General features: G+C 39.1%; 5 protein-coding genes across 5 annotated transcripts; 2 read left to right on the forward strand and 3 right to left on the reverse strand.

The window, feature by feature from the left end:
• The first annotated feature begins 7555 nt into the window (after positions 1 to 7555).
• Positions 7556 to 22079, forward strand: SRD5A3 (steroid 5 alpha-reductase 3). Its single transcript, XM_080796995.1, has 5 exons — positions 7556 to 7864; positions 14475 to 14617; positions 16502 to 16699; positions 20131 to 20265; positions 21137 to 22079. Exons 1-5 carry the CDS (start codon positions 7644 to 7646, stop codon positions 21394 to 21396), a joined length of 957 nt encoding a protein of 318 aa, XP_080653121.1. The 5' UTR covers positions 7556 to 7643; the 3' UTR covers positions 21397 to 22079.
• A 17740-nt stretch (positions 22080 to 39819) lies between these two features.
• TMEM165 (transmembrane protein 165) lies at positions 39820 to 73002 on the forward strand. The gene is made up of 6 exons (XM_080796703.1): positions 39820 to 40287; positions 53931 to 54156; positions 65728 to 65903; positions 66430 to 66612; positions 70413 to 70518; positions 71164 to 73002. Exons 1-6 carry the CDS (start codon positions 40081 to 40083, stop codon positions 71238 to 71240), a joined length of 975 nt encoding a protein of 324 aa, XP_080652829.1. The 5' UTR covers positions 39820 to 40080; the 3' UTR covers positions 71241 to 73002.
• Positions 73003 to 78320: 5318 nt separating this feature from the next.
• CLOCK (clock circadian regulator) lies at positions 78321 to 210152 on the reverse strand. Its single transcript, XM_080796704.1, has 23 exons — positions 209942 to 210152; positions 208895 to 208973; positions 155539 to 155629; positions 148482 to 148571; positions 146036 to 146095; positions 142010 to 142158; positions 138828 to 138919; positions 119246 to 119335; positions 113005 to 113125; positions 109800 to 109913; positions 109560 to 109678; positions 107482 to 107564; positions 106940 to 107046; positions 104985 to 105132; positions 104386 to 104461; positions 99511 to 99652; positions 93967 to 94067; positions 93343 to 93432; positions 89685 to 89837; positions 88588 to 88797; positions 87693 to 87898; positions 83251 to 83500; positions 78321 to 80497 (listed from the first exon to the last, which is right to left on the reverse strand). Exons 4-23 carry the CDS (start codon positions 148526 to 148528, stop codon positions 80318 to 80320), a joined length of 2538 nt encoding a protein of 845 aa, XP_080652830.1. The 5' UTR covers positions 148529 to 148571; positions 155539 to 155629; positions 208895 to 208973; positions 209942 to 210152; the 3' UTR covers positions 78321 to 80317.
• Positions 210153 to 216771: 6619 nt separating this feature from the next.
• Positions 216772 to 240998, reverse strand: PDCL2 (phosducin like 2; the record flags this gene model as incomplete). The annotated part of the gene is made up of 5 exons (XM_080797301.1): positions 240884 to 240998; positions 239572 to 239662; positions 226225 to 226368; positions 219927 to 220135; positions 216772 to 216929 (listed from the first exon to the last, which is right to left on the reverse strand). The coding sequence occupies exons 1-5, from the start codon at positions 240912 to 240914 to the stop codon at positions 216772 to 216774; spliced, it is 633 nt and encodes a 210-aa protein (XP_080653427.1). The 5' UTR covers positions 240915 to 240998.
• A 22241-nt stretch (positions 240999 to 263239) lies between these two features.
• NMU (neuromedin U) lies at positions 263240 to 287811 on the reverse strand (the record flags this gene model as incomplete). Its single annotated transcript, XM_080797300.1, has 8 exons — positions 263240 to 263275; positions 264317 to 264370; positions 268084 to 268158; positions 269728 to 269778; positions 269870 to 269899; positions 270579 to 270638; positions 282049 to 282107; positions 287697 to 287811. The coding sequence occupies 8 exons, from the start codon at positions 287809 to 287811 to the stop codon at positions 263240 to 263242; spliced, it is 480 nt and encodes a 159-aa protein (XP_080653426.1).
• Positions 287812 to 288358: the final 547 nt, after the last annotated feature.

The following is a 288358-nucleotide window of genomic DNA, read 5'->3' on the forward strand; positions in this document are numbered from 1 at the left end:
TGATGGGAATGAACCTTAGAGACTAAAGTAGAAGCAAGAGTTAGAAGATTATTATCGGGTGCCTGGGTGGCTCAGTGGGTTAAGCCTCTGCCTTTTGGCTCAGGTCATGATCTCAGGGTCCTGGGATCGAGGCCCGCATCGGGCTCTCTGCTCAGCAGGGAACCTGCTTCCCCCTCTGTCTGCCTGCCTCTCTGCCTACTTGTGTTCTCTCTCTGTCAAATAAATAAATAAAATCTAAAAAAAAAAAAAGAAGATTATTATCATAATCCAGGCAGGCAGTAAGTGATGGGGACTTGAACAAGAGTGGTAGTCATAGAGATACTGAAATGGTATCAAATTCTAGACATATTTTGAAGTAAAACTAGCAGGATTATCAGGTGAATTAGATGTGGCGTATGAGAAGACAAGGTGAGACCAAGGTTTTTGGGCAAGGGAGATAACCAGCTCCTGCCTGGGAAGATGGAGACATGGGTAGATTTGCATGGGGAGAAGAAGGGAGGGAGGGAAGATCAGAAATCGCTTTTAGAGATGAATTGAAGATGACTTTTAAATATTCACTTTTAAAATGAGACAGTCTAGAATAATTCTAGGGAAAGGGTGAGGCCTTGGCATTATTTCTGTCCCTGAGACGTGAGATCCCCAAAGAAGTGAGTGGAAAAGGAGCTGAGAGGAGTTTCAGGACCAAGCTTTGGAATATCCGACACCGAAAGGGACTAATCAGACTGTTTTGCCGCTGTTCAAATGTTTCATGTTGTCATCCCCCCAACCAAAATGCTAGTTCCCTGTGGCTACAGCCCAGTCGTTCTATTCCGCACTATGCACCATGCCCGTGGTGAGGCCTTAATAAACAGTTGGTGTATGAGTGAATAAACGAATGTACCGGGCCATGCTTAGAGGGGTTACCAAGATAAAGGAAGAAAAAGTACAGGAGGATGAGACCAGATATGCTTCTCCAGTCCCTGCCACTCACTCCTCCCCATGGGAGAAAGAATGCCTTACCTGCTTGATGAACTTCGGAAAGGAAATTGAGACTGAGAGGCTCAGCAGACTCTGGGCTCTTACGTCTTGCCAAGACTGCCCATTGGGAACTAGAAGAGGGAAAGGGGAGTGATACATTATACCACCCTCCAAATCTCAATGCATTGTTCTGTGGGCTTTTGTGACTGGTTTCTTTCACTTAGCATACTGTTTTCAAGATTCATCTGTGTCATAGCACGTATTGGGCCTTCATTCATTCTTATGGCCAAATATTATTCCATTGTATGGCTATACTACCTTCTGTTCTGCAACTCCTCAGTTGATAGACATTTGGATTGTTTCCACCTTTGCCTAATAGGAAGAATGCTGCTGCGACCAGGCTTCTGTGTGGGCATATGTTTTTCAATTCTTGTGGTTATATGCCTAGCAGTATAATTGCTAGACCACATGGTATCTCCATGTTTAACTTGCTGAGGAATTTCCAGAGCATTTTTCTTTTCCTTTTTTTTTTTAAGATTTTATTTATTTATTTGACAGAAAGAAAGAGACAGCAAGAGAGGGTATACAACCAGGGAGACTGGGAGAGGGAGAAGCAGGCTTCCTGCTCAGCAGGGAGTCTGATGCAGGATTCGATCTCAGGACCCTGGGATTGTGACCTGAGCTGAAGGCAGATGCTTAACGACTAAGCCACCCAGTCGCCCCCAGGCTGTTTCTCAAGTCAGGTGCACCATTTTACATTCCCACTAGTAGTGTATGAGGCTTCTGATTTCTCCACATTTGTTATTGTCTGATCATAGTTGTACCCCTGGGTGGGAAGTGGTATCTCATTGAGGTTTTGGTTTGCATTTTCTGATAGGTAACAATGTTGAGGAACTTTTGCCATGCTTATCGGCCATTTATATATTTTCCTTTATTCCTTTCCCCATCACATACAGACTGGTTTGAATCCCACTTATATTACATTTGTTGACCTTACATTTTTAACTTAACTTGAGGCTTTAAGTCAAACATGATAGTTCTTATCTTCCCCAACACAAAGACCTTAAAAGAAATGTACCATTTCATCCCATCTTAATTGTTATCTAGTATTTTATTCCAATTTTATTTTGATACAAGTTTATCAATAACATTATCTTGTGAAATCAGTGCTCATTTAGTAACCTGAGTAACACTCACACTTGCCAATTCCATTACTTACCACTGCTCACTACATCTCACTCTGTCCCTCTGGGCTTGATTTCCTTCTTTCTAGAGGACATGCTCATGTACTTTTTTCAGAGGGATCTTATGAATGATAAATCACATTTCTTCAATTTTCAAAGATTCTATTATTCTTGAATCGTAGCTTCTTATGTGTAAATTCTAACTGACAGTTACTTTGCTTTAATGTTTTGAAATGTGATTCCACTGATTTCTGAATTATATATTATTACTGTGGTTGGTCTAATTATTACTCCTCTAGGAAATTTGTCTTTTTTCTCTAGCTGCCTTTAAGATTTTGTGTGTGTGTGTGTTGTCTGACTTCTCATTTTGACTTCTGGTCCAGATGGCTATTTTTATTTATTCTGTTCAAGTTTCATTATGTTCCTTACATGTGAAGAGTCACAATTTTAGTCAAATTGGAAAAATCCTCAACTGCTACCTTTTCAAACTTTATCTGTTCTGCATTTGGTCTCTTCTTTCCTTCCGGCCTCCTATTGATTATAGGTTGGCCCACTTCCTTCCTCCTCCTTGTTTCTTTCCTTCTTCCATTTTCCATTTCTATCAATTTTCACTGCTTTCTGAGTAACTAACACAGATTTAGCTTCCCAGTCTCTTTTCAACTCTCTAATGGGCTATTCAATCACTTTTTGCCTTTTTTTTTTTTTTTTAAGATCTGTTTATTTATTTCTTTGGGGGCCGTATAGGGAGAGGAAGAGAGATTCCCAAGCAGACTCCATGCTGAGTGCAGAGCCTGACTCAGGGCTCAATCCTAGGACCCTAAGACCATGACCCCAAGACCATGACCTGAGCCAAAACCAAGAGTCAGAAGCTTCACCAACTGTGCCACGCAAGCACTCCCCCAACGCACTCCATTCCCCACTTTTGCCTTTTCTAGAACTTACATTTGCATCTATAAAACTTGCCTGATCTTTTCCAATAGTGCATTATTTCTAGGGTTTTGATTCTTTTTTTTTTTATTGTGTCTTTGATCATTTTGAATGTACTAATTTTATACCTTTCAGACTGTGATTTAGTTATTTCAATTTCTTGGAGTTCTGTATTCCTGATTTTTGTCACTCCTGGTACATTGACTCCATATGAATTCAATACCTTTTTAGGAACCCATCTTTAACAGGAGTCCTTTTTCTCTGACAATCTTTTCCAAGTAGTTTGGCATTTAGTTGTGCCAGGCAGAAGTATCAAAAGCTTGGACCAATTATTTATGTTGTTTTTTCAGTTGAGAAAGACAACTAAATGAAAAGATAGAACCATCGCCCAGGAAACTGGATCTAAGGTAAACATGTAGAAAGCAGACAGGTAGAGAGTTTTGAGCAGAGGGGTGACATGATTTACTAACATTTCTGACAAGATTACTCTGGCTACTGTGCTGAGAATAGATTGTAAGGGGGACAAGGAGTAGAAGTAGGATACTAGTTAGGAAGCTATTATTATAATACAACAGAGAGACGAAAGTGGCTTGGACCCGGGTAGGAGGAACGACTTGATAAGAAATGATCAGATTATGAATATGCTTTTCTAATACTGTTTATTGTGAAGAGCAATAAAAATACATAAAAGTACATGAAACACAAGTATACGGCCTAACAGTAATTATAAAGTAAACACCTATGTAAACACCACACAGGTCAATAAATAGAACACCACCAGCACCCCAGAAGTCTCTCATGCCAATTCCTTACCAAACACAAACTTCTCTCCCTTGAAAGTGACCTGCCTTGAGGGTCATAGGGGAAGGGAGGGAAAATGAAACAAGATGAAACCAGAGGGAGACAAATCATAAGAGACTCTTAATCTCAGGAGGGTTGCTGGAGGGGAGGGGGATGGGAGGAATGGGTGGTTGGGTGACAGACATTGGGGAGGGTATGTGCTATGGTGAGAGCTGTGAATTATGTAAGACTGATGAATCACAGACCTGTACCCCTGAAACAAATAATACATTATATGTTAATTTTTTTAAAAGTGACCTGCTTTTTATAATGATCATGTTTTTGCTTTTCTTTCCTACTTTTAAACTTTATGTAAGTAGGATTATACAATGTGTAATTTGTGTCTTGCCTTTTCTCACCCAACATTGTTGGTAAGATTTGTCCATATCGCATGGAGCTATATTATGTTCCTTGCAATCATGCTAGAATATTGGATTGTCTGCAAATGGCTTGCTGTATTTATCTATTCTATTGCTGATAGACATTTGGGTTGTTTCCAGTTTTGAACTATCATGAATATCCTTTGAATATTATTGTCTACATCTCCTGGAGCACATGCATGTGTCTTGCTCTAACATACATCCAGGAGTGGAAGTACTAAGTCATAAATATGGTATCTTCAACTTTGCTAGCTAATGCCAACCTGTCTCCCAAAGTGGTTGTAACAATTTATCCTGCCTCAGCACTGTTCAATGATTCTAGCTGCTCTAGAATCTTAACACTCAGTATCTCAGTTGTTTTAATTTTAGCCATTCTGATATAATATTATATTTCATTTTAGTTTAATTTTCAATCTCCTGATTATTTATGTGGTTGGGCACATTTTTGTATGTTCTTGGTAATCTGAATATCTTTGGGGAAGTGTCCACTCAAGTCTTTTACCCATTTTTCTATCAAGTTTCCTTTCTTTTTTTTTTCCTATTTGCATTAAAAAAAATTTTTATTTAATCCTATATTGGTTATATGTATAACAAATACCTTTCCTCATTCTGTGCCTTGTATTTCACTCTATGGTGTCTTTTGATGAAAATAAAATTTTAATTTTAATGTTGTAGAATGTACTGATGTCTTCTTCTAGTTGTTTTTTATATCTTGGGGGGAAGGAACTTTTCTACCATAAGATCAGTTTCTTATATAACCTTCTAGAAGATACAGGAGAAAGTAGTCTCCTATATTACCTTCTAGATTTATTTTCGCCTTACACAATAGGTCTCTAATCCACCTGGAATTGATTTTTAACTAATGGAGTGAGGAAGGGGTCCCATTTCTTTCTCTCACTTCGCTATCTGTCACCACCCTTGTCTATCTCCTGAGGTTTACACATTTGTCCTAGCCTCACTTATTATAAAATACATCCTTTCCCAACTGATGTATCACATAACCTCAATCATACGTCAAGTGTTTGTATAATGCGGATTTGTTTCTGGGCTCTCCACCATGCTCCATTGTCTGTTGTCTATCCCTACTTCCATACCACATGGACATCACTACTACTATAGCTTTGTGTTAGCTTTGATGGCTCATAGAATGAGCCCTCCAACCTTCTCCTTCATCTTCAACAGTGCCTTGGCCATCTTTAGCCCTTCCAACCTCCATATAAAATATTTTAAAGATTTATTTATTTACTTAGAGAGAGAGAGAGAGTTAGAGCAGGGGGAGGGTTAGAGAGAAGGAGAGAATCTCAAGCAGACACTCCACTGACCACAGAACCCAAGGTGGGGCTCAATCTCATGATCCCAAGATCATAACCTGAGCTGAAACCAAGAGTCTGACACTCAACTGACAGAGCCCCCCAGGTGCTCCTTCCATATAAATTTTAGAATCAACTTGCTAAGTTCCACAAAAAGTTAGGATTTAATCAGGATTATATCTATTCCATAAGTCACTTTGGGGAGAATTATCATCTTTTTTTTTTTAAGATTTTATTTATTTATTTGACAGAGAGAGTGAGAGAGCACAAACAGGCAGAGAGCAGAGGGAGAGAGAGAAGCAGACTCCCCACTGAGCAGGGAGCCCGATGCGGGGCTCAATCCCAGGACGCTGGGATCATGACCTGAGCCGAAGGCAGAGGCTTTAACCCATTGAGCCACCCAGGCGCCCCGAGAATTATCATCTTAACCAGCCTGTGAGCTTAGGATAGCTCTCATTTTAGATATGTCCTTTTTAATACCAGTATGATTTTCTTTTCTTTGAAAAAGACTTACCTATCTCTTATGAGGCTTAGTCCTAAACATAGTATTTTATTTAAAATCATATCTTTAAAACATTTATCTTCTGTTTTTTCTGGGGAATAAAATGATCAATATTTATAAACTGATTTTGGTATATAGCAACCTTACCAAAATCTCCACCGAGTTCTAATATCTTATCTTAGACTCTATTGGAGTTTCTGACTATCTCCAAATAATGACAGCTTGTTTCTTATTTTGCAGTCCTTAGAACTTTCCTTTCTTTTTCTTATTTATTGAGCTGGCTAGGGTCTGTAGTAAAGCACTGACTCCAAAGATTTCACTGAATTGATTGAATTTGGGTTTCAAATTTTGAAGGCTCAACCACCAACATTTGCTCACTAATTGTAGTTAGGCTGTGAGAGAAAGAGAGGAATCAAGGTTGAGTGCAAGGTTTTTAGCCTGAACAACTGGTAGAACTGCATTGTCATTTACTGCTGGCAAAGCCAGGGATTTGTTTATCATATAGCAGTGGTAATTAAATGAAGAAAGATAAAAACTGGCTTATGTTTATTGGTAATGATCTAACAGACTTTAGCCTGGTTTTCCACTTCTGAAATAATTCACTCCTGAAAGGATTTAAACATATACAAACGCTCTCAGTAGGGTTTGAGTTGTGACTTCCTGATCAGCCACTGCCCTCCACAGGGGGTTTGTCTGAATATGAGCTGTACACTCTTGATTGAAACCTGAACGAAGAGAGACAGTGAGAGAGAGAGAAAGATGACTTTTCTCTCTAGTGTCAATATTTCCTATTTTCTTACAGACACTTGCACACACACACACACACACACCCCTATCTTGTTTTGCAACCTTTCCCAAGTCAAACAATTAAAAGAGAATCTCTGTCACCCAGGAAACCCTGCAAGTAGCTTGTCTGGAAAGATGTCCTAGAAAGACCCGCTGCATTTCTGCGGCGTTAACCTAAAAACAATGAAGAAAAATGAAGGGGTGACTCCTGCCAAAGAGATCCTAAGTCATACAAAAAGCCCTCATTTCCCAGCCAGAAGACCAATTTGACCATATGGTTGTTTGCAATCACAGCTATGTATTTTATGGTCAATTTATTTTCACGCAACCTCCTGTTCCTATCATAAACTGCGTTCCGTGTTTCTACCGCCTTCATCATTACCATGTTAATGTCTGCATGATATTACAACGTGTTATTGCAGCACAACTTAACTAAATAAAGCGAACCATTCAGGGTTGTTTCCATTTTTCCACTGAAAATAATGCAGCAATCAGGCTTGCAGCTGTTCGCATCACATTGTTGAATCATCTTTCGGGGTTCGCCTGCAGGTCGGTGAGTCAGACTAGAGACCGGGGACAACCAACGAGCGCCAGCGTGACCCCGCCTCCGGGGCGGGTCCTGGGCGGGGCCGCGCACGTCCGCGTCCCGCGCTGCGTCACCGACGTCCCGCCCACCTGGTGTGCGGCGCGCGAGCGGCCGCTGTAGCGCTAGCGGGTGGTTTGGGCCCTGGGAGCACGGAAGCCCAGCGCGTCGGCTATGGCTCCCTGGGCTGTGGCCGAGCTCTGGGCGCTGAACCCGCTGCGCGCTCTGTGGCTCACGCTGACCGCCGCCTTCCTGCTGACCCTGCTGCTGCAGCTAGTGCCGCCCGGCCTGCTCCCGGGCTGCGCGCTTTTCCAGGACCTGATCCGCTATGGGAAAACCAAGCGTGAGGGGCCGTCGCGCCCGGCCGCCTGCCGGGTCTTTGATGTGCCCAAGAGGTAATCGCGCCCCGGCTCGAGCCCGGGAAGCCGAGGCGCGGAGAGCCCGGGGCGCCCGGCTCGGGCAGCCGGCAGGGGGCAGCAGAGGCGGGCGCGGGGCCGGCGCGGCCCGGGCCCGGGAGGCCCTGATAGGTCTCCGGGCGCGGCGCTGCCTCGGCGGGTCTCTGGGGGCACCGCCGCGTCCGCGTCGTGGTCCAGCGGGCGAAATGCCCCAAGGGCCCGCGGACACCGAGGATGCTGAGCCGCGCGTGAACGTGAACGTATGGCCGCACCGAGTCTTCCCCTCGGAAGAAGTAGCGCTTCCGAATGTAGGCCTGGTCGCCCGGCGTCAGGTTATAGCCTTTTGGTCCCAAATTTTCCTCTCAGCCCTCCCCTGCACTCTAGGGCTCAATCTAACTTGAGGTCACTCACTCGTAGACATGAAGGCAGGCCCGCCCTTCTTCGCCTTTGCGTCTCCCATTTGTCTCTGACCTCCGAAGTCAGGACAGGGGGCGAGCCGCTGGTCACAGGGCGCCACCTCCTTCTGCCACACCGACCCTTCTCGCTAGCACCTGGGCGGGTGCCCCTGGAGAAGGCGGCCCAGGAGTGCACATTTCTGTCAAGACACCCCGAAGCTTTGACTTTCAACAGGTTTCATAACCAAGTTCAATGAAAGATGAAATCGTTAGTGCTTAAGCAGGGTTCTTTCAGAATTGTAAAGACTCGTAGTTTGCTTTTGTTTGGGCTTTTTTATTTTTGTACTTTGAATTCAGAACATAGCTGAGAAGAGTCAGCCAAGCACTTCTAGACGGTAGGAGAATAGCAGTGGCTTTTGTCTTTAAGGTGCATCTAAAGTTATCTCTTGAACCTCTCAGAGACAGTATCCCAGGTCCACAGACAAGAATGCGGCTGAGTGTAACTTGGGTTTTTTCTTTTTTTTTTTTTTAAGATTTTATTTATTTGACAGACGGAGATCACAAGTAAGCAGAGAGGCGGGGCGGGGGGGGGGCGGGAAGCAGGCTCCCTGCTGAGCAGAGAGCCCCATGTGGGGCTTGATCCCAGGATCCTGAGATCCTGACTTGAGAGCCAAAGGCAGAGGCTTAACCCACTGAGCCACCCAGGCGCCCCTGTAACTTGGCTTCTGAAACGTGGATAACCGCCCCCACTTTTGTCTGTTGGGAGAAAGATTCCTCAGGTGTTAACACTGAGAAGGGAGATGTAGGACATTCACAGGAAGAGGAAAGGGAATGAGGCCCTGGGAAGAGGTAGAAGTACTTAGGACAAATTAGTCAAACCCTGTATTTATTAGAGGTTCTTTTTAAGCAAACATTATCCATCATCCTATTTTTAATCAAGTTTGATTGCAGTACATCCTTTTATGCTTCATAGCAATGGCATTCCCAGATTATCATTTTTTACTGTTATAAAGTGAAGAAAAAATATTTCTTAGTGTGAATTCAAACAATTTGTTTTCTGAATTTTGAAAAGGGTACTGATGTCCCTAGATTAAAGGACACATTTCAAGTCGTTCCCTGCTCTCTGCTGTTTCTCTGGCTCCCATTCCCCAGCTGTTAGTGCCCAAGCACTTGATTATATGACAGCTAAGAAACAGACTTGATACCTTTCCTTTATTCATTACTACTCTTTGGGCTTGTTGTAATTTCTCCCATAATTTACACCTTTTTCTTCCTCTAGAATTCTAGAGTAGAACCTTCCATGATGTCCAAGTGATGTTTTGTTTTTGTTTTTTTTCAAATTTAAGCCATTTCTTTTAATATTGGAAGAAGATACAGCAAGTCCAGGCCAAGAAAGAAAGACAAATATGCCTAGATACTATATTTAAATATTTTTCCTTGTGCAAAATTCAATTGTACTCTTAAAAATGAACCTGTAATTTTTATACTTAGAGGCAGCTGTAAATCACATTTCTGCATTCACATTTCTGCATCTAAAATGGTGCTTACGCAATTTTGTTTGGGGTTATTTTTTCCTAAGGAGGCAAGAATAAAACCTTAAAGCAGTTCATGGCATGTTCAGTTCCATTACCACTGTTGGGTAGGGTTTTTTCCCTAAATTAAGGTAATGGTACTTTTCTTGTTTTCCTTTTGGTTCGTAGATTATTAATTTCCGAGAAAATCTGAATAAATAGGTGATGTCAACATGAGTCACAATGCTCTTGACTTGTGTAATGTGTATAGAAGTACTTCTGCTTCTAAGTTTCAAAATGGTATCAAAGCCTTGCAATTGAATTGAGCTCTGGAAGCAAAGAGCCATCCAGACTTTTCTCCAGGGGTGCAGCAGTCATAACCAGGGGACCTGTGCACAGAATTCAGGGCAAACCGGGATTAGAAAAGAAAATTACATCTTTATTTCACTAACCTCTAGCCAAAATTCAGCATTTCCTTAATGTTAAATGTATTTAATGAACCACAGTATAATTAGCAGTACTTGCAATATGGTGAAAGGTTTTTTTATATCACATTAAAAATATTGAAGAGACATCAAAACATTTTTATCACCACAAGAATGAATCCCTAGATCTTGTTATTTGATACAGCAATTAAGCATATATATTACTATATCACAGATTTCTTTTTCTAGTAGTTGTGTTACCTGTATTTCAATATAATTGATCTCCTTGGTAATCCCTATGTATTTTATGATCGAAGTAACATTTTGTAAAGTGGCCAGTTCCCTTCCCCAGACTGCCAGTGGAGTCCAGGGAAGAAAAGTGTTAAGAACCCTTGCTCTAGACTATAAACTGGCCATAAGTTTACATTGTCTTGTTTGTTACCATATCCCTGGTTCAGTGCCTGACAAATAATAAGGTCCTTGATCACTATGTCTTGAATGAGTTTAAGAAAAACAGGATTTAGGTTTAGTTGATTTGTTGAGTAACAAAGGGTTTATAGAGTACTTACGTGCCAAGAGCTTTTTGTTCTTATAGAACAGGCAGTAAATATGTAAACAAATCTTACAAAACAAGGTAATTTTGGATGGTAATAAGTGCCCCAGAGGAAATCAAGCAGGATTACTTGATCATGAGCAAAATGGGGTGGTTGTGACAGTGACAGTGACAACACTGGAGAGGATGGTAAGGGAGGGGTGGGGCAGGAGATGAGCTCACTGGGGGAGGCAGGGCTGGCTCACCAGGGCCATGGTGGAGTTGAGATTTTATTCTGAGTGTATGGAAAGCCACTGAAGGCTTTAGGACCGGGAAGGAGGCGTGACATGATGTGATTCGTGTTTTTGAAAGGGTCACTAGCCATTGTGTGGAGAAAACTGAGTAAGAGGCTGTTATGATGGTCCAGGCAAAAGGCAGTGGTATGCGTTAGAGTGCTCACATAATAACACCTCTTTGCCATATTGGTGGTGATGACATTAAGGCACTTAGCACAGGCCAGGCACCTAGTCAGAATCAGTAGACATTAGTTCACTTCCTTAGTTAACCCCATAATTCCCATAATGGGGCCTTGGATCAGTCTCAGCTATCAGCAAACCTGTATTATTAGATCCTGCCTCCTGGCTCAAAATCATCCAGTGGCTTCCATCTTACTCACAGGAAGAGCCCAAGACCTTATACTGTTTTGTTCCCACCACCTCACTGACTTTGTATCCTGTAGTTAGCCCCCATGTGGTGCCAGTCCAGTTCTGTAGGCCTCTCTGCTAGTCTTCTTTCTCACCTCAGGGCCTTTGCACTGCCTGTTCCCTCTATCTAGAAAGCTCTTTCCCCATATAGCCACATACATGGCTTATGTCCTTTCTTCCTATAATTCTACTCAAATATTACCTTCTCAGTGCCTATCCACCCTGTTTAAAAGTATAATTCTACCACCACCATGACCCCCACCCCCAACCCCATATTCCTTCTTCTCTTCCTGGCTTTCATTTTCTCAGTAACAGTAACTGCCTGCTGGCATGCTATGAATTTTACTTTTGAGTGTGAGGGTAAGTGCCATAAGGGCTGGATTATCTGTTGTTTTCATTGTTGCACCCCTAGAGCAGTCCCTAGCTTCTAATTAGCCCTGAAATATTTATTAAAGTAGTGCTTGCTCGGTGCCAAGTCCTGTGTTACCATAAGGATCACCTTATCCCTCTTCCCACAGGCTTGGGAAACAGTGCTGCAATTAAGTAAAGTGCCAAGGGAGGAAAAAGAGGGAGAATGTCTAAAACAAAAGGGGTAGAGTTCTTAGATCTGTTGTTGGAGGCTAAAGGGGCCTTTTAACGTGGTATAAATTGGCATGTGTGATACAGAGACAGAAAAGTTCAGGTTCAGGTGGATCTAGGTTGCATGAATTAGAAGTGTAGTGGTGTGGGGGCATCTGGGTGGCTCAGCTGGTTAAGTGTCCAAATATTGTTCTCAGCTCCGATCTTGGTCTCAGGGTTAAGAGTTCAAGCCCCATGTTGGGCTCCACACTGGCCGTGGCACCTACTTTAGAAAAAAAAAAAGAAGAAGAAATGTAGTGCTACCGGGTGATTTTAACTTCAGAGTCATCGGGCTGAGTTTGACGCTAAATGCTGCCACTTACTGTGTGACCTTGGATATGTAACTTAACATCTGAGCCTTCGTTTTCTCACCTGCCACAAGATAACCAAGTAAACTTTACAGAATTGTTTAGGGATTCTTTTTTTCTAACTTTAAAAAGAGTGAAATGAATAAGCAATGCTGTGTGTGTGTGTGTGTGTGTGTGTGTGTTAAAATATACATGACATAACACTTAACATTTTAACCCTTTTCAGGTGTGCAGTTCATTGGTGGTGTATCCATTCACATTGCTGTGCAGCCATCACCACTATCAATTTCCAGAACTTTTCCATTAGCCAGAAGGATTTTAAAACCTAAGTTATTTAAGTCACTCTGCACAAATGGCTCCCCGTCATACTGAATAAAAGCCAGTGTCCTTGTAAGACCCTATAGCATCTGCTTCTGCACACAGGTGTCCTTTATTGTTCCTCAGAGCCTATGTGGTTGTCATTTCCTCTGCCTAGAAAATTCTTTCCCATAAAAGCTCACTAAAGTTATTCATTCTAGCCAAATATCACTTCCAGAGAGGCCATCCTTGACCACCCCTGGCCTCTCCTCTGCACCCTCTCCACCCCCTAACCCAGTATTCTGCTACATGTCTATAGGTTGATTCGTTGACCAAATATGCTGAAGGTAAACATCAAGTCAGAGACCTGGTCTGTTTGCTCCCTGCTGAGTCCCCAGATCCTAGAACATTGCCCAGCACGTTCTAAGTTCTCAATAAATATTTGTGAAGAAATGAAGTAGGTAGAGTGGCTGGCCCAGAAGATGCTTTTCAAAAGTCAACCCCTCTCCTTTGCATGGAAGCCTTCAGAGCAAGGTGCTGCTGACATTCTGCTCTGCTCCTGCAACTCAGACCATACCTGGGCTCAGTTCTAGGAAGCATGTCTTAAGAAAGACCCTAGAAGGCAACCAAAAACCAGTGGCCAGGTAGGGAAGGGAGTATTGGAAATACAAGGATGAACTTTGGAGGAAACTAAGCTCTTGAGCCCAGAGAAGATCGGAATCAGGAACAACAGGCTAGCTCGGCAAGGGCAGATCTAGTGATAAAATTTTAACAGGAGAATTAAATGGGTTGCTCTGGAATGATCAGATGAGATCAGTAGTTGTCAGACCCGGTTGTGGGCAGGGTCTGGGGTGGGTGGGGCAGGGGTTGCCGTAAAGTCTGATACAATCATCTGGATCTTCTGGAAGAAGCATCTCTGAGCTCGGTCTCCTTTGTTGTGACAAGGAAGAGGCTTGATACAAAGTGATGTGTTGAAGTCCAGGGAGGACAACCCGCGGAGTCAGAAAGATTTTATTTAAATTTATTCTTTATTTAAATAAAGAAAAGTAGGAGAAGGATAGGTAAAGGGACCTCAGAAGAACCTGTGTTAGGCCTTTGTGCCATAGTAGGTGATTTCCTTTCGGTAAACCAGCATCCTCCTTCACATTAAGGTAACCTTGCTACTTTCAGCGTCCATTGGCTCTGGTTTTACTTGTATTTCATTTATAACTGTGTTGATTGCAAAATAGGCGCTGTACTTGATGAAAGGTGTAACCATCAGGAGTTGGTTCCTCGTTTATGAGTTAAAGTCATGCTATTATAAAGTAATTTGGTCAACACAATTTCGGAAAACACTGAATCAGAAAACCTTTAAGGTTTCTGGCAGCCCCGAGAGCTTGTGGTTTTGTAAATCTTGTGTAACAGCTCTATGGCTGTTGCAGCAACATTGCCCAGGATTTAGAAATCTTTGACATATTTGGCTTCTTTTGGCACAACCTAGGTTCTCTTTGCCAGGGTCTGGTGCCCCCTCTGTTGGAACTTGAGCCAATCCTGTCACCCAGAGATAAGAAGGTTGCTAATTGACCCTCTATCCAGGTTTAACAAGGTCAATCACGGTCTCGTTAACCTCAGGTGGCCTCTTTTTCCGGAGTTAACTGGTCCCCTCCTTTGAAAGGAGATTTTAAAAGTCTGAACGCCTGCAGGATTCAGGTTCTATTAAAAAAACAAAAGTACACTTTGGGAAACGGGGAAGGAGGCTCCAGAGCCTAAAAATAGTCTTCCTGCATAATGCTTTAAAGAGGACCTCCTCTGATGATTGCCCAACTGGTTTAACCTTGCAGGTACTTTTCTCACTTCTACATCATCTCAGTGCTGTGGAACGGCTTCCTGCTTTGGCACCTTACTCAGTCTCTGTTCCTGGGAGTGCCTTTTCCAAACTGGCTTCACGGTCTGCTCAGAATTCTCGGGGCTGCCCAGTTCCAAGGTACAACTCCGTGGGCTAGTTATAACCGTTTCGTCCTGTTCCTGCCTCTCCTGCCTGCAGGGAACTGTTCCTGGTATTTCACAGCTACCCCCAGCCTCCTCCTGTGTGGGCCAAGAAAGTGGAGGGCGAGGCCAAAAAAAGAGTTCTGTGTGCTTCCTAGCCCAGTGGCCACGGGGATGTCTCCGTGTCCTTCACTGAGATCACAGCCAACCAAGAGTCCGCTCTTCGGCCCTGCCTTCCCAGCGAGTGCTATGCTGTGTACGAGACTGGCTGTGCTCCTTCTGATATTTTTAGTGCTATCGATACATTTATGCAGAAGTCTTTCCACTTCAGTGCGAAAGCTCTTAGGCTCCATTAGGTTTGCCTTGAAACATTTGTTGTTTCTCTAGCTGAACCAAAATCATGTCTCAGAACCCCAGAAATAGAATAGAAATTACTCTTGATCACCAGTTAAAAATATTGGTTATACTGTAAGCAATAGTTATATAATAAAATTGTCTCTGAATAGTTATTGACCAGATGGTTATAAAATAGCCTTTAAATTCACCTCACTCAACCTCAAATAAAGGATACATGGAACAATTTTAGAAATCAGGAATTGAAGGTGAAAAACCATAAGGCGGCCTCAATTAGTGTCAGGGAGAGGATGAGGGGCTGAATTAGAAACAAATTGTCCTGGTGCTATCTCTGTCCTTTGTTCCACCACTGGCTCCATGGGAACAGTCCTTTTCTGTATAACCAGGGGAACTTGTTGCAAAAGATGACAGCCGGAGGGAAGACCTATGCACATCCTATTTGGGACCGGCAGAGACCTCAGCAGATCCCACTTCACCCATTAAAACTTCATCTCTCCCTTTGTTTACTGTGGGGCTAGCTGGGGTTCTGGAATTTAGAAGGTTGTATATTTGTATATTTATATATTTATTTGTATATTTGTATATACAAATAAATGTATATATATATTTGAGGAGTTTTATTTGTATATTTGTTTTAACCTATTCCTAAAGAGTTAAAACTAGGATTTGCTGTATTTACAATAGAAAAATAGCCAATGCTATTCTGTACTGATAGAAGTCTAGATAGGGCTTACCTTTGTTGGGGGGAGGCAGTGCCTGGAGGGGAGACAAGGGAGTGCTGGTTGTGTTCTGTTTCTTGATCTGGATGCTGGATATATGGGTGGAATAGGTTGGTTTAGTTTGTAAAAATTTGTTAAACTGTATCCTTAATTCTAATGATGTGTGTGTATGTGTCTGTGTATGTGTATGTGTGACATTCATTTAAAAAACAAAAACAATGTTACGTCATTTTAAAAATGAGTACTTCTTCTGAATTCTTTTGCCAGAGGGGTGGGAGGCAGGTAGGGAGATAGATCTCAAAGCTCACAGTCCCCTGAAAGTGTGATTTTGGTTTTTGTTTGTTTAATAAGGAAAGAAATGCATATTTCCCTCTGTCTCTGCTCCTGTCCCCTTTTTCGCCTGTCCAGGTACCTGTGTCTCATCTCCCCTGACCCAGGGACCCCACCAGGTGGGGTTATTAGAGGTCATCCGGGCATTCTTCCCAACCATCTTCATCTGGCTGTTAGCGCCAGGAACCAGAGGTCCACAGACTCCTTTGCAGTGGCATGCATGTAACCAGAAGGCTTTCCAATGGTGGAGAGGCCAGAGACCTGAGTTTGTCACTAGTCAAATTCCTTAACTTCACTTGACCCACTTCCTCATGACTTAAAAAAAAACAAACCAAAAAAACTGTTAGGCTAGATGATGTTTAGGGCCCTCTCCTGGCTCTAATCTTATTTAATATTCTGTGGAACAGCAGGAAAAATAATAATGACTTTGCATTAATCCCAGAAAGAGAGATGCTAACATGTTGCATTCTGAATTATAGGGGGTGAGCTGGCGCTGTCCGCATTCTTAGTGTTAGTATTTCTGTGGCTACACAGCTTGCGAAGGCTCTTCGAATGCTTCTATGTCAGTGTCTTCTCCAATGCCGTGATTCACGTCGTGCAGTACTGTTTTGGACTTGTCTACTATATCCTCACCGGCCTGACTGTGCTCAGCCAAGTGCCAATGGACGGCAGGAATGGTGAGTGGTCCCTGGAGTCTGTCCGTCGAGTCACTGGGCGTGTGAAGTGCTGTCCAGGCAAAGCACTCCACCAAGCCTGACAAAAGTTTGAAAACAGACCTGCCCAACCCACTTTGCATTTAAGAATTTGAACTCTGCTAGCCTTGGAAAAAGTCAGCATGCCCAAGGGTATATACATTAACTATTACAAAATTGCTAAAACCTGAGAGACACCAATGCAAGCACTAATGCCCATGGTAAAGATAGTAAAGTAAAATAAAGATAGTAAAGTACCAGGTGTTGAGGAGGCTTGGTGTAAGGACGAAGAATTGGGATGTGGGTCTCCCTTGGTGGAAGGTCCGTGACCTCAGGCGGAGTTACTCTGGAAAGAAAGAGGGAAAGAAAGAGTTGGATAGGAAGCAGGGGAACACCCAAGAGCAGGAGAAGGGGTCCACCAAGAAAGTTGCTCCACCAAAGGCTCAGTCTCCGCCGGGTGTATGTGTGGAAGGGGAAGGGTGGTACGGGATTAAATCTCCGAAAACCAGAGGAGAAGGGGTGGCCTGGGCCAGAGTGAACAGCTGTGATTTGAAGAGGGAGTAGAGAGCCATTTTGTTGCCGTTTAGTTCTTAGGATGATTCTGATCATAACAAAGCTTTTCTTCAAGGGAGGCAGCCTGAGGGGAGAGGACAAAAGCGTACTGTGGAGAGTCCGAGTTGTGTCTGAACATTGCTGACCTCCCACTGGCCGGGAAGAGGGAAGCAAAATCATGACCTTTGTTTATGAGGAGGAAATGAAGTGTGCTTTGCGGGGGGGAAGGGAGGCTGGAGATCTAACATATAGGACTATCATTTTTGTCAAAACAATGCATGCTTTTTACACAGAACTCGAGTCATTTGGGGTGACTCACGTTAGTTTTAGTGCTGAGGCGAACTTCACCCTGTTTCACCTTTGGTGTCCTTCTGCCCACACACTGTAGGGCAGAGCATTCATGACTATTTTCTTAGTTCAAGTCTTCGTGTGTCCTCTCTGTCCGTGTAAATAGAGACCAAAGTCTGGATGTTTCCAGTACTCAGTGAACTTTGCTCCTCAGGTTCGATTTCGGCATCAGAATAGCCCCTTGAGCATCCTCTCTCTGTCGCTAGAGCACAACCCAAGGTCTCTTTGGCTTAAGGAATGACATTAGAATACAATTTAATACTGATTTTTCTTAATTCATGAACTATTTATTGGCTTCAGCCACTCAGCTAGCATCTCTCCATCTGATTCCCCTGAATTTAATCAAGTCAGTGTTTCCTCCCTGAGCGTTCTGCTGTGGCACTCACGTGCAGCCCGTATCAAGGTCTAAACTATTATTCATGGTGCACAGTGCTAGGATTTCCACCCAAAGGAGCTTTCTGAAGCGTGTGGCTAACCCGCTAGCTTTCAGTCTGTTGGCCTCCGTTGGCATTACGTATCTCTTCTGGAGCTTCGTCTGCTAGCTTCACCCCAGCTTCTGCCTTCCCCCCCAAATAAACAGTCAAGAAAAAGCAGCTGAGACACCCCAGAAATCGCTTTCTAGACACTCCTTTCTGAAGCTGTCCTCTGTTTCACCTACTTGTCTTTCAAGAAGTCACACGCAGGCATATGGGACAATATGAGGAAAACCGGTTTCAGGAATTCCCTGAGAGAGAACACACGGGCATGTGTCAGCCATGGGATCTGATAGGAATAGACTGAGTCTGAATTCTGGCTTACTTAACTGCCCTGAACCTCAGTACCTTCATCTGTAATCAGGGACGCATCCCGATTTCAGAGGGTTCTCGTGAAAGGGAAGAGAAAGGATGTCTACAAGCTGCCCCCTCGTCTCCTGGTCTTCCGAGTCTAGAGGGTCTTCCTCCAGCCACTTCCCATTACACTGTTATATTTTATTTTCTCCTGAGTGCCCTCTCTACCTGAACTTGTCTTGGTCATCGGTTTGCCTACTCGTTTCTGTCTGTCCCTTGCCACTGGAACACGGGTTCCTGCGGACTGAGATCCTGCCTTACTTACTCACTGCTTTATCCCTGTGGAGATGCCAGGCTCGGTAGACACTCAATCAGTAAATAACGAACAAACAAAGAGTTAACTACTACACAGATTGGACTCTCAGCCTTCCACTTGCCTCCCCTTTCTTGCATTATAATTCCAACTTACTCCTAGGAATCTTTCCCTCAACTTACTCTTAGGAATCTTTCCCTCATAGGTACTTTCTCTGATTCAGAGTAGGTAACTTGGCAGCGATGAGAACTCTCACACACTTGCTTCGGTTTTTAATCCTAAAATGACTTGCTCTTAAAGCCCTCCAATTTAAAACTATTTTTCATATTTTGTTTATTTTCAGCCTGTAAAAACATAACCTTTTCATTAAATGGCTGAGCCTAGTAAACGTTAAGAGTCTACAGTAAACTGTTTCTATAGGGCAGGTTTTTAAAAGAAATTAACACAGGTAGACATTGGTGGACTCTCCTTAGTCGTGAGCTGTCATTAGTCCCGAGCTGTCATTAGTCCTACTTCCGGGTACCCGAGTACCCGTATGGAATCGCATATTCTGGGCTCTCTTACCTGAATCAGCTCTGTAGGGGCTGTCTCTTGGCTCCAGGCCCTCAGGCTCTTCCCCACCGTCAATCCTGTCCGCAGTCAATGGACCCCTTTGTTTCTTCAGTCAAGTTCCTAACTAGCCTGACTGCTTCCTGCTGATCGTAAGGAAGTCCTGAATTTGCTTTTCTGATGCCAGTCCTCAAAAGACCTGCATTCTTCCTGTCTTCTTGGTAGCTGGAGAAGAAAGAGGAAGAGTGTTTCTACTTCTGAACTAAATCTAACATGGTTCTCTCTAATCAGAAAAGGATAGTTTGTGTCTTCGTCTTGCAGTTTACACTTCTTCTCTTTTGGGAAGCCCCACCGTGAGCTGTTACTTCTAGTGATTTTCTTCATTGGCTGGAGCCAGTCAAGTCCGTGCTCTGCATTCAGTGTCTCCCCTGAATGGCTTACGGTGGCAGCTCAGGGTGAGATTCCTTTAGAAAGTGTTTTACTGACAGTAGACCATAAGAAAAAGACATAACACCAGGCTTAGAAATATAAATGCAAAGCAGTGTCACCACACGAAAGTGCATCACGAGAGTAGGAGACAGAGCCGACCTCTGTGCTTGAAGCATTTGAAGAGGCAGCAGGAGAGCGTGTCCATGTGGCACTCTCTGTCAGGGGCCACTGAAGCTGCCCTTGGATGCGGAGCCTACCCCTTCACCCACAGGACAGTGCTCTCCCCCCGCACCCACCCCCCCGACCTGGTACATTCGGTCAGGATAATTTTCTAGTCGCGAGGAACAGAATAGTGTGTAATTGTGTTCTACTAACTGTATGGTTCTACTAGCTGTATCATTCCCCAAGCTTCTGAAATTTTGCAGGCTGGCTAATAAGCTAATTCTTTTTTTCTGTAGTCTATGTGATAGGGAAAAATCTCTTGATGCAAGCTCGGTGGTTCCATATCCTCGGAATGCTAATGTTTATCTGGTCGTCTGTCCATCAGTACAAGTGCCATGTCATTCTCGGCAATCTCAGGAAAAATAAAGCAGGTGAGGCGGCCTTTCACAGCCATTGCATGGGAAATTTGAACCCTCAGAAGTTAGTTATCCCTGTTCCCTTATTTTTTCCCCTCCTGCCCTAAATTAACAGACTCATCTATCAAATGCTCCTTTTCGACAAGACACCTCTCTGGGTCTCGATCTTCCCCTTTGTAAAATGAGAACGTTATGCTGAAAGACTTCCCCAGCTCCATCTAGCCCTCACGCTCTGTAGTTCTATTCTGTGCCCACATCTGGGGGTCTGCACAGCAGACACGTGCCTAAGCAGCACGTGAGCATTCCCGTTACCCTGCTGAGTTAGGGTCATTCCAGCCACAGCAAAAAAACACCCTTGACTTTTTAGTTAGCTTGTATTGACTTATCACAGGTACAGTTTTCATTAGGTTTTTTGAAATACTAACAGTGGAATAATACTATTCAGCATTTATCCAGTGCTTATTCTGTGCCAGGCCCGGTTCCTGGAACTTTACATAGAGTCTCACAGTGCTTAGTTGAGTTGGGGACAGTCTTATTCTCCCTTTACAAGTGGGGAAACTGAGGCACCAAGATGTTAAGCAGCTTTTCTAAAGTTCCACAGCATGTGAGTGGTAGAGTCAGGATTTGAGCTCATGCCGCTGAGCTCTTAATGACTAGCTTGGAGGCCTAGTGGAGAAACAGGCTTTCCTCTGCTTATTTTCAGTCGATAGTGTAATCTAGGCATGTAACTTTTTAATACATAGTAGGGTGACAATGGAAGTGTGACGGGAAGTGGGTTTGCACTCAGGTCAGCAATCTGAGTTTTTGGAAATGACTTGGGGCCTGAGGTGGTAAACTCTCTTTGTGCAACTTCGTTTGTTCAGGTGGTCTTCTGTTTCTGTTTCAGGGGTGGTCATTCACTGTAACCACCGAATCCCTTTTGGAGACTGGTTTGAATATGTTTCTTCCCCGAACTACTTAGCAGAGCTGATGATCTACATTTCCATGGCTGTCACCTTTGGGCTCCACAACTTAACTTGGTGGCTAGTGGTGACATATGTTTTCTTCAGCCAGGCGCTGTCTGCTTTCCTCAGCCACAAATTCTACAAAAGCAAATTTGTCTCCTATCCAAAGCATAGGAAAGCTTTCCTGCCATTCCTGTTTTAAAGTAACTTCAGTCATGACAGGTGCAGTTCCTCAGGACAACCTAGTCTAGGGACCAAAGGACAGTTTCTGCAGAACTGTTTGTAACTCTGCGTTCCGTTTTTACACCCAAAAGTCTTCACCGAATGAGCAAAGCAGGACCCCGCAAGAAAATGAATCTTCAAAGAGGAAATCCTTCTGGCAGGCCTGGGAGTGCTGTGTCTGCCTTCTGAGATGCTTTATCAAACCGACCAACTGCTAACAAGTAGATGAGACTTCTCCAAGCTGCCTCACAAGCAAACTAACCAAGAATATGCCAACGGCTTCGCACATGCGCCTACGTCCCCAGAGGAAGAGATGAGACCATCCATGGCTTTTTGTTAGGGACAAATGAGCAGGACTACATAAGAAGCAGTATAGCAGTGCGCAGTAACTGTTGCATTTCAGTAAAAGCAGAAGAGCTTTTGAAAATCACAATATATCATTTCACAGCAACAGATTTAGAGGAAAATGAGTTTGTTGGAGATAGTGTATACCTTCACATACAGCCATGAAGATTTTCAGTTACGTAACCAGCAAGAGCGGTTTCCACTCATCTGCCCTTCAAATCATAGGAAACCACTCTTATTTAATACTTCTTTTGACATGCCTTTCGAGGAAGTACCTTAAAAGTGAAAGCATCTGAAAATAAAATATTTTTATATTTACGTGTCGAGCTCCTTCATGAATGGACTGACCTTCGCTGCAGAGGGGGCCAGTGCTGTAGCCTCGTTCGTGCGGAGTTACTCACACTGGATTAAGGTTTGCCTGAGTTTGAACTGTTTTAATAAAATGAATCTGAAGATTTTTAGGAATAAAGTTTACACTAAAACAGTCTGTTCGAGAAAATACCCATGATTAAATCAAAGGGCAGTAAATGCATGGTTTAAAAGAAAAACAAGAACTGGAAAAGTAACACCACAGCCTGAGCAGCCCTGTAAAAACTGCACATTTGTGCAGCACAAGATTTCCTTGCTTAGTGACTAAGGTATTAACTTGATGGCTTTTGTGCAGGTGTCATATTACAGTCTACTAGCTAGTGAAGTTTTGCACTAATAGCTACCTCCCTGTGGGAGAAAGAACCTCATTATTATTCAGACGCATAACCAAATGCAGTGAAAGCAGGTCCTCCCACCCTCATCCTTGGAGTAGTAAAAACGAACCTGCTAGACTGAGATTCTTCTTAATCTAAACTTTCAGTATAAGCACGTGAAAGCACATTCTAAAGTTCTAAAAATAATTCTGCTGTAGCATTTTCTCTCCCATCCATCAAATACCACCTCAATCAGTTGCTCAGTCTGTCCCAACAAATGACCTATATGTTTCATTTATCATTTGGGTGCGCCATCCTCAGGACCAGGACTCGGGAACAAAACTTTCCACGCTGGAAATGTAAAGCATATCGCAATTTGGTCTTAATTTCCACACAGATGACACAAATCCTTTTTAATAGCAAACTACTTGGGGGAAAAATGTATTTTGCTTTATTTAGCATATCATTTCATACCCAGGTTAGTCTAGGAATTTGAATGATGTGAAGAACCCTATCAGGGGCTGTTAGAAGGCATTCCCAGTCCCAGTGTCCTCATCTCAAGCCCACCACCTGCTATTGTCCCCTCCTGTCTGTCGCACTCACTTCCATGTCTTTTACTTTCCCTCTCCCTTTCTTGCCCAAACACTGCATTTCCAGGTGAAGGCTAAAGAGGAAGTAGTGATGTCCTCAGAGGGGGTCAGAGCAAAGTAGCACGGTCTTTGACAAAAGCTTCACTGTGGAAAACATCAGCGAATTGTGCTGTGCTTGGGAGATCACAATTGGCATTGCTCTGGGTGGTAGTGAAAATGCTCTATGCACCCGAACAGGGAGAGTGGGCAAACCCGTGCATGGAAAAGCCAGAAATATGCTGGGGCTGGAGGCCCTTGAGCTTCCTGCCACCCTTGTCGCCGAGCCTCAACCTGTCATTCTGTTGCTCCTAAGGGGAAGTGACCGACTACCTCTCTACAACATTCCCTGAACTAACTACCAACTGTAAAAGTGTGCTGAAAATAGCCTTTGCTTTTTCGAAGTCTCCAAGTTTTAGCTCATCCTCTATACTACCATTTGCCATCAGTGAGTGTGGATCATTTTGTCTCCACAGGGGTGTGTCCTGTGTTCATGTTTTTAATATAATGAGTGATTATTGCTAGAATTCCTACCCCCCAAAAGAGGGGGGGGGGTCTTTTCAGATATTTTTATAGGATATTCAATAATTTAAGCAAACTATACATTTTTGTATTTACAAAAACTATATTTACAAATTTTGTACTTAAAAAAACTACCTGAGAATTCAAGGACATTGATAAGTAATGAACCTCAAAGTGAACCAATATTTGAAAGAAGATCTTAAAATAGTAAATGAGCAAGTAGAAATTTCTTACACATGTCTAAAGCAATTTCTTTTTTTTTTTTTAAGATTTTATTTATTTGACAGAGATCACAAGTAGGCAGAGAGGCAGGCAGAGAGAGAGAGAGAGGAGGAGGAAGCAGGTTCCCTGATGCGGGGCTCAATCCCAGGACCCTGAGATCGTGACCGGAGCCGAAAGCAGAGGCTTTAACCCACTGAGCCACCCAGGTGACCCTAAAGCAATTTCTGCCCACTCTTTCACATTGCTTGTCAGGGGAAAAATCATTTAACTGGTTTTATAAATTATATATATTAGTCTAACCTAAGATTTTTTGAATAAATGGACAAGAAGCAGGGGAGCTGGCAGTGATCCACAAATAATTCACGCTACACGTGTTTCATCATGTTTCTCAAATACCAGTGATCTACAAAGCCAGGTATTGATTTTAGGGAAAGCAAAATTTAATTATTCAAGTAAAAACCGAATTATAAAGAGCTACTATATGCACCTAAATGAGAAAGTTTAGCATTGAGTCTCTTCCTTGAAAAAGATTTTCGGGGCACCTGGGTGGCTCAGTCAGTTGAGCCTTTGGCTCAGGTCGTGATTTGGGGGTCCTGGGATTGAGTCTCCCTGCTCAGCAGGGAGCCTGCTTTTCTCTCTCCTTCTGCCCCTCCCCCATGCTTGTGTGTGTGCTCTCTCGCTCTCTGTCAAATAAAATCTTTGGAAGGAAAGGGGTGAGGGAGGAGAAGATTCTAAACTCTTGAAGCCTGTAGACAATAAAAGAACACAAGGGATTTCTGAGCAGAAAGACAACCCTACCTCCTGAGTCTGGCCCTCTGGTAAAACTTCATAGGATGTGTGTGGTTTTTATCAGGGCTCCTTGGCCTATACAACACCTTCCTGGGAATTAGAAAAGATACCACTCAGAACATCCCCATAGTAGCAGAGCATGAACCTTTGTGGGCACAAAAGGCCACTGGTGATGGGACAGCTGCCCAGTGAGCAGAGCTCAGGCTGGGTCTCAGCCCCACTCAACCTTTGTGTCTGGTGTCCTTTGTGCAGTGTTCCAACCGCACAACCTTCCATAGCATAGAGACCAGGTTCATTATGCTGCCTATCTGCAGACTCTGTTCACTCGGAAAAAAAACAAGACTTGATTTCATGGAATCATCTCATTGAGAAAGAAGAATAAAACTAGGAGAAGGTAGAATTAAGCAGTCCATGCAAAACATCTGTGCTTCCACTTACAAAAGGGGGAATCTGGTGGACAGCAGGTGAGTGACCCTCAAACCATAGAATGTCTGTTTGGATGCCAGAATTCCAGCCCCAAACAAAGAAAATATTTTGCTTACTTTCTCACTACCAACTGCTGTCTTTGCAGCTCTTTGTTCTAGAACTGCAATTCCAACAGTCTTGCCACCCTATTGGGACCTTTGATCTATTGATCTCATGGCATTTTTATAGTCCTTCCCCCATAAGTCTTCTCTAATAGCCTTACCCTGCTTAAATTCCAGGAAGTCACCATCATTCTTCCTTCACGTTTATCTTCAACTCTTGCCTCTTGGCATTGCCTTTTCTTATTGATTTAGCGAAGCCACGACCCTGGTCAGATTTCAACTCCCGCTGGGTATATGTGCCCACACAATTGAGCAGTGGCTAGAGAAATACAGTCCACAGACAGCCCATTTCAGATTCATGACCACTAACCTCAACTGGTCTCCATGCTGCAATCATACTAAAATTCTCTAGTCCATTCCCTCTCCCACTCGGCTGACTATGTTACATCTCTGTCCCCAGGAAAATGAAGCTACTGGAAGAGAACCCCCCCACAGGTTACCACCACCTCCTCCACCCACCTAAGACATCTGTCCCTCCGTATGCTACTTTTCCTCCTTACTATTATGGAAGGATACTTTTTTTGAAACGGAAAATCATGATCCTCATGCAAATATAAAATAAACATGTGCCAACAATTTTACTTTACTCATTAAGGAAGGAATCAGTAAATGTTAGAAACAATTCAAAGAATTCCTAAAAGACACACATATGGGTACCAAGGCGTGCCAAAGTGAATGTAATAGATGCAAAATAATTGCTCGATAGTTTCAAAATTAGCCTCTTCAGCAGGGGAGGGAAAGCAATTGTGCCTCCATCAGACAAAATTCATTTGTATGAAAACCATTTGCATTCCTATCCATTCTCTAGGAGTTGTAAAATAGCTCAAAGAATAGGGGTAGAGAACCCAAAAAGTGTGCTAGGAAGGACACCAGTACTATTTTTTGCTCACTTCAAAGTCATCACAATTTTCTCCTAAAACTATAAACAGTCTCTCTGGATTTCTTCCTAAAGCTAGGTCCCGCTTCTTGAGCACTAGATTCTACCCAAGGAGAATATTTGGCCATTCTTCCTCCCGCTAGATCATCACATTTGCCCCTTCCTCAACATTTCTAGAAGCAGACAAATACGTTTTTAAAACCTTCTAACTCCATTTCCCTCACCAGATAACAAAGCCATTCCTGGGATTTGGGTTGGTTGGTTTGTGTGCTGGTTTTGGTTTTAGTTTTTTTGCAGCAAAACGAGAAAGATTGGTTATATTCTCACTAGCTTTGGTTCTCCTCCCACTGTTTAAGACCCCTTTCATAGATCACATGACTCCTGCAAAGGAGACCGCATGACTCCACTGAAGCTGCTCCGGGAAAGATCTCCAGGGACCCCCCTAAACCCAGTAGTTGCTTCTCGGGATCCGTCCTGACACAGCAGCAGCAGCTGGTCACTTGCTCTAAACGTTTCCAAGACACAACACCCCTGGGTTCTCATCCTAGCTCCCCGGCTGCTCCCACCCTACTGACTCTTTCCATCACTCCTGACTTACAGATGCTTGGAGTGCGCTGATTCACAGTTCCTGGTCCCTTTCTCTCCCTGTAGTTGGTGCTCTCATCCGGTCTCAGGACCTTAAATGCTGTTTATGTACTGACAACTCCTGTGTTTAGGCATCTGGCCTAAACACCACTCCTGAGCTCTGGCCTCATATACCCAATTGCTTATTTAGCATCTCTACTTGATATATAACAGATAACTCGAGTTTTGACATGATTAAGTTAGTTTCTGATTTTTCTATTCCCCACACCTGATCCACCTACTTTCTATTTTCTCAAACCAATATGATGGCATCTTCCTTGTCTCTTCTTTCACACTCCACAAACCGATCTGTGGTTCTACCTTCAGAACACATCCAGAATCCATCCCCGTTATCGTAACTCTCCTGACTACCATCTTAATCTGAGCTGCCATCATTTCTTGCCTAATTTACCACAACAGACTCCTAATTGGTCTCTTTGCTTTCTCCCTTATTCCTTACAGCTGATTTTCAACACAAGCCAGAGTGATCCTTCAAAAACCTGTATCAGATCATGTCGTACTCTCTCAAGACCTTGCGACGGCTCCCACTTTCTTTTGGATAAAGGCCCAAGTTCCTATGATAACCTTCTAGCCCCACATGATCTGGCCCTCAGTCACCTCTCCTGCTCACCTCCTCCTTGTGCCCTCATCCACTCCTCCCACACAGTGGCCTCCGTGCCCTTCCTTACACGTGTCAGTCCTGCTCGTCTGGTAGGCCTTCGCACTGGCTGTGCCCTCCTCCTGGAATGTTTGCCCCTAGATAGCGGCCACACGGCTAACTCCCTCACATCCTTCAAGTCACTGTATTTGTTTTCTATCGCTGTGTGACAAAGTACTCCAGCTTCAAACAGCAGACCTCTGACAGTTTCTCGGCCTCAGGATTTCAGGAGCCACTGAGTGGGGTGCCTCCACCCCAAGGATTTACTGCAGTCAAGGTGGCACCTGGGCTGAGATCTCAACCATAAGCTCCCCCGGGGCAGAACCCACCTCCCAGCTTGCTCACCTGGCTGTCAGCAGGATTCAGCTCCCTGCGAGCTGCGGACCTAAGGGCCAGGAGCCTCCCTCAGCTCCCGGCCAAGCAGGTGTCACCACAGAGCAGCTCACAGCACAGTACCCAGGTCCCATCAGAGCGAGCAAGCAAGGGTATGCAAGACGGGAGACACCATCTCTTTGTAACCTGATCTTGGAAGTGACATCCGAGTGCTCTTGCCAAATTCCGTTTGTTGGGAGGCAGTCACTACTTCCAGTCCACGTTCAGAGGAAGGGGATTATACAAAGGCAGCATGGCCAGGAGGTGGGGATAAGGGGAGCCATCCAAGAGCCTAATTACCCAGTCACCTTCTCAATGAGGTCACCTTCTTACTTAAAGTTGCAGCCTGGCCCTCTTCTCATTTCCAACTCCCTTTGCTCTTAGGAGCATTAACAAACACTGTTTTGAGCCACTTCGTTTTGAGGTGGTTTGTTCAATAGCAAATAGCTAACTGAAGCTCTCTCTTCTAAAAAAATCTCTATAATGTGCTTTTTCACTTATGCTTATTATCTTATTATCTGTCTCTCTTCATTGGAATCTAAAATGTTGTTTGAGGGTTTTCTGTTTTGTTTTGTTTTGTTTTGCTTGCAGATGTATCCCCAGCACCAGCGAAGTGTCTGGTACATAATAGATACTCAATAAATATTCATCTAGAGAATGCTGCTGTTGTCACTGTTTTCTGCATAATCACTAATCTCCCGCCTCTACTTTGTTGCAGAATTACAATACCTGCCTGATGAACACTGAGCATCGTTTCTATTCACATGTATGAAAAACAATGATCAATTGTGCATTTATACCACCCAGAAACCAGTAACAATTATGGTAAAGAGGAAATACAATGAAGTTTGGTCAAAAGAAATGCTTAGGAATCCATAAATTGTTACAATCCCACCCCCATATATTTATCAGGTTTTATAAAAGGAATGCAGCATTTATGGGAAATTGGAATACATACATTTATTCTTCAAAATATTAAGATTAAAGCCTGTTTTGTGAAGAGGAAAGTGCTTGACTTCAACATGAAGCCTGTATCTTTCATTCTTATTCCGCCCCCTACACTTAAAAAAAAAAAATCAGCACTTTGAGATTTTTTTTTGCTTCTTGACCTCTAGACCTATTACTCTGTGGCCTGCTATAACCATGACCATAATTTTTGAAAGGTGTTTTAGATAAAATCTTTGAGGTTTAAAGAAAAAACAACAAAAACCCATGCCAGGGGAAGTGTATAATTCAATAAGTTGGAAAGAACTTAATCTGATCCTCCATAATACTCCTTCAATCCTGAACTTGTTTCTTTTAAGATTTTATTTTTGCGTAATCTCTGCACCCAACATGGGGCTTGAGTTTACAACTCCGAGATCAAGAGTCACATGCTCCACTGACCGAACCAGCCAGGTGCCCCCAATTCTGTGCTTGTGAAATGGTGAGAATAAGTTATTTTCAGTGCAAAATACGGCCCATGCTAATGATTGAAAATTATCTATTGGGGAAAAAAATAAAGCTAATAAGGAAACAGCTTGGGGAAATGAGGGTGGATATTTGGTAGTATTTTGGAAATAAATAAAAAATAAGTTTGCATTGCCATGGAAAAAAAAGCTCAAAAAAATTAAAAATTAAAAATTAAAAAAATAAAATTATCTATTGGAGTCTCCTTCCATGATTTTGCTTTCAAGACACAGGAAAAAATTGTAGATTTCAGAGTCATCATGCAATTTAGGTGAGGGGCAATGAAATAAGAATGGATTCCCTTTCTTCTCTTCCATACTCCAGGGATTAAAATTCTGAGAGTAAACTTTGTTAGTGGATGAATGCCTTCCATGAAATCAAGCTCAGAAACTTGGAGACGGAAGAGACCTCAAAATTCCTGATTTTTCTAAATAATGTATTAACCTTTATAAATGAACCTAAATCCATTTTGAGCCTCTTGTTCATAATCTCAGAAACATCTTTGGTGATCTTGTATCCTCTAAGTTTATCATACAACTTTTGTCTTTTATAAAACTCTGTTTCAGTCTTCAAAAGTTTTATTTTTCCAGTCTAGAATTCCAGAACATGTAGAGCAAATCAGTTTACCCCACCCACACTCATGATTTTATATGCTCTAATGTTTTTCCTTTCTCAGGACAACTTTTCAGATTGTCACGTTATTAAATGTTATTGTTCTTACTGTTGATTTATATGACAGGGACATGAGCTTTTAACTCAGATGAGTTTTGCTTGCATCCACTGGATTGCATCTTTATTGGGGTGTGGGGATTTAGGTGCAGAAGCACCTGATAACATGAGACTATGTCAGAAATGAATAATCACCTGAATATACCGTTTGGGGCATGCATGCTAATAAATTTTATTCATTAATAGGGTATAGACCTATCAAGATGAAAAGGCATTTGGGGATATGGATACACCTTAAAACTGGTTAGTAGAGGTTCACAAGGGCATGGTTACCCTTGAGCATTGTATTGCCTTACAATACTCAGGACTACGTGTCATTTTCATGGCTTGACAAGGTCTGTCTTCATGACCATAAAATCCAAACTCTTATAGTGAGTGAAGCAATAAAGACCTCAAGGCATGTTCTTCTGCTCCTTGACGGAGCAACAGCACCCTGATTTGCCTAGTGAAGGAGAGAGTATTTAATTAAAAGTTATGGGCCCAGTTAGAAAGCTCGCTCCTTCCTTCCTGTCCCACTTGCATAAACAGGCCCTCTGAATTACAGTCAAATCGTGAAGCCACGTTAGTTGCTTGCATGACTTCCACAAGTTTCAGGAAACATTGTCTTGTGTGTGAGGAAACATTAAGATGCCATTGTATAAATTTATACTTACAATTAAATTCAGATTTCCATAAAACTAATTTGAGAAATTAAATCTGTTGGGAGAAACGGTTCCACAAGAATCAACACTTCAGAAGTACCAAAATGTATATTTCAAAATAATTTATTAGAAAGTTATCTTAGTGTTGTCACAGCCTATAAAACATTCTTAGCAGTTGCATCAATAGAAAGATCTTTTCCAAAATGAAAATGATCTACTTGAGATCTTGCATTTGCCAAGAGTGACTGATGTTGCTTTCAGTCATATCTACTGAAAAAGAAACTGCATGCAATGAATTTCTTATCTATGGAAAATGAAAAATAAAACGACAGGATAAATCTTGGTGAATTTGCAGACAAGTAAGCCAGAAGAATTTCATAATCAATCAAGATATCACATTAATGAACTATGATTATTTATTGTTATAATTATGACATATAATTACATATTATTTTGCAATTCTTAAATTCATGTAGTTATTCATGTGTCACATTAGTACCTCAATTAAGTGCACTTTTCTCCCTGCATTTGTTTTTGTTGTTGTTGTTGTTTTTAAAGAGAGAGAGAGAGAGTTGGGAGGGAGAGGCAGAGGGAGAAGAGAACCTTAAGCAGTCTCCACGCCCAGCGCAGAGCCCGACCCTGGGCTCCATTGCACGACCCTGAGATCATGACCTGAGCCAAAAATCAAAAGTGGGACGCTTAACTGACTGAGCCACCCAGGCTCCACTTTCCCTGCTTTTTAAAGAGGTCCCACATTTTCATTTTGCACTGGACCCAACAAAGTATGTAGCCACCCGTGACTGCATGACAGGTGTTTGTCGTAAGCCATTCCTGAAGACAGTTCACAGCTACAAACGCTTAAAAAGTGTAGAGAAGATCACGAAATGCAAGAAAATGCATGTTCTTAATGTGTTCCATACAAAATTTAGCAGCTAGTAGACATATGATCTATGTGAAGAGTAAAATAATGTAACAGTATGAGCTGGAGTGCAGAGTTTTGCATAAGGAAAAATCTGTTTCCATTTGATCCAAAACAGATGTCACGAAAGAACAATTTAGGACAATTCCTCCAATGGGTTGGCATACTCATTAAAATTATGGTTTCTGCCGTCTAAAAGAATGAGTTTAACAAGGATAAACTTCATTTCAAATGAGGGTGAAACTCAGGTGCATTATTAAAAGTAAGCCTGTCTGATTACCCTTCTATCAGCATTCTCTGATTTCTAACTAGAAAAAGCTACTTTTCCAAAGATCTGAGAAATGGTCACCATATTATGGGTCCCCCTTCTATTGTTGGTTTCTTCTGAAATGACTCCTTCCAGTAACTCTGCCTGAGAAACAAAATCACAATAGAGATGACTAACATTTGAGAATGAAACAACAGGGAATAGAACTTACACCAGATAAATCAAATTTGCTTCCTATGAAGCTAAAAAAGATCCACTTATTATAATTATAATTGTTTAAATTTTTGTACGATTGTTGTATAAAATTCATTTATTGCAAGAATTACGAAACATAGAAAAGATGCATATTTACCCAAAACAATTTTACTTCTTTCTTCTTGCCTTTTAATAACATAATGGATTCTTAAGTGGTATAATTTGTACATCAGTGCTTTTAATGGGCCCATTTTAGCCCCATTTCTAATGCTTGTCTTCTTAAAATAGACTGGGAAAAGGTGTATGTGTGCACAGAATCACAGTGACAGTTATCATCACTGTTTAAAAATCAGGAAGAACTTCGCAATACATACAAGAATCAGAAAATAAACATGCATAATACAAACAGATTTGTGAGATATAGATATATCTTACACATTTTATATACGTATATGTATCTTACAAGTTTTTGGCATCGTGCCTCCGTTTTCAAGGCTGACTCTATCAAAGTTAACTTTGAAAGACAAAAAACAAGTGAGGAAGAGCTGTCTGAGGAGTGTGCGGACAAGACACACACACACACACACACACACACACACACACACACACACACACACGAGACCAGCTATCTGTTTCGGTAAAGTCTCCCAGGAAGGGTGCGGCTTGGGGACGTTCCCTGCAGGCTTCTTGTTACCACACGGATGTGGTTCCGGTTATATGGAGGGTGTCTGGCTCGGGTACTTTCATACTGTAGGTCTATAAGGGACCAAGGTTTCTGCTCCAGCGTGTGGAGGAAGGATAACAAACTGGCAGGCTGCTGGCCAAACCCAATGCACAGATAAGTGGTTTTTTTTTTTTATTTGAATTAGTGACTGTAATAGTTAATTTTATGTGTCAGCTTGGCTAGGCTTTGGTGCTTAATTATTTGTTCAAACACTAGTCTAGATGTTGCTGTGGAGATATTTTAACATCTACAGTCATTTTTTATTTTTTAGATTTTACCTATTTATTTGAGAGAGAGAGAGCACGAGGAGGAGAGGGAGAAGCAGACTCCCTGCTGAGCAAGGAGCCGGACGTGAGACTCAATCCTAGAACCCTGGGATCATGACTTGAGCCGAAGGCAGATACTTAACGAACTGAGCCACCCGAGCGCCCCTACAGTCATTTTTAAAAATATATCTTCTTCTTCTTTTTTTTTTAAGATTTTATTTATTTATTTGACAGACAGAGATCCCAAGTAGGCAGAGAGGCAGGCAGAGAGAGGGAGGGGGAAGCAGGCTCCCCGCTGAGCAGAGAGCCCGATGCGGGGCTCGATCCCAGGACCCCAGGATCATGACCTGAGCCGAAGGCAGCGGCTTAACCCACTGAGCCACCCAGGTGCCCCTAAAATATATCCTCTAAGTAATCTCCATACCAACACGGGGCTCGAACTCACACCTCGAAGATCAGGGGTCACATGCCCTACCGACTGAGCCAGCCAGGCACCCCAACATCTGTGATCATTTTAAGTGAAGGAGATTTCCCTCAATGATGTAGATGGGTCTCATCTAATAAACTGGAGGCCTTGAGAGCAAAATATGAGGTTTCCCGAAGAAGGAATTCTGCCCCAGAACTGTAATAAAAAAATATTGCTGAGTGTCCACCTACTGGCCTGTCCAAAGCATTTCAGCCTCACCAGCCCCTAATTGCTTGAGCCAACATTTTAAAATTAATTTCTTTCTCTCTCTGTGTACACACACACACACACACACACACACACACATTTGTGATATTTCCCAACTTCCATTGCAATAACTGTGGCCATGGGGCTAGGTTCTTGCCCAGATGTAAGCAGATGTGCTTTCCGGCAGCTCCTTAAAAGACACGTACCTTGTGTCCTGTTCTTCCTCCAGCCAATCCTCCATCCTGCGTCCTGAAACAGGCTGCTAGGGCTTGGAGGTAAAGACACAGCCTAGGCAGGATAGAGCAGGAAGCTGGGAAGAGCCCAGATCCCTCATCACCGTGGAGCTGCTGAATTAGTTCTCAACTGCCTCTTGCAAGAGAAAAACCTTCTGATCTAATTTACCCTAGATGCTGTTTTGGATTTTCTCTTATATTTAGTGGAGTGTAATCCTAATTCAAAAGCCGGGAAGTTTTGCATAAAAATTTTGCATCATTTTCCACAGGAACGTTCTCGAATTGGTGGAGTCCACAAAGGAAGATGTTTCTGGTGGAACTGAGGCACTCCTCCACCCTTGAGATGCCACATTAGTAGCAGTTCTGCAGTCCCCCTGTGGACGGAGGGACAGGTCTCAGTGTCCACAGACACCGGCATGGGGTTCAAGCTCTGCTGTCAAGGCAAGGCGGGAGGGAAACAGGGAAGCGGGTGCTTCCATTCCATGGCTATGACCTGTTTCTCATTTTAAAGACCTTCATCTAGTCAAATAAATTTGTATTCCTCTAGTCCACATGATTTTGACCTAATACCTTACGAATACTCAGTCCTTATTTTAGTGAAAGAACATTGCCCCCACCCGATTTCCAACCAGCTCTCCACCCTGGACAGCATCACCAAACTTCCTGCATTAACTTGACAATGGAGGGAGCTGGACCTGAGAGGATGTTCCCTAATCTGGGGGAGGTGCTGAGGGGATAGAGGTTGGAGCCTCAGTGGCCGTCAGCTTAAATGGACGAGGCCATCATTGGGGAAGAGAAGTGTTGTGGGTTGAAGAGTTCTTGATGAGTTAAAGATTGATTCTTGTCTTTGGCTGTCAATGAACTTGAGGACACCGGGATGTAAGCAGAAAGTAGGATGAACCCTGCCCTCAGAACTAGGCCAAAGACAAAGAAGGCGCAGAAGACACTTCAGAGCTGCTCAGGCCGTTTGGGTGGATGTCTGACCTTCAAACATGAATGTCTGACAAGATCAGAAATCTGTGTTTTTGAGCCAGGCTGTGTCTATGTCTAGATTTGTCTTCGTCTTTTCACTCTCACAATTTCATTAAATTAATGTTTCACTCGTATCAGAGAGTGTTCTGTGGCCTGGCACTATTTTAGACCTTGGGGATACAGTGAGCAAAACAGGTAGGATTCCTGTCCTGATGGAATTTAGGTTTTGGTTGAGGAACACAGATAATAAATATAATAAGTAGATGATCAGAAAATCAGGACAAGTCCAGATAGTGATAAGTACTATGAAAAAGCTAAGAAGGAGGAGGAGGAGGAGGAGGGGGAGGAGGAGGAGGGGGAGGAGGAGGAGAGACAGAGTGAGGAGGGTGAGGGGAGGGAGGGGTAAACCCACTTCAGATGGATGGGCAGGAAGGTCTCCCTTGAGGAAGTGGTATTTACCCTACATGATCAGAAGATCTGAAGAAAGAGTGAGCCAAGAAGAGTAACAACAAGTACTGGACAAAGGTCTTGAGGTGAAAACAGGCTTGGTTGGACGCGGCACAGGAGGTAGAGAAAGCCAAGGGATGAAGTCACACAGAAGGCAGGGGTTAGAACGCAGAACTTTAATTCAGAGAGAGGGCCTTTGGACTTTATTCTAAGGGCATTAGATAATTAGATAATAGAAGCCATTCGATAATGTAAAGCAGGGAAATGAAATGACTTATTTTCATTGTGAAAGCACACCAGGCTGCTGGTTAGATTACAGATTGGCAAGAGTGGAAGCAGGGAGGCTGTTACTTTAGAAGTCTCTTTTCAGAGTCGGGGTGAGAAATAACACCCGCTTTGGCCAAGGTGGTTACGTCGGACTAGGAGTTGGAGGTGAACAGACTCAGGATCTACTTTAGAGCCAGAGACAACAGAACTTGCTGATGGATGAGATGAAGGCTGGAGGAAATGAGTGGACTCTAACTGGGGGGAGCTGGTTTACTGACATGGGAAGACTAGGAAAGGAACAGGTTTCTAGGGGGAAATCAAAAGACCTATTTTGCTCGTACTTTGTTTGAAATGCCCATGAAACACCCAGATGCAGACAGCAAGCAGATAGTTCGAGAAGTGGGAGTGAAGCAGGTCGTCGGCAGTCTTCCTGCATTGTCAGCCTGTTTGCAGAAATCTTGGAAAAGTCTGAGAATGGGCCTAGAAGGGCATCCCTCTTTCCTCCGGGCCAGCAAAGCTTCCCTACAAGGCCCAGATCCCTGTTATCGGAGGGGTTTGGAGTGCCCGTGGGTAGCAGTATGCTTCATTTCACATACCGGAAGCGCATCAGGAGTCGAGGAGGTCAAGCAAGTTGTAAATTGCTATTTGTCATTTACCTACACATCAGTTTGCCGAGCGCCTTCTCTTTAATTTTGAGTGATCTGCACAGCTGACTCTGAGCATGAAGTTTCTGGTTTCTGCTTCTTTCTCATTGCTCCCTGTTCTGGCTTTTCTTACCAGCCTTTACTCTCTGGACTGTTTAAAGTAAAAAGCTTTCATCCACCCCTTGGTGATTTGGGAGTGCAGAAAAGCTCTCTACGGGAGCCCAGGAAAGAGTTTGCCTCTTCATTACTTCTGAAAAGTTGAGGAGGGAAACTAAGAGTGAGATAGGTGGTTAGGTTGGAAGGAGGGACTTTAGGTCTGGTAGCCAGGTGCGCTAGGCTAATACCGAATTCCAGAATTCCGGCAGTACTGGGCTCAGAGAGATTAATTCACCCAGTGGGCTGTACCTCCTGAGAGGAAAAAGGTGGTAGAGCTAAGCCCAGTATTCTAGCTTACTCTGGCCAAATTTACTTTATAACATCAGTGGCAAAACGGTTACATCTCTGAGAGAGCCAGGAAACAGTCCTCCCCATGGGAACTTGGGAGTGGGGAGAGGCATTTTCCTCTAATGGATAATGGAAATGTTCTCCATTAATTGGGCTGGTTTTATATATTTCGATCAGTAAGTAGGGCACAGTTAAATTCAACAAAGAGGCATCTAGTACAATTCTGCCACTTATTAGCTGTTAATTTTGGGAAAGTTTCTTGACCTAAGTCTCAGATTTCTCACTTGTAAAAATGAGGATACTGGTACCTACCTTCTAAGGTCATTCATGTGACATATTCAGTGCACTGCCTGGGTCAGAATAAGCACTCAATAGTGACGTATTACTACTATTATTACTGTAATGATGGCTACCAATATTCCCATGTTGGGAAATCTGCTAGGTGCTAGGGAATATAGAAGACATGATCTTACCATCTAAAAGCTCAAGCCTCAGTAAGGAGGTAGGAATCAAAAAGCATTAAAAGACAGTGTTACACGTATATGGTAGGGTTTCTTCACTAGAAGGATGCCTGTCAGTGAGATTGCGGTGAGACTCCATCCATACAGGCCGGACAAAAACAAAACCAGACCAAAAAACCCATGTTGGAATTGTCAAGTCTCTCACATCCTTCCTGGATAGGGGGTCAAGTAAGTAGCTCAGTAGTTTGCCACGAAATGTATCAGGAAATCTATGTTTTTAGACTTCTTTTTTTTTTTTTTTTTAAGGGAGGTAGACAGCGGTGAGGTTATTAGAACAATGACAAAAATCCTCAGAGTGGGGGAGCCAGGGTTCTGATTAGTCCCCCAGATCAGGCAAAGAATTCATTACTTTGAAATCTGACACCTGGGGCCTAAGCTGGCAAAGCCTAAAGTCCATGGGATCAAGGTGAGACTGGGACAGGCTGCACGGGCCTACTGGGGCTCAGATTCTGACTCGGCACTGACCCTACTGGGCAGGTTCCCCATGGTGACAAGGCTTTGCCTGTTTACTTTGCTTTACTTCTGTAAACAGCTTTGCTTCCTCACCCCTGAGCCACCTCACATGCAGCGGCTGTGCCTAGGCTCCTTGTAGCTGTAATCCATTAATCCTCACTGCCTCATCTCATTGGGAATTGGGCCAGGCACGCTTCCTGTTAGAGAGTTCTGGAGTGTGGGTGACCCACCCCAGAAAATAAGCCAAGTGCCTTCCAGGAATCAGGGGCACATGGCAAGTTTTGCCACATTTACCCTTTTGGCTCAGACTCCCTTTCAGTTACCTCTGAAGCACAGAAAATGCTGTAGGCATGTGGGCTCCTGAGTGGCTCAGTAGGTTAAGCAGCTGCCTTCTGCTCAGATCATGATCCCAGGGTCCTGGGATTGAGCCCCACATCCAGCTCCCTGCTACGTGGGAGGCCTGCTTCTCCTTCTCCCTCTCCCTCTGCCTACTGCTCTGCCTGCTTGTATTCTCTCCCTCTGACAAAGAAACAAATAAAATCTTTAAAAAAAAGGAAAAAGACCGGGGTGCCTGGGTGGCTCAGTGGGTTAAAGCCTCTGCCTTCAGCTCAGGTCATGATCTCAGGGTCCTGGGATCAAGCCCCACATCAGGCTCTCTGCTCAGCAGGGAGCCCGCTTCCTCCTCTCTCCCTCTCTGCCTGCCTCTCTGCCTACTTGTGATCTCTGTCAAATAAATAAATAAAATCTTAAACGAAAAAGAAAAAGAAAATCCTGTATGCATAAAGGAGAGGGCATTGGGAGTAGGACAGTTGGACTTCTGGGGTATCTATGACTGGTCTGTGAGGGCTTGAGCATTTGCACTTTAGGGATGAACTGAAAGGCACAACATCTGTACCCCACACTGTGTAGGAGGCACCCTGGTTACTAACACACCGAGAGACATGTGTGTGAGCTACAGCAGCATGATGCCAGGGGTAACGAATTCTGTAAGAGGGGGTGTTAGAGGAAGACTTCTGAGAGGTCGGGCCTGAACAGGTTTTCGAAGAATGAGTAGGAGTTTACAGTGGTTGAACAGAGGAAGTTAATCACAGAACAGCATGCACAGAAGTTTTACTGCCCGATTACCTAAGGTGGTATTTTTGGTGAACTCAAAGTAAGTTTGCCCACTTTGCCATGTTGTTTTTGTGGATTCATTTCTTTTTCTACTATTTAATAGGTACCTTCCATGGCTCTTCACAAAGTACAGGTTTAATGTATGTATATTTATGTTAAGTATTTAGACTATTGCTTGGCACATGGTCAGCACTCTCTTAGTCAAACTTCTGATAACTAAATAGCTCAACTTTTTTTGTAAAAGATGTACAAATACTTTCAAGCCCAACCAACAACTGTCCTTTCCTGTTTTCTACTCTTGTCTGCCTCAATGCCCATCCTTCAAAAATCCTAGACGCTCAATTTCTTTTTTGTTGTTGTTGTTATTAGAGAGCGCAGGCTGAGAGGGTAGGACGGGCCAAAGGAAGAAGGAGAGAATCTTAAGCAGCTTGGAGGGCCACCAAGTTTGGGGCTGGGATCGCAGGCCCCCAAGATCATGACCTGAGACACAATCAAGAGCTGGATGCTGACACTGAACCACCCAAACACCTAATTTCAAAAGCCAAACATGTTAGGAGACCAGTCTAAGATAGGTGCGGTATAAAACATCCAAAATAAAGGCTTTAAATGTTTCTGGTCTGGGGATAATTACAGGCAAACAAATATCTAAAACAAGTCTTGAGGATTTTCGCCTCTTATTTCCGAAGTCCCATTTCAGAGATTTGTTTAAAATCGCATTTGACTCTCCAACACTGCCCTCAATAGATGGCCGCACGTTCAAGGCGGCACCGGGCTAGATGTGGCGGTCCCCACAGCGAGCGCCACGTAACCACAGCGCTCCCACTAATTCGACACCTAGGACAGGCTAAGGGAAGCGTGGGCCGGCCCGGATATTAGGGCAGAAAACTCGGGCGGGAGCAGAAGCAACCGGCCGGGCGGTCCCGGGCAGCCCGGCAGACACCTGGGAGGAAGGATACGCGTGGAGCGCGAGAGGGATGCGAGGAGAGGAACGTCACGCGGCCCGGCACCTCCCAGGAGCGCAGGGTCCAATGGGAGGAGGGCGCGAGCCGCACCTCAACCTGCCCGCGGACGTCACGACGCCGAGGAGGACGCCGGGCCAATGGGAGGCTGTCACGGGCAGGGGCGGGGCCCCGAGGAATTGGGCTGGGCCGCAGCGAGACAGTTGGCTGAGTCTTGTGGCCGCCGCGGGAGAGGGGGAGGACCGAGGCGGTCGCTGCGGACGCCGGCCTGCTCTAAGCCTGTCGCGCGTCCTTGCCACTTCCCGCATGGTGTCGGTTTCTCACTGAGCGGCGGCGGCGGCGAGGCGTGAGGGACGCACGGCGGGGGCGGCTTGGGGTCGACGTTTCCCGTCGCCGGCACTTCCTCCTGCGGCGCCCGTGCGTGGCCGTCTGGGCCGGCGGGATGGCGGCGGCGGCCCGGGGGAGTGGCCGCGCATCGGCGCCCCAGCTACTTCTGCTCCTGCTCTTCGCGCTGCCGTGGGCCCCGACCGGCGTCCGCTCCGTCCCCGACGAAGACCTTAGCCACCGGAACAAGGAACCGCCGGCGCCTGCCCAGCAGCTGCAGCCGCAGCCCGCGGCCGTGCAGGGCCCCGAGCCAGCCCGGGCCGAGGTGAGCGGGACGGGCCGGGCCGGCTGCGGAGCCGGTGCGCTGGGTACCAGGCTCGCGGCCGCCGGCAGCGCCGTGCTCGGCCCCGGCGGCCGGCGAGGGGGAGGGGAGCCCGCCGCCGCTCCTTGCGGGTGGAGACGGTGGAGGGCGCTTCTTCCCGGGTCGGGCCCGGCCTCGCCCGACTCTTTATGGGGGAGGGGAAGGGAGCGCCCAGCCCGGCGTCCGCGGGAAGCCTCCCGTCCGGGGAGCCGGGATGCTGCTACCGGGGAATGGGCTTCTTGATGACCCGCCGTGTCCTCAAGAGCGGCAGATACCCGTCCCGGGTAGGAAGTTTTTTAACCGAGGACGGTGGGAAGCTTTTCGTGTTCCCTGAGGATAGCAGCATCGGACGTTTCGGTGTTGAAACCGTTCGTCCCAGACCGCTTCCCCGGATTCAGCATTGCACGACCTGTGTGTTTTGCCAAATGTATGTGGATTGTGAAGCGTGACTCTCACTTTTTAAAAAACGTGCTCTGGCTTGCAGGAAGTAGCCCTCGGGAATGCAGAGGAATAACCAGTCAGAGTGTTGCGGCGGTGTGGGATGGCAAAACTAAATTCCCAAGCATACCCGAACCCGGTCCTTTGGTCTTATTAACGTCTTAATTTACGTTACTAGAATCACTTAGTCGCTTGTATGCAGACCCTCGGCGGCATTTTTAAATGCCTTCCCTGTAGCCAGAAAGCTTTTTCCCCCGTTTCCAGTTGAGGCCTCTGGTGTCTCTTCTCGTGGGAGAGGTTTGCTGTTCCGCCTCTCACCCTCCGCCCAGGCAGGCTGCATTTAGCCAGACACCGCCTAACGCTTCTTTCTGAAATGGAGTTCTCTCCTGCTGCTCCCAAACCCTCAGTGAGTTGCCCCCGCATACTGACTTCAGTCCATCCTCTTCTGCCGGATATTGAGATTTCTTCCTGATTTGGCCCCAGTCAGCCTGCAGGCTTTTTGGACACCACTCCCTTGCTCATAGGCAGTACTTAAACCACTCAGACTGGACATGTGCCATGTACTCTGTGGCCCGTCTCCCCAGCAGGGAGCCTCCCCAAAAAGGCGTCCTGAGCTTGGGGCGGGCTGTCAGAACCGTCCCCACCTTTCCAGAACCAGCAGATACCTACTTGTTGAAGACGTCCCTAAGACTTCCTAGTTAAAAGTGATTTCTCTCTTGCCTGTCACTCCTGGGCTCAGCTGACCCGGCTAGCCATCTCCACTTCTGAAATGGAACTAAAAGGCTGATTCATGAAATGAATTCTTAGTGTTTATCCTTTAGGTTTGTGTCATTTAAACTCATTATCTGTCATTAACTCGTTATTTTCAAACGAGACTACTTGTGGTTAAGTAACTTTGTGAGTGAGAGAGATTTTGAATGTAACATTCCAGGCCTTTCATCATAGTTTTAGTCACATAGTGATTTTTGAGATATAAATAGTGGTAGGTGTGGCTATTAATAATACCCTTTTAGGCAGCGAGGAAAAATCTAGCCTTGTAAAATAAAGACAGCAGTGTGCCATGACTGTATTTATATGGACTTAAGGATCCTTGTCTTTAAAACTGGAGATGGGAAAGGAAGGGACAGGCACAATATAATATGATTTTTGTCTTAAATATTTTGATATACAGGGAACCTGGGTGGCTCAGTGGGTTAAAGCCTCTGCCTTCAGCTCAGGTCATGATCCCAAGGTCCTGGGATGGAGCCGGGTATTGGCGCGTATTGGGCTCTCTGCTCAGCAGGGAGCCTGCTTCCCCCTCTCTCTGCCTGCCTCTCTGCCTACTTGTGATCTCTGTCAAATAAATAAATAAAAATCTTTAAAAAAATATTTTGATATACAGTGAACCCTTGAACAACAAGTTTGAAGTGTATGGGTCCACTAATACGTGGATTTTTTTTCAGTACAGTACTGTAAATATTTTTTCTCTTCCTTATGATTTTAACGTTTTCTTTTCTCTAGCTAACTTTATTATGAACACAGTATAAAATATGTATAACTTACAAAATATGTGTTAATTGATATCAGTGTATGTTACTGATAAGCCTTTCTGTCAACAGTAGGCTATTAGTAGTTAAGTTTTGGGGGAGCCCAAAGTTATATGCAGATTTTCCACTGTGTGTTGAGGGGGTGGCTCAGCACCTCTAATCCCGCATTGTTCAAGGGTCAGCTGTATTCTTGGTGGTTCTTTTAAGATAGAAATATATATATTTTTTTAATTCTTTTTTTTAGGATTTTATTTATTTATGTGTTAGCACAAGCAGGGGGAGTGGCTGGCTCCCCGCTGAGCAAGGAGCCCAACACTGGGCTCATCCCAGGGATCATGACCTGAGCAGAAGGCAGACACTTAACCTGCTGAGCCACCCAGGTGCCCAAAGATAGGAATTTATTCTGAATTTTTCTATATTGTGGTAGAATCTAATTATTTTGTTTTAGTTATATTTTCATCTAATGTTTTGATAAGGCTCAGGTTTTTTCTCTAGGGTGCTACAGCATTTTGGAAGCAGTTTTTCTTTCATGTTTTCTAAACTATGTAATTTAAGGATCCTTTGGGTTTTTTTTGTCCTGTTGTTAGAAGTGAGATATGGTCAGAGTCCAATTTAATAACTATATAAGCAAGGGCTGAATGTTGCTAGGTATCTGGAAGTTTCAACCGATTTGCTTTGCAGCTACATCCAGTAGATTTTAAAAGGGTAGGTTATTTAAGTTTACTTTTGTTCGTGCCGCTGTGTGAGAGTGGACTTCTGAAAATGGAGGGGGAAGAATCTCTCCTTCACTGGTAGACATTCACATGTAGGATGTATTATGAAAATGTTATACCTCAGGATACTTTGAAGCAAGATAACTGAACTTCTGACAGGGCTTTCTACATTTTTTTTTTTCTATAACCAGCTAAAAAAGTTGGGGGTACACTCTCTACTGACAGTTACAAATAAACCCCAGTTTACAAACCCCTGGAAAGACTAGTTGTTGGTCACTTGGATCCTTTCATTTATGTAGTTTATGCTTCTAGTGACTTATTCAGGTTTTTTTGTTTTGTTTTGTTTTGTTTTTCTTATTCCTTCCCTGGGCAGAGCATGTAATCCAAGAAGCCTTAGGTCCATTTAATTGAGGGAGATCAGACAGATTTTATAAGGCAGTTTACAGTTAGCTGTGTATTCTGGACGTCCACAGAACCGCTCCGGTTGCATAAAGCCACAAAGCCTATTACCTTACCCAGTGCAAATTCTTGTTACTGTATTTCTGCTTTACTGTTTCTTGGCATTTCTTTCATTTATTATCTTTGAACTGTGAGAAGGCCCACTGTGCAATATTTTATTTACTTAATTTTTGTATTGACATGTATTATTTGCCCCAGGGGTACAGATCTGTGAATCATCAGGTTTATACACTTCACAGCACTCACCATAGCACATACCCTCCCCAGTGTCCATAACCCAGCCACCCTCTCCCCACCCACCCACCCCCCAGCAACCCTGTTTGTTTTGTGAGATTAAGAGTCTCTTATGGTTTGTCCCCCTCCTGATCCCATCTTGTTTCATTATTTCCTTCCCTACCCCCCACAACTCCCCACCCTGTCTCTCAAATTCCTCACATCAGAGAGATCATATGATGATTGTCTTTCTCTGATTGACTGACTTCGCTCAGCGTAATACCCTCTAGTTCCATCTATTCATTGCAAACGGCAAGATTTCATTTCTTTTGATGGCTGCATAGTATTCCACTGTGTGTGTGTGTGTGTATGTATGTGTGTGTGTGTACACACATCTATATATATACACACCACATTTTCTTTATCCATTCATCTGTTCACCGACATCTAGGTTCTTTCTGTAGTTTGGCTGTTGTGGACATTGCTGCTATAAACATTCGGGTGCACGTGCCCCTTCGGATCACTACCTGTGCGATAATTTTATAAGCTTTTTTCCATTTTCATGAGGTTGCACTCCTGCTCCATCCCGCCCAACCCCAACTGCTTAGTTCTAGCCTCTTTATAGCAAAGATAGAGGCTGTCAGGTGACTCTTGTCTTACTCATGATTACTGTGTCAAATGAAGTGATCATTATGTTACAGAATTTGGTGGTATTCTACTATCAAAGCAATTAAAAAAAATCAGTGAAGCTAAATACATTTAATACATTTCAAATCTCAATTTATAAATACATTACAAAACTAACAAAAATAAAGTTTAACTCATTAAAATGTATTTACAAAAATCCAATTGTTAAATATATAGTATTCTAATATGAATTAACAAGTAACATAAAAAAACAACGACAAACCTAACCATTCACAAATAAAAAGACATGCTAGTGAAATTTATAATAAAATACAATTTTATCTTTAAATACAATCTCTTATTTTTTATTTGCTTATTTATTAAAAACTTTTTATTTAGGGAGAGACCATGTACAAGCAGGGGAAGAGGCAGAGGGAGAGGGAGCATCTCAAGCCGACTCCCTGCTGAACCTGGAGTCCGGGTCGTAGGACACAGGACTACATCTCAGGACCCTGAGGTCACCACCTGAGCTGAAATCAAGAGTCCTGACACTTCACTGACTCCCCACCCAGCCCGTACAGTCTTTTCAAACCAGGTTTTTCCATGGTGTCTTATTTAAGTTGCACATATATTTTTGTGCACATTTTCCATCTTGTGGGAAAGGCATTTCTGACTTGATACAGTAAAGTAACAGCGAGGAGCCTGTTCTCAGCCAATTCTAAGCATTTTCCTCTAGACCCCTTTATCTCCAGGTTTCACCTCTTATATGATGACCTTTGTCGATTGGCTTTCTTGCTGTTTTCTTGCAGGGAGACCAGTCCTTTTCTGGGTAGCTGGTTGTAGCCCTTGTTTCACAGGCATGGGCAGCCACGTGGAGGTGCCCCTGGGGTTCCCAGGCCACTTTTTGTTCAGGTCACTGCTGCGGTGTGCGCATCTGAACTCTAGGACTCAAGTAGGAGTTATTGTTTGCCTTGTTGGCATTTTCATCCTTCTCTTGAAGATCAAGAGAGCACAAAGGAATACTTTCTAAAAGGGAGAACTTATCCCCTGCCCCCCCCCCCATCCCGTTTTTCAGTTTGGAACTATTTTTAATTGAGTATGAGTTTTATTCAGCAATTTTTTTTTTTTTTTACATCTCAAGATGTAAATAATTTGCATCTGACACCCAAATTCAAATACTGATGGTGGTATCGGAACGAAGGCAGACACTGGTGGTTCACCACTGACTGGTCTAACACTGTGATTGGGTAGTGGGATGCCAGAGTTACAGCCCCTGCCTGTGAGCCGCCTGGAGCATCTCCACTTCCTGCCTTTCTCCATGTGTGGGGCCAGACTGCCATCCTTTCCGCGCCTCTTCTCCGTGTCCCCGTGCCTGTTTTCTTCTGACCTCTGCTACTTGCCCTCCTCAGAGTCTTTATTCTCTCCCTTTCGCTGGCTCCTTTCTGTCTGCTGACACCAGCCCACAGGCTTCTCCTTTTTGGAGAAGGGGAGAGAAGGACCAATAACTTCACTACTTGACTGTGTTTGTTTCTATTTTTCAGTTTTATAAATCAGATTTTTTTGAAAGGTTTTATTTAATTATTTGTCAGAGACAGGGAGAGCGGCAGGCGGAGGGAGAAGCAGGCTCCCCACTGAACAGGGAGCCCGATGCAGGACTCGATCCCAGGACCCTGGGATCATGACCTGAACCAAAGGCACATGCTTAACCCACTGAGCCACCCAGGCGTCCCTCGACCATATTTCTTTCTGGGGATTAGGGAATTAACTGCTCTTTTGCCTCACTCTAGTCTTCCTTATTTGGCTTCAGTCCTTGTCTTTTCATTGAAATTCTGGTTTTGAAGGATACTTACACCTACCTACTTGCTACATCCTGGGGTCCTTTTCAGCTCTCATTTCACACTGTTCAGCCTCCTCTTTAAGAGCCTTTACCCCATCTTGGCTGGATGTCCTTGAGTCTTAGTAAGTTTCAGTCTCTCCTCCTAGGTTATGTCGAGATAACAGTGCTCAGGTTTTTGAGAAGCCGGTTAAACTGCATATATGAAAATACTTGGGGGGCACCTGGGTGGCTCAGTGGTTTAAGCCTCTGACTTTGGCTCGGGTCATGATCTCAGGGTCCTGGGATCGAGCCCCACATCGGGCTCTCTGCTCGGCGGGGAGCCTGCTTCTCCCTCTCTCTGCCTGCTGCTCTGCCTGCTTGTGATCTCTCTCTCTCTGTCAAATAAATAAATAAAATCTTAAAAAAAAAAAAAAAGAAAAGAAAAGAAAATACTTGGCATCTAGTTAGTAGCTGAGCGAATGGTGCCTGCCGCTAACTTGACCATCCATGGTGCTTTCCTGCCTGGCCCTCTGATTGTTTAAGACAGTTGTACTGTTGTTGCTGGTTTTTCCCCTCCTCCGCCCCCTCCCCTAGGTAAAGACTTTCTCTAAGGCTCATCTAGTCTCCCTTTCCCTTGGAAATCCCATCTACTCACAGAGCTCTAGCTGATCAGTGTAGGCTGTCAGCAAGCAGACGCACGCCTCGAGACTGGGCTGGACTCAGCTCTGGTGTCCCAGTTCTGATGGCCTCTTGGAAGCCTTCATGTGAAATGCTTTTTACTGCCTCATGGTGAACGTATCTGAAACCAAACCTTATTTTTTCCCACTTGGCCACATACTTTGTAGGAATGTAAATATTCCTTCCAGTACACCCAGCAGAAAACCTTACCATCATCTTTGATCCATTCCCCCCTCCACCTCACCGCCACCACTTTTTAAAGTTCTCTTGATGTTTTCTGTTTCCATCATGTGCAGAATTGTCCTTTCTCTGAAGTTTCTTCCACATTGGTCTTATGCAGCTGATCTCCTCATTCATTGGTCCAGTGGCTGCCAGCCGTCTCTGCTTTCTGCCCTGATCTATTAGCCACAGTGCCTTGATCGAATTTGTGGCTTCTACTCAGACTTTTAAGGGCTTCTTGCTGGTCAGAACAAATGGGATTTTCAGTCTGGGCTCAGTTCATCTTTCTAGTCTTACCCCAGCCATCCATCTGATGGGTTTACTCCCTGTTCTCAGAACACGCCTGTATTCTTTCCATTGGTCAGTCCTGGCAGTGAGGTAAGGGCATGTGCCATGGTGCATTTTGAAGTTGGAGTGGCGGGTCCCGAATCCTGCTCAGGCTTCAGGGAGGCTTACGAAATGAGAGCCCACTTCCCGAGTGGTCAAAGGTTGCCCCACAGGGGTAGCTCCTCCAGACTGCCGGGCAGTGAAGGAGTGCAGAGGCCCTACTTTCTGGTTGAACCTGCCTGAAACGAATGAATAGCCTTCGAGGAATTGGTTCTCCATAAGCAGAGCGAGAGATTGGGTCGAGAGATGTATGAAGCGGTACACAACAGGTGTCTGTAATCATGTGTATGGAAAACACCAAAACAAACAAAAACCCCGCAAGTACAAAGAACATAGAGTGAAACAGTTTGTCTCCTCCTCCTCTTGTATTCTAGTTTGAGGAGTCAGCAGACTGCGTTTTACCACTGGCTCCTTGTTTTTCTTTTTTAAGATTTTATTTTTTTATTTATTTGACAGAGAGATCACAAGTAGGCAGAGAGGCAGGCAGAGAGAGGAGGGGGAAGCAGGCTCCCTGCTGAGCAGAGAGCCTCATGCGGGGACTCGATCCCAGGACTCTGAGATCTTGACCTGAGCCGAAGGCAGAGGCTTAACCCACTGAGCCACCCAGGCACCCTGGCTCCTTGTTTTTGTAAAGAAAGTTTTTTACTGGAGCAGAGCCATGCCCGTTCATTAAAGTCTTCTCTGTGGCTGTTCTCCAGCTCCAACATCTGGAGTTGAGTAGTTACCATAGAGACCTTGTGGCCCGTGAGATTAAACATTTGGCCCTTTAAGGAAAAGTTTGCTGACTCCTGTCCTGGTCATCCTGGTTTCTTTCCTGTATACACCCACTGTTAACTGATTGCTGAGACCTGGCATGCATTAACAGCGATACCAAACTATATACCGCCCTCCCTCCGCGCCCCTCCATGCACACACATACAATGACTATACGCATAGTAGGTGCTTTTTTCCAACTTAAAAATATCTTCCTGATTTTTCTTTATTGGTATAAATAAAACATTCTAATTTTTACTTTTCTTATATTTTAGAAAACATTCTGATGCACAGAGCGACCATTTGTTTAACCAGTTCCCTGTTGATGGACATTTAGTTATTTTGTCTTCTGTTACTACAGATGACATTACATTTGCACATGCTTCTAATGCAGAGAGATGAACTCCCCTAGGGCTCCTGTCGTAAACTTCGCTTCAGACGTGTACCTGCCATGCCCACGGGATGCATTCACTTTCTCTTGAGGATCGCAGGTGATTAGGGTGGGAGTCGTCGGGCTAGGCCTTGCTTATGAGCTTCTGTGTAAGTTGGATCTTGAGGAACCAAGACGAATCAGAAAAAGGAGGTAGGAAGGGCGGTAGGACTGCGTGACTGAAGGCTGGTGGTTATCAGAAGCTTAACAGATTCTTGTGTTGCGCTGCCCAGAACTGTAGCCCGAGCCATGTGGCCATCCTTCCGCACTGGAAAACTGTGGCTTGGCTAAATGGGGACGTGCGTGAGCTGGGCGTGCTGAGTAGGTAGACGCTCGTGTGGAAAAAAAGGAATGCTGTGTTCCCAGAGTAGTGTTTTGGCTGTGTCGGGTTAAGTAAAATATTATTAAAAATAACTTACCTGTTTTTACATTTTTAAAACGTGGCTACCAGAAAATGTAAATGCTGTGGCTTGCATTATTTTCTGCTGGATGCTGCTGCTCTGGCCCATCCTTCCATATGGAGCGTGAGGCTCGTCATTACTGAGGTACCATAACGAACCAACTTCGTTTTACAAGGATGAAACTGGTCATTGTGGTGCGCTGTGGTAACTGTAACTGAGTGCTTGCTGTGTGGCTAGGCATCATCCTGAAGCTTTCTGTGTGGGAGCTCATTTAATTTTCACAGCAGCCCTGCAGCTGGAGTCACGGGGGAGGTAAGCTTCCGGGCCCAAAGTCGTACAGTAAGTGGTAAGGCCTTGGCTGTGGCCCCGGGCAGACTGATACCAGAGCCACGCATTAAACCATTGCAAGTTATCCTGAAGGTGAATTAGAAAAAGGAGACGCTACCTGCACACTGTAAGCAGTTAGGCCTTTGACAACCAGTGATCATTTTCTGACCCTGGTATTAGCACTTTAAGTTTTAAAAATCGACCTCCATAATAATACCCCGATGCTTCGGTTTTAAATTCTTATCACGGTGGTTGGTGGTTTAACACTATCTTTTTGGATATCCAAGACTAGCCTAATACATGATAAAAGCTGCAGGTTGATTTTCTTGTGTTGTGTATATAGCAAGTTTTTAAGGATATGTAGTTTTTTGTTTTGTTGTCCTTGCAAGGCAAGTTTTATTTTGTCATCATTTCACAGAGAAACAGACAGGCTGAGTAATAAAGCCAGGGCTTTATGGCTGGGAATTATAAGATCACGAGAATATGCAGTTTTGCTCCCCGTGTTTTTAAAAGTAAACATTTTCTGGTTTTGGGCTTAGAGTTAATTGTTCTTGGATTTCAGATCCTAAATACTTTACAGTGAAATTCCTTCATACAGGAGGAAAATGGTTGCATTAATGAGAGCTGAGTTGAAATGCTTTTTTTTTTTTTAATGATGCTTAATGATCTAGGGTATTTGAAGAGAAAGGAAGCTCATCTTTAAAAAACCATCAGCATAGATGGAGCTAAAGTGGTCATGGAGAGAAAGCAAGAATTTCTTTTCTATTTTTTTTTTAAATTTTGTTTATTTGAGAGAAAAAAAAATTTTATTTGAGAGAAAGCATGAGCGGGGCAGGGTCAGAGGGAGAAGCAGACTCCCCGGTGCCCCAGGTAGTGAGCAGGGAGCCTGACGCGGGACTCCATCCCGGGACTCAGGATCATGACCTAAGCTGAAGGCAGTTGCTCAACCAACTGAGCCACCCAGGTGCCCAAGAAAGCAAGAATTTCTTAAAATGGTACTTGCTTAATAAAGAGCTGGCTTCCAAGGCTGTCCTTCTGATTTAGTCCTAACATCAGATATTTTCTAAAACGTTAAATTGCCCCAGTTTTTAGCTCAGAGGTCTCATCTGATAAATGCTTAAGTCTTGCTAATCTTTACTGTGGAATTGGGACTCACGTTCATGTTGTGAGTTGAGGAATGCCGTGCGCACTAAGAATTTAGAATTTTATTCTTACCTCTGACATCTCTGACTAGGAAATCAAAATACTTCTGTTTTGTACCCTGTCAAATATCATATGTGTTTCTGGAGTTTCTTTCTCTTTTTCATCTCTTAGGTTTCTAGAGATTCATGGGCTTTAAAAGTTAATTAAAGGTTGGCTGTTAGGCTGGGAGGAGACATTCAGAAGCAATTTGTCTCGCCCACAGTTTCCCAGCCTGGGAACTAGAGATGTGTTGGGTTTGGTAATTCTTCGCTGTGGAGGTTGGGGCCGTCCTGTGCATGGCGATCTGTCCATAGCAGCACCTGTGGCTTTTGCCTGCCAGATGCCAGGAGTTCACCCTCAGTTGTGACAGCGTCTCTGGACATTGCATTAAGACCTGTGAGGGGAGGGTCTCTTCTCTGGAACTCTGACACAGAGGAGGAGACTGGCTGCCTTCTCTAGCCACCCGGTATGGCTTCACATGGCTGTCTCGGGGGAGAACTCTTTTCTCTGGGGTAAGCTAAAATCTGCCCCCTAAAACTATCACCTGTGACTTTCTAGTTCTACCTCTTGGGACCCCGCAGTGTAGATACAGACCTGCAGACTTTTTGCGGCCATGGGAACCTAGGCACCTGGTTTCTCCTTGTCCCTTCTTTGATTGTTTTAGAGCCTGAATTGGAAACTTTTTTAATGGGCCAGGTAATGTTTTCGGTTTTTAAGGTCTCTGTTGCATAATTTTCCCTTCCTTCTTCCATCCTTCCCCCTTCTGTCCCTCTTTTTATTTTTTGCAACCCCTTAAAAATGTAAAAAAAATTCTTTTAAGGATTTTATTTTTTGGACACAGAGACGTAGTGAGAGAGGGAACAGGAGCAGGGGGAGAGGGAGAGGAAGAACAGGCTTCCTGAGGACCAGGGAGCCCAATGCAGGACTTGATCCCGGGATCATGACCTGAGCGGAAGGCAGATGCTGAATGACTGAGCCACCCAGATGCCTCTATAAAAAACATCCTTAGCTGACACAGGCTGGTCGTGGTCTCGAAACAGCCTGCCACCCCCTAGCTTGAGAGCCTCTTCTGTCTGGGATGATCTTCAAGGGGCGGGGCCTTCTCCACGGTGGCGCCCCAGAACTGTACAGGATTTTGGGTGAGAGCTGGGCAGCACAGAATAATGGACTTGTCACTACCTATTAAAAAGTACTTCAGGTACTTGCTTCTTGGAGCGTGGTCACATTTCAGCTTAAAATGACCTTAATGCCAACCAAGACTTAGGTTTGTCGTTTTTAGGTTTTTTTTTTTTTTTAATATTTTATTTATTCATTTAACAGAGAGAGAGAGATCACAAGCAGGCAGAGAGAAAGGCAGAGAGAGAGGGGGAAGCAGGCTCCCCGCTGAGCAGAGAACCTGATGCGGGGCTTGATCCCAGGACCCTGAGATCATGACCTGAGCCGAAGGCAGAGGCTTAACCCACTGAGCCACGCAGGCGCTCCAGGTTTGTCATTTTTATTAGACCACATGACACCTCCTAGGATATATTTAGACACTGGCATTGGACCATCATATATCCAGCTCTATATGTGTACATTTTTTAACAGTTTTAATTTTTTTTATTGAAGTGTAGTTGACATGCAGCATTATGTGAATTTCAGGTGCACAGCATGGTGATGTGACAGCTCTGTATGTTCGCTACCTCACAGGTGTGCCTACTGTCTGTCACCAGGCAAGGTAAACATGGCCCCTTCTTTCCCATGATGCACTCACTCCATAGCTGCAGGCCTGTATCCCCACTCCCCTTCCCCCATTTTGCCCGCCCTCCCACCCCCACCCCTCTGGCAACCATCAGTTCTCTGTAATTATGAGTCTGTTCCTGTGTTTTGCTTGCTTTTTTGTTTTGTTTTTTAGATTCTGTGTGTAAGTGAAACCAGATGTTATTGTCTTTCTCTGATTTCACTTAGCATAATATCCTCTAGGTCCATCCATGTTCTTGCACATGGCAAGATCTCATTTTTTTTTTTTTTTAAAGATTTTATGTATTTATTAGAGAGAGCGCACACAAGCAGGGGGAATGGGAGAGGGAGAAGCAGACTCCCACTGATCAGGGAGCCCGACTCAGGGGCCTGATCCCAGGACCCCAGGATCATGACATGAGGCCAAGGCAAACACTTAACGGATTGAGCCATGCAGGCGCCCCAAGATCTCATTTTTTTAATGGCTGAGTAGTATTCATTGTGTGTGTGTGTGTGTGTGTGTGTGTGAGAGAGAGAGAGAGAGAGAGAGAGGGTGAGAGAGAGAAAATACCGTATCTTCTTCTATTGGCGAACACTTAGGTTCTTTCCCTGTCCGGCTATTTTAAATAATGCTGCAGTAAACATAGAAGTGCATAGATTTTTTCAGATTAGTGTTTTTGTTTGCTTTGGGTAAATACCCTATACCAGATCATAGGGTAGTTCTACTTTTAAGTTTTCAAAGAGCCCCCGTACTGTTTTCCACAGTGGCTGCATCAGTTTACATTCCCACCAGGTGCATGAAGGTTCCTTTTTCTCCACGTCCTCACCAACATATGTATCTTATCTTTTTGATCCTAGCCATTCTGACAGGTGTGAGGTGGTAGGTACCTCATTGTGGTTGTGATTTGCATTTCCCTGATGATGAGTGATGTGGCGTGTCATTCCATGTGGCTGTTGGCCATCTGGATGTCTTTGGAAAAATATCTGTTCAGGTCCTCTGCCCATTTTAATCAGATTATTTGGGTTTTTTTGGTGTTTTATAAATTCTTTATGTATTTTTATATCCAGCTATATATATCTATATTTTTTTAAAGATTTTATTTGTTTATTTGACAGACAGAGATCACAAGTAGGCAGAGAGGCAGGTAGAGAGAGAGGAGGAAGCAGGCTCCCTGTGGAGCAGAGAGCCCGATGTGGGGCTCGACCCCAGGATCATGACCTGAGCCGAAGGCAGAGGCTTTAACCCACTGAGCCACCCAGGTGCCCTATATCCAGCTATATTAAATCACAGCTAGAGCCATTTCTTGCTCTAGCCTGTTGAGAACTTTCTGGATCCTATTTTGTCCTATAAAATGTTAAAGGAACTTCTCTCTGCTTTCTTTTACTTGAATGTTTGGTAAACATATCTGACTCTTCCACTCAAGTTACAAATGAGACATAGCTAAGAACTAATCTCAAATACTTGGGAAATAGAGTAATTTTAATATTTGGCTATAGCTGGTCTCCTTAAAAAAATTATTTTGCAGGATTATACTTGGATCTGCATTGTAGCATCTATCAGTTAGAAGTTTTGGTCATTACAAACGGCTTTCAGAGTCCTTAGTGAGTTAAGGACAGTGACAGAAAAACTTCAATTCACATCCAAAAATAAAAGAATTTTAAGTAACGATTTTTTCCGAAAAAGAGCTGATACAGATGTATGTATCATTTTTATTTCAGAAGGGATTTACACCAGCTGCCCCGGTTCATGGCAATAAAGAAGATCCAGCTACCCAGACGAATTTGGGATTTATCCATGCATTTGTTGCTGCCATATCAGTTATCATTGTATCTGAACTGGGTGATAAGACATTTTTTATAGCAGCCATCATGGCAATGCGCTATAATCGGCTGACGGTGTTGGCTGGGGCTATGCTGGCCTTGGGCCTAATGACGTGCTTATCAGGTGAGTGTGCTTTTTTCCTCCTCATGACTTTATTGAATTAAGGAGAAAGCATGGTGTGGGGCATTGAGTCATTGACTAGCTAGTCAGGTGCACTTGGGTTGACACAGTTCCAGAATTAAGTAAACAGAAAATGGTGTCAGTTACGTACATTACTAAAAACCATGTTGTACTTTTAAAATTAAAATTTCAAAGTTTGGAAGAAATTCAGACACTTGGAGGCTAAAGACCATCCTGCTCAAGAATATTTGGGCCCATCAGGAAATCAAAGAAGAACTTAATTTATGGAAACCAATGAGAACGAAGACACATAGATCCAAAACCTACTGTGTATGGCAAAGGTGGTCCTAAGGGAGAAATACATAGCCATCCAAGCCTCACTCAAAACAATAGGAAAGTCCTGAATACACAAACTCTCTTTACACCTTAAAGATCTGGAGAATCAACGACAAATTAAACCTAACCCACACATGAGAAGGGAAATTATTAAGATTAGAGGAGAGATCAATGAATTAGAAACCAGAAATACGATAGGACACATTAATGAAACTAGAAGCTGGTTCTTTGAAAGAATTAATAAGATTGACAAGCCACTGGCCAGACTTATCCAAAAGAAAAGAGAAAGGACCCAAATTAATAAAATTATGAACAAAAGGGGAGAGATCACAGCTAACACCAAGGAAATAAATACAATTATCAGAAATTACTATCCACAGCTATATCACAATAAATTAAGCAACCTGGAAGAAGTTGATGCATTCCTGGAAACCTGTAAACTGCCGAGACTGAAACAGGAAGAAATTGACAACCTGAATAGACCAATAACCAGTTACGAGATCGAAGCAGTGATCAAAAACCTCCCAAAAAACAAGCGTCCAGGGCCTGTTGGATTCCCTGGGGAAATTCTACCAAACATTCAAAGAAGGAGTAATACCCGTTCTCCTACAGCTGTTTCAAAAAATAGAAACAGAAGGAAAACTTCCAGTCTCTTTCTATAAGGCCAGCATTACCTTGATCCCAAAACCAGCGAATTTGAGAACAATATCCCTGATGAATGTGGATGCCAAGATTCTCAACAAGATCCTAGCTAATAGGACCCAACAGTACATTAAACCGTACATTAAAGGGATTATCCATCATGACCAGGTGGGATTTATCCCTGGGATGCAAGGGTAGTTCAATGTTCACAAATCAATCAATGTGACAGAAGACATAGAGAAGAGACAAGAACCGTATGGTCCTCTCAAATGATGCAGAAGAAGCATTTGACAAAATACAGCATCCTTTCCTGATTAAAACTCTTCAGAGTATAGGGATAGAGAGAACATTCCTCAACTTCATAAAATCCATCTATGAAAAACCCTACAGCGAGTATCATTCTCAAGGGGGGAAAGCTAAGAGCCTTCCTGTTGAGATCAGGAACACAAGGATGCCCACTATCACCACTATTGTTCAACACAGTACTAGAAGTCCTAGCAACAGCATTCAGACAACAAAAAGAAATGAAAGGCAGCCACTTTGGAGAACAGTGTGGAGATTCCTCAAGAAATTAAAAACAGCTTCCCTGTGACCCTGCAATTGCACTACTGGGTATTTACCCCAAAGATACAGATGTAGTGAAAAGAAGGGCCATCTGTACCCCAATGTTTATAGCAGCAATGGCCACGGTCGCCAAACTGTGGAAAGAACCAAGATGCCCTTCAGTGGATGAATGGATAAGGAAGATGTGGTCCATATACACTATGGAGTATTATGCCTCCATCAGAAAGGATGAATACCCAACTTTTGTAGCAACATGGACGGAACTGGAAGAGATTATGCTGAGTGAAATAAGTCAAGCAGAGAGAGTCAACACAAATAAGTTTCACTTATTTGTGGAGCATAACAAGTAACAAGTAACATGGAGGACATGGGGAAATGGAGAGGAGAAGGGACTTGAGGGAAATTGGAAGGGGAAGTGAACCATGAGAACCAAGTGAACCATGAGAGACTATGGACTCTGAAAAACAACCTGAGGGTTTTGAAGGGGCGGGGGGGGGGTGGGAGGTCAGAGGAACCAGGTGGTGGGTATTAGGGAGGGCACGGATTGCATGGAGCACTGGGTGTGGTGAAAAAACAATACTGTTACTATGAAAAGAAATAAAAAATTTAAAAAAAAAAATGAAAGGTATTCAAATTGGCAAAGAAGTCAAACTTTCTCTTCGTAGATGATATGATCCTCTATGTGGAAAACCCGGAAGTCTCCATCCCCAGATTACTAGAACTCATACAGTAATTTAATATTGTGGCAGGATACAAAATCAGCGTTCAGAAATCAGTTGCTTTCTGATACACTAACAATGCAACTGTAAAAAGAGAAATTAGAGAATGGATTCTGTTTACAATAGCACCAAAACCACAAGATACCTTGGAATAAACCTAACCCAAGTAAAGAATCTGTGCTCTAGGAAGTACAAAACACTCATGAAAGAAATTGAAGAAGACACAGAAAAATGGAAGAACAGTCCCTGCTCATGGATCGGAAGAATAAACTTTGAGACAATGTCTATGCTACCCAGAGCAATCTATACTTTCAGTGCCATCCCAATCAAAATGCCAATGGCATTTTTCAAAGTGCTGGAACAAACAATCCTAAAATTTGTATGGAACAAGAAAAGACCCCGAATCGCTAAGGAAATGTTGAAAAAGAAAAAGCTGAGGGCATCACGTTGCCTGGTCTCAAGCTATATTACAAAGCTGTGATCACCAGGACAGCATGGTCCTGGCACAAAAACAGATACATAGACCGGTGGAACCGAGTAGAGAGCCCAGATATGGACCCTCAACCCTATGGTCAACTAATCTTCGACAAGGCAGGAAAAAATATCCAGTGGAAAAAAGACAGTCTCTTCAGTAAATGGTGCTGAGAAAATTGGACAGCTATATACAGAAGAATGGAACTGGACCATACTCTTATACCAGACACAAAGATAAACTCTAAATGGATGAAAGACCTCAATGTGAGACAGGAATCCATCAAAATCCTAGAGGAGAACATAAGCAGTAACCTCTTTGACATTGGCCACAGCAGCTTCTTTCAAGACTTGTCTCCAAAGGCAAGGGAAACAAAAGGGAAAATGAACTTTTGGGACTTCATCAAGATCAAAAGCTTCTGCACAGCAAAGGAAACAGTCAATAGAAAAAGAGGCAACTCACAGAATGGGAGAAGATATGCAAATGACACTATAGACAGGGTTGATATCCAAGATCGATAAAGAACTTCTCAAACTCAGCACACACAAAACAGATAATCACGTCAAAAAATTGGTAGAAGGGGGCGCATGGGTGGCTCAGTGGGTTAAAGCCTCTGCCTTTGGCTCAGGTCATGATCCCAGGGTCCTGGAATCGAGCCCTGCATCGGGCTTAGCAGGGAGCCTGCTTCCTCCTCTCTCTCTCTCTCTGCCTGCTTCTCTGCCTACTTGTGATCTCTGTCTGTCAGATAAATAAATAAAATCTTAAAAAAAAAAATCGGTAGAAGACATGAGCAGACACTTCTCCAAAGAAGACATACAAATGGCCAACAGACGCACGAAAAAATGTTCATCATCATTAGCCATCAGGAAAATTGAAATCAAAATCACAGTGACATACCACCTTACACCAGTTAGAAGGACAAAAATCGACACGACAAGAAACGGCAAGTGTTCTTGAAGGTGTGGAGAAAGGGGAACCCTCTTACACTTGTTGGTGGGAATGAAAATTCGTGCAGCCACTTTGGAAAACCATATGGAGGTTCTTCAAAAAATTAAAAATAGAGCTACCCTGTGACCCAGCAATTGCACCACTGGGTATTTACCCCAAAGATACAGATGTAGTGAAAAGAAGGGCCATATGTACCCCAGTGTTCATAATGGCAGTGTCCACAATAGCCAAACTGTGGAAAGAGCCAAGATGCCCTTTAATAGACAAATGGATAAAGAAGATGTGGTCCATATATATAATGGAATATTAGCCATCAGAAAGGATGAATACCCAACTTTTGCATCAACATGGATCAACATGGATGGGACTGGAGGAGATTATGCTAAAAGTCAAAGTCTATTATATGGTTTCACTTACCTGTGGAACGTAGCAGTAGCATGGAGGACATTAGGAGAAGGAAGGGAAGAATGAAGGGGGAAACGAACTAGGAGAGACTCTGGACTTGGGGAAACAAACTGAGGGCTTTAGAGGGGAGGAGGTATGGGTGAGCCTGGTGATGGGTATTAAGGAGGGCACGGATTGCATGGAGCACTGATGTTGCACGCAAACAATGAATCATGGAACACTACATCAAAAACTAATGATGTGCTGTATGGTGACTAACATAAACTAACATAACACAGTAATTTAAAAAAATTTCAGCTCGTCATAGCCAAGATCCATAAACCTCATTTATTTGCTAGTTTTTTATCCTTGGTTTGCCTGTGTATACCCTTGTGGGGATTTTTTGTTTGTTTTTCAGTCCAGATAAGCTTCTGTCTGATTTCTTAGAAATAGGACTCAAGTCACAACAGTGGATTATAGATTGCAGGACATTTCAAGGGCATGTTGGAAAGCAGTAACTGTTGAAGGACATACGGTAATCAGTAACAAGAGTCACTTTCAGTTTGTTGTGTTTGATTAAGCTTCTTACCCATTATGATACAGGGATGAAATGTTCTCACATTCCCAGTTTGTGTTACTATTGTATCGGCTTCAGTTTTTCAAAGAATTAGACCATGAGAAAGTAAACTTAACAAATCATGAGGCATAGTTGAGTCTGTTTCAGCAGCCACCCCAGGTCACCCAGCTGGGCGGAAAACAGCTTTCCCCTGAGAGTCAGGCCTGAGTGGGAACCTGACTGCCGGTAGTGGCCTGCTGATGAGTTCCTTAACCAGCGAGCCTCAACGCCCCCTCTGTGGAATGGAGACCATCACGCCGAGTTCCCAGTTCCCTCAGAGGGCTGTGGTCTGTGCAGTGTTGCAGGTGCTCGGTCCTTCACCCCTCCGCACCTCCGACCTCGCTCGGAAGCTAGTTCTTCAAGTACAGAGCAAGTTCCGTTTTTGGCTGCTTGGACGCCTGTTAAGGTTTATGTCCTGTTAAACCTATTACACATGACTATTTTACGGATTAAAATAATCTGACTACTTCTCACATTTTAGAAGTTTGCTTTAGTGTTATTCATAATTCATAATAAAAACACAATTTTTTTTCAAAAGCAAATTTTGATATAGAAAATAGGAAAAGTGGAGCGAGTTGTTGGTGAAGTCATGTGTTGGGATTGAGTTTGAATAATACCAGAGAATTTTATTTTTGAAATGATTATAACTTTGTGCCTCAAAATCTTTTACGGATTTTGCTTGTTCAGATCTAGCTCATTCAACACTGTCATCTGCTGCACAAATATGCATACAAATGGAAAATTTTTTTTAAAAATTGATTTAGTTATTTTAGAAAGTGTGCGCATGCAGGGGGAGGGGTGGGAGAGAGGGAGAGAGAATCTCAAGCAGACTCCTCGCTGAGTGTGGAGAGCCTGATGTGGGATTTGATCTCACGACCTTGAGATCACGACCTGATCAGAAGTCAAGAGTAGGAGGCTTAACCAACTGAGCCACCCAGATGCCCCCATAAATTGAATTTTAAAAGAGACTAACAGTTTTCTTCTTTTTCTTTCTTTTTTTTTTTTTTTAAGATTGATTTATTTGACAGAGGGAGAGATCACAAAGTAGGCAGAGAGGCAGGCAGGGTCGGGGGGTAGCAGGCTCCCTGCTGAGCATAGAGCCCAATGATGGTCCTGGCTTGATCTCAGGACTCTGAGACCATGACCTGAGCTGAAGGCAGAGGCTTACCCCACTGAGCCACCCAGGCACCTGAGACTGACAGTTTTCTTTTAAGTCTCCAAATGTTAATATTTTTTATAGATGAAGTTACAGTTATTAATAGTACATAGTTGATTAAATGCAAAATATATCACAAACTAAATACATTTATATTACATATATTTAGCTAGTACATCACACTACCTAAAACATTTTTTCAAATTTGGACATCTTTTTTTTTTTTTTTTTAAAGATTTTTATTTATTTGACAGAGATCACAAGTAGGCAGAGAGGCAGGCAGAGAGAGAGAGGAGAAAGCAGGCTCTCCATGGAGCAGAGAGCCTGATGTGGGGCTCGATCCCAGGACCCTGGGATCATGACTTGAGCTGAAGGCAGAAGCTTTAACCCACTGAGCCACCCAGGCGCCCCTGGACATGCATCTCTTAATGAAATGATTGAACTGTTTGTTTTTAAGTAGGCTCTGTGCCCAGTGTGGAGGCCAGTGTGGGGCTTGACTTCAGCCTGAGATTGAGAACTGAGCTGAGATCAAAAGTCAGATTCTTTTCTTTTTTTTTTTTTTTGAAGATTTTATTTATTTATTTGACAGACAGAGATCAGAAGTAGGCAGAGAGGCAGGCAGCGAGAGAGGAGGAAGCAGGCTCCCCGCAGAGCAGAGAGCCTGATGTGGGGCTCGATCCCAGCACTCTGGGATCATGACCCGAGCCGAAGGCAGAGGCTTAACCGACTGAGCCACCCAGGCGCCCCCAAAAGTCAGATTCTTAACCGACTGAGCCACCCAGGCGCCACAGAAGTATTCTTTTTAAATTAGTTTATATGTCTGTGGACAAATATTTTTTATTGATTAAATGAAGTAAGGTTTAGCCTCAACTCTAATCTTTGTTTTTTTAATAGAGAGGTAAAGGCGGGGAAATTTTATTGACATAAATAAGTAGATAGTAAGAAATTTCATTATAACTGTACTCAGTTCATTGGACTCCTGAGTTTTAGGCTAAAAATTATATACTAGTCTGTCATCAAAATAATTTTAAAGGTTTACCAGCTGGCAATAACACTAAATAAGATTTTAAATACTGCTCTTGATTTTGTTGAAAGCAGAGAATTGGAAAGCATCAAGTATACCAAAAAGAGTTTCTCTGAAATTTATCAAATGACTCTTCTTACACATGTTAGTCTTTTCCTTAGAAGTACCTTGTTTAACTGGCTGTATTTAGAAATGATCGAGAAAATGGAAACATTGTTCATTTCAATGTACTTCTGCCAATAAGGGGTTTTGTTTAAAAACTGTATCACATCATATATTTTGAATACATTTTGCCAGGCCTTGGAGCTGCAGAGTTAGCTCGTTCAGTGTGCGGAAACCGTCTACCACCTGACCTGCCGTAGTGGCTCTAATAGGTGAACAGTAAATCATCCAGGCTGGGCTTGCTTTCGGTCTGAAGTCATTTGACTTGGTTTTTGAACTGAAATGAATGTGATACACATCTCATGACAACCATCTGCTTTAGAATTCTTTTTAAAACGGACGGTGCGGGAGGGATTGGGTGCATGGTTGGGGGTGGATTAGGCGCGGCAGCCAGTTTGGAGAGTGCCACTGGGGCGGGAGAAGACCCCCCAGTGTTCGGTGTTGCCTTCTGATGCTCCCTTTGCTTTGTGGTAACAAGACTCTGCCTTAGGGAGAAGGCATTCATTTGCAGTGGTTGGGGAATGAAAGAGGCAGGATTTCTCAGTGAAAACTGTCATTCCTGCCAAGGCTGAAACTCCGTATTTCTAATGCCATGAGTGTTAGTTCCAGTAAATATAACGTCATTATTTCTGATGTCACGACCTTACCAGAAACTTGCATAAGACAGGGAAGCCCCAAAGCCTCGTGTCTGGTTTATGATGCCTTGATTGAGGACCCCCCACTGGTTTTAGGCCCCCCCCCTTTGCTGCCCGAGGGTCTATATTTTTCCATGTGGGGAGATGCACCATAGAAAGCTGGGCAAAAGGCACATTGCTGTAAAGGGGACAGAAGGGAAGCGAAGAAGGGATGAGAGAAAGGGGAGCCTGACTGACTCCTTAACCAGAAGCACATTTCAGGCAGATGAGTTTTAGGAAAGAGAAGTCAGACTTCGGAAAAGTCCTTGAAAAAGTATTCATCGTGTCCCCTTGGGAATTCTTTGTCTGTCCCTGGGTCAGTCCCGGTTTGGAGCTTTGCACATGTAGGTCTTGTCTCTCTCAGACTCTGCTGGAGGGCTTAATGCTAGGCAGGCCCCTCACTTCGCTGCGGGGGCTCACCCCGCCGATCTCGGCCCTTCCACGACCCGGTATAGCCCTGTGGCCCTGTGTGCTTCGGGGTTTCATTGCTGCTTCCTCCTCGCCTTTCGCCATCTCACTCCTTCTCCACGCGTAATCCGATTTCTGCTTCTGACACCCTTGGAAAGGCTTCAGTAATCAGCTTTCCTCACTGGAGTCCAGTTTTCATTTCCGTGAGCCCCTCCCGCCACATTCCTGGCCGTTCCCACCTTTTTATTCTCTTGGCTCAACGTGTCGCCCTGTGTTGACAGGATAATTACTCTGTTTCTATCTCGGGGGAAAAATTTTGTGCCATTGACTATTCCTGTTCCCCACAGTTTTATTCCTGGCCCATCCCCCCCCCCCCCCCGCCCAGTGTCCTCATGCTGAGTGTTCTCAGCTTCACTACCTGAAAGTCGGCGAGTCCCAGATCTGTCTCCGCTCCAGGGGATTTTTCTGGGAACTTCCACATCGCCAAGGTGTAGAAGGACCAGGACGTGCAGCTCTGTTCTGACTTGTTGCAAAGTCCTTGCTTAAAGAGAAGTTAACGTCTCCCTGTTCCCAGAGCAGAAGTGCTTGAGTGTCTGAGGGAATGTTTCCAAAGCAGGAGGAAATATAGGGACAGTAACCAGAAGAAGAAAAAGTCATAACGCCAGATAGTATTTTGCTCTCTCTGGAGATGTGAGGCAGAAAAGATGGCGTTGGAAGTGTCCGCAAGTATCCAGGGTTTTTTGTTCGTTCGTTTGTTTGTTTGTTTAGATTATCTGAAGATAGAAGGAACACTGAGTTTAGGAGACTTAAAGAGGCTTGGTACATTCCATTTTTAAATTTAAAGCTTTTATGGAAAATATTTTAAACTTACAAGGTCGCATAAATAAAAGGGTACAAACACCTATGTACCTTTTATCCAGATTCACTGTTAACATTTTACCTCATTTGCTTTTAGTGTTTGTGACGTGTCCATATCTAAATAAAATTATGCATGTGTATGTACGTACATGATTTATATATTTGTAAATATATGTGACCTATACATGCTCTATCTGTAGGTAAGAATGTACATATACACATAATTTATACATAGATTTATATACATGGATAGAGTGGTGCATGCTTTACCATCCCTAAGTTAGTCAGCCAACCTAAAACTATAGCAGTTTTTCCCCTCCTGTAGAGGAGCAAGTCTAGGGAAGGTATTACATTTGATTCTTTTTTAGTCTTTTAATCTGAAATACTTCCACAGCCTTTTCTCATGTTTTACAATATTAATATATTTTTTAAAGAATACACCCCCTCCCCTTCTCATGGATTTCTCATCTTGTGTTTGTCTGTTTTCTCGTGATTGCTTTAAGATTGTATATTCTTGACCAGAATACGGCATAGGATGTGTTTGTCCCCTTGAGAGTGTCACGTCTGGGAGAACATGATGTCCCTCTGTCCCTCACTGATGTCAGGATTTCTCTTGCTTGTATCTTTTTCCCTGCAAATAATACGCAGTCTTTAAGGGGACACTATAAGACAATGCGGATACTCTGTCCCCGCTGTTTGGTTGATTCTCACATGATGTCAGCGTTCCCTTGATGACTGCAGAACGGTGGCTTTCTTGTGCTGGGGTCTCGTCACCGTTTCCCACGGGCCCCGGCACACTGCGCTAAGAGCTTTCTGTCCCATGGGCTTGTCTGCCTGTTGCCAGTATAAACTGGGGAATTCACTTTTTCAGTGGGTTTTAATGACTTTACTATACTATATTGCTTGAACTGTCCCAGATCCGACTGCTGGGAGCCCCTGCAGGCAGGCTCCTGGTCCTCATGTCGTGCTCCCATCATTGGTTTTGCTCATGCTTGTTTTCCCGTCTAACGAGGTAGTGCAGGTGCAGCTTGTGCCCGTCTGCCCAGCCCTGGAGTTAGCTGTTTGCCTGAGGAGCCTTTTCCAGAGGAACGCCGTGAGAAACCAGGGTCTGCCTGTGAAGTGGGCTCGTTCTGAGGTGTCTTTGCTTTGTGGCCTTGTTTCAGTGGACAGAGCTAGAAAATCGATGTATCATGTATGTGCACACACATCTATGCAGATACACATGTTCACACATAAAATTATAACATGTACACGTAAGCATAGATTTGATGTCTTTCTAAACAGGATTTTAAAATTTTCAATTTTGTCATGTAGCGAACTGGGAATACATTTGATGTGGTTATACATTTAGTGTTCAGGCAGACGTGTTTGTACACTTGATGTTCAGGCAGATTTTAAGTGTTGTCCTCATTTTATAAAAAGAGCTTGTGAAGTAGAGAGTAATTGCATTTGGGGTACCTGGGTGGCTCAGTCGGTTAAAGCCTCTGCCTTCGGCTCAGGTCATGATCCCAGGGTCCTGGGATCGAGCCCCGCCTTGGGCTCCATGCTTAGCGGAGAGCCCGTTTCTCCCTCTCCCACTCCCCCTGCTTGTGTTCCCTCTCTTGCTTTGTCTCTGTCAAATAAATAAAATCTTAAAAAAAAAAAAAGTAATTGCATTTATTTTGTGTATGGAAACGTCCTCTGGCCTTTCCATAGTTTTTAAGTTTTAAATACTGAACTGATAATACTGGTATAATTGTGTTTCATAATTAGGGTCTGGGTCCTTGATACGGTTCCAAGTATAGTTTTTTGTATAACTTCCACAGTTGTCCTCTTTTTAACAATAGGAAAGAGTGGTGTACTGAATAAATTGGAGTCTGCTGTAAATGTTATTTCAGTATATGTATAGGAATTTTCTAAGATTTAATTCAAGTAGTTCAAAAGGAGCAGAGTTGGAATCATACCTACCGTGAGAATCTTGTCGTGATGTTTCACTGTAGAAGTTTATAATTTAAAGAACTGCGATGAAGAAATATCACTTACATATGAAGGTGGTATCCAGCTTCCAGGCTATGGGATCCCAGGATCCTTAGAGGGTATCGGCGTTAACTTTCCCCCTGAAGTACTGTGCCCTGCATGACGCGTGGCAAGCCAGGCCTTGGCTGAGTGTGCCTGGAGAGGAGCTCGTCATCTCCCTGTGGAAGACGTGCCGTCTTCAGCCGGACCGGACCGCCGATTTCATTGTATTAGACCACTGGCTTGCTCGAAGCATCCAGAATTGGTGGAGGGAAAGAAGTGGAATTATTTAAGGCTTAATATGTATTAGGTTAGCTTCTCATTTGAACCCTTTTCCTTTAGAACAAAGTTCGGGGTTTTTTTCTTAAGATTTATTTATTTGAAAGAGAGTATGTGTGTGAGTGGGGGAGGAGGAGAGGGAGAGAGACTCTCAAGCCAGCCCTGCCGCTGAGCAGGAGCCAGACGCAGGGCTTGGTCCCCGGACCCTGCGGTCATGACCTGAGCCACCCAGGCGCCCCGAGACCAGGGCTCAGTTAGGATTCCTGAAGTGCACGACCGCGCGGGTTGGTTGTGCCGCATGCTCGTTCACTGGACACACTGCTGCGTTTTCTTCCAGTTCTGTTCGGCTACGCCACCACCGTCATCCCCAGGGTGTATACGTACTATGTTTCCACGGCGTTATTTGCCATTTTTGGCATTAGAATGCTTCGAGAAGGCTTGAAGATGAGTCCGGATGAAGGTCAAGAGGAACTGGAAGAAGTTCAAGCGGAATTAAAGAAAAAAGATGAGGAAGTAAGTCATGGCAGTATAAAATATCTGGACCAAAAAAGCACTCAGCTAAGCACCTTCACTGTCCTGAGGTTCGTCAGTGGCCGTCCCTCCCCGTGTGATGTGTGCGGGCCACCCAGAAATGGCTTGTCGCGCCTGGTTTGCGATCTCAGAGCTGTCCGTGATGGGACTCGGGGCGAGTGGGGCCGTGGTGGGCTGGGACGCTGGGCCGAGGGCCGACCTCGTGTGAGGAGGCTCCTCCCTTCGCGATGATAAGCTCCCGCGAAGCAGGAACTATGCTTTGTATGTTACGTGTCTTCCCACAGCGTTGAGGAGGGTGAGTGAGCAGTAAATCCTGATTTTGTGGCAGAGGAATGGAAGACTTGAGAGTAGAGTGTTTGTCGTGGTGTGTGAGAGGTTCAGAAGAAAAGTTTGGGGTCACGTAATTTTAGTTTCTGGAAACATAGTCCAAAATGAAGTCATTTTGTACTGTTTTGATTTGCTTCCTGGGATTAATCTACCCCCCCACCACCTCCTTTTAAAAATTTAGTTTCAACGAACCAAGCTCTTAAACGGCCCAGGAGATGTTGAAACGGGAGCCAGCACGACGATACCTCAGAAAAGATGGCTGCACTTCATCTCGCCCATCTTTGTCCAGGCTCTGACGTTAACGTTCTTAGCAGAGTGGGGCGATCGCTCGCAACTAACGACGATTGTTCTGGCAGCCAGAGAGGTGAGTGATACTTGAGAAACGGCCACTTCTGGATTAATAGTGAGACTAAGCGTAACGATGTTACTTTGCTCCAGAGGACCCTGACGGTCAGTCTGGGCCGAGGGGCTGCTTCCTGTGCGGGACTGTTTTAGACCTGATCATCCTGATTCTCTTTAAAATGTCCGTGTCCCGTTTCTGCAGTCACATGGCATTCTGTGTCCCGGCTGAACTGGCGTGTTTAGATTTCTCTTGTTGATCCTCTTCCCTTCGGTTTTGCCGAAATGATACTGGGCCAGTTGCCTTGACTTGGTTTTGTCTCTCCTTAGACCTGTAGTGTTGCGGGGGTTGCTTTACAAGATACCACTCAGTAGAACATTAACAACAGCCTGACTGTCCAGCGTGGGGAAGTTAGTTCGTTTATTTACGAAGTTCTGGGTAGCTCTGGGAGTATTCGCTCCTCGGCGAGCAGAAGACGGGAGCTTGAGGCGTTCTCAGTGCTTGTCTCTGGCGAGTGCGGTTACACTTGACTTGCTTCTGGATGTAGAGTTCGGCGGATCTTAGTCCCTGAATACTAAGGCCCGAGTGCTAAACCAGAGGAGATTTGTGATCACTGTGTCCTCTCCTTTGCTCTAGAGATACAGAACCCGAGGCGCAGACACTGGGCGACTTGTCCAAAGATAAGCCAGTTGGTAGCGGGGACAAGGACTGGAAGCTGAGGCTCTGCCTTCTAGCGTGTCCTTCTAGATCTTGCTCGTAGTTGTCAGATGCCACTTATTTAAAAGATCGCTTTGGGGGGGGGGTTGTTTTCAAAATTTTAATCTTCCTTCTGGGAGGAATTAGTTTCGCATGAGGCGTCTTACCGTTCACACAGGTTTCTTAAGATGTCCTGGGAGGTGGTGGCGGAAAGCTGCTGCTCCTTCTCCGTCTCTTCTTGGTCTCAGCGGATACAGGGTCTTTTTTATATCTGTAGGATTTAGATAACAAGCTTGATTTTAAGGTGTCCTTAGCTCCTAGGGAACACCTGCCATAAAAGAACAAGTTCCTTAACATCGGTCCCAGTTTCAGACACGAGCTAAAGGCCAGGACAGGGCTGAAGTCAGGCCAGGCCAGAAGCAAAAAAATGCTGTACTTAAAAAAAAAAAAAAAGGAACTCAGTTTTTCACTCAAGTCCTGTATTTTCTTGATCTCTAGCCTTTTTTATTGGCTTTCAGATGGCCAGGATTGGGTCATGAAAGTAAGTGAGCTTTTGGTGGTGGTAGTGGTGGTGGGCTGTCATGATGGAAGAAATTACTGCATTTTTCTTAACAGTGTCGTCTGTGTGGCACAGAGGGTCTTACGAAAGGTCCGGGTCCACTGTGCCCGTGTTCCCTCGGTCCCGCCGCTTTCTGGCAGCCGGGCGCGTGCTGACCAGGCTTGCGTCTTCTGCTGTGTGACCAGATGACTGCACCCTGTTTTGTCTGAAGACGGGGCATTTCTCTACTTCATGGGGTGATTCTGTGTATGAAGCAGAGAAGGCATGCAGGGGCCCTGCCGCAGAGCCGTCAGCCACCTGCCCTGGACCAGCACCGAGGGGACACGTGGTGAGCTCTTCAGGAGCAGACATACGGGTGTTCTGTTTTTGTTCCCTTAACATTCCTAACTTTTTTGGGTAATTTTTTATATAAACCATGCTGAAATGCAGTTCAGTTCATTTTAATTTGAACTTTATTTCTGCTTCCAACACTGCGTCCTTTGAGATGTTAATTAGGTCCTAAGCTTGAAAAAAATAAAGGGTAGGGGATGAAGTTCGGAGATTCCTGGGTCAAATAAATTTTGCAAATGACGAAGACTAAAAACTTCTGTATCAAAGAAACTGTTTAACTGTACTTAATCTGTTGCTTTTTCAAGCATCACTTTCTAGTAGCATGGCCCCATCTTAGGGTGCCAGCTGAGAAGTGCGAATGTGCAGAATCCGAGCGCTGCAGCCCCGCCCTGCTGCCCCCCACTTCACGGGGGAGCGCGGCTCAGCCCTGCCCCCGCCGCCACCCCTGCCCCCTCTCAGTGGCGGTGCTGTCCCTGCTGCATTCCACATCCCCGCCCCACTCCACGTCCCCACTGGGTTTCTGAAATCTTTGCCTTTCTCCCAGCCCAATTTTGTGAGCATTTTGGCACGCGCGAGTTTTTCTCATTAAGAGTTTTGCCGCTTCCCTCCGTTCCACTTCTCCAGATGCCGCCCCCTCTCCTCTCCCCCGTCTCAAAGGGCTTGGCTCTGAGGGGAAACGGGTGTTGGTCCGTTTTCTTGCTCTCTAAACCCACTGGCCCCCCGCATCTGACCCCACCGGCTCTGGGGCCGTGGGGCTGTGAGTTCCCGGCGACCTGCGGCGGGGGCTCATCTCGGGAGGCTCAGTGCCTGGCTGCCTCCGCCGGCTTCTTGGGGCCGCTCTGCCACTGTCCTCCCCTCACGGCTGCTTTCCTTTGGCTGGATTCTCTCTCAGGGTCATTCCCTTAGCTTACTCACCGTCGAACTCAACGGACTCCTGAACCTCTCCACTTTTAGCTCCTGTCAGCACCTATAAACCCTTTCTTCATTCCTTCCACTAACTTTTTAAGTCATGTTGGTAGTATTGTAATTCATCCAGAGAATTGTGGGTGAGAAATACGGATGTCATGCCTAATTTTTCTCTTCCTTAACACCTAACATTCAAGGGAGTAGATCACTAAGGGTAGATCACTTATGCCTCCTAAAATTCCTACATCTACCTGGTTTTCTCTGCTTCCAGTCTCCCTCCCCAGTCCAGGCGATAGCATCTCTCTTGACCACCTTATCTTTAATTTTGTTCCCTTCTATTTCCCTTCCAGTTCACTCTCTGCACTAGACTTCTAAAGCATAGACCTGTTCTGTGACTCTGGCCAAAAAACCACCAGTGTCTTAAAAAGTCCAAATTCTGGGACGCCTGGGTGGCTCAGTGGGTTAAGCCTCTGCCTTTGGCTCAGGTCATGATCCCGGGGTCCTGGGATCAAGTCCCATGGCGGGCTCTCTGCTTGGCGGGGAGGCTGCCCGCCCCACCCCCCCACCCCCCCACCCCCCCACCCCCCCACCCCCCCACCCCCCCCGCCCCGCGCCAGCCTCTCTGCCTACTTGTGATCTGTCAAATAAATAAATAAAATCTTAAAAAAAAGTCCACAAATTCTAAGCTTTTAGATAGGGTCCTTCGCGAGCTGACCTCTACCATGTTATCTTCTATGTTAACATGGTCTGCAGTTGTCTCTTATCGGTGGCCTGTTGCCTCCTAGTATGTCCTCTCCTCCACAAAACAAAGTCAAATCTTCTTGCTCGTTCTTCAGGGCTTGCTTTTCTGGAAAGCTCTGGCTGGTCTTCCCAGTCTGAGAGCCTCCACGTTGTGCAGGAAGCAAGCATTGACTGAATGAATACGATGTTTCTGGCGGGGAGTTAAAGCACCGAGGACACAGTAGAGAAGGCAGGCAGGCTCTGTGCTGTAAGGGCTCGTCTTGTCTCCTCAGAATAGCAGGCACCACCCGGCGGAAGAGAGGTCTAGGTGGTCACTGAAGAGCTTCTGTAGCGCCGTGAGTGAGGTGCGGCAGCGGCCGAAAGGCTGTATTAGCGCTATTTCGATCTTAGAAACATTTCTGCCACTTGTAGCTCTATTCCTAGATGTAGCTGGAACATATCCCTTCCAGCAGCTATTACACTTTTCATAAATTATACACTTGAGCTCCTGGAGCTATTTTTAGGCTGTGTTGTTCTCCATTTTCAGTGACTACCCATTCTCAGGTAACCATTTCAGCTGCTTTCAAATGAACGTTACTGTACTTGCTTCCAGGACCCCTACGGTGTAGCAGTGGGCGGGACAGTGGGCCACTGCTTATGCACTGGATTGGCAGTGATTGGAGGAAGAATGATCGCACAAAAAATCTCTGTCAGAACTGGTAAGTCTTTGTTTTTTTTGTTTTTTTAAGTAGGCTCCACACCCAGCATGGAGCTCTCAACTTGGGGCTTGAACTCACCCAGAGATCAAGAATCAGATGCTTAATTGGGAGCCATCCAGGCACCCCTTTAGTAAAATACAAATTCATCGAAAAGCCTTATAGTCACTTTTTATCAGTGTATTTAAGTAAAAAAATCATCACGTGGGAAATAAAACTTCCAGGCCTTCCAAGTGTGTTTTGTAAGATTGGGATTCAAAGGTGGAGACTGTTTATGGATTCCACTGAAGAGTTCCTGTGTAGCTGAAAGGGCCTAAAAATGGAACAAAATAAGTCTCTTTGCATGTCAGAGGCTGTTGAACATTTTCTTAAATAACTGGGTCTTAAGAGGAGTTAGAGTTCTATTGCTGCTTGTCAGCACTGTCTCAATTTTAATATAATTGTCGTTTCTGGAAACAGTGCTGGAGAAGCAATGGATGATGACTGCACAGTCAGGCGTATGTAGTATTCTCTGCGGTGGAAGTGTGGTTTGAGTGTTTCTAGTTTATTTTCAAGGTTAGTTCAAGAGATCGGAAGAATAGTGAGCAACATCTGAGCTCCCTCCTAGAGGAATTTTGCCTTATTTCACTTTTTTCTCTTCTCTTACAGTGACGATCATAGGAGGCATCGTATTTTTGGCCTTTGCATTTTCTGCACTGTTTATAAGTCCCGATTCTGGTTTTTAACAAGCCGTTTGCTCGTTTGTGTTTCATTTAAGATAGGTAACTGTGTTTATGTACATAGTGTACATTATAACTAAAAGTGACGGAAAAGACTGTATTTTGTAGCATTGATTTGCGAGTTTGACCCATTTAATGAAAGTATTATGTCCAAAAGAAGTAATCATTGATTCTATTTGCAACATGGATTTTTAAGAAACCTGATATCTAAGTGTGGGTTTTTCTTTTCTCCAGCACAATTATGTTCATATGGTCACTGTTTTTTTAGTATTTTGGGGTTTTCTGGTAGGACGATACATAGAACCACTGTACAATGGGGTCTGTCCTTTTCTTTCAGCACCGACCCCTTTAATGATGAAGCTCTATTTTCTCCTGGATCACGGAGTGTTTTAAGATATTTGCCTTAAAGTTTTTCTTGGGAGGAATGAATTTTTAGCTTTTAAAGTAGTTCCTTAAGCCAGAAAGCAGTGTAATCACAAAATCTTTTAAAAATTGGTTTTTCTTTTTAAGAATGAATAATGTATTACTGTTATGAGAATTGTTTGCCAGGTCCATTCTCCCTCTTTCTTTTTTTAATTGGGTAGGACACCCAATATAAAAACAGTCAATATTTGACAATGTGGAATTACTAAATTAAAAGAGAATACTATGAGTGTATTCCTATTTTTTCTATATTGCATAAACAATGTAACATAGATACAGTATAAATAAAAGTGGTATGACCAGAGCTTGTTTTCCCTTGTGCATTTTATGAGTTTGTAACAATAATTTATCAAAGTAGTATTAATATTTATAGACCAGTTTCTAAAGTTGATGTTAAAAAACAGGAGCCAGGCATCTTCTAAAGCCTGTCTTACTTTAACTACCTCAGATCACTCTGGGACATGGTAGCTACTAACAAGATTAAAAAAACAAAAAAACCGTTGTATGGTAGGGCAGCGCGGCAGACCAGTTTCATTCTAGAGCCCGTAACCACTGGTCTTTATCACACTAACTTCAGTAATCAGTCATGTCACAGTCATGACTATTAATGATTCTATCCAAACGGCATCACCACTTCTCCCGGCCTCCTCGGTTGTGTTCCCATGCGCAGTAGCCCTGCTACTTAACAGCCTCTTAAAAGTAGCAACAGCACCTATTGATGACAAAGTCATTTTTGGAAACTCTGTGAAGGCGTTCTCTAGCCACCGTAACAAGGGCCATTACAGGGTAGTAAACACAAGGCCCACATGCAAAAATACTTCAGAGAAATTTCAGGCAAGACCCCAGAATACACCATTAGCTCCCCTAATACAGCCTTAGATGATTAGAAACAGGGCCAACGAGTAATGACATTTGATCTTCTGCAAGAAGAGAACGGAGGATTCCTTGTTAGGCAGCAGCTGGTACCATCACTGCCCGGCCCGAGAACGAGCCGGTCCTTGAATAACAGCGTAGCTTTCTGAGGCACCAAAACCTTCTAACAGGACACATCTACTCACAGAATTTGGTAGCTCAGACTTGAAGGTCCAAGGTAAAAATCGCTAATACTGTTAAGACTCCACTGCTGAATATAAGAAAAGAAAATGTCACTGATTTTAAAATATTTAATAGTCTTCCTTTAAAATCCAAAATAATGTGATTCGTGTAAGTTATGTGCCACATAAAGCAAGTGTTATTTTTTGAGAAATGCAGGTGATACTGGAAAACATAGCACTGAGGTATTTTTTATTTTTTTTTAAATTGAATAAGGAAACAAAGTCTGGATCTAATTATTTTTACATTTACCAAAAAAAAACCAAACAAAAAAAAAAAACAACAACAACCAATGCTACTGCTTGGCTCTTTTGCTATGATTTTCGGTTCTGAAAACATTACAAAAGTCTGGGGGAAAGAGCATTATAATAGGACATGTAGTTTCAAAAAACTATGCACATCATAACCTGGAGAAATGATCAGATACCAAGAGGCCTGAGTGGAGGTAGGCTAAGAAGACATTTTACCTCTTCTCAAAGGACAGCTCTGAAAAACAAGGGTAAGCAATTGTAACACCAAATTGAAATGGCAGTCAACAGTAGGTTGGTAACAGAATGATCCACATTTTATGTAATATCGTACTTCCAAACTCAGCTCATGCAGATCGTCAGAGAACCCAATGTAGCACCGTGGAAGCCATTCGTTATCCCTTCCTGCTTCTGTGCAATGTAGGATTTGGGCAGAAGACAGTACCTAGAAAATGTCAGTCTCGTTTTTTTTTAATCAGTTTGGATTTCAGTTAAATGTTTGCTTTAGGAAAAGTAGGTGTTCTTAAAGTCAGTTAGCCATTTATAGCTCTATCCTTTTGGAAGTTAAGAACAATGGGCTACATCTAATTTTTATTTAAAACCAAGAACCAAGCAGTAAGGACAGCAATGTGAAGAGTAGCACACCGAGAAACCACACACAACATGAGAAAGAATTTGGTGTATGTTTTTACAGCTACTAACTGATGTTAACAATTAAAAATTTACAAAGATAAAACTTTTTTTGCACTAACTGGTTTCATCACATCACTGAATGTGACTCATCTTTGGGCTTCAATCTCTACATAGAGTGAATGTGCAAGTGCCACACTGAGGCCCTTCCCTAGCTTAAGCCATAGTAAAGTAAGATTTCAAAAATCTTCCTAGAGTGGTCTAAGAATTACAGCTGTTCTGGCTGACATGAATTTTAAAAAAAAGGACATTCCCTGGCCAACTGTTTTTGCTTGATTGTCTCGTTGCACAGTGCATCAGTCACAGGGCGGTCCAGCCTTCCCTCCAACTGACTCTTCGGCACTGGCGGCACCACTGCCCGCAGTGAGTCGCACCAGCACAGACCAACTCAACACACACATATAACATCTGAATGTCATTTTTAAAGCGATGTCACAGTTTGTTTCTTCAGAAATTTAAAAGCATACATTTGAAAACATCCCATTTTCAATGTAGCCCTCAGGGTTAAACATTTTTACATGATTAAATCCAACTTGTGGCCGGCATGCTTTCATTACCATTCTTGAAGGGGTCCCGGGAACTAGACAGTATGCCCTGTCCCTGGCCTGTGGGACTCACTCGGGGAGCCCTAACGTGGAAAATTCTGTTCCAATGTATACTAGGTGAGAAGCATCCTCAGAGTTTCTAGGCTTCAAAGGCTCAAACACGACTTTAACTGGATAGTGCTGTATATGAAGGATTTGTTTTGTTTTTAAAGGTCCAAGCAACAGTCACTATATAATAACAGCGAACATTTTTTGTAGAAGAATCCAGTGCGCATACATTGTTCCACCTATACTGAAGAACTTTAAATGGATTTTAATATGGATAGGATAGTGACGGCCATTAGAAGATACTGATCATCTTACTAACATTTTCCCAAATGGGCAAAACACAGGCAGCCTGTGCCATCGGTTCTGTCATACTGGCCTTAGGCTGCATTGGGGAAGTAATCATATAAAAAGTACCCATAAGAGAGAAAAGGCAGCAAGTGAAACTAGAAAAAGGCTGGAGCTATACAGAGCAGATTCGGAAGGAGTTACCTTTATTTTTTCTTAATGGAGTTGAGAACAGGAGGAAGTGCAAGGGCATCTGGCTTTGGGCCCCGCACTGCCGTCCTGAAGTAACACAGATTGGGATTGGCCCGGGACAGTCCTCGTGAGGGCCAGAGACTGCGCCCCAGGTAAGAAGAGTCGGTTCTTTACATAAAAGATCACGAAGCAAAACAAAATAAACCACAAATTAAATACATGACACTGAAATCACTCTGATGAGAAAACAACACAAAGATATTTTAAAATATAAATAAATACATTTAGCCATTTTCATTCAAGAAACCCAGAGAACTGCTTTCAAAGCAATTGCGTCTTTAAAATCACTTTCTAAGTTCTTCCATAAATACTATTTTGATTGTCACTTAATGCAGCACCTCAGTGTTTGCTGGTGGTGGTGATGGATTCCACTTAAACAGTCTCTTCATAGACTATCCTATTCCACTAAAGACCGTTTCCCTCGGAACAGGCAGCTTACAAAATATTGTTAAATACTCAAAGCAGAACCTGCAGAGTATTATTTTATTTACGAAAAACAAGGAATGTAGTGTTAAATTATGACAAGGGGAAAAATATGCAAAAACAGTCACATGGAAAGAAAGTTTTAATTTTTAAATGTCCATGTTTGCTTAATTTCTTGTGAGCTGTTCAATACTGTTTTGAATATCCTGAATTAATAACTATACCAACAAAATGCATCCCCAATGTTTCCACAGGAGACAGATTTAAAATAAGACCAAATTATACTTTTCTTCAACCAAAGTAGTCTTTTTCTCAGTCCTTTTTGTGCAAAAATATTACAAGAGCAATTCAAATGGAAACACTGAAATGACATGCCAACATTTCAGAGCACATTTAAAACACCCAGAATAATTCTTGAAATTATTGTATTCTAAAATATTACTACCAGTCACTTTTAGGTTAGTTCTATACATCTATTCACACTGATGCAATTTTCCTAGACCTCTGAAAATAAACAGGCTCATTGGTCTCTTTTGGTGTCCACACAATAGGCAAGATAGGTTTACAATAGTGTCGAAATGGAACTAGGCATTTTACAATCTCCTGACTCCACCACATTCAAAACCAAAGTCAAAATTCATTTGGCTACCTTGAAATCACTCCCATAAACCTGCTACGGTTCACTGGATCTAAACATTTCTCAGAAATGTGTTATTTTTAAATTTCACCTAAGTGATGATCTGGGGATCCTTTAGAAACGGTAATGCCTAAGGTAATAAACTTTATCAAAATGAATAGTTGCAATAAAGTGCTTGTTACATTTCAAAATGATGCTTTCAGACTGCGGTATGTTGTTTGAAGAGTGTGTGCTAGTCCTACAGAAAGGATCCCCGGGCATGAGAGGTGGCTCCTCTCACCTGTCTCAGAAAGCAGCAGCACTATCTTTTGGTAGGCTGACAGCAGGCACGTTACTCATGCAGATGAGGCTCTACGAGTGCTATGGCAAAAGGGGGAGAAACTTAGAAAAGGGGGAGGCATGTGGAGGGTTCCTACTATACTCATAGTTATATACAAATATATTAAATATGCTATAAAAATAGTCGACTCTTTTCCTTTGCATTTATTTCAGAAGCTCCTTTCAGAGGAATGCTCACCCGACCCAAACAAACTTCAGAGGGTCTCGCTCTCCAATCACTAGTAAAATGGCAAGTGCCTTTGTGCTGTTTCTTTCCCCTCATCTGAAAATCCCAGTCCGCCTACTCCTGGCTAGACTCACTCGGCAATAGTAATTTCCAGTGTTTACACCTTCCAACATCGACTCCCAGGGGCTGAAGAGCAGGGTCACAGATACTGGAAAGGTCACAGACTCGAATGAGTTTTACACAAATGTTCACTGACAAACTTTCAATCATCAAAGAAAGAACTAGAGCAAAAGAAAAAGGGAGAAATGGTCAATCCTAGAGTAAAACGCTATTTGCCTTCCACCTTACAAAAACGAAAGGTTTACCTCACTGTAGTGGAAACATCAGAAAACAAGTTGAGTAATATCCAGTTTAAACTCATTTTAAAGGATTGTGTGGAGCCAGAGAAAGTACTACTTGAAGGGGTCCCTTTCCAAGGCTTCTCGCACAAAGGCTCCCCTCCCCGGAGCACCTGCCCTGCACGGCACCGCACCGCCTCCGCCTCCGCCCGAACGACCCGCAAGCAGACCGCTTTAAGGCAATGACCAAAAACTAGTGCTTCGGCAGAATCCAAATCACATTTTCACTGTTCTGCATGGAGTATTCTATAACCAACTTCTCTAAGTCCCTGGCATCCTCTAATTTCTAGTATATTCCTAAACCAAATTTAAGTGACAAAGCAGAGCATGGGATGCAAATGACCCCCTCAGCTTAGGACAGAGTTTGGAGGCGGAAGGGTCGTACTTGCTCAGGTGCATTCCCCATCCCTCCTGTTAGCTTTTTCTCTGATACATTCTACCAAAAATCGGAGTAACTTTTGAGTGTCCGGGTTCTGGTCTGACACCACTCTCAGCAGCAGCCTGACTGATCCTCGCGGAGCAGCTAACATTTCCCCATGGCTTCAATAGTTTCGGACCTAAAAGTGCCACCCAGAACAAGATGTTTTTTAAGAAAAATCAAATCTCTGTGAGAGTAAAGCAGAGGGAAGGTAATGACTCTGAAGTAGCTGAAAGGTGTCTCTAGTTGGTGTTTTTTCATTACGCAGATTTGGGATTTTAAGGAACAACTTTGGCTCCGGAGATGAACAAGAGGCAACTGCGGAATCTTCTTCAGAACGTCAAGTCTCAGTGACTGGGGGGTGGGGGGCGGGACAGCTCTGCAACCCAAGTTCAAGGAAAGCAGGAGGAAAACACAGAAGGAGCCCAGGCCGCTGGTGCTCCCTCGCTCTTGGACAACGGTTCGTACTGCCAGAAAAGGGCCAGCAGCTCGCCGCTCCTTGAAATTCAGCAATCCACTCCACGGGCAAAAATGAGCTGTGAAGAGCAACAGTAATTACAAAATGACATCTGATCTAATTCTCCTTCCCAAATACGGAAAATACTTGAAGGAACTGGTAGAGGAGAATGTGAACAGTCTACAGCTTTACCTTGCGGCTTGTCTTACGCTTTGCCTTTGTTAACCTAAGTACACAGTACTCACAGCCGGCCAGCGTTCCTTCTACGTATGGTGTTTAGAGGATAAATCTCAACAGAACAGTTCTTCGTATCTTCTGTCACCCATACCGCTAGATACTGCCAATGAACAAATGAGGCACAACTCAGATATATATGGAATGGCATGAGGTTGAGAAAGGCAATTTGAAAGGGGAGAAAATTAATACTGTTGCCGTATTATACAACATCAGTTTCGTCTATGTGTACCTGTGCTCAAGTTACACACACACTCCGCCAACTGTTCGTGACATTCATGAGGAAGTCAGAAATCTCTTCATCCAGATCATTTAGCTAGAAGAGGAGCTTCTTGATATGTTAATTATTGATTGGTATCTAGTGACACTTCTTTTGTAGAAGGGTAGGTACCAACTTTCTTTGGTTATTTTCTTTTTCAATATAACTTTTTAGTTTAAGTGTGCCCAAGTACAGTTGTCTACAGAAAGACAAAGTATATCCCTTTGGGATGAGAGCAAAGTGGAGGACAGAAAAGTCCTAAGAACTGAGCTTAAGAGCAATTCTGTAGTAGGTTGTTTTCATTGCTCAAAACCTTATGCTTAACAGCCTCAGTTCTGTTATACATTTTCTTTTAAGGTCAATTTTGATATATTACCAGCTTGCCATCCTCCCTTTCCTCAGTAATAATTTTTGATACTCTAATAAGATATTTTCATTAATTATCCTTTGCTCTATAGTTGTAAATTTAATTATTAGTACCATAAAAATCTATAAAATGCTTTATGTAATTTCTGTTGGAATTTATTACCTTTAGAATCTAATATTGCCAAATGAAATCTTAGTTCATGTTTAGAAAGCATGTGAGTTTACAATATTCTACTGTTACGGTGAAGGCAAAGCCAGTTCCTACCCCTTCTCTTTTCTTTGTAGGAATATCAACATCATATTGAGAAAATACTTACAGGTAATTCTTAACTGTTTAGCTTGAAAGGAAGATGTTGATTTAGGGAAATAATTTTGTGATCACATCAATGACTCTGGTAGTGTTAGGATGTCACCCCGCCCCCCCCCCCCACCAAGTTATTTGTACCTCCAGTCCAAGAGACTCAGAGCAGTCTTCCTGGGAACTGAGGAGAATCTTAATGGCACTGACACCCACATGCTGTTAAAAATGTACTAAGGTTTCGAAACTGCTACTGAAACCAGACAATGAGTTCAAGATGGTGAGTTATCACCTGAATCAAAATCAAGGCACTATGGGTTTTTTTTTTTTTCTCTCAAATAACCCTGAATCATTTCTGACTAAAAGAAGCATTGAAATTGTGAAGGATATAATAAAAAGATTCCAACAAATCCTAAAAGTTAAAATTCCCACCAGTGAGAATGTTAAAAAGTGCCTAAAATCTTTTGTGTGCAAATTTTACTCCTATAACTGGAACATTCTTGAAATGACTTTCAGGCTTACTGAAAGCCGTTTACACAACTATTTCCAACTATGAACTGTATCAAAATATGTGACCGAAACTTCCAACCATCTAAAATAAAGCAGTGCAAATCCTATTTTCAAACCTACATGAAAAATAATGAAATGAGGGATATTTCTGAGTAACTTGGAAATCCTGTTGCTTCAATAATTTAACCTGGAAAAAAATATCCATTCCCAGCAGCACATCATACCTCACTGAACAAACTGTGACATCACAGCCAAAGTATGAACAAAAAGCCTTGTGCCCCGGAAAGTGAGAACACTACTGTGTTGTAAACAAAAGGGGAAACAGAGAAAGTACTGGTTTGTACATGGTGTCAATCTAAGGAAATAGACCTACGAGAAGATAATGCTTTCATGCAGCTTACAAAACGTTTTGCTTTCTTCTCCTTTTATCCAGACATATACATAATTTTTTACAGCATCTATACATAGAGAATTTGAAACACACAACATTCTGAAATTAATGACTATCCAATCATTATCTGAAAAAGGGAGAAGGAATGGGGAAGGGGGCCTACTGCATCTACTGGACTGTCTTCATGGCATCATTGTAAGCAACCCCTGACGTGACAGTGGTGTGTCCTCTGTAACACGGAAACAGGCACAGAACCACTAAAAGTTACTAACGTTGTTAGTGCCTTTCTGATTGACTGGAGGTCGTGTTTCATAGCTGAGCTTCTTAACATTTGGCAATACACTTTTTCCATCGAGAAAACAGCTGGGCGAGGAAAACACTGTCAGAACTGGCTATGGCCCCGTGATCCTCTCCTGCTGGCTGGTACTGCAAGGACATCTGGAGCGCTAGGCAGCGTTTTCCCTGCTAACCAATCCCAGAAACTACAACACTCAACACTGCATCTTGTGAAACTGCTGGAACTTTTCCTCGTAGCCTCAGATCATCTGAGCAACTGCTCTGGACAAGCCCTTCCTCCCCCGAGGTCAGAGAGGAGGCGTGTGTGCTACTGCGGCTGAACCTTGGAAGGGTCGTTCAGCCCGTCCGTCCTGTGCCGGTGCAGTTGCTGCTGCTGCGGAGATTGGTGCTGCTGGTGATGCGCTGGAGGGAAACCGCTCTGCTGTAGTGGAAACGCGGCAGAGAGGATGAGCTGAGCGGAAGGACTCCCGTGGAGCAACCTTGAAGTCTAAAAAACAAGTGCATTATACAGCATTGCTTTACCGGGTTAATCTGTCCACATCAAGATTTACTCAAGGTTTCTACTCTGGACAGGGACAGAATCCTTAAGTTCCACATAATCTACATCATTTTTTATCTTCTCATTTAAAAATAATATTTTAGAAAATGCTTATGAGATTTCCTCTCTTTTTAACAATATAGAATTTCCTTTCTTTTTGACAATATAGAATTTTTTTTTAATTTATTTTTTAAGGGAACTGAGCTAGATATTTTTTGGTATAGAAAGCAGTCTGTCTTGAGACCAACCACACGTACTTTTTGCCTTAAAGACCGCAATTTTAAACAGACAGTAAAATGAGTAAAATGCAAGTGCAGCTGAGAATGCAAGAAACACAGATACTCCACAGTCAAACAGGGCCTTCTGCGCAGGCTCCTTCAGTTGGTTAGAGCAGCCCTTCAGGAGCCGAAAGCGTGGGCCACCGGGTTCAAACTCTGGCGAAGCCATTCTCTAGACTGTGACACTTGTTCAAACTACTTACTTCTCTGGGCCTTGGTTTCTTCATTTACAAAATAAAGATAAAGTGCCTCCACACTGGGTTTTTATGAAGACTAAATATTAGCATTATTATTATTTAGAAGTACCACAAAAATGAGGGCAAAGTGAGAGACTTAAGTCCTATATATGTAGCAGTGTGGTTTAAAAAACAAAACAACAACAAAAAAACAAGGGCACAGGATGTGACACCAGAAACCCTGGATCTGAGCTGTGCTCTGCCATTTATCAAGTGTGTAACCTTGGGCAAGTCTCAACTCCATGAGCCAGTTTCTTTCACCTGATTCCGATTTCTGGTGATACAAAGAGAATTAAACCAAAGAAAGTGGATTTTTACAATGGATGTTCTTCCTCACTACTGGCAACACAAACTGATGCAGGGCTCCTCATCCAAATATGGGACTGTGATGGGAGACCTTTGCAAATGCAAATAAAGGGCACAAGTGCATACACACACACACACACACACACACACACACACACACACAGACACACATGGGCAGATCTTGGAACCTTAAGCTTTGCCAAAGACCTGGACAAACTTCTTTCTCTGTTATTTAGGAAAAGCTTTTGTAACAAAAAACTCAGGATATTTGTGAGCTTTACAGGATTACAACAGAGGCATATTTTGGAACGAGATGTTATATAATCAGAAAAGCCAAATTTAAACTAACTCTCTACACAGAAGTGTATTTCTAAACGATACTGTTGATCTTATTTCTTTAGGGGTCTCATGTCTCTGGAATTCTTCTTTCAGAAGCAGGGGAGAAGAGAGTGCCTGTTCTTTTAAGGGCCCTTGTTCCCTGATTTAGGAGACTGAGATCCTAAGGCAGGTTCTCTCCTTTTTTAAGGTTTTGCTCAATTCTCATTGAGTATGATTTTCTATAGAAAATAGTTTATAACTTATTGTAAATTCTAGTTATTAATTCATTTATAACAACAGCTAACCTAGTCACTAATAGCTGCAGTATAGGCTTCAGGTCTAAGGGGCTGTCAGTAGGACTCTCAGAGGTATTTAGGCAACTAACTTGTTTTAGTTTTCTGTTCTCTCCAAGAACTCTACTTGCACCGTAATACTAAGGGTGGTAGAGTAAGGATGTATTTATGCCTGAGTATACAGTCTAATACTAAATTTTCTAATCATACCATCATACATACATAATCATACATCTGCATGACTCTAAAACTGATGATACGGTATGTGGCTGGCCTCCACGGACTGGTCTCCAGATGAATCTAGGCTAGCCTGTATTCAAAACTGCTCCCCATAGGCCAGAACAAAGAAGCTGGATTTCCAGAAGTCAAAACCTGCTACTGTGTGCTCCAAGGAGGCTGCTGAGGTCCAGAAATGTATCCTGCTGAATTCCCAGCTGAGGATCCCAACCTAGGTTAACTTTCTTCTCTACCCTTTAGATAAACAGATCCAATCTACTGAGATACGGGAGATATGTGATGAAATATGTGTCTGCATTTTTGGCTAATCTGAGTGTTTACTCCATTGATCAAGACAGTGCTCATAAATGCAGCTAGTTCTGTGCTTCTATGTTCAGTGACTTATGCGCATTGTTGACCCACGAGGTGTGAACTGTGAGCACCTCCATATTATAGATGAAGACGCTGAATTTTAGTAAGTAACCTGCCAAAGGGCACACAGCATGTGGAAGAGCAGTGACTCAGTCTCCGGGCAGCCCGACTCCAGAGCCCGCATTCTCAATGATGACAATACACGGCCCGCCACAGTATTTCTCCTCTGACATTAACTTACAACCAAAAAATCATTTCTAAGATTTAATCCAACATAATAATTTAAGGTAATGCCTCTAATTTTTCCAAAAATCCCTTTTGATGCCCCTGGCCTGTAGGAGCGCATGTTTGATGGGCCACTAAAAGGAAGACGGAGTTTGAATTCCAGAAACTCCAGCCAGACAGAGCTCTATATAAAGTACCTTGATGTGGACAGCAAGTAGCTACTTATTCTATCCACTAGTTCAGATAACCAGGTATGCCCATGGCAGAGCTAAATGTCTTCCAAAGACCAAACACAGGAAGAAAGAACAGCTAACGAGGACAAGCTTTCTGCCCTTCCAGAAATTTCACTTATACAGTAAGCTTTTATGGATTTTTCAGATGGTTTACAAAATTGTTCTTTTAATGCCTAATTTCACTCTGTAGAAGGAAATGGGAGAGCTCCCCCTCGGGGGAATTACCTGTAAGAACTGCTGCGGCGGCTGCGTCAGCTGAGCCTGAGACGGTTGCTGAACCGAAGCGAGCTGCTGCTCCTGGGAGCTCGGCTGCGGCTGCGTGACTGACAGTGTCTGCGGCGGCTGCTGTTGTGGAGCAAAGGTAGGGTAGGCGGTCACCACCTGACCCATGAGCATTGTGCTAGGTACCATGACCGCCCCACAAGCTACGGGAGCAGTTACTAATTTGGTCACAAGTTGCTGACCTTGAGAAAATCTGTGAAGAGGAAAGAAAGAGAAGAAGGGGAGTCAGAAGTGTAACGTATATATTATAAAAGGTGGTGGGCTGAATGCTCCTCTAAGATAATACCCAATGATACTGCCAGTTTAGTTTTTAAAAGCTGTACGTTCCAATTTCGTTTCCTGTTTCACATTTTTAAAGATGCCTTTGGGAATACCAGTAAAACAAAAATGTATGTAGCAAAATGAAATGATCACAAACAAAAATGTAAATTTCTTGGACAACTATATGCAAAAGAATGAAGTTGGATCTTTACCATTCACCACATACAAAATTTAAGTCAGACTGGATTAAAGCACTAAACATAAGAGCTACAACTACGAAACTCTTAGGAAAAAACAGGGTAAGTTTCATGACACTGGATTGGGCAGTGATTTCTTGGATATGACGCTAAAAACACAGGCAACGAAAGATAAACTGGACATCAAAATTAAAAACTTTTGTATATCAAAGGACACTATCAGCACAGGGAAAGACAATTTCTCTTTCTCCTACTCTGTGGGAGGAAATTATCCGCAAATCCTGTATCTGATATATATTATATAAAACAATCCTATAACTCAACAATAACCAATCTGATTAAAAAATAGGCAAAGGTCTGGAATAGATGGTTTTCTAAAGAAGATCTACAAATGGTCAATAAGCAAATGAAAAATGTGCAGGGAAATGTGAATCACACCTGTCAGGATGGCTATTATAGAACAAATTAGTGCTGGTGAAGATATGGAGAAATTATAACATGCATTGCTGGTAGGAATAATAAAATAGTGCAGCTACTAAGGAAAACAGCAGGACTATTCTCCAAAAATTAAATACAGAATTACCACGATCCAGCAATCCCAGTTCTGGGTATATACCTAAAAAGAACTGAAAGCAGGATCTCAGATGCTTGTGCACTCATGTTCACAGCAGCATGATTCACAATGGCCAAAAGATGGATGCAACCCAAGTGTCCATCAATGAATGAGTAAACAAAACACGGTGTATTCACACAATGAAATATTATTTAGCCTTAAAAAGGAGTAAAATCGGGGCACCTGGGTGGCTCAGTAGGTTAAGCATTCGACTCTTGATTTCGGCTCGGGTCATGATCTCAGCGTCCTGAGATCAAGACCCACACTGGGCTCTGAATGTGGAGCCTGCTTAAGATCCTCTCTCATCTGTCCCTCCCCACTTGCACTCTCTGAATGAATGAATGAACAATGAATGAATAAATATGTATCTTAAAATAAAAGGAATAAAATTCTGACACATGCTACAACATGGACAAACCTTGAGAACACTGTGCAAGTGAAATAAGCCAGTCACAAAAGACACACATATTGTATGATTCCATCTGTAATCTAGAGTGTCTAGAGTAGTCAGAGTCATAGATTTATGTGCTTAGAAAGCAGGATGGTGGCTTCCAGGACCTAGAGGGGAGGTGGAATGGGGAATTATTGTTCAATGGGGCAGAGTTTCAGTTTGGGACTAAGAAAAAAGTTCTGGGGGGGGCGGGGGAAGTAAGGAAAAAGTTATGGAGATTGATGGTAGTGATGGTCCCAACAGTATAAATGTACTCAATGCCAAAGAAATGTACATGTTAAAATAGCCGATGTGGTAAATTTCATGTGTATTTTACCACAATGAAAAAAAGTTTTAAACCTATTAAAAAATACCTTCCTTTTTCTAGGTACTTGGGGAATCAGCTATTGTGGCATGTGTTCATTTTGCTAATCATGAATAAACTTAAAGCTATCATAAGGGATTTTTAAAGACCTTTCTATTAGGTTTACAGAAAATACTTATACACTGCAAGTTGTACCTTATGAACATAATTCAAAATTAAACGACCTTCTAACACTGAATAAAAATATCCTCAATTTGTAAATTCATCGATGTAGCATACACCCACTGTGTTAGAATTCACTAATACTTGCTCCCTCCCCACCTTCCTTCTTCTATTTTAATAAAACAACAACAACAAAAAATGATACCTGTTCAGGGAACAATAGTATTTCTATTTGCCTTTTCTGTGAGATGAAGTTAGTTTCTAACATTGGCCATTACAGAGCTATGACTCCACTGTGACTGGAGCACGACATCACTGCAGTTATACACCGTGTCAAGTACATAATGGTATTAAAGTTAGTAGAAATTAACTTTATTATTTATGTGGTCTGTAAGACAAAATAAATCCATTTTTGAATCCATACCAAATCCTGAAAATAAAATACTCTTATTTTATATACTTCAGGGCTGAATGTATTACTTAATGCAAAAAATATGTAGAAAATAATTAAAAAACTGACATACGGAGAATGATGCCCAAAGAGAAAGTAACATTTTCAAAGTGGCGTGGGCACAGAAGTACTAAATGCCCATTTATCTCTAATCTTAAAAGAAATTGCCCTAACTGGTCACTGATAGAATGTGATGAGAATACTTCACCCATCTCTGGCACTAAGACACATTCTTCAATCTACTTCATGCTTAACTCCCACTTCTGTGATTTCATATCCACTACTCCCTTTGTTTAAATTTCCCTTGTGAGAGTCCCTGCCGCATGAGAAAGTCTAGCTCTTTAAGACTTGGGCCAAGTACCTCCTCTGTGAAGCTTGGCCTTGGCCACACTCCTCTCTTCAGCTGTTTGCCTCAACCCATAAAACTGCTAACTTCCTTTTTCTAAAGACCTAGGAAGAAGTATTTATCATGACAAATAATACTGATTTGTTTAACCCTCTATGGCTTATAAGTCTGATCATTCTCTTGGGACAAGGAATGTGCCATACTCACTTAAGTAGAATGCCAATGGTTGCTGAAGTATATATTTTCACCTCAAAAAAAAGGTCCACAAATAGTTGCTAAATTGTATCCTCCAAAATGCACATCAGCATTCTAGATTAATGATGTCTTCCTCAGGCTTTAAAAGTAATCCTCTACATTTCTATGGAGCACATTCATAATACCTCCTTTTAGAATGTCGGAGCGAGAAGTTGGACTTCACTTGAGGAACTGAGTTCCAAAGAGAAGCAATAAGTTCTCTGTGCTCTCACTGCCTCTATGATCCTACAGCTTCTTTACTCTTTGGAAATTAATAGGATTTAATCAAATCTATTACATAGCTTGATACAACAAAATTGTATTATAAAAGCAGCAGCCTACTTGTATTGCAGTAAAATAAAAACTAAAAAGTATTTAAAATAGACGTTTTAAAACCATAGAGATCCCAGAGTAGTTAAGAGAAAGCTTCCCAATAATTTGAAATAATGGCATTTCTTCAAAATATTTGTTTCTATGTCAACTATTTGGACTGCCCACTAAAATAAGTCATAAATGGCTGTTTTTCTAGAATGGCCCAAAAAAGTTCAGTGTACTATAAACTTAAGTACTTGAGTTTTGAAATCAGATACCCAGGCTTAAATTTAGAAACTACTCATCACCCCCCTTTAACTATCTACAAGCCCCTAACCAAATTACTATAAACTCACTATTTTCTTATCTGGGAAATTAAAGACCTAACCACATCTTAAAAACAAGCAAACAAACAAACAAGATCAATGATATAGTGTATTTTGAGCGCCTAGCACAGTACTCAACAAACTCAAGAAAGGTAAGCTACTTTTATTCCATAACCCATACACACCATGGAAGTATAAACCTTAGCCATTGTTACTGCATGAAAACTCATCAACATTTGTATTAAAATGTTGAAAGTTTCAGAATCACACAAAGCCTGTCATAAAACTCCTTTAACAGTCTGCTATGGATACTGGACTCTGTAATATTCAGTAGAACATTTTTGGATAGGAAACAAAATTTACTGTTATAATAAAATAGTAACATCCTTAAACAATGGACATATTCTGCCCTTTTTTTTTGAGAGAGAGAGGAGAGAGGGATAGCAAGAGAGAGAGCGTGAGAAGGAAGGAGAGGAAGAATCAGACTCCCCACTGAGCAGGGAGCACGACACGGGACTTGATCCCGGGACACTGAGATGGCCCATGACCCGAACCAAAGGCAGACGCTTAAACAACTGCGCCATCCAGAACCCTTCTGCATTTTTATTTCTAATTCAAGAATGCTGGTGGGAGTTGGCTACAAACTAAAATCAAATTTTTAAAAATCAAATCAGTTTTTTAATTCATCAATTTTTACAACTTCGGAATGACTGAATTATGACAACTACCTGATCTGTCTGTCCTGAGTGAATGTAGTTACTGCAGCACTCGGGGTACTGCTCTGCGGCATGCTAGACGGGATCTGGACCATGCTTCCGGCTGTCGGCTGTGAGATCACCATAGTGTTGTACAGTGGGGCTGTGAGAGTGCTCTGTGTCTGACTGGGAAGAGATGTTTGTTGACTGTGCCCACTCAATACATTCTGTTGACTCTGCTAGAAAATAGAAGATATTACAGATGAATTCAATGAAAATTTTTTTTTAGGAAATATGCATCTACTATTCATTACTCTAACAACAGTTGACATGACCAAAAAAGGAGAAGCAGGACATATTACTCTGGGAGAAATCTAACTACAAAGGAAAGAAACCTGTAGTAACTGAGAATGAATTAGTCTTCAGTATCTCGTTGGAATATAAACTACGAACTTTAGAACTTCTGTTAAATGCCCAGAGTGAGTGATGGACGTTAGACATCTTGACAGATTTCACCTAAAGTCTTGGGATTTATAGTCACTGTATACCAATTACCTGCATCAAATTTCCTAGATTACTGATTAAACTATCACTACTGTTAATAGCTTATTCTTCATAGTAATGTGTTTCCTGGTCACCCTCTTTTGTAAGTCAAACCTTTATAACACACAGAAGTAGCCTGTATGTTCATTTTTAACAAACTGCAAAATTTTTAAATGTCAAAATACTGAAAGCATTTATAACATTGACATTTTGACAATTTTGCACAAAATATTTTAATGATCACACCCTCAAAACTAACCTTCTAATTATTACTATTAAAAGCTAAAATATAGAATTATTTCAGATAGACCTTCATTTTCGTTTCTGCAATAGTGTACATTTCAATCACTCAACACTCCAGAGCTCATTGCACTTGATCCATTACCTGACTTGATGTACTCTGTAAAGTCTGCTGCGGTATCATATGCTGAGTTGTGCCAATGTGTCCAGTATTCATTCCACTTTGAATCTGGTTAGTTTGAACGACCTGGCCCTGCATATTTATAGGTGTGAGTTGCTGGATGTTAGATGAATTTCCAGAAGAAAGTTGAACAGAACCAAAACTCAAACCAGGGGTTGACTGTTGTAAAAACATCTTTAAAAATAAAGATTACATTAAAATGAGCTTTGTCGATTAAAAACAAAGAAGAATGAGAGCAATTTTAAAAAGAGAAAGCAAAAACAAGCTACAAATTGAGTTTAAAAAGCAAATAACAGGATGGTTAAGTCTTTTTCAGTGACCAATTAGCAATAAACAATTACTGGAAAAAACCTAATTCTTATCCATTCTTCCAGTCATCCCATAACCTTATCATGTTTCCAACTGTCAGAAAAAGGGTGACAAATTTCAAAACCTCTACTTGTTTGAATATTTTACATGTTGGTCACTGTTTGTTCTACCAGCTAGCATTACCCCAACTCAGTGTTACTCAAAGATCTGTGGACAGGCAGTTTTTCATCAATCATTGTTTATAATGTCTGGCATCAGACAGAAGTAGCTTTTTTCACTTAGTTTCCCTTCTCCAAAATCCTTGTTTCTGCTGAAAGATACAACTTTAGTGGCCCTGTCTACTGATCAAATAAGACTAACTAGAATTATATCTACCAGAAGTTTACTAAAATAATGATTGATGATTGATTTATAAACTCTACCTAAATGTACCTAGAAATCTACACAAAATACAATTTTATGGGTTTAAATTTACTAAAAATTAGATTGCTAAAAAGAGGACTTTAATCTGGAGAAACAACGATGTTAATGGAAATACTCTTAGGAATGAATCAGAGTGTAAATGCCATCATACTGAGTAGGAAATCAATGAGTATTTATTGAACTAAACTGATGAAATGTTACCTCTTGCTTCTCATTTTTAATTAAGAAAAGTCAGTTTTCAAAAAAAAAAAAAAAAGAAAAGTCAATTTTCCTAAGAAATCAAAATGTGAATGGCATGTTTTGTTTGTATTCAAATATAATAACTTTACCTGCAGCCCTTGACCATGGACCATTTGAAGTTGTTCTTGAATTTTTCTTAGTTCTTCTTGTTGTCGATGAATATTTGCCTCTATCATCCGTGTCCGTTGCTCTAATTGGTCTTTTAGATGCTGCATGGCTCCTAATTGAGCTGAAAACTGAAACTGAAGTACCAGTTTGGGAAAAGTGTAACATATTTTAGAATCACTTACTCTTCATAATTGTGTGACGTGAAAAATAAGTAGTATATATCACAAGCTAAGAATGTTACACTAGTTTTCAATGTATTATCTCTCAGCCCCTAATTCACCCACCTTTGCTTGGTTTTCTGCTACTGGAGCTGGACCCTATAATCATTTCTCCTTGATCAGCAGACACAAACTTAGTCATGTCCGTAAATGGTGCTGGAGGGATACTGCAAAAGGAGCATCCCTTGACTTTCCAGCAAGTCTTACTGGCATCCTTATGGGAAGCTCCCCTGCAATTTCTGCTGGTAACCCAGCAGGTGGCTTCCTGCTCTCCAGCCCTGGTCTGTGGTACCTCAGTGAACCTCTCTCTCATCCAGTGGCTATAGCCACACCAGCCCCAATGGGAACTGAGTTTCAACTAGGCCTGGAGGAAGAAAAGTTGAGGAGGCCTGGGGGAGTTTTCCAAGTTGTTCCTTCTTTGCATACTGTACTCCCCCCTCACAGTTAGTGGCTGTTCTCTACATCCATTATCCCTGTATGATTTAGGATTCCCTGTTACCCTGTTACCCTGTTAATAATTTTTTATTATTATCCCTATTTCAAATTTCTGGTATGGTTTCTGACTTCTGACCAGATCTTGCCTGATTACAAGTACACACTGGCATTGGAAGACCAGCGTTCAGTTGGTCAAGCCTGCAATTCTTGATTTTGGCTCAGGTCATGGTCTCCAGGTCCTGAGATTAAGCCCTGTGTCAGGCTCACACTCAACACAAAGTCTGCATGAGACTTCTTCTTTCTCCCTCTCCTCTTTCAGGACCCGAAGACTTTCTCTTTCTCCCTCTGCGTCTCCCTTGCCTGTGAACATGCGTGCTTGCTCTCTTCTAAAATAAATAACAACAACAAAAAACAAAAAGACCAGAGCTCATACTGTGGCTCTATCATTTCCTAGAACAAGTTACTTAATTTCTATCATATAACAAATGAAAAAGTAGCCTGCTCCTAGAGTTACTCATATCAAATTCTGTCATCCCTAGAACAGCCTCTTTGTACACATCATTAGAAGGTTATAAAAATCTAACAGATAACTAACCATATTTTTATTCATATTTTCAGCTGAAACTATTCACAGTTGTATGTTCACAAGTATGAAATGTAGACCGTTACAGACTAAGCAATTATGAATGAATAAATGCATACATGAATGCAAACAGTTATTCTACTTCCAGGATTTTCAGTCTTGTTTCATGGTTTTACTTGAGTCATAAACAGCTTCTATTTACTACTGCTTGAAATTTAGTCACACTTAGTGATTCATCACTTAAGTGTATCCTGCTCATTTAATTATTTCCATGAATATTTAGCACAGGATATCGCAGAAAGAATTCCAATTTATTGGAAATGTGCCTTAATCTTAAAATAGTCTCCTACAGGGGCACCTGGGTGGCTCAGTCAATTAAGCATCTGCCTATGGCTCAGGTCAAGATCCCGTGGTCTTGGAATCGAGCCCACACTAGGCTCCCTGCTCAGCAGGGAGTCTGCTCCTCCCTGCAACTTGTATGCTCTCTCAAATAAATAAAATCTAAAAAAAAAAAAAAAAAAAAAAGTCTGCTACAGTGAACTGCATCTAAAAGTGAGCAAAGCCCTCCAAAAAGCCTTTTTCTCTATCTTCAAAAGTTTGTGTTGAGGATACTGAACATTACCTTTCAAAAAGTATGGAACTCTGTCTTTTGAGTTGACAATCATCAGACTGTAACTTATATTAGATCACAATAAGTAGGAGACAACATTACAAGTTTTGTGCCTCAGCTCCCTCATGCCTTTAAGAAATATTTAAAATATTGTATTTTATCCTAACAAAAGTTATTTATACTTTTGGGTAAACATTACATTGTCAACACTGAAAGGATTTCTATTAAATGCAAATAATAGATACAAACACAGAAGGCAGAATAACAGGAAATAAAATCACAGAACTAAGAGACAAAGTATTTGGCTTTATCGCTCAATGAAATATGAGATCTGAATACTTACTAATGTTTCTGACATAGTAGATATTACTAATTTCATGAAAATATCCCTTTAAAATGTTAAGAAATACTCATTCAGTAACTTGAGATTAATGAACCAATAATTGAAAGTATGTCTAAACATTTACATTTTTTTTTTTTTTTAAGATTTTATTTATTTATTTGACAGGCAGAGATCACAAGTAGGCAGAGAGGTAGGCAGAGAGAGGGAGAAGCAGGCTCCTTGCTGAGCAGTGAGCCTGATGCGGGACTTGATCCCAGGACCCTGAGATCATGACCTGAGCCGAAGGCAGAAGCTTAACCCTCTGAGCCACCCAGGCGCCCAGTCTAAACATTTACATTAAAAAATCTGCTAACTTTCAGAACAAATGTTGATAAAAACTATTACAACTACAGATAATATTTAAGCACGTTACATGATCATATGTTGCTGAATGTCAAGATTATAATGTTTAGGTAATTTACAATATTGTCAATATACTTGTACAGGTGTCATAAAATGGCTAAAATTATATATGTATAATTTAAACAATAACCATATAAGACAAAGATATTTTTAGAAAACCATTTTTACCTATTGTTGACTATCATTATTTGAAATACTGCTACATCAAGGTATATTTAACCAGACAAAACAGTTTGGATTATTTTTACCACTACCTACTATTTTTAATGTGTTTGAGACACTGAATGAATGCAGTCATAAATTCCAAGTTGAGAAGTTATAATCAAAAGTAACTTAGTGTCACTTTTGTTACGCCTCTCCTTTCTCCTGCTAATTTCTATATTCAGGCCTCCTTCAGGACTCAACCCCAGCAACAATTCTTCCAGAAAGTTTTCCTTCACTTCCTCAGGCTGCATTAGAGGTCCATCTAATGTGCTCACATATCAGCCTACATACCTTGAGCACAGACTATATAATACCGCATTGTAGTTCTAGGTCATTCCTTCTAGATGTAATAAAGTCTCATAGTATATGTGTATTTGTATAGTATATGTGTATTTGTATAGTATATGTGTATTTGTGCTGGCACCTGCAATAACTCAAGTATCTCAATAAATGTCCCATATTTAAATGAATGAATATGTGAATAAAATTATCTGAGTCTTCCAACAGTCACAGGAAGAACAAATAGAAGAACTTTATTTCATTGTTAGTATCATTCTGTCTTTAATGTCTCCCAGTGGGGGTGTTATAGCATATAAACCAGGATAATTCCTTGTTGCACAAAACTGTCCTGCATCCTGAAAGACAACTAGCATCCCTGGCCCTTGTCTATTAAGGGCCAGTGATACTCCACAATCACCAACAATCAGAAATATCCCCCAGACATTATAAATGCCAACAGGTGACATTCACTGCATTAAAAGTATATATTTTTTAAAATCTCTATTAGCTTAAAAACAATTTATCATTTTAAAATATTTAACTGAAACAAACAAACAAAAAATACCTGGGACATGCCTTGTGGAATTGGTAAATTTGCAGCTTGAGACATCGCTGGCTGTGTTAACGACTGACCAACAGATTGGGAATTTATGGACTAGGAAGCAAAACAAAAAATAGCACTGGAGTGACAACTATTCCCATCCATCAGTACTTCCACCAGAAATAGCACCATGGTATCTTTATAACTGAACTACAATTTGCCTCATAACACTTTTAGTGGAGTACAGGCATGCGTATCACCCCCTCTACATTGGATGTGCCCATTCCCTATTTATCCTTTCATCTTCTAAGTCATCTGCCACATTACCTTGCATGGGCTCTTAATAAAAATTAAATGGACATAACTGAAGGTGAGTGGTATTCGAAATTAGATGTGAAATGGCTCTAAATTATTAACTTTCCTTAAGTAAAAGAAATATCTAACATTTTACCTGGAAAATAATCAAAAGGAATATGTCTGAGAATGATTTCACAAAAAGAGAAAGATCTCAAGTATTATTTATCAACAGCAAGTCTGATCTTTATAAAAAAGGGTAATGAATTAATGAATTTCTAAAAATTTACATGATTCCCCCCCCCTCTTATAATAAATCCTTATTCAGACAAGTACTACCTAGATAAAGTTTACCTGACTACTGAATGATGCCCTCCTCGATGCCATCTTTTCATGAGCCGGTAAATGCGGTCTGGGAGGAGTGCTTGTGTCCGTTGGGATCTTTGTTGGTGTTGCTGAGGTTAGTCAACAAAAATGAAACAGTGTTAGTACTTTACAAAATATAATTTGCAAAGATAAATCTCAAGATGGATTCAATAAATTAAAAATAAACTTTCAATTATTTTTCTACATTATTTCATAAAAGTGAAGTCTATGACAATAAGAGGATTCATTTTAATTACTTCTTTCTTAAGGACAAAGAATATATCTGAAATAGGAAAACTTTATATTTAAAAACAGTTACTACTCCTAGAGCTCAACAGTAAAAAAAAAAAAAACAAAAATAATAATTCCATTTAAAAATGGCCTACAGACAAAAAGACATTTCTTCAAGAAGATACACAAATAGCCAGCTAGAATATGAAATGTTCAAGGTCACTCACCATCAGGGAAATGCAAATCAAAACCACAATGAGACACAACTTCACCTGTGACAAGATGGCTATTATAAAAAAACAAGAAGTGTTGCTGAGAATGTAAAGAAACTGGAACCCCTCCACACTTAAAATTGGTGGAGCCACTGTGGGAAACCGTAATGGAAGTTTCTAAAAAAATTAAAACAGAACTACCACATGTGATTCAGCAATTCCACTTCTGGGTATTTATCCAAAAGAACTGAAATTAGGATCTCGGAGAGATATTAGCACTCCTATGTTCACGGCAGCACTATTCTCCATTATGGCTGCAGAGTGATCTCATACTATTCTTAATAGCCAAGATGTGGAAACAATCAAAATGTGTACTGAGAGATGAATGGAAAAACAAAGTGTGGTAATATATATACAATGAAATACTACTCAACCTTTAAAAAGAATGAAATTTTGCAAGATAAGACAAAATGCATCAATCCTGAGGACATTATGCTATGTGGAAAAAGCCAGTGAATGAAAGACAAGTACTGCATGACTCCCTCCTATGAGGTATTTAAAATAGAGAAATTCACTGAATCTGAGTAGAATGGTGACTGACAAGGACCGGGGGGATAAGGAAAATAAAAAGTTAATAATCAATGGGCGTAATGTTGCCATTAAGTACAAAAAATAAGCTCTAGAGATCTGTACTACAACACTGTATCTATAGCCAACAATAATGTACTGTAAGCTTGAAGACTTAATAGGATAGATCTCACTTGAAGTATTCATACCACAGTAAAATAAAATGTATAAAAAGAGAAACATAGCTACAAAGGAAAAACTTTTTCCCCTAAGATTTAAGAAATTCTATGTTTAACACCTCTTTAATGTTTTACCTATGGTGTTCAGTGGTTCCAACAACCTCCTTTTCTTTACATGGTTGTAATACCCTGGGAAATTAAACTGCTAAACCCTTTAAACAAAAGAAGGTTACTAATCCAATGATAATTATGCAAGTCTTCATTAAAAATTAAGAATTAAAAATAACATTCAGGAGTTAGTCCAAGATGGCAGAGGACTAGGAAACCTTAGTTCTTTCTGGCCCCAGGAATTCAGCTAGACAGCTATCAACTCATTCTGAACACCTGTGAACTCAACCACAGATCTAAGAAAAGAAAAGCTGCAACTCTACAAATAGCAAAGCGACCACTCTCTGCAAGACAGGAGGTGCAGAGAAGGGAAGCTGAGGCCATATGTCTGAAGATGAACTAAGTACGGGGGAGGGAGCCTCCAAAAGCCGGCTACTGGAAAGTGATACAGCAGCGGAGTGCAAAATCAGAACTTTTAGAAGCCTGCTCAGGTGAGAGACGTCTCCGCATGAAAGGTGCTCAGGTGGCGGAAGCAGGACCGAATACTAAGTGGGATGGTGTGGTCTCAGGATCCCCAGGGTCACAGGAAGACTGGGACTGCCTGAGTGTGGACGAGCTTCCAGGCATCAGAGCAGGGAAGCTGGCTATCATCAGTGAGCCCAGGAGTCGGCTCCCACCTCGGGGTTGCCATATACTGCAAACAACAGCGAGACCACCCCCCTCCAGGAGTGGCATGAGGATGTGCCACAGAAGTCTTCAGGGTTTGGAGACTCAAAATGGGGTTACGTGACTGAAACAGAAATGCTGGGTCACAGGCCAGGTGAGCAGAAACAAGGGATACTGTAGGGATTGACTGCTTTTCCCTGAGGGTGCACTCAGCGGTGTGGCACTGAGCTCTCTGCTCCACTGGTTATTGGGAAGACACCAACCTCATACTCATCCTCTAACGCAGCATGGAAAACCTTCAGGGAACAAAAGCCACAGGGAGCAATCAGGCACAGATTACTTAGCCTGGCCCCTGGCAAGGGCGGTACCATTATTCCACCTGGGGCAAACGCACTTAAGAATCAGTACAAGAGGCCCCTCCCCCAGAAGGTCGGCAAGACCAAGTTTACTGATCACAGAGAACTGCAAAACTCAAACACTAGGGGGAGACAGTTTATATAATAAACGGTCTTCTTCCCATGATTCTTTAATTTTTCAAAATTAACTCTTTTTCCTCTTTCCTCTTTCAACCAATTTTTACTTATGAACTTTTTTTTTTTTAAAGATTTTATTTATTTATTTGTCAGAGAGAGAGAGCGAGAGCAAGCACTGGCAGACAGAGGCAGAGGGAGAAGCGGGCTTCCCGCCGAGCAAGGAGCCCGATGTGGGACTCGATCCCAGGATGCTGGGATCATGATCCGAGCTGAAGGCAGCTGCTTAACCAACTGAGCCACCCAGGCGTCCCTTTACTTATGAACTTCTTAGTAATCTTTTTAACTTTCATTTTTACATTTACATTCAATCCTCTCATTGTATTTAATTTTATTTTTGTATATAAGTTTTTCTTTCTTTACAATTTTGGGATGCAGTTTACTTTAACAAACAGACGAAAACACACCTAGAATCTAGTGTATGGCTCTATTCTCTTCACCTATTTGATCATATTCTTTTTCCTCCTTTCTCCTTTTTTGGTAAAAGTCTTTAATTTTCATCTTTACAGTTACATTCTATCCTTTCAATGTATTTAAAATTTTACTTTTGTACATATATGTTATTCTTTCTTTATAATATTGACAGATAGTTTCTTCTAACAAACCAAAATACACTCAGGATAAAGTGTATTGTTCTGTTCTGTTTACCTGTTTACATTCCTTCTTTTTCTCTTTTTTTTTTTGGTATTTTAACTATCATTTTTACAGTTACATTCTATCCTTTCATTGTACCTAATTTTATTTGTGTACATATTTTTTTTCTTTACAATTTCCAGATCTAGTTTTCCTTTTTTTTTTTTTAAGATTTTATTTATTTATTTGACACAGAGCGAGAAAGATCACAAGTAGGCAGAGAGGCAGGCAGTGAGAGAGGAAAAGCAGGTTCCCTGCTGAGCAGAGAGCCTGATGTAGGGCTCGATTCCAGGACCCTGAGATCATGACCTGAGCCGAAGGCAGAGGCTTAACCCACTGAGCCACCCAGGCACCCCCAGATCTAGTTTTCTAATAAACAGACCAAAATACACACAGCATCCAGTGTATTGCTCTTTTCTGTTTACTGTCTGATTGTACTTTTTTTTTTTTTTTTTTTAATTCAGTCTTGGGTCTTTTCTGATTTGTTCTGTGCATATTTCTCTGGGGTCATTGTTGCCATTTTAGTATTTTATTCTCTCTTTCATCTATTCTTTGGATAGAATGACAAGATGTAAACAATCACCTCAAAAAAGAGAGTAACAGGTAGTACTGACTACCAGGGACCTAATCAATATGAAAAGTAAGACTCAGAACTAGAGTTCAGAATAACAACTATAAAGACACAATACATAAAGATATATTAAAAAGTCTACTAATGAGATGAAATAAAAAATGGAGGCCCTAACTGCTAGGATAAATGAGGCAGAAGAGAAATAGTGATACAGAAGACAAAATAATGGCATATAAAGAAGCTAAGAGATAAACAACTACTGGATTATAAGGGGAGAATTTAAGAGGTAAGTGATAGCATAAAACAAAACAGTATTAGAATAATTGGGATCCCAGAAGAGGAGGACGGCAGGGGGAGGGTGCAGAAAGCATAATGGAGCAAATTATAGTGGAGAACAGGTCCATAACCTACAAAGGCAGAAACAATAGACTGGCAACAGACCTACCCAGAGACCTGACAGACCAGAAAGGACTGGCATAACACATTTGGGGTGCTAAATGAAAAAAATATGCAGCCAAGAATACATTATCCAGCTAGGATGTCATTCAAAATAGAAGGAGACATAAAAAGCTTCCAGGACAAAGAGAAACTAAAAGAATTTGTGATCACTAAACAAGCTTTGCAAAAAAAAAAATTAAAAAGGATCCTTTAAGCGAATACAGAGCCCAAAAGAAACACAGACCAGAAAGGAACAGAGACAATATACAGTAACAGTAACTTTACAGGCAATACAATGGCACTAAATCCACATCTTTCAGTAGTTACTCTGAAGGTAAATGGGCTAAATGTCCTAATCAAAAGAGATAGGGTACCAGAATAAATTAAAAAAAAAAAAAAAAAAAAGGAAACTTTCAGAAAGCAACCTTAAAACAGGTACCTGGGTGACTTAATTGGTTAAGTGTCTACCTTCTGCTCAGGTCATGATCTCAGGATCCTGGGATCAAGCCTCTCATCAGGTTTCCTGCTCAGTGGGGAATCTGCTTCTCCATCTCCCTCTGCCCCTCCCCCCAAGTCATGCACTGGCTCACTCCCTTTCTCTCTCTAAATAAATAAATAAAATCTTAAAAAACAAAACAAACAAAAAAGCCAACTTAAAGAACACTGACTGGTTCTACCAGTAAAAAAGTTTTGTTTTTTTGAGGAACGATTAAAAGCAACTTAACAATACCAATACTACTACCTAATATTTTATACACTATTTTATAAACTTAATTCTTTGTTCAATGTGAGCAACATGGCTTTTGCTCATTAGAAAGGATAGTATATTTCAGAAAAGTATAAATTTATCATTTTGAAGTAGCATTTTACCCATCTTCCCACCCACCTCCCCTCTGACAACAAACCATGCTCTTTTCTATATTTAAGAGTCTGGCTTTTTGTCTTCTTCTGTTAATTTGTTTTGTTTCTTAAATTGGTGAAGGAGATTAAGAGCGCATTTATCATCGTAATGAGCAGTATGTATAGAATTATGTCATTATATTATACACCTGAAGCTAATATAATATTATAATACTATAAGTCATTATATTGTACACCTGATAATATAATATAAAGCTAATATAATATTATATTATAAGTCATTATATTGTACACCTGAAGCTAATATAACACTGTACGTTAATATAATATAATGTAATATAACACTGTACGTTATACTTCAACTAAAAAAATAATAAATTTAAAAAGAGTGTTTCTAACTTTTTAACGTATGCAATGCTACATTAAACCTTTTCACATAAAAAAATAAAGTAGCATTTGATGAAAAATGCTGACACCAGTAACACAATTCAGAAGCACTCTCTTGAGACAGAGTGCTTTCAAGTTAGGGTACTCACAGGAAGGGTCTGAGACCGCTGTGTGAGATGATTTTCTCGAACTCCGGGAGGAAGCAGAAGGGGTTGGGCTGTGATCAAACCTTTCCAAGGCTTCCTTTAGACTGACTGTGTTTATACGATTATCAGACCCAGAATCTTGGCTCTAAGGAGACAGAGTAAAATGTTTTCCTGTAGTTCAGTTCAGAGATCCCTAATTAGCAATACAGCCTGCTAACCCTTTTCCTCCCCAAAATCAGTTTTTACCCACAACAAGGCAAAGGTACCTATATAATATTTACCTGTGTAATATTAGGTAAAGAAATAAAAATTTTTCTATTGCCAGAAAATTTTGGCTTCATTCTCTACAGAAACAGATGCAGAAGAAAGAAGCTGGACTCTTAACTCACACCACATACAAAAATTAAGTTAAATGGATCAAAAATCTAAACGTAAGAACTAAAACTATCAAACTTTTAGGAGAAAAGGGGAAAAGCTTTATGACACTGGACTGGGCAATGACTTCTTGGATGTGACACTGAAAGCATAGGCAGCAAAGGTACATCAAACACTATAAACAGAGTAGAAAGACAGCCTGCCCATGGGATGGGAGATAACATTTGCAAACCACATATCTGATAAGGGATTAACACCCAGAATATACAAAGAACCCTACAGTTCAACAGATCTAGAAAATTAGATCTGGGGGTGCCTGGGTGGCTCAGTGGGTTAAGCCTCTGCCTTCGGCTCAGGTCATGATCTCGGGGTCCTGGGATCGAGCCCTGCATCAGGCTCTCTGCTCAGCAGGGAGCCTGCTTTCCCTCTCTCTCTGCCTGCCTTTCCGCCTACTTGTGATCTCTCTCTCTGTCAAGTAAATAAATAAAATCTTTTAAAAAAATCCAAATTTAAAAACAAAGTTACAAAGACATTTCTCCCAAGAAGATATATTAATGGCCAATAAAACACACTGAAAAGATCTCAATGTCAGTAATCATTAAGGTAATGCATATCAAAGCCATGAGATATATATTACTTCAAACCCATCAGGATGAATATTACTTAAAACCAAAAAAACCCAGTGCTGACAAGGATAAATTGGAACCTTTGCCACTGCTGGTGGGAATATAAAATAGTGAACCTACTATAGAAAACAGTATGACAGTTCCTCAAAAAATTAAGTATAAAATTACTACATGATTCAGTAACTCCATTTCTAGGTATACACTCAAAAGAATTGAAAACAGAGACTCAAACAAGTATTTGTACACCCATGTTCATAGCGGAATGATTCACAATAGCCAAAAGATGTACGCAACCCAAGTGTCCATCACTAGATGATGGATAAACAAAATGGGGTCTTTTAAGTGGTGGCTCTTTTCTATCTCATAACAGAGCCTGCTCTGGAAAGGAACAACAGTCCTCCTACTGCTCTTTCCAGAACGCTTCCCTTTCCTTCTTCCCAAAACTCCCAGCCAGAATTTCACATTATCACTATATGACTAACTCTCATTGCTATGGTCAGTCATCTACTGACCTTGTGGCCACTCCTCACTAAGCACCTGAATTCAAATTTCTGCTCCTGGCTCTGTCTTATCCTCACTAATTCCTATTTCCACAGTTACCAGTATCAGTATTAATTCCCATGTTCAACATCATGAGTTCTCTCTCCCTTGATGCCTTGATCTTGATTTCTACCTGTCCTCAGTCACTCATTCCGTTGTCATTACCAGTAAGAATAACCCTTCCATAATCTCAATTTCAAACACCCTCCTCTCTGACCAGCATCTTCCATATTTCCTACTCATTTCTCTTTAGTATCTCAACTCCAATAACCCTTTAGTGGGACAAAAAAATACATTGATTCTACCACATTTTCACAATCACTCTCTCACTTTGTCTTCTCTCTTTACCCAGCTTAAATTCATGGTTAATCATCATAACCACACCCTTAGGGGTATCATCAACTCTCCTGCTCCTATCTCCCTTCACCACACTCCCCTGGAAAAATCCCAGGGGACTGCTGGTTAAGCCAAATTCTTAATCTATTCTAAACACGGCTGAAGAAATACAACATGGTGACTGTTCTCTCTTTAAATTAATGGCCAAGAACCTCAAGTGGGCCCTTAATCCTGCCTGCCAGACTAAAATTACCTTGTCTGTTCACTTTCCTCCTCTCTTAGCAACAATTTAATCCTTGTTCCCCTCTTCTCAAACCTCCAACAAGTCCTGTCCTAACCTCACTCTTAGCTGGTTCCTCTGCTTCCTGTTTGACTGAAGAGTACAGCTTTAGACTCCTATCATTATATCAATCTACCTAGCAGCATCTGTACTCATATATTCTGCCTTTCTTCATGTCACCCACAGATCAGAGATCAGCAGACACTCTCTGTGAGGGTCAGAGAGTCAGTATCATGGACTTTGAGGGCCACACAGTCTCTGCTGCAACCATTCAACTCTGCTGTTGCAGCACAAAAGCAACCATAGGCCATATACGAATAACTGAGTGCGGCTGTGGAATTGGAGGCTATAATTTTCATGTGGCACAAACACTATTCTTCTTTTTTTTTTCCCAATCACTTAAGAACATGTGGAAAACGTATTTTTAGCTTGTAGGTGTTACAAAACCAGGCAGAGGACCAGATTTGGCCTAAAGGTCATAGTTTGCTTCTCTCACTGAATAATTTTTCCACTAGCTAAGCCCTGTGTGTCCACTATGGACCGGACCCCATCCTCTCTCATCTGTTCAAGAACATGCTCTAGCATTTCTACCTCTGTCTCTATCAGTAATTTTTCTCTCTCCAACAGAGCATTCTCATCAGTATACAAACATGCTATTATTTCTCCCACCTTAAAAAGCAAAAACTTCTTTTAAGCCTACTTCTTCTTCCTACTACTGCACGACTCCTCCCCTTTGTAGGAAAACCTTTCCTCCTTGCTAAATCCCCTTATCCCAGAAAACTCTCTCTTAAGCCGACCCTAGTTAGGCTTTCACTCATATTATTATTCCACCCAATCTGCTCTTATTGATCAACGAATACATGTTGTTAAACTCAGTGCTCAATTCTCAGTGCTCATCTAATTTAATCTACTGTCGGTGACTCCGACAAAGCTAACTGTTCACTCCTCATGGACACACTTTTTCCTGGCTTCTAAGACAACTCAGTTTCCTGGTTTTATTCACACTTCACTGGATATTTCCCTTGAGTCTCCTTCATGTCTTAATGATGGAGTGCCCTAGTACTTAGCCTTCATCATCCTCCCTCTCTCTCTCTCCACTCATTCCCTGGTGAGCACATTTAGATTCATGACCTTCAAATCCAACCACACATTAAAGTTTCTCAAAAACATGTGTCAAATGGACCTCTTCTCTAATCTCCAAGAGGACTGTGGCAGTAAGAGTAAACAGAGCTGAAGTGACATGGGCAGAGTACATTCTGGAAGTAGGGCTAGTTGAATTTACTAAGGATTGGACACTGGGATAAGAGAAAACAAAGCAAGGAGGAATGACCTCTATATTACTTTAATTTCTATAACTGTCCTCCTTCATTTCAAGGAACCCTAGATTTAAGCGCTTTTCTCGGAAAATGTATTTCACTAAAACATACTGGATCATCTTCCACTAAGCATACAAAGCCTCTCTGAAAAAATTCTTTCACGTGGGATCTGTGACTGCCGAGCACTTCTCTGGGTTATTCACTGATGTATTCTGAGCATCTGGAGCTATGTCCAGTACTTCCTGGCACATGGAAAGAGTTCTTAATAAGGGCTTTTGAAAAACTGAGTATCTCCCACACTGACCCTGGCAATGCTGCCTATTTAACTCACTTTTTGTACAGATGCTTAATTCTTTTCATTCCACTTATTTTCTGCACATCAAAAGTAACTGTTGTGGGCAGCTTCTGACCTAGCTCACAATGATCCGCACTTCCTGGTAGTTGCCACCTTGTATAATCCCTCCCCTAGAGACTGAACCTAGTGATTTGCTTCTAATGAACAAAACAGATAGAAGGGATGGGCTATTACTTCTGTGAATAGGTTACAAAAGACTCTGACTTCCATTTTGCAGCTGGTGTCTCTCCCTGGATCTTCTTATCTTTATTTGCTCGGATGGAAACAGCTACCTGGAAAGGAACTGAAGGTTGTCTCTGGCCATTAGCCAGCAATAAATCAAGGCCCTCAGTCCAACTGCTGCTAAGGAACCCCATCCTTCCAACAAGCACTGAGGAAGCTTAGAAACAGATTCTGCCCCAGGGGAACCTTGAGTTGACTGTGGCCCCCACTGACACCTTGATTACAGCCTTGTGAGAGACCCTGGCCCTCGAAGCAGAGGGCCCATCTAAACTGCCTAGATCTCTGACCCAGAGAAACTATGAGATAATAAATGTGTATTATTTTATATCATTAAGTTTTGTTATACAGCAATAAGTAACTAATATACAAAACTTCCACCTGGTATTAATGAAAAGAGAAACCACAGTTTAAATTCTGACTACAACTCCAAGCCATGTGTCTTTAGGGGAGACTCCCCCCACTGAAAGCCTCAGTTTCAACATTTTCAAAATGGGGGTATTACCTATGAGATAAAGATGTCTGAGGAATAAATGACTCTTCATGCTTCATATGAAGAACTAGCCAGAGCCTTGCACATTGCAGGAGCTTAGTAAATGGTAGTTTAAATCCGAGATAATATGTCTCTCACTAAATAGGAGGCCCTTCAAATCTTTTTTAGAAGCAGAAAAGATTTTAAAATATTAAATTTAAAATAAAAATAAACAGTAAAATATAATTTATACCCCTGTCACAGTGAGGCAATGAAATATTTGAAAAATACTTTTCTTATATTGAGTCTTGCCTTTCATTGGAAAGAAAGAATTTTTTTAAAAACTTTAAAATACATACTTTGTCAGCAGCTGTCTCAGGTAGAGACTCTTCAATGCCAAGTTCTCGTCGTCTTTCAGCCCTAACTTCTGCATAACTACAAATGGAAAAAAAATAGAATTTTCGTGCTTAATCATTCATTTAAAATACTGCAGAGATGTGTTCCGTGTTTGTTATGTGTCTTATTTGTTCATCACAGATTCCACAGTATTTGCTATGCACTACCCAAACCTAGAACCCATCTATAGTGTTCTATCTTAACCTAGGTATCTCAGAAGTTTTATATGCTACTGTAAATGATCTGTGACTACACAGTACTTAAGAGGAATTAAATAAAGGAAAAGTATGCTTATCTATTCCAGTACTCCTTTTACATGATGGACTTTGGTACATAAAAGACAGTTACAGCTTCTGCTCTAAACTATGACATTCATGTCACGAATTATACATGTATATTACCTCCATTCTATCTCCATATAATGCCTTTAATAATGCATTGAAAACATGTATCAAAAATCAGGAGAAAGACCACTGTAGTTCTTAACAAGTTATGCCTAAAAATTACATTGCCAAACTATCAGTGTTTCTGTAACTCAGAAATGCTATAAAAGGATTATTACCTTACTACGGTGTGAGTACAAACAATAAACTCTGGCCTTGAATTCCACTGATGATAAGTGATGTAATAATGAGTCTGAAGCCAAATCCACTGTTGTCCCTTGGTGAGAAACCTATAATAACATGATTTGCCTTTCCCATATTGCATTACTAAGAAGAAAAGAGAAAAAATTTATTGATTCATATCATTAGCTATGAATCTGGTTTTTAGCCAAAGCTATCCTTTATATTTAAATCTATATACACAATTCTTCTGGCTTTTCAATAACATATTTATCAGTTGTAAGAAAATGTTATTCTACAGAGATTATTCTACCGGCCTTAAGCTTAAGGTCCCAAGCAATTAACAGATCTTCCACGGTGCCCAACTTAGAGTCAGTGCTAATCTCAGAAACCTGTCACACACTATACATTTCCAAATACTTAAGAATGAAGCAGTCACATATTGGCTTCCTCCTACTAACATGGACTAAAGGATAACAGCAATAAATAATCCCATTTGAGGTTTTTCCCCCAACAGGTACCCTGGCAGGGACAGCATCTTTGGAGCATTTAATTACAAACTTAAATGAAAATTAGAATAAGTTAATTGTTTAAAGTAACTGGTAAGTACAGTATTACTCAAAACATTCTCTGTAGATTATAAGTTCTGAAGTCTTGTAACAGATACTAAGCAAAAAAAAAAAAAAAGAGAGTTCTATAGTTAAATTAATTTGGGAAGCACTGTTAAATAGTTTTATTTAGTTTTTCTTTTTAAAACTTTGAGTATGTTAATTTATGTCATGATTCTGGGTGGTAGGGATTGATTATGAAGTGTTTCCCAGTTTTCCTTGACCATAAAATCTGTTTTTAATGGACTGGCGTTCTGTGAAACAAACCTCAGGAAATGCTGGTCAGGAATCAATCAATCTCTCCCTCTCTCTCTCCATGAGGAAACCGAGGTCTACAAACTCAATTCCTTGTCCAAAATTACCCAGTTAGTTAAGAGAAGTGTCCGATCTTGTCAATACATCATAGAGCTTAGTGCCCCTATCACTGGGAGTGAATAATATTCCTTTTGTGCTGAAATAACTTTACTGTGAAATCTTCCATTTAGTTGATGCTGTTATGTAACATGGTTTATTTTTCATATAGAGGCTTACTAGACCAGCCTAAGACATCATGAAAATATCTTAAATATCTAATTAAGCTTTAGAGGACACATCAAGACGGTAGGATTTGGGGAGGAGAATCAGAGAAGCAAATAAAACACACTTCTGAAACAAAAAAAGAACAGCATGTGGTAAAGGGTCTAGGTTCTAATCCTGCCTCTGCCACTAATGAGCTGTGGGATTGTCAATAAATTACTTGGCCTTCCTATACCTCGGTTTACTCATGGAGATAACAATAATATCTACTATCTAGAACTCTGGTAATGAATAACAGAGGTAACATACATAAATTGTTTAGAATTGTGTTGGCTAGGCACAACGAGATGCTACTGTTCCTGCTGCTAATAACCATAACACAGCAGGTAACATTAAGCACTCACTGTGGCTTTCTAAGAGTTTCTTTAAATGTGTACTCGCCTCCTGGGCAGACTTACATGCCTGGATATCAAAACTAATGAAGTAAGGTTACAATATTTTGACATATACAATTTTCAAAGGAATCTACTTCTCTTACTCCGGATATAGAACTTATACACTTCAAAAACAAGGTTCATTAGATGCCATATTATAAACCTGTACTTACTACTATAGATTAAAATACATAAAACAGAAACAAGTTTAAGTCTGATCTACAATTCCTACTGGATTGGCTATAAAGTAAAATCTTCCAAAAAAGGAAATCTTCCAGTATTTTTTTAAAAAAATACAAAAATGGTTATAAGTCTGCATTTTACCACCCTCTATTAATACACTATTTAGTTGACCGGAAGCAGTTATTATCACCAGAAATATTAAAATCTACTTACAATGCTCATGACACTTTGCCAAATTTTCTAGGTCATCCACATGATAGTAATCATAGCCTGATGTTCCCAGAACTTCAAATGGCAAATATCCTATTATAGGTGGTGCCCTAAATTAAAAAACAACCAATATTATAACTTTTCCACAATAAGAAATACTTCAACTAGAAATCAGTTTTTGGGGGGCACATGGCTCAGTTGGTTGAGCATCTGCCTTTGGCTCAGGTCATGATCCTGGGGTCTGGGGACCAAGCCTGTGTTGGGCTCCTTAGTGGGGAGCCTGGTTTTCCTTCTCCCTCTGACCCTCTCCCACTGCTTGCACTCTTGCTTGATCTCTCTCTCTCAGATGAATAAATTTTAAAAATCTTTAAAAAATAAAAAATAAAATAAATCTTAAAAAAAGAAATCAGCTTTGGAGGAAATCTTAAGTTTTGAAAAATGGATAATGGATTGAACATCTCATTAGAAAAATTTTGTCCCTGAAACCCATTAATTTCAAGACTTACATGACTTTTAGCTTTTAATGGAATTTAAAATGAAGTTACCTGTGATCTAGAAATAAGAACTTCCATTCTAAACTATGCCTGGATGTAAACTCTTCATTAGGTTCTTCAACAGTGCACATTTCCTAAAAGCAAATTAATTAAAATTTAGAAATACTGTTCTGTGCCCTTAGGAGAATCCTAAATATTGTCAGCCATGAAACTCATTATGAGGTCATTTTTCCCTAAATTATTTTTTAATCACATTTTAATTTTCTAGTATTAAAGAATATGACAATAAACATGCAGAATTCTGGGGAAGTATTTCTCACTCAACATACTTCTCTATTCACTCACATGCCTGTAAAACCCTAATTTTAAATTCAGATCTCTCTCCTGAATTACAGTTCTATATTTCTGTCTGGATGTCCCCACGCATCACAAACTCCGTATGTCCTAAAATGAACTAACTGCCTTACTCCTTATATCCACATAGTTTTGAATCTCGTTACTGGAGGCATACCTGTGTTGTGCATCGGTCTAGAAATCTGATAGTCACAAGACACTCTCATTTTCCCCTTTTAAAAACCACCTAAATGGCTGTTACCAAACAAATCCTTTCAATTTCACCTTCTAAGTTAAAAAAAACAACAACAAAAAAACCAAACAAACTATGTAATCCCATCTGTCTGCAAGGTCTTATTAGACTCTAGACTTGCCATCTCTGGCTCATGTTATTGCCATAGTTCTCCCCAGACAAGTCTCCCTGTTCTTTAACTCATCTTTTACTCTGGCCACAGTTACCTTCTGATACTCAAGTAAGATTATGACTTCCCTGCTTAAAAACCTTCATGATTTCTGATTCGGTTAGGATAAAGTTTAAACTCTTTAGCATGGAGAAACAACAAAGAAACATATTTTATTTCTGGACTCTGCTTGCTGTTCTAACCTCATCTCCCACCATCCCTATGCCCTCCACTCACAATAATCCTAGATCCTAGTCATACTCAGCAATGTAGTCCAACCTCCTCTGTGTCCTGAATGACCTCCTATAGCACAATGAAGTGAATTAAGAGTTTGGGCTTTGAGAAAATGGGAATTGTAATTAATCTACCACTTAACAGCTGCAACTTTGAGCAAGTAACGTAACTTCCCAAAGCCTCAGTTTCCTTACATATAAAATGAGGTTCATACTAGCATCTATCTTATAAAGTTATCACAATAATTAAATGAGACCGTACATGTGAAGTATGCAGCGATCAGCAAATGTCAGCCGCTGCTATCATTTCCTAAGAACAAAACAAGTAGAACAAGACTGGACTAAGGTTCTCAAACTGCTAGTTCTAGAATACGGTCTCCCTCTAAATTTAAAATCTTAGCCTGGCTTATTTCAAGCCACTTTCTAGTGGCTGAACTATTTTCCCACTTGTCTACTACTAATCATCTACTTCTTGAGCCCCAGGGAATAAAATAAATTATTTAACTGAATTTTAAAATTAAAAAGGTAAAATTATATGCAGTAAAAGGTCACTTGCATATTTCAAAAGAAAATTTCAAAAGTAATCTTTAAAAATCCCCTAGATTTTTGGTCTTTCCCCTTGAGTATAGATTGTGAACTATATAAAAAAGTAACCTAACACTGCACAAAAGCAGGACAGTGGTGATATATAACCACTGGTTAACTGCAAAGGATATGTATTTTAAAATTAGTTATAATTTAATGAGTGCCTTGATAACTCATTTGCTTCAAAATAAATTAAGATGAAATCAGAGAGGGAGAGAAACCATAAGAGACTTTCGACTCTGGGAAACAAACTGAGGGTTGCTAGAGGGGATGGGGGCTGGGGGATGGTGTAACTGGGTGATGGGCATTAAGGAGGGCACTTGGAAGTAATGAGCACGGGGTGTTGTATGCAACTAATGAATCACTAAATCCTACTTCTGAAACTTACAAAACAGTATATGTTAATTAACTGATTTTAAATTAAAAATTATCACAACCACATATATTTAATGGCTCATGATCATTACTGCTTTAATGTTTGTAAGAAATATCAGTTATTCTGGAAACAACAAAAAAATTACATAAAGCTAGTTCTCATAATATGAAGTGAAATCCTCTTTGGAAAATAGAAACATACCTTGATGAACTGAGGTGTAGCTAATCTCACTGTAGCTACAAAACAAACTCTATCATCGTAAGAAGGCTTGTGTGTGCGTTGTATAGTCCCTTCAAAACCATTGTGTGCTGAAGTGGAGACTAAAAAAATAAGGAAACGCTTATCAGTTACTCCAGTAAAATCTAGTTATTACTGATGTTCAAACATGTGTCTTTAAGAGTTTAAAGAACCAACTTAAAATTCACTATATATTTAACTCACCACTATTTAAAGATTTGAAATTTCCTATAAATTTCACATATTCATAGGTAGACGGCTCCTTTGGGTCTATTGTTCCTCGAAGCATATGGCAACAGAATTCTAACTGATTTTTTGCTGAAATGAGAAAAAATGTGATATATTTGAATGATCTATAAGATGATAGAAGTTGTATAAATTTATAATCATTATTTTCTCCAACAGAAGTCCTCAATGACATTTTGTTTAGTTCATAAAAGTAAAATATCTTCAGGAGATGATCTCATCTTATTCTTAATAGAGGACACATATCTTCTGATATAAGCAACTGTATGTTTCCCCACTTTTATCTGTTTTTCCTTCTCATTCTTTGCTCTCATGTGAAAGAAAGGTTTTGCTTCCCATTACAAAGCTAATGCTTCTCTCCACCTCGAACAGTCTTTCCTACCTTTTCTAGGACTAGGGATACACCACTGTCATTCATTCCTTTAGCATCCATACATTCTCTTCTTTGGGTCCTTACTTGCCAATTTTAAATTTGTTCAGGTCTTTCCACCTTAAACAAAGAGTTTTTCATGCTACTCTTTTTAGTATCATAGATCTTCCTTTTTATTATGTGCTCTATTTCCACAGATTCATCTCCCTGAACTTTCATGAAATGTGGTGTTAGTCCTTACACCTCTGAAGAAATTTCTTTTTAAGATCACCAACATTTGTATTGAGTTAACAATACAGTAAGTGATCTTTCCTCGTTGTTTCTACCTCTTTAAGACTCATTACATCTTCATCCCCATAACACAAAACTTAACCTTCCTACCTTACTATTATCATAAACTCTCCATCAATCAATTTTCATACTATGAGCATTCACAAGAGTTTTTTTTATCTTTTACTATCCCCTTATAAATTTATTGGCATTTGGTAAATTTATTTACTCCTAAATCTCTAATTCTAACATTTTATGTTTAAGACCAAATCTCATATCATTATTTGCTTTAGGACATTTCTACTTGATTGTCCCACCAAGCAACTTAAACTCAAAATATCTGGAAGTGAATTTATCCCTCTTTCTTCTAAGCTAGCTCTTCTCCTTTGTCTTATGTGTGTTATCTCCCCAGGTAGAAACCCTACCAATTTGGTCTCTTCTCTATCATATGCCCCAAAACTAATCTGTCACCAGGACCTGCTATTTATTTCACCAAGCTCTCACTAGTCATTTTTTCCAACTTAGCATCCAGAACCACCAATTTAGTAGAGAAATTACCCTGCATTCAGGTAGCTGCAAAATGTATTCCTTAAGCTTCTACACTTCTGCCACTAGAATTCAACCTTGTCTACTACTCTTAGACTCATATTACTTTCATCATTATTTCAGCACTCAAGGACTAGTAACACCTCTTTTCACTCACAGCATCAAACTCGTACTCTTCTGTCATTACCACAAAACGCTTTATTATCAAACTCAACAGATCTAACTACTTTCTTCCTAAAACCTTGCTCACTGATGATCCCTGGCCACTTGGTCACCTGTGCCTAATGCCAAGTCCTCTTGAGTTTATCTATTCAACACTCATATGTAGGTTTTCCTTTCCACCCTTACTTCTATTGCTATTCTTACCTCCAGTCTGGTCCTTCCAAAATTTTTCACCTGAGGTATACTTTTTTTCAGACCACTTTTTTTGTTTTCCCCAAAATCCCTTTCACTGGCTCCTCATTATGTAAAAAATAAAACTCAAACTCCTTAGGATGAACTAGTGAGCCCAATTTCCTTCTCTGGACACAAATCACACCACCTGTACCACCCCACCTTCACTATGGCCCAAATGACCATTTTACAGGATCCTGAATTTTCTAAGCAATTTCCCCTGTTATATATCACATTATTCACTTGGCATCAACACTTTGGGGGGAGAAATAAATTTGTTTTGTATACTAATTGTTTAACTAGGGAGTCAGGAAGTCATTTAATTAAAGCTTTTCTCTATCAAAAAGTTCTGTTGCCAACCCCACCCTCTGGTCTTGGAAGCAGAAGTCTAAGAGCTGTCTTTCTGCCAGAAGCTTGCCTGCATTCACTTCTCCAGTCAATTCTGCCCTTACGAAGATCGCTAAAGTGGACCATCTCTCCTCTGTCCACCTACTGCTAGGGCCTAGAGTTCCAACTTTCTTCTCTTTGCTCTATATGTTTACCTTAAGCAATGCCATTCAATCCATGACGTCAAGCCTATTTATAGACACATAACTGCCTCTGTGTCCAGTCCAGATCTCTTTCCTGGAATGGTCTCTTGGTCAGTGTCATAAGAACTAGGCTTCAAATGGGTTCTCCTTATCTCTATTTCTTCTTGATTCCTTCTAATCCGTTCTTAACAAAGATATACATTCACACATTGTTACACATAAATGTATGTGTGTGTGTGTGTGTGTGTCTATTCTTAGACAGTAAGTATGCTACAGAATTTCAGGGTTCAAAATACAAATAACTTTTAAAATGATTAAGCAGTATTACCAGAAAACTCAAATATTTTAAATTACGAAAAAAAGTGATTAAACACTAAACAGTGTTATAATAATTTCAGATTAAACAAGGGGTAATTTAGTGAAGAAAATGAGACATTCTGGTCAAATTAATTTGTCAAATGAATCTAAGAGAAATGTCTAATTATACCACAGTATTTTTTATTTCTTGAAGGCAAGGACTATTTTTCACTATTCTTGGCACTCTTAGGAGATACACAAGTTCCAGGCATATTAAATATATACAATAAATGATAACTTAATTCAGTTTAATTAATAAAGCAATTTCCTTTACATAATAATATTCTGAAATACAGAAGTTACTTTTTCCTACAGTTCCAGTGTTCAATTGGTCAATGATGGTGAAAATGAGACTATTTTAATTTTCTCTCATTACATACAGAAATATTTTTTCTTAATTTATTGCCAGGTTCCACTTCTGTGTGAAATATACTTTTTTATGGCAAAACTATTACAACAAAAAAGAGTGGGTTTCAATATACCCTGAAAGAGAGTACAGACTTTTAATATGGTCATAATTCTATTATGTATATACTAATATTTAAAAAGGATCTAATAGGGTATATGGAATGATGCTATGTATTGATATGGTTTGACATGTCTGTGTTTGTTACAAAAACTAAACTGTGTTTGTTATAAAACTAACGGAATATGCAACCAAATACATTTAACTTTTTGCTTGATAGTGACTACTTACATTTTAAATATTCAGGGGTTAACGAATCACTTTCCAGCAGATGAGTAGAGAGTATTTTATAAACCTCTGAATGTTCCCCCTCTGGGATAAAATTAAATATACTTTGATCCACAAGATCAGACTAAAAAAGAAATTTTTAAAAAATACAATAATTTTAGTGATTCAAGATTCATTTATTTTAAAAGTATATCATCATTCTTAAAACATCACATGAGCACATGGCTAACCTTCAGTCATCTATAAAAACTGACAAATTCCAAGTTATAAAGCACAGCTCAAAAAACAAGAGAAGGTGGAAGAAGGTTAACATAACTTCCATGCCTCTGCTCTGAGTGTCATCAGATCTATGATCAATATGACTGTGAAAGTCTGATAAATTACTTGCAAAGGTGAGTTTCACCAAATTTGAACATTTACTATATAACAGGACTAAGAAGGTTTATTACAAATATCTTTGGCTAGGAGATATAGCCTTACCATATATCCAAACCCCTGGTAAATTATGGTGGTGTACACTATAACAAAGGACCAAAGCATTAGCCACTGGCTAAGTGAAGAGAAGATTTGATTTCGCTGTTATTTCAGTTATCTAGTGTGTCCTTTCTTTTTTATTTCATTTTTTCCAGCCATCTATCCTGTATCCCATTGTCAAAAAGCCTTGCTTTTAGATAACTAAAGAGGCAAGTAGCATGTTAAGCATTACAATCCTTGCTAAAAATATGGCTTTAACCATGGTTTAGTAACCAACAATAATTTGACAAACATCAGGTTGTCTATGATGTGCCATGGCTGTGGAATCAAAAATGATTAAGATAGTTCCTACCCTTGAGGACTACTGACGAGGGGCGCCTGGGTGGCTCGCTTGGTTAAGTATCTACCTTTGGCTCAGGTCATGACCTCAGGGTCCTGGGATCAAGCCAGCATCAGACTCCATGCTCAGCAGGGAGTCTGCTTTTCCCTCCCCCTCTGCCTTCTTTCCCACTCATGCACATGTGCACTCTCTCTCAGACAAATAAAAATAATAACATAATAATAAAAAAGAATCACTGACAAAACTTCAGTGACTTCACATTTCCTATTAAATCTAGTCCATCTGACTTGGTTTCTCTACATTTTCAAACCGCCCCATGGAATTCTGGGAACAGTGAAGTGGCATGTCAAGAACTGTGAAGGAAGGGGTGGAGGGCAGGGGAAGTGGGAAGGGGTTATGGAGGCCGGGATAAAGCTCTATGCCCCTGCATTCAACCAAAGCACTTCCACTGTTTCTATTTTAAACACTAAACACTTTTTTTTTTTTTTAAAGGGGAGGGGGGCAAAAAAAAAAAAAAGGCAGCAAAACAAAGAAAAAAACCCTCAAAGAACAATAAAAAACAACCATGGGGGCTAGTGAGAGGTAAGAAAGGGATGTTTTACTACTCTCCACACATTTTCTTTTCTCTAGCCCTCACTGTCTACCCCATGAGGTAGAGTATCCTTCCCTCCTCTTTCCAGATTTGTACTCTCTACCTTTCAAAGTTTAATTCAAATTATTTCCTTCAAAAAAGCATTCTCTTCTTGCTCTTTGCAACGACGTGGATGGCACTAGAGGGTATTATGCTAAGTGAAATAAGTCAGAGAAAGACAACATATGATTCCACTCATGTGGAATTTAAGAAACAAAAACAGATGAACATAGGGGAAGGGAAGGAAAAATAAAATAAGATGAAAATTGAGAGGGAAGCAAACCGTAAGAGATGCTGAACTCTAGGAAACAAACTGAGGGCTGCTGGAGGGAAAGGGATAATTGGGTGATGGGCATTAAGGAGGGTACTTGATGTAATGAGAGCACTGGGTGTTATACACAACTGTGAATCATTAAATTCTACCTCTGAAATGAATTTTTTAAAAAAAGCATTCTCTAAACACCATAATCCACAGTAAAAATAATAAAATTCCTTTAGTAGTTATTACTCATATCATTCCTTTTTCATAAAAAAACATTGCTTATATTTTAATGTCTATGTCCTGCTATCCCATGAGTGAACAAAAGGGCCCTATCCCTTACACCTTTATCTCCTGTCCTTCAAATCATGGCAACACTGGCACAATGCTTTGCATATAAGTGTTACCAGTACAGTAAAATATTTTGGACTAAGGAGTTATTTGATAAAGCTTAAGGGATAACCATACCAAAAATATATCTGTATTTTATTTATTTATTTATTTATTTATTAAAGATTTTATTTATTTATTCAACAGACAGAGAGGGATCACAAGTAGGCAGAGAAGCAGGCAGAGAGAGAGGAGAAAGCAGGCTCCCCGCTGTGCAGAGAGCCCGATGTGGGACTCGATCCCAGGATCCTGAGATCAGGGCCTGAGCCGAAGGCAGAGGCTTAACCCACTGAGCCACTCAGGTGCCCCTATATCTGTATTTTAATGAGATTTTTCTGAAAGTCTGAAAAATCTCCAGAAGTAATGAACTAAAAATTGAAGCATGAATAAGAACAAAAGCTAGGAAACTGCTTTTTACTGACAAAGTATCAATAATCTATGCATTGATATCAATATAAAAATTGTCTTAACAGAAAAATAAGACACCAATTTAAAAAACTAAAACTTTCATTTTGGAAATGATTATTGTTTTCTATTATTTATTCTTATCTACAATTTCCTCTATTTCAGTAAATTATGATGTGAGACATGTTACCCTTGCTTTTCCACCTATAAACTTATAGGAGTTTCATATTTATAGAGAAAATATGAATGACTAGTATAGAGTGGTATGGTCACAGGTAATGCTTCCCCACCATTCTGCTTCCCCTGACACTTGATAATCTGAAATGTCAGAGTTAGCAGGCAACTAATGAATTAATATGTCAAACTTTCCTTTAACCACTACATTTTAAAATCTCTAAATGAAGGTAATCATACTTGATGTTGGCAAACCACCCACTCAGTTCCCAAACACAATTCAAAGGAAAGAAAATAAAATGGTAGCTATCTGGATCCTTCTATCCCTCTCAATCATTTTCATGAAGAAATATAAAATCTGCTGTTTATAATGTGACCTAAATCAACAGCCTTTCTGTTTTCTTTCTTTCCTTTTCTTAAACTGGAAATTTGTGCCTCTTAATCCCCTTCTCCTATTTCATCCATCCTCCCCCATCTCCTCTGGTAACCAGTAGTTTCTCTCTGTGTTTAAGAATCTACTGGGATCTTTTTATGCATTTCTTTTCTTTTTCAGATTCCACACATAAGTGAAACTATTTAGGATATGTCTTTCTCTGACTTATTTAACTTAACATAATACCCTCTAGGTCCATCTTGTAGATGGCAAGATTTCATTCCTTTTAATGGCTGAGTAGTATTCCATTACATATATACACCACACCTTCTTCATCCATTCATCTATGGATGAACACTTGGGTTGCTTCCACATCTTAGCTATCATAAATAATGCTGCAATAAACAAAGGGGTACATGTATCTTTCTGAATTAGTATTCATGTTTTCTCTAGGTCAATACCCAGGAATGGAATTACTGGATCATTCAGGTCTTTCTGTTTTTCTCTACAGTAGGTCAATGTGACCATTAAGTGGAAACTATTCACTCCCACCAATTTCCTTTTCTTTCAGGTAGACAACCAACAGTCAGATAACTGCTTTTAGTTTGGAAATACAAACAGTAGTTGCTTAAAAAGGATTAAAAGCTCCTCTGAAAAAAATGTCAAATATATGTTGGATATAATAACTACGTTCCTTTTGTACAGGCACCAGGAACAAAAATTCCGGCCCTATCAAATAAGCTTTCAAAATCATTATATAACTATTCAAAAAAATTCTAAATTATATTGTGGCATACTATATTTATACGAAAGTCTGTACTGACTTTCTTAAAACACACTTATGTTTATACTTCCCAACTAACAAGCTAAGAAGAGCAGAAAAGGAAAGTAAAAGTATCTTCAGAGCAGCACGTTCACTCTTGGACTCTGCTACACTGTAACACGGTTAATCCTTCTCCCACCCCCACCCCCTCTCTGCCCCACATTACAGGTGATTACAAGTTTAATATACTCTCCCTCAGGAGCACATTTAAGCAAGTGTGAGGAAATCAAGTCTTAAGTTGTCAAGTGTTAACCAATTTTAAGTTCCCAGTCAAGAGGCCTGACTTTTTGTGTTGCCACTTTTACTAAATGTTTGCATAATTAAGTCCAATTTCTCTGGGAACATGTCTGCTGATAACATAAAGGCAGGCTGGGCTGAGGAGGTCTAAAATCCTTTCTGATGCTGAGGCTGTATGACCCCATGATTTTGTCACAGAATGTCAAACCAAGAAGGGGGAAGAAAAATCAACAAAATGCCTTCTCCTAATTGTTAGCCACAAAAAGTTAAAATGTACCTAAGTTAATTTCATAAGTATGAAGTGACAAAGAAAAATATACTTTTTGCAGGACCTAAAGTATCAGTTTTATAATTTTATAGTCAGAATTAGAATTTAAAAAGTTTAAGTCCCACTGAACACTAAGATGGCAAATTCTAATTTCTCAAGAGAACTGAATTATAAACACTAAAGCCTAATTTGGGGATTTGCTAATGTCTCTTTCCTTTCAGGCAACAGCCAAAATTCTATTTTAGACAAAAAAGGTTTGCATATTAAAATGAAAAAATTATTTTAAACTATTTGTTACAATTTTTTTAAAGATTTTATTTATTTGACACAGAGAGAGAGATCACAAGTAGACAGGCAGGCAGAGAGAGCAGGGAAAGCAGGCTCCCTGCTGAGCAGAGAGCCCAGATGTGGGGCTCGATCCCAGGACCCTGAGATCATGACCTGTGCCTAAGGCAGAGGCTTAACCCACTAGCCACCCAGGTGCCCTGTTACAGTTAATTTTTAATGACAACTCAAAATAGGAAAGCACATATTGTTTTCTCCTATTATGCATATTCCTAAACACGTATTATTTCATTTTCTCAAAAGATACTTGTGCTTATGTTTTCAAATCATTAAATAACATATAATTCAGCAATGTCAGTGATGTGAGGGAAAGTACAGTAAGCAGAGAAAAGCAAAAAACTGTTTTAAAAAAGGCTACTCTTAACTCAGAATGAAATGAAATGGGTCTACTGGATCAGTAGCAATCTTCTCTGCCAAAAAAATACACCTGCCAGTCTATAAGCTTTGGCTTACACAATCAACTAAAAAGATCCTGAAGATGTGACTAAGAGAGGTAACTGGGCATGTGGCATATGGGAACTCTCTGCACTATCTTCTTCATTTTTCTGTAAATATAAAACCAGTTCTAAAATTAAAAGTTAAAAAAAAAAAAAAACAGGAGGGAATGTGAGGGCAAAGAGGGTTTGCATTGAGAAGAAAAACATTAATGATCAAACACCTAAATCCTAACTAGACGTGCTGTAGAATCTGATCTTTAAGTGTGGAGTCTATGCTTTTGGTAACATATAAAATAGCAGAATAATCAAAGGAAGGGTGATAGTGCTTTTTGCTATCTCTTGAAAGAGACCTTTACAGAAGAGTTTACTTTGTATTCTTATAAATCTTCAAAAGATGGACAATTTAAGAGTAATTTATAAATAACTTCAGAATATTTATACTACAAGTCCTATCTTAGATAAGAATAATTACATTTTTTAAACAATTACATTTTAAATAAAAACTTTAAATTCATAAAAACTGTCAACTGCAGCACAGCACCTAGCATAACAGTGTGACACAGAGTAGTCAACAAATACACGTTTAATAAAACAGCAAGCAATAAGATATAATTCAGGTATTCATCATCCTAATCAAAATTATACAATATAATTCTTTTCTAATTCTGTTGGTCATATTGAAAATAAATTGACTATGGTCATTATAAAATTCTCATTTCTAGCACAGAGCACAAAAATTCTGTACCTATTATTTTAAGTGTTATTCTTTTGAGAAAATTACTTGAGTTCCTCTAAAAGGAACAAATAACTCCCACCAAATTTACTTATTCTTAAGATATTTCCAGTGACTTAGCAACACTGTCACCAGGCTGATTAAAAAGGAAACACTGAAAACAGCATGAGAGTAAGAAGGGCAGAGGTTAGATACAGTGGCAGTTAAATATTAGTTACTGCCAAATAGGGAGACATGGTTAGAGCTCTCCTCCTGACTCTAACAACTGTCCAACATTGCTCTGGAGATCCTCCTCCTCATGCTTTAGAACATTTAAAATAGGGTTTAAATAAGAAAAAGATCACAAGATACTTACTGGTAAATGTTCAAGTAATGAAGTTATACTCTCAGACACATATATTATGCTTCCATCTGTCATGATTGCTAAAAAAAAACCATCAAGAGCCTGAAATTAAACATAATGGTCAGTTAAGCGAAAAGAAAAAAAGTATAGGACAGAAAAAAAAATCTAATTAAATGACAAAGGACTTAGTGTGTAATTTCCAGAGTGCTGCCAAATGCTAACTTTTCCCTTTACAACACCTTAGTACATATCTTTGTGCATTCTTAAATGTTTCTGGGGGGGAAAAAATCACAATATGGTCACACACGGGAGAGTTGCCTTCTAAAACAGATACCTAATGTTCTATCATTATTATATGTACATTATAAGAGAACTGCCTTATTTGAAGATGCTAGTATCTGACATGACATCAATGATATGTCTGACACAAAAGAACACATTCCCACCTTTTGGGTATATTAATAAAAAGATGTTCGACTGAAACTTAAGGAGATACATGAGGTTAAAGTGAAAGGGAAATTAAGCTGAAAAAGTAGGCCGGGTCAGATCATGAAAGGCCTTGAATTCCAGGTCAAGACATAAGGACTTCGTTCAAAAGTAGTCTAGAAGCAGTATTACATGGATTTAGAAGAAACTGAATTAAGTTAGGAAAATTTCAATGGCTTCTGGAAGTCAGGGAAGTTAATGAAAATATGAATGAAATCAGTAGCAGTAAGAACAGAGAATTAGGCAAACTTTGAGAAATGGGAAGTTAGAGTTCAGAGAGAAGCTAGTACAGGGGATAAGATAATTAACAATAAAGCAGCCCTGCACGTTATATTTTATAAAGTATTTTCACTTGAGAAACCTAGGCACAGAAGTGACAGCTGAAGAAATGAGATCTGCAAAAGACAGCAGCATGCCAAAGACAAATCCCTGGAATAATTATCTACACATGGGGATGAGGAGGAGGACAAGGGCCAGAGAAAATGACAGAGAATAAAGACATTGTCAAGGAAGGCAGTGGAAGAGAAAATGACAAGGTGAGTGAGGAGGAAGAGGGACTGTTCACTATAAAAAGAGATCAAATAGGATAAGGACTAAGAAAATGACAAGTGAATTTTGATGACTTTTAAGAGTTATGTCAGTAGCAAGGTGCATCAGACTACACCCAGTTTAGAGACAGTGGATATTGTCCATTACAAAGTACTCCTTTATGAACTTCAGAGGGAAGGAAGGAAAAGGACAGGTTCTAAGGGGACCAAGTATCAAGGGAAGTAACTGAAGTATACACGCAGTACACGCGAAGGAAAAGAAGATCCAGTGAAAAAGATGCTGAAGATACACAGAAGAAAAGATATGCCATAAGAAGAGTTCCTCTCTGCCTATCAAAATGGTTATCATGCTAAATTTAAAATTCTTTTTAATTATAGGGCTCTCTCAAAGGATAGCAACTGCTGGTAAGAACTATATATATCTTCTTGAACACTGTGTCTGCAGCACCTTGCAGATATGTGGCATGTAGTAGATAAAAAATATCTGTAGTATATAATGGATGGACCTGGGAGTTAGAGTCATCTCCTACTTCGAAATAACTGCTGAAGAATTGCTGAATATATGGAAAAAGGCACCCTCCACCTCGCCTCACCTTCTACTGGGGGACAGATCTGGATGTCAGAAAGAACTTACTTGGAGTAGATGCCTATCTTCTAGAATGGCTCAGAAAAACCCATTCTTGGCTGAGCGTGTGAGAGAGAGGGAGAGAGAGAGAGACAGACAGACAGACAGAAAGAGAACCTTGTAATTTAAGAAAATTCAAGGGGTACCTGGGTAGCTCAATCAGTTAAGTGCCTGACTCTAAATTTCAGTTCAGGTCATGATCTCAGGGTCATAAGATCAAGCCCTGTGTTGGGTTCTGCACTCAGCAGGGAGTCTGCTTAAGGTACACACACTCTTTCTCTCTCTCTCTCTCTCCCCCTTCTCCTTCTCTTTCCCTCCCTACCTCTTACCGCCCCCGCCCCCACACACACATATGTGTGTGTGCTGGCTCTCTCTTTCTCAAGTCAATAAAGAAATCTTAAAAAAAGAAAAAAGAAGAAAAGAAAAGTCATGAAATTATTTTTACCAAAACTCCTTAGTACAATAATGCCTGTATTATTATTTCATAATGAATGGGTTAAGAAGAACATCATGTGAAGCTAGATCCTGTTATCTCTGAAAGTAAATTAATATTTATTATGATGATCTGTATTTGCTCTTAGGATATTTGCTAGAAACTGAGTGAAGCTCTCTTCTGTGAAGAGAATGAACTGAAATCAGAACTCTTAACAACATAAGCCCACTGCCGGACCCAGAGCCTAGCCTTTCATCTTCGACACAGGCAAAGACTAAGCAGAGAAAAGCTTCCACCAACGTACCACAAAAGTCTTAACACAAGAAAGAACCCAGGGCCCAGGACTTCTTTTGAGAGGAGGGATATAATTTCCGAGCACAGTGGATGGGTACACCAAAAACTTAAGGGGTATTGAGGAGGGCCCTAAGGAGGAGAGATATGGACGAGAAAGTAAGACAGGGAAGGATATCCGACTCCCAAGACTGAAGCCTGTGAGGCTTATCCCTTTTCCCATACTGTCTGATATAATGGGAAGAGTTCATTAGTTAAAACTGTTTGTCTTCAATGATGGTGGCAGAGTAGCAGGATTCTAACTACTATACCTTGTCCCCAAATACAACCTGATAACTATCAAATCACCCTAAATATCCCAGAAATCCATCTGAAGACTGGCAGAGCAAACAACTAAAGGTAGAGAAGAGGCCACATTGAAGACGGTAGGAAAATGCAGAGAGGCAGTGAAAAAGACGGGCTGCTACAGTGGGGAGGGAGCCCCAGTAACAGAGACTGACAAAAGACAGACTAGCACACAGGGGAGTACAAAAGGAAAACAAATCCCCATAGCACCTGGGCTTGGAACGGAAGAGGGGCCAAATTTCATGAGTTCTGGCAATCAGCAGGGCTTAACGCTAGAGTTCTAAAGATCTGCAGGTCTGGCTCGGAGAATCCGGGGTCACTGGGGAAGAAGGCAGGGCAAACAATCTGTGGACACAGTGTGGAAATGGGGATCTGAAGAGCACATGGGCCATACGGTGGGGGGGCTATCTGCTCATCTCAGAGTGTATCCCAGAGAGACGGCATTCACAGAAAGACCCCACCAGGAACAAAGGAACTGGCAGGCCCCATTTCCCTCTCCCACCCCTCAGCCTAAGCACACAGCCACCTGTGGGAACAAGGGCAGCCTCAGCCCTCACTACTTAATGTTTACACCGAGCCCCACCTTTCTGTGCTCCAGAAAACCACCCTTTCCAGTCACATCTGTGTCAGTCCCAGTGTGATGTCCACCCCCACACCACCCCCAAAACCCAGCCCAAACCCTTGGCCACACCACTTCTCCCCACCCAGAAGTCTTACAGGGCCTCAGTTCCACTGGTGGTGGTGACAGGTCTCATTTCACAACAGGTGAAGAGAGCCTCTGCAGACGACTTGCCTGAAGGATAAAGTGGCCAGGACACAACAGCAGAAAATACACAGCACACACTGGAGATACTCCTTGAAGAGCTAGGCTCTGGGGAAGAGGTAACACTACTTAGCAGGGCATTACAAAACCTCTCCTTCATAAGGCCATTACCCTCAAGAACAGGAGATGAAGGTGACTTTCCTAGCACAAAGACTCAGCCAGAGACTTAAACAAAATGAGAAGGCACAGGAATTTGCCCTAACTAAAATAAAAGGGCAAGGCCACAGGCAGAGACCTAAGTAAAACATATATAACTAACATGCCTGATAGAGAATTTTAAAGTAATGATCCTAAATATATTCACCAGACTTGAGAAAAGAGTGGAAGATATCAGCAAGACTCTCAACACAGAGAGATAAGGAATAACATAGCAGAGATAAAGAGCTCAATGAACAAAATGAAAAATATACCTGATGGAATGAAGAGTAGAATGGAAGAAGCAGAGGAATCAATTAATGACCTACAAGACAGAGTCATGGAAAATAATCAAGCTGAAGAAAAGAGAGAAAAAAGAATAACACTAAATAAGAATAGACTTGGGGAACTCAGTGACTCCCATCAAACTTAGTACCATTCATATTATAGGAGTCCCAGAAGAAGAGAGAGTAAAGGGGGCAGAAAATTTATTTGAAGAGATAATAGCTGAAAACTTCCCCAATTTGGAGAAGAAAACAGATATTCAGACCCAAGAGGCACAGAGAACTCCCAACAAAATCAACAAAAGCAAATCCAGTGGTAAAGAAAAAAATCTAAAAGCAGCAAGACAAAAGACGACAGTTACATATAAGGGAAACTCCCTAAGATTAGAGGGGGATTTTTCAACAGAAATTTTCCAAGCCAGAAGGGAGTGGGCATGATACATTCAAAGTACTGAATGGGGAAAAAAGTCTGCAGCCAAGAACACTCTACACAACAAGGCTATCATCCAGGGGTGCCTGGGTGGCTCAGTCATTAAGTGTCTGCTTTCAGCTCAGGTCATGATCCCAGGGTCCTGGGATCGAGCCCCACATCAGGCTCCCTGCTCAGCAGGAAGCCTGCTTCTCCCTCTCCTGCTCCCCCGGCTTGTGTTCCCTCTCTTGCTATGTCTCTCTCTATCAAATAAATAAGGAAATAAATAAAATCTTTAAAAAAAAGAAAAAAAGGCTACCATTCAGAACAGAAGGAGAGATAAAGAATTTCCCAGACAACAAAAACAACAAAAAGGTTTTCCCAGGCAAACGAAACTAAATGAATTCACAACCACTAAATGAACCATGCAAGAAATATTGAAGGGGACTATGAGTCGAAAAGAGAGACCAAAAGTGACAAGTGTGAAGACAGAAAACACAAAAGCAGTAAAAATGAGTATTTCTGTAAAATATCAGTCAAGCAACTTAAAAATAAAAGGATGTAAAATATGACACCATTTACCTAAAACATGGACAGGAGAGGTGTAAAGAATGGGTTCAAACTTAAGCAACCATCAACTTAATATAGACTGCTTTATGCAGAAGATGTTACATACAAACTTAATGATAACAACAGATCAAAGATACTAATAAATATGCAAAGAATAAACATAAATACATCCGAATATATCACTAAAGAAAACCAGCAAACCATCAAAGAGAAAAGACAAGAAAGGATCAGAGAAAATCTTCAGAAACAACCACAAAACAGGTAATAAAAGGGCAATAAATACATAATTTGGAAAATTACTTTGAATACAAATGGACTAAATGATCCAATCAAAAGACAGAGTGACAGGACAGATGAAAAAACAAGACCCATCTATATGCTGATTATAAGACACTCATTTTAGACCTAAAGATACCTGCAGATTGAAAGTGAGGGGATGGAGAAATATTTATCGTGCAAATGGATGTCAAAAAAGAGGCAAACCAAGAAACAGACTCAACTATAGAGAACAAACTGATGGTTACTGGAGGAGAGGTGGGGGGGGGGGGCGCTGGGGAGGGTGGGTGCCAAACACATGACGGGCATTAAGAAGGGCACTTGTGATGACCAGTGACTGTTGTATGTAAGTGATGAGTCACTATATTCTACACCTGAAACTAATATTGCACTACACGTTAACTAGCTGGAATTTAAATAAAAACTTGGAAGGAAAAAAAAAAAGCCAGAATAGTAATACTTATATAGGACAAATTAAACTTTAAAACAAAGATGGGGTGACTTCCAAGATGGCAGAGGAGTAGAAGAACTTAGCTTTGGCCCCACGAATTCAGCTAGATAGCTATCAAACTATTCTGAACACCTGCAAACTCAACTGGAATCTAAGAAAATAGCTACAACTCCAGGAATAGAAAAGCAACCACTTTCTGTAAGGTAGGAGGTACAGAGAAGTACAGGAGGTACATAGAGGTACAGAGAAGTGAATCCAAAGTGATATAGATGGGAAGACAGTGGGGGAGGGAGGCTCCATCAGCCAGCCACCTGCAAGTGACAGAGCAAGGGAGCACAAAATCAGAACATTTAGAAGCCTGCTCCGGTGAAAGGATGTCACTTAGGCAACTAAGCAGGGGATGGAAGCCTCACTAGGGTAGTGCAGTGTCAGTATCCTCAGGGTTACAGGAAGACCAGGGTTCGTATTGGAGCAGGGAAGCCAGCCACAAAGGGTCAGCCCAAGAGAGGGCTCTCAGCTCAAGGTTGCCATAAACTGCAATCCAGGGCACAGTGGAGCCCCTGCTCTTCGAGCAGTGGCCCAACAAGCAGCAGAACCATGGAGAGACCCCTGTTCCTCCCCCAGGAGGAGCACTGCAGAGGCATGCCACAGAAGTCTGCTGGGTTTGGAGACTTCACATGGGGTTGTGTGCCAGAGACAGAAATGCTCAGTCATAGGCTGGGTGAACACATGGTGTGGCCAGAGACTGGGGACACAGGAATGACTGACTTCTTTTCTCTAAGGGCTCACTGAGGAGTGGGGCCCTGAGCTCTCAGCTCTGGGAACAGAGATGAGGAGACTGACATTTTCATTCTCCTCCTCTAAAGCTGCAGGGAAAACCTTCAGGGAACAACGGCCACATAAGAGCAAACCAGAGCAGATAACTTCGCCTGGCCCCTGGCAAGGGCGGTGCAATTTCGCCTCAGGCAAAGACATTCTGAGAATCACTGCAACAGGCCCCTCCCCCAGAAGATCAGCAAGAACATCCAGCAAAGACCAAGTTTACTGATCAATGAGAACAGCAAAACTCCACTATTAGGGGAATACAGCACATAGAATTCATGACTTTTTTCCCATGATTCTTTAGGCTTTTGACTTTAATTTTTAAAATTTTTTTTTCTTTAAAATTTTTCTTCTTTCCTTTTTCAATCAACTTCCTATTTTATCAACCTTTCTTTAAATATATTTTTAATTTTCATTCTTACAGTCACATTCTAACCCTTCATTGTATTTAACCTTATTTTTGTATATATATCTAAGTTTTTCTTTCTTTAAAATTTTGGGATGCAGTTTCTTCTAACACACCAAAATATACCCAATATCTAGTATATAGCTCTGTTTTATTCACCTGCCTGATCACATTCTCTTTCTCTTTTTTAAAGATTTTATTCATTTGTCAAAGAGAGAGAGAGCGAGCACCCAGAAGCAGGCAGAGGCGGAGAAAGAAGCAGGCTCCCTGCCAAGCAAGGAGCCCGATGTGGGATTCAATCCCAGAAACCTGGGACCATGACCTGAGCCAAAGACAGCGGCTTAACCAACTGAGCCACCCAGGCATCCCACACATTCTCTTTCTTTTTCTTTTTTTTTTTTTAATTTTCACCTTTACATTTACATTCAATCCTCTCAATGCATTTAATATGATTTTTATATATATAAGTTTCTCTTTCTTTACAATTCTGAGAGATGGTTTCTCCTAACAAACTGATCAAAATACTCTCAGGAGATAGTGTATTGCTCTGTTCTGTTCACCTTTGTTGTTGTTATTTATATTCCTTTTTGTTGTTGTTTCTTTTCTTTCTCTTTTGTTTTTTCTTGTTTTTTAATTTCATTTTTACAGTTACATTCTATCTTTTCATTGTATTTAATTTTATTTTTGTACATATATAGGTTTTTCCTTTGTTAGAATTTTGGGATCTAGTTTTCTATAAACACAAACCAAAAATACACATAGAATCCAGCATATTGCTCTATTCGGCTCAGCTACCTGATTATATAAACCACTTCCCCCCACCCCCGGTACTGGGTCTCTTCTGATTTGTTTAGTGTATATTTCCCTGGGACTGTTGTTGCCCTTTCAGTATTTTGTTCTGTTCTTCATCTATTCTTCTCTGGACAGAATGACAAAACAGAAAAACTCACCTCAACAAAGAGAATAAGAAGTAATACTGACTGCCAGGGACCTAATCAATATGGACATAAGATGTCAGAACTACAGTTCAGAATAATGATTATAAATAAACTAGCTGGGCTTGAAAAAAACATAGGAGACACTAGAGAATCCCTTTCTGGAGAAATAAAAGAACTGAAATCTAACCAAGTTGAAATAAAAAGGCAATTAATGAGATACAATTAAAAATGGAGGCCCTACCTGCTAGGATAAATGAGGCAGAAGACAGAATTAGTGATAGAGAAGCCCAAACAATGGAGAATAAAGAAGCTGAGAAAAAGAGAGATGAACAACTACTACTGGATCACAAGAGGAGAACTCGAGAAGTCAGTGATAACATAAAGCAAAACAATATTAGAGTAATTGGGATCTCATAAGAACAGGAAAGAGAGAGAGGGGCAGAAAGTACACTGGAGCAAATTATAGCGAAGAACCTTCCTAATCTGGGGAAGAAAATAGGTATCAAAATCCAGGAGGCACAGAGAATCCCCTCAAAATCAAAAACAGTTCAACACCCTGACATATGTGAGTGAGACGTAAAATATCAGAGACAGAAAATCCTGAAAGCAGCTCGGGAGAAGAGATCTGTAACCTACAAGGGTAAAAACACGAGACTGACAACAGACCTATCCACAGAGACCTCCTAAATCAGAAAGTACAGGCATGATATATTGAAGGTGCTAAATGAGAAAAATATGCAATCAATAATACTTTATCCAGCTATGATGCCATTCAAAACAGGACAGATAAAAAGCTTCCAGGACAAAGAGAAACTAAAAGAATTTGTGATCACTAAACCATCCCTGTAAGAGATATTGAAAGGGATCCTCTAAGCAAAGAGAGAGCCCAAAAGTAACACAGACCAGAAAGGAACAGAGACAACATACAGTAACAGTCACCTTACAGGCAATACAATGGCACTAAGTTCATATCTTTCAATAGTTACCCTGAATGTAAATGGGCTAAATGTCCTAATCAAAAGACACAGGGTACAAGAATAGGATTCTTAAAAAGCAACACCCATCAATACACTGTCTGCAAGAGACTTATTTTAGACCAAAAGACACCTCCAGATTGAAAGCGGGGGCAGGGCAGAAAACCATTTACCATGCTAATGGACATTAAAAGCAAGCTGCAGTGCCAATCCTCATATCAGACAAATTAGATTTTAAACCAAAGACTGTAATAAGAGATGAGGAAGGACACTATATCATACTTAAATGGTCTATCCAATAAGAAGATCTAACAACTGTAAATATTTATGCCCTTAACATGGGAGTAACCAATTACATAAGCCAATTAATAACAAAATCAAAGAAAAACATAGATACTCATACAATAATAGTAGGGGATTTTAACATGCCCCTCACCGCAATGGACAGATCATCTAAGCAAACTCAACAAGAAAACAAGGGCACAGAATGACATGCTGGACCAGATGGACTTCACAGATACATTCAGAACATTCCATACCAAAGAAAAGAAATACACAATCTTCTTGAGTGCACATGGAACATTCTCCAGGATAGATCCCATCTTGGGTCACAAATCAGGTCTCCACCAGTACCAAAATACTGAGATCATTCCCTGCATGTTTTTGGAACACAATGCTTTGAATCTGGAACTCAACTACAAGAGGAAAGTTGGAAAGAACTCAAGTACACGGAGGTGAAAGTGCATCCTACTAAAGAATCAATGGGTCAACCAGGAAATTAAAGAAGAATTTTAAAAATTCATGGAAACAAATGAAAATACAACTGTTCAAAATCTCTGGGAAGTGGCAAAGGCAGTCCTAAAAGGGAAGTGGATAGCACTTCAAGCTTTTCTCAAGAAATAAGAAAGGTCTCAAATACACAACCTAATCTTACACTTAAAAAGAACAACAAATAATGCCTAAACCCAGCAGGAGAAGAGAAATACTAAAGACTGAGCAGAAATTAATGAAATAGAAACAAAAGAACAGTAGGACAGATCAACGAAATTAGGAGCTGGTTCTCTCAAAGAGTAAGATTAACAAAGCCCCGGCCAGACTTATTCAAAAGAAAAGAGCAAAGACCCAAATAAATAAAATCATGAATGAAAGAGGAGAGATCACAACCAACATCAAAGAAACACAAACAATTGTAAGAACATATCATGAGCAATTACATGCTGACAAATTAGACAATCTGGAAGAAATGGATGTATTCCTAGAGACATACAAACTATCAAAACTCAAACAGGAAGAAATAGAAAACCTGAACAGACCCATAACCAGCAAGGAGATGAAGCAGTAATCAAAAGTCTCTGAACAAACAAGAGCCTAGGATCAGATGGCTTCGCAGGGGAATTCTATCAAACATTTAAAGAAGAATTAATACCTTTTCTTCTGAAACTGTTTCAAAAAACTCAAAACAGAAGGAAAACTTCCAAACTCTTTCTATGAGGCCAGCATTATCTTGATCCCAAAACCATATGAAGACCCTATCAAAAAAAAGAAATACAGACCAGAATCCCTTATGAACATGGATACCAAAATTCTCACCAAGATACTACCCAATAGGATTCAACAGTACATTAAAAGGATTATTCAGCATGACCAAGTGGGATGTATTCCTGGGCTGCAAGGTTGGTTGAGGATCCACAAATCAATGAATGTGATACACTACATTAATAAAACAAAGACTAAGAACCATACGATCCTCTCAATAGATGCAGAAAAAGCATGTGACAAAGTAACATGCTTTCTAGATTAAAACTCTTCACAGTGTAGGAAGAGAGGGTACATACCTCAACATCATAAAAGCCATCATCCATGAAAAGCCCAAGGCGAACATGGCAGGATGGCCACTCTTACCAATGTTGTCTGACACAGTACTAGAAGTCCTAGATTCAGCAATCAGACAACAGAAAGAAATAAAAGGCATCCAAATCAGCAAAGAATTCAAACTCTCACTCTTTGCAGATGACACGATACTCTATGTGGAAAATCTAAAAGACTCCACCCCAAAATTGCTATAACTGATAAAGGAATTCAGCAAAGTGTTAGGATATAAAATCAATGCACAAATATCAGCTGCATTTTATACACTAACAGTGAGACAGGAAAAAGAATTTAAGGAATCAATCCCATTTACAGCTACACCAAAAATCATTAAGATATCTCAGAATAAACCTAACCAAAGAGGCAAAGGATCTGTACTCAGAAAAATACAGAATACTCATGAAAGAAATTGAGGAAGACACAAAGAATTGGAAAAACTTTCCATGCTCATGGATGGGAAGGACAAATATTGTTAAAATGTCTCTGCTACCTAGAGCAATCTACACATTCAACCCAATCGATATCAAAATACCATCAACTTTTTTTCACAGAACTGGAACGACTAATCCTAAAATTTGTACAGAACCAGAAAAGACCCCAAATAGCCAAAGGGATGTTGAAAAAGAAAACCAAAGCTGGTGGCATCACACTCCCAGACTTCAAGCTCTACTACAAAGCTGTAATCATCAAGACAGCATGTTACTTGCACAAAAACAGACACATAGATCGATGGAACAGAACAGAGAACCCAGAAATGGACCCTCAACTCTATGGTCAACTAATCTTTGACAAGGCAAGAAAGAATGTCCAATGGAACAAAGTCTCTTCAGCACATGGTACTGGACAGCCACATGCAAAGGATGAAACTGGACCTTTTCCTTATGCCACACACAAAAAATAGACTCAAAATGGATGAAAGACCTAAATGGGACACAGGAATCTATCTAAATCCTACACAAGAACACAGGCAGCAACCTCCGTGACCTCGGCCACAGCAATTTCTTGCTCGACACGTCTCCAAAGGCAAGGAAAACAAAGGCAAAAATGAAATACTGGGACTTCATCAAGATCAAAAGCTTTCGCACAACAAAGGAAACAGCTGACAAAACCAAAAGACAACCAACAGAATGGGAGAAGAGATTTCCAAATGTCTTATGAAGTAAAGTGTTAGTCTCCAAAATCAATAAAGAACTTATCAAACCCAACACCCAAAGAACAAATAACCCAATCCAGAAAAGGGCAGAAGCCATGAACAGACATTTCTCCAAAGAAGACATCCAAATGGCCAACAGACACATGAAAAAGTGCTTAGCATCATTCAGCATCAGGCTAATACAAATCAAAAACACCGTTAAGATACCACCTCACACCAGTCAGAATGGCTGAAATCAACAGGTCAGGAAATAACAGGTGCTGGCAAGGATGTGGAGAAATGGGAACACCTGTTGGTGGCCATGCAAGCTGGTGCAGCCACTCTGGAAAAGAGGATGTAGGTTCCTCAGAAAGTTGAAAATAGAGCTACCCTATGACCCAGCAATTGCACTACTGGGGAATTACCCCAAAGATACAAAGGTAGTGACCCAACGGGGCAACTGCACCCAATGTTGATGGCATCAATGTCTATAGTAGCCAAACTATGGAAAGAGCCCAGATGTCCATCGACAACTGAATGGATAAAGAAGATGTGGTATATATATTTGATGGAATATTATGTAGCCAACAAAAAAACAAATCTTGCAATTTGTGACAACATTGATGGAACTAGAGGGTATTATGCTAAGTGAAATAAGTCAACCAGAGAAAGAAAATTATCATATGATCTCAATGTGGAATTTAAGAAACAAGGCATAGGATCACAAGAAAGAGAGAAAAACATAAACAAGATGAAACCAGAGGGGGAGAGAAACCATAAAAGACTCTTACTATTAGGAAACAAGCGGAGCTTACAGGAGGGGACGGTGGTGGTGGATGGGGTGGCTGGGGGATGGACACTGAAAAGGGTATATGTTGTAGTGAGTACTGTGTGTTGTGTAAGACTAATGAATCACAAACCTGTGCCCCTGAAATAAATAATACATTATATGCTAACTAACTGGATTTAAATTTAAAAAATTAAAAAACAAAGACTGGAATGCTTGACTGGCTCAGTCAGTGAAACATATGACTCTTGATCTTGGGGTTGTGAATTTGTACAGAAATATAATTGAAACATTATAAAAAACTACATGCCAACAAACTGGACAACATAGAAGAAATGGATAAATTCCTGGAAACAAATAACCTACCAAAACTGAACAGGAAAATAAAAATTTGAACAGACCAACTACCAGAAAGAAATGGAATCAGTAATCAAAAAACTCCCAACAAACAAAAACCTAGGACCAGATGGCTTCACAGGCAAACTCTACTAAATATTCAAAGATAATACCTAAGCTTCTCAAACTATTCCAAAAAACCGAGGGGAAGGAAAGCTTCCAAATTCATTTTGTGAAGCCACCATTTACCCTGATATGAAAACCACTAAAAAACTATAAGAAAAAAAAGAGAGAGAGAGAAAGAGAGAGAGAACTACAGGGCAATCCCTGTAGTTCATCCCTGATGAACGTAAGTGCAAAATCCTTAACAAAATATCAACAAACCAAATCCAACAATACATTTTAAAAAGCATTCATCACAATCAAGTGGGATTTATTTCTGGAATACAGTGGTTCAATATTCACAAACGAATTAATGTGATACATCAAGTCAATAACAGAAAGGATACAAACCATAAGAACATCTCAATAGATGCAGAAAAAGCATCTGACAAAGTGCAACATCCATTCATGATTAAAGATTTCAATAAAGTGGGTTTAGAGGGAACATACCTTAACATAATAAAAGCCAAAGATGAAAACACACAGCTAACATCATACTCAGTGGTGAAATACTGAGAGCTTTTCCCTTAAGTCAAGAACAACACAATCATGTCCAATCTCAGTACTTTTATTCAACACAGCACTGGAAGTCCTGGCCACAACAATCAACAAAGGAAAAGAAATAAAAGGCATCCAATTTGGTAAGGAAGAAGCAAAACTTTCATTATTTGCAGTTGATAGGATACTGTATATAGAAAACTCAAACGACTAACACCCTTAATGGGGAAAAATAGCTTTTCTGCTATGGTCAGGAGGAACACAATGCTATCCACTCTCACCACTTTTATTCAACACAGTACTGGACTTACTAGCTACAGCAATCAGACAACAGAAAGCAATATAAGGCATTCAAATCTGTAAGAAAGGAGGAAAACTTTCACTATTTGCAGATGACATGATCCTGTATATAGAAAACCCAAAAGATTCCACCAACAAACTGATACACTAAATCACTAGAACTGATACACTAATTCAGTAATCAATCTATAGAAATCTGCTGCACTTCTAGATACCAATAATAAAGCAGCACAAAGAGAAGTTAATAAAACAATCCCATTTACAACTGCACCAAATTAATGAGATACCTAGGAATAAACCTAACCAAAGAGATCAAAGACTTACGCTCTGAAAACTGTAAAACACTTACAAAAGAAATGGAAGGTGACACAAAGAAATGGAAAAGACATTCCATGATCATGGACTGGGAAAGCAAATATTGTTAAAATGTCTACACTACCCAAAGCAATCTATACATTTAATGCAATCCCTATCAAAATACCAACAGCATCTTTTATGGAACTAGAAGAAATGATCCTAAAATTTGTATGGAACCACAAAAGACCCCAAATAACCAAAGCAATCTTGAAAAAGAAAAGCAAAGCTGGACACCTCACAATTCTGGACTTAAAGTTATATTATAAACCTGTAGGAATCAGAACAGTAGGGTACTGGCACAAAAACAGACATACAGATCAACGAACAGAATAGAAAACCCTGAAATAAACCCACAATTATATGGTCAATATTCAACAAAGCAGGAAAGAATATCCAATGGGAAACAGTCTCTTCAGCAAACACTGCTGGAAAAACTGGACAACATGCAAAAGAATGAAACCAGACCACTTTCTTACACCATACCCGAAAATAAATTTGAAATGGATTAAAGACCTAAATATGAGACTTGAAAATCCTAAAAGAGAGAATAGGTAGTAACTTCTCTGATATGAGCCATGGCAAACTTCTTCTAGATAGGTCTGCTAAGGCAAGAGAAACAAAAGCAAAAATAAACTATAGTGACTACATCAAAATAAAAAGCTTTTGCAAAGGAAATAATCAACAAAACTAAAAGGCAAACTATGGAACGGGACAAGATACTTACAAATGACATTATCTGATAAAGGGTTAGCATTCGAAATACATAAAGAACTTACAAAATTCAAGACCCCAAAACCAAATAACCAATTTAAAAAAATGGGCAGAAGACATGAACTGACATTTCTCCAAAAACATACAGATGGCCAAAAGACACATGAAAAGATGCTCATCATCACTTATCATCAGGGAAATGCAAATCAATACTACAATGGGATATCACCTTATACCTGTTAGAATGGCTAAATCAACAACACAAGAAACAACTGGTGTTGGTAAGGATGTGGAGAAAATGGAACATTCTTGCATTGCTGGTGGGAATACAAACTGGTGTAGCCACTGTGGAAGACAGTATGGAAGTTCCTTAGAAAGTTAAAAATAGAACTACCCCATGATCAAGCAATCACACTACTAGGTATCTACCCACAGAATACAACACTAATTCAAAGGGATACATGCACCCTGATGTTTACAGCGGGATTATTTATAACAGCAAAGATATGGAAACAGCCCAAGCGTCCATTCAACAGATGAACCGATAAGGAAGATGTGGTATGTATTCATGTATGTACAAACACACATCCACACACACACAAATATACAATGAAGTATTATTCAGCCATAAAAAGAATGAAACCCTGCCATTTGCAACAACATGGATGGAGCCATAGAGTATAATGCTAAGTGAACTAAGTCAGTCCTAAGATTTCACTGATATGTGGAACTTAAGAAACAAAACAAATGAGCAAAAGAAAAAAGAGAGAGAGACAGACTAAGAAACAGACTCTTATCTCTAGAGAACAAACTGATGGTTACCAGAGGGGAAGTGGGTAGGGAAAGGGGTTAAACAGGTGATGGGGACTGAGGGGTACACTTCTGATGAGCAATGGGTGATGTACAGAATTGCTTAATCACTATATTATACACTTGAAACTAATGTAACACTATATGTTAACTAACTGGAATTAAAATAAAAACTTAAAATGGAAGTCTAGAGAAAGGGACAGTACCTCCTTATAGATCTGTATCTAAGATAAGGATGACAGGGCACTAGCCCTTCCCTTATAAATTACTGGAGAGAGTGGCCAGCTGCCAAGGGGAATGAGGTACATACTAGGAGATTACTTCACATAGATATAACCTTGTAGAAAGATCTGATCAGCCTAAATCCTCCTGATTTCGCTGACAACTCTCAAGCTACCCCTCTCCCTCCCAAGGATAAGAAGGCATACTCCTGGGGTCGCCTGGGTGGCTCAGTGCTTTAAAGCCTCTGCCTTCCACTTAGGTCATGATCCCAGGGTCCTGGGATCGAGCCCCACATTGGGCTGTCTGCTTGGCAGTAAGCCTGCTTCCTCCTCTCTCTCTGCCTGCCCCTCTGCCTACTTGTGATCTCTGTCTGTCAAATAAATAAACAAAATCTTTAAAAAAAAAAAAAAAAAGAAGGCATACTTCTCAGGCAATAAAGATAAAAGGGAGACAGGTGACAAGGAAAGGTGAGAAAGAGCCAACACATAAGTTATAAGTTTCCCAGTTCTTAAATTAATTAGGTACCTGACCTTGGACAAGTTGCAACTTTTCTGAGCCTCATCCATAAAATGAGCTGAATGATTTAATACCTTCTACTAGCAGCTCTAATATTCTAAAGATAGAGCCTATATTTAAAATTCTGCTAAAAATGGTATCAGGACTGCCTGTCTGTGATCTAATCAACACAAGTGGCCAACAGTAACATAACTAGGTTAGGTGGACCAAGGTTGTAATTTATATACACATTCATACATGTCCTCCTTGTATCTTGTACATATCTTGGCATATTAATGTTAGAACATATATTATATAATATATAGTAGCTAACATATAGTAGTAGATATACCGTATATGTAGTTAATATATAGAATATATAGTAGCTGTTAATATTCATTAAAAAGCAAAAATGTCCTTATTAATAAATAAATAAATGTAACACTTTTTAGTAATCTTAAAAGTTGCAAGGATAAGAAGACAATTCATATTTGCTAAATTTTTTAATATGTTCCAATTTTCTCTGTTGCATGTTACAGTGTTCTAATTTCCAAATTTATTTATTTTTTGTAGTTACCTCTGTTATGTACTACTGTGTCTTAACAAATAGTAATAAAAAAATCTGACCAGTGTAAAGACAATTTGGAGACAATGCTTCTCTGTATAGCCTATTAGGGAATTTACCTTCATTAAGATATTAAGGAATAAGTGAAGATATTATACAAATTTGTGAATTTATAAGAAATGTTTCATACCAATAAAGCAGAGTGGGTAGTTTGTGATTAATATAGAAGAGCTTATTAAGCCACTGCATTGAGGTTATAATCATAAAACAAAAATTAAGGAGTGATTAAGTGAGTTATTTCCTTTCTCTGTTTAGACATTAGGATGTGTGTACACTTTCATAAACACACTACTTATATCTAACAAGATAATTCTGGACAACTTCAATGAGTTTAGTGATGAGTAGATGATCAGAAGGCTATTATATACACTATGGAGTATTATGCCTCCATCAGAAAGGACGAATACCCAACTTTTGTTGACTGGAAGAGATTATGCTGAGTGAAATAAGTCAAGCAGAGAGAGTCAAGTATCATATGGTTTCACTTATTTGTGGAGCATAACAAATAATCTAGAGGACAAGGGTAGATGGAGAGGAGAAGGGAGTTGAGGGAAATTGGAAGGGGAGGTGAACCATGAGAGACTATGGACTCTGAAAAACAACCTGAGGGTTTTGAAGGGGCGGAGGGTGGGAGATTGGGGGAACCAGGTGGTGGGTATTAGGGAGGGCACGGATTGCATGGAGCACTGGGTGTGGTGAAAAAACAATGAATACTGTTACTCTTAAAATAAATAAAAAATTAAATAATAATAATAATAATGATATTAAAAAAAAAAAAAGAAGGCTATTATAGACCACTCCTATAAACTTTAGAAGTAATAAAACAATTTTGTTACAGAAGAACACTTACCTTTTAGAGGAAAAAGACCCTTAAAATTACAGACTATTATGTGGTTTGTAACTAAAGTGTCCGCTAATTTAAAGACCCAGTTGCTGGTTTTTGAGCTACAAGTTCTTTGGCTAGCTTTCACTGAAAAGAAGTTTCATGAGGGGCAGTGTGCACAGAGGCTCAGGCCATGGAGCTCAGAAGTTGCAGTGAATCCTAGCTGAGCTACTTCCTCTGTTTTGGGTAACATAATCCCTTTGTTCCTCGATTTCCTCATCTGAGGCAAGTAAGAAAGGGATACTAACAGACTCTACTTCATAAGATTACTGTGAGCATTCATTGAGTTAATATGTGAAATATGTTCAATTATTGTTCAGATTTAAAGCACAGCAATAAATATATATATATTTACAGTCCAACAAATTTTCATATAACATTTCTACTGAATATGTACCTAAGCAATCCAGCAATTAACTGTTCTATCTAAAGTATCAACAGAAAAATAACTCATTAATTTCCAAAGTGTCTTATGTTGCTTTAGACTTTAGTTGATATACAAAGACACTTGCAATATGGTCATTACACACATATACATGACACAGATAAATGCTTATGGTCTAAAATAATATATCCAAACAAACAGGGTTTAAGAGATGTAAATTATCTCTGTTAGATTATCTCTAAAATCTCTATCTCGACTGTTTTCTTCAGCTCTATGTCTACTTTATTAAGAGTTTATTTCTTGTCCTTAACTGTTACTGCCAAAGTATACCACCTCTGTTTTCTATCTAAGTTTTCATGGAAATTTGATAATGAGCTGTGTACTTTGTATACAAAGATGATACCTATATTATTCTACACAGGAAATGATTAAAAAGTAGAAAAGTAAAATTGATAGATATGAGTGACTCAAAATGTTTGTGGATTTTACAATTGACTGTATCAGGTATTAAGTTTTTTCAATTATAAGCAAGCATGTTCTGAATTGTTTTCAAAAATAATTCTGTTACAGAACACTTAATTATTTCCTTTTAAAAGTTTCTACTTGAATTAAGAAAGGTTGTCTTTCGATGTATATTCAATGTTTTAATATTTCCAAAATACTTCATTTATTATCATTCCATATTGTATTTAGGTGAATTTCAATTTGTTAAAAATGATCCTTGGTCCAGCAGTATACATTTCATAATAATATTTAAAGATTTTATTTTTTAAGTAATCTCTATACCCAATATGGGGCTTGAACTCATGTCCCAGAGATCAGGAGTCTCAGGTTTTACCGAGCCAGCCAGGGGCACCTGGGCATAAATAATATTTAATATGTGATGAATAAAATACATTATTCTTCACTTGAATGTTGTTAGTGGCCTCAGGTAGAGAACTTGATAGCTATAGGTTTCTGACTTTTACTAAACCTCACAAAAATCATTTAATATAAAAAAATATAAAAATTTAACATTATCTTGCCACACAGTACTATTTACTTATACATATATTAATTTTAATTGAAGATATAGTTTATTGATTTACAGGGAATTAAGACTTTCCAATATTAAATTAATATTGTTAAAACCATACTAATATTCATCACCTCAATGATTTCTTTTTTGAGGAAAACAAACTTTTCAAAAATTAAATCTAGACATACCTCTAACATTAATTGTGTAAATTCTTCATTACTAAGGAATGTAGGTTTCCAGTCCTGTCGAATTTCACTGGCATCTGACTGTGCAGTGATTTCTGTAAAGATTATTTGACACATTAGTGGCATACTCCAAACACAGGGTAGGGGTAAGGGGTGATACAAAAGTCCAACAAGTTGCGTTCTGTCCTCCCTCTCTATTTAAGATGAGAACCACAAGCAATAACATTTATTGGTTTTAGGTAGGTATCAGGAGGCCCAGGTTTGGGTATGATGAAATACATGGACTAACGTGGCAAGTTATCTCCTTGGATTTGGTCTTTTGGAAATACCAGTCTTTGGTTTTTCTTTGGGGAGCTTTGGTATTGCTGTATTGCTGAAGGCCTGAGAATGCTTCCTGGTTGACATAATGACCAAATAAGAATCAAAATAGGCATACTAGTAACAAGCACTGGGAAGAAATTCTTTCTTCTCATCTTTCTCTTGACATTCAAATAGTGGAACCTAGCTAGAGCAATCAGACATCAACCTGGAGGAAAGGAGCCAAGGAGGTCAGTCAATCAGTCTGCTTTCAACTAAGATGACTTTAGGCTTGCCTATTACCAGGCAGAAAGATTCCTCCCAACCTGAGGTGCTCTATTTCGAACTAATCAAGGAGACTAAAATTTGTGGAGAAACTTTAAAGTAATAATCCCAGAGTGATTTTGCTTAGTGTCCTCTTGAATGTTTTCTTAGTGGTAGGGAACTGGTCAGAAATCTGGAAATCCCTGGCTTGGGGCACACGTTTTAACAAAATTATTAGTTTATTTTGCAACATTTTTCTAATGGATTTAGTTACGAGAAAGCTATTTATAAATGACGAAACCTGAACTATTTAGTTAATAAATATTTTTCCAATTTTAAATGCAGACATATTCAACAACTTAGCAAAATAAAAATCTGTATCATAGATTTTACTCTATAAAATATATCCTACTTTGCAGTGAAAAGTAGGGATCAAGTGGTTTTGATTTTCTATTAGCAGTATATAAACGTAGGATACTAAATTGTCACCCAACACTTGGCATATTGAAAATGCCTGTATTACAGTATTATAAGTAACTAAGAAGTCTAGCTACTAATTCTGTAGAATATAGTCATGCTTTTCAAATTCACACCAATTATATACATCCAGAAAAAGAATTTAAATCCACAAGCAAACCCATCAAGTTTAGTTAAACACAGGCTTAGAGTACTAATAAAAGTATTTAAGAACTCCCTTTCAATTTAAGGTAAACTTTGCTTTTGTGAGAATTATATATCCAATTTTGGGAAAAAAAAAAAAAAAAAAACCTGACCTACTTAATGCCAGAATTAAGCCTCTATTATCAGGGGCAAATGCATTCATATGATTTCATTTCATTCAGCAATCATTTATTGAACTGCAGTGTCTGAGAGGACTAGGTGTGCTAACAAAGGACACTATGGTTAGTGAGAATACGATTTGCAGAGGTAAAATGTAATGATAATGGTGACAATAATGAAGACAAGCAATTTTGACACATTTATGGAAGAATCAACAGAATTTGGCAACTGTGACATAGTACTAAGGAAGGTGAAAAAAATCTGTCTTTTCAGGCTTGAGTCCTAGGGCCTGAAAGGGTAGTGTTGTAAAAATGTAAAAAGGAAAGTTGAGAGAAAGAGGTAACTTGACAAAATGAAAATGAATTCAGTTTCAGATGCACAGTTTGAGCACATGCAAAAGAAAGATCTGGAAGTTATATGGAAACAAAAGACTGAAAAGTTTGCATCTAAAAATACAGATATGGTAGTTTAACAGAGAGGCAATAGTTGAAGCTATGGAATGCGATAACCAAGGGAAAGAGTATAAAACAAGAGCACAAAAGAGAAGACATCTGGGGGGAAAAAAGAAAGAGTTTCAGTTAGGAAGGAGAGGTGAATGAAGAAGTGCAGTATCACACAGGCCAAGGGAGAAAAAGAAGCCAGTGGTAGATGGGTTAAAATTTCCAGCGCAGGGGCACCTGGGTGGCTCAGTGGGTTAAGCACTGGACTCTTGATTTTGGCTCAGGCCATGATCTCAGGATCCTAGGACAGAGTCCCAAATCTGGGCCCACACTAAGCATGGAGCCTGCTTGGGATTCTCTCTTCCTCCCTCTGTATCTCCCCTCACTCATACACTCTCTCTCTCTCTCTCTCTCTAATAATAAATCTTTTTTAAAAAAATTTCCAGTGCATTCGATATAAGAAAAAGCTACTGCTATTGTTTGACTGGCAGTAGAACAGGTGGGGCTGCTGGCAATTGTGAAATTAACAAAAATAATTTCGAAGAGTGGTGAAGCATAAACCAGCCTGATAATGCATGACTGAGTGAGCTCTGGAGGAGTGACTGAAAGTACTGGTTACAAATTCTCCTTCTGAAAAATTTTACAGTTTCATCTGCCATTTGGAAAAGGACATGTCCTTTTACAAGTTTTTCATCTATTATCTCTGTTACCAAAACATTCAATATTCTTTAACTTTTTCATAACTCAGTCAAAATTATTTTCTACAATTAATAATCACTTTATTTAATGAACAGTATTTATTTCCTAGACATACACAAAAATCATCTTTTAAAAACCATACAAGGCCCTCATGATGTGGTTCTTGCCTCTCTTTGAAATATACCCATGATTTTTAACTCAACTATGCTCCAATTACACTGAACTCTTCCTGCTTCTCTGCGTTTGCACACACTATTTCCTATTTCCTCCAGGTGAAATGCTGTTCTCCTTAATCTAAAAGGAAGACTAGCTGCAAAATCAACTATTTTTAAGGCTTTCTTGACACATTTTTTTCCCTCTGTGTTCTCATGGTAAGTTTATGTTTACAAACACTACTCATATTTTAAGTATCTGCAACGTAAATTAGCTGTTTCCGTATCTGTCTTCCTTGGCTTGAGTTAACTGAGGGCCAGGACTGCTACTCTGTACCCCAAGAGCCTAGGATACAGTAGGCACTAAATAAATGATTGTTGAATGAAATAAAGGACATACCAGGAAACTTTCAAAAAGGCAACTGATCACTTTCTCTCAAAAAAGGCGAGGAAGCATCCAATTTTAAGAATCACTGTCAAGATTCCATCACATTATGCTTTAAAGGAGACTCTGTTATTAAAAAAAATCTGTCTTATAAAGTTAAAATTTTACCTTTATGTTTTCGTAAAAAATCAATGCTCTTCTGCAGAACAGTAGATTTGTCCATCTTCCTAGCATTACCAGGAAGCATGGATCCCAGTTCTTTAATGAGAACATTAAATTGATCTCTACGTTTCTTTTCAGATTTGTTTCTAGATACTCTGATGGAAAAAAAAATTAGGCAGCTTTCAAACAATCCATTTGATTACACACATAGTTTAATACAATGCTCACTTTGGATACAACTACACACACATGCACTTCCATCAATATAGGTGTAATAAATATTTATCCACAGGTTATCAACAATGTACAGTTAACTGGGGCAATAATTTTCTTCTCAGTTTATCACTGAAGAACTTACATATTAAGCACCTGCGAACATGTTCTTAGGAAAAGGCCAATAAGACAAACCTCATTCAAATCACAGGTTGTATTTAATCTAATATTTACCAAGAATTTGTATTTTACTTATTTGGCTATTATGAGTATTACTGAGATATATTTGTGGAAGTGCATATAATGTGTAAATACAAATTATTCAAAATTACTAGATAGGAGAAAGTTAACCATTTCCTGTAAGTTTTAAATTACAAACAAATCTAAAAATGAAAATCTACCCTCAAGCTTATCCATACAGTCTTCCTCTTTATTCCTGTATGGCCAGACTCCAGCACCCAGCTAGAACCATTCGTCTGCATCTCTCTCTCCATTAGGCTGTGTACACCTTGATAACAGAGCCCCAATTTTTTCACCTCAGCACTTAAGGGTAACAACTAACAAATAGTAAGCACTCAAAATATGCACACCAAATGAATAATTAGTACTGTTGTATGTGAAGTAGCTAACCAGTAAACATATACCAAGTGGCACCAAGACCTTTAGATAAGCAAATACAATTATTTATATAGCAACTAATCATTCTACAATACCTCTAACCTCTAACTGTATACTTCGTGAAGTTAGAATTTCTAATTCAGTTTTTGTTTAAGCAAAACTTGTTTATACTCATTTCCCAAAAGATCAGAGGACAATTTTATTTATTTTTTGCTCAGTAACAAAGAAGCATATATTCTATATTATTACTGGGAAATGACTCCTCCTTCAAGCAGTGAGTGCTTGCTATAATAACAGAGACTATGTTAATAAAGGCTAAGGATACTGAGAAAAGACAAGCTCTTTCAAAAAATTTATCAAATTCCAATGGAAATTCAGAGGAACCAGAGATGGCATCCTCATCTACTGAAGTGAATCACGAAGGCTGAGTGAGAAAAGGATGGTAGTGGAGTGTACGCAAGGCACTGCAGGTACAGGAAGCTCGTACAGGAACAAAAACCTAACACTAGTAGTCTGATATGGCTAACACGGCTAATGAACAGGCTTTCTGTGCCCCAGTATGCTAGAGCTGGGGGGTGGGTGGGAGACATAAATGCTGGAAAAAATCATGAAGTTTTTATGTTACATAAAAGGATTTTAATTTAATCCTGAAAGTAATGGGAAGGCACTGAGAGGTTTTAAAGCAAAGAAATGATGGGAACAGAACAGCTCGTTAATAAGACCATTCTGGCATCAGAGTGAGGAAAGGATCAAATGCTTGGTGAAACAAAGTCATTTAACAAATACTCTTGAAAACTTACTGTATGGCAAACAAGCCTGGACACCAGATGACCATGTAGGAGGCAAGTGCAACACCCTAGCCTATAAACCACGGCAGTGGCAGTGTTAACAATAGTGTGGGTTTGAGGGTTAAGAGGCAGAACTATCCATTCTAGGTAAATCAAACCTGGTTTGCAGTGGGAAGCAAAAGGGAAACCTACAAGGATTCCCAAGTTACTGATAACGCTGTTTATTAATATGAAATAATAACATGTGATACTGGTTTTGGTGTACAGACGGTGTGGAGAGAATTTAAATATGATGAAATTGCCTCTTGCATATTTTAAAAGATATGCACAAGAGGCTTAGATATACAAATCCAGTTATATCCCTTCAGAAAACAGTAAGAAATAAGCATTTGAGAATTAGCATGTATGACGTATCTGAACACATGAATTGGAATAAAAATAAAAGCGAATATTCATTGCACACTGATGTGCCAGGCACTACTACAAGCACTTAAGAAATCTCATTTACTCCTATAAGGTAGATTTTCTTACCACTTTTCATTTTACAGGTGGCAACTCAGGCACAAAGGAGAACGTGCCCAGTACCATACAGCTACCATGAAGTAGCAATTCAAATCAGCCATTTTTATTCCAGGGAAGAAAACATACAGAAATCACATTCTGTCAACTCTATCACTGGATGACAACCACTAAAGCAAACTTTACTTCATACTACATGGAGGATGGAATTTCTCAGCCCTTATGATAACTTCACTGAGAACAGGCCACAGATGGTTCATTTTGAGGGTGGCTATAAAACTCCCTTTGTTCTTGGTTCAACAGTAAGGTACTTGAACTCATCATTGTTTTAGTCACAGTTCAGTGTGGTACTCCTTAATTGTGACAGTATAGTGAGATTCTTTTTCTTTCTCCTATATCTTTCAGAGCCACAGTATTTCTGGTTCCCTAAAAACATTATCAAACTTTCAGAAATCTTCAAAAATAGAATACCCGGGGCGCCTGGGTGGCTTAGTTGGTTAAAGCCTCTGCCTTCGGCTCAGGTCATGATCCCAGGGTCCTGAGATCGAGCCCCACATCGGGCTCTCTGCTCAGTGGGCAGCCTGCTTCCTCCTCTCTCTCTGCCTGCCTGTGATCTCTGTCTGTCAAATAAATAAATAAAATCTTAAAAAAAAAAAAAAAAGAATACCCTTAGCTTACCTTACCCATCAATAAGCTTGGCCTTTAAGAATGTCCCAGTCAATTACTTACAGTTCTACCTCTTCATTCAAGCAAGACTGAAGAACTTTCCTTCATCAGACTAAGGTTAAGGGATAAGGGGTTGTCCTACATATTTTTAGTTTCAAAGCCAGGTCCTTTTATTTCCTTGAAACATTGTATAGTTTTCCTCAAAATCTTCTTCTTAGATGTATTTTAACCATTCATTAAAGTTTGTATTTTTCATATCCCAGTATCGCCACTCCCTTTTTTTTGGCTAAATACAGACATGTAAGAACTGTTACTTATTACATGTTTATCTTTTATCTGTATGTATAAAACAACATCTACCCTTGTCTAAGCACCCACACAGTTCAACATAGCTAGGGAAAAAACCCAGAAAGTGTTTACTACTCACTCTGAGGGACTACAAGCTTTGCTATAATGCTACCTGGACTCTCCCCCTCCCGATACTGTAACTAACTGCCCACGCTCCTATTTAAGGTAGAAGCCCCTATCAATACCACCATGGCTCTAGATCCCATTCCCTCACCTATTTGAGGATACCTCTCCAACAATTCTCCTCTCCCTTTCCCCATTGTCTACTTTCCCCTCTCTTGGGAGAATGGAGGTGCCTGGAGGTCCCGGGGGCCTACCCTGATAAAGAACTCCCAATCACCAAAGCTGAAACAATTTGAGCAACAAAATAAAAAAGCATGGAGTATATAACCTAAAGCATAAAATAAACCGATGAGTCCCTACAGACATAAAAAAAATGGGAGAAAATGTTTTTATAGAAATATTCCAAATGTGTATAGATATCCCTCCCTATGAGAGGTGGAGCTTAATCCCCTCCATCCCTACTCTGAAGGTAGGCTACACTTCATAACTTGCTACCAAAGAACAGAGTAAGTCAAGGGGAAAAGAGTAACTATAATGGTGAATCTGGCAAACCCTACCTTAGCCGAGTGATGAAAGTTAACATCCTTAGTGATGCCTTATAGATATTATATACTCCTAATATGATGTGATGAGATGAGCACTTTTACTGGATAATTTTACTTAAATTATAAAATGCATATTGATATTCTAAGCTTTTGCACCTTGCTAATATACCTAAGTTCTTAACGCAGACAGCTTTCGGAAATCACTGATTTACTATTTACTTACTTTTACATTTACTTATTTATTTACTACTTTACATCTTAAGTTGAACTACCTTTTTGCTTTGTCCTTGTCATCTTCTTCCACCAACCCATCAAAAATACTACCATCTTCTCTAAAAGAAAAAAGAAAGTGGATAGAGAAAATAAGAGCAAACTCACTGAGCAACAGCAATTTCAAAATGACATGTGAATCAAATCAGTTCTATCCTAGGATTTTTGTAGAGTTAAAGGATTGTACAAATACAAATTGAATTAACTGCTAACCTGTTCTCTAACAAGTATTAGAAAACTAAAGTTAATCCATGTTTAATTACATTTTTTAAAAGTTTATCACAAATGTGAATTTCAAAACTACTTATGTACTATATATACAACATGCTAAACCAGAATTTAATTTAATCAGAGGTTAATACCTTGTTTCAAACTGGTAGTAATCAATGAGAACTATAGAAAGTCAGTGTATTTGCCATTATATAAAAGGATTTGAAATTATTTTTAATTATAATAGCATAGCTTAAAAAATTTTGAGACATTCATGTTATAAAGCCACAAATCACTCATAAACATCACAGTATCTGGCTTTTAACTTATATTACTACAATTCATTCACTACTGATTCATGCGACAAATATTTACTAATACTCATGTGCCAGGCTCTGCTCTGGACATGATTACAGAGCATTAAAACAGTTAATCAGACACAGAAATCCCTGCTCTCCTACAGCTTATTTTCTAGTAGAACAAAATAAATCAAGAAGGAAATATATGATGACAAGTTTTATATTTTTTAAAAAGGGGCGATTTTTTAGTTACTGTGATGTTACTTTAATCTGAGTGGTTAGGAAAGGACCCGCTGAGATGCAGACATTTAAGCTGAGATCTAAGTGACAAGAAAGGGTTGGTTACGGGAAGATCTAGGGGAACAGCATTCTAACAAATAAAATCAAGAGCACTGGTGGATAATTCCTTAACCTACGTAGTGATATTAAATAATTTCATATGACCTTTACATGAATTCACTATTCACTACTTTAACCACAACTTTCTGAGGCCTACAAAGGCACATATGGTGTCTGTTGGACCCACTGTTGAGAACATCTACAAATTTTATATTATAGAGTTCCATGTCTGGACTTTCAGGGTTCCATGTGTGCACTGCAATTTATGACAACTTTTTTATGTACATGCACATTATTGAGGAGAAAGTCCATAACTTTCATGATATTCCCAGAAATAACTAACTCATATTAAGAATCACTGCTTCTGTCTGAACATGATGTTGTCTCTAGATGTCATATTGTCTAGAATGGGAATTGGCAATCATCAAGAAGCATAATACCACAATCATATTTAATCACTTAGGAGCACTGAAGGAACATCCTTTCTGAGGAGACAACTACACATAGAGCCCACCTGAAAATATGGCATAGCCCAAATCTATGGCAGTGCTGCAGGCAGGCCTCTCTAAGGAAACTCCTTGCCCCTTAGGTCTTAAGTTCTGGTAGAGTATGTATCTTCACTGTTTATCTCACAGGAAAGGGAGACGGGCTGGCCCCAGACGTCAAAGGTCACTTCTGTATACAACTCTAGCTACAAAACTCTTAAAGAATCCCCTACGGAAGAATCACACAGTACACTATAATAAAAATACAGGAACTTGAGTGTCAGACAGACCAACACAGGTCCTAATCCCAGCTCAGCACATAACTATGTGACCTTAAACAAGTTATTCAACCTCCCTGACCTATTGTTTCCTCAGCTGTAAAATTTCATGGCATTACTGGAAAGTAAAATGAAATAACATATAAAAAGTACTCGACAACAAAGAGCTATCAAAGAATAAGAGCTTAAAATATGTTACTGTGTTTCATCAAATTAAAAACACCATAATCTTTATAAAGACTGATCAATATTTTATATGCCATCACGTTGGGGAAAAAATGCTACCATTTAAGGCAATTGTAAGATGAATCTTAGTGTCAGAGGTGTTAAAACGTAAACAAACAAACAAAAGTCTTAAAATCAAAGAAACAAGGTTTATCCTACTCGTAAGAGTATGATTTAAAGACTGTAATTTTAACTAATAAAATCCTAATTATAGTTACCACTTATCAATCACAAATGCTAAAACACTTAAAGGGATGGAATTAGCAGCAATAAGGAGAAAAAAATAAGACATAAGGAGATAGAAGATTCCATAAGATGCCAAGGAAACATCTGCCACTGTCACAATTTCTTTCAGAGCAGCTCTGACCAAACACTCAAAATTACAGTTCATGATCTGTTTGGGACACAACCCATATGCTGCTGACTTTGGCTGTACATAGTATCAGTATGTCTTACTATTACACTCTGTTTGCTCAATATGGAAATTAAGTGTAATAGGAATTATGTTTAAATACGAAACTCCTTTTATCAGTATGATACAGACCATTACTCTAATAATAAATTTTAAAATAGCTTTATAGGATTCAAAATAAAGAGTCTCTAAAAACATACCTGTCAACAATTGAGCTCATTTTACTACAGCTTACGGTAAACAACATAACATATTACGTTTTCGTCTTGTGGTAGACATTTGTACTTCTCCTTGGGTGGAAGGAAAAATAAACAGTCATTAGTTTTCAAAAAATTTATTTCTACAAACATAGTAATATTGAGGAACACTGTATGTTATCATAGAGAATTCAAATGTTTTGGTTTGTACCCAAGGCTGAAACATTATTTTCAAGCAAATACCTAGAACTGGGGCAAATGTGAGGCTCCCTTCTAAAAAAAGGAACACAGGGGAAGAAAATTGAGGATTCATTTTCTATTATAAAGCAGTAAAAAAGGCCACTCTTAATATTTAGTATATATATTAATTAGAGTATGTAACTGTGAATAGGCTATAATTCAAAAAAAGATACATACACCCTTACGTTCATGCATCAGTATTTACAAGAGTCAAGATATGTAAATAACCTAGATGCCCACTGAGACAGATGAATGGATAAAGAAGATGCTGTGTGTATGTGTATGTGTACAGTGGAATATTACTCAGCCATAAAAAGAATGAAATCTTGCCAATCTTGACAACATGGATGAACGTAGAGGGCATCATGTCGAACAAAGACAAATTCCATATGATTTCACCTATATGTGAAATCTAAAACACAGAACAAAACAGAAACAGAGTCATAAGACAAAGAATAAACCTGATAGTTCCAGAGGGGAGGGGAGTGGGAGGATGAGTGAGCTAGGTGAAGGGAAGTAAGGTATACAAACTGCCAGTTACAAAATAAATAAGCCATGGGAATAAAAAGTACAGCATAGGGAATACAGTCAATAATATTGTAGTAACACTGTATGGTAACAGATGGTAACTACATTTATCATGGTGAGCATGTATAATGTATACAATTGCTCACTGTTTATACCTGAAACTAATACAACATTGTATGTCAACTATTCTTTAATTTAAAAATCGAATCAACAACAAATATTTGTTGAAAACCTATTTTCTATTAAACAGTAGGCTAAGCTTTAGGAATACAAGAAGAAAACACAAAGTCCCTGTAGGTAAAAATCTGCAATTGAATAGGGAGACAGATACCTAAAGAATAATAAAAAGGATAATGAAGGTATACAGAGAGGAGTCAGAGGAAAGTCTTGATGACAATGAATTTGTCAGGTAGTCTAGATTGTTTTAAAAATATAGTGCAGAGACCATCAGCAACGGCATCATCTGAGATCCTGTTAGAAGACAGTCCTACTGAATCAGAATCTACATTTTAACATGGTCCCCATGTGATTTGTATGACCATTTGGGTATGAGAAATAATAGACTAGAGGACAAGAGAAGGTAATATGTGAAAGGCTGGAAAGCCACAGGAATGGCAATTTGCAAAGGCACAGGCCTTTATGAGACAAGGGAGCACCCTATTTGAGAGACTAAAGAGGGTTAGCATTTTCTTTAGAGAAAAATCCATTCATGTTACAACTTAAGGTTTAATTACTAGAGCATAAAATGAGAATAAGAGTGGACAGAAGGGTGGAGGTAAGACAAGTAGAAAAGAGCCTTATTAGGGTGTGCCTGGCTGGCTCAGTCAGTGTAGCATGCAGCTCAGTCTCGGGGTAGAGGTTCAAGCCCCACACTGGGTGTAGAGATTACTGAAAAATAAAATGAATGAAGAGAAAAGAGATGAAAGGAAAAGGAAAAAAAAAAGGAGAAGGGAAAAAAGAAAAGGGAGGAAAGAGCTTTACTATAAGGAGTCTCATACCTACATTGAAGGAATTAAGATTTACTACTTTAAAACGGAATCATAAGCCTAAAATTTGTCATCCTGTATTCTACAGTTTTTCTAAAGTGTAAGGCAGGTTTTATTCAAACAAAATACTCATATCCTATAGCTGCGAATTAAATATTGAACAACCACCTCAACGCTAATAAAAACCTTAACAGTTTTGAGGCATGAGAATTCTACTTTAACTATTATATCTTCTGTTTAAAATTTAGAAAATACTATAAATTAAGGTGGAACTCTAGGTGAGAACAGATGAAAGCTGTCCTAAGAACATGGGAGTCTGAACTGTTCTATCACTGTTTTCAAATGTACAGGCACGAAGGAGCGAGGGAATGGTCCTTGCTCAACGACGCTGCAGTGCCCATGTGGTAATGGCTACAGAAGTGAGACTGCAAAGGGCTAAGAGCTCTTAAAAGAAAATGAATGGGGAGTCAGAGGTAAAAATAAAAAGAACTAACACTAGATAAAATATTGGTTTTAAGTGTCTGGGTCAACATCAGCAGATGGAGCGTGGAATTACACAATTTGGGAGTTAGAGGAGACTTTAAAGATGACCCAAGCACAACTCTCTGGTCTAAGAGACAAACCTATCATCACGGTAATGACAGAGGCTGGTTCTATCACTAGAACAAAAAGAATGGTGCAAAGGTAACAGCCAAGTTGGGTGAATTAAAAAAGAACGGTTTCACTTTAAAGTTAAAAGGCCAGATCTGAGCCTTAAGTGGCACCAAGTATATGCTTCTTTAATTATCAAAAGGTAGAAAATATGACAAACTAGGAGAAAAAAAAGAAAAAAAGACCCCAAGAATTAGGGCCTAGACTATATCAAGGGCCATCATAACTGAACCCAAAATGGTTTAGAAGATACAGGCCGATGCTTTATTAGGCCATTTTACTAATGTTATTAACAATATGCTTTCCAAACATCTATTGTGCTGCTTACTGAATGACAAAGACTATGTTTCTCTACCAGTCTAGTCCAAGATCTTTTTTTTTTCCTTTCTAGCCAAGTGACAGACAGGATATATTTAAGGGAAAGGTAAGGGGAAAGTGAAATAGGCCCAACTAAGTGCTCTAGGGCCAACTATGAGAAGATTCCTCTTAACTTTTTTAAATGGTGCCAAATTAATTTTATCAAAACACAAGGGCAATGGTGGAACAGCCAAAAGGTCTTGTTTTAGAACCACCTGAGGCCTCACATTTTCAGTACCAAAAAAACTATCCCGAGTCATACTTTCCATTCTATGGATTCTAAGCATTCAGCTTTTAAAAATAAGCAATGTCCCTATACACAGCATGGAATTTCAACTATGTAATCTAATACAGATCAAATTTTATTATTAAAAATCTTTTTTCTTGGGGCACCTGGGTGCCTCCGTCAGTTGAGCTTCCAACTCTTGATTGTGGCTCAGGTCATGATCATAAAACATGATTATAAAACATTCAAACTTTGCCAAATACAGAAGCAGATATGTTTTTAATTCAGCATGCAACATTAAATATAATTAACAGAAAATCTCAGTGCCTGGAAATCCATCTTTGGAAAAGAATCCCTATGCATAAAATAACACATTCTATATTACAAGTAAACTGCAGTATCTAATGACATAATACTAGTCCTCTGAATCCCATCTGCTGTCACCTCTCAAGGCTTTCCATTCCTACATCATGAACTTGTCTCTTGATAACTGGATTTTTCTGATTATCAAGTTAGTATTTTACCTTAAAAAAAAAAAAAAAACCACCCTTGACACACCAACCCCCTTCAGGCACTACCTTTCCTTTTTTGCTCCCTCTCGCAGGAAAACTGCGTGGCAGAGCAAAATTGTTACTCCAACATCTTTAATTCCCTTCTCTCCCTTATTTTCACCACTGTATACATGTTCAGATCTAAAGTGGCCACAAAGTTTTATAAGAATTATTAAAAAATCAGAAATCCTCTGTCCTATGATCCCCATTTCCCACTTTTCACCACTTTCACCTCTTAAACTATTTCTTCTGGCAGTTAACGCTCTAATATTCTTTATTTTGTGACTTCTTGATTCCCTCTGTTTTAGGAAGGGTACCTACACAGTCCTAATTATTCAAGTTGTCCCAATGTAATTATTAAAATGTCTCCTCTTGCTCTCAAAAGAGTCTTATTTTTCAGGCATAATCCACTGAATTCCACTAAGAAAAATACGAATTTAGTTTTCTTTGATTCCCCATCCTTACTTCATATATGTGTATATTTGCCCAAATTCCCAGTACCATAATTTTGGCTAGGTTATGGTTATGTTCAGTTAACATTATGATAACTCTATAAATGCAATTCATAGCTGAGCCATACAGCATACAATTGCCTTCCCTTTCTAAATAATTTCCCTAGAGTTAATCATTGTTTTATTATTGACTTACTTTTCTATAAACTTATCACCAGTTTAGCCCCAAACTCTTCCCTGTCTAAATCTCCTCTTAATATCTTCAAACACATTACACATTTTACCAATGTAATCTCACACCTATTTATCTTGATACCTTCTGACCTACTCCTGTTGGGACTGGACATTCTCCATAAACAGCAACCAGCGATCATCTCAGGATCATTATTCACAATCTTCCTGGTGATTTCCTGGGTTTCTACGTAAGGTGCATTTTCTGTTTCTTCTATCTTATGGCTTCATCCCTTTCAGTTTACTTCTTTATTTGTGTTGAGTACCTCCTACAATAACTCCCCAAGAAAGGGGGCATGGCAGATAAGTATTTTTAGACATCACAAGTCTGAAACTGTCATTAGTCTGTACTTAATCAACAGTTTAGCTCCATAATGAATATGGGATTGGAAGTAAGTTTTCCCTCAGCATTATGAAGGCTCCAATGTCTTCTAGTTTCCAGAGTATTCCCAAGAAGCCCAAAGTCTTTCTGATTACTGATCTTTACATGTGACCTATTTTTCTTATTCTGGAAGCTCCCTTATGTTTTAAAATTTAACAGTGATATGTCCTATTTTAGACTTATTTCCTTAATTTTCGTACTATAGACTCTTTCTACTTAGAAACTTGTGTCCTCTAATTCTGGATAGTTTGATGAATCAGTCTCTATTCTTTATTTCTCCTATTTTACTCTTTTCTCCTTTTTTTGAATTCCCATTATTTCAACACTGGATATGCTGACAGTTGCTCCAATTTTCTTATTTTTTTCTCTCCCATTTAACTTTGCTTTACTCTCAAAATCTGTTTTACTTTTCCACTCTTCCACTGAGTTCTTCATTTCTAATGTAATTGTTTTTCTTTCATGTTTCATGGATTTAGCATCTCCTCTTACCTCTCTGAAACTATTAAACAATAGTTTTGTGTTTCAATTTTTACCTGCCTGCCGGCCCCCAATTTGGTATTTTCTTTTGGCATGGTATTTGGCTCTTACATAAGAGGTTTTACTAAAATGTTTAGTGATCTCTGGCCACCAGCTCATTTAAGGGTGGGGTCTAAAAGGATCCCTGAAGCTCTGTGTGATAGAGTTTGCTGACTATCAACTTTATTGCAGGGATACCAGGTTGGAATATTTCTTTGGGAAAATTCTTTGAGTCTGTATCTTCAGATCTTTTCTCTTAGGCTGGTTACAATTTCCAGAAAAGAATCTTCTAAACTACTGACTGAAAATTATAAAAATCTGGTAGCCTTAGTTTTTAATCTCTTTACTTTCAATATGGTACTTCCATTCTCAACCATGCTATTTTATCTTTCCTAGAGAATAAATGTTTAGCCTTCTGCTAAGATAGTGATGGGGTAGTTGCCTGGAATTCCAAAGTCAAGAAAAGGATCTATAAAATATAATCACCTCTTAGACTGGCAACAAATCAGACTGTGTTTAGTCCCATTTTTACTCCTTTGCAGAAGTAAAGCATGCTCTCAATTTCTGACATTTTAGAATATAATGCCTATAGTGCCATAAAGTTTCTCATCATTCTCACAGGTGGCTCAGGATTCTAAGATCCATAAGATAGATATCACACTTCCTTTCCCTTTTCAGCTTCCAAAATTTTGTTGTAATTGTTTTTTCTCCCCTTCTCTTTGTTCCTATGAAGTTATGTTTGTTAAAAAAAATTCTCTAGCTTTAATGGAGTTTCAAGAAGAAATAGAACTTAATTGCATTTTTTGCCATCTTCAACTGGAAATACCCCATTTTCTCTTCATCAATTTTAATCAGGCTTTCACCTTTACACAATCCCACTGAGATTGCTCACTCTTATTAGAGTTATAAAAGACATTCAGGCTGCCAAATCTAATGGCTTCTTTACTCTCTATTTTACTTCTTAGTAGCATATGATGTAACTGATCACTTCTGCATTTATTACTTTTCTTTTTTTGCCTTCTGTGACAGAACACTTTCCTAATTTTTCACCCATCTCATTGGCTGTTCCTTCTCCTCTGATTAATACTGGCATGTTCTGAGGATAAATCCTCAATCTATGTACACTTCCTAGATAATTTCATCCAGACATACTCCTCTAAGTATCTCTTTATGCCAATAAATCCCAAATCCATACCCCCAGACCAGATTCTCAACTTCAGAGTCTTATATCCAACTACCTTCGATATTTCTACAAATTTTACAGGTACCTAAAATATTATACAGCAAAACAGAACACTTGACTTTCTTACAAAGAAAGCACTTCTTATAAAGCACTTTCTTACAGAGCACTATTTCTGCAAATTTACAGAATCTGTTCCTCTTCCAGTTTTCTTTTCCAGCCTAAATTCCATATGCTCTTCCCCTCATTATACTCTAGTCACATTTTTCCATTCTGTTCCTCAAGTATTCCATGGTCATTTTTGTTTACTGCCTGTAAATCTCCTCTCTCAGATCTTCACAAAGCTGGCACATTCTTGCCATTCAGATCTTAACTGAAATATTCCTATTCAATGAGAGCTTTCAAATATTTCCTCTTTCTTTCAATTATGAAAGCAGTCACCAGTCTCTATCACATTATCCATTTTACTCTCTGCACTGAACTACAAATGTTTCATTGGTTTGTCTATTATTTGTCCTCCCTCCCTTTAGAATGCAATCCTAATGAGAGCAGGGACAGCTTCTGTCTTGTCCATCACTGGATTCTCGGTATCTAAAGTAGCATCTAAATATAGCTGATACAATAAGCATTTGGAATAAATTAATACAACAGAAAAAATTTTAAAATAAAACATTCCTCAAATTAGTATGTCAAAATAAGTTTGTGGATTCATTTATATATTTTGCTGAAAATAAACTCTAAGATACAACCTTTTCATTACCTTTTGTATGTTTTGGATCTTTGAACTGATTCTTCAGAAAACTATAGGTTCAATATATTCTTCTATATGGCTGACCATCACTCTCAGAATTCTGTTTAAACAACAAAAAAATTTATTAGACGTACTCAACTTATATAGAAGTTTACCATAAAAAGTTTTAAAGTAATTTTTAAACTTAAGTTTAGAACTTAGTCACAAAAGTGTGCATAACAAATGTTAAACTCTACAAATTGTTTCTACGGAGAATAAATGAAAACAATAACAATTTTAGTATAGAAGTTAAAACACAAATGTATAAATATAAATTACAAAATACATTAATAAGCTACACAATAAAAAGATGTAATTTGTGATACTGATAATAAAATGTAGAAGGGAGAGACATGTAAAAGAGTTCTGAAGCACCATCAGTTTATTATAGATTGTCAAAACTATGAGATGTTTTATGTAAAACCTATGATTAAGCACAAAGAAAACACCTGTAGAAGATCCAAAAAAGGAAATGAGAAAGGAATCAAAGCATGTCACAAAACAACAACAACAACAAAAACATCACCACCACCACCAAGAAAAATAGACAACAGGAGGAACAAAGAGACAAAAAACTACAAAACAGTCAAAAACAAATAACAAAATGGACACAGTAAGTCTTCCCTATCAGTAATTATTTTAAATATAAAAGGACTAAAGTCAGCAATCAAAAGACAGAGTAGCTAAATGGATCAGAAGAAGTAAGATCCAACCATTTGCTATCTACAACAGACTCACTCTAGATTTAAAAAGACATACAGAGGATGAAAGTAAAAGTGAAAAGATATTCTATGCAAATATAATTGAAAGAGAGCAGAAGTGGCCATACTTATATCCAAAAAAGTAAAAAACTGACAAGAGGCAAAAAACAGGACAATATATAATGATAAAAGGGTCAATTCATCAGAAAGATATAAGAATGGTATATACACCCAACATCAGAACATACCCCAGTACCAAAAGGATAAAATATCTAGACAGACCCAATGTTCATAGCAGCAATGGCCACAGTCACCAAACTGTGGAAAGAACCAAGATGCCCTTCAACAGACGAATGGATAAAGATGATGTGGTCCATATATACAATCGAGTATTATGCCTCCATCAGAAAGGATGAATACCCAACTTCTGTATCAACATGGATGGGACTGGAAGAGACTATGTTGAGTGAAATAAGTCGAGCAGAGAGAGCCAATTATCATATGGTTTCATTTACATGTGGAGCCTAAGGAATAACATGGAGGACATTGGGAGATGGAGAGGAGAAGTGAGTTGGGGGAAATCGGAGAGGGAGACAAACCATGAGAGACTGTGGACTCTGATAAACAAACTGAGGGTTTGGGAGGGGACAGGGGTGGGGTTGGGTGAACCTGGTGGTAGGTATTAAGGAGGGCACGTATTGCATGGAGCACTGGGTGTGGTGCATAAACAATGAATTTTGGAACACTGAAAAAAATAAAACAAAAGGAAAAAAAGAAAACAAATATCTAGACAGAATTTCAACAGGGAAACAGGCAACCTGAATAACATTACAGACCTAATCAACTTGACAGATGTATACAGAACATTCCACCCAACAGCAGCAGAATACACATTCTTCTTCACTGCACATGGAACATTCTCCAGGACATGCCACATATTAGGTCACAAAATAACTTTTAACAAATTTAAGAAGATTTGGTATGAACCAAGTATCTTTTCCACCAACAATGGAATGAAACTAGCAATTGATAACAAAAGGAGAACTGGAAAATTCACAAATGTATGAAGAAAACTAAACAATACACATCCTTAAGCAGTGGATAAAAGAAGAAATCAGAATTAAAGTTAGAAAATACTTGGGAGACAAAAACATAACACATCAAAACTTATGGGATGCAACAAAAGCAGTACTAACAAAGAAGTTTATAGTGGTAAATACTACATTAAAAAAAAGAAAATATATCTTGAGGGCACCTGGGTGGCACTGTCAGTTAAGTGTCCAACTCTTGGTTCAGTTCAGGTCATGATCTCAGGGTCATGAAATCAAGCCCTGCATCAGGGCCCATGATCAGCACAAAGTCTGGTTGAGATTCTCTCTAACCCCTCTGCCCCTTCCCCCAGCCCTGCTCTCTCTCAAAAATAAATAAGTAAATCTCATAAATAAATAAAACAGAATCCAGTAAGGAAGGAAGGAAGGAAAGAGAGAAATCTCAAAAATAAACCCTAACTTTGTACCTCAAGGAACCAGAAAAAGAACAAACAAGCCCAAAGTTAGCAGAAGGAAGGAAATAATAAAGACTAAAGAAGACTAAACAAAACAGAGGATAAATAGGAAAAAAATGAAAAAAGGAGTTTTTAGAAAAGATCAACAAAATTGAGAAACCTTTAAGCAGACTAAGAAAGAGAGGAGAAAATTCAAATCAGAAGTGAAAGATGTAGTGCTAAAAGTGACTTTGTATGAAATACAAAGATTCATAAAAGACTACTTACTATGAACAATTAGATACCAATTAGATAAACCAGAAGAAATAGATAAATTCCTAGAAATGCACAATCTACCAAGACTGAGTCATGAAGAAGGAGAAAATCTGAACACAACTATGTAACTACTAAGGATACCTAATCAGTAATCAAAAACCTCTCAACAAAGAAAAGCCCAGGACCAAAAAATTCAATGGAGAATTCTACCAAACACCTCAAGAAGAATTAATTAACATCAATCTTTCCCAAACTCTTCCAAAAAATTAAAGAGGGAACACATCCAAACTCATTTTCTGAAGCCAACATCACCTTGACACCAAAGCCAGTCAGACTCTACAAGTAAAGAAAACTGCAGGTCAATATCCTTAATAGGTGCAAAAATTCTCAATAAATACTAAGAAACCAAATCCAAGAGCACATTAAAAGGGTAATATCCACGACCAACTGGGATTTATCCCTAGAGTGCAAGCATGTTTCAATCAATATCAATACAAATCAAAATCAATATGATACAGCAAATCGACAAAACAAAGCATAAAAATCACATGACTATGTCAATGCAGAACAAGCATTTGACATAATTCAACACTCCTTCATGATAAAAACACACAATAAACTAGGAATATAAATTTTCTCAAGATAACAAAGGTCATAAATGAAAAACCCACAGCTAACATCAGATCAACAGTGAAAAACTACAAGCTTTCCCTCTAAGATAAGGAACAAGGCAAGGATGCTCACTCTTACCACTTGTATTCAACATTGTACTGGAAATTCTAGCTAGAGTAATCAGTTAAGAAAAAAGGGGCTTACACGAATCAGAAAGTATGAAGTAAAATTATCCCTGTTCACAGATTACATGACCTTATTTATATGTAGAAAAGCCCAAAGATTCCAGAAAAAAACATTAGAACTAACAAATGCCAAAGTTGCAGACACAAAATCAACACATCAAAATCAAATGCACTTCTATATACACGAACAACAAACAATCTCAAAGGGAAATTTAAAAAACAATGTCATTTACAATAGCATCAGAAAGAAGAAAATAATTAGTAACAAACCTAACCAAAAAGGCAAAAGACTTGGTACACTGAAAACTACAAAAAAGTGCTGAAAGAAATAAGACACAAATAAATGGAGGGACATTTACAGTGGACATACAGAGGATGTTTATGGAAGATTTAGTACCATCAAAATTGTCCATATTACCCAATGTCATCTATGGATTCAATGTAATCTCTATCAAAATCCCAAAGGCATTCTTTGTAGAAACTGGGAAATAAAATCCTAATATTCATATGGAACAACAAAGACCTCAACTAGTCAAAAACAATCTTGAGGAAAAGAACAAAGCTGAAGGCCCCACCTGTAATACCTGTAAAGGTATTACAAAGCTACAGTAATCAAATGGTATGGCAGTGGCATGAAGACAAACACATAGACCAATGGTAAAAAACAGAGAGCCTAGAAATAAACCTTGGTACGTATGGTCAAACGATCTTCAACAAGTGTGCCAAGACTACATAATCAGAAAGCACAGTGTCTTCAACAAACAACGCTGGGAAAACAGTATATCCACATGCAAAAGACTGAAACTGGATGGACCCTACCTTACACCATACGCAAAAGCCAAATCAATATGGATGAAAGACTTAAATGTTAAGACTTGAAACTCTAAAACTCCTAGAGGAAAACAAAAGAGAAAGTTTTAGGACATTGGATTTGGAATGATATCTTGGATATGACACCAAAAACAAAGGAAACAAAAGCAAAAACTGATAAATGAGACTCATTTAAGTCAACTTAATATTTCCTGCAAGGGAGGTCTACTACCAACAAATTCCCTCAATTTGTTTGAGAAAGTCTTTATTCCTTCTTCATTTTTCAAAAATAATTTCACAGAGGCGCCTGGGTGGCTCAGTGGGTTAAAGCCTCTGCCTTCGGCTCGGGTCATGATCCCAGGGTCCTGGGATCGAGCCCCGCATCAGGCTCCCTGCTTGGCAGGGAGCCTGCTTCCTCCTCTCTCTCTCTCTCTCCTGGCCTCTCTGTCTACTTGTGATCTCTGTCAAATAAATAAATAAAATCTTTTTTAAAAAATGATAATTTCACAGGAAAAACAATTCTAGGTTAGTGAGTTTTCCTCTCGATACTTTAAATATTTCACTCTATTTTCTTCTTACTTTCACAGTTTCTGAGGCAAAGTCAAATGTAATTCTTTGTTCTTCTACAGGTAAGCTGTTTTCTTCTCTGGCATCTTTCAGGATTTTTTTCTTCCTATATGATTTTCTATAGTTTGAAAATGATACACGTAGGCGTTGTTTTGGGGGGTACTTATCCTTCTTGGTGGTCTCTAAACTTCCTGGATCTGTGATTTGGGGTCTAACATTAACTTGGGGAAATTCTCAGTCATTATCATTTCAAAACTTCCCTCTTTCTCCTGCTATTCCCACTACACATTACTTTTGTAGTTGTCCCACAGTCCCTGGATATTCTGTTCTTTTCAGTCTTATCCTCTTTTCTTTTCTAAGATTATATTTATTTATTTGACACAAAGAGAGAGTACAAGCAAGGGGAGCAGCAGAGGCAGAGGGAGAAGCAGGCTTCCCACTGAGTAGGGAGCCCGATGTTGGACTCGATCTCAGGACCCAGGGATCATAACCTGAGCCAAAGGCAGCCACTTAACTGATTGAGCCACCCAGTACCCGCTTTTCATTTTTGAAGATTCTACTAAGATATCCTCCAGCTCAGAAATTCTTTACTCATGTCTCTAGTCTAATAAGCCCTCCAAAGGTATTCTTCATTTCTGGTACAGTGTTTAACTCCTTATCTACCTTTTTTCTTAGGATTTCCATCTCTCCACTTACACTGCCCATCTGTTGTTGCACACTGACTATTTTATCCATTAGATCCCTGAGCACATTAATTATAGTCACTTTAAATTCCTGATCTGGTTAACTCCAACACCCTTGGGCCATGTCTGGTTCTGATATTCACTCTGTCCCTTCAAATTGCATTTTTTATCTTTTGGTATGCCTTACAATGTTTTCTCAATTGCTGGATATGATGCACTGGTAAAAGGAACTGCTATAAACAGGCCATTAGTAATGTGGTGGTGGGGCGTTGGGGGAGGGGAAGCATTCTATAGTCCATGATTAGGTCTCAGTCTTTTAGTAAGCCTGGACTGTGAACTTCATCAATGTTTGTCAGGTTTTTTCTCCCTCCTTAAACTAACATGGTTAGAGTAGGCAGGCATTTGGTATTTTCCTTCCTCCAAATCAGTTAGACTTCCCTTAACTAGTTTCCCCTGAGAGTGGGTCTTGTTAAGAACAGAGGGCTCTGGTGTATTTCAAAATGGTTCTTTTTCCTCCACTCCTGCTGGAAGCAAGAGGAGATTTTTCTGATATTCACTGTGGCAACCTGGTTGAGCTCTTAAGAGGTAAGGCCCCCCCCCCCCCCCCGTGACTAGATCCCTTTGGAGTTTTTAATTGTCAAACTTATCCCTAGTAAGCCTCCAGCAAATTGTCAATTACAATTACCGGAATTACAGTTCCAGTTCTGTACTGGTTTCTGAGATGGTTTCAGCTCCTAAATCTCTGTTCTAGGAAGCTATGACCTCCTATATTTGCCTGTCTGACTCTAATCTTGGGGAGACTGCCCTGTAATCAAGTTTTCCCTGTGTCCCCTCCCTCTTCTTTATGCATCCAAAAATTGTTTTTTCAGACCATTCAGCTTTTTAGGACAAAGTGGTGACTTTGTATTTGTTTTCTTTTTTCCATTATAATAATTTTCTTAAACCCTGAAAGTTAGTGTCACTTTAATAATATAATTTTAATGCTTATATCACAAATGTATTTTCACCTAGGAACTTTAAAATAAAAAAAAATTATGATAGACTCAATTTTTTTCAATTAGCATTTTTATTACAGTAAAAAATTACAGAAAAATAAAGGTACCCAAGATTAGATTAAGGCTGTCAATTACTCATTTTAAGTCAGTAAGTATTTAAGGATCAACAGAAGTTCAAACTCTATGTCAGAGATTATAGGTACTTTATAAATTGAAGTAACTAATTAACAACAAGGAATTTCTTAGGCCTTTTCCTGTAATAGATCATGGTACAAATTAATGACATGATCTAATGCATTATAACACCAACTGTACAGAGGCTGCCACAGTATTTACTATTTAATAGTTTTTCTGTGAATTAGTTCTCAATAGTTCAAATGCTTGCTTTAAAAACATCAATGAACATACAGGAATTATTTTCACTGAAATTTCTGCACCAGCTAATATAAAAAAGGTCATGACCCAATAGTGACTGATAATCATCTTTACATAATATTTATTAAAGAGTTAACTATTCACACATGGCTGGTTCATATTTGGTTTCTCCCACTGTCTCCCAACTTTCTGTGTGTGTGTGCGTGCATACTTTAGTTTTCATTTTCGCCTTCAAGAAGGAAAATTAAGGTGAATTTTACTCAAATTTTTTGGTGCTGAAAACTTCAGGAACCTGTCAATTTCAGTTATCAATGTTCTTTCACGGACAAGGAAAATTAGGAATTACTGTGTTCTTACTATTTTTCATTGTAAAAGTGGAATATCATTATAACATTCTCATTGACAATATTCTTCTAAGTCATGAGCTCCTTCAAAATAGGAATAATAATTTATTCATCTATTACTAGAAGCCTGTCGGAGTATTTGACAAATACTAATACTCAACTGGCACTGGTGAGTAACTCAATTAACTGAGACCAATTCAACCTTCCCACAAAATTAGTACAAAACTTTACACTCAAGTTTGCTTCTGACCCACTCAACACCCATTCTAAATTTTTTAAGGTTTTATTTTTTTGACAGAGATTGAGAGAGAGAGAGAGTATGAGAGAGCGGAGAGTCAGAGGGAGAAGCAGACTCCCCATTGAGCAGGGAGCGTGATGCAAGAGTCGATCCCACGAACTCCAGGATCATGACTTGAGCCAATGGCAGTGGCCCAACTGAGTCACCCAGGTGCCCCATTCTAAATCTTTTAAAATAAAGAATATAATTGTATATGCAATATAACAGCAACAAAGAAGGATATTTTTTATAGGAAAAGACTGATATATTTTTGAGAAAAAGGGATTTTTTTGATAATGAAACATTACCCTGGAAAACTGAAGGAATCAAAAATAAATGGTCTGACTCAAAAGCACCAGAGCAAAAGGACTGAGTTCCTAAAATGTGCATGAAACAAAATTCAGAAGCCAGATCCCTATGCCCTAGTTGGTTTTAAGTACTCTGGGATAGTGCTCCCCAGTCAGAATTAAAGCAGCTAATAAAGAGCATGCTGGAGGAGTCAATATAAAACTTAAGACCTTCAGAATTTAAAAAGGCATGGATGGAAATCTCTGGAAAATAACTTAACCAAACTAAGCTTCAGAACTCTTAGCTAAAAGGATTCTTGTGAAAAACAGAAGATATAATGCTCAGGGATACCTATTTTTGTTAATAAAATAAACACAAATGGTAACTCCCCCTTGAAAAAAAGAAGGCTTAAACATTTGCACCATGACAAAGGGTTAATATCTTTACCACATAAGGATATTTAGAAGTTACTCAGAAAAATGTTAAAATCCATCCCCCCCACCCCTGGCCCTAGGTTTTCAGTGGATTCACCAAAGCAGCTTTACCCAATCTGGGCCCCAGAATCATCTCAGAAGCCCAGTGAAGAGAATCCCCAGGAAGGCTCAGCTGCCTCTCAAACTATCGCTGATGTATTAATAAAGAACCGCAGTAAATTGACTTGACCCTAGGATCCAACTCCTTTCCCCTCTATGAGAATACCCACCCCAACGGCAGGACAGAAAGAAGAAACCACAGGGGCTCCTTGACCGCATCACATCCGCAGCAGCAGGAGGAGGGTAGAGTAAGGACCCTGTTAACAGCTCAGAAAGAAAGGATGATGCGACTGACGCAATACCAGCGCTACCTCAACCAGCAGGCCACACTTCAAAAAGATCTAAGCAGAAGGAAACTGAGACTGAATCAGAAGAGTGGAAAGATTCAGATATAGCCATCATTATTGCCTGTATCATAAAGATCTTCCTGAGGATACCAGCATGGAGAATAATTATGACACAGAGCCAACGTAAACATAAACTTTATTCTCGTACTGTTCCATCTTGCTAGCAATTTTAGGATCATTATGCAGCAACTTGGGAAAGCTGCTCTACGTTAGGGCAAACTGTATAATATTTTGATAATCTATGGTATAAGCTGTCTTTTTTCTTTTTAATCTTTTCTACCTTGATACTAGTAATTTGTGAGGAATCCTATAGTGTACATTTGAATGACCTCAATATACTTCCACGTTTTGATTTGACCTAAGGAAGCACTAATAGGTTTCAAATGTGGCCATTGTGTTTGAGAAGCCTGAAGTTATTAAGATAAAACCTAACATCAAAAATTGGAAGCTAAGTAACTTGTGCAAAAGAAATACACAGAAAACTTTGGGTGGTTTGGTTAGAGCATAACTGGCAGGGTGCACAGGCTAGATTTTCTGGTTTTCAAAAACTGAACTGTAATAAAATTTTTTGGTGTGCTATTTCAATTTTCAGTAGCAACTGTGTAGAGGATCTTACTAAAACTGAGACTTATTTGAAAAAAGTAAAACAAGCTTTGCACAGTGGCAGTATCGTAGCCAATGAGGTTTATCCGAGGCGTGATTATTGCTAATTTAAAAAGTAAAATGAAAAAGTAAAAAAGTAAAACAAAATAAAATAAAATCCAACCCCCCCAAATGAGCAAAAAGTGTAACTAAATGAGGCACAAAGAAAAATACATGGCTAATAAATGTAAAATTATTCCTGGCTAGAAATCAAAGAAACTTAAAAACTTGTTATAAATATCAGTGACTCCTTAAAAATTATACTTCATATATTTATCATTCAGCAAATATTTACTGAGCACCAATACAAGTGTCTAACACTATGTTATGGTAGTTTTAAAATGGCAAAACAGACATACCAAATGCATTTGAGGCACTTCCCAGAGGAATGCACAAAATGCTCTGTGAATACATACGAGGGACACAAAGGTTGAGGAAGCCTGCTGGAAGAAGTAATCCCCAAGTTGGGATCTGAAGGATGAATAAAATTCACAAGGCCGAGAGACAGAGAACTGTGATGCCAAAAGAACAGTATGCAAGGGTCTGGAGACATAAGTAATAACTATAATTTTAGGGCACTATAAGTAGTTCAGTATGATTACAGCAAAAACCTAGGGACAGGGTGGTGTAAAAACTGGGGGTAAGAGATAAGAATGATGAGGTATATATATAATGAAAGGTCACATGAAGGTTTAAAAAAAAAAATCACTTGCCCCTCAATGGCAACATGGAAACACTGAAGTAACTTTAAGCAGGGAAGTGAAATTAATAGATTTGTTCTTTTAAAGTATCATTCTGGCTACAATATAGAGAACGAAATGAAAAAGGCAAGACTAGAGTTAGGGAGACTAAGAGACGTAGGTTATTACAATAGTTCAGGCAAAATAATGAGGCAGCAGTCATATAAATAAAAGAATTTCAATAAATGGGGCACCTGAATGGCTCAGTCGGTTAGCGTCTGACTTCAACTTAGGTCATGATTTCAGTGTCCTAGGATTGAACCCTCCATCAGATCCTCACTCACGGGGAGTCTACTTGTCTCTCTCCCTCTGCCCCAGCCCCCACTTGCACACACTCGCTCTCGCTCTCTTAAATAAATAGTTAAACCTTTAAAACAACAAAAAAAAGAATTTTAATAAATATACTAAGATGACTAGACAGAACTTGGTGATTAATAATCATTAGTGTGGTTCAGGGAGCAGTTGAGAATATCATCTAAATTTTGGCTTGGACGTATCTATGGGTTGGATAGGAAACATAGGAAGAATAAGCTGGAAAAAACGAGAACTAATGACACTGAAAGCAGTAGCTACTATTTACTGAACACTAACTATGTGCCCAGCATTCTTCAAAGTCTTCTCTCATTTAAGACTCTCAACAATCATATGAAGTAAGCTCTATTATTAGCTCCATTTTACTGATGAGGAAGCTAAAAAACAAAGACTATAGGTAAGCTAAGCAATAAAGCTAAGGTATGAACATAGATAGTTCAGCTTGAACTATGCTCTTAATCACTATGTTACAGATATATTTCAGATGATGGATTCAGTTTTATACATGTTGTGTTTGAGATATCTAAGGGATATGCAAGAGGAAAAACATCCAATGGACGGTTAAAAGTGAGCTTGGCATTCAAGATAGAACTGGATGAAGATGTAAATCGGGAGCCATCAAAATAAATATGTAAATTAAAGACAGTGATGGGATATTCTAAGATAAACATATAAGAAAGGCTAAGGCTGACACCTGATGAAAAATTCGTATTTCAGAAACCAGAAGATTAATAAAATGGGAAGGAGACAGAGCAAGGAACTTAAAGAAATGAGCTCTACCTATACTTTGAAAACTATAAAATATTAATGAGAAAAACTGAAGACACAAATAGAGTGATATTCCATGATCACGGACTGAAAGAATTAACATTGTTAAGATATCCATACTTCCCACAGCAATCCACAGATTCAGTTTAATACCCATCAAAATATCAATGGTATTTTTCACAGAATTAGAACAAATGATGCCAACATTTGTATGGAACCACAGAAGATTACAAATAGCCAGAGCAATCTTGAGAAAAGAACAAAGCTGGAGATATCATTATCAGAGATTTCAAGATATACAACAAAGCTATAGTTATCCAAACAATATGATACCCAGCACAAAGATGGACAAAGAGATCAATGGAACAGAATGGAGAACACAGGAAAAAAAAAACCAAAACAACAACAACCCATGAATATATGGTTAATTAATCTACAACAAAGGAGGAGAGAACATAGACAGTGTCTTCAATAGATGGTACTGGGAAATGGAATATTACTCAGCCATAAGAAAGATGTTGCTATCTGCGACAATATGGATGGACCAAGAGGGCATTAACCTAAGTGAAATAAGCAGACAAATACCATATGATTTCACTTACATGTATGGAAGCTTAAAAAACAAATGAACAAATAAAAAGAACAGAAACAGACCCATAAATACAAAGAACAAACTGACAGTTGCCAGAGGTAGAGGTGCCCATCAAAGGATGGGCAAAATAGGGAAAGGGGAGTAGGAGATACAGGCTTCCAGTTACAAAATGAGTTTAAGTCATGGGTATAAAAGGCATAGCACAGAGAATATAGTCAATGGTGTTGTTACAGTGCTATATGGTGACAAATGGTAGTTACTCTTTTGATGAGCACAGCATAATGTATAGAATTGTCCAATCATGATGCTGTACACCTGAAATTCACGTAACACAGTGTGTAAACTATACTTCAATAAAATAAAATTTTTAAGTAATTTAAATAAGAATCAGGGGCGCCTGGGTGGCTCAGTGGGTTAAGCCTCTGCCTTTGGCTCAGGTCATGATCCCAGGGTCCTGGGATCAAGCCCCGAATTAGGCTCTCTGCTCAGCAGGGAGCCTGTTTCCCCCTCTCTCTCTGCCTGCCTCTCTGCCTACTTGTGAGCTCTGTCAAATAAATAAATAAATAAATAAATAATCTTTAATTTAAATAAGAATCAAACAAATAAAAAAAAGAAATGGGCTCTGAAAACAGATTTCCTGGGTATGTATTATAGCTCAGTCCCTTTATTAGCTGCAGATCTCAGACTAGTCAGTTCATCTCTATGCATCATTTTTTTTTTCATTTTTAAAACGGAGATATGACAGTAGGTACATGCAGTTGTTCTGAGGATTAAATATGTTCCATGTTTGGGACAGCACACAGGAAACAGCAAATGAATTTTATTATTTTTTAATTTTTTTTAAATTTCTTTTCAGTGTTCCAGAATTCATTGTTTATGCACCACACCCAGGACACCATGCAATACATGCCCTCCATAATACCCACCACCAGACTTACCCAACATCCCACCCCACTCCCCTCCAAAACCCTCAGTCTGTTTCTCAGAGTTGGGGGAAATTGGACAGGGAGACGAACCATGAGAGACTGTGGACTCTGAGCAAATGAATTTTAAATATGATTAGTGCTAACATTATCAATTAGATGGCAAAGGATCAAAGAGACAGAAGAAAGCCAAGAAGGATTAGCTGTCCCTAAAATTAAAGGAAAAGAGTGTTTTTAGAAGTTGACAATGTTAATACTGCAGTGCAGACTAGATAATAACTCTAAAATGTCCATTGTATTTAATAACAAAGAATTTGATACCTTTGGTGAAGGAGATATGAAACAGACACTGAGCACTGCTTTAAGAAAGGAAACTGGAAACCCCTTCCTTAAAGTTTGCTGAGAAAAAGTTTAGTGAGATGTACCAATAGCTTGAAAATATTTATACCATTTGACCCAGTAATTTTACTTTGAGAAAAAAAGGAACAATCAGAGGTGTAGCCAAAGTTCTATATTCATTGCACTACTGTGCAAAATCTGTGTAAAGTTAGAAAGAATCTAAGCATCTAATAGCAGTAACAGTGGCACCAAGATATACCAAATATAAATCAAAATAAGCCAAAAGTAAAACTGTAGTTAAGTAGCTTATGAATTTTTAATTTTCTTCTTTAGTACATTCTAAAATTTCTTGCATGAGCATGCACTATTATTATAATCAGAAAAACTGAAGTGCTGCCTTTTTCTTTTTAATTGTCCAACATTAGAGCCCTGATACTTCAGGAACATAAATTACATGTTTATCCATTCCAGAAAACAAAGTATGAGTAACAAAATAACATGTTATTATTAAAAAATAAGAGCAATGGGGGCTATTTTCCTATATACTGTTGCCATAATTTAAAGAAAAAACTTTTAATTTCACCTAATTATCAATAATCTTTAAATTATTAATTTAAAATGACTAACTCAGGAACTTGGGTTTAAGAAATGGAAACTACAATAGATCTTTTTCTAACCTAATAACCTACTGACCCACTGACCTACTTTGGAATTTAGGTCAGTTAAATCTGATATCACAGATTATTTCTGGAGCTGATGGATCTACTAACATTAATTAAAAGTAGTGCTGAAACTTAATTGACTGGTATAATACAAAATCCAAGCAGTAATCCTCACTATGTTTATCATGATTTATGAAAAACTCTAACTTGCTCTAACTCAATGTTTGTATTATAACAGAAAAGATAATTATTCCTAAGAGAACAATTTTAACTTGTGAAGACTCAAATACTTTTTAAATTAATTGTTTAACATATGAGTAAAGATGAAATTAAATAGTTCTTAACTTACTCAATACTAAATGGGAACATTAGCCTACCCCTATGCACAACAGATGTAAAATATTAGCAAGATGAAAAACATTCTTACCTCTCTATAAAGGAGTTTCTGAAACTAACTGAAACTGAGAACTGACAGTAAGAACAAGAAACACACCCCAAAGCAAACTTGAACTACGAACCAGACGAAATTCCGGCTCAAGACAAACAACAAACGGCCAGAACTATTGTCTTTCAAAGGTCTAAATGTGAAGTATTTTTGAAGCTTCATTAAATAAAGAAATATTAAAAAACTAGTACAACGTTCTTAGTAGGACACACAAGAGTATTCCAATGATTCAATTAATGTGTTTCTTCAAATAATGCCTGAGATCCCTACTCATGTAGTGGACTAATCTGGTCCACAGAATATTAGGAGCATCTTATTCCTTTTTCAGAGATGAGACTGAGGGCTGAGGCTGTCCCCAGCCTCCACTGAGTCCCACAGAAGATCTGAAGGTACAGAACTGAAGCCTGGGTCTGAGTGAATTACACAGGAACCAGGTACCACAACCCTGAAGCTACACTCCACAGCCCTCCTGCCCCCACACCAGGACTCTTTACTAGGCTCAGCAGGAAGACAGAGGGGACCCTGTGGTAGACAAAATAATAGGGCCACTAAAAGGATCATTCATGCCCTAATCTCTAGAGTCTGTAAAATGTCACTTTACATGAAAAAAAAAAGGACTTCGCAGATGTGATTAAGGTTAAAGATCTTGAGATGGGGAGATTATCCTGAATTATCTGTGGGTGTAGTGCGATCACGTGAGTCTTTAAAAGCAGAGGACTTTTCAGATACACACACCCTTATGTTTACAGCAGCATTATTTACAATAACCAAATTAGGGAAGCAGCCCAAGTGTCCATTCATGATGAAGCAATAAAGAAAATGTAGTGTGTATATATGTATGTATGGGTGTACACACACACACACTCTGGCATATCATTCAGCCATAAAAAAGAATGAAATCTTACCATTTACAACAACATGGATGGAGCTATAGAGTATAATGCTAAATCAGAGAAAGACAAATGCCGTATGACTTCATATACTGTAATACCATATGACTTCACTCATATGTGGAAACAAAACAAATGAGCAAAGGGAAAAAGAGAGGGAGAGGGGGGAGAGGGACGGAGGAAAAGAGACAGACAAACAAGAAACAGAACCTTAACTCTAGAGAACAAACTGATGGTTCACAGAGGGGAGGGGGGTGGGATGGGTGAAATAGGCAAAGGGGATTAAGGAGTGCACTTGTGATGATGAGCACAGGGTGTTGTATGGAAGTCTTTAATGACTCTATTGTACACCTGAAACTAATATAACACTGCACGTTAACTGAACCGGAAATAAAATTGAAAAAATTAAAACCAGAGACCTTTCCTGGCTGTGGTCAGAGAATTTATGAAACCAAGAAGAAGGGTCAGAAAGATACAATGTTGTTGGGTTTGAAGGTGGAAGAAAGGGGCCATAAAACAAGGAATGTGAGGCTTCAAGAAGCTTAAAAACACAAGAAACAGATTCTCCTTGGAAAAAGAGGAAGGAATTTTCCAGAAAGGAATGCACCCCTGCTGACACCTTGAATTTAGCCCAGTGAGACCCATGTGGCACTTCTGAGCTTCAGGACTGACTGTAAGACAATACATTTTTACTGTTTTATGTCATTAAGTGGTAATTTGTAGGACAGCAACAGAAACTTAATGCAAATCTAAATATCTCTGGCTGCTCTTGATAAACTTGCCTTTTGCAAATCTCTCTCCCTCAATATTTACAATAACCTGCCTTGGAAACCATCAAGACTAATCCCATTATGCCCTACTTTCCTTTTATATCAGTTACTAAAAGAGGCCCAAGACCCTCCTCCCCCCTCCAACACACAATTACCTGGATTCTTGTCCTTACACACTCTTTATAGCCCTACATGGATCCCTTTTCCCTTTCTTTCCCAATTTCCAAACTCCCTTAACTGTGTTCTCTGGAACTCATAGTGATACCATTAACAAAATCTCCTACTTCCTCAATATATTCTTGCACACTCTCTTCGCCTTCCTTGCACCCAAAGAAATCCCACTCTCCTCTAGAAGCTCTGCTCTAACTCCAGTCCTTTCAAATGACAGCTGTTTTCCTCTCCCATGTCACAGATGACCAAGTCCTGGTAGTGAGGTGGACCTCCTTGCTCCTCACTGTCACTGCTGAATTGTTCCCTTCTCGTGTCTTCAGACGATGTCAGCTGCAATCCTGTGTTAGAACTACTCGTAAACTCCCAGAATAACCCCTCTTGTTCCTTCAGGGCTGTTACTCCACACTTTCCTCCAAATTCCTTCCAGCTCATTCCTCTGAGTTATTCTAGAACTCACCGTTAGAAATAATCACATGCCTCTCCATATTCTCTGTTTCAAACACTGATCCCTCTATAGCTCATACAAGCTGAGATAGCTAGCATGTGATCTGCTTGATTCAAAAATCACAAAAAACAGATTTTTTAAAAATTGGCAGTACAGCTCTAACTTATTTATTTATGCCTCTGACTTTTTTTTCCCCCAACCTGTCCTAGCCTCCTAATCTTTGCTGGGCCCTCACAATTTCTCATCCCAGAAAAGGCACAAAGGAGCAAGGCAAGTTTATCTGAGATGGTCAGGGAATATCAGACAGAAATGCTTACTTCTTTTCCGTGTTTGTCTAAATGCCTTCCTTTTTGCCACTGAATCCTTTGTACATTTATCATGGATAAGCCACTCCAAGAGATGTTCTGTAGCAAAATGCAATGACTGCTTACAAATCTATACAGCGCAAGTCATACTGATGATAAAAACTTCTTATAATTCCAACTTACAGCATTTATTAAAACAGGCACAAATCACACAAATACTGAAAAACATACGGAGGGGAACCAGGCTTCTGAAGGTCACATCTCTTGCCACATCACACAGTACCAATTTTCCTTTCTAACTTCGGATTTCTCTAACCTCGTCCCCCATTCCATCCTCACTGTAGACATACTCCCTATTCTTGAACCACAGTGAACTTCTCACCAGTCCCAGGAAGTAGCAAACAAAAAGACCCCTGGGTAAGCCAAGGTCCACTTGTCAGTGCCCAACATATTATCAACACCAAAAACTTCTGAATAAACTAGAATTAACATTCATAGGAAATCACATTGTCATTCACATCAGGATTCAATTAATCAGTGTGTAAAATTCATGTTAGTGAAAAACTAAACGGATGTACCATGTATTAGTTTCCTATGGCTTCTAAAACATATTACCACAAACTTAATGGAATGAAAAAAACACAAATTTATTCTCTCCCTGTTCCAACCCCACTGGGCTAAACTCAAGGTGTCAGCAGGGCTACGTTCCTCTCTAGAAACTTGAGCAAAAACTGTTTCCTTGTCTTTACAACCTTAAGGCTTCTCACCTTCCTTGGCTTATGGCTCCCCTCCTCAGTCTTCAAAACCAGCAGCAGGCCATATGCTTCTCAAGCTGCCATCTCTTCTGCCTCTCTCTTCCCTTACAAAAAACTTGTAATTGATCACACTGGGCCCACCCCGATAATCCAAGAGAACCTTCCCAACTGTAATTCCTCTTTGCCAGTCAACCTAACATAATCACAGGTTCTGGGAGTTAGGGAATGGACATCTTGAAGGACCATTATTCTGCCTATCACATTCCTTGACCAAAGAAGTCTCTCTTTGGTGAGGACAAAATTAAGTATCTCTGGGGAAGATAAGACATTAAAGAACAATTTGATCCATCAATAGATAAAGGACTTCACCAACATAGCAGGTAGTTTGTAACATTTTTTTTATATTATTGAAGTATTGTAACTTCTGAGCTATCTTTTCCTTTTATGTTTCTTCAAGGAAACTGAAAAATAATGTGGATGATAATTCATGTTCTAGGAATTCAACTGCAACTTTCAAGCCTAACAGTATTGCTATATGGCCCCAAGAGACTCTATGTCTGCTTTTTCTGAATGGCAAAAAAGTTAGTTTAATGTCCAAAAGAATATGAAAGCATTCTTTCCCTTTTGGACAACTATTTCATGTGCTATACTGCGTTTAAAAAAAAAAGGCATAATTTCTAAGTGTCAAACATTTGTCCAAAGAAGAGAAATTAAATCCGATCCTTTGTGGATTGGCCTGTTTTAAAAAGACAAGTGTATGTAAATTTCTCTTTTCTCCCCAAGATTTTATTTATTTCAGACATGGAGCGAGCGAGCGAGTGAAGGAACAGAACAAGAAAATACCTAAGCAGACTCTCACTGAGCATGGAGCCTGATGCAGGGCTCCATCCCGTGACCCATGAGATCAGGACCTGAGCCAAAACCAAAAGTCAGTCGCTTAACCAACTGAGTCTCCCAGGTGCCCCTGGGTGTATGTAAATTTCTGAGCTGGATCTGAGGAGGGGGGAGAAGAGAGGGAAGGAGAGAAATGGAAAGGAAAGGGAGGGTGAGAATGAATAAATAAAATGTATCAACCTAGAAGTACAGAATTTTATTAGTGATAAAAATTTCCAGGGACCTGTTATTAAGTAGTAGTATGAAATAATAGGCTTAGGGGCTAGCTCATGAGATATTTAATAACTTAAAACTATTATGTACAAATATGACAATGCCACCAGACCCATGTAAAATGCCACTAAACATGTATCAATTTTTTTTAAAGATTTTACTTATTTATTTATTGGACAGAGAGAGAGATCACAAGTAGGCAGAGAGGCAGGCAGAGAGAGAGGGAGAAGCAGGCTCCGCACTGAGCAGAGAGCCCAGTGCGGGGCTCGATCCCAGGACCCCGAGATCATGACCTATACCAAAGGCAGAGGCTTAAGCCACTGAGCCACACAGGTGCCCCCATATATAAATTTTTAAGGCCACAGGTATCCCTCTTTTTGCAGTATAATCCCTTTATAAAATAGGCAGTTGTTCTGACCTATTAAAACTTGTGTAAACTGCCAGGTTGCTTTTGTGTAACCAAGTAGGCCAAACAAGTTCACAACTATCTGAAAACTAGTTCAAATATGTTTAGATGGATCCTGAACCACAGATTATTCAGAAAACTACCATACAACATTTCTTCACTGAAATAATTATTATATCTACACTTTAAGATAAAATTTACTCCCTTTACATTTTAAGATTTTGTAGTATGAATCATATGCTATCCATTTCCACTTTTCTGTCTTATCCTTATTTACCTTCAAAACTCTGAAATAAATATATGTGGGTCTCTTAGTTGACTATTAACTATTTTTTAAAACTGATTAAACAGATTTAAACTGATTTCCAAATCCTCTCCTGAAATGTTAAGGTCTTAGAAAATGGCAGATTAAGACACTATCTGGATCTGTGGAATGGGAAGGGAGATGAGGCTCACATTGCACAGACAAATCATCTCAGTAGCACGCAAGTAGGAATAATTAAGGAAAAAAGAGAATGTGTGAGTGGCAGACTAATTCACAGCCAGAAGGCCTATGACCAGGTTTCACAAGGTGCAACCTAGACTTGAGAAGTATTATAGGACAGAGACATTCATGATACAGAAGATGCAGGATTTGAGATTTCTACTGATTTATCTTTATGTCTGCTACTGAGCCCAGACAGTAAATTTGTATTTCAGATATTATTTGTTTTTTTGGTTCTGAAATTTCCATTTCATTCTTTTACATGATTTCTATTTTTCAGAGAACTATGTTCCATTCATTTCAAGAGTGTTCACTCTTACCTCAAGAAGCACAGATATAACGGTGTTTTAAAGCCTTTTTCTAGGGGCACCTGGGTGGTTCAGTTGTTAAGCATCTGCCTTTGGCTCTGGGTCATGATCCCGGGGTCCTGGGATCAAGCCCTGAGTTGGGCTCCTTGCTCAGCAGGAAGCCTGCCTGCCTGTGTTCCCTCTCTCTCTGTGTCTCTGTCAAATAAATAAATAAAATCTTTTTAAAAAATTAAAAAATAAAGCCTTTTTCTAAAAACTCCATCACTGGGGACGCCTGGGTGGCTCAGTTGGTTAAGCAGCTGCCTTCGGCTCAGGTCATGATCCCAGCGTCCTGGGATCGAGTCCCACATCGGGCTCCTTGCTCCGCGGGGAGCCTGCTTCTCCCTCTGCCTCTGCCTACCACTCTGTCTGCCTGTGCTCGCTCGCGCTCTCTCTCTAACAAATAAATAATAAATTAAAAAAAATAAAAAAAAAAATAAAAAATAAAAAATAAAAACTCCATCACTGGATCATCTGAGGTTTGGCATCTATTCATTGTCTTTTCACTTAAAAAGTGGTCAGTTTTTCCTGTTTCTTGGTATGTCAAGTAATTTTGGATTATATCCTAGACATATAAAACCTGAGTATCAGGTTATAAAACTGCAGATTCTATTAACCCCTTCTGGATAATTTGATTTTTTTACTGAATTATAATGTAAGTTCCGTATTGCCTTCCGTGGGTAGTAGTTCAAATGTCAGTTCAGTTTTTAAAGCCTCTACTTTAACTATATTATTTGGGTTTATCCTTTGCATGCAACACTCAGAGGCAAGCCTGGATCTGAATAATGGTTTATATCATAGTTCAGTTCTCTAGGTCTTTGCTTTGTTTCTTTGGATCTGTTCTGTGCATGTATAGCTCACGAGTAAGGTAGGACCTTTGTGGGGCCATACTCACAATTAGGGAATCTCCTCTCAGCTCTCTTCTCCCTGAGATCTTCCTCACATGCTCCAGTTTCCAGCAGCCCCTTTCCCAATTCCTCTGCCCAGAGAAATCAACTTCTCTCAGAGTTTTAAGTGCTAGTGCCGCCATGGCAGTGCAATTTTAGAAGTGGAGATAGTCTTATTACAGGTTTGAGAGAGAAAAAGGAAACTAAGTGGACCCCTCTTCCTTATTCTCCAGCTAGAAATGGAGGTTTCCCTTAACTTTTTGCTAACTGCTACACCCGTTGTGTAGTTCTATAATTCAGCCCACCATCTGGTCAAAGCTGGGTCAAAGAAAGAAAAAAATGATAAACTCACAATTATACAAGTTACCCTTCAAACTACAACTCCCCTTCTCAATTTGCTTTAATTTTCAGTCTAAAATAGTTGTTTTTGTATTTCATTAGGAGTTTCTATTTCTTTTTTTTTTTTTTAAAGATTTTATTTATTTGTTCGACAGACAAAGATCACAAGCAGGCAGAAAGGCAGGCAGAGAGAGGAGGAAGCAGGCTCCCTGTGGAGCAGAGAGTCCGATGCGGGGCTCGATCCCAGGACCCTGGGATCATGACCTGAGCCGAAAGCAGAGGCTTTAACCCACTGAGCCACCCAGGCGCCCCAGTAGTTTCTATTTCTAATCAGTTGGAGAATTAGGCTTATTCCATATCTTGGTCTACCCACTCTATTATAACCATGTCCCAACAGACTTTTCACCTAGGGGCTACAGTAGTCACTTACTGATCATTACCTTGATCCATTATTTCATTAGAAGTTGCACTGTGGTGAGTTTCTAATCCTATTATTTTCTCAGCATTTCTTATCAGCTGTGATTCTTCTACATAGGTGAACTTCCCCTCTTAACTATTTGGTTATCCTGGAATATAATCTGTGCAGAAAAACATTAAATGGTTGATTCTTTCATTTATAAATGATTTTCAGAGTAATGACCTGATACCTGGGGGAATTTTTAAATATTATGATGAACTTCTGGAATCTTGTATGTGTATTAACTACTACAGTCAGTACATTTCTTATACCTATTTTTATGAAAATTTGCAAACACACACAAAAGTAAAAAGAATAATGTAATTATTAATCTACAAATCACCTATTTTCAACAATAATCAAATCATGGTCAATCTGGTTACGTCTATATTGCCCCTTCTCTATTCCTCCCCACCCTCCTTTGCATTATTAAAAGTAAACCCCCAAAACTGTATCACTGCATCTGTAAATACCCCAGTGTGAATCTATAAATTACAAGGACCAATAAAAAACCATAACCACAATATCATTACCCTAGCTTAAAAATTTAACAGAGATGTATAAGACCTCCACATACAAAATAAAATTCTGAGATTGTGAAACTCTCAATACTGAAAGATGTACAATATACCTAATTTGATCTATAGATCTGATATTAAGCTAGTCAATATAAATATTAAATAAATAATATTAAACTTGCTTTTTTAAAAAACTTGCTTACTATAAAGAAGGTTCTCTATTTAGGAAATTGACAGGTTGACTATAAAATTTTTATTGAGATTCAAAAGACCAATAAAAACCGAGGCAATTGTGAAGAACATAATTGGAGGATTTAAAGCTATAGTAATTAGAAGAGTATGGCACTGGCACAACAACAGCCCAATGAAACAGAAGAGCCCAAAAACAGACCCACGAATAAACACCCATCTGAATTGCAACAAAGGCACTAGGGCCTTACCATAGGGAAAGGATAATCTTTTCTTCGACAAATAATATTTGACAAAATGGGTTTCCATATGGAAAATAAAATGAACCAGGAACCTTACCATATGCCATGCATAAATCTAAATGTAAAGGTTAAAACAATCAAGTTTGTAAGAGAAAACATACAAGAATACCTTCTTGGCTTTGGGAGAGACAAAGATTTCTTAAAACAAAAAAGCACAAACCATAAAAGAACTATTTGGTAAGATGAATTTTATTAAATTTAAGTAATTTTCTTAATAAAGACACACTACAGGGGCACCTGGGTGGCTCAGTCGGTTAAGTGTCTGCCTTTGGCTCAGGTCATGATCCCAGGGTGCTGGGATCAAGTCCTGCATCAGGCTCTCTGCTCGGCATGGAGCCTGCGTCTCCCCTCCCACTGCCTGCCCTCCTGTCTGCCACTCTGCCTACTTGTGCTCTATCAAAAAAAAATAAAATAAAATCTTTTAAAAATAAATAAAGATACACTATTAAAAGAGTAAAGAAGTAGGATACATATCTTCAATACCTAATCCAACAAAAAACTTACCCTAGAAATAAAGAACTCTTACCAATCCATAAGATAAACAACTCAACAGAAAAATGGTCAAATGACATGAATAGGCATTTCTCAAAAGAGGATATCCAAATGGTCAATAGCATACAAACATGTGCTAAATCCTTAAAGACAGCAGGGAATTTCAAATTAAAACTCCAATAATTTTTTCACCACATATATGGCAAAGAAGCTAATATTAAAAAACACTAATAATTTTAAGTGCTGGTGAGGATGTAGAGCAATGAGAACCCTTGTACAATGCTGGTAGGTACAAAGTATTCCAACCATTTTCAAAAACTAGGGGCACCTACTAAAGCGCAACAGTGAAATACCATGATCAACAATTTCACTCTTAGGTATTTACTCAAAAAAAAAAAAAAAGGCATGCATATGTTCACCAAAAGACATGCTCAAGAATATCCACAGCAACATTGTTTATAATAGCTAATAACTGATAATGATCCAAATGTTCATTAACAGTAGAATGGATAAACTGAGGCAATATACAATGAAGTATTACAAAGCAATGCAAAAGAGTAAGTTAATGTGTGAATCAACATAGGTGACTCACATAAACAAGATGTTGATCAAAAAAGATAGTCAAAAAATGTTTAACAATAGACAATACTAATGAATAGTAAATGAAGTCAGAATAATAGTTATCTTTGGAAATGTGTGTTGACTGTCAGGGGGCATGAAGGAGGCTCCTAGGTTGATGAAAATATTCTATATCTTGATCTTGGTTAAAGGAGTGTTGACTTCATAAAATTTAATCAAAAGGATACTCAAGATTTATCCACTTTATAAAAAGCATGGTTTAATTCAATGCAAAAAGTTTTAAAAGTTAGCAATACTGTAACAGTCCCTTAATTTTTAAATTTTTAATTTTGGTTGTTTTACTTGGTAAACTCAAGCCTAGGAAAACAAGATTTCTACATCAGTTTGCTTCTTAAATGGCTATTAAAAGACATATTTACTTCCTTTTTCAGCACAATTACTGAAGAATGATCTTGATACATTGATCTTTCCCAAATTATGAAGGCAACAGAAGGTCTAGGTTGAAGTTAAACCCATCCCATTATTTACAACCTAAAAATTTTTTTTTCTTCAGAGAAGAAATTTTTTTCTTCAGAGACAATGTGTATGTGCAAGTAGAGGGAGGGGCAGAGGGCGATGGGGAAAGAATCCTCAAGCAGACTCCCAGAACACTGAGACTGTGATCCAAGCAGAAACCAAGACATGGACGCCCAACTGACTGAACCACCCAGGTGCCCCTAATGATCAATTTTTCTATATTAATTCCAGATCCCTAGCTCCCATAATTTGTATTTGGCAGGGGGGAGAAAAAAGGAAGAAAACTTAAGGCTTCTGAGGCTTAGCAGCACTTTTAACTAGAACTGCATAGCAAATCAAGGCAAGGTGTTAGCATAAGGCTGTTGTGAAAATGAAATAAATTACTAAATGTAGCATGCTTAGAATATAATGTCTGGCACTAAAATAAAAAGCTCAAAAAGGTCATCAATTATTAGTAGCAGTTTAAGAACCACTATAGTAGATCCTTACTCTTGAATTCCTTCAAAATATAATAAATTTAAGGTCAAATATAATAAATATAAGACAGTAAAACCAGATCTACTTTTAAAAACAAAGCCACTCTATGGCGTTAAGGGAACACAATAGACTTAATAAAACAAGCTATAGTGGACATTATATTAAAGCAAAGTAGCAGGTAGAAGAACACATTATAACTAAAATTTTTCAAGTTCTAAATTCTACTAATTGGTATTTAACTATGATTTTATGATTAAAAAAACTGATGAGATAATCAGCAAGAATACTGCTAATATAAAGACTTCATCTTTGCATAGTAGTTTTACGTTTGCTAAGTTCCATTTCATTTTATCTCCACATTACTATAAAATAACTAAATTTTATAGACTTTATAACTCAAACTTATTAAATCTAATAAAGAATCACAGAACAGAGTATCTGCACTAACAACCACAAATTAATCATAAAACACCCAATAAAAAAATATTGTTCAGAATAGTACCACCATGTAAACAGAGGATGTGTAGAAAGCATTTTGAAAAAAGCACAAACACTGTAAAGTGTATTTTTAATCAAAGTAAATAATAATTTAAAAGCAACAGTATTTGGACATAATCTCTAGGTTTTTGGTAATTGCTAATGTCATTTCTTTAAACTTTTTACTTGGAAATACCTTCAAACTTTCAGAAAAGTGCACAAATAGTTCAAAGAACTCCTATGTATATTTTATCCAGACTGATCAATTAACATTCGCATCATTTTTTTCAACGTATATGGATAAACATTTGCTGAACCATTTGAGAATAGGTTGTATCTATCAGACCCTTTTACCCCTAAATATGTGAACGTATGCCTCTTAAGAACAAAGATATTCCCTTAAATAGCCATAATATAGTTACTAACTTCAGGAAATTTAACAATTACACAAAATTTTAATTTAATATTCTATTTTCCTTTCTTTTTTTTTTAACTGACCAAATGAAGTTCTCTAAGGCTTTCTTCCTCTTCCAACACAGGATCCAGTCCAGAATCATGTAATGACTTCATTTAGCTGTCCGATCTCCCTAGAATCCTTTAATATGGAACAGTTTTCCTCAACTAAATGCCACTTAAACTATCTCATCATTAACAAGGTGTTCTGCAGGATAATACTTTAAAAGCTGGGTTCTTGAGCAAGCTATACAGGGAAAGCTCATTAAAAAAAGAGAGTCAATGGATAAGTTGGGGAAGTTTCAGACGACTTAAGATGAGAATATATCAATCTTCCTATCCAAGGGTAGCTTTTAATATATATATATAATATACATATTATATAAATATTTATTTATTTATATATTTATACACAAACATTTTAAAGCTTTATAAGAAGAAGGCTTCTAAGTTTCTTTGAGATTGGTAATTTCTGTATTAGTAGTTTATTTTAAAAAGTAACAATTTATAAACAACTTAGACAAATAAATCTGGCCAATGATTTCATGGCTATCTGTAAAGAACAAATCCAGAGAAAATTACTGTTTTCATCAAAATTCTCTCCTATAGTTCTGTTTTTGTTTTTTTTTTAATTCTCTCCTACAGTCAACAAAAAACACGCACTCCCAATAAGCAAACCTTTAAAGAAACTAGAATTATTGTGATCATACATACATATAATAGGTACTAGAGCTACAACAGATCTTATTTTTTTACTCAACACTGACTTTGTGCCAACCCTGTGTCAGGCCTACAATAGCCATGGTGGCATCCATTGTTTAAAAAACAGGCACAGTATTTACCCTTAAGAAACTTACAATTTAGTAAACCCAACACCCTTGGTTTCAGATAGAAAAGGTTATTATTTTTCCCTATTTTGAAAATAAACCTACTAGCACTCAACCTATAAATACTTCTCCAACCATGAAGAGCATAGGTCAGTTAACTTATTCTGAAAAGGGCTACATAGTAAATACTCTTGGCTTTCTGGGCCCTAGGGTCTCTAATGCAACTGCTGTACTTAAATTAACTCTGCCACTAGAGCATGAAAACAGCCATACACATTATGTTAAAAAAAAAAAAAAAAGGAAGGGCTGTGTTCCAATAAACTTTATTCACAGATGCTGAAATTTGAATTTCATATCATTTTCACTTCACAAAATAGTATTCTTTTGAGATTTTCTTTTCCAAAATTCTAGAGATAAATTAAGGCTATCAAAACAAGTAGGAGATCATGCTCTAAATATTTTTATAATACTTTGTCCTATGCTTCTTGCCAGGAGATCATATACCTTACTATAGCCAACAATTATGAATTACACAGAAAAAAGAAAAAATACAGCATGCCTCAGAGCTCAAAACGAAAACTGAAGGTATCTAGTGAAACTCACCAGGTTCTAAAAATTCATCTAAGAAGAATGCAGAATGTTCCAAACACATCTTAAACTGTGACAGAATCAGCTTCTAAGTTTCAGCGGCTTTACAGGAAAAAATAAAATAAAAATACTGTAAAACAAGGGCAGCTATGGAGATAATGTTAGCCAAAGCCTAAGCAACAATATCTCTAGTATTTTCTTTCCCATGCATGTATACAGCATTAATTGGGGCCTCCTATGTGCCAGGAAATGGGGATGCAGCAATGAACATGTCTGATCCCATCAACCCCTGTGGGAGCGCACTATGTAGGGCAACTCCAAATAGGATGAAAGGCTTTAAGAATCATGACGTTGTGCGGGGAAGGCATGGCAGAAAAACAAACCAGTCTGGTGAGAACTGGTTAGGAACAGCCTCCTAAAGGAGAGGCATTTAATGGAAGCATGAACAGGATCTGGCCAGATAAAGAAAGGCAGGAGGGAAGAGAAAGTGTTTCATCCAAAGTGAACAGCAGGTTCAAAGGGCCAGATATAAGAGAGAAGTCGGCATTTGTGTAGAAGTAAAATAAGTGCAATGTGGCTGCTCAGAGTAAGAAAGGAGATAAAAATAACGTTCTTGCAGGTGAGACAGATAAGATAGGAAACAGGCGAAGAAATTTGCACCGAGTCACAGAGTCACAAAGGGATAAAAGGCAGAGCCCATTTTAAACCTTCATCACCTGACTGGGATATACTTCCCATTCTGAAGTTCTTTTCAACCCACTAACCTCAAGGGTTCAGAGGGGGCCTTTGGAAGGAAGCTGAGGGAAAAATGCTTGTGAAGGATGATCCTTTTAGGGGGCTTTTGCAAGGGCCTGAGGGAAGACCGCCGTGGGCCAATAGCCTGCCTCCTTATGAATGAAATGGACAACTAACCATCAAGAAATCCTCCTGCATGGGGCGTCTGGGTGGCTCAGTGGGTTAAAGCCTCTGCCTTTGGCTCAGGTCATGGTCTCAGGGTCCTGGGATCAAGCCCCACGCATCATCAGCGGAGAGCCTGCTTCCTCCTCTCTCCCTGCCTGCCTGCCTCTCTGACTACTTGTAATATCTATCAAATAAAGAAATAAATAAAATCTTTAAAAAAAAAAAAAAAAAAACTCCTGCAGAATGATGGGAAAGAAGTCAGTCTCCAGCATCGTTCTCAGTTACTAACAATTACCAAGCACTTTACTATGTGTGAAGCCCTGCTGTAAGTGCTTTACATATGTATTAACTAACTCAATCCTCATAATATCCCTATGAGATAGGTACTTTTATTACCCTCTATTTCCAGTGTGATTTTATAAAACCATCCAATCATGGCCAGTAATTCTTATTAACAATTAAAGTTAAAATGATTAGAAACATTAATATTTCTCACCACAATATTAAAAGCATTTTCATTACCCTTCTACCAGAAAAGTACCATTTTAAATATCAATTAACAAAAATAAAAGACTACAACATTAACTCGGTTAAGTTTTTAAAAAACTAGCAGTTCTATTAAGAAAAGAATCTGGAAAATCCTGTTCTCCTTATTCATTTGCTCACTATGGTCTGTTCTGATAAGAAAAACACACCACAGTCCTGTCCTCATGGAGTTTTAGGCACTAAAATACAAGTTTTTTGGTTTTTTTGGAGGGGGTCCTAAGTTTTTTTGAATGAAGAACCAACAATCACATAGACAAAATCTGATGCAACAGAAGAGAATCAAAACTTGAGGGAGCAGATTGTGAGCAAAAATATACAAATGCTAAAAGAGGAAGAGAGAGAATAAGAAACTGTTCCACTGAGCAGTATACTCAGGGAGAACGAAAAAGAATCCTCACTCAAAGAGAGCAGAGAGAAATAGTAGTAATTAGTACACAGTGATGAAGGTCCTTAAGGAAATTAACATTAATGAAAATAAAAAGTATATGAATATTTTGCAGCATTAGATTCAAGACTATAATCTAGTGACGAAAGATTAAACTTTAATCCAGCAGACTTCACACTGGGGACCAGATGGTTTTAGAAGAATCAACTTCCAGATCCTTAATATCCAGAGTTACCAACCAATTACTAGAATTAATACCAAGGGGCGCCTGGATGGCTCAGTGGGTTAAAGCCTCTGCCTTCGGCTCAGGTCATGGTCTCAGGGTCCTGGGATCGAGCCCCACATCGGGCTCTCTGCTCGGCAGGGAGCCTGGTTCCTCCTCTCTCTCTCTGCCTGACTACTTGTGATCTCTGTCTATCAAATAAATACATAAAACCTTAAAAAAAAATAGAATTAATACCAAGGTCAGAGCATTATACTCGTTCTCCTTTCCTACACTCTACATTTCCTACACTACACATTTAATAATCCTCCTTCTTGCTGTTCACAAAAGATGTATCTCTCATACATCTAACATCTCACTACAATGCATCTCCTCGAACTGTTAAAAAAACATCCAAAACACCAAAGTAATTTGAAATATTGGTATCAGGGGAACCCTTAATGGAAGCACCATATATCTAAGGTGGTTTTGTTTTTCCCTATTCCTTACACTTCTGTTAACAATAATACCTGATATTAAAAAGGAGATATTTTGGCCCAAATGGGCTGCTACAACTTTGGGAGGTGAGAATAAGAAAAACTTTTGATTAAGAAAGCTCACATGAGAATCCAATGAAAACAGTGATGATAAATATTGAAAAGTGCTATAATTTAGTTCATCCAGGTAAAAAGAGTATGACTAGAGTCCTTACATAACTTATCTAGAATTATTTAGAATCTAAGATCTGGAAAGCATCTTGAATTAGAATTCAGTATCTGTACTTTCAACCATTCTTAAAAAAAACAACAGTCACCTGTGTCTTACGTCTGTGAATTGAAGATACTGTGCATGGTTTTAATCAGAAAAAAAGAGAGAGAGAGAGAGAGAGCTCTTACTGTCAAATCAATAGCATCTTTCCAAGTGAAAGTAGCAAACACTAAAGTTAGTGTTTTACATTTTTTTACTGAGAAACATTTTTATTAACTTTTGTTAAAAGAATACTGGACACAGTGAATCCGTATTTTTTTCTAACCTGGACAAGCCATCATGCTGTCACATATCAACCAATTCTTTACCCAGTTTTTCATCCCTATGTGAACTTATGAGATACAGATTAATTTATCAGGAATATGCTATATATTCTACTATAAATGATATACTTAACAAAAAGTTACCAATAATCTTTTGTAAACCTCATACTAATGGCCTAATATTTCTTTTTATTATTAATTTCCACAAAAACCAGTCTTATTCTAACATAAGTAATATTCATCCATGGATACGTAAATTCCATGAAAAGAGCAGTCTGCTTTAAAGAGATGCATTTATGCTTAAGAACAACTTAATAAACAAAACCAAGAATATACTTATGTTATACTCATAGTAATTATAATTTAGAAGAAAATTCTTTAACACTTAGACCACTATGGTCACAGTTAGTAAACATTAAAAATTTCAATTTACATTCATATTTTTGATGCCCAGAAACACTTTTCAAGTGCTGAAAAAAAAAAAGAACTACCAACCCAGAATCCTATATCGACAAAATACTTTTCAGGAAAGAGAGGGAAATTAAAACATCCACAAATGAAGGAAAACAAAGAAAATCTGTCACCGTAAAACTACCCTAGAATAATAGCTAAAGAAGGTCCTTCAGACAGAAAATACATTTACATATGTATTAACTAACTCAATTCTCATAATATCCCTATGAGGTAGGTACTTTTATTACCCTCTATTTCCAGCGTGATTTTACAAAACCATCCAATCATGGCCAGTAATTCTTATTAACAATTAAAGTTAAAATGATTAGAAACATTAACATTTCTCACCACAATATTAAAAGCATTTTCATTACCCTTCCACCAGAAAAGTACCATTTTAAATATCAATTAACAAAAATAAAAGACTACAACATTAATTCGGTTAATTTTTTTTTTTAAATCTTAAAAGAAAAAAAATCTAAAAGAAGTATTGGAAAATCAGGAAGTATGGCAAGAATAGAATATGGATAAATACAACAGACTTTCCTTCTCTTATATTCTTCTTCTCTTATATTATTTTTAATGGCTTAAGCAAAAATGATACACTGTGTAGTATGGTTCTCAAAATGCAGAAAAAAAAAGGCAATATATTAGAAATGGAGGGGGGATAAAGGGACTTAAGAACCAGCAGGCTATAATAAGTTATGTATACATAAAACAGTACCTAGAGCAATGACAAAAAAGCTATTCAAAGAGATACCATATCTCAAGGTAGCCAAAGAGATCTAATAGTGAGAGGGCTAGTCCTTCAAAGAATTTCAGCTAATAAGAACAAAAGAAATGACACAGATGGGCAATAATCATTAATAGATTTGAAACAATTAGGGAAAAAAGGAATAGTACATTTCACAATGGATCATAGGGTTACCAACTGCATGCACTAATTAGTCTTAGCACCTCCAAAAGTGAGACAACCAAATATTAAGTACCCCCTGAGGTAATAAGTAATACATAGTACTACTTATAAAATATTCTTGTTGAAAAGAGTCAAAATAGGATCAAACCTTTAGATCATATATTCCTTTTTTAAAGGTTTTATTTATTTATTTGACAGAGATAGACACAGCAAGAGAGGGAACAGAAGCAGGGGGAGTGAGGGGCTCCTGGGTGGCTCAGTGGGTTAAAGCCTCTGCCTTCGGCTCAGGTCATGATCTCAGGGCCCTGGGATCGAGCCCCACATTGGGCTCTCTGCTCAGCAGGGAACCTGCTTCCCCCCCACCCCTCTGCCTGCCTCTGCCTACTTGTGATCTCTGTCAAATAAATAAATAAAATCTTAAAAAAAAAAAAAAAAAAAAGAGAGAGAGAGAGAAAAAGAAGCAGGGGAAGTGGGAGAGGGAGAAGCAGGTTTCCCACCAAGCAGGGAGCCTGATGCTCAATCCCAGGATCCTGGGATCACGACCGGAGCTGAAGGCAGACACCCAATGATTGAGCCACCCAGGTGCCCCTAGATCATATATTCTTAACTGGAGTAATATCACACCCAAAAGGTAAAAAGATCTTAAAATAATAAATTAAAAGTTTCTTACCCTCCAAAGCACAACACTATGATCTGTCCCCTGGGTCTCAGGAGGTAGACAACAAAAAATTCTAAAAAGGCCCTTTAACGGGACAATAATGAAAAAAGAAAACAGTAAGTTAATAAACACTACTTTGGATCAAATTTCCAGTTTACATTAATACTGGAAGAAAACAAATAAAATGACATCAGGAAAAAGCAATCAGAAAAACCGAGAATGTGAAATACTCCACAGAACAGTTCCTTCAACATGGAGGGAAAAAAGGTAAAGGCAAATGGGAGGAGAGGGCCCATCAACTGTTCTGAAATTTAAAAAGACTCAAAACTCTTCAGTTTTAAAAATACACTTAGAAATACAGAACAGTGACATGTGGAATTTGCTTCAAAACAGTATTAGGAAAGGAGTGAGGGTTTAGATGAAAAAAGACCCCATTATTAAAGCTGGGTGACAGAATTCTGTCATTTCATTATTCTATTCTGTATACTGTTGTATAGTTTAAAATATTCCATTAAAACAAAATCATGAGTTTTTTGAGGAAGATTCTTCTTTCTTAAGAAATTAGAGAACTATATACACACAATAAAATACAGCAGCTAAAAAAAAAGAACAAAATAAGTAAGTATATCAATTAACTCTGGAAGAATCAGATTACTTAGGGTACAGAAGAAAACTCAAAACAAAACAAAATATCCTCAAGACACTCCTGAATAAACTGCACTGCATGAAACAAAACCTATATACTTAACAAACAATAATACAGATTTTGCTACACCGATAACTGTTAAAAAATGCTTTACAAATATAAACTCCTTTGCCCACAAACTAGTTATTATCTTCATTTTGGTTATAGTAAGTGACCTAAGATAATATACTAAGTGGTGGAGTTGAGATCTAAACCCACACAGTCTGGTAGTCTGGTTGTACTGCACAAGCTTGTACTATACCATGTTGCCTTTTGAAATGATACAAGGAATATTAACAATGTGTTTACAGACAAACATAAAAAGGCAGAAAGATATAGTTGAAGGAATCTGTCAGAATACTTAATAAAAAAGAAGAGGTAGAAAACATGAGAAGAGATAAAAGATGTAAAACCAATCCAGAAGGCCAACATTCTATTGGTAAGCATTTCAAAATGGGAGAACAAAGAAAACCAAGAACTATTACCAAAAAAATAATAAAAAAACATTTCCCACCTGAAGGAAGACACAGGCATTTCAACCACAAAGGGCCCATCAACTCCAAAGGGTCCAGTGAGGACAAAAATATAATTCATATCTAGACAAATAACTGTAAGATTCCAGAACTACAAAGATCCTGAAGCTTCCAAAAAGAAAGGAAAGGAGTCCTTTAGAAAGTAACAAGTCTCAGAATAACATCAGACTTCTCACCATCTTGACCCAGAGAAAAAGAGCAAAACCCTCAAGTTCTGAGGAAAAATTAACCTAAACCTAAGTTTCTACACCCAGCCAAACTATCAAGCAATTATGAGCCAGGCCAAAGCCATTTGAAGACATCAAAAATTTAGAACCTTGTACACTGAAGTTAATTGTAAGTACTTTGGATACTGACATTAATTTAGGATACATTCCAGCAAGAGGGAGAATGCCATGAAAGAGACGTATGTGGGAATCTAAGAAACAGTAAATCAAACCCAGAAATGCAGGAATACCCTTGAACGGAAGCTATACAGATTTCCAAACCTATCATGACTAAAGCAGGCAGGAAGAGGGATCTAAAAGAGATCTCTCCAGGACAACTAGAGATTCCATCAACAAATAATAGATATTATGATTCAAGCAGGAAACATTTGAGGATATGGTAAAGGTATCTTTTTCAAGGAAAAAGGCAATTAAGGATGATAAAGGCAGAAGATAATATAAAACAAACTAGTAAGAAAATCAAATCAGATTACAAAGGAAACTAGCAGTAAGTTTTTTTTTTTTTTTTTTTTTAATTTATTTGACAGACAGATCACAAGTAGGCAGAGAGGCAGGCAGAGAGAGAAGGGAGGAAGCAGGCTCCCCACCGAGCAGAGAGCCCGATGCGGGGCTCGATCCCAGGACGCTGGGATCATGACCTGAGCCGAAGGCAGTGGCTTTAACCCACTGAGCCACCCAGGCGCCCCATAGTAAGATTTTGAAAAACTTCCTATTTGTAAGTAAAGATAATCTAACATAGATATCAAATATTTTATTTTTTGAGTTCCATTAGCATCATGACCTTGAACCCACCGAGAACAAAAATTAACCTTAGCTCAATAACTGCAATTTACTGTATTTAAAATCAACCTGACAAGCCTGGATTCTTGTCATTACAGAATGAAACATAAATGTTACATTATAAACCTACTCAAATACAAAACAAAAGATAGAAATGGAAATGAAGAGTAGAAGACACAAGATAAAGAAAAGGATAAAAGTCTTGATGTTCTTTTTTATTATTATTTAAAGATTTTATTTTTAAGTCATCTCTACACTGCATGTGGGGGCTCAAAATTACAACCTGCAAGAGTCACATGCTCTACGAAATGAGCCAGCCAGGTACCCCAGAAGTCCTAGTGTTCTTAACTTGCATAGTAGGGATTTAAAATACAATATCTGAGGAATTCAAATATTTTATTTACAGTTGCAAAAACATTAATGAAAGAACTAAATCTAGTAAGTATAAAACTGGAATACAGAGAGAAGAAAAGAAGTCTAAGGATAAATAAGCTAAATCCTCATCTTTTTTTAGCAGGAAGTAAAGAGACATAATTGAAGTTAATTAATCAAGAAATAAAAGCGTATCGCAGAGGAAGAAAAGCCCAGGACCACATGGCTTCACAGGAAAATTCTCTAAAACATTTAAAGATCCTCCTCAAATTCTCCCAAAGAATTAAAGAGGAGGCAACATTTCCAAATTCATTCTACGAGGCCACCATTACCCTCATACCAACACCAGAAAAGACACAATAAGAAAATCAGAGAGTAATATCCCTGATGAATACCAATGTAAAAATCCTCAACAAAATACTAAGAAACCAAATTCAACAGCACATTAAAAGGATTATGTACAATGATCAAGTGGTATGTATACCAAGAATGCAAGGATGTTTCAACATATAAAAATACACCACATTAAGAAAATGAAGGGGGAAAAAACACATGAACATTTCAATTGATACAGAAAAAGCATCCAACAAAATTAAATGCCCTTTCTCCACAAAAACACTCAGTAAGCCAGGAACAGAACTACTTCAACATAATAAAGGCCTAATATGAAATGTCTACAGCTAACATCATACTCAAAAATGAAAAAAATGAAAGCTTTTCCTCTAAGATTAGGAATAAGGCATCACTTCAACATAGTGCTGGAAATCCTACTTAGAGCAATTATTAGGCAAGAAAAAGAAATAAAAGGCATCTAAATAGGGAAGAAAGAAATAAAAGTTTACTCTTTTTGCAGATGACATATATGTACAAAACCCTAATGATCCTACACCCAGCAAAAAACTTTTAAAACCAATAAATGATTTCGGCAAAGGGGCGTAATATAAAATTGACAAAAACCAGTTATGTTTCTACACACTAACAATGAGCAATTTGAAAAGGAAATTAAGAAAGCAACTGCATTTACAATAGCATTAAAACAAATAAAATACCCCAACTTGGTGAAAAACGTGTATACTGAAAAATATAAAATACAACTAAAAGAAATCAAAGATACAAATAAATGGAAAGATACTCTGTATTTATGAATTGCTTCCTATGACTAGTGGCTACTACTATTCAGCACAGTTATGGAATACTTCCATCACCACAGAAAGTGCTATAAAACAATCCTGGTAGAAATTATAATGTAACAAAATTAGAAAATTAACGATAAAAATTTTTAAAAGGCTCTCCACCCTGTAAATTAATATGCGTCTGTTTTTAGATGTTTTCTATTTTTTTATATTCCTTGCTATTTTTTGTTGTTATACTGTTTGTGTTTATTGAGCGCAAAGTATATTTTGTCTATAAAGTTTCTTTCCATTTACTAAAATGAGTTTTATTCTGACTCATCTGCCTTTTCCATGTTACTTTTTTGTTCATATTTTTGGCAGTTTTACTAAAGGCCTGTGCCAATTTTTTTTTTAAGTTTTAATTTCACATCACTTTTTTTTAATAGGACTTGCATTAGTTTCCTAGGGCTTCCAAAACAAAGGACTACAAACTGGGTGGCTTAAAACAACAAATATTTATTCTCTCACAGATGAGGTATGTGCCTTCTATACCCAGTCTGTTAAAAGTTTTTATCTTGGAAGAACGTTTAACTTTATTAATGCTTTTCCTGTATCTATTCAATAACAATAAATTGTGATTTTTATCTTTCTATTCATTCTATTCTATTAATGCTGTTTATCACATTCAATGACTCTTATATGTTGAGTCATCCTTGTACCCCAAGGATATACCCCACTTGATCATGGTGTATGAACCTCTTAATGTGCCACTGAATTTAGTTTGCTAGGATTCTGTTGAGAATTTTTGTATCTATATTCCTCAGGAACATTGCCCTTTAGTATTCTTGTAGTATCTTAACCCAGCTTTGGTATCAGGATAATGCTTGTCTTATAAAATGAGTTTGGGAGTACTCCTTCCTCTTCTATTTTTTGGAAGAGCCTAAGACTAGTGTTAATTATTCTTCAAATGTTTGGTAGAACTCACCAGCGAAACCTGATCCTGGGCTTTTCTTTATCAGCAGGCTTTTGATTACTATTTCAGTCTCCTTATTTTCTACTTCATAATTCAATCCTGGTAGGTTATGTTTCTAGGAACTTACCCATTTCTTCTAGGCTAACTAATTTGTTGGCATATAATTGTTCATAGTAGACTCACGATCCTTTCTGTTTGTTATATCAGTTGTAATGTTTCCTCATTCATTTCTGAATTTGAGTCTTCTTTTTTTCTTAGTCTAGATAAAGATCTGTCAAGTCTCTTTCCAAAGAACCAGCTACGAGTTTCCTTCATCTTTTATATTGTTGTCCCAGCCTCTAGTTCATTTATTTCTTCTTTCAACTGTTTTCTTCCTTCTGCTAACTTTGGGCATAGAGTGTTTTCTTTTTTTTTTTTCTAGTTCCTTGAAGTGTAATTATACTGTTTATTTCTGTTTTCTTTTTTTCTTAATCTAAGGTATTTATCACTATGAACTTCCCTATTAAAACTGTTTTTGCTATATCCCATGTGTTTCAATGTGTTTCCATTTTTAAGGGATACAATTTACTCTTGAGCACCACAGATTTGAACTGCACAGGTCCATTTATACATGGGTTTTTTTATATACATACTATAAATTTTTCATATAATTATAATAACACTTTTCTATAACTTTATTGTTAAGAATACACGTATACACGTATTTTTAAGAATAACGTATAACTTCTGGATTTTTGACTATGCAGGATTTTTGACCCCATGTTGTTCAAGGAGCAACTATATTTTTATTTCTTTTACTTTCTTTAACCTGTTGATTGTTCAGGTGGGTGTTATTTCCACACAACTATGAATTTTCCAGTTTTCCTCTTTTTGTTTCTAATTTTATTCCACCGTGGTAGGAAAAGATACTGGATATGAAGTTAATCTTCCCACATTTGCTAAGGCTTATTTTGTGACTTAAGATGTGCTCTATCCTAAAGAATGTTCCATGCACACTTGAGAAAAATGTGTATCCTGCTGCTGCTGGGTGGAATGTTCTGTTCTATGCGTAAAGTGTATTTCATGTCCATTGTTTCCTTAGATCATCTGTCCATTGTTGAAAGTAGGGTATCGAAGTCCCCTACTATTACTGTATTGTTATTTCTCCCATGATTATCTGTTATTTTCTTAATGTGTTTAGATGCTCTAATGTGGGGTATACATATAATTGAGATATCTTAATGAATCAACCCCTTTTTCATTTTATAATGACTTTGTCTCTTGATACAGTTTTTAACTTAAAATCTATTTTGCCTGATATAAGTATAGCTACCCCTGCTCTCTTTGGTTTCCATTTGCATAGATTATCTTTTTCCATCCCTTCAATTTGAGCCTACATGTGTCCTTAAAGCCAAAATGAGTCTCTTGTAGGCAGCCTATACTTGGGTCTTGCTTTTAAATCCAGTCAGCCACTCTATGCCTTTTGATTAGAAAATTTAATCCATTTGCATCAAATTATTGATAGGTAAGAACTTACTAGTACCATTTTATTGTTTCCTGGCTGTTGCGTGTAGTCCCCTCATTCCTTTCTTCCTCTTGCCGTCTTTGTGAACTGACTTTCTTGGTGGTATGTTTTGAATCCCTTCTCTGTCTTCTGTGAATGTACTGCAGGTTTTGCTTTGTGGTTGCCACGAGGCTTACATAAAACATCTTATAGGCATAACAGTCTATTTTAAGCTAACAACTTACACATACAAAAATTCCATTCTTTCATGCCCCCTCCCATATTTTATTTTTGATGTTGAATTTACTTTTTATGATCCATATAAACTGCTGCAGCTATAATTTTTTAATAATTTTACCCTCTAAATCTTTATACTAGTTAAGTGATTAACATACCACATTATATCGTAAGAATACTCTGAATTTGATTATATACTTACCTTTACCAACATGTTCTGTAATTCTATAAGTTTTTACATTACTAAATAGCATCCTTTCATTTCAGCTTGAAGAACGCCTCTCAGCATTTCTTGCAGGTCAGATCTAGTGGTGACACCCTCAACTTTTTGTCTGTTTGGAAAAGTCTTTAACTCTCCTTCAATCTTGAACAATTTTGCTGGATCGTTTTCTTGGTTGGCAGGTTTTCCCTTTTGGCACTTTGAATAGATCATCCATCCTACTTTCTCCTCACCTGCAAAGTTTTGCTGAGAAATCTGCTGACAGACTTATGGGGGCTCCCTTACATGGAAGCATTTTTTTCCCCCTTGATGTGACAAAACTTTTATGTTTGACTTTAGATAGTCTTTTTATAATGTCTTGGAGAAGACAATTCTTGGGTTTGAAATTTTGGGGGATCTATTAGCTTCATGAACTTGGATAGCCAAATTTCTCCTTAGATTGGTAAGTTCTTAGCCGTTATTTCTTTAAAAATTAGCATTTTAGGGGCACCTGGGTGGCTCAGTTGGTTGAGCAACTGCCTTCAGCTCAGGTCATGATCCTGGAGTCCTGAGATTGAGTCCCGCATCAGGATCTCTGCTCCGCAGGTAGTCTGCTTCTCCTTCTGACCCTCCCCTTCTCGTGCTCTCTCTCCCTCAAATAAACAAAATCTTAAAAAAAAAAAAGCAGTCTGCTCCTTTCCTCCTCTCTTCCTCCATAATTTCAATAATGCATAGTTTAATAGTATCTCATCATTGCAAAGGCTTTCTTCGCTCATTTTCATTCCCCTTTAATTTTACTCTGATTACATAGAGTGACCTGTCATCTTCTTTCTTCTGCTTGGTTGAATCTACTGCTAAACCTACTGAAATCTTCAGTTCAATCACTGTATTCTTCAACTCTAGGATTTCTCTTTATTTTAATGGTTTCTATTTATTCTTTGAATTTTCTTTTTGAGAATTTGTTGGGTGATACTGTTCCTCTAAGCTAAGTGTTTATATTTAATCCTTCTATGTTTAATTTTATTTACTTGTAAAGCTTACTTGAATTATCAAACTACAAATTTCAGACTGTCAAGCTGTAAAAACTGGCTTAGCCAGTCTATCTAGGAAATTGGGAAACAAATACTGTACCCATTCAACAAGTGACACTGTCTTGATATAGTCTGCCTATATGCTTTCAAGTATTATCAGATCACAGAACAAAACTTTTTTCACCCCAACCCTTACCTATGTTTCCTCTCTCATAATGACTTCATAATAAGATGTAATATATTTTGAAAAAATATAATAACTACAGCAGTTGTGTATAAATTATCTAATACAAAGTGGTACCTTAAATATTGAGTACCTTCATTTTACAAATACTAAAAATTTCAAATTTGCCCTGGGTCATTATTAAAGATGTCACTCCCTATATTTAAAATATTCCCTAGAAATTTCAAAGGAGTAAATGCCTTTGAAATAGATCATAAATCTTTAGAGACTATAAGTACATGTTTTGATTTTTATTTCCTGACCCATTTAAGTATGCTTTTGTTGTTTGAAAGGTATTTATTTAAATTAAAATCTTAAGGTGCTCCCAATCTTTTACTGACTACCAAAATCAAAATCAAGTATTCTTGTCAAGTAAAGAGAAGCTGCATATGCCCTTCACAGAGAACTACTTGCTATCTTCGTAAGTAGAAGGGAAGACTAGGCTACTGGTGCCTGAAAAAAACCTTGTATTTTCAGTATAAATTAGCTGTAATCAAATCTTAAGAGAATTGGAGTATTTTTCACTTTGTACAAAGGAATGAAATCATATTTATTATTTAATGGATAAGAAACTATTATACAAGACAGTTTCTAGGGTATTTTTATTTTACTTATCTTTCCAGTTTCTTAAAACTTACGTATGATTGATGTAATACATATACATGGTTTAAAAATAGTAAAAAACGCTTATAATGGAAAGGCAGCCAGCCTGTCCCTATCTGCAGTCCTGCTGCCTAGAAACAATCACTTTCACCTACTTTTTGCATTTCACTTGTTTTTATATTTATCTCCAAAATTATAGGTCACATATCCTTGTCCTTATTACCAGATTACGTCTATTGACTCTGTGTTATGCAAAAGAATGATTTAGTTCACTTATATTATCTTCAATCGGCATTCTTTTCTCCTCATTCCGAAGTCAATCAATCCTACTGAGGCATGTGAGACTAAAAGCTGAATCTAACTTTTATTTCATGTTAATTAAATTGCTAGGTATAGCTAGCAGCTAACATATTAAGTGGGTAGCTCTATATTACTCCTATCTTTTGGCATAAAGTTTCCTTTACAATCTAGAATTAGAATCAATTTTTATATATGTTCTACATGTGCTTGAGAAGGTATGGTGTCTATTTTCAAGATAGAATTCAGTTTATCCATCAAATTTTGCTTATTACTTGGGGTACTTAGGTGTTCTACCGCCTTAAGGTTTTGTTCCTTTGATACTCTATGGTCTTCTACTAGTTATGGTTTTTGTGAATAAATCTCTAGAATGTTTTTTGCCTTTAAAATTGTTAAATTTTTAATTATTATTTTTGTACAGATATTTGGTACTTCATTATGAAATGAAACATTACAATTACTCATCCTTATATTGCTAATTCCATCCTCTTTATATTTTACAGAATAGTTTTCTGTTACCTTGAATAAGGTTATTATTATTGTACTAAAGGACATCTTTATAATCATCTCCATATATAATGAACTTAGCCCTCTATTTCTTTATATTTTACCTTTCAGTTCTCTACTACAAGCTATGATTCAATGTGTTTTTTTTTCCTCCTCCCTTTCTCATCACTAGAGTTCAATCAAACACATTATCTTTGTTAACTGTTTACTTTCTACTGTTAGGTATACTCCTATTACTATACTTACTGATTTTAAATGCTATTGATTTCTAGTTATTTCATAGGAGGTAATTAGCATACTTGGCACGCTTACTCAAGCTCCCACATTCTTTCCCCGTCTCCTTCTGAAATTGATAGTTATTTCATTATTCATGTATATAGAAGACTAGTAAGGTCTGCTCAAATACTGACTTCTAAATGAAGACTTCTCTGTTCACCCAATTTAAAACTGTAAACCCTGCCTACCCCCTCACATTCATATATTACAACCCCCTAGAGCCTGATGGGTTTTTCTCCAACAGTACTAATGACCATCTAACATGCTTACTGGTTTCTCATCTAGCTTCCTCCAGTTGGAATATAAGCTCCCCAAAGGCAGGGTTTTTTGCCTACTTTGTTCACTGCTACAACACCAGCAACTAAAACAGTACCTGGGGCACAGAGTAGATACTGATTGCTTGCTGAATGAGCAAGATAAAGTCCACTACTAAAAGTATATTTAAAAACTATAAAAGCAATCCTGAGAGAAATTACAGGCCTAAAAGAATGGAGTTCTACTGTGTTTGTGGATCAAAAGACTTGGTATTAAGACATCCTTTCTAAAACGACCCATAGATTCAATATAATCAATCACAATCCCAGGAGCCATTTTCATATGAGTGGCCAAGTTAATCTTAAAATTCATATGAAATGAAAGGAATCTGAAAAAAACAATTTTGAAAAAGTAACACAGTGCTAGAGAACTTCCATTACTAGACTTAAAGCTATAATCATCAAGACATTAAGATACTGATGTAAGAACAGACATACAGATCCCTACCTAAAGTAGATTTCATAAAGACCCACATATACGTGTTTAGTTGATTTTTGACAAAAACAGAAAGATAACTCAGTGGAGAAAAGATGATCTCTTCTCAACAAATGGTGCTAGAACAACTGTCTATCTATGTGGGGGGTGGAAATTTTTTTAAAGAATCTTCAACCCTTTCTTCACACTATATACTAAAAAAAAAAAAAAAAAAAAAACTTGAAATGAACCAGACTTAAACACAAAAGCTAAAACTATAAAACTTCTGCAAGAAAACATGTGAAAAATCTTTGAGGTAGATAAATATTTCTTTGAACATAAAATCTGAAGCATAAAGGAACTGATAAATTGTATTTCATCAAAATTTAAAACTTTTCAAGACACCATCAAGAAAATAAAGGAAGGAACAGGTTGGGAGGTAACTTTCACAATTCTAACATCTGATCAGAACTTTATATCAAAATATATTAAAGAAATAGAACATATCAAAATATATTAAAGAAAAAGAACATTTTATGTCTTACGTTGCTTACAATAAGCAACCCATTTTTCTAAATGGGCAAAAGATTTTAGCAGACACTTCACAAAATACAAGAATGACCAATAAGCACATGAAAACATGCTCAATATCATTAGTCATTAGAAAAATGCAAACTGAAACCACAATGAGATATACCATTACACAACCACTAGAAAGACTGAAATTCAAAAGCAACAATACCAAGTATTGACAAAAATGTAGAGCAACAGCAACTCACACATTTCTGAGGAGGATATAAAGTAGTACACCCACTTGAGAAAACAGTTTGATGGTATCTTATAAAATTAAACATACAACCCAGCAATTCCATCCCTAGATGTTTGCCCAGGTGAAAACCCATGTCCAAAAAAGGTTTAGCAGTTTTGTTTAAGGCCAAAAGTTGGAAGCAATCCAAATGTCCACCAACTGACAATTATAAACAAATTATGTCATATCCCACACAATAAAATAGTCCACAGCCATAAAAAGAAACAAACTATTGGGGCGCCTGGGTGGCTCAGTGCGTTAAGTGTCTGCCTTCGGCTCAGGTCATGATGCCAGGGTCCTGGGATGGAGACCCATATCGGGCTCTCTGCTCAGCGGGGAGCCTGCTTCCCCCTCTCTCTCTGCCTGCTTCTCTGCCTACTTGTGATCTCTCTCTCTGTCAAATAAATAAATAAAGTCTTTAAAAAGAAAAAAGAAACAAACTATTGACAGAAGTATCAAAAGCATTAAGCTAAATGCAAGCCAGACCCAGAAGACAACATAAAGTATGATTTCTTTTATATTACATTTGCAGAAAAGACAAAACTGTGTTAATAGAAAACAGATTAGTTGTTGCCAGGGGAGAGAGAATTTTTCAGGGTGAAAGGAATTTTCTGTATCTTGATTGTGGTGGTGGGTACAAGAATGCATCTGTCAAAACTCAATCATACGTATACTTACCCTGAGTAAACTTTAATATGTATAAATAAACCCAAGTTTTAAGAAGTAAGCTAGGTCAAAAACTAAAATCCAACTACCTAATATACAATAGAATACTTAAGACAAAATAGCTCATGGAAATTAAGTATTCTGTGTAGCTTTAAAAATAAGAAGTCCATATTAAGGTAAAATAGAATAGCTTACAGTAGCCCAATATTCTTGCTGAGAACAACTAGAAAAGCTAAATAAGTTACAAAAATCCTATTCTTAAAGCCCACAGAAAGATGTGGAAAGATGGAGAACAAGTCAGTCTAAAATTACAGAGAAGAGAGAATCTTTTAAAAATGTTTAGATGGGGGCACCTGGGTGGCTCAGTCGGTAAGCTTCTGCCTTCAGCTCAGGTCATGATCCCAGGATCCTGGGACCAAGCCCCGCATCAGGCTCCCTGCTGGGCAGGAAGCCTGGTTCTCCCTCTCCCACACCCCCTGCTGTGTTCCCCTCTCTTGCTGTGCCTCTTTCTGCCAAATAAATAAAATCTTTAAAAAAAAAATGTTTAGATGATCTGCAGTTGTCACTGGGTATAATCAAGTATTTCCTGATTATGAGCATGGGCTGGAGACTAAAAACATACTTGTCCTGTGCAGAACATTGATGCTAAAGAATCAAGAGCTCAAAAGAGCTTTTTGTGTTCACACAGGGCTAGATTAACAAAACTGGACAACTACAGGGACTTCAAGAAGGTACTATCTCCACAAGAACATCTGATTAATTTTAAAACCATGTAGGGTAAGAAGCTAAATAGTTAACTGAAAAGCTTTGAAAAGCAAAGTGAAAATTCCCACCTTTGGCACTGCTAAGAGGATAAAGACCATCAGGTTTTGAAGTGAAAGCTGTGAAAACTACACTGTACAAATAAGGCAAATAAGAGGAAGACTATATCATCAAACTACTAAAATAGTAACGTAACCTCCATATAAATTAAGATGATTGGTTCCCCATTCTACCTGTCTAGAAAAAAAGGGGACCCTGTCTGGCAAAACATACTCAGTAATACTTCCTTTATTTTGTTTTTAATCACAATGTCTGGTATCCAATAAAAAATTATAAAACAATCAGCCCACTTGACCTAATTCACATTTACGTATCGTCAGCTAATAACAACAGAATATATATTCTTTTCCAAACGCACAAAGAACATTTACCAAGGCAGACCATATTCTGGGCCACAAAACAAATCTCAATGTAATTAAAAGGATCCAAGTCATATAAAGTATGTTTTCTCATCACAATGATACTAGAATAAAACAGAAAGACCTCTGGAAAATCCTCATATATCTAGAAACTAGCACACTTCTAAATAATGTATTGGTAAACAATGAGATCAAAGTAAATTAGAGACTGTTTTGAGCTGAATAAAAATGGAAAAAATATACACATATAAAAATTTATAAGCAGTACTTGGAAGTTTACAGCACACAGGGAAGCAGGGAGGCAGAGAGAGAATCAATGACCTCAGCTTGTACCCTAAGAAACTAGAAAAAGAAAAACTAAAACCAAAGTTAAAGGAAGAAAATAATGAAGTTCAGAGCAGAAGTAGGAAATAAACAACAACAACAACAAAGATAGAGAAAATTAGCTAAACCAAAAGCAGATTTTTTGGGAACCTTAAAAAATTAATAAATCTCTAGCCAGACTGATCAAGTGAAAAAAAAAAAGACACAGATTTAAAGTCCAACTGAATCTCTATGGATTATATATAAAATTCACTATAGATTTTATAGATATTTAAAGATATTAAGATTATAAACAACTTTACCAATAAATTCTACAACATAGATGAAATGGACAAGCTCCTTCAGAAACTCAGCATACATGTGAAGAGCTAGAAACAAACAGGACCAATAATCAACAGAACAACAAACCATATAAGCAGACCAATAGATGATGCAGATACTGGAACAAATAGACAAGCATTTAAGTAACTAACCAATATATTCAAGAGAACTGGGAGTATTAAAAATCTATAAAATAGGATTAATGCTCCAGCACTCGAAATCACAACATAAAATTAAGAATACAAGAGATCGGAGGCGCCTAGGTGGCTCAATGGGTTAAGCCTCTGCCTTCGGCTCAGGTCATGATCTCAGGGCCCCGGGATCGAGTTCTGCATCTGGCTCTCCACTCAGCAAGGAGCCTGCTTCCCCCCCTCTCTGCCTGCCTCCCTGCCTACTTGTGATCTCTCTCTGTGTCAAATAAATAAATAAAATCTTTAAAAAAAAAAAAAACAACAGATCAGTTTCAACAAAAGAGAAAATAGTTTTACTAATGGAAGAGGGGTCAATAGAAGATACCTGAGTGATATACTGAGAAAAAACTATTTAAGAGACGTGTGGAACATGATCATTGACCTGTAACATCTAAATTAGAATCTGAAAAGAGGGAAACAAAAGCAATATTTGAAGAGGAGTAACAGAACATCCTCAAACTAAAAGGCATCAAGCTATTAATTCCAAAAGTTGTATGAACATAAAGCAAAATACTTACGAAGCACACCTCAACACATTATAGTCAAACAGCTAAAACACTAAGACAAAAGAGAAAGTCTTAAGAGTAGTCAAAGAAAAATGAAAGACACATTATTCTCAACCAGACTATAAGGTGATAATCACCTTCAATAAGACTGGCAGCTGACTTCAACAAAAAGCCAGAAGACAACAAAACATTTTTTTAATAAAGAAAAAAAATAACTACCAACTCAGAATTCCATATTCAGTAAATAGTATTCTTCAAAAAAGAATGTGAAATTAAGATGGTCTCAAATAAAAAAAAAAAAAATCACTGTTGGCAGTGTTGCCAACAGTAAAATATATACTAAAGGAAGCTATTCAAACAGAAGGAAAATGATCCTAGAAAGAAACACACAAAGACAGGAAAGAAAAAACCTAGAAAGGGTAAATATTAACAAAAATTAGCCACCTAATAATGCTTTCTGCAGTTTAAAATATGTACAAATAAAATACAGAACAATAATGATGCAAAAAGGTTGGAGGACTTATTGGGGAATGATAGTAGTCATTTGTACTATAATAATAAGTCAAGTATACTTGTTATAATCTCTAGAATAACCACTAAAGATATAATGAAAAAATATATAACTCACAAGCAAATAGGAGGAAAAACAATCAAAATAACTTAACTCAAAAGAAAGCAAACAGACGGGATAAAAAGGAATGCAAAGCAGATAATTCAAAGAAGTCAAAGTTGATGGTAGTGGCAAACTGAGCAGTAAAAAAGTAAATGAATTAAATACTCAAAGTAATAATGATAAATTGTATTTATTCACAGACACCCAGAAAACATGAAAGTTTACAAAACTGCACATATTCCACTTTAAAATTGCAACAGGTAAACACATATACACACAAATGCCTCAGAAAATACTGAAAAAAAAATTTTAATCTCAGGGCTCATCCCTGAGATTTTAGGTGATTTTCTTTATCATAGATTTTCTTTGTAGTTTTTGGCACTTTAATTCTTTTCTAAGGAGCAAGACCCATTTTCATAAAAACCACAACACTTTTCAAAAAAAAAAAAATTAGTTTACAAATTTTAATGATCAGCTCCAACAAAGTAACAGACTTAGAGAAAAAGAACATGATCAAGCTTAAAAAGAAGTTAAAAAATATAAACTTATTTCATACAATAAACTCTAATCTGGAAACTAAGAAAGTTTTATAATTATAAATACATCATATCATCACCATTTCTGATGGAGACAAAAATTATCAGGTAAGAATTGGAAACAGGTTTTCCAATTAACAAATGGTTCCCTCACTTCTCTTCTTACTTCTAATAAAAATCTCTGATATTTCCATTGTAATATATTAAATGTTAAACTTGTAAAATAAAATTTAAGTCCTAACATTTTTCATTTTAATTTGTGGGCTGTTCCCTAAATAAGATTTTTAATACTACCTCAACTAAAATTTAAGTTTCAACACAGAAGAAAACCAGTTACCAGTTTCATGAATCAAAACTTGTTAAAGGGCATCAAAGAAAAATACACAATACCATGCATCTTGGAACCATATTCTAGTAACTTTATTATACTAAGTCACATAAAAAGATCAAGTACTCCCAAACTCTCTATATAAAAACAAAACTCTAAGCAACTTATTTAAATATATTTAAACTGGGAGGAAAAAAAAACTCTCTATATAAAAACAAAACTCTAAGCAACTTATTTAAATATATTTAAACTGGGAGGCTCTTACCAGACAGTAAGAGCCCTGTCTGGTATACACTATGAAAACAACAAAACCAGAATAACTGCTAACATTTATTGACCACTTCACTATGGGATACTCTTTGCTCAAGTAATCTGCATTTTTGTCTCACTTAATCCTCACATCATATTATAAACTAGTATTATCTTCCTTTTACAGATGAGAAATTGAGGTAACATTTGCCCAAGGTCATACAACCACCCAGCAGTAAAGCCAGGATTTGAATGCCAAGCAGGCTAGCTCTAGAACCTTGCACTCTTAATCACTACACTATGCTATCAGTGAAAGTAATTAAGATCTTGTTAAAGTAGTATGCTGTCTTTGTTATTAAGTTTCAGGCCATAAATAAGCTTTATTTAGAATAAAACCAAACATTTTAACTATGTGGTCCTGTTGCTGAGACAATAATATCTAAAAACATCATATTTTCATGACAGAGAAAAAAGCAAAAAAGCAATCATTATTAAAAGTATATTCATTAAACCTGAGAACTTGCAAAAATAGACAATAGAAGGCACATTAAAAACTACTGCATTAAACTGCCTATAAAATCTTATCTATTTTCTCTTGAAAGTAATTTAACTTAGTTTTTCTCCCCAACTTAAACTGGAAGATCCAGACACCTAGGAGTAGAATAAAATGTCACAGAAATCCTAAATAAAGCTAAAGTCAATTTTTTGGGTGATGGAGGATTCTTTCTCAGTATTTATATTTTTCCTTTTAAGGAAGTGTTTTGGAGCAAACAAAGAAACCTCTCTGTTGAACTTCATTTTAATCATGTATGGACTGATTCATAAATCCCCACCCTACTTAGAAGGCTCATCTAGATAACTGTTACCCGAATGATTTATGCTCATGAAATGCAAAGTTAGTTTAATACAATTCAAAGTAAAACACAGTTTAGAAATAAACATTATAAAAGCCTTGGATTCACTATTATGGATCATTATTAGTTTACTATATACTTGTATTTTTTCAACAGAAAGCATAAAAGTTCAGTTTTATCTGGAGATTAATACAAATTCAGTATCTACTTAAATTCTAATTCAAAAGTGACACCATTTAAAAATTGATAACTTAAATGTCCAACTGAAAAAGATCAATTAGTAAATTATTATACAAACACAGATGAGAGTACTCCACAGCCATTACGAATAATCATGTTGTGGAAAAACACGGACATAAAAATGTTCAGGATTCGTTGTTAAGTGAATAGAATAATCTGCACTACAGCAGATGCATTATTAGCCCATTTTGTAAACATCATGTCTTTAAGTACACATATATTTATAAAATGGCTAAACAAAATGCAGAAAGAAGATATTTCAGAAGGTTAACAATGGCACCTCTTTGTAGTGGGATTTCCAGTGATAAAAATTTAATTCATGCTTTTTTGTGTCTCCCAAATTTTCTATGTTAGGGATGTACTATTTTTATAACTGGGGGGAAGAGATTAAGAAAGAGACAAAGGAATTATTTACATTAAAGCTGTATTTTAATACAAATCACAAATTCTTAACTAGAGATATGGCTTAACTCTTACTAGTAAAGCCCCCACTTTTTTGTTTTGTTTTTAAATACAAAACCTCTTTACATGAACCAACCTGTATTCTTATTTTCCACTATTCTGGGTAAGAATTAAAAATTAAAGTACCTGATTAAATGTGAGCTCTGAAAAAAGATGGGAATTTCTGACTTAGTATTTGACCTTATAATTGTAGAAATTAAAATATTCCTGAAAAACAAATGTAAGTCACATCCTTAGCAGTATAAGTCAAAAGGAATTCATAAAAAAAAATTTTTATAAGTGATTCCTGTTGACTTCTAAGACTAAAAACAATAAGCAAAATTACATCTTTGTGAAATACACACCTAAAGCAGGTAGCGAAAATAGTCCAGTCGACACTAAAGAGGATGGGTTTAGATAATTTAAAACCTGCATAACCAAAAACATGGAGAAAAACAGTAATCTCCTATCCACCTAATTACCAGAAGTTACACTAACAGAGCTATATAAATGACTAACAAATGGTTGTAAAGCAACCTATAAATAAAAATGCCATAATAATTGGAGTTAATCAGTAAGCAATAAATTGCTCTGACACTTTATTCTTTAAGTAATTCATACAACTCTATCTAGAATTTTAGACTTGGTAAAAGGGAAAATGCAGTCTTGACTAGTACACTGTTAAGAAACTACACATTAAAAAAAGTATGCATCTGCAAAGAACTGGAAGGAAATAGACACAAAACAAAGTGATTTGCTGTAATATGGGACTTTTTTTTATAATGTTGTTTGTTTTCATAGTTTAAAATACTTGCAGCAAACATTTTAATTGACATAACACTATTAGTAAAAATGGGTGGGGAGAGGGTATATTAAATATGTGCTTTGAGAAAAGTTAATAAGAAGCAATTTACTTTTAACACTAATACTCTCTGATATATTAGATGGTAGGTAACAGTTAACTGACAGAATTAAATTTCCTAATATTCCTAACAATCCTGAAATCTAACAGAGGCTGTATTATAATTATCAAACTAAACATCAGATGGCTCTTTCCAGTGGACTACTGTAAAAACAAAAAAAAGCAACTATCAATTAGTCCTATAAGTGCTATAATGATGCACCTTAATTCCTTACTTCCTTGCTCATTAAAAGCTAAGATTTGAGCTTTCTAAATTTGTTCTATCCTTTCTTAACGATTTAAAAGGTTGATATATAAACTCCTCCTCCAATCCCCATGCCTGTAAAAATAAAAAGGTGGAAACATTCTCACCCTTATAAACCTTATGCATATTTTTCTTCTTAACCTTGTGTTATAATCATTACATATGTGCTCTTTTAACTACACTAGATTTCAAACCCACAGAGAGCAGCGTCAGTGATACTGCATCTTTCTATGTAGATCACATATTGTAGTAAAGACTAAATAGTAAAGATTTAGTCTTGATTAATCCTCTGAACTTTCTGCACACTCCGTCACCTGAAAAGAATTATTAGAAAGGTAGAGTTCTCTTGCAGTAGGAAACAGGAGGTGAGTGAAGGTGTGCATACTCCTTTGTCTGCTGTCAGACAAGCACAAACCAGACCAAAAGGCCTTTCCTATTCCTTTTCCCTTCCAAGGCTAGATTCCATCTAAGTCAATCAGCAACTCCTAGCTAAGGACAGAGTGGCCCTTCAGAGGACCTGGAGAGGTTGATGTAATCTAGGGAGTTTCTAGTGGTCTGTAAGACTGGGTCAAAATCCAAAGAAAACCCTAGGATGTGGACTCTAAAGAGTCCTACAAAACCCAAGGAATCCAACTCTTTGAGCTGAATACAATCTACAACCAGATAAAATTCACACCGGTATGACCTAACTGCAAACTGTAAATGCCCCCAGAGCCGACTGGACCCTCACAAGTGAAAAGACGAGTATGTTCTAAGGAGTACACCGTATGTTAAACTTTCTGACATACTCCAGGTTGTTTTCCTGTCCAGTGAGTAGTAAGAGAGCCCATAGTAGAGGCAAACTGACAGAAGAGACAATTCATTTTCCAATATTAAAAAGTCTATGTTTGTAAACACACAGAAAAAGATCTACAAGATTAAACAGTGTTAACAGCAGTTATCTCCGGGGATGGATATGAAATATAAGTTTAATTTTCAAAGGAGGTTTTCACTTATATACATATTGTATTGTTTTCATCTTTCATGAGCATCAATTTACTTTGGTAACTTTAAAAAAATATTAGGTAAAATGCTGAAATGTGATTGTTTTTTTCAAAAAGGATTAATAGACCCACATCGAATTCAAATGAAAAAATAAATGCCATTTTGCAGAAGCTTGGCTACTACAGACCTACAGTTCAAACAGAAATAATGCAATTATCCTATCCTACAAAATAAAAAGGAATACTGGTAACATAACAAAAATGTCCATAGCAACTGTCACCCACTACTCAACGTTCACTACTTTGATTATACAATATTAGCCACCAGAGGGAGTTTCAGTACCCTCCCCTCAAAATTATATCCACTCTAACAAAGCCCTTTTTCAATTTTAACCTAATTAAAAAGGTTATGCTAGCAGAAAAAAAAATATCTTAATACAATTTTTTTAAAGATTTTATTTATTTATTTGACAGAAGAGATCACAAGTAGGCAGAGAGGCAGGCAGAGAGAGAGGAGGAAGCTGGCTCCCCGCGGAGCAGAGAGCCTGATGTGGGGCTTGATCCCAGGACCCTGAGATCATGACCTGAGCTGAAGGCAGAGGCTTTAACCCACTGCGCCACCCAAGCACCCCTCTTAATACAATTTTTATAGCAATCCATAAATCATAAGAAGTTTTTACTTTATTGCACCAACAGAACACTGTTTCTCCATTTTATTTTAATTTTTCATTAGAACTATATTTACAAATTGACATTTCATTGAGGTGCAGGTCTGATTTCCTTAAGAGAAAAAAGTTTCCCAGTCTGAAAAACAAGCTACCTGGACAATCCAGTCTATTATCATTGTAATGGGGTCCATAATCTCCACTTATCACAACTTTGTGGTTAGAAAAAGTAAAATTTTATACAACTATGACTCTGAAAAAAAGAGGAAGAGGGACACAAAACTACCCTCTGAAAACAGCATACTCCAGCCATAATGACCAATGTAAATAATGCCATTGTGTTTTAGGAAAGCAAAATACAACTAAGCATCTTTATGAGTTAGTCGATGATGTCAGCATCTTAAAAATCAAAGTTGAAAGAGCCCAGCTTATCATAAACTTTTTCAATGTTAGTTCATTTTTCTAAAAAAAACATTAAGAAAAATCACACTGAAAATGTCCAAAATCACAAGTAATGGAACAGAGACAGGCAGACAGACAAAACCCACACAGCAAATTATTTGGGAGAGGGGGATTTTTGTTTAATCTAGTTTATGAGTCTGTAACATAGTCACAAAAAATTTCTGAATACAAAGACATATACAGTGTAAATCTCATTTCCCACCTCCCTTCCTCAGGCTTCTACTTCTCCCTCTCTCCCACTGCTATTACTTCCCCAGTATCCTCCCAGAGTTTCTTTATAATTGAAGAGCAAACACAAGTTCATATTCTTATTCCTCCCCCACATCTTAACACATAAAGTAGCACATTATCCACACTGTCCTACACCTTGGGGGTTCCCCCCCACTCTTTATAACATATTTTGCAGATCTTTCCACGCCAGTGCACAAAAAGCTTCCTCATTCTTTATCTCATAGCTGATCATAACTAATTCTGCCACAACTTTCATTTGTCGTCTTCTGGCTAACCTCTAATGACATTCTGTTCATTCAAATACGTAATACCTGAGTTAAGTTTCCTTCCCCCAACAAGATTTTAAAACAAACCAGATTTGAAGTGTCCCAGGAGATAACTTTCAAGAAAGCAACTCATTAGCTAAATTATGTCCGTTTCAGAACGTTTGTTTTTCAAGCAGGTGAAGGCACAAACATACCACAACTCTCAAATCACTAAAAATAAAGCGACAAATTAGAATGCAATCTTCACGTGAAATTACCTTTTTTTTGATTTGGGGGATCAGCATAATAGTCATATCAATAGTGACTGTAAAACTTTCTTCTTGGGCTTTTCTTTCACTGTAAAGGAAAAAAAAATTTTTTAAGACTAGTAAGCCTTGAAGTCCTAAGAGCGTGGCATCCTAAGAGCAAGAGGGAAGGACCACCTGACTCGATCTTCAATCCCCAGGTCAGAGGCCAAGGCATTGATCTTTCAGGATCCTGCTGACTTATCAACAGGACGACTTCTACACCAACGAAACACTCTGAAGAATACAAGCTCTGCGGCGCTACGTGTTGGAAATTACACACCAGAAGCCAGAGCGCCAAGACCAGATCCACAGACTCCAGCTTCGCGGGCGGAAAGGGATCTAGAACAGCCAGCCGCGGTGGTGACAGGGCGCGGGGAGGCGCGGGTCGCCAGAAGGAAGACCCGGAGCCGCGCCGCGAGCCCTCGAACCCGCGCAGTCTCCCGCGCTGCAGGCGCGGAGCCGCGCGTTTCCCGGGAACCGAGCCCCGGAACCACGACCACTAACGGAACCAGCCCACGGGCGGAGGCCGCCGCTCGGACAGCGGACCGCGGCGCGCGGGCCGGCAGCCGGGAGGGCGGGGGTTCCCCGGAGGAGCTGGCCGCCCCGGCGCCCCATTGGGCGCCGCTCCAAACGTGCCCGAGTTGTGACAGGAATAAAGTGGGTCACAAGGCCTAGCGGGTCCCCAGCGAAAGCCCTCTCGGCACCGCGTCTCCGGCTTTCCCGGCCTCTGCAACCGGCCCCAGCCCGGAGGCGCGCTCCGGCCACCGGCCCCACCGTGCACCCCAATCCCGCCCCTGCCCCGCAGGTAACCCCAGCAGCCCCGGAGGGCCCCTCAACCAGGGCGCGACTCCACCCCAACTCCCGGGAAAAGGCACACTAGGGCGACAGGCAAAACTTGGGCTTCAGCTCCCGCCTTCCCCTCCCTCGGCCACCGCCCCCCGGCCCCACACACACACACACACACACACACACACACACACACCGCCCCCCGCTCCCTCCCCTTCTCCGCGTCCTTACCGTGTGGCTTGCGGCGGCTCCGGCTTCTTCCCTCCCCCACCCAGGAGTCTGGCTGCGGTGACTCGGAACCACTAACCCAGAGCGTCCAGGAGACACAGCGGCTCCCAGCACAAGCAGCACCTGGGGCTGTGAGTGGCGCCCCCCCACCCCCACCAAAAAATTCACCGCTACTGCCGCCCGCTCCTCCCCCTCCCTTCCCTTCCCCTCCTCCACCGGCACTGGGAGCACGCATGCGCCGCCGAAACAAGCCTACCGGCGGACTTCAGGCCCCGGGCCCACCCGGTGGGGCGCTACTCACCGGGAGCGCGCACGCGTCGCCGGCCAGATTTCCTTCGCGCTCTCGCTCTCGGGGGTTTCCTTTTTAAGCCGGTAGCCGCAAGCCCAGTCTGTGATTGCGCTCCCTGCTGGCGCATGCGTCGTCAGTGACCCCCGCGGGCTCCGACGGCCGGCGCTCAGTATTTGCCCCTCCCCTCACTCTCCCTTTCCCCGGCGCAACCCCGTGCGCATGCGACTTGCCCCGTTAGGCAGCGCGGAGCCGCGGAGGGGATCCCGGGCGCCGAGGAGACTCCGGCTCCCTCGGGCCGTGCGTCTGCGCCGTCTGCGGAGGGAAATCGGGATCTCCCCGGCGCCCCCTTCCCCGCTCTCATTACTGGAAAGCTGGGGAGGCGGGGCCTGCTCGGGTGGAGGGTACGGTCGGTCCCCGGAGCGTTGGCGTTAGGTCCGGGCGGCTTTGGTTTTCACCCATTGCGGGGAGCGAGGAGGAGGAGGGAGAGCTTCTTGCCGGATGAGGCACCCGGAGGCCCGAAAGGGGACCCTCTCTCTTTCGTAAAGCAAATCACTTGGCTAGCACGCCGGGGAAGATTTTCTGGGTGTTGGCAGACGGAAGGCTTTTTTCATTTTCCAGCGGCATCACTCGCGTTTCCTCTCTTGGGACTGGGAGAGGTTGTTTGCGAAGGTGGAGAGACATCCCGAGGCGTCTTTTCCTTCTCCCTGGAAGGAGCGCGGCTCGGGTCGCTTCTTATTGGTGGGTGGGCCTGCGGAGCCCGGATTTGCGCCCGGGGCTGCAGCGGGAGGTAAAAGGAGGTCAGGAGGTGTTCCTTCGGAGTTTTTCACCTGGCCTTAAAGGCCTGGCGACAGTTTGGTGGAAGATGGGGAATGAAGCAGTGGGATGCACCAGGATCTGATATGCACGGCTTCCCTTGTTAGAAAAATGTGTGACTTCCTACTTACGTTAGGGGAAATTACCTCCCTTGATGCATAAAATACACTTAGTCCCCATGGGAAGGCACTTTTCAGTAGTTGTAAATGATTGGAAAAGTTTATACAGTCCTAATTCCTAGTCGTTTTTATGTTTTAATGAATGTCCTTTGGATTTAAAATAGAAGCTATCTTGTTTCAAAAAATAACCGTTTGGGCTATAAATTGCTCCCTTGGAGGTAACATGCACCACAGTAAGCATTTAAAATTCTTGCTGGGGACTCCTGGATGGCTCAGGTCATGATCCCAGCGTCCTAGGATCGAATCCCACATGGGGCTCCTTGCTCAGTAGGGAGCCTGCTTCTCCTGCCTTGTGTTCCCCCAGCTTGTGTGCACTCTGACAAAATCTTTTTAAAATAATCAAACAAAATTCTTGCTGTATGCTCAGAGGAAAAAGAACATCAAAACTGAGGAACTTACCCCTCATCCTTCACCCGAGGATTTTTCTGTCAAGTGTGGGGGAAAAAGGATTTGTTAAGCTACTCCATTATATAGCAGAAGGGATTTTAGTAGACGTTTTTGTTCTTCATTCCCTATTCTGATCATTTCCTTTGGAAAAGTATTCACTCAGCCCATATGGCTGCGGCAGGACTCCAGGGTGAAAGCATATTTGAGTTAATGCTCTGCTTTAGGCTGGTTTTACCAAGAAGGGTGCTCTATCTTTGACAATGGATTTTAGAAAAAGGAGGGCCTGAAGCCATCTTTTCACTCATGGGTTATTCTAAGAAGGAAGGTAACTTGGAAAAAAGCAGATTAAAAGATGGAGATTTGGCCTGTAAACGTGTTTGATGCCCGGAATCCAATGTGGACTAAGTAACTGAGATTTCAGTTAAATTAGTCAGTTCTTGCATGCGTTTGTATTATTGCTTAAACCAGTCACTTAGTACTATAAATTCTAAGGAATGCTGGTAGCCCCAGAGGAGGCAAGGTTAATAATACAGATAACGTAGGTTGTAGCCAGACCAGAGGGTTTGAAGGCTTCCCCTGAGGCATGGATGTTTACATTCTGTTCTGTTCCAAAGTGATCCCTCCTCAGTTCTACATCATCTCTAGACTTCATATCTTCAAAAATACCTTTGCCCCTTTTAATGATTCCATTGTCCTCTTAGTCACTACTGTCAACTCGTTCATCTTTGACTCCTTCCTTCCTCTCTCACTTTGTGTTTAATCATTTACCAAGACCTGTTGATAATCCTGTTTTTCTGCTCCTCTGCCACTGCTTGAACATTTCCCACAGTTTGATTCACTTTATCTGTTTCTCCCATATTCTCTCCAAGAAGAAAACTATGTTTTTAAAAACTTTTCCAATTTCCAGATTCTACTTTTCCCTAAAACCATCATTATGCCTCAGTTGCACAGATCCTAAATTTATGTCCCCACCCTAAACACAATTTATATATATACAGATACATATATATATAATTTAAATATTCTGTTAATTCCGCCTGATATACATTGCTGTTACTTAAACTGAGGATTTCCAACACTTTCCAACTGATTCTCCTAGTCAATGTCTTGATAGAGACAATATAGCTTAGTTGTTAAAGAGTACAAAATTGGAAACTAAAGTGCCTGGATTGAAATCCCACCTCTTAATATTTGCATGACTTTGAGCAAGTTATTTCTCTGTTCTTCATTTTTCTCATCTGTAAAATGAGGAATAGCAAACCTATCTCATGGGATAATTGATATATAAAAAATAGATGTAGTTGTGTGTGTGTGTGTAAGTAATGGTACCTGGTACATAACAGATCCCGTATAAGTGTTGGCTAGTATTTTTTTTAAGTAGGCTCCACACCCAATGTGGGGCTCAAACTGTCATGACCCTGAAGAGTCACACCCTCAACCAACTCAGCCAGCCAGGTGCTCTTAAGTGTTGACTGTTACTAATGATAATCCACTTTCGTGTATTTCTTTTTTATGTAAGTCTCTTGCTCAAATTCTTCCCCTAGTTCCTGGGTCCGGTCAGTTACCAAATCCTGTCTGCCCTTTCATAATATTTCTCTTATCCATCCTTTTGTTGGCATTACTAGTTTCACCACTATAGTTTAAAGTAAATTGGAACATTGGAAATTTAAGATATGTATAATTGGTAACATACAGAAAGCTTGTGGTCTTTTTTTTTAAGATTTTTATTTGACAATATTTTAAATTGAAATATTTCAAATATTTCAAATTCCTAATCATGGTCAGGTTACCCTGTTTAATCTAGCCCTTGCTGTCTCTCCAATCTCATGTTCTCCCATTTTCTCCTTTTCCCATAACACTCCCACCTAGAAATTTTCAATTCCTTGCTAATCTCCCTGTTCTCTGGCATTGGTACATGCTGTGCCCTTGCCTGAACCACCTTCCTACCTCTTCTCATGGCTGGTTCCTCAGTCTTCATGTCTCAAAGTTCTAACTACCCTATTATTCAGTAAGGGTCTCTCCTACCTCTCAGCTGCCCTGCCGTCCCCCACAGAGTACCCCCAGTTACTCTCTGTTGTTTTGCCCACTGTTTCTTCCATAATACTAAATTTAAGTTCCATGTATATTTGACATTTGTTTTCTCATTTATTAACTAACATCCCCGCCATGACAGGGTAAACTCCAAGAAGCAAGGACTATGTGTTTTGTCCACCACTGAATTTGCAGCATCTGTTTCAGTACCTGAGGTGAATGAATGAATGGATGAATGAATACATGAAAGGTAAAACATGCTAGAAAGAAGATTTTTAGGATTATCTTTGAATCTTAGATTATGAATGCAGGCAGATTATAATCCTATGAAACATTAGCCTTAATAATGTGTTTTAAAGTACAAAAGGGAGATAAACTGAAACCAAATAGCAAAATATGGTAACTCTTAATAACCAGGAGTGCAGAGGAACAGTTAAAGAAGGCATACAAGGGGCGCCTGGGTGGCTCAATCGTTAAGCCTTAAGCGTCTGCTTTCTGCTCCGGTCATGATCTCAGAGTCTGGGATCGGGCTCCTTGCTGAGCAGGAAGCCTGCTTCTCCCTCTTCCCCTGCTTGTGTTCCTCTCTCCCTGTGTCTCTTTCTGTCAAATAAGTAAAATCTTTTTAAAAAAAAAAAAGATACAAGAGGTCTTTAAGGGGTTTGATACTGAGTGCTGCCCAGTCACTTAAGGATCTCATTAAAACAAAAATTCCAATTCAGTTAGTCTGGGATGGGGCCTGAGATTCTGCATTTCTAAGCAGCGTCCGGGAATGCTGCAAATTCCAGGACTATACTTGGACAAACAAGGCACTGTAGAGTAGGGAAGGGAATTGCATGGTTGGCAGCAAGGAATAGAGAAAAATACTAGGTTGGGGTATATGAAATACCATTTTTTTATAGGTCCCAAACTTGTTGAATATTGGCAATTAAAAAAAACAAACCTTTTCAGTTTGTATCCCATTAAATAAAAATCATTCAATAAAATGGAAAGCAAATACCAAATAATTTCTCCGCATTCTGACATTTATGCCCTATTGAAATGAGAATGTGTCAATGAAAGAGCATATGGAAATAACACTGACCCGTAGCGGTGCGTGTGAGGACTTGCTGGAACAATGTGTGTGTTTAGGCATGTGCACACGCACGCTTCGTTTGAAAAAGACTGACTGGACTCACAGCCACTTAAAACATGCTAGAATTTTACGATTTTTACAAATGTTTAAGTCTTCATAACTGTTCTTATGAATAAAAACTTACTGCCATCTGGTGGATTTAAGAGTTGGAAGGGAAATCTGTATCGTTTCATTCAGGTATCTTAAATACTGTACTCCCTCTGTTAATTTTAACTTAAGAAAACAAATATGTGTTTACTTAAAAAAATTTCATTTAGGGGGACTTTTTGCATTTGGTTTTAACTGGAGATAGAATAATGTTTGTATTTATATGCGTTACATGGTATTAAAGTTACATTTTAACCTTACAATGTGGCTTTTCATTTCCACAACTTTTATCCTATTTAGAAAGATATCCATCCATTTGTTATTAAAGAGAATTTTAGGAGTTGGACCGGTATAGGTTATTATTTCTCTTGCATGTGTGCATAATACTATAAAAAAAAAGACCATCTTGGGACATCTGGGTGGCTCAGTTTTGGGCCTCTGCCTTTGGCTCGGGTTGTGGTTCCAGCGTCCTGGGATCAAGTCCCGTATCGGGCTCCCTGCTTGGCGGGGAGCCTGCTTCTCCCTCTCCCACTCCCCCTGCTTGTGTTCCCTCTTTCACCGTCTCTCTCTGTGTCAAATAAATAAAGGGGAAAAAAAATCTTTAAAAAAAAAAAAAAGACCATCTTGTGCAACCCTTAACTTTCCCTCCCTTCATCCCAAGACATACGGTTTCAAAAGCCCTTCTTAGCTGTCTCAGAAGAAAGGGATCTTCCTAATCCTTTGCAAAGTTAGATCATTTGGTTTTACCTTACCTAGTTACTGTATTCAAATCTGTATTTAACTTTCCTCCCACTTCCTCATGGTCTGGCGCCTCTGTGATTCCTACTTCCTCCCACCCCCAAGAGCAGCAGTCTTTTCTTGACTCCGTGTTGAACTGTCTCAATTCTCGCCAATTTATTTTTGTAACTTAGTCTAGATTCTCTCACAAACATCAGTGAACATCCACAATCAGAATGATGGGTCATCAATACAAACAAAGTAGAATAAAATGTTATTGAACTATTACATACTGGATTTACCAGCCTTTTCTCTAAAAGTGGTGTTCGTTACTACGCCAAGATAAAACATCCTATAGGTCTTTTGCAGTGTCCTAATTTTGTATACTTTTTCATGATGAATTCTTCTGTGATTACTATTAAAACATAGGAAAGCCTCACAATATATTTTTCTCACTTCTCCTGATTTAGAAACTTTACATGTCATGTACTTCTGATTCTATAGTCTATCAGTGAGAGTACTTAGTAATTTTCTAGCTTCATAACAGAATTATCAAAAACAATAATAATGTGTCCAGGTGTTTCTTATGTACTTCTCAGAATCCTTAAATTGTGTTTTTCTATTGAGTGGTTAATTTTTTTTTTTAACAGGTAAGAGATTTCAAGGTAAAAAATGGTCATAAATTTAAGTATTTTCAGTCAAGATCCCTAAATAATAGAGTATAAAATCTGTTGATATAGTGGTACCTGGCTGGCTTAGTCACTGGAGCATGTTACAATCTCAGGGTCATGGGTTCAAATCCCACATGGGGTATGGAGCTTACTTAAAAAATAAGAAGAAGAAGAAGAAAATAAAAATAAAATCTATTGATTGAAATGAAATGGTCATCTTTCATTATGTTCATTCATAGGCCTCTTTGGGAGTAAGCAACATAGAGGACTTGTAATATCTGTGCCTTTATCCAAAATGGGTCCAAAAGATGGTAAACCACAGAAAAATATTAAGGGCTTAGTACAAATTCTGGTTTTGCTTGAGGCAATAAATATTCTGAAATACCTGAAAGTTTTTGAAATGATATATAAGCTATAATTCTAATATAAAAATGAAAATAAATCCATAAATATTCTGATCTCTGATTAGAAAGGCAGTGACAAAACATTCAGTATATAAATACTTTGAAGCTATTTATTAAATATTCCTATTTGGTATCATCATTATCACTGTTTGAACTATTAGTGTCATCATAAATAGAAGTGTTTCTAATTGAAGATACCATCACATCTACAATGTCTTTTTTGGGGTTTTCTTCTAAATCAGTCTGTATTGCTCCAACTTCTGCTAGTTTCCATTCAAGTTCTGCAATAAATAACCCATCATTAAATCCAGTAAAAATCTTGGAAAATGTAAATAACTCATTTATGTGACACAGTAACTGATACTAATAAAATCAATGTGTAAATGAAGATATATTTAGAACTGAGTGACAATGAAAGTACTACAATATCAAAACACATGTTGGATACAGCAAAGTTGAAGGGAGAAATTGTAGCAAAAATGTTTATTGTAAATTGACTGAAAATAAGTGGCTTAAAAGTTCAAATCAAGAAACTAGAAAAAAATAAAGAAAATAAGAAAAATAAAATAAAATAAATTAATTAAATAAGAAAAGCTGAAAGAGGAATATAATGAAGAAAAGGCTTAGGAAAAGTAGAAAAACTAAACCAGTATAGGTGACCAACAAAATCAAAAGCTCATTCTCTGAAAAAACTAACAGACATACCTCAACAAAAATTATCACAAAAGGAAAGAAACCAGTTCATATAAGGAATTTACATGGGACATAACCAAAGTAAAGATTCTAATATGGCTATAAGACTATGAGAAACTTATGCCAAGACATGTGAAAACTTCAATGGGAAAATTTTAACAAAAATACAAATTACCAAAATATATCTGAAAGAGAAACCATCAATTAACCATCAATTAGAATTGAACTAATAACCAAAACCCCAATCCCTATAAATTCATCATTTTGTCAATTTTATTCTAAGTGCTGTATGGATGAACAGAACATTTATGAGGCAAATTACAAACACACTTCTGAGGAAAATTACAAAATATGTTACAAAATGTAATATATACATCTATGAGGAAAATTACAAAAGACATAAAAAATAAATGATGAGATATATCTCATTCATGGATTAGAACATCCATTGTTATTGGATATCAAATCTTCAACAAATCATCTATAAATATTCTAGTAACAGGATTTTTCATGTAAGTTGACTAATTCCAACATTTATATGAAATTTTGAAAAAGACTTGCGCTGCTAGAGACAACTATATTGTTATAAAGCTGTAGTACTAAACACAGTGCTATATTGATTCGAGGATAGACAAATAGTATAGACTTCAGAAATAAATTGAAGCATTTTTGGAACCAGGAAAAGTGACATTAACAAACATTAAAAATCAGTGGGGAAAACACCTCACATACATTAGGATTGTTACTAGACATAACACATACACACAGAGAAAACAACAAGTGTTGGTGAGGATGTAGAGAAATTGGCACTCCCGTGCATGGTAGGTGGGAATGTAAAACGGGGCAGCCATTATGCAAAACTGTATGCTTTTTTTCAAAAACTTAAAATAGAATTAGTATATGATCCCAACAATTCTACTTCTGAATATATACCCAAAAGACTTGGACTAGAACAGATTAGTTGTATATCTATGTTCATAGCAGCATGATTGACAAAAGCCAAAAGGTAGAAATAACCCAAGTGTCCATGGACAGATGAATGGATAAACAAAATGTGGTCCAAAAATAAACTGGAATATTATTCAGCCTAAAAAAGGAAGGAAACTCTGACAGATGCTGTAAAATGAATGAACCTTAAGGACATTATGCTAAGTGAAATAAGCCATCACAAAAGGACAAACACTGTATGATTCACTTATATGAGGTATTGAGTGTAGTCAAATTCATGGAGTCAGAAAGTAGAGTGGTGGTTGCCAAGACTGGAGGAGAAGGGAATGGGGAGCTATTGTTCCATGGGTATAGAGTTGCAGTTATGTAAAATGAAAAGAGTTCTAGAGATGAATAGTGGTGATACTTGCACAACAGTGTGAATGTACTTAATAACACTGAACTATATCCTTAAAAATGGTTAAATAAGTCCTGGGTATGTAATGCACAGCACAGCATGGTAACTATAGTTAATAATTCTGTATTATACATTTTTATAAAAATGGTTAAGATGATAAATTTCATGTTATGTGTATTTTGCAACAATTTAAAAAATTGTTTAAATGTATAAACACACACACAAACCCCAAAACATGGACCAGATAATACACTATTCATCTTAGTGATTACCTGTAGGGAGACAGGAAGGGGAATGAGACTAGGAGTGACAATATAGGTAACTTCAACTATATCTGTAATGTTTATTTGAACAACAAACAAATAGCTCAAACAAATGAATAAATGTTCACATTTGTTATTTTGGGGCAGTAATCAATTACATGAATGTTTGCTGTATTATTGTTTATACTCTTAGGTATTAATTTTTTTAATTAAAAGGGTGAAGTTCAATGGCTTTCACATGATGGTATGAGAAAAAGATTTTAATAATATAGATTAAAGCAGTTCCAAGAAATGACTAGATCAAGGATATGGCCTTAGAAGTAGCTTAGCACGTAAAAATTATTAAAGAAGTTAAAAATATAAAGTACTGTGCTATGAAAAAGAAAAGAAAGGGACTTCATTAACTGACAAAATCAGATAGTATGTGGATAAGTGAAAAATAAATTGTACAGAGAAAATATGCTATGGAAAATTTGTAGAGAAGAGGAAGACAAGATTATGAATCCATCCAAAATCACATAATGAGAGAAATGGAACCTAGGAGAACCACAGAGGAATAGGGTATGGGGAAAGAACAAAGAATGGTAGGGTATTTGGGGTACAGGGAATGTATGAGACAAGGAATAAAGGCACAAATGAATAAAGAGTTTCTGCAGTAGTGATTGAAGAACAGCTTGGCTGGAGCAGAAACTAGAAAACATTGAGTAATATAGTTGGGTAGGTAGGCTAAAATTTTCAAGCAGACGATTCTGTATTTTTAACTTATTTCACAGAAAGAACCATTAAGGATTTAAAAAAGTAGATGTTGTAGTAAGAGTATTATTATAGGAAAATTAATCTGGAGGCATATATGAAGAGACTAGAAGGGAGGGAAAAACACCTTATATTTTAAGGAAATAAACTTTCATGGTACTGGTTAATTTATGGAAGTTTTCACCTGTTTTTTTAAATAAACATTTTAAAAATAATATCATTACCTTCTAGCTTGAGATTTATCCCTCCACATTCTATAATTCCAATGAATTTGCCTTCTATCTGACCGTTTTTATAAACAAAAATTGTTGGTAAACAATTGTCATGGTAATGTTGAATACAGCTATTCACGATGGCTTTAACAAATTTAGTTTCTGGAAACTTTCTTGCCAGGAGACTAAGATGCTGGTTAACCAACAAACACATTGGGATGCTAAAAAGAGAAACAGTACACAATATCTTTAAAAACAGACTACTTATCTCAGTCTAACAGAGTAAGTGAAACATCTCCATGACAAAAATGTACCTTTGGATATATATATATATTTTTTAATTTATTTGTTTGACAAAGAGAGGGTGGGTGTGGGTGGGGGGAGGGCAGAGGGAGAGAATCTTCAAGCAGACTCCCTGCTAAGTGCAGAGCCCCATCCCTTGACCCATAAGATCACGACCTGGGTGGAAACCAAGAGTCGGAAGCTTAACCAACTGAGCCACTCAGGTGTCCCTCTTTGGATATTCTTTTAATATAACAGCATATCAACTCTCATCCTCTATTGTTACCTTTAGTAATGATAAACTACAGAGGCCTCCCATATTTATTGTAAACACAATTATAGCCTGGAAGTGAAGCTTGCTACCATGGGAATTTGATGCCTAACTAAGGCTAACTACATCTGACCTAGCATCAATTTCATGAAGTTAGTTCTCAGTATATAGGACCCAGGAAAAATAAAACAAGACAGGGCACTTCTAGGGAATCTTTGGCAGTTCTGAGATGAAACAAGGGATTCCAACACTTTCCACCACCTTGGGCTTATTCCCACATGAGATTATGACATCCAAAGTGTCTCATCTCAAACTTCCTTGAATTTCTTGACTCTAACATACTTCACCCACTTTTCTTTGACATCCCACTCTATGCAGCACCCTGTTCCCCATTATCCAGAACTATTCCCCATGAGATATTTAAGGGGCACCTGACTGGCTCAGTTGAAAGAGCATATGACCCTTGATCTTGGAGTCAAAAGTATGAGCCCCATGTTGGGTATAGAGATTACTAACAATAACTAAACTTAAAAAACTTCATTGGAAGTGTGACCAGAACCTGCAATTCTTTCTGCTATCACGAGACTCCAAAAGTACCCATTCTTCAATTAATTCCTTTTCTCTCTTACTCACTCACAGCCTTATCAAACTGTTTCAGAGCAAATCCTTTATCTCATACTCATTTCACATGGGAACTTTCTCTGTTATTTTGCTATCTCTTTAACTGCTTTTTCCAATATTCTCCACTTTCTATAAATATGTTACTAAATTTTTTAAAAAGTTCTTACAACTCTGTCTCCTTCAAATAACTACTCTCCTGTTCATAGCCCAAATAAAAAGGAAAATAATAATCTCTATACTCCATTCCCTTCCTTTCTTGAAAGGTTTTCCCTTTTTTTGGCTTTTGTGATAACACCTTTTTTTTTCCCCAGTGCAAAAAAAGGTGGTTTTATTAAAGCATAGGGACAGGACCTGTGGGCAGGAAGAGCTGCTGTGATAACACTTTCTATTAATTTCCTTTTTATTTCTTTGACTTCCTCCTTCTATGACTCAAATGTAGATGTTCTTTGTGATTGTGTCCTGGATCCTCTTCTCACACTAGACACATTAACTGTGCAATCTTACCATTCTGATATCAACATTGATGAACATCATCTCCCCTCCTCCCTCAAAGAAAAAAAAACATATATCCGTGTATATTATACATTTCTTCTGTATTTTCTCAGGTTGTCACTGAGGCCAAAAATCTCTATTCTCTACAATATCTAATCGGTAATTATATCATGTTGCTTCTACTTCCTTATCTCACACCTAACCTCTCCTCTTTTTCGCCATTACCTTACTCCTTTCCTTTCTTATCTGAGCTTCATTAGATTGTCCTAAGTGGTCTGTTTCCAGTCTTGGTATCCCAAATTCATCCTTGACCCTGCTGACAAAGGGAGCTCAGCATGAAATTCTCACCATGCAACAACTGCCCTGCCCTCAAGCTTAAAATCCCTCAATAGCTCCTCACTGCCTTCAGTATAAAGTCTGGGCTCCTCAGTGTAGCTTTCAAGGTTCTCTGTGGTCTCTCCAGCATTCTTCTCTGCCCGCTACCATATTACTTAAAGCCGTCCAAAGCAAGATGCTGTCTTATCAGCAAGATGCCTAGACACTCCATCTAACATACCTGTCTACTTCCTTTTTGGGGAATCATACTCTGTAGAAAGTTCCTTACTTCCTTCCTCCAAGCATAAAATTTACTACTCCCTCTTCAGTGCTTCTATGCTACTCTGTATAGAATTCAACTCTAGCACCTATAAGATTTTATTATGTTTAATTCTTTCTCTCTACTCTATTGATGGCATAGAGAGATGTTTTATACGCCTTTGCATCTCCAGCATCTATAAAATCCTCAAAACTTCTTTTACTACCAGATGATGTTATATATCAATTTATGCAACAAGAAACTAAGAAAAACTAATTAAATTCATTATATGTTTAACTTACATTTCAGAATATATAACATCATTTGTCTTCATAATTATAACCTGCAACAAATCTAGATACTGCTTTATTTTAGCTTTGCTTTAATATTAATATTAGAAAACTATGTACTGCCTAACTTAGAATATCAATTTTCCACACAAAGCAATAACATAAACTGACTAAGTTTCAATTTTCCTCAAATAGGTGAGATGAATCCACCAATATCCAATTTAAAGGAATTTCATCATACTGTCAGAATGAGAGCTGAGTCAGTGGAATGATGCACACTTTTGGGGTAAGTGGGGTGAATGGAAGAAGGTAGGTAGACATTGATGGACATTGATGGTGATAGTAAAAAGTGTAGAATTAAGAGTACGGTGTAACAGATTATGTGCAGGGAGAAAGTAGTTGCCTGAAGACCATCTGACAGCAAGTGGTAAGGGAACAAATCTGGTGTTGGGGGTCAGGGGCCAGAATTTAACCCCAGAAGAACTGTCAAATATAAGGGAGACCTCCGCATGAGAACATGAGATTAGGGCCTAGTTATGGTATTCAAGGCTTAAAATATGCATTTGGCATAGGAATGATGTAGAAACCCAAAACTGGAATTTGGACACAGGTGTACGACTGAATAAAATAACAGTCAAGGCTGACCTGAAACTCAGCCACTAAGCTCGCTGGCCCAGGGTGATTAGATCCCCCTAGGGGACACCAGGCGAGCTGAGACTTCACTTGGATGAACAGTAGGTCCAGTTCTATAATTTTAATGGCAAATTTAATGGCAAAAAGACATTAAAATTACAGAACATAGGAACCTAGTTAAAAAACAAACTCTTGGGGTGCCTGGTTGACTCAGTCCATTAAGCCTCTGCCTTGGGCTCAGGTCATGATCCTGCATCCTGGGTTGGAGCCCTGCCTCAGGCTCCCTGCTGAGCAGGGAGCCTGCTTCTCCCTCTCCCTCTGCAGCTCCCCCTGCTTGTGCTCTCTCACACACTCTCTCTTTCAAATAAATAAAATCTTAAAAAAAAAAACCTCTCTGTTCCTATAAAATTTATAGAAGGCCGCTAGAAATATACAAATATATTTAGCAGTTATACTCTACTTTACAATATGGAAAGTTATGAGTCAATCCATTACTAAAAAGTAGACATTAGGGGCGCCTGGGTGGCTCAGTCATTGGGCATCTGCCTTCGGCTCAGGTCATGATCCCAGGGTCCTAGGACGGAGCCCCACATCGGGCTGCCTGCTCAGCGGGAGGCCTGCTTCTCCCTCTCCGACTCCCCTATTTGTGCTCTTCTCTCACTGTGTCTCTGTCAGATAAATAAATAAATCTTTTTTTTTTAAAAGATTTTATTTATTTGACAGAGAGAGATCACAAGTAGACAGAGAGGCAGGCAGAGAGAGAGGGAAGCAGGCTCCCTGCTGAGCAGAGAGCCCGATGCGGGACTTGATCCCAGGACCCTGAGATCATGACCTGAGCCGAAGGCAGCGGCTTAACCCACTGAGCCACCCAGGCGCCCTAAATAAATAAATCTTAAAAAAAAAAACAACACTGGAGTTTTCTAAGGACTATTTGTCACACAAGTAATTATTTTATTAATTTGATTATAGATTAATTTTCTTAAAATGTGTTTTATACCAAGACATTAGTGCATTATGTTAATGTCAAGAGAAATGAATATTTTATGTAACTATTTTAGACTGATTTCCCCTCAAAAAATCTTCTAGGGTCACAAATACTTGAAATATTATTTAAAAGATGCTTACTCTTTGAGTCCATCAGAGGAAATGAGAGTGTGAAACAACCTAGCTGAAACTGTAACACATTTGATCTCTTTCATGAATTTTTGAAAATTATTTGTCCAATCTAATCATTTATCTAGAAATAACCATCAAAGTAAAGTAATTTTATGCTGTGGTATGGGCATTCAGAACCAGCATCCATTCTGCTAATCATACTGGGTCCCAGAAAAGATACTCAGTGAACCGCTTCAGTATGTAACATTTCTCACACAGAGATCCCACTATTGTAAATGTCAGTGTGCCTCATACTTCCTGGTGAGGAACCATAATCAGCATCATTTACGAATTGGTTTAACCAGCTAAGCGGTACGGGAAAAGTGGGAAATGATTCTTTTTAAGGCTTTCAGCTACTCAAAAATTAATTACTAAGCATTTTAGTTACAATTACAGTAATGTCTTCTTTAATGGGACATGGCGTCCTCCCAAAATTTGTGCGAGAAACTGGTAAGCTGGTAAACAGCAGGGCTCTAATTTGCATAAATTGCTCTGTGCAGAGTTTCTGTGAGGACCTGAAGAGAGAAGAAATTTTTTATTCAAAGAACGAGATGAAGACAATGGGGGAAACCGGCATGGCCTCTGTTCCTGGACTGGCTTGGAGCCCAGGCAGAGTAGCCGGGGACCTAATGCTGGAGATATCTTTGAAACTCTGGGAGCTAGCAGTGTCTCTGTGGCACAGAGTTGGGAAAAGTCCACTCTACCTAGTTACTGTATTCCAGGCTAGTAGGTCAGGGGACATTTGGGTTATACTTAGTACAAATAGGCACTATAAATTAATTGATTTAGGAGCATAGGGGAGTACAAGGGAATTTTTTTGTTTAAAGAGACTTAAAAGACATGATATATCCAAATGCACTGCATGACCCTTGACTGGATCCTTTGTCAATTATTGTTAATTTTGGAATTATCAGTAATTTTCTTAGGTGAGAAAACAGCATCATGGTTATATAGAAAAGTGCCCTTATATTTTGAAGATACATGCTGAAGTACTCAGGAAGAAAGGTTTATGCTGTATATAATCTACTTTGAACTGATTCTGCAAAAAATACACATGCACACACCTACATAAAATAAAAACATACAAAAGTGGGAAAATGTTCATTTTTGAATCTACCCAGCCGGCCTTTAGGGTGTTCATTTTATCATTCTTTCTACTTTTCTGTATGTTTGAAATTTTCCATAATTAGTTAAAAAAAATAACTGCCTAAAAGTGTTATTTTTCTTTTTTTTTTTTTTAAGTATATTTATTTAAGTAATCTCTACACCCAACATGAGGCTCAAACTCACAACCCTGAGATCAAGCACTGAATGCTCTTCTGACTGAGCCAGTCAGGTGCCCTGAAAGAATGCTATTCTCCTAAAAAGTGTGACAAGTTCTTTAAATTAGACATGAAAACATAATAAAATACCTAAATCCCTGAAGCCCATTACTCTCTACATACATGTATGTTTATGTTAAAAAGAAAGCCACAGGCCAAGGTGGAATTACTTGCCCCCCCAGGACAGCAAAGACTTAATTACAGTTTCAACCTCTCCAGGAGTGACATCTGGAATTTTCTGGTCAGTACCAAATGAGGTAATCTGTTACATGAGCTCTCCATTCCCCAAAGGAAGATGAGGTGATCCATCTAATTAAAAACCCCTCCTGTTCCCCCTAAGAGAAATTCGCTTTGCCTGAAATAATCCTTTCTTTTCTTTTACTAATAACTTCCTGTCCTACCCTCCTTGCTATAAAAACCTTCCATTTTGTACAACTCCTTGCAATTCCCCTCCACCTGCTGGATAGGATGCTGCCTGATTCATTAATCACTTAATAAAACCAATTAGATCTTCAAATTTACTTCGTTAGATTCTGTTTTTTAATATTATATATGCTTTCTTTTCTTGAATAGGCTTTGTTATATGCTTTATAAAACCTCAAAACCAGACATAAATATCTTAAAATAGTAGTAGTATATTAACATTTTGCAAAAATGTTATGGTAATTACCTTGATCTGTATAAATGAATTATAACTGATACATCTTTTTCTGCATTTGTGACTTCATTCACGTACTGATTTCCAGAAATTTCTCTTAATTCCCCAAATTTTTGTTTTTTCCTAAGAGCTTTCCATTCCTGTAACCGCTTTTCTCTGATTAAAAAAATGAAATGGAAAAAGAAAATTATTATAGTCTTCAGGCCATCCCTATATATAGTAACAATTTAGGGCAATGAATGTGATGCTAGTACCTATCAAACACTTTTAAAGAATGGTAGAATAACTATTAATGGTATTATAATACCAATTTTTCTTTTCTTTTTTTCCCTTTTTTAAGATATTTTATTTATTTATTTGAGAGAGAGAGTGCGCACAAGCTGCAGGGAGAGGCGGAAGGAGATGAAGAAGCAGGCTCCCCGTTGAGCAGGGAGCCAGACAAGGGCTCATCCCAGAACCCTGGGATCATGACATGAGCTGAAGGCAGACACTAACCGACTGAGCCACCCAGGCACCCCCCAATTTCTCTTTTCATATGGGCATTTGTGTTACAGGTATTGCAAAGAATAAAGAGTTAGCTATTGCCTTTTAAATTTATTTTTAAATTTATTAAGACTAGGTCTTAATCATAGCTATAGAGAGTTTATTTAGACACTGAGCCAACAAATTCTCATACACACGTTAAACACTTACTAAGGAATATACATTAATAGCTGACATTTATTGAGTGCTTACCATGTTGCCAAGCACTGTTTTAAGTGCATTACATTAATGAATTTATCAAGTTAGTACTATTGTTATCCTGTTTACATGCTCTTAACTATCATGCTAAACTGACCTTCAGTCCAAAAGCTTTGCAAATATGTATAATTACTTGTTATACTTTTATTGCAGGAAGAGAAATAATAGAGAAGAGTGATTACTCTAAGGTGAGACTAAACTGACTTTAAATGCCAGCTCCCACTTGGGAGTAGCATGAACTCAAGTCATTTAATCTCTCTAAACTTCAGTTCCCCAACTGCGAATGGTAATAATATTAATACGTACTTGCATAAGATTGTTGGGGATTAAATGAGATATTCCATGTAGATGTCTTACGCTGGTGCCAAGCACACAGAGAGCATTCAGTACGTGTTACCTAGAGAAATTTGTCATCCATAGAGAACTTTGAAACTTTGTTAAACAACTCTCAAAATTTGCGTGTTTTGGGCACCCGGTTGGCTCAGTGGGTTAAGCATCTGCCTTCCGCTCAGGTCATGATCCCAGAGTCCTGGGATCGAGCCCCACATCGGTCTCCCTGCTCGGTGGGGAGCCTGCTTCTCCCTCTCCCTCTGCCTGCTGCTTCGCCTACTTGTGCTCTCTTTCTCTGTCAAATAAATAAATAAAATCTTTTTAAAAATTTGCATGTTTTGATTTAGTTGTTGAATGCCTGGATTTATGAAGCACATTCAAATGGTTTCTGACACATCCGCAAGTTCTGAAAAGTTGCTGATTCTATACCTCTAAGTTATCTGGGAGTACATACTCCATTCTTTCTCTGTGTATTAACTATATGTTCTTATTTTCTGCATAATTAAAAAAATTTTTTTAAGTAATCTCCATGCCCAACATGGGGCTCAAACTCACAACCCCAGGATCAAGAGTCATGTGCTCTACTGACTGAGCCAGCCAGGCCCCCCGTTTTCTTATTTTCTGTACTGATGCTCTGGCATCTGGGACCTTGCTGATCCTGGAGAGACTGCCTCTCCCAGGACTAGGTAATTTCTTTTTTTTTAATTTATTTATTTGTTAGAGAGAGAGAGCGAGCGAGCACAGGTAGACAGAGTGGTAGGCAGAGGCAGAGGGAGAAGCAGGCTCCCCGCTGAGCAAGGAGCCCGATGTAGGACTCGATCCCAGGACGCTGAGATCATGACCCGAGCCGAAGGCAGCTGCTCAACCAACTGAGCCACCCAGGCGTCCCATGGACTAGGTAATTTCTAAAGATAGCAAGTAACCACTGCAGAACACATTGCTTAAAAGCAAACCAACCGATCCATAGCCTAATCCTTCAACCACCTCCTTTATTGGCCTGAGTCACTATTCCTATTCCCTAAGCATGCCTGCGCCAAGAGTCAGACAACTGGGGACAACTCCTACAGCCCAGAGCCTGACAAAATTATACAGACTAGCCAATCCTAAATCTGCTCAGCCTATGTGGCTTGCCTTTTCCACGGAAATCACAGTGAAGTGCTGTGTCCATACTATCACCTCACTCCTGCCCCTTAGCCAACTCTGGTGTTTCCTTCTATGGCCCTGAGTTGCAGGGCATGCCCGCTGCTCTTGAGAACTGAGTAATAACCTATCTTTGCAATGGCAATTATCTCCTGTTCCGTTGGCATGACCATACCTGAATAAATACAAAATCCCGGGTATATTTTAGAACACTCTGTCCTTATTTCATGTATTAGAAACATGTCAGGTAAAACCACTCACTTTACATAATGAGTAAGCCAAGCAAAACGAAACCCAGAGGAGAATGCCAAGAATAGGAATACAAACCTAGGGCCTTTTCACAACTTTCAAACGGAGGTCCTTCAATTTTCTCTCTATTGACCCAGATAGTCAAGAGTTTACGGTTACTCCAAAAATCTCTTGGGAGCCCTATTTTGTTCACTATGAGTATTTAGCATCACTATCATTAATTCCTCCAATTTGATCTCACTGGCTGTATCTACCAAAAATTTCAAAAAGCTTTCGTTCCAGTGATGGGACCACACCCTACTTAATAGTGTGACTGTCAACTACTTCTCTTCCTCCTCTACTCCCTTACCTTCTCATTTTTCTTTGTTATTTCAGTGGATTAGGCAGGGATATTCACAAACACCCGGGTTGTTTCTGTCATCAGAAAGGGACATAGTGTTCAATGGCCAGCATTTTTCACCTAGCGATCATTATCAGTTAGGATTCAGTTACAAAACCAGAAAGCCCTCCAGCCATTTTAAACAGGCTTAATCTGGGGGATTAAGCACTTTACCCACTAGGTGTAAAAATGAAGATTCTAGGCTGAGCTACCAGGAATGACTCCCAAAACAACACTGAAAACTGGTCTGCCAGGGGAATAGCTTTCTCTGCTTGCAATCCAGAAACTGGGGAATCTGGAACTACTGTTTCAATGTGTCCTACTGTCAGCCTACACTGGGGATCAGAAAGTCACTGCAGCAACTGTTGTCTATAGGGACCCAACTCCTTCGCAAAGACTGGAAGAAAATATTTGCAGAAGACACTTCTGATGAAGAACTATTATCCAAAATATACAAAGAACTCTAAAACCTTAACATTAAGAAAGCAAACAATGTGCTTTGAAAATGGGCCAAAGACCTTAACAGACAACTCACCAAAGAATATATTGATGACAAATAACTGTATGAAAAGATGCTCTACATCTGTGTCATCAGGGAAATGTAAACTGAAATAGTAAGAGACAGCTATGTATCTATTAAAAGGGCCAAAATCCAGAACACTGACACCCAATAACTGAGAGGATGTGGGATAACAGGAACTCTCATTCATTGCAGTGGTAATATAAAATGTATACATTTCAGAAGACAGTTGGAGGTTTCTTATACAATTAAGCATACTCATACCATATCATCCAGCTATCACGCTCCTTGGTATTTACACAAAGAAGTGAAAACTATGTCTATACAAAAACATGCATGCAGGTGTTTATAGTAGCTCTAATGTTTATCATTGCCAAAATTTGGAAGAAATCAAGATGTCCTTCAGCAAGTGAATGGATATACTGTGGTACATCCAGATAATGTAGTATTAGTCAGTGCTAAAAAGAAATCAAGCTATCAAGCCATGAAAAGACACAGAAGAACCTTAAATGCATATTACTAAGTGAAAGAAGCCAATCTGAGAAGACTACATGCTGCATGACCCCAGCTATATGACGATCTGGAAAAGGCAAGACAGAGACAGTAAAGAGATGGACTGGCAGGAGGTGGGGAGGCTGGCAAATGGGCAGACATAAAAAATTTTAAGGCAGTGAAAATACTTTGTATGATACCATAATGATGAGTACATGTCCTGCATTTGTCCAAGCTCATAGAAAACACAACACTAAGGATGAACTGTAACGTACACTTTGGACTTTGGGTGATTATGATGTATCATTGTGGGATCATCAATTATAGAACATCTATCACTCTCATGGGAGATGTTGATAATGGGGGAGACTATGCATGTGCTGGGGCAGGAGGTATATTGGAAATCTCTGTATCTTTCACTCAGTTTTGCTGTGAATATAAAACTGCTTTAAAAAAATTCTTAAGGGGCACCTGGGTAGCTCAGTTGGTTAAACATTTGCTTTTGGCTCAGGTCATGATCTCAGGGGCCTGAGATGGAGCCCCACATCAGGCTCCCTGCTCAGCAAGGAGCTGCTTCTTCTCCTCCTCCCCTGCTTGCTCGCCTGCTCGCTCGCTCGCTCTCTCTCTGTCAAATAAATAAATAATAAAATCTTAAAAAATAAAAGACCTAAAATTTTTCTGTTGTTTTGGCTATAATAAGGAATTTACTTTAAATCACCACTATCAGGATGACTACAGAATTTTCCCTTGTTAATAACAACTTTTGAAAGGTTACATGTTCCTTTTTCCTTTGAAGTGACAACAGAGATATGAAAGTGATACCATAAGTTGGTGGCAATTAGAGTTGGACTTTTTTTTTTTTTTAAGATTTTATTTATTTATTTGACAGAGATCACAAGTAGGCAGAGAGAGAGAGGAGGAAGCAGGCTCCCCATTGAGCAGAGAGCCCGATGCAGGGCTCGATCCCAGGACCCTGGGATCATGACCTGAGCTGAAGGCAGAGGTTTTAACCCACTGAGCCACCCAGGCGCCCCTAGAGTTGGACTTTTGATATGGAATATGACAGTGGGAGAACTTCCACACAGAGTATCTCTCTTTAATCTCTAGGGCAGAGATTGGCTGGGTGGTCACTGGTATAGCTTCCTCTTCCAGCGCTCATGGGAAGACTACATTGGCCAGCTTCCCTTGCAATTAGATTAGGCCTAGGAGCTTGGATTATGGCCAACAGTAGTGAAAGTGATATGTGCATTTCTATGACTCACCCCTGAAATGTCCTATGCTGTCACTCACATTATCTCCCTAGTCCCCAAGCCTGGAGGGAAAGGATTCTGACATGATGAAGAGAACCTAATGAAAACAGCCCAGATCCCTAGTCATCACCCAAAGGAGAGCTGCTCAGGAGAATTGCAAGACACGCACCATCTGTGGGTGAGGAACTGTCCTGCCTAAAACCATTGAGATCCTGTAGTTGTCTGTTACAACAGCATTAATCATCTCAATAAATTCTGCTGACACAAATGATTACATCAGTATAATTGCTATCCTTGAACAACCTTTGCATTCCTTGAACAAACTAATTATTCACTCTAGGTGATTATTTTAATATACTGTTTTATTTGCCAATATGGTATTTAAGGTTTTAGCACCTATGTTTTACAAGTGAGACTGGTCTAAAGCAATGCTTTTCAAGTTGAGACATGTGGACATCCTATATGATAATCACTTAGGCACAGCAGTTTCCACAGATGGGCATATTCCTGAGATCCGACCCAAATTTACTGAATATTACCTCTTGATGCTGGTCTCAGGAATGAGCATTTTTAAACTTTATAATATGGACACTACTAACATACACAAAGGTAAAGAGACCCCAGGTGTATGCATGGCCTATCTTCTTGCATCTCCACCCCCATTAACTTCCCATCGCAAGAACTATTCTGAAACAAATGTAAAACATCATGTAATTTCATCTGAAAATATTTCATTACATATCTCCAAAAGATGAGGATACTTTAAAAAATTTAATTCACATGGTACAATCACACCTAAAGCAATTAATTCCTTAATATATTCAGATATTATTCAAATAATCCTATTCTAAAATACATAAAATATCCATAAAATTTACCATTTAACCATTTTCAAGTGTTCAGTGGTACTGAGTACTGTATCCATTTTTAAAAGTTCGTTTATTCAAATGTGGATCCAAATTAGATTTATAAAAATGGTTGTCATATCTCTTAAGTCTCATTTAATCTACAGATTCCTTTCCACCCTTCCTTTTTTCTTAGCAATAAAATTCAACTATTTAGAGTTTAGGTCAGTGACTTTTTAAAAATTTTTGATTGATTGATTTTAAAGAGAGAAAGAGAGAGAGAAAATGGAAGCAGGGGTAGGGGCAGAGGGAGATGGTGATGGAGAAGCAGATTCCCTGCTGAACACAGAGCAGACCCCGAGGTGGGCCTCCAACTCACGACCCTAAGACTATGAGCTGAGCTGAAGTCAAGAGTCAGACACGCAACAGACTGCGCCACCCAGGTGCCCCCAATTCAGTGATTTTTAAAATATTCAGGAAGTTGTGCATCCATCATCACTATCTGATTCTAGAATATTTTTACTAACCCCAAAAAATCTAATCTGTAGTTATTCCCTATTCCCCCATCATAGGCCTTAGTAATTGATAATCTACTTTCTGTCTCTATAGATTTTCCAATCCTGGGACATTTCTCATAAATGGAATCATATAAAAATGTGGCCTTCTGTCACTGGTTACTTTCACTTAGCATAGTATTCTCAAGGTTCAATCACGTAGCATGTGTCAGTATCACAATCCTTTGCATGGCTAAATAAAATTCCATTGTATAGGTACACCACACTTTATCTACTACCCAGCTAGTTGATGGACATTCACTTTCTTTGTACTTTTTTGACTATTACAAATAATGCTGCTGTGAACATTCATGTACATGTACATGTTTTGTATATATATCTACCTCAGAGTAATTTCTGGATCATATGATAATTCTATGTTTAACACTTGAAGAAATTCCAGACTGTTTTTCAAAGCAGTGCACCATTTTATATTCCCACCAGCAATTTCTGAGGGTTCCAGTTTCTCCACATGCTCACCAACTCTTACTGTATTCTTTATCATAAGCACCCTAGTAAGAATGAATTGGAATCTCATGGTTTTGATATGCATTTCCCTAATGACTAATTAAGTTGATCATCTTTTCATGTACTTATTTTCCATTTGTATTTCTGCTTTGGAGAAATGTCTATTCGAGTCCTTTGCATGTTTTTATTTTATTTTTTTTTAAAGATTTTATTTATTTATTTGACAGAGATCACAAGTAGGCAGAGAGGCAGGCAGAGAGAGAAGGGGGGAAGCAGGCTCCCTGCTGAGCACAGAGCCCGATGTGGGCCTTGATCCCAGGACCCTGAGATCATGACCTGAGCTGAAGGCAGAGGCTTTAACCAACTGAGCCACCCAGGCGCCCCTGCATGTTTTTAAATTGGGTTTTCTTTTGTTTTTGAATTCTAGGAATTCTTTATATATTCTGGTTAGTAATCTCATATCATATATATGATTTGAAAATATTTTCTCCCCTTCTGTGGGTTATCTTTTCACTCTCTTGACAGCGTCCTTTGCACAGAAGTTTTAAACTTTGATAAAGTCCAGATTATCTATTTTTTCTTTTGTTGCCTGTGCTTTTGGTGTCATTTCCAAAAAATCATTGCCAAATCCAACGTCACGGACACTACTCCCTTTCCGTGTTTTCTTCAAAGAGGTTTATAGTTTTAATTCTTACATTTAGAATCTTTTAAATGTAATTCTTATATTTAGGTCTTTTAGGTCTTTGATCCACTTTATTTTTCATTTTTGATATGAGGTAGGAGTCCAACTTTGCTCTTCTACATGTAGAAATCCAGTTTTCTCAGCACCATTTGTTGAAAAGATCAAATGGTCTTGGCACCTTGTTGAAAATCATTTGACTATATATGGGAAGGTTTCTTTCTAGGTTTTCTATTCTATTCTGTCGGTCCGTATGTCTAGCCTTAGGTCATTGCTACATTATTTAGATTACTGTCACTTTGTAGTAAGTTGTAAAATCAGGAAGTTTGAGTCCTCCAACTTTCTTCTTTCTCAAGATAGCTTTGGTTTTCAGAAAATGGATTATGTTTCTTTGTATTCATTTTGCCAACTTCTGTTCTTAATTGGAGATCAGCTGGACTAATTTAAAATACACTTAAACTATACAATGTTAAGTGCCTGACATGACGCTTTTTAATCTTCGTGTAAGTGCCTGACATTAAGCTCTTGATTGCTGAGGCACCCATGTCAAAAGATAAACATCTTGAAAAACATATTGCCAGCTAAAAACATATTGCCAGCTGTATGACACAGCTACAAGCAAAACAACCAGATAAGGAATTAGGCTGCCCCCACCCATGAAGATCCCTCTTTCAGACTAACTTCTGCCATTTAACTCTTTTATGTGTTTCTTTATGTGACTTTCCCCCTAGATTCTCCCATCACTGTTTCTTTTTGTATTTAGTTGATTTTTATAATGTGCCATTTTAATTTGCTTCTTTTTTGTTCTTTATTCTTTTAGTTTTTTCTTTGTGGTTACCTTAAAGATTAAAATTAATATAACAACCTACTGTGAATAATACCAACTTAGTTTCAGTATCACACAAACACTCTGCTGGTATACACTTCATCCTTCCCCTTTTATACTGTTATTGTCACAACCTACATTGTTATATACTGTCTGTCCATTAACATCAACTTATAGTTGTTGTCTTCTATGTTTGCCTTTTAAATCATACAGGTAAAAATAGAGTTAAGAACCAAAGTTGAATAATTCTTTTATATTTACTTGTGTAGTTACCTTTACCTATGCTACTTACTTCTTCAGAAGGCTTTGACCTAATGTATAGTGCCCTTTAATTTCAGCATGAAGGACTCCTTTAGCTAATTTTTTAGGGCAATTCTAGGAGTAACAAACTCACTTAGCTTTTATCTAGGAATCTCTTCATTTCTCCTTCATTCTTATAGCATAGTTTTGCCAAGTGAAGAATTCTCAGTTGACAGTTGTGTGTGGTGGTGTTTTGCAGCATTTACAATGTATCAACTGGCTGACTTCTGGCCTCCAAGATTTCTGATGAGACACTGACAGTTTTATTAACGGTCTCTCGTATATGACAAGTCGCTTCTCTCTCACTGATTTCAAGTTTCTCTTTTTATTTTTTCATAGTTGATTATGACGTGTCTGTTTGTAGGTCTCTTTGAGTTTATCCTACCTGAAATTCATTGAGCATCTTGGTTTTACAGATTTATGTCTCTTCTCAAATTTGGGGAGCTTTCAGACATTATTTCTTCAAATATTCTCTCTACTCCTTTCTCTTCTGCTTAGATTCTCACACTTATAAATTGGCTCACTCAGTGTATCGTAAGGCCAATTAGGCTCTGTTCACTTTTCTTCATTCTTTTACCTTCTCTTCCTCAGAGTCAATAATTTCAATTGTCTTATCTTCAAATTTGCTGATTTTTTCTTCAGCTTGTTCAAATCTGCTTTTGAAGTCCCTATATATATATATATCACTGTTAGGGTCCGTGATCAAAGGAACGAGACTGATGCAAAGCGAAAGTCAAGCAAAGCTTTATTTCGCGCCAAGCATCGAAAATCAAACCTACTGGTAGGGGCCATCTCTTATGAAGAGACGGTGACGTCGACCCCGACAAGGCTGCTCCAGACAAGGCTGCTCTGGACGAGGCTGCTCCCTATGATGAAGAGGCAATGATGACTACGAGGACGACAGCCCCGATGACGCAGACTCTGCTCCCCATGACGCTGCTCCCGGCGAGGCCGCTCTGGACAAGGCCACTCTCCGACGATGCCCCTCTGGATGAGGCCGCTCTGGACGAGACTGCTCTGCTGCCGATGAGGCTGCTTCCCAGACGAGGCCACTCCCCAGAGGGAGGCTGCTCTGGCAAGCACTCCCGTCGACTCTTACAGCTCTTACTGCTCCGGTGAGACTGCGAGAGACTGCTCTACTAGCCTCACAAACCAACTTTTATAGAGGCACTTTTAGCCGGGCTATACACAGGTAGCCAATGATAATGCAATACACAGAGAAAACTGCACAGTCATGCTAGATCTGCCACACACACAAAAAAACTGCTAGGTTACACACGGGCGGCCAATTGAATTTCAATTTACCCTAGATATATGCGTGCCCCTCTGATTGGATGTCTTCACCTGGCCTGACCCGCCCCTCCATCTAGGCTTTGCAAGGAAGTTCCTCTGGGAGGGGCAGGGTCAATCTAAGTTCATTGCAACAATATGGCTCCCTCTGATTAAGTAGGCCCTTACAATCACTTCAATTTTTATTGTACTTTTTAGTTTCAGAATCTTTTTTCATTCTCTTTTATAATTTCTGTCTCTTTATTGTTATTCTCACTATTCTCACTTTATTCATATGATCCTTTTCTGTCTTTGTCCATGTCTTCCTTTAGCTCTTTAAGCAACTTTAACTTAGTTGGTTTAACGTCTTTGTCTAATAATTCTGACATCTGGGCTTCCTCGGGTATACATTGTATCAATTTATTTTCTTCTTTGAATGGGCCATAATTTTCTGTTTCTTTGTATGTCTTTTGATTTTTTGCTGTTGTTGAAAAGAACCCTGGATTCTTATAATGTGGTAACTCTAGAAATCAGACCCCTGCCTCCTGTGATTTCTTTTATTATGGTTTGGTGTCTCTGTGCCGGGGATCAGCCTGATGTAAAAGCATTAAGGTCATCTCTGGTCTTTTCTGAGCTCTCATCTTTCCCAAGCCTTTCTAAATTCCCTTATTTATATAGTAGTTCTTGAATGCCCAAAAAACAAACAAACAAGTGAACAGATATGGCTCCTTTAAATCCTCTGGAAGCTACCTGAGCCAGTAAAACTTGATACCATGGCAACCACTCTTTGTGCCTATACCTCCACATTCCAAAGCAACAATTCATAATCAGAACATCAAATGATATTGAAGGCAAAGTCTTTAATTGTCCACTCTGGCTCCAGCAAGCTGTGCCAGAAACACAGGCTACTGTCCAAACAGTTGCCTACCTTGGGGCTGGGGATGAGGGATGGGTAGCTAATACCACAAAGAGGACTGAAATCAACCAATACTAACTACAACTTACCAGCTTAAACTTTATCTTGGAAGCTGCAAGTATTTGAACAGACTCCAGAGTTCCAAAGCTGTAGCTTGAGATCGTTTCTGCAGTACAATAGTTATCTAGGTGGACATATGTCTTCCTGGAGCTTTCTACTCTGCCTTCTTTCCTGATGTCAGCTTAGTCAGTTGTTTTTTTGAAAGTCTCTCAAATTTGGGTTTCTCTCATGTACTTTTATAATTTGACAGATTATGAATTATTGACAAGGATACTACATAGGTAATGTGTCCTCCTCAGTGTGTCATATCAGGAGTTACCTGATGTCAATATATATTATTGGTGATCTTAACCTTGGTCACTTCCATAAAATGGGGTCTGCCAAAACTACACTGTAGACTTATTATTTCCTCCCTTATAATTACTAAATATTTGGGGGGAGAAACTTTGAGATTATGAAAGTATCCTGCTTCTATTTAAACTTTCCCACTTATTTCAGCATCTGTCATCAGGCCTGGCCCATGGGGAATTATTACTCTGGTGTTCTGATGGTGATTTTTTTCTTTTTTTAAGATTTTATTTATTTGAGAATGGGAGCAAGAGTGAGAACACGAGCAGAGAAGGGAAGGGGCAGGCAGAGAGAGAGAGTGAGAAACAGACTCCCCACTGAGCAGGGAGCCTGATGTGGGACTTGATCCCAGGACCCTGAGATCATGACCTGAGCCAAAGGCAGACACTCAACCAACTAACCCACCCAGGCGCCCGTGACGGTGATTTTTCTATTTTCCTCATTCCATCTAACACTTATATACTGGAATTTTCAGTGAGAAAGAGGTGTTACTTTCTCTGAATTTTTTCACATATCAAGTTATTTATTTATGTCACTAGGGAATTCTGGATATTTATTTTGTCATTCAGTATTATAAGTATTTATTTTGTTGTTCAGGTTGTTCCAACTATGGCCATTTTCTGATCTTCAGTTTCACTCTTATACCTTTAAAAGACTTATTTTCTTTAGCATTTCTTTACTTTCTGGTACCACAAGATGCTCCAGACTCATATTTTAATTACTCAACTCACAGAGTGTTCTCCAAGGAACAAAGATTCCTGTTATTAAGGAACAGCATTTATAAAACAAGAGCAAAGAGCTAGGTACACTCATTGCTACCAGACTATTGCTGCTTCTAATCCAATTCACCATTGTTGGGGTTGGTTTTTTTTTTTTTTTCATTTTCATGTTAAAACAAACCTTTTTTTTTTTTAAGATTTTATTTATTTATTTGACAGAGAGAGCAAGAAAGAGAACACAAGCTGGGGGAGTGAGAGAGGGAAAAGCAGACTCCCTGCTGAGCAGGGATCTCAATGCAGTGCTTGATTCCAGGACCCTGGAATCATGACCTGTGCCGAAGGCAGACACTTAACAACTGAGGCACCTAGGTTCCCCTAAAACAAAGCATTCTTGGGGCTAATCCCACTTGATCAGGATGCATTGTTCTTTTTTAATTGCTGGATCTAATTTGCTAATATTTTGTTTAAAAATTTTATGCCTATGTTCATAAGAGATATTTTTCTGTGACACTCAGGATAAGCTGAAAAATACAAACATCTGTTCTAATTTCTGAAAGAATTTGTTTATGACTGGCATTTAATTATTTATTATATGACAGACATTATCTTAGAAGGAAAACTGTGGCTCCTATTGGTCTTTTATTTTTCACTTTACTCATTTTCCGCTTTACTTATATTTTCCAATTTACTTAAATGTAACTTAATGAAGTTCCACTGTATATTAGTTTATTTATTTTTTTTACTTAAGCAAAGGCAAAAATATGCAAGAAAAAAATTTCCATCTTATATAAAGTGAGTTGATTTTAAAATGTTCTTAAAAGGGCACCTGACCAGTTCAGTTGGTAGAGCATGTGACTTTTGATCTTGGGATTGTGAGCTCTAGCCTCATGTTGGGTGTAAGGCTTACTTTAAAAAAAAAAAAAAAAGACAAAAAACTAAAATGTTCCTGGGTTAGCTGCATGGCTCAGTCAGTTAAGCATCTGCCTTCAGCTCGGGTCATGATCCTGGGGTCTTTGGATCAAGTCTTCCCCCCACAAATCAGGCTCCCTTGGTCAGTGGAGAGTCTGCTTCTCCCTCTTCCTCTGACCTTCCTGCTTGTGCTCTCTCTTTCTCTCAAATAAATAATAAAATAAAAAAAAAAAAAAACTAAAATGTTCTTAAAAACTCGCTTTGTTCTTTTAAAAAATCTATTCTGTAGGATAAATCAGATTTTTTTTTAATTCTTATACTTTTCCGTTCAAAAACTCCTAAGTTGCCCAAATAAATCACTGTACCTATATATTTCAATAGCTCTCATATCTTCTTCATCAAATTCATCTTCAGCTTCCTTCAACTGTGCAAGAGTCATCTTTTCATACGGTTTAACTAAAACAAAATAAATTATAGATAACTGAATTATTTAAAAACCATTTTTTACTTTATAGTCACATGGCTAGAAAATACAATATATAGATAAATGGAGATAAAGAATATCTTTAATGTTGCAGGTTCTCCAATATATAAATCTATTTTCTAGCTGACTGCTTCAGCTTTGTTTAAGTGTGTATTTCCCTCCAAATTCACAGAACTACCAACCTACATTTAAAGTAGATGTACAAACGTGGTGCTCCGAAGGGGCACGTGCACCCGAATGTTTATAGCAGCAATGTCCACAATAGCCAAACTGTGGAAAGCGCCTAGATGTCCATCAACAGATGAATGGATAAAGAAGATGTGGTATATATACACAATGGAATACTATGCAGCCATCAAAAGACATGAAATCTTGCCATTTGCGACGACGTGGATGGAACTAGAGGGTATCATGCTTAGCGAAATAAGTCAATCGGAGAAATATAACTATCATATGATCTCTTTGATATGAGGAAGTGGAGATGCAAGGTGGGGGGGTTTGGGGGGAGGTAGGAAAAGAAAAAATGAAAAGATGGGATTGGGAGGGAGACAAACCATAAAAGACTCTATCTCAAGAAACAGACTGAGGGTTGCGGGGGGGAAGGGGGATGGGAGAGGGTGGTGGGGAAATGGACATTGGGGAGGGTATGGGCTGTGATGAGTGCTGTGAAATGTGTAAACCAGACGATTCACAGACCTGTACCCCTGGGGATAAAAATACATTATATGTTTATTAAAATAAAAAAATTAAAAAAAAAATAAAATCAGTGTGTAAAAGGAGTACTATAGGACTTTGGTTAAGCAATTTCTCTAGCTCTTTGCTTCTTTATCTCTAAAATAAAGAAATCAAATTAAAGTAGATGTGAACATCAATTAGACCCCATAAATTTAGATTTCCCAAGTACTTGAAAATCTTGACAAATGAAACACACTACATACATGATCAAAACAGAAGATAATCACGAGGTGAAGGAATATGGCAAGAGAAAAGTCTCATTAGGTTAGATACCAGGACATTACAGCTCTGTTACTAACTAGCTTATGACATTTGACAGATCAATTAAAAATTTTATGTGTCAGCACCCTAATTTTAAAATTATGGGTGGGATTTCTAATGTCCTTTCTCCCTCTAAGTTTATGAAAAACACTTCGCTATCATTATCTCTATCCAGCCCACTAAATGCACAACTGTACCCATTGCTTCTTTCTGTAAACGTAAAACCATTTCTTCAATTTCATCCTTTGGCTCTTCTTTTGGAGGAAGAATGCCAAAATCTCTTAAAATTTCATTCCATTCTGTATCTTCATTTGGATCCTATTTAAAAAAATAGAAAATCTATTAACATAGTTGTACATTTTAATATGTGTATGTGAAATTGATATATAGCATTTTCAACGATGCAATTGTTCAGGAGCTCTATGATAACTAGACAATTAGTTTCAAAGACTAGAACAAAGTGGCCTACTTTATCCTCACTTCCCAGCACTAGCAGTACTACATACTTCAATAAATAGGATACATCCTCTACCCTCAAAATTATCCTGAGATGCTTAATAAAAAATCAATTTGGGACACATATATCAAATATTAATGAAGTAAACTCATAAATCACAGAAAATTCTCTGATGACTACAGAAGGCAAACCAATTCACATCATGCACAAATACTGTTTTGTTTTTCTATATAGGCCTTTAAGACTTTCAGGTGAACACGCTTCTCTTTTCAACCATATAGCTTTAAGGGGTTCTTACTCCCAGGCTAAATGTTAGAAGAAGCTAGGAACTTTTCCATATTTTAAATTCTAATTATAGTTTCTTTCTAAAAAGTTAACCTTGTTTTCCTTGTAAATTAGACTTTGATATTTTATTTGCTTCTTTTCCAGAAGTTGTAATACATTAACTCTTATCCTTCTAGTCTGCTGTCCATTTTCTCTGGTATTTCCAGAGGAAAAGAAAAGTTTTTATACATGAAGGAATACTGTGGCAAAGTATTTGATGACCCTGAATGATCTCCACATTCTGGTATTCAAATCCTTCCACAGCCCCCTCTCCTTGATTATGGGTGACTGTGACATACTTCTCACCAAAAGAACATGGCAAAGATGAAGAAATGTTATTTCTGTGCTTATACTCCCTAACATTATAACTCCATCTTGCCAGCACCCTCTTCACCGACTGGCTTTGATAAAGCAAGTTGCCATACTGTGAGGTGCTCTATGGAGAACACCTATGACTATGCATAACACACAATGGTAGAAATAGAGGTCCTTAGTCAAATAGCCCCAAAGGAACTAAATTCTGCCAAATATCATGTAAACGAACTTAGAAGTGGATCCTTCCTCTGGTTGTACCTTTAAATGAGACCCCCAGCTTTGGCTGAGCCCAGCCACCAAGACTGTGGTGCTTTGTCATGCAACAATTACAAATATAAGCATCACCTTATATCTCCTCTCCATTCTATTCTTTGGCCAAAGTTTTGTTTTTCTAGCCACTATTTGTCTTTTACTGGTCTCTCTATCCATGAGATCTTCCAATCCCTTTTCTTTCTATATGTCTTACAATAAAAAGTCAGTATCAGTAGACGTTCTGCACTTGGTAATGATAGACTACATAATTTGAATCAAACCTTTTGCTGAGAACATCTAGTAAAATGCCGAAGCACTGGAGAATCAACAAGGCAGTGAAGAGAATTCTCAGGAGAAGATCTTAGATGAGAAAGAGACCCAGAGAGGAATTCTATGTTTGGGGCTATTCCCCTTGGATCCACTACCAGTTCTGCAAGAGACCAAGATGCTGAGAAATTGAATAAAGGCTCACAGATTTGAGCACAGTGACCAGAGACAGAAATCATTACAAAAATGATAACTAGGAGATCATCATGTATTTTGAATTTAAGAAAACACTTTCTAAATAACTCATAGGTCAGAGAAAAATCACAACAGGAATTAAAAAGCATTAGGAACTGAATGATAACAGTAATGCAACTACATATGCAACTAAAGCAGTTCATAAAAGAAATTTCATACCCATAATTTGATATTTATATAAAATAAAAAAGGTTTAAATATTAAGAATCCAACCAAGGAAGTTGGAAATTTTCAGAAAATCAAGATAAATGGCAAAAAAAAAAAAATCAAAATGAAGATAAAAAGACTGAAAGTAGAAAATGATGCAACGAAAAGTGAATATAAAATAGTATTAACAATGAGAAATACTGATTCTTAGAGAAGATTAAAGAAATTGATAAACATTTAACCAAGAGTGATCAAAAAAGAAAAAGTGAAAAGGCACAAAAAAACAATACTAGCAATGTAAAAGGGGAACTCGTGACAGGTGATACAAATGTTTTATCCAAGGGTTCTCTCTAATGTATGTTGCTCATCTTTTTTTTTTTTTCCTACTTTAAGGTGGAAGCTTAGATCACTGACTATGAACATTTCTTTTCTAATAAAAACATTTATAGCTATATATTTCCCTTTTACAAATTCTTTAGCTGCACCTTACAAATTTTGGTATGCTGTAACTTTATCATTCAATTAAAAATATTTCTCTTTTGTAATTTTTTACTGACATTTTAATTATCTGGAAGGATATTGCTTAATTTTCAAATGATTTGAACTTTCCTAGATATCTTATGAATAATATATAATTTAATTCTCTTTGGTTAGAGAACATACTTGTTAAGATTTTGATTTTTTTTGAAATGTATTGACTTGTTTTATAACCTAGTTTATTATGTGTCTTTGTGAATGCTTGGAAAAAGTGTGTATTCTGCCGCTGATGGGTATATTTCTCTAAAAATCAAAAGATGATTGACAGATTTGTTCAAATTTTCTCTTTTGTTAGCAATTTTTATATTTAGTTGTTCTATCAATTACTAGGAGGAGAGGTGTTAAAATCTCAAATTATGACTCTGGATTTGCTTTATATTTTAGAAGCCTAATTATTAGGCAAATACACAACTATATTTGCAGGATCTTCTAGATGAATTTCTCCTTCTATCATTATGGAATCTTCCTCTTTATTTCTAATAGTAATCCAATTTAAGTTTGTCTTCTCTTAAAATTTAAACAATTTTTTCCATTATTTCTTTCAATTTTTTTAGCCCTCTATCTTTCTTCATTTTCTAGGACTCCAGGTCCATGTATGTTAACCCATTTAATACTGTCTCCTCCATTCATTAAATCTCTATTCACTTTTCTTGAATACTTTTTTCTCTATACTTCAAATGGGGACACTTTCTACTGATGCATCTTCAAGGTCACCTACTCTTCTGTTGACTCAGGTTTGCTGTGAAGACTGTTCAATGAATTTTTAATTTCACTTGTTAATCTCCGTTCTAAAACTTCCACTTGAGTATTTTATTACTCTTTCTATTTCTCTGCTAATCTTCTCCATCTGTTAATTCATTTTCCTTTAATTCCTTAAAGATATTTACGATAGCTGTTTTAAATTCTTTGTTAACCTCAATATCTGGATAAGCTTAGGATGTTTCTATTGATTGCTTCGCTTTTTAATATAGATCATATTTTCATCTTCTCTTCTTTTTGCTTGTCTAATGATTTTGTATACTAGACATTGAGGATGACAGAGATTCATGATTCTGTTGTGCTGTTCCTCGTAAATGTGCTGATTTTTATACTTTCAGGCAATTAACTTGGCTGGGCTCAAACACCAAACTATTTCAACTGAAATGGTCAGCAGCTGGAACCTCAGATCTGTTCGGTTCTTTCACCTTCCAGTGGTGACGTTTTATAGGCTGCTCAGAGTATCCTATGTACATATAGAGTTTAGCTGACCAAGAGTTGGATGGATTTTATACATAGAATTTAAGGATCCTTTCTACATTACTTTCCTTTCTGAGACTTCCCCACAATTCTCCCACCACTCTAGTAGCTCAGTACTTTACCCTCCAACAACTCAATCATTTTCTATCTCCCTGTGACAATGATTGTACAATGGCCTCAGGTACTCAACAATATCTAACCTTTATAAACCTATTATGATGGTTTTAAAATAATCCACAAATTCGGGGTGCCTGGGTGGCTCAGTGGGTTGAAGCCTCTGCCTTCGGCTTGGGTCATGATCCCAGGGTCCTGGGATCGAGCCCCGAATCGGGCTCTCCGCTCAGCGGGGAGCCTGCTTCCTCCTCTCTCTCTGCCTACTTGTGATCTCTGTCTGTCAAATAAATTTTTTTTAAAAATCCACAAATTCACACTCCTTTTTGGAGAAGTGAAGTTTCATCCCACTCCCACTGAGTAGGCTAGACCCAGTGTCTCAATTCTAATAAACTGAAAACATGATGCAAGTGATACCTCGTGATTTCTGAGACTAAGTCAGAAAAGGCATTGCTGCCACTTTTTTCTCTCACTCTCTTTCCTCTCTTGCTCTGGGGAAAACCAGCTGCCATGCTGCAAAGATGCTCAAGCAGCCCGTGTTAGTCTGCTTGTGCTGCCACAGCAGAATATAAGACTGGGTGGCTTAAATAGAATTTTATTTTCTCATATTTCTGGAGACTGCAGGTCCCAGATCAAGGTACCAGGCAGGGTTAGTTTCTAGTGAGACACCTGGCTTGTTGGTGGCCACCTTCTTGCTGTATTAACACATGAACTTTCCTCTGTGCACAGAGAAAGACTGGGGAGTTGGCGGGGAGAGAACGCTCTCGTGTCCTTTACTCATCTTAGAAGGACACCAGTCCTTTTGGATTAGAAACTTACCTTTATGACTCCATTTAACCTTAACTACCTTTTTAAACATGCTATTTCCAAATATAGTCACATTTGGGGTTAGGGTCTCAACATATGAATTTTGGGGAGACACAATTCATTCCATAAAACAGCCCTATTGAAAAGTTCAAATGGTGGGAAACTGAGGCCTCCTGCCAGCAGTCATGTGAGTGAGCCATGCTGGAAGCAGATTCCGCAGCCCCAACTGATGTGTTAATGATAAATGCTTATTAGGTATTTCGAGCCAAAGCCACCTGGCTAAGCCACTCACAAACTTCTGACCCGCAGAAACTTTCAGATAATAAATATTTGTTGTATTAAGCTGCTAGATTTGGGGCTATTTCATCACACCATAATAGATAACTAATATGCTTATTCATGCAGGGGCTTTTGTCTTAAGTTTCTTTTTTTTAAACTTCTAGAAATCTTTATTAAAAAATAATCAGAGGGGCGCCTGGGTGGCTCAGTGGGTTAGAGCCGCTGCCTTCGGCTCAGGTCAGGATCCCAGCGTCCTGGGATCGAGCCCCGCATCGGGCTCTCTGCTCAGCAGGGAGCCTGCGTCCTCCCTTCTCTCTCTGCCTGCCTCTCTGCCTACTTGTGATCTGTCTGTCAAATAAATAAATAAAATCTTTAAAAAAAAATAAAAAAAAAATAATCAGAGATGTAAAAAAAAAATTCCTGTTCCCCTATTTACCACAGCAGTATTCATAATAGCAAAACTTAGAAACTTTAGTATTCAGCAAAGAAATTAGAGGTCCATTCAGCTTTTTACCACTAGTTTCTATTTCTACAAGCTCCCTTACATTCCTTTACCTATTCGTTCTTTTTTTTTGTATTTTAATCAAAGTATTTCATTTTTCTGTTCATTCATTCATTTAAAATTTTAATTCATTATAGTTACTATACAGTGCTACATTAATTTCAGGTATACAATACAGTGATTCAGCAATTCTATATACTACTCACACTGCTCATCATGATAAGTATACTTAAAAAAAAAAGATTTTATTTATTTGACAGAGAGAGCAAAAGCAGGGGGAGAGGCAGAGGGAAAAGCAGGCTCCTCGCTGAGCAGAGTCAGACGTGGGGCTAAATACCATGACCTGAGCCAAAGGCAGATGCTTAACTGACAGAGCCACCCAGGTGCCCCATGATAAGTGTATTCTTTTTCCATCTCCGATTTCATCCATCTCCCCATTCGCCTCCCCGTCAGTAACTACCAGTTTGTTCTCTATAGTTAAAGTCTGGTTTTTGATTTGTCTTTTTTGTTTCTAACTTCCACATATGAGTGAAATAATCTATTTGTCTTTCTTGGACTTATTTCACTTAGCATTATACTCTTTAGAGCCATCCGTGTTGCTGCAAATGGCAAGATTTCATTCTTTTTTATGGCTGAGTAATATTCCTGTGTGTGTGTGCACGCATGTGTGTGTGCATGCCCGCGTGCATGTATCACATCTTCTTTATCCATTCATCTATTGAAAGATACTTGGGCTGTTTGTTCATTCTTAATAGTTTCCCATATAAACTCATCTTTGTAATCTCACTTTCTATTTCTTTGAACACTTCACGACAGGGATTTTGTATTGGGCAATTACAATCCTTAGGAATCTGTATCTGTTATTTCTTGCCTCTGTTCAGCATTTGTAGTAGTCTTGTGTGATTATTTTGAGATCATATTTCTTCTAAAATGTGAGATCATATTTCTTTTGAGATATGGGTGTTTTCTGGCTATACTGCAAATTTTCTTCAAAAAGGTTTTGCTTCATTGTTAACCAGGAGTACTGTTTCTCACTCACTAAACCTCTTACACCTCCCTAGAGGACTTTTGATAATGGAGAAAGTTTCTCCTGTAACCTTGATTGTTCCAAAAGTCAATGTGTTGCTTTGGTCTTCAGGCCTCAGGGAACATTTCCTTGCTGCCTACACATCTTCAGTTTCTCTCCACCTCTCAGCTCTTTGCTGTTCCAGTCCTGAATCCTGCCTCTGTTGATCAAACCCTGGTGACCCCTTACCCTGGATCCTGGATATTCCCACCCACAACATAGTCTTACCTCCCACTCAGGGCTCAACCCTCATTTGTCTGTTTGGAGTGGAGCAGCTCCCAGAGACTTCTATGAGAGCAGCAAGACTACATACAAGCTTTGTGGGGTGTTTTTTTTTTTAATTCAATTAGCCAACATACCGTACATCATTAATTTCAGATGTAGAGTTCAGTTAATCATCAGCTGCATATAACACCCAGTGCTCATCACATCACATGCCCTTAATGCCCATCTCCCCCCCAACCTCCCCTCCAACAACTCTTCGTTTACATACAAGTTTTTTTGCAGACTGTATTTGTTGTGGATTTTTGTGTGGATAGTGAGTGTTCCTCAAAGCTCACAGTTACGTATAACTCAAAAGCGGAACTTCCTTTTCCCTTTTGTGGCTTATCCATCCATTTATGTTCAACTGTATCTACATCTTTTAGACATATAAATAGCATATAGCTAGGGGTTTTTGTTTGTTCTTAATCCAATCTAAAAGTCTAACTAGAGCGTAGAGTCCATTTACATTCTAGGTAAATACGGATATATTAGGTTTAGGTCTACCATTTTATTTTGTGCTTCTCTGTTGGTCCTTTCTGTTTTATGTTTCTAATACATCAACTCCATGTACCCCTTTTCCAACTTACATGTTACTGTCTTAGTTCAAGCTGCTGTAACAAATTACTGTTGACTGTGGCTGATAAACAACAGAAATTTATTTTTCACAGTTCTAAAGGCTGTAAATCAGAGATCAGGATGCTAGCACGGTTGGGTCCTGGTGAAAGCCCTCTTCTGAGTTGCAGATGGCTGCCTTCTCCTTGCAGCATTTCATGGCTGAAGGACAGCAAGCTGGCTCTCTGGCCTCTTCTTTTTGTGGACAGTAATCCCATTCACGAGTAATTCCCACCCTCATGACCTGATTACCTTCCAAAGACTCCACCTCCAAATGCCATCACACTGGGGATATTTCAACATGAATTTTGGGAGAGGGGCCACAAGTTACCCTTATGTAACTCATTCTATTTCCATATTTTTTTTCTTAACAATACATTATCATCATTAATATTGCTGTTAGAGTTAGCCAACATTTCCTTAGATTTACTCACATTATTTACCACCTTTTTCTTCCATTCCTTGTTGAATTTCAGACCATCCATGTAGAAATACTCTCACTCTCAACCTTGAGAATTCCCCTTAGTCATGACTTGCTAGGGCATTATTCTCTCAAATACCTTCAGCATGTTTTTATTTTGCTCTCTTTATGAAAATAATTTTTCTTTGCTCAGCCATAAAATATAATGAGATCCTGCCATTTGCAACAACATGGATAGACCTAGAGGCTATACTGCTAAGTGAAATAAGTCAATCAGAGGGACAAATACCATATTATTTCATTTATATGTGGAATTTAAGAAACAAAACAAATGAAAAAAGAAAAGAGACAAAAACAAAACACAACAAAAACAACCCAGACTCTTAAATACAGAGAACAAACGTGGTTGCCAGAGGGGTGGGAGGTGAGGGGATGGGTGAAAAAGTTAAAGGGGATTAAGAGTACACTTATCTTGATGAACAATGAAAAAACATACAGAACTGCTGAATCATATTGCACACCAGAAGCTAATATAACACTGTAGATTTATTATACTTCAATAAAAAACAATAAAACAGAATAGAGTCCAACAAATCTGGAAGCCTAAAAAATAATTTTTCTGAGTATAGTTTTTTTTTCTTCCTACACATTGTTCACTACTTTTTAGATCCACTGTTGAAAAATCAGTTGTCGATCTCTTATACTTTTGAAGATAATCTGTCTTTTCTTTGTTTGCCTGCATTTGACATTTTCTTTGTAGTTCTCTGCAGAGTTGCATGATGTATTTAATTGTGTATTAAGTCCCAAGGGCAGGCTGCCTCAAGATGGGCCACTTTGGCACACTGGTTATTTTAAATTAAAGTTAGTTAAGAGACAGACTTATGCAAGGACACTCAAGACTCTCTTCTGTCCCCCTGAAAGCAGGAAATAAATCTTCCATGTGAAAAGTACCCTCCCTGCAACAGGAGGTAAAGAGACATCCTTATCACCAAAGATGGGAAATTTAGAGCCCAGAAGCCTGTATTAATAACCCTTGTTCCTTTTTACTATTTTACTACCATAGCCCAAATTCTCTTTAGAATTCCTTACTAACTGAAGTTCCCAAAGTTTTGTCAATGCCTCACAGATTTACTGTCTCTATCTAGAAAGTATAAAAACTATCTGCCTTCATCACTTCTTTAAATCTCAGTATCATCATTGGGTCTCCATGTGCAAATAATAAAACTTTGGTTTTTTTCTCTTGTTACTATATCTCATGTAAATTTAATTTAGTCCAGCTGGAAGATTTTGAGGATAGAGAAGAATTTTTCCTTCCTTTCATGTACTTCTTTCATTTATCCTGTGTGGATTCACTGGGCTTTTAGAAATTATAGAATGGTATCTTTTTTTTTTTTTTTTTTTTTTTTAGAATGGTATCTTTTAAAACTGCTGGAAAATTCACCTCTACAACTGAAATCCGACTTGAAATGCCAGATTTTTCCTTATTTATTAATTTTTGTATCTTTCCATATTTCCATACTGACCTGTTAAACCTATCCACTGATATTTTTTATTTCTTTTATTGCACATTTTCATTTCAAGACTTTTCATTCAGCTCTTTACCAAAAATTTTTACTACGGCAAATGTAAATAATATGAAATTTACTACCTTAACCATTTTTGAAAGGTACACTTTAGTGGCATTCAGTACCTTCACACTGTGGTACAATGATCATTATTCATCTTCAGAATGTTTCATCATCCCAAAATGAAATTCTGTACCTATTAAACAATAACTCCCCATTCCTGAGCTATACCCTAGCCTTGATAACCGCTACTTTACTTTCTGTCTCTATGAATTTGACTGTCCTAGTTTACCTCATATGAGTGGAATCATACAATATTTGTCCTCTTATGACTGGTGTATTTCATTTGGCATGTTTTCAAAGATCACCCATGTGGAAACATGTATCAGAATCTCTGAATAATACTCTATTTTAAGTATACATCACAGTTTGTTTATCCATTCATTCACTGATGGACATTTGGGTTGTTTCCCATATCGATGTACAAGTATGTTTGAGTCCCTTTCAGATCTTTTGACTATATACCTAGGACTGGAACTGCTGGATCAAATGATAATTCTACATGTAACTTTTTGAGGAACTACCCTAAAGTTTTCCACAGCCGTTGCACTATTTTACATTCCCTCCAGCAAACCCACAAGATTTAAATTTCTCCACATCCTCATCAACACTTGTCATTTTCTGTTTTGATAATTGTTATAAGTGTAGTCTCTCATTGGGTTTTTTATTTTTATGTTTTTAAAAGATTTATTTATTTTGGAGAGACCGTGCGCACAAGCAGGAGGGGGAGAGCGAGAGAGAAACCCAGGCAGACTCTGCACTGAGCATGGAGCTTGATATGGGGCTTAATCTCGTGACTCTGAGATCATGACCTAACCAAAACCAAGATTCGGATGCTTAACTTATTATGCCACCCAGGTGCCCCTATTTATTTTTATTTTTAAATTTCTTTTTTCTTTTTTTTTTTTAACATAAACTCTACACCCAATGTGGGCTTGAAGTCCCAACCCCGAGGTCGAGAAGTCACAGATTCTACTGAGCTAGCTAGGTATCCCTGTGATTCTGACTTACAGTTCTCCAACAATTAATGACATTGAGAAGCTTTTTATGTGCTTATCGGCCGTTTGTATATCTTCTTTGAAGAGACACATATTCAAATTCTTTGCCCATTTTTCAAAATTATTTATTTTTAAAATTTCTTTTCAGTGCTCCAGAATTCATTGTTTATGCACCACACCCAGTGCTCCATGCAATATGTGCCCTCCAAAATACCCATCACCAGCCTCACCCAACCTCCCACCCCCAGCCCCTCCAAAACCCTCAGATTGTTTTTCAGAGTCCACAGTCTCTCATGGTTTGTCTCCCCCTCTAATTTCCCCCAACTCCCTTCTCCTCTCCAGCTCCCCATGTTCTTCATGTTATTTCTTATGCTCCACAAATAAGCGAAACCATATGAAAATTGACTCTCTCTGCTTGACTTATTTCACTCAGCATAATCTCTTCCAGTCCCGTCCATGTTGATACAAAAGTTGGGTATTCGTCCTTTCTGATGGAGGCATAATACTCCATAGTATATATGGACCACATCTTCCTTATCCATTCATCCGTTGAAGGGCGTCTTGGTTCTTCCCACAGTTCGGTGACTGTGGCCATTGCTGCTATGAACACTGGGGTACAGATGGCCCTTCTTTTCACTACATCTGTATCTTTGGGGTAAATACCCAGTAGTGCAATTGCAGGGTCATAGGGAAGCTCTATTTTTAATTTCTTAAGGAATCTCCACACAGTTTTCCAAAGTGGCTGCATCAACTTGCATTCCCACCAACAGTGGAAGAGGGTTCCCCTTTCTCCACATCTTCTCCAACACACGTTGTTTACTGTCTTGTTAATTTTGGCCAGTCTAACTGGTGTAAGGTGGTATCTCAATGTGGTTTTGATTTGATTTGAATCTCCCTGATGGTTAATGATGATGAACATCTTTTCGTGTGTCTGTTAGCCATTTGTATGTCTTCACTGGAGAAGTGTCTGTTCATGTCTTCTGCCCATTTTTTGACTTGATTATCTGTTTTGTGTGTGTTGAGTTTGAGGAGTTCTTTATAGATCCTGGATAACAGTCCTTTGTCTGTATTGTCATTTGCAAATATCTTCTCCCATTCTGTGGGTTGCCTCTTTGTTTTGTTGACTATTTCCTTTGCTGTGCAGAAGCTTTGCCCATTTTTAAAAATCTTTTGTTTTTGTTTTTGAATGAAGACAATTGTTTAAGAGCAGTTTTAGGTTTACAACAAAATTGAGAGGAAGGTACAGAGATTTCCCATATACCCTTGTACCCACATATGCATAGCCTCACCCATTAACAAGATCCTCCACCAGAGTGGTAACTTTGTTTAAAGTAAATTCTTCATTTAAAGCCACAATAAGGGGCACCTGGCTGGTTCAGTCGGCTAGGCATCTGCCTTTGGCTAGGGCTGTGATCCCAGGGTCCTGAGATCAAGCCCCAAGTCAAGGTACCCACTCAGCAGGAGGTCTGCTTGCTCCTCTCTGTCTGTTGCTCCCCCTGCTTGTGCTCTCTATCTCTCATTCTCTCAAATAAAATCTTTAAAAATAAATAAGATGCTGATTCAACATTTTTTAAGAAGCCAAAATAAAACAGCAACAATTTTTTTTATTTTATTAAGACTTTATTTTTTCAACAGTTTTAGGTTCACAGCAAAACTCAATGAAAGATACAGTGATTTCCCATACACCTGTGCCCCACATACACACAGCTGCAACCACTACCAACATCCTTCACCAGAATGACACATTTTTCACAAGTGGTGAACCTACATCAGCACACCATACTCACCCAAAGTCTACAGTGTACATTGTGGTTTCCCTCTGAGTGTATATTCTATGAGTTTGGGAAAATGCATGATGACATGTATTCATTGTTATGGTATCAAACAGTCTATTTTCCCTACACTAAAAATCCTCTGTGCTCTGCCTATTCATCCTCCTCCCCTTCTTTTTTTCCCCCCATTTTTAAATTGGGTTGTCTTTTTATTGTTGGAGGGTTTTTTTAATTAACATATAATGTATTATTTGCTTCAGGGGTACAGGTCTGTGAATCATCAGTCTTACACAATTCATAGCCTTCACCATAGCACATACCCTCCCCAATATCCATAACCAAGCCACCCTATCCCTGCCCGCCCCCACCTCCCAGCAACCCTCAGTTTATTTCCTGAAATTTAGAGTCTCTTATGGTTTGTCTCCCTCCCTGGTCCCATCTTGTTTCATTTTTTCCCTCCTTCTCAGATTCCTCATATCAGAGAGATACTACAATTGTCTTCCTCTGATTGACTTCTTTCGCTTAGCATAATACCCTCTAGTTCCATCCACATTGTTGCAAATGCCAGGATTTTGCTTTTTGATGGCTGCATAGTATTCCATTGTATATATACACCACATCTTCTTTATCCACTCATCTGTTGATGGACATCTAGGTTCTTTCCATAGTTTGGCTATTGTCCCTCCCCCCCTTTTCAACCAGTTATCTTTTGAATGTCTCCATAGTTTTCCAAAGTGGTATATAGTTGGGATCAGACAGTTTATGGTCTTCTCAGGTAGGCTTCTTTCACTTAGTAATACGCATTTAAGGTTCCTCTATGTCTTTTCATGGTTTGATAACTCATTTCTTTTTAAGCACTAAATAATGTTCTATTTTCTGAATATACCACATTTGTTTAATTTATCCATTCACCTACTAAAGGACATCTTGGTTGCTTCCAAGTTTTGACAATGATGAATAAAGCTGCTATTAACACCCAAGTGCAGGTTTTGGTGTGGATGTAACTTTTCAACTCTTTTGGGTAAATACCAAGGAATGTGATTGCTGGATTGAATGATAAAAGTATGTATATTATAAGAAACTGTCTTCCAAGGACTATATCTCTTCGCATTCCCACCAGCCATAAATGAGAGTCCTTGTTCCTCCACATCTTGGCCAGCATTTGATGTTGTCAGTGCTCCAGATTTTGGCCATTCTAAAAGGTGTGCAGTGGTTTCTTACTGTTTTAATTTTTTTTTTAAGATTTTATTTATTGGGGCGCCTGGGTGGCCCAGTGGGTTAAAGCCTCTGCCTTCAGCTCAGGTCATGATCCCAGGGTCCTGGGATGGGGCCCGCATCAGGTCTGCTCCACGGAGAGCCTGCTTCCTCCTCTCTCTCTGCCTTCCTCTTTGCCTACTTGTGATCTCTGTCTGCCAAATAAATAAATAAAATCTTTTAAAAAAAAAAAGATTTTATTTATTTGACATAGAGAAAGAGAGCACAAGTAGAGGGAGCAGTAGGCAGAGCGAGAGGGAGAAGCAGGCTCCTCACTGGGGAGGGGAGCCTGATGCAGGGCTCCATCCTGAAACCCCGGGATCATAACCTAAGCCAAAGGCAGACGCTTAACCGAGCCAACCAGGTGTCCCTATTCCTAAGTATCTTATTCTTTCTGATGCAAACATATAGGGGATTGCTTTCTTAATTTTCTTTTGGATTATTCTTTGTAGTGTATAGGTATATCTTAATCAAATTTTTAAGCTCACTACTCCCTGCAGATAATTTCAGTCTAGGCTTTTACTTTTTTATAATTGTTTTATAACCTGCTTCTGATCATTCTAGCAAAAGTCTTCAGTTCGTTCATGTTCATGGTGCCCTGTTTCCTTTGCGTGCTTAGTTACTTTTGACTGCTTTCTGTTTGAAGTCCTTGAGAACTTACCTGAGGGAATTCTCTGAGACCTAAGATAAAGATACCTCCTACACAGAGGAATTTTTATTTCTTTCAGGCATTATGGGCAGTAAGTATATAACTAATACATACCAAATTCATAACTTGAGTCTCCCTAGACCACCCAGGCAACAGACCTTAGGTTGTAATCTATGTGAGAGCTGCCATGGGCCACAACTTCTTGGGGACAGGTATTATTTCTTTTCTGTTTCTCCCCTTTCCACTGAGCATCAAGACAACCTTCTCTGAGTTCTCCTATACATGAGTTTATCTCTTGTTCCTATTCCTATTGATTAGTCTTCCATTCTTTGGTGGTCCATACTCCTTTGGCTCCTTCTTACCCTGTGATTACACCCAGGATCAACACACAGACTGCTGATGCCTTCAGGGTAAAAGTGGCTTTGGAACTGTGGAAATCCATTTACCTGGTTTTTCATTTTCCCTTCAATTTTTGTCTCAGTTTCTTACTATCATATCATCTCTTTGATGCTTTAAAGGAAATATGTTTTACATGCTAGCCAGCATTTTTACTTGTATGCACAGAAGAGTAGCTCATTATCATCAGAAAGTCCAGCACTACCTTTTTAAAAAACTCCTTCTGCAGTTGAATCCCCTATCATCTTCTCTTTTCTCCTTCATAGTTAAACTTCTTGAAACAATTGTCTACATAAGCTGTAACCACTCCCATATCCCATTAACTCTTCAATCCACTCCCAAGTTTGCTTCCAATTCTTTCAAAAGTGCTCTACCTAATGTCACCTACAAGCTCCATGTTGTTCATTTCAATGGATAGTCACTGTATTCGATCTCTTAAGCAGTACTGGAGAGACTTTGTCATTCCTTTCTTGTTAAAATGATCTTTCTTGATACGCATGATACCACTTTCTTATGGTTTTATTTATACCTTCTCTGCTCTTCCTTAACTGATCCAGGAGTTCAGTGCAATGGAATTTAATAGTAAAGGCTCCCGAGTCTATTCTTTCCTTCACTTTTAGAAATTATCTGTGAAATTTTATCTGCTAGAAATAGGTACCACAATCTATCTGTTAAAATTATTATGGCTTTTATCATACCACAAATAGTTACATCTGTCTCCCTCTTATTCCCTCACAGTAAACTCTTTTAGAACAAGTCCAAAACTAAACATAAACACTGAATTACTGACTGCTGAATAAATCAATGAATAAATGAACAAAGGCTAATGGGCTATTAACTTCACTCTCAATCATATGTGGCCTATTTCTTTAAGAGCAGGTATAAATACAGCCAAATTTGCCACTCTTTACAGACTGGACAAAATGTACTTGCTAGGAATCTATTATTAACACAAAAGGACAATCCATTAAAATTATATTAACTGGGGCGCCTGGGTGGCTCAGTGGGTTAAGCCTCTGTCTTCAGCACAGGTCAGGATCTCAGGGTCCTGGGATGGAGCCCCACATCAGGCTCTCTGCTCAGCAGGGAGCCTGCTTCCCGCTCTCTCTCTGCCTGCCTCTCTGCCTACTTGTGATCTCTCTCTCTCTGTGTCAAATAAATAAAATCTTAAAAAAATTATATGTAACTTATATTCAAAATATCCTAGTAAATTATGCAGTATATGCAAATAAAAAATAAATATGTAAAACAAGAAAAATCACAGTGGTTTTCATCTGGGGAGCAGGTGGGAAGAAGCTGTTTCTCAAAGTCAGAAAGTGGAACTTTTACCCTGGTAAAAGAAGAAACGAAGACATAGGCTTCTGATTAATAAGGAAGCTTTACACAGAGGAGCCTCCTTCTGAGGAATACAGTGAAGCCTAACAGAGCTTTCGCAATCAGGTAGGAGAAACGGAGAAACTCCAAGGACAGTTGGTCTCTCTCAAGACCATGCAGCTGCCGGGTTTCCGTTATGACCTTGTTATAAGGCAGGGGAGCAGAGGACTTACACTGCATCACACGGAGGCTAAAGTTGCTGGTCTAGTTCTCAAGTCAGAAATAGGCCCGCAGTCGAGCTCCAAGGACTCGGGCGTGACACACAACCCCCAACAACTCCGAATGCTTCCCCCCACTCAAACCTGTCTTGAGTGTTGAAAATGGAGTTCTCCTGGAGTCGGTTCGGACTTCCCCGAAACCTCGACTGAGACGCACGCAAACTTTAGCTCATACCAGAACAAACAAATGTTAGAACAAATGTTAGAACCACCCGTTGTGGGCCGCCCCCCGCCCTGGTGCTCACTGGAGGCCCAGCCGGTGATTCTCCTGGGTGCCCACCTGCATGGTGTTCCCCTTCGCCCCGTAGGTGCCGGCGTCGTCCCGCCCCTGGCGACGAACTCCTGACTCACAGCGAAGTCTCCTTCAAGGTGGAGGCGAGCGGGGCCGCAAGCCTAGCGGTTTCCACCGCCCAAGGGGAGGGGGAGGGGGAAACAAGGGCCTCCTACGCGCGCACGTGCGCTTGCGCAGCTCTGTTGCCAGGCAACGTGGAGGCGTGAGCTGGGGGGGGGGGTGGTTAGCTGTGCCTACAGATGCGCCAGTTTGGGGGCATCTCTCCTAAGTGGTGTCTCATCTGTTCACAGTGTTGTGCTGGTGCTTGTAGTCTTCCCACCCTTCCTTCCGCCGCCACCAAATCAGCAAGTTGTTTCTGAGCCTCTGGCACCCTTCAACCCCCAAAATCCTGGGGGAGAGAAACTTCCAGAGGAAGGCTTCTTAACCTGGAGCCCGTAGCCTATATTTGGATGGACTTTAGGGGATCCCTAGCCTATAGCCCCCAGTTGTACATAATTTTGTTTTATGTGTACATTTGTTGGTTGGGGAAGGGGGGAGGCATTGGGGGTTTGGGACCAGAGATTTCATCAGACTCAAATGGTTCGCCGCCGCCATTTTAAAAACCCACTGCCTTAGAAGACAGGAGCTCTGGCTTTAGGTAGGAAACCTAGACAGTCGGGTTCCTTGGTGGTTGGGTTAAGGAAAGGATGTTTACGGGGAGCTGCCAGGAATGTGAGGAAAACATTTGATATTATCACCAAATAAGGTTATATACATGGTCACAGGGATCTACTGATAGGCTTTAGCAAATAATCAAAAAATGTTTTTAGTGACACAATTTTAAACTTGGATTCAGTATTAGACCTCTTCATGTGTAGTGCCCAGTTAATATGTAATACAAATCCTGTACTCCTGGTAGCCTATATATTTTATTGTGTTTATATATTAAATATTAACTTGTTAAATATAAAATATTTTAAAACATCCCACAATTTTTGCAACCATGTTTTGGTATTTTTTTCTTCCTTTATTTTCTTTCTTTCTTTCTTTCTTTCTTTTTCTTAATATCTTGGGATCCCTGAAAAATGTAAATGACCTAAGTCTCTCTGTATTTCTAAGAGGCTCTGGGAACTACTGCTTAAATTAATATTTGACTCCTTTTTATTTTGACAATCCAAAATCCAAACTAGTTGAATTACTACTGTGTGTAGCACTAACTAATGTTGCCCTATATATTTGTAGCTTTAGAGCAGGAGACCTTGATCCTCTCAAGTCCCCAACTTTCAAAGCAATTCATTTTTAAAATTTTTTTGGATTCTTCTTCCTTCTTTCCTTACATTCTTTGCACAGGTTTACAAGAAGTGAAATTCAGGGACTTTGTTAGTAAAAGGCATAATTTAAGCTGTAATTATTGGTCAGCATCAGTAAGATAAAGCTTTGTGAGGTCCTCTACCCTGAAGAATTTAAGACAATCCTATCCACTCTAGAGTCAACCTCCTCTAATCAGGCAGCCTGCCTGGTGGTAGAGGAGGTTATCCAAGAGGGGGGTCAGAAGGGAAAAATCCAGGGGAACCTGAAGGCAGATAATCTCAGCATCCATCTGAGGTTAGTTCTGTGTCCAATAAACACTGATTTGATGTAAAAAGTTTTCCAAGTGTGTTCATGATCCTCTGCTAGTGAGATTTTCTTTCTGGTAATGGATAAGACTGGTTGTCTTTCAGATGTTGTAGGGTGAAATGACTAATTTTAAGATAAATTGAACACTACCAGTTGGTAGAAAAAGCTAACTCTCTTGATATGTTTGTAGCACTCAGACATCTCTTTATAATAGATAAATCAGAACTTGCTTATTGGACTATTTGGATGGATCATGGCCAAATTCTCCAACTAGTGTAGTTTCAGTTGGCAGTCACATTCTAAGATAGTTAGCTACTGGACACTAAGGTATTTATAAGAGCTGGTGATTTTGTTACTGATGAAATCCAAACAGGATGAACTAAAAATAGCTCATTAAAACTCAACTCTCTTCTGAGTGTCTTTAACAAAAATAACAAAAGAACATGTGTGTTGGTGCAGTTGACCCTGAACCACACAGGAGTTGGGAGGACCCCCTGCACAAAATCCCCCAAACTTAACTGCTAATAGCCTACTGTTGACCAGAACCCTTACTAATAACATAGTCGATGAGCACAAATTTTTTATGTTATATGTATTACAAGCTGTATTTTTACAATAAAGTAAGCTAGAGAGAAGAAAATGTTATCAACAAAATAGTAATAGGAAATGGGGTGCCTGGGTGGCTCAGTCAGTTGAGTGATCCTTCGACTCTTGGTTCCAGCTCAGGTTATGATCTCAGGGTTGTGGGATCAAGCCCCAAGTTATGCTCCCAGCTAAGTAGGGAGTCTGCTTGGGATACTATCTCTCCCTCCACAACCCCTCCCCCTACTTATGCATGCACACTCTCTCTACTCCAAAATAAAATCTTTTAAAAAATGTTTTGTTTTGTTTTTTAAAGTCCATGTATAATTGGATCTTGCAGTTCAAACCCATGTTGTTCAAGGGTCAACTGTATTGTCAAAAACTACAGGGATCTAAGGAACATCATTATTTAGAGCTTTATTACATAAGAAAAACTATTTTGGGGCACCCGGGTGGCTCAGAGGGTTAAGCCTCTGCCTTCGGCTCAGGTCATGATCTCAGGGTCCTGGGATCAGCCCTGCATCGGGCTCTCTGCTCGGCAGGGAGCCTGCTTCCCCGTCTCTCTGCCTGCCTGCTTGTGATCTCTCACTTTCTCTCTGTCAAATAAATAAAATCTAAAAAAAAAAAACAAAAAAAAAACAGATTTAAAAGAAAAACTATTCTAGGATGCTTTTAAAATTGTTGACAAGTTAAATATTTATACTCTCAACCAACTTTTATTGAGAATGTTTACAACACAGAGATTCTCACACATGGTAAGTTTAGCAAGCATTTTTTCTGAGAAGAAAACAAAATGTCAGCATTTTGCATTCCCTGGTACTGCTTCTGCGAAAAATAGTTGGTATCCTGTATAAAAAGAAAAATTAAATTTAAAGTCAAGTATAAGTATGTGAAGGTGTATGTATGTAATGTTAGCATATAGACATTTCTATAAATATTTCTTCAGGTCTGATAAAATTGACATAAGAGAGATATCTCAGCTATTCTTCAATTAGTATATTTTTAGCTATTAATCTCTCTCTGATAAACCACTTATTCTGTATGTCTGTATTTTCCAAAATTTTACAGTATTTATATATACATATATATAACTATATAAAAGTGGTTTTCTAAAGTTCATTGATGCCAATAAGATTTATGAATAAAATGTTTCAAAAATTGCAGTCATTCCTCATGTATTTATTTCCTTTGGTTTTGCAATTAAATCACTCTATTTTATGTCTAACCATTTTCTAAGTAAATATAAGTCCCCAGGACAGAGTAAAACCTCAGACAATCAGAAGAGAAAAACAAAGAAAAAATGATTATTGAACTATTTTGCTATTAACAAAATAAAATGAAATCTTAAGTGAGTTAGTCCATGTAAGCCCTAATCTTGAAAACAATCCAAATCAAGCTATTTTCCTCAGAAGTTTTCCTAAATTAACCAAATCATGGATTAAATTCTATTTCATATTTGTGAGCACTCTACCACTTGGTTTGGTGTTACAAGCACAGACATTTTTTCCATTTAGTATTAAACTTTTTTGTGTGTATTTTGTAAATGTCTCTACATTTGTAATATTATAAAAGATAGCCTTTTTTCCATTATCCTTTATTCTTAGTTCCCTAAAAAAAGGAAAAGAATTAAGAATATCTTTGCTCATGTTTCTGATGTGAACTGCTCTTTGCTGAAACAGAAATTAATGCCAAATATAGTCTGAAAATTTAAGTTCCTAATTAGGTTCTAGGAGCACACTATATTTTTTCTTCACTTTTTCAGTATATTTGTCTCTCTTATTTCTTATCTTACTGAATTGGCCAATGTATAAGAACCACATTAAATAAAAGGTGACAGAGTACTCTTGCTTTGTTCCTGACATTAACAGAAATTCTCCAAAGTGTTTTACTATCAAAACTGTTACTGATGGGCGCCTGGGTGGCTCAGTAGGTTAAGGCCTCTGCCTTCAGCTCAGGTCATGATCCTGGCCAGGGTCCTGGGATCCAGTCCCACATCGGGCTCTGTGCTCAGCAGGGAGCCTGCTTCCCCCCCTTTCTCTGTGTCTGCCTCTCTACTTACTTGTGATCTCTGCCTGGCAAATAAATAAATAAAATCTTTAAAAACAAAAAAAACCCTGTCACCGACTTTGAGATCATTACATAAATAATGTTAATAAAGATTCATCTCTTTCTATAAGATATTCTCTTAAAACATCAGACATTGATGTGGAATTTTGAAATGATTAAATAATTTTTCTTCTAATGGTGAAAATATTTTAATAGACCTCCTAATGTTGAACCATCCTGAGTTGTTGGAACAAACTTCACTTTTATGGAGTTACATAATATAAAAAATTTTAAAAATACGGCCGAATACAACTTACTAATATTTCTTTAACATTTTTACATTGATATTTATAAATAGGATTGACTTCCAGTTTTCCTTTTTTGATACTACTTTTATAAGGTTTTGATATTAGTATTTTCTGGCTTCATAAAAAATATTTTGAGATTTCCTTCCATCTCTGAGCTGTAAAAATTCAAAACCTATTGGTCTAGTACTTTGGAGGGGGAAGTTTTTAGATAATGTTTTCAACTTTTTTTCCATGCCCATTAGTCTGTTCAGAGGTATTCTTTTTTTCTTTCTTCTGACATCAGTTTTAGTAGTACTTACTTTATTAGACAATCCTCCATTTTATTCAGGTTTTCAAACTGATAGTCACAGAGATTTGTAAAGTACTGTTTTGTGATTTCCATTTATTCTATATCTGTTTCAATTTCCTTACTTTCATTTGTATATTTGTACATTTATGGTTTCTCTTTTTTTTCTTGATTAGAGTAGGCTAATCAGGTTATTTTATTTCATTTTATTTTTTGCAAATAATTAGATTTTGCTTTACCAGTTTTTCTTTTTAACTATTTTGTAATTTTTTAATTTCATTTTTCATTTTATAATTTTCTTCCTTTTGCTGTCTTGAGGTTCACCCTGGTTTTTTTTTTTTTTTTAACTAAAACCTTAATTCACTCATTCTTTCTTGCTTGATAGCATTTAAAGCCTTGAATTTTTCACTGAATATGCCTTTGGCAGAGTCCCGTAAGTTTTAACATGCAGTGTTTTTATTATCTCTTTGTTTTCTGGATATTGTATAATTTTGGTATCTTCATTAGTTAGAAATGGTTCATTTTGATATTTGTTTCTATGAGAAAATACTAAGAATTTTAACATTCTAAAGCTAACTACGTATTTAAGGGTTGAGATAGTGATATGAAAAAATATATGCAAAAGTATGTTAAGTACAGAATCTACATTAAGATTATATGAGGTTAATAGAATATACTTTTATTTGTGTGGTATAAATTTATCAATCTGAATTTGGGTCTAATTTCAAAATTCACAACCTAGTAAAATATTAGGATTAACATGTTTATTAAATATGTAGGACCACCCATATATCTACTTTATCTCCAGCCCTGATGTGGAAATTCTGTGAGTTCCAAGGTAGAAGTCATGTTCTCATGTCTTTCCACATGTTTTTAGTTCTCCAGAAGTGGTAAATCACTTTTCTAAAGAATCTTTGAATACAGTTCACTTGGAAGACAGAAATGCATTCAGCCTGTAAGTTCTGGCCCATTATTGTGGACACTGATTACTACAATAAGAACACAATCTTTGACATATTACCTGCGCAATAAATGATTATAAGGTCAATGTCTACAAAACCCAATAGGACTACTGTGACATAGTCCAGGGAACACACAACATGGGCAAAGCAAATCTGGTCCTAAAATACTGACATTTTCCATCATATAAAGCCCCCACTGCCCCTATAACAATAGTATGTATATAGAATATTAATGCACCCATGCAGTCAAGTAATAGAAATATACTGAGCATGGTTTAATTTGTGAATATCTGAAAATGACAGAAATTTTCAAACTGGGTTGAATTGGGAAGTACATACCATTTTAAATGTAACCTTCTGATCTTCTTCCATTGCGTGGCTTGAAAATAAATAAGAAATAAATCAGTGTAACTAAGGAGTGAAGTTAACTTTCATACAAATCAACCTAATGATTTCTATGGGAATTATTATATCTTCTTTTATCTAGTTTTGCTCTTCCTTCCATCCATTCTCCAAATTGTTGTTAAAATTAGTTTCCAAAATGCAAATCTTACTGCATGGCTCTTCCCAGCCCAACACTAAAGTTGAAATTCCTTAGTTAACTATTTCACTGGCTAATTCCTGTTGATTCTTCAAATTCAGCTCTTAAAGTCTTCTCTGTACCTCCTCCACTCTCCGGCCTGGGTTAAACACCTTTCTTCCAGAAACCAACTGCCTGGATTGAAGGTGCATTTAACATAGTATTTTGTATTTGTTTATCAGTTTCCTGTATTAGGCTGTAAACTCTTACAGCATAAGAATGGAATCCTATCTGTATGCTTCTAATCTTTGCAACATTGCCCAACACCCAGTAGAAATTTTAAAAAATTGCTAAATTAATGAATAAAAAAATCTCTGATAATGTAGTGAGGATACAAACATTTTAGAAAGTAAAGCTGCTTGGAAAGAAACTCACATTTCTTACACAATTTGGACAAGCAAAATATTAAATGCAATTACAAAGTTTATTGACTTATAGCCTCTAGTATAGTTGATTCTTCACTTTTAAAAACTTATGAAAATAGTCATAGCTGTTCTAGTCTCCTGAATCAAATATTTGGTAAATGATTCCTTGGAACTTAAGGAGTAAAGCATCTTTAAGACACTCACTTACTGCACACGAAATTTGATAGAAATAAACTGTTTAATATCTGAATGTCACTTGGGGTGTTTACAAACATGAGCAGATTAGAAAAAAGATCAGAGCTACCATAATATTAAAATAATATGGTGGGGGAAGAAGTGAATCGCAGACTAGAACACCTGATGTCAAATATCTATAAACAAACTTAAAAACTTAATGTAAATAAGTGCGTAGTCAGGGTATTTTTTTCAATTTAAATGTTGAGTGATTTTTTTAAAAAATATGGTATTTGCATACCCTGAACAAAAACTGTCTTCGAACTTGGCTTGCAATAGGACCTTGGAATTCTTCCTGGAAAAGAAAAGGAGGGCATTACAAATCAACTAACAGGAAAAATAAGTGCAAATTCTTAGTGAATTCTTAGTGAAGCGCCAAGTTATTTTCAACTACCATAATTAAACGAGGAAGGAATCAAGGACTTGAGTACATAATTCCTATCAATAAGTAATCTTTGAATGTATACCCAAGGAACTTTCACTTAGTAGTATCACCAGAATGTTGTATTTTAAAATAATTTCCTAGGGGCAGCTGGCTGACTCAGTCGGTAGAGCATGCAACTCTTGATCTCAGGGTCATGAGTTTGAGCCCCATGTTGGGTATAGAGCTTACTTAAAAATTTTTTTAAGGGGTGCCTGGGTGGCTCAGTGGGTTAAGCCTCTGCCTTCAGCTCAGGTCATGATCCCGGGGTCCTGGGATCGAGTCCCGCTATCGGGCTCTGTGCTCAGTAGGGAGCCTGCTTCCTCCTCTCTCTGTCCGCCTGCCTCTCTGCCTACTTGTGATCTGTCTGTCAAATAAATAAATGAAATCTTAAAAAAAATTTTTTTTAATAAAATAAAATAATTTCCTTATCAACGTAACAGCTTCTAGGACGTTTGTCAGTTGTATGTGTATTCATCAGTTAGTAGAATGAGAGATGAAAGTTCATAGATAATTAACTATATTTAAAACTTCCTCTCAGCATTTTGTTAAAATGAAATAGTTTCCTTAAAATACATATTGTATGTGCTAACACATGATCAGGAAAAATATAAAATAGAATTGTGTCAGACCTAAAATACACTATGTTTCTATAGGAATTGAAATTGAAATTGAAATTGAAGGACAACTTTGGTAAATGATATTTATTCAAAGAGATTTGAATAAATTAGATTTATTTATTTATTAGTAGATTATTTATTTATTAGTAGATTTTAGTAGATTAGTATATTTTCCCAGTATAATCATATTCACAGAAATGATAAGAAAAAAAAACAAGTAAGAACACACCAATTTTTCATAATGGGTGTTATTTTGAAGTTGCTTCTTTTCTTAAAGCATTTCATTTTAAACAATGGAAAAGATTTAACGTTTTATGGTTTCCATAATATAGGTTCTCATAGCTTCCTATTTCAAGAACTACTTCTTATAGCAGCATCAGGATGGCAATCACTATGAAATATGTCATCAAGTCCTTTTGAAATTATTCTATAAGTATAATCAAATTTTAAATTCTAAGAAATGGCTCTGACATCTATTAAAATTCTGAAATCCCATATTAATTTGGGGTGCCTGGTTGACTCAGTCTGAAGAGCATGTGACTTGATCTCAGGGTTATGAGTTCGAGCCCCACATTGGGTGTAGAGATTACATAAATAAATAAAAAACTTGAAAAAAAACCTTTGAAATCCTTGCTTTACAAGAAATGTGTTTTAAATTCTCAATATTTTTTACCTAATTCTCATCCTGACTACAAACTCCCCCAAATTACTTAATATTTTTAAATGCACACATAGAAACTATATATTTATATGCTGTATAAGAAAAGTTACGTATGTTACATTAAAAAGAAAAAAAAATACAAAGAAACTGTAACTTAAATAGTGTCAAATTTTAAAACTTTCAAGCCCAAACATACAGGTCTGTTTAGTCTTATTGGAGAAAGAATTTAGGAAGTAGAAATAAAAAAGATGTCAGGATGGAAGTGAGGATGTCTAGCAAAGAACTTTTAAGAAACGTGTTTGGATGCCCCAAATCTGAAAACTCATTTTCCTTACGAACACAAAACATTTCACTATCAAAAATCTGTTTTAAAATTAGGAGACTTAGGCCCAGCAAAGCTAACACTCTACTGTAATTTTTTTTATTCATGTCTTACATTCTTTTCTTTCATCGGTTCCTATGAAACTTGGCTTGTTGCAAAATACTTTTAGGAGTGATTTGTCCAACAGGATATACTGCTAAGTCAGAGGTTACATATTCAGCTAGTTTTCTGGAAATACAATTTTGCTCAAGGTGGAACATTCAGACAAAGTACCAAATGGCCACAATACTGAGTGTTTCGGTCTGGTAAATAACTACAGCGAAGTGATATAATAAACTAGTCATTTGTGGGTGTGTTTTAAGAAACTGCATCTTTAATTGAAATCTTACAGTATTCATCAGTCAAGCAAAGTCTTCAGAAAGTACAAGTTAATTCAAAAAAGCATATATTACTTCTAGGAAGTCTGTTGACAGTGAATTTGATTTTTTTTTTTTAAGAGGCTATTAGAGTTCCTCTTACATTTCTTATTCAAGTTGGCAGCAGATATTGTCTTCCCTGATGGAAGCTTAGTTTAAGAATGTGAAGAATTGGGGCGCCTGGGTGGCTCAGTGGGTTAAAGCCTCTGCCTTTGGCTCAGGTCATGATCTCAGGATCCTGAGATCCTGCCCTGCATCCCGCATCGGGCTCTCTGCTCGGCAGGGAGCCTGCTTCCTCCTCTCTCTCTGCCTGCCTCTGCCTACTTGTGATCTCTTTCTGTGTGTCAAGTAAATAAATAAAATCTTAAAAAAAAAAAAAGAAGAATGTGAAGAACTTAGGAAGGAAGTAGTGACCATAAAAATAAATTTTGATGAATTTATTTGCCTAGACTGTATGCATTTTTAAAGGTATTTGAAGACCGTTTGTTGGTAGTATCTTAAGAATAAAATTAACATGGCACTTAAATTAAGGGGAAATCTAACAATAAAGTAATAGAAGTATGTGGGGGCGCCAGGCTGGCTAAGTCAGTGGAGAGTGCAACTATTGATTTCGGGGTTGTAAGTTCAAGCCCCATGTTGGGTGTAGAGATCACTTAAAATCATTTAAAGAAATAATAGAAGAATCCAAGATTAGACAATGAAGACAGCATAGTGAAAAAAATATTTGCCTAGACAAGAAGTCAGAAAACTCTGCTATAATCTCTAATCTCACTTACTAGCATGATCTTGGGAAACACCTTTATTCTCAGTTGTTTCCCTTTTAGTAAACTGGGGATAACAACACTTGCATAAGTACTAACAGAATTGCCAAAAGAATAAACGGAGATAACGTAAGACTTAAAACTAAAATGCATTACAACAATGTAAGGCATTACTTAAAAGTAGTATCTAGAAATTTTCATCAATGAAAGAATTAACAATTCTTTTAAAATGACAATAAAAACTCCACCATCTCTAGTTAAAACATGTTAAAGTTCAGTTGTATTCCTCTTAAACATAGATACTGGATTGAGGCCATATTTCTGTTTAATTGTGAAAATTAAAGATGCCTGCGTTTCGTTTCTGATCTATTTCCTTCACAAGCCTTACTCTTCCTAACACTTTAATATTTGGGGAGAAAGCTTCCCATCCTAGCCAACAGCCAACTTGTACACTGAGGGGTGGTGAATGGTCCTTCACCTTTTCTCCTGTTCCAACCTAAGTACGAGGCCCACTGTTGTGTCCTTTCCTTGAACCAAGAAAAGTTTCCTCACCGGGAGGGTCATGGCCCTTGGAAGGGCGTGTAACCCCTCATTGCCCTCAGCTTGAATCCAAGAGGAAGTACTAAGGGGGGGCAGGAACGATTCTCTTCCTCCTGAGTGAAAACACTTCCTCACTTATATCCTCCAATATAAGTGAAAACACTTATATCGGCCTTGTCCTGAGAGAGTGTCTTCTAAATCACCACAACTGGGAATTCAGGGCCCCACAGAGAGTGACAAAGCAAGCATGCAGTTTGTGTTACGTACGTCCAGTCTGAACCTCTTCATTCTTCTCTCATGCAGTTGAGGAACAAGCTGCAGTAGCGGATGGACGACAGACGACTGAGAGACACGAACACACACACGTGATGAGCACGAAAGCTTCTCAGCATTGGGCATAAAGATGGTTTCCTATTTGTTTGGTTTTGGTTTTGCTTTTACCCCACTCTACTTGCTCCAGACAGAAAAGAACAAGAAAGATGTTATGTGATGTAGCTCTTTGAGAACGCTTCAAAGAATGTGGAGAATAAGCCAAGAGACTGAATGAAATGTGGTAGGGTCTGTGCTAGGATCCTTGTCATCAGGCTGGAGAAATGCTTTCCTTAGGGCCTCAGCTCCGTCATCAGCTGCTGGCAAGTAAATCACCCGCCAGCATCTCTGAGATGCTTCCAGACTTATGGAAAATGGTTTGGCCTGATGGAACCAACTCTGTGAGAATCAGTTTTCTGCTATGAAAATGTTTTGTCTGGAAGATTATCGTGTACACGCATCTGGGAACCTCCTTCACAAAGGTTATTTTGTATTTAAAACTGAACATATGGAACAAGACAACAGGGGACACAAAAAGTGACAAACGTGTCATTGATCGTGAAAAATGGGACTAAGATAGATTTTCTCAAAATGTAAAGATGTCAAGCAGAAGGAAGTGAAAGTATATTTGAGACATGGGATTACCCGATACAGTTTCATTTTAAAGGCATGGCTTGGATTGAACCTTCTCACAAATATTAAATTCATTTGTCAAATGGATTACTTTAAGCCCTAACGGTGATTCGTTAACCAGTTCAACCTACCATTCAACTCCTCATACATAAGAATATTCAATATGACAAACATTTGAAACTGAGTTTATAATACTGTTACCTTTTCAGAGATACACATATGTTTAAAATTCACTGTGCTCCTCATTCCCTAAATTGGTCCATGGGAGTGAATCACAAGCATAGAAGGAATATTATGGTTGAATAATTACTAAGCATTTCAGATTGAAACACCAGAATAGCATTTTAAAAATTCATCTGGATAAAAAGAAAAACTACCACTAAAACCACACAATTTGGGAGTGAACTGAATTCACGTTACTGGTATCTGGTTAACCTTAGTAAATTCTCACATTAAAAGCCTAATTACAAATAAGGAGAGCTGAGGAATAGAACTGGATATTTCTAGTTATATTTAATGACATTCTTGGCAATCATCATTTAAAGTCATTCTTAAAATGATTTTGGTTAAATCTTGTTTTTCCTTGTACTCATTGATTTCTAAAACAATATGTTTTACTTAATCATTTGTGCCCTTTTTTTGCATCTAGAATGTAAATTTCATAACAGGAGGGATTTCTTTTTTAATTTTCTATTTTATTGCTACATTTCTAGTACCTAGACTTGTGCTTGGCACAGAATAGATACTCAGTAAATCATTGTTGAGTGAATGAATAAATTTAATGTACATGTAGTTAGTAAGATATAAAATAAATGAAATGTGTAATAAATATTGAATTCCATTTGTTTATTCACATATAAACTCTTAGAGGGAAAAACATGAATTTTGATCTAGCTCTATTAGATAAATTGCAAAACAGATTTTAAAAAATACTAACAATTACTAATAAGAAGTAATTCTACAACTTACCACAACATTTGAATTGCCCAGCTTCCGTGTCTTTGAATAATGAAATAAGAACTGTTGAAAAAAAAGTAGTGAGATTTACTATAAATGGTTACTGGTTTCTCTTATTATTTTTTAGTGTATGTATTTACAGAAATCACCTTACCCTTTTGGTATTATCTTTTTCATCTGTTTCCTATTGAAAAAAGAGAGAAATAAATATCATATTATATATAACATATTATAAGATTATAATATATAAAATACTGTATTATTATATTATGTAGTTTATTATAATCATATACTATAATATATGTAGTATAAAGTTTATACATAAAATTATTTTTAATTTTTAAAAATATGTGACACATACGTTATATATAAAATATAAGCCTGAAACTGGTTAAGCATATATTGCTCTAAAATAAATGGGAAAGGGTGCCTGGGTAGCTCAGTGGGTTAAAGCCTCTGCCTTAGGCTCAGGTCATGATCCCAGCGTCCTGGAATGGAGCCCTGCGTTGGGCTCTCTGCTCAGCAGGGAGCCTGCTTCCCTTCTTCTGTCTCTGCCTATGTCTCTGCCTGCTTGTGATCTCTGTCTGTCAAATAAATAAATAAAATCTTTAAAAATAAATAAAATAAATGGGAAATTAATTAAATGTTGTTTATATTACATGAGTGTAAACTCCCTTATTATTGTCACTAAATTCTCCCACATCTGAGAAGCTGAACTATTTGTTTCTTATCCAAAACCAACTTAGGCTCTTCTAGCTCTTCAGGAACTGCTCCCGAAATTTGGCATACTTTCTTCCAGAAGGAATTCCAAGGTATCACTGAACAATTTTTTACCTACAAATAAAACACTATTTCAACCTTACCTGGGGCTTTGGTAGAGTCCCCATAATTGTGATGCAAAGCTCCTCCAATGCATTGGATGCCTAAGGAAAACAAGAAGATACACAGGACAGGCTTTTGCTTTTGCATCATTTACTTAGAAGAGAGAACTCTCAAATGTTAGGAGCGCAAGGATATTCCAAATACCGAGAAGAGAATCCTTCTTGTGTCCCATTAAAACTCTGTAGGAATCCCTTGGTATCTCTCATGACAAACACTTGACTCCTGGAAGGAAAACCTTCCTTGCAACCAGCGGGGGAGAATGTTGTGTGCTGGCCATATGCGTGGATGGAGGCTTCCGCTGTGGTCCAGATACATAGTTCTCAGCACTTGCTAAGACCCCGTGAAATTCTATGACCGAGAGAAACGAGAACAGGGCCAAAAGAGGGATTATTCTTCCCGGCTTGTAGCAGAATCTGAGTGTACATGCCAAAGCTGTGAGCCTCGCCGAATATTACTCATTATTGGCTCATTTAAAAATCCTGCAAGGGCTCCGGAACAATGGGAGGGGAGGAAGCCGCGCACGGTGCCCCTAATCTGAGTTACCACCCTTCCAGGCTGCTGACTGCACACCCCGGGATCAGGTTTGTCAAAGCATCTGAGCACAGAAGTAGGGCAGGGCTCCCTGCGGTTACGCGCCGGCTGGGTGTGGTGAGGAGTCACACAAATGGACAAGCAGGGGCGAAACCTGCTTTGCACAGGATTCAGCACTCTAGCACCATGAACAATTGATTACTTAATAGACGCATAGCAGAAGTACGGAGGAGCTGGAACCGTGCTGGGGGCGGGGGGCGCGGGGAGCCGTAGAATTAGTAGTTGAGAACGGGGGCTGCGGAGCTGAGCTGCCTCAAATTCTAGAGCCGTGCAAGTCCGAGTTCTGTTCCTCAGCTGTAGCCCCCTGGGCTGGTTATCGAAGCTCTCTGAACGTCACGGTCTTCAGCCACACGTCGTCGGGGATGATGACATCCCTGCGGAGAGTTCTTGGAAGAATTAGGTGGAGGCGGAGCTCTCGGCGCGGTGCCAGGTACGTGGCAATTAGTTAGCAGTAAGAGCAGTAAAGAATGCGTGGCCTGTAAAGCTGGATTTACAACTGCAGTTACTCTTCACTGGGAAGACACGCCATAAAGGATTGTTTGGGGCCAGCGAGGGTCTCGCCCTTGCAACAACGGCGCATGGTGACCGCGTGGCGTGTAGCGAGGGATCCAAGCGGAGTCCCGAACGGCTTCTCGGAGCGTCCTCCCTAGCGCTTCGGAGGTCTGCTTTGCTCTCTTCCATTTGTTTGCCTGCCGGGCACGTTGTGGGGATATTTAGGAATAATATGAAATGGATCCTATTTACGTAGTGCTTCGGTAAATTGCAAAACACTTTCAGATACCTAATTCGCGTTCCGTCCTTAAAACGCGGGCGTGACAAGGACAGGGAGGGTCCCCGTGTGTGAAGGACTGTGAGGTTCTAGGAGATTGTCAGGTGCTCAGAACCGCACATGGCCAGCAGTTGGTTTGGGGTGGCCTGGGGGCTTGGCCGTCTGGCCTGCAGACCTTGCTGTGTGGCCTGGGCATTGGCCGTTAAGCCTGGGGGGGTCAGATGAAAGAGAGTAACACTGATACACTCCTTCCCACTTTTTCCCTTCGGGGTTGGGTACATAGGTCACCCCATAAAAATCTGGAAACAAATTCCTGAAACCTCCTTTTATGGCCCGTGTATACATGCTGTAAAACACAAAACAATACAAAGAAAATATCTAGTGATGTCATGTGTCTCTTAACACACAGAAGAATAAATTCAGTGTCTCCTAAGAACAGCTCAGAAGCCAGACGAGACGGCAACAAGACCGAAGTTTGACAGAAAAGGTTTCAAAACATGTTGCACTTTCTCCAGCCGCTCTTCTCATGAAGCCATGATTCTCTGAGCTACAACTATTCTTTAAGGATTTTTCTCATACTGTTTTTAATATTTTATTTTTCATTTGTGAACTTTAAAGATCCTTTCTTTCCTCTTTGGTAAAAATGTTTTGAATGTGAATGCTTTGTATGTGAATGTTCAGATAATCACACAAAGGATAAAATTATAGTTAATGTGAAAAGTAATGATTTTTTTAAAAGTTGTATCAGTAGGGCACCTGGGTGGCTCAGTGGGTTAAGCCTCTGCCTTCGGCTCAGGTCATGATCTCAGGGTCCTGGGATGGAGTCCCGCATCAGGCTCTCTGCTCGGCAGGGAGCCTGCTTCCTCTTCTCTCTCTCTGTCTGCCTCTCTGCCTACTTGTGATCTCTCTCTGTCAAATAAATAAATAAAATCTTTAAAAAAAAAGTTTAAAAAATAAATAAATAAAAATTAACAGTTGTATCAGTAAACGTAAATGATTCCATAGTAAATTTACCAAAGCTCTCCTCAAAAGATGCAGTCTCCAAATCCAGCAAAAGCTTCGTCTGGCTTCATGAGGTCTAAATGAGTGTTTTAAATTCATCCTTTTAGTACTGAAGAAATAAGATGACTCCGAGGGTGTTCCTGACTTTTATTTTTTTTTTAAGATTTTTTTTTTTTATTTGACAGAGAGAGATCACAAGTAGGCAGAGAGAGAGAGAGAAGCAGGCTCTCTGCTGAGCAGAGAGCCCAATGCAGGACTCGATCCCAGGACCCTGAGATCATGACCTGAGCCAAAGGCAGTGGCTTAACCCACTGAGCCACCCAGGAACCCTGTTCCTGACTTTTAAATGCATGCTTCTGCATTATACGCTGATTAACATCCATCCTATGTTATAAGCTGTTAGTGCTCCTCCAGCACCTTGAAATATTATTCATAAATGTCATCTATTGTGATCCTGGTCTTGCTTTTCCATCTAACGCCGTGAGCTCCCCTGCAGACTGGGGGATGGGTCAAGGCAGGAGGAATATAGCACTGCACGAGGCTGCTTCTCCACCTCGGCCATGATGACACTCTAGAAGGACGACGTGACCTTGGCACAGCATGGCACCTTAGCCAGACCACAGAGGGTTTACATGGGGACTTCGCAGTTAGTAGTTAGGCCGCAAGCACACCACTGATTGGTCTGAAAGAGGCTGAGCCCTCCTCTCCGACCAGGAAACTAGTGATCCTGATGAACAAAGGCAGCACACTGAGGCTAACTCTGCTGCACGCACACTAGGGAGTAGAGCAGCGGACAGAAAGCAGCGCACCCCATCGAGATGGTGTAGAGAGGGCACGCTTACTGTCAACGCCTCATGCTTCCACGTACACGAGCTACACGAACACTCCTCACTTCCCCACCATCTCTGAACTCTTGCCTGTGGAAGAGGCGGGAGTTCCCTGATCGTTGACTGGGAGTTGGAAACTGGGCATGCTCCCTTCAGCCCTTTCCTCCTCGGGAGCCGCTCTCTGGCTGGTGTTCTTGCTGGGTCTCTGCCCTGTGCCTGGAAACCTGACTGGCCCGGAGGCCTCGAATCACCCTCCAGGCCCAGTTTCAATTCTGGGAGTAGTTTTAGCAAACACACTTGGTATCAGATCTAAGGCCACATTCGTAAACTGCCTTCACCGTTACAGTGACACTTCGACCTCCGTTAAGTCTGACTCCATGTTTCTCTCTCTGTGGGTTTCACACTCAATTGAGGGAGAGGATATTAGCCTCCAAATGCAACAACAGATACGTTATTGTTAACCTAATGCAGAATTTGATTTTTGAAATTAGCATTTTCATTTACAAAATATGTGCATATTATCTGTAAATCTATTTCCCTTAGAGAGAAAGGCCCCAGGATGACCTCACAACATAAACTCACGGAACTGATTATTACCTGCTGATGATGTAAGGATTTCTAAAGTGTTGACATGTTTTAATGAGTCCATAAAGTAATGACAGGTCCAGAGGGAGACATGGAGGGACACCTACTTATGTCGCTACAAAAACACCTCCAATGGGAATTACCTGAGGCTGAGAATCAAGGGACAGCCAGGCCGAACAAGCGTCATCTATCTGTGGAAAAGAAAAATGCCAGTTACAGCTTGGAAATAGAAAGAATGGCCTCAAAATTAAGAAGCACCCTTATCCTGTGGTTCTTTATTATGTAAATCCGATCACTTCATCTAAATTAACATGATAAGGGGAGCCTGGGTGGCTCAGTGGGTTAAGTCTCTGCCTTCGGCTCAGGTCATGGTCCCAGGGTCCTGGGATCCAGCCCCACTTCGCTTCGGGGCTCTCTGCTCAGCGGGGAGCCTGCTTCCTCCTCTCTCTCTGCCTGCCTCTCTGCCTGCTTGTGATCTCTCTCTCTCTCTCTCCCCGTGTCAAATAAATAAAAAATAAAAAATCTTATTAAAAAAAAGTAAATTAACATGATAATAGCTTAAGTGCTAAATGATAAGTAATACACAGAAAAAACCTCTACACAACAGCTACCAGTTCTCTAGCAAGGAGCCAGCATTATCAAAGGGCTGCAGTTCAGTGGTTTACTACAGAATCAGTAAAGGTTTTGCCACACTCTTCACTTTTGTAAGTTTTCCTCCAGTTCAGGCTGTCTTCCGTCTACTTAGACGTAACCACTGACCAAAGACTTTCCCAGATTTATTACATCTATATGGGCTTTTCCAACATGAATTCTCTGATGTACAGCAAGTTTGGAGGACTGGCTAAAAGTTTTCCCTACATTCATTACATTTATAAGGTTTCTCTCCAAAACGGATACTCTCATGTATTATAAGTTCTGAGCTTTCAGGAAAGACCTTCGCACGTTTACTACATTTATAATGGTTCTCTGGAAAGTGAGTCCTCAGACGTATATCAGCATTTGAGCCTTGCTTAAACTTTTCCTCAGACCCACTGCATGGATCTAGTCTCTCTGCATTATAAAGGCTCTGGTAGTTTTTAAAATTTTTTTATTTAAATTCAATTAATTAACATATACTATATTATTTCAGAGGTAGAACTCAATGATCCATCAGTTGCATACAACGCCCGGTGCTCATTATTCAAGTGCCCTCCTTAATGTTCCTTAACATCCATCATCCAGCTGTCCCATCCCCCACACACCTCCCCTCCAGCAACCCTCAGTTTGTTTCCTAGGGTTAAGAGTCTCTTATGGTTCATCTCCCTCTCTGATTCACCTTATTTTATTTTTCCTTCCCTTCCCCTATGGGCTGTGGCAGTTTTTTATGTTTGACTCCTCTGTAAAGCCTGTCTCCGTTTGCTACACAGGTGAAGTTCTTCCTCGTGATTGATACTCTGATAGTTGTTGAGCACTGATGGATGGTTAAGCATCATCCCACATTTATCAAGTTTATAGATTTCTGAATTCTTTGCTGTTGAGTAAGTCTTGAGTGTCAGTTAAAGAATGTGGCAAGCCTTTAAACAATGCTAATCCCTGAGTCATTACCAGAGAATTTATACTGGAGTGAAATTTTACAAATATAAAGAATCTGGAAGCCCTTTGATCAGTGGTGAAACCTCATTCAGTATCATGGAATTAGAGAGAAGCCTTATTAGTGTAAAGGATGTGGTAAAATCTTTAAGGACTTCTCAACCCTTATTCACAACACGGAGTTCAAACTGAGGAGAAACCTTACAAACACAAAGATTTGTGGCAAGCCTCTTCCTGGAACTCACGACTTACTCACCATCATAGATCTCACACAGGAGAGAAACCGTAACATGTAAAGAAAGTGGCAAAGCCTTTAACTGAAATTCAGTCATTACTCAGTGTCCCCAAAGTCACACTAGATTCAAACTCTAGGAATGTAATGAAAGAGGAAAGACCTTTGTTTTTAAAAAAAAATACACCTTAGAAAACACGAGGGAGGGGCACCTGGGTGGCTCAGTGGGTTAAAGCCTCTGCCTTGGGCTCAGGTCATGATCTCAGGGTCCTGGGATCGAGCCCACATCCCCACATCGGGCTCTCTGCTCAGCAGGGAGCCTGCTTCCTCCTCTCTCTGCCTGCCTCTCTGCCTACTTGTGATCTGTCTGTCAAATAAATAAATAAAATCTTTAAAAAAAAATTTAAAAAAAATAGGTTTCGTGAACTACAGTTGACAGCTGTTTTCAGTCTTTATCCTAAAGAGAAAAATGGAAAGACTTTAAACTGTAGTATAAGAGATTTATATTAATCATTAAAAATCTGTGCTGTGAAGTTTAGCAGTAAAGCTGGATGTCTGGAGTAGTTTATGGCATTTATTTCTTCGGTGGCCTTTTAAAATGGGACTGGAAAAAATGGTACTGATTTCTTGTCTGTCTGGGATAATATAACTGGAGTCCTGTTTATGGCATAACATCTCGGAATTCTTTGTTGATCACGTTAATTTCGTTTCCATTCTTATACTATACCGAAGAGGGGATAATCATACTCTTTGGTCATAATTCCTCATGCTCCTATTGCTTCCAAGATGAACATGTACTCTAACATATGATTCTCTAATCTAGAGAATAAGGAAGGTGTACAATATTATAGAAGACCAAAGTCTTAATGTCTCTTTCCTTTTTATCCTCACAGAGCCTGTCATGTTCTCCATATATCACAAATACTTAGGGAATTTTTTAAAAAGATTTTATTTATTTATTTATTTATTTATTTGACAGAGAGAGAGACACAGTGAGAGGGAACACAAGCAGAGGGAGTGGGAGAGGGGGAAAGCAGGCTTCCTGCCGAGCAGAGAGCCCGACCTGCACGTGGGGCTCTATCCCAGGACCCTGCGATCATGACCTGAGCCGAAGGCAGACACTTAACACCTGAGCCACCCAGTAGTCCCAGGAAATTTTGTTTAATTCCTTTTGTCCCTTGTGCCCACCCCCCTGCCCCTCTTCCATGCCATGCAAATCCAGAGTCACAACTATAAAGACACACAAACACACATACGCACACAGGATATGCCATATCCAACGTGTCCGGAATAAGTGCTCAATAAATATTCTTCAAATTGCATTGAACTTGTAGAAAGAAAATAAAGTCAATTGAGGGGGGGAAGGCCAAAAGAGACCTTTCTAAAGCCTTGAATTATGACCAGTGCTTTAATATATCACCCTTAAACGTTACTTAGTTTGCGTCAGCAGGGTCGGAGGAACCGATCCCTCCCGCAAGGTTTTTGTGGTACTTAGGTATCTGAAGATACCACACGCTCAAAGACAAAGTTGTCCATCTGCACACCAGGCTGCCTGCCGAGGTGAGGTGGCCTTGTCCAAGAACGGGGGACCCTTGAACCTAAGGGCTAACTAATCAGTGCGTCAGTATTGTTTGGAGAAAAATACCAGAATAAGAAAAAACACCAATTAATCAAATTAGGAGATAATTGCAAAGCTCTTCAGTCTTTGTTCTTTTTTCTTTGAAAGGCACAGCAACACTGCTCACCCACTTTCCGTTTGGATAAGCATTAGTTCATTTTACTCGGCTTGGGGCCCTAATGGTTTTAAGAGCCACTAATTGCTTTTGAGAACTCTGTAGAGTCTGTTGATGAATTTGTTTGAAAATGGTTAGGTCTCTGTACAAGGTTCGAAAAGGATGTGTTTCTAGGGTCTGGATAGCTCAGTTATTTTTAAAACCTCCAGCAGAAAAGCACATCTTTTAGTGTCTTAATTTCTTTAAATATCTTTTCCTGTAAAAGAATTTATATCTTTGGGGTGCCTGGATGGCTCAGTGGGTTAAAGCCTCTGCCTTCGGCTCAGGTCATGATCCCCCAGGGTCGTGGGATCGAGCCCCGACTTGGGCTCTCTGCTCAGCAGGGAGCCTCCCTCCCCCCTCTCTCTCTGCCTGCCTCTCTGCCTACTTGTGAGCTCTGTCTGTCAAATAAATAAATAAAATATTTAAAAAAAAATTTATAGTGTTTTACAATTCTAGTTTTTTCCCAGCTTTATCATCTAAAATTTATTTCAAAAATTTTCCACAGAAATATAATTTCCAGCTAAAATAAATGTTTCTGAATTATACATTAATCTCTGTTACTTAAATTATTCTTCTTGTCTATATACCTCTGGCATGTATTTTGATATATCAAGGCAGAGAACCTTATAACAGACTTAATGAGATTCTATGCTGTTAGAGATTGTGTAGGACTTGGCACTTACCACCCATTTTATGTATTTTATGGACATGATCAAGGGTCCCTGGGATCAAGCCCCGTGTCAGGCTCTGCACTCAGCGTGGAGACTGCTGGTGATGCTCTCTCTCTCTCCCTCTCCGTCTCCCTCTGTGCTTCTCCCTGCTCTTGCACACTCCATCTCTTTCTATTTTTTTAAAAGATTTTATTTATTTATTTGAGAGAGGGGGGCGGGGAAGGATCAGAAGGAGAGCAGACTTCTCCTGAGCAGGTAGCCCGAGGTGGGGCTCAATCCTGGGACTCCGGGACCATGTCCTGAGCCAAAGGCAAACACTTAACTGACTGAGCCACCTATACACCCCTCTCCATTTCTTTCTAAAAGAAATGAATAAAATCTTTCTTTTAAAAAACCACACTGAGTTGCATATAAAGTATATTTCAATACATTCTTTAAAAAAAGAATTACTTATTACTTATTATCTTTATGTATTTTGTGAGAGGTCGCTTTAGATACACAGAAATTCTCCTCAGCTCCTAGTTCATGGTCATCATTGAACTGACTTTATGTATTCTTTTATATTTCAGTTTCCTACTCCTAGTCCGTCCTCCCTCGGCAACTCTTCTTATTTATTTGATGAGTGTCCTCCACTTATTTATGTTCTTGTAAAATTTGTATTGCTATTTGGTGTGCACTTTCTTACCTTTTTTTCACTTAACACTACACTTTGAGATCTACCCACGTTACTGGGGACATCTAGTATGTTGCTCCTAAATGCTATAGAACATTCTGCCATGTGCACCTACCCTACGTCTGTTGCCTACCCATTCCCCAGGGATAGACAGCTGGGTTTTCTCCAATTCCATTACAAGCAAAGCTGTAACCAGCCTTCTTGTATCTGTCTTCCACTTGCGGATCTATAGGAAGACATCTGTGGGCTACGTGCCCAGGAGAGGGAATGCTAGATCTTGGGGATATCTAGGTTGTTTTCCAGATAGCTCCACCAGCTGACACTTTCACCAGCAATACCCAAGGTTTGCACATCCTTGCTAACATTTGGCATAATCTAGATTCCATTTTTTTGCCAGTCTAATGGGTAGAGAGTAACACTTTGTTGTTGCCTTAATTTTAATTTCATTATTACTAATGAATCTTAGCATCTCGTTAGATGCTTATTGGCCTTTAGGCTTCTTCTTTGTAAACTATCTGTTCCGTCTCTTGACTACTTTTACCTTGGATCCCTATCTTTATCCAATCGGTTTGATGGAGTATCTTAGAAATTCTAGAAATTAATCCTTTGTTGGTTTTAGACATAGCCAACATCTTTCAAAAGCTCTTTTTAAATGTAGTCCTTTGAAAGAAATCTTTACTTTTATTGTAATTCAACCATCATCTTTTTGGCCTCATGATTTATATTTGCAATTTTGTTTTAGAAGTCATTCCCTGCTCCTAGCTCACAAAGATATTTTCCTAATAAAAAAGATAGATTCTATTAATTCTTATAATTTACCCTTTATATCTAGATCTTTAATCCACTTGGAGCCCACTTAGTTTTTCTAACTGAAGAATAATTGGCATTCAATGTATTAACTTCAGGGCGCAACATAGTGATTTGTTATTTTATACGTTACAAAATGGTCAGTGGGGTGTTAGTTTTATTTCTCTCCATACAGCGAGTCAGTTTCTCACCTTCACTTGCCAAGCAATCTGTGGTTTTCCCTCTGATTTTTAATGGTACTTTTATTGTAAGTTGTGCATTTCTGCCTTCGTTAGGGTTTTCCCAGAAATAGACCTTGAGATAGTGATGTGGATATGAGTAGGTTATTAGGGAGATGATCCCAGAAACACTGGCGGAATAGCAAAGAAGATAAACAGGGAAGAGAACGAATTCCATAAAGCATATGTTATCGAGGGGATTACCACCATGCCTAACTGGAATCAGTCTGTCTGGGGAACTCTAGGAGCCAATGCAGAACACACCTGTTATCCCAACTGAGGGAAGAGGCAGCTGAGGTATTTATCTACCAACTCTCTTGGGTCAGCAATTGAGGGGTACTCTCAGTGGTGGGAGCATTTATTCTCAGGCATTTCTAGTCCAACTACACACCACATGGGGCTTGAACTCACAACCCTGAGATTAAGAGCTGCATGCTCTATTGACTGAGCCAGCCAGGCACCCCCAAATTTTGACTTAGAATGTTTTTATGTCATTTAATTCTAACTATTTTGTAATTTCCTCTTTAGCCTGGGATTATTACCAAAATGTTACTTATTTTCCAAACAGATGGGATACTGAAGTTATACTTGTGTTGTTAATTTCTAATTTTATTGCATTATGATTGGAAAACATTTAAAATGGTTCCTTTTTAACTTGCAGAAATTTTCTTTGTGCCCTAACACATGGCATCTTTTTGTTTAATGTTCCAATTATGCCCAAAAAGAATGTATATACTATTTAGTGTAGGTTTTAAAAAATATTTCGAATAGATTAAACTTATTAATTGTATGGTTATATCTTTGCTATATCTATCGATGTCATTTGTTTTAACATCGGTTTTGAACAGGTGTATTAAAATCTCTAGCTACAAATATTCACCGATCTATTCTCCCCTGAAGTTCTATTAGATATTAACTAAATTTTGAGTTTTTAAAAATACATATAAAAATGGCTGAATCTTTTACCCTGCTGTTCTTTTATCAGCATAAGACACTGAGTATAATTTAAGATCTGTGCATACTGAGATACTGAGCATAATTTACTAAAATCATAAAATAAGGTCCCTCTTTGCTAAGATAGTTTGTTTATCTGGATTCTATTTTATCAGATATTAAGACTGATACTCCAATTTTCTTGCAATTCATATTTGCTTGGTATGTCCTTTTCCATACTTTTTGCTTGGCCTTTTTTCCTTTTTTAAGTGTGACTTTTTTTTTTTTTTAAGATTTTATTTATTTATTTGACAGAGAGAGAGGTCACAAGTTGGCAGAGAGGCAGGCAGAGAGAGGGGGAAGCAGGTTCCCCGCTGAGCAGAGAGCCCGATGCAGGGCTCGATCCAAGCACCCTGAGATCATGACCTGAGCCGAAGGCAGAGGCCTTAACCCACCGAGCCACCCAGGTGCCCTTAAGTGTGACTTTCATAGACAACATATTGTTGGATCTCTAAAAAAATACCAATCTGCGAATTTCTGTCCTTAGGTGATATTTTTGGCACATTCACATTATTGTAATTATTATTAGGGCTTATTTCTGCCTTCTTACTTTACCATTTACTGTAATTGTTTTGTTTCTATTCATCTTTCCTTCTTTCATTTCAAAAGAATAATAATTCTGAATATTATATCAGAATATTAGTAAAATCATAGTTGTCCCCAAACTCAATTATCTTAGTTCATCTGATAATTTCAAAGAAGGTAAAGTTTCCATTAACGTCTAGGGACAATGCTTTACCTCATTCCACAGCTGTCGTTCTTGTTCAGGCTGCAATCCTTGAGATAATACGGGAGCACCTGAAAATCAAGTTATACTTACATGTTATTTTTATGGTATTTCTTCTAAAGTTAAACATTTATATATAATTCAGTTTGGGATGCCATTTTTCATTTTCACTGTACATCATTACCCTCCCTTTTCAATTAGATATTTCAGCATTTGACTTACTATAAGGATACATAATTATTAAATAAACCTTAATAACATTTCAAAGACATTAAGAGTGGATTTCTTTTTTCTACACTTCTATGAACGTGCATAGCAGCATTATCCTAAGAGCCCCAGAGTGGAAACAATCCAAATGTCTGTTATCTGAAAAGAGATAAACAAAACGTGGTGAGTGCACCACGGAATACTACTTGAGCAATAAAAAGGAATGAAGTATTAATACATGCTGCATCAAAGAGGAATCACAGACATATTATGCTTAATCAAATAAGCCAAATGCAAAAAAAACAAATATTGTATGATTCTATTACATGGAATGTCCAGAAAAGGCACATCTGTATTAACAGAAGGACTGGTAGTTTCCTAGAGCTGGGGGTAGGAACAGAGACGGACTGTACACGGACATAACAGATTTTGGGGGGGTGTCATGGAAAATTGTATTATTGTCATAACTGGAGAGTTCTAGAAGTCTACTTAAAACCCACTGAGCTGGGGCGCCTGAGTGGCTCAGAAACTCTTGGTTTCTGCTCAGGTCATGATCAAGGGGTCCTGGGATCCAGCCCCATGTCGGGCTCTGCACTCAGTGTGGAGACTGCTGGGATTGAGCCCCACATCAGGCTCCCTGTTCCCTGCTCAGCAGGAAGACTGCTTCTCCCTCTCCCACTCCCCTGCTTGCGTTCCCTCTCTCGCTGTGTTCTCTCTATCAATAAATAAAATTTCTTTAAAAAACTTTAAAAAGTTTAAAATTAAAAAGTTTATTTTAAAAAGTTTACAATTTAAAAATTAAAAAGTTAAAAAAAAGAAAGGAATGGAGGGGACGCCTGGGTGGCTCAGTTGGTAAAGCGGCTGCCTTCGGCTCAGGTCATGATCCCAGCGTCCTGGGATCGAGTCCCACATCGGGCTCCTTGCTCGGCGGGGAGCCTGCTTCTCCCTCTGCCTCTGCCTGCCACTCTGTCTGCCTGTGCTTGCTCGCTCTCTCTCTAACAAATAAATAAATTAAAAAAAAAAAAAAAAGAAAGGAATGGAGGATGCCTCTTTATTCAACAGAACTAAGCAGCTCCAAGAAACACTTCGGGTCTAAGCTTCTCTTTAACGAGTCTGAATCTTTCCTAAAGGAGGATATGAACGTTCTCAGGAAAACAGTCTAAAAGGCCATTGGCCCTTTCCTCACAACTTGGACACGCGGCTTGTCTACAGTTACTAAGACTTGAGTAATAAGGAGGTGAGAGGAAGAGGACGGAGGGTGAGAGCAGGAGTCGACCTTAAAGAACCAAACCAGAACCAAGTACTGATGCAAAGGGAAAACGCAAAGATTTCCATTCTTTGGATTCAGTCTTTACCGCCATTTACTTCTGATTTCTCCACTCACTCTACTGCTGTTTGTTTGACAGGGTGTTCCTGTGCAAAGAATACAATTTTATGTTTTTCCTATGCCTGCCCGTCTCCCACCCTCCTACCTCCACACTACCTCACCGACAACCGAGAGCTTGCCTCCTTCCGTGCCCCCAAGCCTGCCTGGGCCACACAGAAATTGCCATTATAACTAACTTAGTCCCAAGCTTTTATGTAATCAAAAAGGGGTACTTTGTGGCTCTTACACAACACATGTAAACACAGTCTCAGGGTAAAAAAGTTAGAGGAGCCAACATTTTAAAATGCTTTCAACTTTAGAAACCCACTAATATCCTAGTACCAAACCCAAACCTGAGGGGGAATTATTTTTCTCTCCTTTGTGTATCTGTTAACCAAAGTTGGTGTGATTTTCTCCCCCAAGATACCCTAGATATGGGCTTTATACTGTCAAATAAGAGTACTAGAAACTTCCTCCAATATAGTCAGAGACATGGCCCTTATCTTCTAGATCCTGGAAAATGCACTGTTTTTGATGAGTTTTGAGATATTTATACTTATGTACTATCTAGTAAAGTGAAACCTTTAGTCTTATGTTGTACAGTCTAACTAATGCAAACAATATGGACAGACAACTTTTGTATCTGTCAATACACCTCTGTAAGAGAAAGAAACATTGACCTTTTTATTGGGGTATAACTTACATACAACATTATATTAGTTCACAACATAATGATCCTAAATTAGTGTATATTGTGAAATGATCACCACAATAAGTCTAGTTAACATCCATCACATACGTAGTTACAGATTTTTTCTTGCGATGAGAACTCCTAAGATTTACTCTTAACAGCTTTCAAATAGACCATATAGTGCCCATGCTGTTCATTACATGCATGTGGCCAATCTATTTTATAGCTGGAAGTTTGTACCTTTTGACTCCGTTTACCCATTTCACACACCTGCACCTCCCCACCTCTATGAACCACCCATCTATTCTCTGTATTCACATATTTTGCTTGATTTTTAAAAAAGATTTTATTTATTCATTTGACAGAGATCACAAGCAGGCAGAGAGGCGGGGGGAGCAGGCTCCCTATTGAGCAGAGACCCCAATGCAGGGCTCCATCCCAGGATCCTGAGATCATGACCTGAGCCAAAGGCAGAGGCTTAACCCACTGAGCCACCCAGGTGCCCCTTGCTTGATTTTGTTTTGTTGGTTTTTTTTTAGTTTCCACATATAAGTCAGATCATTTAGTATTTATCTTTCTCCAAAAAAACAGATTTGATTATTCTAAAAGTGGTGCTAATTTTCTTTTCTCATCCCTTGAACTTAACGAGTATAGGGTTTGAAAGGGAGAAACTTCTTGTTGACTGAATTTTAAGAATTATTCAATAAGTAGGGGTCTGAGTAGGAAAAAGCAGTTTTGTTTTTTTTTTAAAGATTTTATTTATTTGTCAGAGAGAGAGAGAGAGAAGGAGGGAGCACGAGCAGGGTCAGGGGCAGAGGAAGAAGCAGGCTCCCCGCTGAGCAAAGAGCTAGATGCAAGACTCGATCCCAGGACCCCAAGATCACAACCTGAACTGAAGGCAGACACGTAACCGACGGAGCCACCCAGGTGTCCAGAAAAAAAACACTTCTTAATTTAGTCTCGGGTATTTTGATCACTTGCTGTCACAAACCCAAATCAAGGTCTGTTGCAGTTATCCAAAATGTGCCCTCTTTTAGGAAATTTCCTGCTTTATTTTAATAATGTTCTCTGAAGCGTAAACTGTTGCCATCCACCCAACCTGCGACCGGCTCTTCATCTTGCACTGCTGTTGCGTGCTGGGCTGACTCGTTTTGCCAACGCTGCTCCACTTACTGACACTGTCTTACTTTCCTCTGGTTTTGCGACATTTGTTTCACTGTTTTTTAGATACACCCAGTTGCATCCTGCATAGTGATTGATCTTGGTAGATTATCTCCCAAGTTCGGTTATACAGGTCGTGCTTCCCCTCCAGAGCCATTTTTAGGGACTCGGGACTAGGGAAGATCACACTTTATGTCTCCCCTCTCCCCTTTCCCTCACATCTTTAGAGAGATAAGATTAGGTTTTTTAAAATATCAAGAGCAGGTCTAAAGGGGGAAAAGATACAAAATGGTAGTCTAGGGGGTCTCTGTGCAGTGAGAAAGGCATCTTATCCCTTTGCTTGAGAAATTCTAGAGATATTGATGAGATGATTGGCCAGCCAGCAGAAACGCTCTTCTCTGAAATAAAACCCAAGACTTGTCCTTTTTAGAAAGCAGCTTTCCACAGTTCTTGCTTGATCACCAGTGGCCTGAAAATTCCCCCTCTTCCCCAAAAGCAGTTATCCCCAGTTGATGCAAATATCACTGTAAACATACAACATGTAATGTGCATGGCAAGTGCATTTGCTTTACAGAAAAAAAAAGACACTTTTAAAACTATAATTATCAAAAAAAACTATAATTATCAAAAAAACCTATAATTATCTGTCTCCTTAATAAGGCAGATAAAGGTTGCCATCCTAATTCTACCAGTAACAAATTTAAAACAGAAAAATATTAATATTACTTTGCATAAGTTATGCTGTATTATTGCTGGCTCTGTGATGGAGAAGGTTGAAGTCTAGCTTCTGACTGCTTAGATCCCACAGCCAAATGGGATCTCGTTTGCCTTGCCCCCTTCTCCAACACCCCCAGGAAAGGAGAAAAAAAACCCAAAACAATGGAAGGACAGCGATAAAAATAAATCCATTGGAAAAGAAAACTAGCTTCAGTCTCTCTACTCTAATTGAGGGCTGGCCTGCAGGCTCTGAAAGGTCCCGGGAGTTATGGTTTCGAGTCCCCAGTCCTCCGAACGATGATGAGATGGTCTGCCTACCTTTGCCTCACCGACAGGGGAGCAGAGGGAACCTAAGAGATGCTGCTGTGGAGTTGGAAAATTCGTGATCTTAGCAAGAGAGTGGCTGGCCCTGGAGGGGACTCTGGGTCAGAGGTGGGAGGTCAAGGATGGATCCCTCAAGGTACCTGGAAAATAACCTTTAGGGAATAGGGAATGATCTCCCCATTGGAATGTGCTGGGCTCGGCTCTACCTTGTCTGCGAGCTTCAGACACCCCTCCCTGACCTCGCCTTTGCTTCTCCCACTCCTTTTCTCTAGGTCAAGAACAGGAAGTCCCTGTTTTATCAAATCACATCTGCCTTCACTGGCTTTAGCTGTAAGCACGGACTGAAAGCCAGGCTTGCCCACTTGCCTCTCCAATTCTACGTTTAAAAAAAAAAAAAAAAAAAGTCTCCAGGGCACCTGGGTTGCTCAGTCCCTTAAGCTGTTGCCTTTGGCTCGGATCATGATCTCAGGGTCTTGGGCTCCCTGCTTCAGGGCAAGTCTGCTTCTCTGTCCTCCTGCCCCTTCCCCTGCTCTCTCTCTCTCTCTCTCTATCAAATAAATAAAAAAATTTAAAAAAAAAAGAAAGAAAGAAAAGAAAAAAGTCTCCATTCTTTTTTTCCTGATCTGGTGCGTCAAAACCCAAAAGGCACAGAGCCCACCCAGAATGGGGCCCGTCAGGGTTCTCTGGATGGAGCAGGAGCTCATTCACTAACGATGTGCCCTCTCCAAGTTGACCTGGCATCAGCAGGTGAAGTATCAAACTCTCTCGTTTTACTTTAGCCCTCCAGTAATTGCACTGAAAAGGAACGCATTTTAATTTTCACTATGTTAATTTATGTCCGTTTCCACCGGCCAAGGGCCAGGGACGACCCGAGTGTGAGGGAGCCCTGCAAGTTTCCGCCAACCATAGGCCACCGGGGGCCTGGGGATTTCGGCCCTGCAGGGACTGCGCTCTAGCCGGGCCACTCGCACCTGCTCCGCTCGCCGCCCGCGGACAGCGACGCGCGCGGGTCATCAAAGGCGAGAAGCTGGGGAGCCCCACAGCAGGAGGGGAAGGAGAGAACCAGAAACCAACGGAAGAGGCGAGAAAGGGAGGGAAGAGAGCGCGGCAGGTGGCCAGGGGAAAGGCGCGAGAAGCGGCGGGCGCTGGGCGGGAGGCTGGAGGGAGCCCGGGAGGCGCGCGGGGCCCGCTTACCTCGGCAGGTGCCCACGCAGCAGGCGAGCAGCGGCAGCAGCAGCAGCAGGGGCCGGGACGCGGCGGCCACCTGTCCCGGGGCGGCCGCGGGGCGGCGGTGGGCTGCTTGCGGCATCTCGGCGCCGGAGGGAGGCTCGGGGCTCCGACTCTGCGCTGCCCGGGCCAGCACTCCACGCGGGAGCCTGGCAGTGCCTCTGTGTCTTCGGCGCGCAGCTCGCGGGGCTCCGCGGCCAAGCTGACCTCCCCGCGCGCCGCCAACTTTTAAATCTCGCGGACACGTGGGTTGGGACGGCGCGGGCCCCACGCGCGTCACCTCGCGGCCCACCGCCCCCGGCCTCTGTCGCGTCACTAGGGACCCGCTGCCCGCCCCCGACCCCCCACCCGCAGCGAGATCCGCCCCCGGTCATAGTTCTGACTCAGGGCACCGCGCATTCTCTCTCTGCGAGCCCTCTGGGCTCTGGGGTGAGCGTGGAAATAAAACAGTGCACGTTTTAGCTTCTTGGCAAGGGTTTGACTGGGAGCCAAGGAGGATGGCAAACCAGGAGACCCGAAGAGGCTGCGGTGGGGTTTTTAAGGTTGGTGGTGGCGACGCTCTCTCAGTTCTCACATCTGGCTGGGATGCCCCTTATTCAGCCCCTGGGAAAGCCTTCTATGCCCCCCGA

The sequence above is a fragment of the Martes martes genome, assembly GCF_963455335.1.
Source record: "Martes martes genome assembly, chromosome: 2".
Classification (NCBI taxonomy): Eukaryota; Metazoa; Chordata; class Mammalia; order Carnivora; family Mustelidae; genus Martes; species Martes martes.

Coding starts and splice junctions, on each gene's coding strand:
- SRD5A3 (XM_080796995.1), top strand. CDS start 7,644: ATGGCTCCCTGGGCTGTGGCCGAGCTCTGGGCGCTGAACCCGCTGCGC. Junction 14,618..16,501: donor CGGGGCTGCCCAGTTCCAAG/GTACAACTCCGT, acceptor TCTGAATTATAG/GGGGTGAGCTGGCGCTGTCC. Junction 20,266..21,136: donor TCTCAGGAAAAATAAAGCAG/GTGAGGCGGCCT, acceptor TTTCTGTTTCAG/GGGTGGTCATTCACTGTAAC.
- TMEM165 (XM_080796703.1), top strand. CDS start 40,081: ATGGCGGCGGCGGCCCGGGGGAGTGGCCGCGCATCGGCGCCCCAGCTA. Junction 54,157..65,727: donor CCTAATGACGTGCTTATCAG/GTGAGTGTGCTT, acceptor GTTTTCTTCCAG/TTCTGTTCGGCTACGCCACC. Junction 65,904..66,429: donor TAAAGAAAAAAGATGAGGAA/GTAAGTCATGGC, acceptor TTAAAAATTTAG/TTTCAACGAACCAAGCTCTT.
- CLOCK (XM_080796704.1), bottom strand. CDS start 148,528: ATGTTGTTTACCGTAAGCTGTAGTAAAATGAGCTCAATTGTTGACAG. Junction 107,565..109,559: donor CTACACCTCAGTTCATCAAG/GTATGTTTCTAT, acceptor ATTTGCTTTTAG/GAAATGTGCACTGTTGAAGA. Junction 94,068..99,510: donor AGCGGTCTCAGACCCTTCCT/GTGAGTACCCTA, acceptor GACTAACCTCAG/CAACACCAACAAAGATCCCA.